Below are 288,358 nucleotides of genomic sequence, written 5' to 3' on the forward strand. Positions count from 1 at the left end.
CAATGCTGAACAATATAAACATAAACTTTAATATTTATTATTAATATTAAAACGTTACTATTATTCAGACAGATGCTCTTTAGCACATGACATATATCCATTTGTTTCAATCAAACATCGTAAAATCATTTATTGCCATAAAATGTAATTACTGTTGTTTGGAAATACATTTACAAACATTGTAGAAATATATAAAACATAACAAATGCATTTTTCTATAAATTCATTTTGTTGTCTTGTATTTGGTCATAGAACCGTGAACAATAAAACAATGCACAATGCACAAGGGAAAAATTATGTATTTCTATAGATGTATAATAAGACACAATACTGATAGTGTGGTGCATCGTATTCCTGAATAATTTTAATAAATGTATCATTTATTGTGCCTCGAAACCACCACTCACATTTGTAATTGCTGACCATTTTAATTTGATATTATAGTATACAAATATAGTATGGGAGAGATAGAACCGAGAAATAAACCAATTAGTTAAAGATAAATTCATAATTATTGTTGTGAATTTGACACCGTAAAACATGACTAGAAAAAGGTTACATTTGGCTCTTGCTACACAAAAAGGAGCTGATTTTGAAATGGACTTGATTGATAAATTCAGTAGCAAATCACATTCAAATCGTATTCTGGTAGATCAAATTTTTAGAAATTCCTAAATGTGCTGTATGCGACATTTAGCAGTTATTCTGTTTTTAAAGTATTAATATCCATAAGTCTTCTAATAAGCACTGTGTTTTATGTGAATCTGTTTTAATCTCAACAGATACAAGAGATTATAAAGTTGTGTTTTACCTAATAACAGATTGCACTTCCCACCTCATAAGATCATTCTAACTTAGCCGATAGAATACACAAGAAAACAGCATTTTATTTTCTTGCTGGTTTTAAACCTGTAACAGCATTTTTGCATGCAGAAGGATCGCCAATTTGTTCTCTGTAATGTTTCAGTTTCATACATTATGTGCGCAGCAGTATGTGCAGAGGAGGTGTTAGTTCTCAGGGTTTATTCATTCTCACAGGTGCCGGCTAGTGCAATTTTAACGAATAGTTTTTAAATGTTAATGTGCCTGAATTCAAACCCATACTCAAATTCTCTGATTATAGTGTTCTTTTAGTTGCTGGTAGGCCCACACTGACTATTATGCCATTTTCACCGCTGCGGTTTAATGCCAAACCAATCATCTCTACTGTGACTGGGCAAGGGTTTGAAGTCAAGCCAACACTTGCACAGAATAGAGTTTATGAGCATATGCTGACCTGGACTAATATTTCACATTTTCACACTTTTATTGAACACCTGAACAGCTAATTATTGCCCAGCACCTAAAGCGTTATATTTCAGACTTAGTAGCTGCATTGATCGACAAATCTCCCTCCTCCAAAGTAACCCATTGTTGTTTTCATAAGTGTACACTTCTGCTTTAATACTTAAGCATTAGCCTACTAAGCTACAATACAGTAACTGGCATGGTCTAGCAAATATAAGCCTAACATGTCTAAAAATCAACCTCTACATAAATTGTTCCACATACCTCAGTAGATCTTCTCCTCTTGCTAAGAAATATATTCCCCTCTAATGTTTATGTAGATGCACCTTTGCATGTGGACTAAATGGGATCTCCATGCCTGATCCAGCATCTCTTTTTGAGTGTGGAAGGACAGAAAATGATGTTTAAAGAAACGTTAAGAAAATTATTAAGAAGCGTGTTTAGTCCTCTGTGGCTTTGAAAGAAGAAAGTGAAGCTGGGACACTAAAGATTTAGCTTTTCTTTGCTGAAATAAGGGCTGCTGGAGCTCCAGGCCCCCCAGCTGTGCACAGCGTGCGGCTTGAGCTGGGAGGCAGATCTGCTTAGCACAGAGAGACTGATAGTGAGCGCATACATTTCATAGAAATAAAATGAAAAAGACAACTGCATATATTTGGAAATATTTTGGTTGTTTAATTTTTGGTTAATTTTTAGGGATAATCAGGTCATGGAACCAATCTAGAAATCCACGTTGTTCCTTTCAGCATTCATTCTTAAACTCAAGAGTCCTAAATCAAATTGAACAGTTGATATTTAGTTTTTCTTTTTATTTCTGGCTGCAATACAACTTAACAGGTAAAGAGTAATTGATGCTGCATAATAAACTGCAAAATGAGTTATTAGAGGCAAAAACACTTTTGGACATACATTTACATTTATTGATCTTCAAATCCTTAGTGTTACCACTACATTAATACCCTAGCGCTGTATTATTTAAATGTACCTTATTCTAGTTGGTACACACACCCACACACGCACACACACACACACACACACACACACACACACACACACACACACACACACACACACTCACTAGTCTACGGTCTGTTTCTGTGTGTCTGGAACCTAATATCATGTTAATGACCCTATGCCTAAAGGCTGCCGAGCATTGTGTTTTTTTTGGGTAGCCGGTCAGCCGCTTTAGAGTGAGTGGATTAGGGAAATGCTGCTGTCCAAATGCTCACAGAACTAAAGTCTTTACCCAACACGCACATACAGAGTGCCACTCTCTTTTGGTTGTCACTTTGACTCACTGTCGTACACCTCAGCAAAGCTCCACACCCTCTCCTCACAAAAGAGTCTCGCTTTCTTTCACTTTGCTTTCGGACGCTACTGCCTTTGTCCACCTCTGGCTTCCTTTTTGTCATGGAGTCTTTCGTTTTTCTTTTTATTCTTTGTTCGATTTTCATTTATTGATGTTTTGTCCTTTATGGAAGCCTGTTGCAGTATTCATTACAATGTTACCAAAAACTGTTTAAAGAAAAAGGGTTCAAATTAGTTGTCAGATTTGAACTTAAAATGAAGAAATGTGATTAGCTATTTAAAGCGGTATGAATTTCTAGTCATAACTGTGTTGTGTTGTTTAACATATTTATAACAGTGAACCCTAAAATAAAAACAATACTCTGCCTCGATACATCATCTCTCATTTATTACATATCTCTCAGTTGATTTACATATGTAAACAATCTCAATTATGAAAAATCTATATATATTTTTTTGCCATATTGTGAAGGCTGAATTAATAGGTAGTCTATTTTTCCGTGCGGTACAAAAAACCACAAACATGCAACAATTATGGCTTCTCCTTGGTGGCTTCATCTGTGTCTTTATACACTAAGGTTTGTTTCTAGTCGCAAAGCTTATTCTGAAAATGTACGTACTGTTTCATTATTTAAGGGCTGTATCTTAAAATAAACTGCTGTGATTTTCATGTAAAAAAATATTTCATTACTAATTTACTTTGTTACCATGACAACAGGATTAGGTTGCAGAACAGTCAATGTCCTGACATACTGACCATCTAACCTATGAAGTCAAAGAGCTCCATATAAATATATGAATAAATAAAAACTTTGTATAATAAGCATAATAATGCAAATCAGGCAAACTGTATATTAATATGACCGTTATTGTGAACTCCTCCAACAACCCACAAAGAAAACAGGGCATTTAAATTTTAAATACTCATTGCATTCTGCAGCATTTGCATATTGCAAGTTCACTGGAACATCTTTTGCATTTGCAACCTAGGCCTGCACTTTCACATTGCTGGCTCGAAGAGATGTCTTAGTAGATACTTGAGAATGTGTGCGCGCATGTGTGCGTATGATAGACAGAAATACCGTCTCTTATGTTTCATTATCATTCCTGTTGCAGACTTTCCATGAAAGAGCAAAAATCCAGAGATTTATGAGGCAGCTTACCCCCCGCTGAGCACATCATCAATGTTCCCAGCTAACCAGGCAAACACACACACATCCACACTGTCTCTAGTTTTTATTTGGTGTTTTGCTTTGCCCTCATGTATGTCAAAATATGCATATTAGTCCCAATATAGATGTTGTATGACATTTAAACACTGACAGTTAAAAAGTATATACTATCAATGGATTGTCATATGCGAACGTGCGTTCTTGTACAATTGTTGGGTTTGTTAAATTAGAGACATATCAAAGGCAATGTTCCTGCTGTGCAAGCTAGTTAGAATGAACAGACACGGAGATGAATATTTCACAGACTGTCCTCTCTCTCCCAAGACACATTCACACATATATAGTCATCTACTTTAAGTCTTTTTTAGAAATAATTGTGTGTACAGTTTGAGTGACAGTGTGAGCACAGTCAGTACAAATACTAATTACGTTTCACAGCGGGGGGCGGAGCAGTACCAACGATTACTTTTGACAAAGAGGAAATTAAACTTGCTGCACAATGACTTCATTTGCATATTTATTCATAGAGATATGCTATAGATGATTTGGACTGGACTGTTAAGTGAGAGCTTGGCTTGCTATAGGGAAAACACTGCCAGTTTATTTTACGAAATACATCTCAAACTTTGCTATGAAATCACTAATGGAAATCATCAGCCTTAGATCTTCACTGGAGTGTAAATGTTTTAGAAATACGTTACTTACTGAAATTCATTTAAGGCAATGTTTTTTTTGGAATCACATAATAATGTCATATCTGGATATACTGTATGCTCAAGCTCACAAAATAGACAAGCACATTTGTTGTACTAGTTCTTTAGACTTTCGTTGACTTTCAATCTGCAGACATGCAGGTTGGTGGAATTGGAGTCTTGCCTGTATGAGTTTGTGTATTTCATCCCTGTGATGGACTATGGGCACCTGTCTGGGGTGTTTCCCTGCATTTGGCTTTATACCAGGACAGGGTCTGGCCATTTTTGCAACCCTGATAAGCGGTATAGAAAATGGAAGTCAAAAAAGTTTTCCATACCTACAAGCCTACCAGGTGACTCACCTAAGATAACAGTAGGGTCTGGGAGGTGAGGGGAGTAAATGACCTCTGGATGAAAGACTGAGTCATCGCAGTGACTAACCCATCCCACACACATGTGCTGTCATTTACACACCCATGTCACATGAAACCATCACGCTATAATAGAAACATGACTGTGTTGGGTATTCTGCTATTCTTTTGCGGTTCTATTGTGTATGTGTTTGTGTTTGTTTGCATATTCTTGTTTATTTGCTTTAGGTATCACACACACAGGAAAGGGTCATGTGACTTCCTCCCATTCAAATTCAATCACATTGAGGGAGTTTAAAAAAACTACACACACATGGTTTTGTCCTCACACATATAGAAGGCTCAAGAATAAAGACTAATATCGTGTGTGTTTGTGTGCATGTGAAGGTCGGTTCAGGGTTTGAGTCGTAGTGTGTGAGATGTGTGGGGTGTTTTGTTTATGTCTGTGAGAAATGAAAACAGTGTTTATGTGCGTGTGAGCAGAAGTGTGTGTTGAGGCTTGTTAGTCACTGCTGAGTGATGCACGGCTTTGTGTGAACAGGTGAGTTTGCTCACATTTGAAAAACGAGAAGAGAGTTGGCATAGTTATACAATTTACAATACCATGGTTAGACTGGGTGTGTGTGCTTGTATGCCATTTTCAATAAAAGCCACTTCGTTTTGTTTCACACATTGTTTACAGTACTTTCAGTCACGTGTCAACACACATATACTTTCCATTGTATCCGACTGCTAGAGAAACAAAGATTGATGACAGTTGATTCTACCGCCATCTAGTGTCAGCTCGTGTATTAATGTTTAAACTTTTGCTGTTACAAGATTTAGATGAGAATATACTTACCAAAAGCAATATTCTGAATATGCAGTGAGCCCAACCTATATTCATATCCGTAATTATTTATATTATTTGTTTAATTGTGTTTATTTTTATTAGCATCACATTGCGTCTCCGGAGCGAGGTCGCGCTTGTCGATCGCATACGTCATCGAGGTTGACTCATTTCAGTTAAAAATCACGTAGGCTAATCATTTCATTCTTACATCGAAATGTGACAGTTGCTTTTCAGAAATAAAACCTGAAATAATAAACCTCGATGACGTATGCGGCCGACAAATGCGAACTCCGAAGGACGCAGGTGAGGGGTGTTAAATTCTCACCAAAAGTACTACGATTCCCACTGCGCATTGCACTCAATGTACGGTTGCTACGCAACGACACCAAACGAAGATGGACGCCTCCGAGAAGCTTGACGATGAAGTTACTGCACAAGGTGAAATAACACTTTTTATCTTTAAAAAGATAAAAAAAAAGTTTGGCAAAGGTTTTGCGATTACTTTCATAGTTCTTAAAGCCAAACAAACTATGAACCGTTACGTTTTAGGAAACCAGGAACACGGCTGACATTTGATCTTCGTGTTTTTAATTATTAACGTTAGCCTATACTGTCAACCAAGGGCAATATTCATCTTTTTAAGATTTCACGCAAAACAAATAATAATTCAATTACACATTATTGTATAATTAATATAATCGATTACACAAGTATTTTATATAATATAAGCTTAAATATACAATAATAATTCTAGAATTTGTATTTTCGTATTTGTGGGTCTGTGCCAAATACACACTTTATTCAAACCCGTTATTGTGTTGATCTGTCCTTGTAATTCCAGAGCAGACCAATGTTAAGGGGAATGAGGAGTGTGATGGAAACCCTGAGGAAGAGCAGAAGTGTTTCATACCAGATGACATGTATTACAACTATGAGGAGCTGTGCTCCAGACCCTTCATCACTGCAGACTCCAACATCCCCCCAAATCTGCTACACCTCTCGTATCCTATACCTCACTTAGTCATATAGGCAGAAATCAGTTTTAAATCATATAGCTAGTGGTAGTTTTACAGTAATAAATGTAATAAAAAAATCCATCAAAAATGATGAATTATATAAATGTGGGAAAACGGTCACAAAGTACTATTAACATTGTAACATTAATTTCAGCATGTTCTAAAACCTATGCCAATACTTCATTTCAATCGCTCCTTAAACTGAGTCCAGACATTCATTTGGCTATGACTGTGGACGGAGGGGTAACCTGCAGCTGTTAGATGAGCACACATTGGCCTTCATAGCTGGAAATCTGCTTATCCTACTGGACGTACATACCAAAGAACAGCGATACATCCGCTCTAGCAGTGGAGGAGGAATCGGTGCTATCATGGTACATGACAATACTACATATTAAATGACTGTATATCTTTTAAATATGGGGGCAATTAAAAATAAACCAATAGTGTAACATAAAAATTATACAATTATTTTAAAATAGTCATAGCACTTCAAGTATGCTCAGACATATATATTTATTTTCAACATATGATTTTTGGAGAACCATGGTCTTATTATTTCTTTGTCTCTTTTCAAAGACGCACCCAAGTAAGCAGCATTTGGCAGTGGCAGAAAAAGGGCATCAGCCTAACATCATCATATATGAGTACCCCTCCCTGCGGCCGTACAGGATCCTCAGAGGTACAACAGCATTACTGTAGTAGTTTTCACCAGCCGCATTTCATGAGCCTAATGGTGTCCACTAGACAACCGCTCAAACTGATTAGTGACCAAAGCATTCAGACAGATTTGCAGGGGGGTTTGATTTATCTAAAAGAATGGACACAAAAATTATCTGCATATGAAATCTTATTTCTGGTTTGTGTTTAATGTACAGGAGGTACTGGCCGCACATACAGCTTTGTGGATTTTAACCGGGATGGCTCTTTACTGGCGAGTGTGGGTGGACCTCCGGACTATATGCTTACCATTTGGGATTGGAAGCAAGAACAGGTGACATTGTGCAATAAAGCTTTTTCTCAGGAAATCTACAGAGTCACTTTTTCTCCAGACTGTGTCGGACAGCTCACTACCTCTGGCGCTGGACATATCAGGTTTTATAAGAGTTCTACTAGTACTAATTTACTAGCTAATATGTTTTTTTTTGGTATTGATTTTAAAGATGACTATGCTTTGTGTTAATGTGGAGTGCCGTATACATATTAAAAGAAATTGTGGGTTTCTAGGTTTTGGAAAATGGCCAGTACGTTCACTGGTTTAAAATTGCAAGGGTTGCTGGGAAGATTCGGAAAAACAACAGTAACAGATATAGAAGGATATGTGGAGCTTCCTGATGGCAAGGTTTGTCTTAGCACAATCTAACATGCACACACACACACACGCACGCCCACACTTACGTACATATATACATGTGTAACTTCTGTGCAACTATAGCAGCACCAAACAGAAATACAATCTTCTTTGTTTGTCTCAGCCAATGGCATTCGTTTGGGGGTGGGACTACCTGTTTGGCTGCACAAAATTACATTCAAAATTCTTTTTACACCTTTATTTTAAGCAAATTAATCTTTTTTCTCTCTCTTTCAGGTAGTGTCAGGATCAGAGTGTGGAAACATGCTCCTTTGGGAGGGGGGTCTAATAAAGGTAGAAATATGTCGTAAAGGACAACGCACCTGTCATGCTGGAACCATTCACCAGTTTAATGTGGATGAGGGAGAATTAATGACAATAGGCTCTGATGGAGCAGTAAGGGTATGTACTAGTTTTATATTGTTGAGTTTACCACATCAATTTTGCTGTTTAAGAAAGGTCTGACCTCAGTTCAGTGTGAAACAAATCCATTAAAATGCACTGATATTTTGGATGTTTGGATCATTGTCTTAGAGCTGGAACTTGGAGATCATAGACGCAGCAGATGCAGTGGATGACACTGGCCTGTTTGAGATCGAACCTGTGAATGAAATTCTAATAGGACGTAACGTCAGCCTGTTCTCTATGGTCAAGAGCTATCCCCCAGAAACCTCCATCTGGTTTGCTCAGGTTTACATCCTTTTGTACATACACAATGTTATTGCCAGTCTCGTATAATAATATTGATTTTGTTTTATTTGTATTTTGAACAGGACTCTAATGGTGGTATTTGGAAGCTGGATCTGCCGTTTTCCAACATTGTGAGTCAACGTTTTTCATGATGAACATGACATTTTCATAAACATGTTTTGGTCTTCATTCGCTGTTGTGTTTTGCAGACTCACTGTCTCTTCTCATTTCATTCTGGTGCCATTCACGGCTTAGATGTTTCTGGAAATAGCCATCTAATGGCCACTACAGCTCTGGACTGTAAGACAACTTTGAGCAAATATATACATAATCATTGTTTATATGAGCCATGACATCTGTTTTTTTTGTCTTACTAAGCGTCTGTCAGGGTATTTGACTTTCTTTCAAAGAAAGAGCTCACGGTAAGCCGCTTCAAACAGGGTGGAACAACGCTGACCTGGGCCTCAGACATGGTAATGAAAACAAACCTTGTAAGGATTTTTAACAAAAGCAATTCTAAAAGTAAATGATCTTTCCCCCTCTTTCATCTCTCTGTTTGTCCTTTTCATGGTTTTCTTATTTTTCTTGTTTTTAGAGATGTTATTATAGCTCCTTTCTCTCTGTGTATGGGCTCAATGCATGCGTACGACGTGTTCGGTTTGTCTTTACAGGTGAACAGTGGCGGGAGTCTGCTGGTTGTTGGTTTCAGCGATGGCGTTGTGCGTCTCTTGGAGCTGTTCAACCCTCAGAGTCTGTATGCTGTTGCTGGGCGGAGTCACACTGAAGATGCTGAACTCCGCCTTAGACAAGCTCTCAAACCCCATAATGCATCTGTGACTGCCATTGCTTTTGAGAGAACTGGAAAGATCATGGCTACTGGGGTAAGTGTTGAATAAGCCTGGTTTTGAGAAAGGTTCATGCGTTTTATGCGAGATGCTTTTGCTCTTTGTCTTTGTAGAGTGCAGACTGCACTGTGTTCTTCTTTACGGTGGGCGAGAAGTACAACCCGGTTGGGTTTGTTACTGTCCCAGGTTCCGTGCAAGGTCTGCAGTGGTCACCTCAGTCTCATGTGAGGAATTGTGTCAAAGTATCTTAGATATACATGCTGACATATTATCATATACTGTGTGATATTGAAGCACACTGAAGGTTTGTGTGTGCGTGTGTGTGCGCGTGCATGTGTGTGTGCGCGTGCGTGTGTGTGTGCGCGTGCGTGTGTGTGTGTGTGCGTGTGTTTAAAGGAGGAAAGCACTCTGTTGATCTTCTGTCAGAATGGTCATGTGGTTGAAGTTCAGTGTCCTGAAGCTGACCATCAGACCAGAGGAAACACCTTCCAGCTCTCAGACCTTCCCACAATGCATTTCTGCTTCAGCAGCATCAAGTCCCGTATAAAGGTTACCCAGTTACTCTGTCTCTCTCCCTTTTTTCTTGCATGTTTTGTATTGTGCTTGCTTTATTTATTTATATTAATAAATAATATTTTTTCTTAAAAATATGGCCGTATAGATTTAAATAGATATACGATATAGATATACGTGTCTGTATATGTATTCTGTGCAGAGAGACGCAGAGATCGCACTCAGACAGGCCAGAAAAGAAGAGAAGAAGAAAGAAAGAGATGAGCGATTGAAGAAGTTGAAAGAGCAGAAGTCAGATGACACAGAGGAGCGACTACAGGAGGAAGAGGAAGAAGAAGAAGAGGAAGATGCACTGCCTCCTCTGTACATTCCATCTCCACCCAGTCCTCTACACTGTGGTTTTTACTCAGCACCAGGCTCATTCTGGCTATCTATGGTACAAATACACACGGCCAGACAAAATACAGTGTACATGACAATTGCACAGTATAAAATATTACTAATACAATTCTTACTTAAAAACTTAACTTTATAATACAATTCCATTGTTCTCTGTCTTTCAGGGTGGCTATGACTCGGGGTATCTGTACCACTGTAAATTCTCTGAACAGCAGAGCCAAGATGCTTTAGAGAGGAATGATGAGCCCTTCTCCTTCATACCTGTGGAGGACACAGATCATAATTCCATTCTCACCATCAGTTTCAAGTGAGGCCTCTCTGTTTTCTTTTTTTGCGTGTTTGTGTATGTCAATATGATAATAGCATCCAAAATGCATTTTCAGATTTTGATTAAAGAACTTTTTTGTGTGTGTGTGTATATTGAGTTGCGTGAATGAATTCTTTACCACATAACAAGTAATGTGTGCTAACAAGCAACAATTTTCATTTCATTAAGACCTAAACAAAAAGTTGTTGTCTTTACCCAACACTGATTTCTGTCTCTCCCTCTCTTAGTTCCAGCAGGCAGTTGATGTTTTGTGGTATGGAGGATGGCAGTATAAGAGTTTTCCCCATACAAGCCTCAGACCATCAGCTCAGCTCAATGCAGGCGTACTGGGCGCTTAGCATCCATGACAACCAGTATGGCAGCGTGAGGCACATCCGTTGCAGCTACGATGACATGTTCGTTCTGACCGCAGGAGAGGACGGCAACATCTTCTCCTTCAGCTGTCTGCCGGAGGAGGAACTACAGAGAGCCCTGCAGCTCAAACATGCCAAAGTGCCCTCCCCACGGGTTAGTGCGCGCGCGTGTGTGTATGATTGGTGAGCGTGCACGTGTTTAAACTTTGTCTGCGTTATTCTTTCCTTAAAAACAGGTTGGACTGGAGATGGAGAAAGCAGCTCCGGATATTGACGATCCATCTGCTTACAGGTGACACAGTGTTATTCAATTAAATCAACTATACAGTCATGCTTAAAGGGATAGTTCACCCAATAATAAATTCATTCCAAATCTGTATGACTTTCTTCTGCAAGATATTTTGAAGAATGTTGGTAACTAAATAATATTGGCCCCCATTGACTTGCATTGCAAGGACACAAAACCACTGAGACATTTCTCAAAGTAACTTATTTTATGTTGCACAGAAGAAAGATTTATCTAGTCAGGGTCACAGTCACGGTCTGAGATTATGAACCAGTTTTTTCAACCCATGTGCCATAGCCCCCCTTGGTGGCCCATTTAGGTATTGCATATTGGATGTCAACAATTTTTTTAAATAGATTAAAATCTAAATAGCATCATTGATTATTCATCGCATCTAGTTATTTTATATAATAAAATATATATATATTATAATACATTTTTATGTTGTATTAATAAAATATATATTTTTGGCCCACTAGTTTTAATTTATATTTCATTTATGTATTTAGCAGATTTTTTATTCAAAGTGTATTCAGTATATAAACTTTTATGCAGTATGTGTGTCCCCTGGGAATCAAACCCACCATTTGATAGTGGTTGTTTAGTGTTGGTTAACATGATTAGATATACATTTATATAAATTGTGTGTGTGCAGCATAGAAACTGCTAAACAGAAGCTGGAGTTGGACCGCATGCTTCAAGAAGCAGAACAGAGGAAACTGGAGAGGCGTAAGAGGCTGGTGGAACTTGAGAGTCAATTTCAAGGTTTACTGGAGCAGAACCAGAACCTACCCGAACACATCCGCCTTCATCGCTCGGTGCACAGCTCTCACATACACTCAGCTCAAAGTGCACTTGTTTAAGAGGCATGGTTACACTGACAGAGTGCCATAATCGCTCATGTTTGTAGGAGTTGGAGCTGGACCCACGCTTCCACGAGGAGATTGAAAGACAGACAGAAGAGAGAGTGATGGAGGTCAGGAGAGAGCTCGCTTGGGAGGAGGAGAGACATCGCCTGGGCCTTAACAAACTACAGACCATGTACCTTCATCCAAAGCTTTTGACTGTCTGTTGACTAGGAATCGAACCCATAAACTTGCCATTGTTAAAACCATGCTTATTGACAGGGTTTTTCTTTCCATGGTCATTCACATCTTTTGTTTTCTCTTTGATATTTTACATTTTAATGTGCTGTTAAATCTCACTGTCCATTTCTGTAGGTTCTGGGAGTCTGTGGTGCAGGACACGGTCACAGTTTATGCGTTTGAAAGTGGCCATAAAATCTCCACCTACAGGCTGCTGGCTCTGTCTTTCATACAAATGCATCTACATCAGCGCAACAGAGACGCCTCTCGAGGTGGACCTGTGGAACAAGATCACTGGTGGAACAAAGCAGAGCCCGCCAAACAAATCAGCAATATTTCACGTAAGAGAAGAGTTTGTGTGTTGGTTGTGAAAGCTTGTAACTTCTACTTGTAATATTAAGACTTATAAAAGTGTTTGTGTTTGAATTATGCACTCTCTCTCTCTCTCTCTCTCTCTCTCTGTCTAACAGTTCAGGATGAGCTGATTTCAGGTCAGGCGGGTATGATGAAGTCCGAGTCATGTAAACTGGCCAGCAGAGATGCAGAGAAATTACGCAAAGCTGCAGAGAAAGCAGAGAAAGCCCGAGCCAGGATAGAGAAGAGGAAAAAAGATTGGGAAGAACTGTGAGTGCATCTGTACCGTATTTGTGTGTGTGCATTTCTGATCCTGTTCACACCTGGTAAAGCCAATTTGAACAGAGCTCAGTATGGGTGTAAACCAAGTTTATTATAGTTTATTATAATAATATTAAATATAATCATATTATATGATATGATATTATGGTAACACTGTACATTAAGGTTCCCTTCATAAAGCATTTATAAATGTGTTCATTAATGATTAATAAGTCATTTACAAATGCATTATAAAGCAGGTATAACTGCATAAATAAAAAGGGGTATCTAACGAAATTCCTGCCAAATAGTGAGCCATTTTAACTTATATTATGCTTAATATAATAATTAAGTTATAAATACATAATACATTGTTATAAATACATTGTTACATTGTTATAAATGCTTAATAAGTGTATTTATTCATTATTTATTTGACTCGAAAGCAGATTCATTATTATCTTGATGTTGTTTGCAAAATAGGCTGTCAGATGGGAGACTGTAGGGTGTTATGTTGGTTTTTCTTAATATTGTATACAGTATTTCATATCTTATGTCACTTTTCAAACCATGTTGCTTACCTGATCCGATTCCGAATATCTTATGTGCCCTCCAGAATGCCTTCAGATCATGATGCTTATCCAAAGCAGTTTTTTCTTGCTTACCAAGATAAATTCATCAAACTTTTGATCACTTTTTTAACACTAAATGCACAAAGGTTGTTGTAAACTTGTTTTGTATACGATGTTTTATTGATGATTCAATTACTTCCAATAGTTAATCAAAACCAGAAAACATTTATTTATTATTTATTGTAGAAACAGAATGCTCACAAGGCTACATCTCTGATGTGAATCATATATTTAGAATTATTCACATTTATTAAGCATTTATAACATGTGAGTTAAAAATGGCTCACTGTTTGGCAGGTATTTTTTTAGAATCCTTTTTATTTAAGCAGTTATGACTGCTTTATAATGGATTGGTAAATGAGTTATTAATCATTAATGAACACATTTGCAAATGCTTTATAAAGGGAACCTTAATGTAAAGTGTTACCGATATTATATTATTAAAACTAAAGTATTTTGTTTCCTGAAATTAAATTATTATTATTTAAAAAAATGTAAACTAAACAAAAATGTTAAAACAGAAATAAAATTGTTGCCACAGGAATGAATTAAAATAAGTTTAAACTGAGGCACTAAAATTATACACTGAAAATAAAATTCAACTAATATGGCAACATAGAAAAATGGTAAAATACCAAAAGCAAAGCTAAAAATCTTACTAAAATAGACATAAAAACGAAACATTTATAAATGAAAGCTAATTCAAAATATAAATATATAAAATACTCATTGCACTAAAGAGTCCTTAAAGAAAAAGTTAATCTCAAAATCAAAATTGTGTTATTTTTTATTTTTTACCCACATGATGTTCAACATGTTTTAAGACCTCCCAGCGTCTTCGGAACACAAATAAAGATATTTTAGGTGACATCCGAGAGATTTCCAGGCCTCCTCATAGACATCATGGTTATAGTTGTCAATGTCCAGAAAAGTACTAAAAACATTGTTAAATTGGTCCATCCGCTCATAGTGGCTCAATTATTTTTTTTGAAGCGGCAACAATACTTTATGTGCTAAAAACAAACCAAAATAACGACTTTAATCTGTACATTCTCCTCTGTCCTGTCAGTCTATGGTGCGCATTCACGAGAGCACTTCGACGCGTGCGCATTCGGTTTGTACGGTTGGGCAAAAAAGTACAAGTCTTCCTCAATATCGAAGATCTTTTGTGAAGATTAGCTTATATACAGCGTGCGTCTGCTTTTAAACACAGAGCTGCGCTTCTGGGTTGTCAGTCAGAACGCCGGCATCTGCCCCCACCGAATGCGCATGTGTCGAAGTGCTCTCGTGAACGCGCACCATCAGGAGGTCTTAAAACATATTGAACGTCATGTGGGTGAGTAAAAAACAACACAATTCTGATTTTGAGATGAACTTTTCTTTCAAAGAGGAAGCTTAAATATCAGGTTTCACCAGGGCCTGTGTGTAACATTTTTGCACAGCTATGCCTCTAAGCCCAGCGAGGACTATGAAGACCCTAAGGATGTGGAAGCGATTCGATTGGCTAAGGAAAAAATGGGCGACTTTAAGTTGAAAACAGCAGAAGACTTCACTGTTCCTGAACACATGAGAATGAACGGAGAGAAGAAGAGAGTGCAGCTAGTGGAACTGGAGAAGAAGGTGATCAACAAAACCCAAACTTGATCTAGAAAGAATCCGACTCAAACATGATTTGACTCATACATATGGGTATGATTTTGTGATATGTTACAGATCTACGAGAAGAAGTCTGAGATGAACGCCTGTGTGATGGCTCTGAGAGACAGTAAAGTGGAGATCATTGCTCAGCTTCATTCCCAGGTGGACCAGCTGCAGATGATTCAGCAGCGTCTGCCACCCGAGAAGCTTCGCCCATTGCCTTCTGTGCCCGTTTTGATGCCAGAAGAGATGCCCGAGAGGAAACACAGATACACCCGGGCCACTTTGGAACGTTTTGCCACCCTTAGAGCCAAAATGGTTTCCACAGGTCTGGATGAACAGCAGGAGGATGGGCGGAATATCCTGAACCTGCTTGAACAGGAGACACAAGACCCAGAGCACGGTGCTCAGAACACACACATGAAGGATGGAGGTGTGGTGGAGACGCTTTCTCAGAGGCACGAGGAGGAACTCACAGAGCTAGAGAGGGAAGTAAGAGAAGTTGAGGAGATTAGAAATCTGCACCAGCAGGACACAATTCTTAAACAGGTGAGATGTGCATGGGCTGAAATATTGCAAATACGCCTTCTAAGTGTTCTAAATGAACCGTCTCTCTGCAGATGGAGGAGACAGTGTGGAGTTTTGACGCCGAGCTGCGCATCTTGCGTCACGAGAAGCAGGAGTTGGACGTGTACATGAAACTGGCTGATCTTAGACACGTGACCCTGCTTGAAGAGCTGCTGCTGTTGAAGGACTTTGAGAACAGAGAGAACATTCTACAGGAGAGACTTACTAACTATATACAGGAGGAGAATGAGATTGCGGTGAGAGAGAGACGTTGCTGGTTTTATTTATGAACATTACAGAATTGTTTGTTAATGATTGCATGTTTGCTTGTGTCAGGCCAAGATGCGCGAGTATAAGCACCAGATGGAGGTGAAGAAGAGAGAGATCCACAAACTTCAGGGAAAGGAGAAAACTATAGCGGCTGCCTTTCAGAACTCACTTGGGGAAAACAACAAGTTTGAGGAATTCCTTACCAGAGTGTTCAAGAAGAAGATCAAACGGGTGAAGAAAAAGGAAACGAGTGGAAGTAAAGGTGAGCTGAGTTGAATTATTTTGATATTATACCAGAATATATGTGTGTGTGTGTGTGTGTGCGTGTGTGTGTGTGTGTGTGTGAGTGCTGTGCGTGCGTGCGTGTGTGTGTGTTTAAAAATGTACATTTGTTTGTGTAATGTAAGAATGTTATTTTGTCAGGTGGTAATGTAGAGGAAGATGATGACAGTGATGAAGACTCTGATGAAGAATCAGACAGGGATAATGATGAGGATTACGATGATTCTGAGACTGGAGCTCCGCTGGACGACAGAGTGTGCCCACCAGGTAAAATCAACATCCCCATCCCACATAAAAGCTCTGAAACTAAAAGTCACGACCTGTTTACCCGTTTTAAAACATACAATGGTTGATTTTATAGGAAGACAATATTTAAATCAGTATTAGAATAAGTTTTATTCGTCAAGTGTGCATATACATAAGGAATTTGTTGTGGTTACAGGAGCTCTAAGTAGTAAATAAAATAAAATAAAACATAGACTTAAACGTAAAAACAGAGTAAATAAAAAATGTGTATACAGAAAATTACAGTAAAGTGGAACTACTACAAGTATTGAAATATTATCATATTTAAGCCTTGCAACAAAATAAGTATAAGCTCATTTTAAGTATACTTTATAGTAAGCATATTAATATCAATGTACTATACTTGTAAGAGTACTATTTTAGTCATACTTGTGACTAAATTGGCCCACTGTTTAGTTTCCAAAAGTATACTTGTTTCAAGTGTAACAATAGGAAACTATGGGCATTTTCCAAACGGAAGTGAGCATCCCTATGCCCTACTCCCTTTGAAGGGCTGAGCCCTTGAAGTGAACTGTTTGAAGGGTATAGGACATTACTGTCTCTCGTGTATGCGTTTGGAACTCCCTTCACAAAGGGAATGACTGGCCAAATGTTACCTTGACAACGCCGCACTCTGAATCCAGCACTCAGTTGTCGAAAATGAAAATCTTTTTAATATTTCTTGTTGAATATTGTCTAATTATGTCTTATTTCACCTTGTTATTTCACTCCACTTGGAATTTAAAAAGAAAATATATGATAAAGGAACAACTTAGTAGCTATTAAACATATTAAACATATTTTCCTATAAAATAATATTATTTTATACTATATTTTAACCATAATAATTCATATTTATCACTACAAATGGCGTCCCTTTCGCGAAGGGCCCTTCAAGGGCGCATAAATGCCGTTTGGAAAATGCCCTTTATGTTTTTGTTTGCACTATAGGCTATAAGTGATATAGTGGTATACTGAGTTTACTAGTTCAATACTTGTAGCAGTTTAGAGTTTATAAAAGTACACTTTGAAGTATACTATTGGTATACTAGTAGAAGTAGTAAAAGTATTTAATAGGCTATTCAATCAAAATAGTCAACTTCTAGCCAAGAATAATTAGAAGACTTTAGACTTTTTTTATCAGTAAGTCAGGTATACTTCAGTGCAATTTTAAGTATATTCCTGAGAAGTACATGAAAAATGGCATTCTTATTTTTAGTTCAAAAGAATTATAGCACACTTTTTGTGACACAAAAAAACACAATTTTTTTTCTATGGTAAATTGATATGTTATTGCTAATTAGATGAATGTGAATCTCATGTCGTGTATGTGCGCATGTGTTTCAGACTGTAATCCCGAGCTCTTCGAGAACACGCTGAGATTGCGTGAACGTCGTCTGGATGTTGAGGAGCAACTTCAGGAGGAGATGAAAAGCATCGACAGTTTAAAGAAGGAATGTGATACACTGGCTAAAAAAGTAAGAGAAATGCATCTTATCACCAATTCCTCCATTTCTACTCTGCCTTTCCCAGTTTGTTTGAATTTTACACCATCCTCACTAGGAGAAGATCGTGCAGAACAACCGCAAAGCAGCAGAGGGCGATATGGAGCTCATCAACCGAGAAAAGCAGCAGAAGCTTAATGAAGTGGACGTGGTGGTGCCGCTCAGACTCCATCAGGTGTGTGTGAACACAGTACATTAGTGCTCTTTGTTATGATGCTCATATTCCTCATTTAGCACCAATAGCATGTTCCTCTCGCTCTCTTTCTGAGCAGATAGAATATGTGAGTAGTGGTCGGTTGCCTGGTAAACTGGACTCTGCATTAGTGCTGAACACTGATGATCTGGAGCGTCTGCAGAAGCGCATTAAAGAGCTGCAGCAGGAGAAGACAGAACAGCGAGAGCTGTATAAACGTGCCAGACATCAACATGTGCAGCTCAGACACGACCTCAAAGACATGGAGGCCAGAATAAAGGGTCAGAGACATGCATATCCAATAATAGGAATCATATCAATGATTGTTTAAAGGGATTTTTACCCCCAAATAAAAATTATATCATCATTTATTAACCTGTATGTCATATAAAACGTGTTTATATTTATAAATATTTTGAGAAATGTCTCAGTGGTTTTATGTCCATATAATAGAGTCAAGGGGGACCAATGTTGTTTGGTTGTAGAGTCAGAAATGCGTAGCGAGCAGCAGATGCTGATGAAGTTTGGAAAGCTGGTTGACCTTGAAGTTCTGCAGACTCTGTCAGGCAACAGGAAGCTGGAGGAGATGAGACAGGAGATCAGAGAACAAGAAGCTAAATACATACAAGAGCTGAAACACTGGGAGGTACACAAATCATTAGAAATGCTCGGAATAGAGCAGCTCATCTTGTTGCCTTGGTTTTGTTCATTATTGTGTGTTTTGTATACATGCACATACACGTTAGGCAAAAGTAACAGAAGCAAGAGAGGCTCTGACTGAGATCACGCGACAGAACACAGAGAGATTGAGCAAAATGCACAGCCTGCTCAGCCAGAAAAACATATTGGATGATCAGCTCAACTCCAGACAGAGGAAGACGGTAGTTTCTCTGTGTGAATTATTTCTTATTCACCCGAACAATAAGCATCTTTAAGTCCTCATAATCCAAAAATGTGTCTGTGTTTGTTTAAGGTGAGTCAGATCCATGGCCATCATCTGGCTGACAAACAGGAACTTCAGAGGCTACATCAGATTGTGGAAGGTCAAGCACAAGATATAGAAGCTCTACACGATGAGATCCGTTCTCTCTCACGCAAAGACAGCATCGTTCTCCCTCCACTTGAACCTGCCCTACAGAAACACAGCCAGCACACCCACTCTAGTGTGCTTAGGAAGCACAACCCCAGCAGCAAAGCTGTGAAATAGATCCCGACTCGCCACACACACCATAGACTTAATGCCTCTGTTTATGATTAAAAAAAATTAAATGCAATCGATGAAGTTTTTATTTGTTTTGATTATCCACTCTCAGTTAAGTTTATGTGCTTTTCAAAACACATTGGCCCTCATTCATGAAACAGGAGCAGAACGAAGTCGTTTTGACGTGCATTTTCGGATTCATGAAAATGTTCGTATTTTCAAAATGTTAGTTGGTACGAAAACAATTTACGCCTGCTCCATGCCACGTGTAAATAGTGCGTAAAACTGCACGTAACGTTCTGTATTATTTTAGACAAACTGATGACACTGCATTTTGATGCACTATGTATCCTAATGATATTTCACGAGTTATTTCGCCCTGTCTTTTATCATTTTTTACTTTTTAACTTTAGGTAAAACGCAGAGCTCGTCACTGTCCTTTTTTACACAGCCGTCCAATCACAGTGGAAAAGAGGCAGGACAAACACTATATTGACCAACCATCATACACAACGATGGAGAAGTTAATATTATTACTGCATTTTCATATTCAGTCATATTTTTCAAAAATAAGATACTAATAACAAGTAGGCTAACTGTTGCGGATATTCTAAATCACAGCAATCAACGCATCTCCGGAGACGCGCACTCGCGCAGAGCCTTCAAAGCGTTCTCAGGCGCCACCAACTGGTCGTTTTCAGAAGAGCACCAGGTATTATTTTAGCTGGCTAAAAACACTTTGGTGGACACAGTTTAATTGATTAATTTATTGGTAAGCATATAGCCTATTAGTCTCTTATGCATTCATGCAATACAATGTAGCCAAACCAGAGAATGAAGTCCAGAGGAATCCAGCATTCCTAGATACGTAATTTGCGTAGCCGTAAAATCATAGGCGGGATTATGCTAATTGTGAGTGAGCGTGCATGCGCGCCGTTTTTACGAATGATTGGAATTCATTAACATACACACATTTGATTTGACGTTTACGAAGTATTTGTGAATCCGGAGGAAAGTTTTCGGGAAGGTCTGTTTTACGCGCAAATTACTCGGAATTTACTCATATATTTACGAATGTTTCATGAATGAGGTCCAATGTTTCTGAAGCAGCATACCACTGCAATATATACAGAAAAAATCTCTAGAAGATATATAAAACGTAATGTTATTATAACTATAAAACAAATATGAAAAATATGCAACAATAAAAACCGAAAGAATGCAAAATTGTGTCACGTCCTCTTTGTGACATTCGTGGGTCTTCAGTGCCGCAGGAGCGCCAGACATGCGCAGGCATCGCCGTGTGGATGTGACGTCACGGGCATTGCGGCGATCTGAGGTTGAGAATGAAAGAAGGCGATACAGGGGGTGATGATATACAGTATGGGCCATAAAGATACACACCGGGGAATTAGGTTTAGGAGAGAATGATTTCGCTGGCAGAGGCACAAGCTGACTGTCACTAGAATAGTTAAGATCCGACAAATCTAGGCTGGGTTCTCAAAGCGTTTGGGACAAAAGCAAACATTTTGCACCTTCATTGCAGTTCAGTTTCACCTTCACCGTGGTCAACACTACTGAGTTGAAGAGGCACTTAATCGATCTTTGCTGAATGTTTTATCTGGATGAAGATAGATACATGGATTAAATAATTTCCGCATTGATTGGAGTCAGCTCACTTGTAAGTAACTAAATTCATTTCTATAAGTAATATGAATGGGCTAACATGATCTTGATCCATCTCTACCAAAAACATAGCTCGTTGAAGTTTGCTGGTAAACGGTTGGAATTGTGAACCATGGTTTGTTTACGCAAGGTGAACAACAGAAGATGCGGAGTGACGTCGTGACGATACATCCGTAGACACGCCCAGTACAAAAACGTATCACGTGATCTTTTAAAGGCAAGGCAGAGGATGATGTGGCTGTCACAGCTTCATAAAAAAGTCGATGTTTTTTGTTTTAAATGCGGTGTGTATATGTCCAATTTGTTTTGTAATATTATGATGTTAACTAAATAATTTCATAGTAGGGTATTAAAATGATTTTAAAAAATTCCGGACAATATAGAATTGACAAAACATTTGATGTATTTCAGTTGCTATCTTCAGTCAGCATGTTGGTAATGTTTACGGGAACGTCGCAACGTCGACATTTAAATTAAAGGAGTAGTTTACCTTCAAAATGAAAATTCTGTCATTATTTACTCACCTTCTTCTCATTTCAAACCTGTATGACTTTCTTTCTTCTGCAGAACACAAAATAAGATATTTTGAAGAATGTTGTTAACAGCCCCCCATTCACTTGCATTGGTTACAACAGAAGTGAATGGTGGGCTGTGCTGTTCTGTTATCAACATTTTTCAAAATATCTTCTTTTGTGTTCTGCAGAAGAAAGTCATACAGGTTTGAAATGACCGGAGGGCGTGTAAATAATGACAGAATTGAACACACTTGCGTTTAGGTTACATGAATACTGTTTAATCTCTTAAACTTCTGGCCTTCGTTGTACTTTCATTTGTACTGTATACTGTACAGTAAATGTTATAATCCTTGGACCGTGATGTTTACAGAAGGGCGAGGTTGTCCATGGGACATGTTCTAGTTTCTCACTGAGAATCTGCCAAGCTGGACAAGTCCAGTTCTGAGTGCTCGAGAACAGACCCCACAGAACCCGTGCAGCTCGGTCCCATCCCAGAGGAGCAGTATGTAGGCGAAGGAACCGAGGAACCCGCGTCTCTACCACTACACTCCCATTACAGGGACGCAGAAACAATCACAGGTCAGCCTGTGTGTTTCTTTACATACATAAAAATAGAATCTTTTTTTACTCTTATTCTCTGTGTTCTAGATGTTTGTAACAGCACAGAGCTCCCTGAGGTGGAGATTATCAGCCTGTTGGAGGAGCAGTTGCCAGTCTACAGGCTGAGGGCAGATTGCGTGTACGGCTATGAGCACGACGACTGGATCCACACGCCTCTCATCACGCCCGACACGCGCATAGACCTCACCTCCGAACAGATTGAGGAGACCCTCAACTACTTCTGTGAGTATGAGGGTGGTCATAATAAAAATATTGATTAGCTGTAATATTGTTTGTGTTGAAAAAGCCATAAATGTATTTATTATTCATTAAGGTGTGTTATCTTTGATGTTTAATTTAATTGGTTAGAATGTTTAAACCAATCACTGCACAAGCAAGTGCCCAGGAGGTCAGACATTTTTAGGGCAGTACCGTTGTCAGTTTTGTTCAAGTGTAAATGTAGTCAGCAGTAGTCATCCATAAACTTTTTCCGGAGGTTATGGTCTAATGTTTGAGCCTTTCTATCCATGAAGTGGACAGTGTGATTTTGCTGGTTTGAGCATTTGAAGGGCTTAGATGTAAGAGAGGAACAATGTCAATTTTAAAGTGTCACCGACATAGTTTAGCCAGTAGATGGCACTGTTCCCCAGTTTTTTGTCATTGGGACGGCACTATTAAAATATTACATTTTAGGAGGACGTCATAAATGCAAGAACATATGTATTTTAAGTTATTGTTTTACAGTTATCTGTTGTTGTATATACCCAACTGTTTTGGTATATAACACTGTATTGTAACTGGTGAAAAGCATCTGCTACGTAGGCTACATATAAAAATATGTTAAAGGAAAATACCCTATACCCCAAATATCTTTGTTTGGCCATTTCTCCTAGTTCTCATTAAGTATTAAGGGGATTAGACCAGATAACCTTTTTTGCATCCTTTCCTTTTTTCAAATAAAATGGTTCTAGTTACACAACCGTTATGGATCTCCCCTTAGGGGTATCAGACATATTGATATTTAAGTCTGACGCACATGCATCAGCGTTTAAAGGATTTTTACAGAGTTCTGAAATGGACGTGATTGTCTGGTGCATGTGCCAGTGTGGTTGTTAAATTATATTATTTGGAATAATTTACATTCTTTATAAATAAAGCAATAGATTGCTAATCTAAATAATGTCCTAGATTGCCAATTTAGTGATGTTTGTACGGTTTTAGCATCAGAAATCCTCAAATTAAATAAATAAATCAAATTAAAAGTAACATTCTTGAAGGATTATGCTGTGTCTTTAAAGTGATAGTTCATCCAAAAATTATGTCATCATTTACTCACCCTCGTGTCATTTCCTACCTGTATAAATGACTTTGTTTTGATGAACACAGAGAAAGATGTTTGGAAGAATGTTAGTAATTTTCAGTTCCGGGACATCATTGACTACCATAGTAGGAAGAATTAGATGGTAGGCAAAGGTGGCCGAGAACTCTTTGTTTTCCTAAATTCTTCAAAATACCTCATTATGTGTTCAACAGAACAAAAAATACAATATTTTCTTTCCTACTATGGTAGTGGATGATGTCCCAGAACTGAAAATTGCTAACATTCTTCCAAATATCTTTCTCTGTGTTCATCAGAACAAAGTCATTTATACAGATTAGAAACAAACTGAGGGCGAGTAAATGTTGACAGATTTTTTATTTTTTGGATGAACTATCCCTTTTAGAGACTGGCTTATGTTAAAGCAAGACTAAAGAGATAGAAGTTGATATTGAGCACATAGGAAATACCTTTAAAATAATTACAATCATTTAAAATAATAATAAAATAATTACAAGCATTTGAGGTAAAAAAGACAAAAAGTCAGTTTTCAAACTGTTTTTCAAACTATTGGTGCTATTTGTTAACAGTAGTAAATACATTAGCTAACAATGAACAATTTAGTTTCTCAGTATTTATTAATCCTTGTTAATGTTAGATCATGTCAATACAGTTATTCACGTTAATTCATGGTAAATTAATTTATGTTAACAGTGACAATGTTGGATTTTAATAGTGTATTAGTAAATGTTGAAATAAACATGAACTAACATTAATAAATGCTGTATTAGTATTGTTAGTTCATTTTAGCTAATGCATTAACTAATTGTTAACAAATAGCACCTTATTGTAAAGTGTTACCAATGTATCTATTTAAAATTCACCCATATCAAATGTAATATAATAAACTAATAAGATGTCTAACATTATAAGACATATGTTTATTCTTATCTTCTTCTATATATATATATAAAGACAAATGTGATGTGGACTGAAAATGTCACTACACTGCACACTAGTAGGAATGACCCATAAACAAATACTGTACAGATTATAGTCTAGAGAGCGTCCTTTAGATTTGACCTTGTGTTATCAATACCATCCGAACTACCTTCATGTTCCACGTGCCCCCAACCTCTCTTTCTCTCATTCCCTCCCACAGTCTCTCTCTTTCATCGTAGTGTTAAATATAGGCATTCTACTCTTGTTGCTGCAACTGACCACACTCACATCATCCCGTACCTTCAGCAGAAAACTGTAGTGCTTTCGTTTGGTTTGGTCCTGTCCTCTCTGCCGGGTGAGTTAGAGAGGATGCACAAGATCATGGGAGCAGAAGATTTAGAGCTGGAGTGGTGCTATGAGCAGTGTGTCGATGGTAAAACATCAGTGTGTGTGTGTGTGTGGACTGATGGAATTCTGTCACTTTTTGAGGTTATTGTAGTTGGTTTTGAGGCGGTGGGTTTTTCTGTGTATTAGTATCGGTGGGCTGGCTTTATCTGTATATGTCTTGCGCATTACTTTTAGAAAGACTAAGCATGTATTTGGGACTGTATGAGTGTGTGATATAACAGTAAACAGTGGGTGATTTGATTCTGGCTGACTGTGGATGGGGTTGCCGGGTAACAGCGCCATGGAAACCGTCGCAACGGCAATCACGCATGATTTGTCATTGATGTTTTCGTGCGAGCCTGATGGTGCGAGGTCAGCAAGCCAGTAGCCTTTTTCTCCTCTTTGTTTATGTCGACAAAGTATGATGCGTGCCTCATTTTACAGTTGAGAAAGGCAGAGATTTTTTGCCTGTAGCTTTACAGGTCTGTTGGTGTATAAATCTCTGCTTGTTCTTTACTCTGTGTTTTAGTGCTATGCGCTGAGCGAGTGGGCCAGATGACTAAGACCTACAATGACATTGACGCCGTCACAAGACTTCTGGAGGAGGTGAGTTTACGATGAACTTTTGTGTATTTGCTATAATTATACGGTTTCATCAAAGCCGGCTCTTTCTATGTCGTCCTATAGAAAGAAAGGGACCTTGAGCTCGCTGCCCGTATCGGACAGTCCCTCCTGAGGAAGAACCGCATTCTGTCAGAACAGAATGAATACCTGGAGGAACAAGTGGGCACCATCAGGGAAGAGGTACGTGGGTCTAATGTTAAAATACTTCCTTTTGTCCAACTTTAATATGCTGAGATAACATATTTGTGACATTTAAAAGTTGATTTTTCAAAAACATTGGAACTGTGGCGCTGTCAGATGCTGCTCTGTTTTGTGTGAGCATCCTGACCAGCCCGACTCAGCAACACTGGCTTAACCAATAGTGTAAGCTGTTTGTCCAAGCAATGAAAGATGAGGTAGTTTTTAGAAAACCTGTTTGTTTAAAAATAGGAAAGATAAATCAATTACTTTGACAATGTTTTTGGAAGTCCATTTGGTTATGCTAGATGCATGTTTGTGCTGTTAGGCTAAAACAATGAACGCTGGACAATGTATGTTTAAATAGACATTATAATAAACTTTGTGCATGTGTTTCAGGTGGCTCAGCTGCACCACGAGTTAAATCTGAAAGATGAGCTGTTGCAGTTTTACACCAATGCAGCAGAGGAGAGTGAAGATGGCTCTGGATCGCCCACGTCAGTTCACTGTTTTATAACGTTGTCCTCTTTTATCTTTCTCTCAAAGCCAGTGGAGGCTGTTCTGTCTGCTTCTGTTAGGTTATTTTTAGCTCAGGTGTCTTAAGGACCTATTGGTTATCGTTCAGTTTATGGGCATGAAAGTTATACAGTTGTATACAAGTTCTTCATTGGAATTGAGAATGTAGGAGAGTGATATTCCAGTGTGCCCATTTTACATCTGTTGTTATATTACAGTGTTGATTTGTTTTTGGGGTCAGGGGTCGACAAGGAAGGGCAGGGGTGTCTGCCCCCCGCGGTTCCTCTCTGAACGTTCTGCAGCAAAAACTTCGGGACCTGGAAGTGGAAAACCTGTCGCTCAGATCAGAGGTACGCGCAAAGGCACAAACAAGCTCGCCACATGTAAAGATTATGATGTTGTGCTCATGGGAACTCAGGTTTTATGGAAAAACTGTTTTATTGGTGAATAATATTTCATACTTGTTAAAGTTTCATGATAGCACAAAAATGTTTTTATTACCTGACAGATATAAATGAAACATGTGTCCTATTCAAAATGTAACCAAACACGTAACGACATCTTAGTTCTGTGTCAGCCACCGTAGTGCTTCGAAAGGGGGAGTGAGACGTTGGTTGCAGTTTGTAACCTCACCATTAGATGTCACTAAATTTCTTACACTGGACCTTCCATACAGCTTGATGATGATGAAGGATTTCTGACCCCAACATTTTCCTCTCCCTCTCTCTGTAGGCGAGTCATTTAAAGTCTGAGACTGAGTCATATGAGGAAAAAGAACAACAGTTGGTGAACGACTGTGTCAGAGAGCTGAGTAAGTAAAACGCTGTTGGCCTCTGGCCTATGTGGAGGTATAAAGCTGAATATTTGTGCCAAATCTAAGCTTCCCTTCCTTTTGCACTTGATATAGAACAGTCCAGCATCCAGATCTCCACCATAGCAGAGGAGCTGGCCAAAAAGACAGAAGATGCCTCTCGTCAGCAGGAGGAAATCACACACTTGCTGTCTCAGATAGTGGACCTACAGAAAAAAGCCAAAACTGTAAGTTTATAAAAACATCCAATAAAATATAAAAACACTATGGTAATATCTTAATAAAGCTCTGTGTTTGTGTGGGTTTTAAACAGTTTGCCGTTGAGAACGAAGAACTTTCTCAGCACCTCTCGGCAGCTAAACACGCTCAGAGACAGCTCACCACAGAGGTACATCATGCCATAAGTAATAAATCAACATGTCAACGATGATGTCATATAATCCTCAGAATATTCACATATTAGTTCTGTGTGAATGTAGTTTTCTATATTTGATTCTCTTCTTGTCACACACAGCTGCAGGAGCTGGAAGAGAAATACTCTGAGTGTATAGAGATGCTCCATGAGGCTCAAGAAGAGCTCAAGAACTTGAGGAACCGCAGCGTGTCTGCAGGAACCCCTCGACGCTATCATCCACTGGGACTTTTTCCGATGGTACGTTTTACCTTCGTCTATTTATTTAGGAGATGCTTTTATCCAGATCGACTTCCAAAACTTGGTTCTAAAGACTTGTTTATATACACAGCCGCAGAAAAATTAAGACTCCGAAATTATTTTCTGTTATCCAGATTTACTATTTGTAGATGTGTTTATAAAATGATCATTTTTGTTTTAATCTGTGAACTAGTGTGACAACATTTCTCCCAAATTGCAAGTTTTGATATTTTGAAAAAATATTGTCTGTGTGTTTTAGGACTCTCTAGCTGCTGAAATTGAGGGAAGCATGAGGAAGGAATTGAGCCTCGAGAACCCAGAGAACGACGAACAAAGGTATGAAAAATCTTGCCATGTATGTTTAATCTTGCGAAACATTTAACCGCAGATGAGATGATTGTATTATCAAAGTCTTATTCTTCCATCAAACAGCACATAACTTAAATTATTTGATGCTGCATTCAATGATGTTTATTTTATGCATTGAGTGACAAAAATGTCTGTGTCTAAAGGGTCCGTCAGAAACGTGTGTTTGAGACTGTAAAGAACATTAACCAATCAGTGAGACAGCGTCCTGCTAATCCTGCTGCTAACATCCCCGGGTCCAATCAGATGCTCACCTGCCTTAGCTCCGCCCACTCTGACAGCAACGTTGTTGCCACTGACAACCGTACGCAGACCATGCTTCTAGAGGCCTGCTCCACAGACACAGCGTGAGTGGGAACTATAACAACACTGTTGACGAAAACTACAAGTCAGTGGCTTTTACTTAAAGGGACAGTTCACCCAAAACACATTTGTTATCTTGCTCTAAAATGAAAGTTAAGGAAAAATTACTTTATCATTTTTTTGTTCTGTTGAACACAAAAGAAGACATTTTGAAGAATGTAGGACAGCAAACAGTTCTGGCACACTTTTGACTACCATTGTATTTTTTCCAACTATGGGAGTCAATGGGGGGCAAGATCTGTCTGGTTATAAGCATTCTTCCAGATATCTTTCTCTGTGATCATCAGAACAAAGAAATTTATACAGATTTGGAACAACTCGAAGGTGAGTAAATGATGACAGAATTTTCACTTTTGGGTGAAGTATCCCTTTAACCTTCATTTTAGAGCAAGATAACAATTGTGTCTGGCCAGCCTTTACAACTTTCCATACTTTCTGACTACAGTGTGGACGCTCCTGAGAAGCGATCGGGTTCTGAGGAACTCAAGCTCGCTCTGCGGAGACTCTCACTACGGAGACAGAACTGCCTGAGCGAGCGGCTGTTTTTTGAGGGGAAGAGAGAGAGACGAAATCGAGAGCCGTCGGACGTGGAAGATTATTCGAACAGACTCGTCCAGAGCGAGAGCATCATGTCTCTGGGGACTTGGGCCGGCCGCCCCTATCTTCCCGACAAGCTCCAGATTGTCAAACCTCTGGAAGGTGACCAAAATGTCCATCCCAGGACACGCCCACGTTACCGTTCGAGACCACGCCCACCTTCAATGATGCTTTTTAATTCATTATGGGTTCTGATGCATCCCCGCAAACACTCGTACTTTAGAGAGCCCCGCTCCTGGTTACAGTTACAATAGTGATCAGGTTATATTAAAAAATGCATGTAAAAAAAATTTTTTTAAGAAGAATAAATGAATGTCAGTCAAATATAACGATTCTGACATTATTACTTTCAGATGAATGAATCATAACTAAATGATAATATTTGGTTGAACTATTCCTTTAAAATGAGAGCTAAAGTAGGAACCCCCTTCATGTTATCACTTGGCTGATGCAAATTATTGTGCATTTGTAAACGTGCATGTCAAGTCAGTATATGTTCTGTTTTTCTAGTGTGGTGTAATACCTACAGTGTAATATGCTGTAGTGTTTTAATGATGACATTATTTATATAATTTAATGCTAATTTAGTTAAAAGACACGAATCAGTTTGAGTCTTTGTTTTGTGGCGTAATACCTCCATCTGCTGGAGAAAAATGGACATGCACGTTTTGTTTTTATTTGGTTGTCATATCCTTCATGCTTTTTTTCTGTCTCATTCTGTATTTCTTGTGCTCCTCAATTTTTCGCCTCTTATCTATTTATATCTGACTCTTCATCTGTTATATATCTTCAATAAAGTCACTTCATCTCATTCCCTTTGCTTTTCTCATTATTTCCTTCATTTTTTATTATCATTGCAACATTATCAGGATTAACAATGCAACGTGTATCTTCTTTTCACATTGCCTTTTTTCATTTTTTTCCTTTTTCAGGTTCAGCGACACTTCAGCATTGGCAGGAGCTAGCTCAGCCTAATCTGGGCGGCATCCTGGATCCTCGGCCTGGTGTGGTCCCAAAAGGCTTCCGTCCATTGGAGCTGGACCTAGAGGAAGTGTATCAGTACGCCGATTACGAGGAAGATGAGCCTGGAGAGCAGTACTTCCAGAATCTCCCCACCACAACCACACCCAGTCTCAATGTCTCCTCTAGCAATAGCCACGCCCCCTCAGCATCCCCATCACCCTGTCTCAGCACGGGTCATCCTTCTATAGAGTTCTCAAGTAAGAAATACACACTAAAATAATAACTCTGTAATTTAATCTAAGCAACCAAGTGTAATATTGCTAATATAATATTAACGCTACATGACGTTTAAGTTTCTGCTTTTGTGTCTTTCAGTGTATTTCCCAGGCAAATGCATGGCTCATACAAGTTCAACCTACACCTTTACCACCTGTAAAATCCTCCATCCTTCTGATGAACTAACAAGGGTGACGCCCAGGTAATTTCCAATCCTCTAACGGAGTCATTTATAAGTGAATCAGCTCATAATTCTTTTATCGTCTTGTTTATTTCCAGTTTAAACCCAGCCCCCACCTCATCCTGTGTAATGTCAAGCAGTCTGCGCTCAACGCCCGCCGCCACGCCCTGCACACCCCGTCGAATGAGTCTATCCCAGTCTCAGTCCTTCACCAACCTGCGGGACTCCACCAAAACCTTCAGCACCTCTCTGGGACTCGTGCGCCTCCTACAAGAGAGAGGCATCTCATCCGCTGTGTACCAGCCTCAGAGCTGGAATAGAGGAACTGGAGTACTTTTCTCTACCTCTGTCAATCCTTCTCAGTCTCCAGACCCCCATCGACCCACCACCCCTCCCAATTCCCCCACCCGCTGCACGCCCAGCCCAAGTTCAGCCATCTCCGATTCCGACACCCCCACGCCGTTCTCTTTCAAAAGCCCGTCCTATGAGAACTTCCTGGCTTCTAAGCCAGCTCGGTCCATTTTGAAAGAAGTTGCGGGGGTGTCCGGGGCTCCGGCTAAGGACTGTGAGAGTCAAACTGATGTGAGTATGTATAATCTGAATTTGGTGGATAAATTGAAAAGGTTGGGCTTGGCAAGTCCAGGTGCTTCTGGGGCTGCAGGGGGAGGGATTCCAGGCCCGATTTTAGGTCCTCTGGGTGGACTTCGGAGGACGGGATCGCCCTTTGGTCCACTAAACGAAGGCATGAGGCGGAATCGTAGCTATCCCGCAATGGTTGGGGCCAGTATGGCGATGAAGGGGCCTGGTCCTCAGGGGGACGAAATGCTGCTGGCGCCTAAACTACCCAAGCAAACAAGTCTCAAATGATGAATGATGCGTAACGATGAGTTACACATTCACAAATGCATTCGACATATATATTATCAACAGACACTTACTAATGGTCACTTACTAATAAACATACAGAATTCACATATATTCACATATACCTAAACACTTTTATCACAAATACACACTCAAAATTTGAAGTATTATCGCCCATGTTGTTCTGTCTGAATGTGTCTTTACATTAATTTGGTTGTTTACGTTGTCCTGTACTTTACGTTTACTGAAGGGAATTTTCCAGATGCACCAGCGTGTCGCAGGGGATATAGACCTAATGTTCTGTCAGTGGTCTATGGGATTTAAAGGGTAGTATTTGCACATGAGAGGCTGGTGTATTGATGTTGGCAAAGAGAAACATGCTTTGTGTCTCACCAAACACTTAATACTTTTCCCTCTCTCCCTCTACTTTGTGTGTTCTCTTTTTCTTCTTAGTATGACGTTATAATCTGTAGCTTTTGCATTGGTGAATGGTTGGATGAACTGAGGGTTGACTAAAATGGGTGAAAACTAAGGAGTAGTTCAACCAACAATGAACACGTCTTGTCATTTTCTCATCCTCGTGTTGTTCCAAAACCCAAATGACTGCATGTCTTCCTTGAAAAACGACATTGTGAAGAGAGTTTTTTTCTTATAATGAAAGCGAATAGGGACTCAGGCTGTCAGTCACAAATATTCTGTAACATCTCCTGTGATTAATTTGAGTTGAAAACGACATGAGAATGAGCAAATGATGTCGAATTGTCATTTTTGGGTAAACTATTCTTGCTGGTTTTATACTTTATGTAAAAGCTAGTGCCTGGGTTTTAGCGTCCTGAGAGTTTTTACTGGGAAATGTAAACTAGACTGAGCACTTTTAAACACAATTTTATGTCTGTTTAAAATGGCACTTGTTTCGACGTGCTGCCCTTAAATTAACCTAGGTTATGTTTACCTCATGTTTAGTTGTCAAATATTATAACGTTGCAACGATTTTTTTCTTCTCAGGTAAAGATTGTACAAGACTAGTGATTACGCAATAATGTTTATTTAATTTTTTTCCGAATAAAAAGAAATGAAATAGGTTCTTCTTGCCTGTTAATGTTCATTTAGTTTAATGCTCACTAGAGGGCACTGTTTCATCACGCATATGTCCTCAGCTCTGCTGTTTTATTACACGCATTAAGAAAAAGCAGAAGTCATATTGTATAAAGTGTATCAATGTAACGGGTTTGTTTTAATGGATGAATTGGAAAGGATGGTTAAATAATAGTAGCTAACAACTGCTTAGCATATACAGTGCTGTGAATAAAGTATCCCTGGTGACACGTCACGAAGTCACTTGAGAAGAATATGCAATGCTTTAATGTACAGTAAGAAAAGGGAAATCCCTGTTGAAAAAACAGCATATGCTGGGTTAGATATGTTTTGATGCTGGTTTAAGATGGTCATGTGCTGGTTTAAGCTGGTGAGGAACCAGCACATGACCAGTTTAAAGGGATATTTTCACCCAAAAATGGTCATTTACTCACCTTCGATTAGTTCCAAATCTGTATAAATGTCTTTGTTCTAATGAACACAGAGAAAGATATTTGGAAGAATGCTTATAACCAAACAGATTTTGCCCCCAATTGACTCCCATAGTAGAAAATATTACTTTATCATTTTCATTGTTCTGTTGAACACAAATTAAGACATTTTGAAGAATGTAAGGACAGCAAACAGATCTGTGGCACTTTTGACTACCATTGCATTTTTTCCTACTATGGTAGTCAATGGGGGGCAAAATAATTGTGCAGTGTTAAATAAACTCTATGGGGCAGTTTCCCGGACAGGGTTTAAGACTAGTCTCAGACTAACTCAAATGTTATAGGTGTCTTGATTGAAAACAACTCACACTGACATATCTTAAAATATTGTAGTGCATTTATTTTGTCTCGAGATGCCCACCAGTAATGTTTTTTTGTAACGAAAGTTTTTAAAAACGACTTAAATATCCTAATTTAACCAAGGCCTAGTCCTGGTTTAAACTAATCCCTGTCCGGGAAACCGCCCCATAGAGTTTAAATAAACTCTATGGGGCGGTTTCCCGGACAGGGTTTAAGCCTAGTCCTAGACTAACTTAAATGTTAGAAGTGTCTGGATCGAAAACAACTTGCACTGACATAACTTAAAATATATGAGTGCGATTGTTTTGTCTGAAGATGCGGGCCTGTAAAGTTGTTTGTAAAATACGTTTTTTAAATTGACTTAAATATCCTAATTTAACTAAGGCTTAGTCCTGATTTAAGATAATCCTTGTCCGGGAAACCCGCCCTATGAGAGTTATATTTAACACTGGGCCCGAGTGTATTTGGTCCCACTCAGAAATGGTCATAAATTCACTCTCATCATTGTGTTACATTTCCAGAGTTAAATTTAACTCTATTTTGAGTAAAAAATGAACACTGTGCAACCCTACATAGTGTTTCTACAGTTTAACACTTAGGGGAAAGTTATTCTGTTTGGTGTTACTACAGTTTAACACTAATGTAAAATTAACTCTCATTAGTGTTAATACTTCAGAAATGCAGAGTTTATTTACATTTTTAAAAGTGTGAAATTATCATAACCAGAGTAAAATTTTACCACTCATTTTGTGTTGTAAGTATCTATATTTCACTCTGTGGTGTAAATACTTTTCTCAGCTACAGTGTAAAGTCAACTCTTACATAGTAATTTTTATAGCTACACTCACAATGATTATTACTTTTCCAACAAATCTAAGGAAAGTAAATTTTTCACTTAAAAACTAAACAATAACTGTTCTACCACCTGAAATGAACATGTTTTCAAAACAAAGAATACAGAACAGCTTTTTCACATTTAAAACATTTATTCAGGCTCAGGATACACTCACAAAAGTCATGTCTGCATGAAATGGCAATACGGCACTATATGCAATGCAGAATCTGACTCCCGTCTTACAGTTGGTCCACCACCAGACATGCCCTCAGCAGACGATCCTTGTTCTGATGAACAACAAAGCATTTAAGGGTAAAAGAATGCTTTATGAAATAAATCCGTATTTATTTAAAACAGACTCCTCTTAGAACAAATAAAGAGGTAACAGTTACGAGATATGTAAAAAAAGCACAAAACGTCAGGAGATTTCTCAATTTCATTCCGAACCTCCAAATAATGCTTGTCGTTCCTTCGCCAAGCCTCTCTGTATTGTTTTTATCCTCCATGCCAAATACCCAGTGCCGCTGGTCGATAAATTATCGATAATCGACTTTAAAATCACCGCGATATCCAATAATATCGGGCGTGTTTGACTTCATGCAACGTTGCGCAGATGATCAATCTGTGGATACGGACCGGGAGGGAATTCGTTCCGGACCCGCCAAGTGCCAAACAAACACGCACGCGTGCACACACACGCACGCACGCACGCACGCACGCACGCACACACACACACACACACACACACACAGGAGCGCCACGTGCACAAACCAGTGTTGCAGTGACTTCTTTCATCAGGTAAAGCGCGTAGACAAACCATAGCTTTTATGCAGTAGAAAAATGTTGCAGGTGTCCTGAAATTTCATCCTACCCATCACATTATCCTACCAGGCATGCTCACATCAATGTTACGTCATTTTTATTTTTTGCGCTATAAAATCATTCTACCCATTTATTTTATACTGCTACGGGAATATGATAGTGTATTTTCGTTGTTAAATCATTCTACATATTATTTAATACCTATAGTACAATTTGATTGGTTGTTGCGCTGTAAATGAATCCTGCATGTTTCTTTTATGCTGGTAGGATAATCTGACAGGGTATTTACGCTGTGCATTTATTTTATGTGTTATTTTAAGATTGTAGGACTATCTGACAGGGTATTTTGCATTGTCAAATCATGTGGTTTAGATTAAGTTTTGCCCTGCAGTAGGAAAATCTGACAGGGTAGGACAATTCGAACACCGGTACAGCCCCGCGGAGCGTGAGGTTTTGCTTTGCCGACGCAGCTCGTCTTTCTCTTGGTCTATCTGCTTCCAAAATTCTGTTACTGACAGCCTGGGCATATGAACATGAATGTTCACACTAAAGCCTACATCGCATGATAATGTTAACGCGTATTTTCCATTATTATCAATTATCATCTGTCTGTTGTAATCGACATCGGGATATTTGCGAGACATCGGCGACATACGATAACATCGTCACATCGCCCAGCCCTACTGCACAGGAGAGGCAGATTCCAAGTCTGGTTGGATATGGGGGGAGGAATTGTCATGATGCTAATAAATAAGCAATGAGAAATTTTCTATTAAGTAAGGTAATAAATAGATACCTGCACCATGTGTTATTGTAAGAACTCCAACTGAAGGATCTTTGACTACATCCTCAAAAACATCTTCATCCACCATAGGCCCCGATTCATCAAGAACCTTCACATTCTCCAGTACACTTGGGACTCCAAACTTTAAAAAGGCTGAAAAAGATATGCAAATTAGTGAGAAAGGTAATGGACAGTTACTTGCTGATAACTTTGAACATCAGAGAACATGCAACATTACTTACCAGCAGACAAAAATGCCTCCAGGCTCAGCACAGTTATTTGAACAAATCTTTGGGTAGGCCTATCCCCTAGTTTCACCTTGATCAGCATACTCTACACAGATGACAGGAAAAAAGGTTTAGTGCCCAACATATAATAAGTAACGTTGCAAACATTCAGCTGAAACAGCTCACGTAGTAAATCACAGTATTTGCGATTAGAACTGGTACAACGTAGCAAAGAAACTACAAATATGTATGTATTAATACTAGTGTTAATACTCAATGTTTGACATCTGTATTGAAATTAAAAGATAAACTAAAAAAAAGACTACCTCACTCATCAAGTTGCAAATCCAGTAAGTTACCTGCAATAGATCATTCTAAAAAGTATTACAAAACGTTCATTCTGCAATAATATGGGCTATGGAACGACAAATATATTTCTGCAATCGGTTTCATGTTCAAGACTGAGGCCCTTATCAAAAACACTGATGTTTCAAATTACTTACACTAGAACAAACATGTTCCGATCAGTTCATGTAACCTAATGGTGTATGTCAGCAATAACATTAAATAGTCATTTGTGATAACTAAATGAGAACGTTAAAATTATGAAAACGCCACGGGCATTTGAAACGAGCTTTACCGCCTTCCCTACACAGCGCCTTCTTCTTCTTCTTCTTCTTCTTCTTCTTCTTCTTCTTCTTCTTCTTCTTCTTCTTCTTCTTCTTCTTCTTCTTCTTCTTCTTCTTCTTCTTCTTCTTCTTCTTCTTCTTCTTCTTCTTCTTCTTCTTCTTCTTCTTCTTCTTCTTCTTCTTCTTCTGTTTTAATGGTGCTAGGTACAGTTTCATGCCATTGAACTAAGTTAACACAAATCTCATAGCGCCATCTATGTGGCTTCAATAAAATGACAAATGTGACGTTTAACAAACGTTTTCATATTTTGTAATTGTTGGCGACGTTAAACAGATTGAATCTTAAGAGATCTAAACAGCCGCAGATATAGTTACTGTTTAAATAAAATAACAACATTTATTATAACCATATTCTTTTTTCGTGACTTAGGTTCTGTATCGAACATCATAAAATATGCTGAAACTCAACAAAACAATCAAATCCACAACATCATTAAGCGAATTAACGTTACATCCAGGGCCGTGCAGAGACCTTTAAAGGGGCAGGTGCTCAAAGTATAAAAGGGGCACATGGAACAAGGCTTTAAATATGGCTGTGCTCAAAACATCAATACAGCAATACTGTATATTGCGATGCATTCCTTGCTGATACCTGTATCAATACGGATGCTTCTGTAACTGATAAAGCAGCAAATGCCATGATGCTGTTTTGAAAAAAAGACAAAACAGAAAAGACCATTCTAATTTTTAAAAGTTTTAAAATATTTTAGTTGCACCTATAAACAAGTCTGGGATTAGAAACTTAAGTGAATAAAGTTGTCCAAACCTTAAAGGGATAGTTCACCCAAAAATGAAAATTCTGTCATCATTTACTGACCCTCAGATTATTCCAAACCTGTGTAAATGTTTTTGTTCTGTTGAACACAACAAAAGATATTTCAAGAATGTCAGTAACCAAACAGATCCCATCCCCCATTTACTGCCATGGTAGGGAATATAAAAACTATGGGAGTCAATGGGGGATGAGACATGTCTAGTTACTGACATTCTTCCAAATATCTTAGCTGATGTTGAGGGGCTGCTGGGGATGTTGCTGTCTTTGCTGTTGTAGAAAAAATAGTTTTGTCATATTAAAAATATAATTCTGTTCTAACCCTCTTCTGCATTTTTTTTTAAAAATGATAATGATAATATAAACAGCATTGATAAGTATAATTCGGAGGATGAGAAAATCAGAATAAGGCCATGTTCAGACTTGACTTCTTTTTCGAAGCTGCTAGCGTCTGTTTTACATTATAATCCTAAGTAATAAACCGTGTTTTCAAAAAAAGTGCCGAGCGCTTTTTTGAGCGCTTTTTTAGGGCCAGGGCCCGGTTGCATAAAGCACCTTAAGTTTTTCCCTTAAGTATGACACTTAAGGGGTGATTTTCCTTTACCAAAGACAATAGGAGAATAACTTAAGTAAAACTTAAGGTATACTTAAGGACACACTTAAGGGAAAATTACACTTAAGGTGCTTTATGCAACCGGGCCTTGATCAGACAGAACGCGTCTCTTGTTGTGAGAGGCGCCTCTTTTGAATTGTTTTCAGTTGGCAGGGAGCGTTTTGCGCGCTGCTTATGCGCGCCAGGCGCCTCGCTCTGAGCGCCCGAAGTGGAAAAAAACTCAACTCTGAGCAGAAAAGCGCTTGGCGTCATGTGCGCTTTTTTCCATTGTCCAATCGAATGAGTGGAGAGGCGGGGCTTCCCTTGTGGCAACGGAGTTTACAGATGCTCGGAACGCCTGGAGACATGGAGGAGAAACTTGTTGTGGCTGTTTCGGGTTACCTAGCAACATACAAAAAATGCTGCGCGATGCTCTTTTCAAAGAGTCACCAAAAGAGTGGCGCACCTCGCGTTTTCGAACATGAAAAGCGCGTTCTGTGTGATCGTAACCTTAAACGTCAGCGCCGGCATCTTTTTCTGCAGCTCAGAGCGTCTTTTGAGGTTGGAAAAAAGTTCAACTTTTCTGAAAAAAAAACGCCCTACGTCAAGCTCCTTTTTCACAGCAAACCAATGATAATGATAAAACTAAAGTAACGAGCCTGGTTTGAAAATGTAAGAAGTAGAAAGTACAGGTATTTGAGTAAAAATGTAAGAAGTGAAAGTAAAAAGTCGTCAGAAAAATAAATAGTGGAGTAAAGTACTGATACCAGAAAAATCTATTTAAGTACAGTAACGAAGTATTTGTACTTCGTTACTTCCCATCTCTGCTAATAAGTAAACAAGCACACCGCTCCCCTAAAAACACCACACCCGGCAGCTGCGAGCAGTATGCTATCCTGGAAATGCGCTAATCTATTGAAGGCGTCTGAACGTGAGGAGTCCTCCCAGATGAGATCGTCAGGTGAAAGGTCATCACGTGAGTCATTTATTTACGTAGGGTTAAATTATTATTAATTAATTTTACTAATAGTAGATTGAGCAGGCCTTCACAAAATGGCCTTTAATTACAAACAAAAAAAATTAGCCTTGACAAAAGGGCACTTTCGGCATTAAGGTCCAAAGAGGCAGGTGCTCAAGCACCCTCGGCCTCGGTTGGTTAAGTGAAGTTTAAACCAACCAAACTTAGCAAATGTCATCAAACTACTTCCTGTGCAGTTATATTAGCACATGTATTCACATAATCATTAAAATGAACATCCGATCCGAGGAATGAGAAAATGGCGATGGATGGAAATTCTGATATGGAAAAACATCTCAGAATTTTACTCTGGTAATTTTCACCAACACTAGGGGGCATCTTTCACCATTTGTTGTTAAATTGACTCCTTAAGTATAGAGTAACACTGCTTGATTAACACTGCCGATTTTACTGTGATATTTTCCAAATCTCTTTCTCTGTGTTTATCAGAACCAAGAAATTTATACAGATTTGGAAAAACTCGAATGTGAGTTAATGATGACAGAATTTTCATTTTTGGTTCAAGTATCCCTTTAAACCAGCTAAGGACCAGCACACGACTATCTTAAACCAGCACAACACCAGCTTAAACAAGCACAAACCGGCATCAAAACAAACCTAACCCAGCATATGCTGTTTTTTGCAACATGGGTGGCTGCGCTAACTACGCTAAAATAGATTTGTTTATCTTTTATTTGATCAACATCATTTCCATTTATTTGTGTTATTATTACATATCACATGATAAATGTGGAACATATAAAGAATGAATAGTTTGTCTTTTACTTGTTGGTATTATTTGAGGTAGAAGACAAAAACTCAACGAGTGCCGTTTGTTATTCCCGACTGAAGATTGCAGGACAGTCAAAGTTCTCTGAACTTCCCTGAACTCTCCACACTCAAGCATTTATGCCGTTGGTTGTTGTAAAAAATAGCAAAAGACCCAGATGGTAATTGCCATGGCAAGAGGATGGCGAAATATTTAAACTCAAGTATTTCTTTTAAATAAACCAGAAAGATGACCGGCAATGATCTTAAGATGAATCAACCCAAACAGCAGAGACTAATAACCTGAAGCAGGTGGGACTCATGAGTAACCCCCACTTCAGATTCACATCTATGGCTTTTTTAAAGAATGTCAATATAGTCACAAATAAGAATTATTGTTTTGGTTTATGCATTTGCGTCATTTAACCAGATGAAATAACATCAGCAATATTGGACATCCGTTTGAGTAAGGGGAAAAGTCAAGTTAACCAAGCAGGCTAATAAACATCTTTAAACATTATTGGGGTTTGGGGTGGCCCTCTGCCCCCACTGCTGGGTAGACGAAATTGCAGTTGCCCGCTAATAGCCCTGTACCCAGAAACTCTATTTCAAAATAACAAATGATGACAAGCTGCATCCAATCCAGCGATGTGCTAATGTGATGTAATACGTCTTTGCTGTTGAATTCCGTCTATGAATGATGACTTGATGTGATTAACATTCGTTCTTATTGGCCCGTATTAGATTAGATCTCAGTAGCATTTTGCCTTTATTAAAGGCAAGTGGGGGGAAATTGTGATGCTTAGACTATTAGAGTTTTGTCTTGCTTCTGGGTATCTAAATATTGCTTAATTATAGCAAATAAAAGTGTGTGTGTGTGTGTGTGCGGTGATCTGTGTGTCATATCCACTGTTATTACAGCGAGGTTCATTGCATCTGTCTGTCTTCCCCCTGACAGGCTATTTCTGTCTCGGTACACCTGTCAAACGGAAATCTTCACCCATGGACAGAATGTCAGCCTTGATGTGTCCCGTGGGTTTCTCTTAAAACATGTAAGAAATCTTCCTCTTTCTTTTCATCTCTCTTCTTTCTTTGCTTTCTCTTAGCTGAACATCTGAATAATTCAAAGCTCTGTTCTATCCACTCTGCTGTAATGTCTCTGACAATTTCTAACAGCATCTTATTAAGCCAAAGAGCATTTCCTCCATTGGTTTACTCGTTTATTGATTTTCTGGGAAGTGTAGACTTGACAAGGCTGTGCTCAGACACAAAATATTTGTTAAACCATTTGACAACCACTTCCCTCCATTACAGTAAGTTCTTACGGTAGAAGAGAGCCGCTTTAACACCACAAAAGTGTTTGATGGACAAACTGCCAGAGCCTTTAGGATTTAAGGCCAATGTAGAATGCTGACCTGATTTATTGAAAACTAAAGTTTAATGAGTTTTGACACACACGTTAGCTTGATGGTTCTCTTAGCAAAAACCATTGTGTATGGACAAAAAATGTGAAATTAAATTACAAGATTTAAAAACAACAACAATACTTTAAGACTTTTTTTGCAAAATTAGGCGTTTGTATATATTGCATTATACTGGTTTCTTAACAAATGTACATTAGAATAATAATAATAACAGTAGTAGTAATAAATATACTCTTTATTTGTAGCAGAGAGGAGTCAGACGATATCTATGGATTTTATGACGAGTATTCATATTCCTCAGCGCTCCGACGGCCAAAATCCATCCAGCCGTTATAATCCCGGTCTTTTATCCGGTGGTTCACGCTGTTTGCTCTGTTGTTCACGGATGAGTTGCGACGAACAGATCCTATGAGAGAAACAAGGTAAGTGACTAATGGAAAACATCTACATATCTATATGATAATGGAATAGGAGGAAAGAATTGACAGAAATGATTCTTATTTAAACACATTTGCATAATTGGACTTTTAGGGTCATTTTCCCTAGGTAGTGATATATAGACAACCCTGTGACAACTAACCCCAGCTACCTTACACACACACTTTCTTACCAATTTAGTTTTAAATAGTTGTCTAAACTTTTGTGCTTTGAGGGTTCAGTTTTTAAAATCTGATTGTTAGTGAGAAGATTGTGAAGGTGTGAGAGAGAGAGACAGACAGACCTAGTAGGCTGCAGTCTGACAGTTATCTAAAGCTCTCAGTATGAGTGCGATGTGTACGTGAAGAAGCCTCCCTGACATTGTTACCTCGAGCTGTTCAGACATGCCTCATCATCTCAATAAAATAACAGTCTCCTCACCTCACTGCCTCTCCTCTGAGTCTGGTTCCAGAGCCTACAGAATAACTTTTCCCCCAGCTATAGAAGTTTTCTAAAAGCTCATACGTGTTTTAAACAACTGATCCCAGTGTGAACCACTAATGTTTAGTCGATAGAGGCACAAAGTGCCCTTTTAAGTGACCATATATACCATTTGGGTTCAATTGTGTAGCAGACCCTTTACCTGCTGTGATTTGCGTTGTTGCTAAGCAACAATTATTTTTGCTGGTAATTGGGACCAAACATTGGTTCGGTGGCATTCTGCTGCACACGGCAATGTCTGGACAATGTTTCGGCAACGTACAGCACGGCAAATGTCACTCGGGCTGTTGTCAAGGGTGTGATTCTATTTGTGACAGATGGGAGACTTTCGAGCACAAAGCGCACGCATGCACAAACACAAGCACATGTGAACTATAATGTCTTTGTATTTTTCCCCAGCCCGTTTTGTTTGAGCTGTAGACTTGTTGTGACATGCTGACGTGTGTGAAACTTGCGCCTCCTACTCACAATTATAAAAACGAACACACAACACAATAACACACCAGACGAGAGATTAAGAAATTCAAAGAAGAAAGTAGGACTCTTGTTAATGAGACCAATTAGTTTGGAAGCCATTGCTTGCCCTCTCTCTCTCTCTCTCTCTCTCTCTCTCTCTCTCTCTCTCTCTCTCTCTCTTTCACACATTTTGGTTCGTCTGTCAAGGACAATTTTGATATTATTTATTAGGTCATTTAGGTCAACAATGATTAAAGACATTCCTTAAAACATTCAGTTTCCTGACCGTTATGAAAACTGTTGCATCACTAAGCTTACATGTTAAGAGGTCGAATTTCCTGTTCCTACGATCATAAATGATAATTGTTATTTTCCCCTTTGAAGAGGTTACACCCTAATGAGTGGTTATGCAATTTAGTACTGTACACCTGACCCAAACACATCCAAGCCCCACACACCCCAGGCAAAAAACATGCTTCATTCAGCTGTGTTTGTGTTTACCGATGCCCGGCAACGCTGCCCCAGAGCGAGTGCGTGACAAACCTTTTTCTTTCATTATCCGGAAACGTGTAATTTCACGAAATGATTTTACCTGCTGCTCGACAGGTGTGACGGGACGTTAAAGTTGTTGTCGACCCAATATTAAAAAGACTTTCGGGGCATTATTGAGTTTCGCATGTGTCAAAGTTGAAACTGACAGAAATTCATATTTGTGCTTTTGATACGGTAAAATATAAGGAATGTACATCTGAAGCTATTTTTCAGCACATCGGCCTTCCGATGTCTCGCCACTATTGGTAAAAGCTACATCAGAAGATTCATTGAATTCGTTGAGCTACTGAAAGCATCTAAGAGAGATAGACGGAGAGGGAAACCTCAAGAGACAGAAATAAACAGACAAAAGCAGAATATAATGAAAGAGAAATCTCATTACTCCTCATTATCTCAGAACATAAGTGTTAGGATCTGAGGTGATATATGAAGCTGTTGTATGATGACTCTAATGAACGCAATTAATATTAAAAATCCGTTCTCTTTCTGTCTCCATCGGGTAGCGTTCCTTGCTTCAGCTCTTCCAGCTGTTTGACTGTTACTGTGTTGGTTTGTCTATGGGCAAATCTACAGTGCTGAACATTAAGCATTTGTGGAAGCTGCTCAGATTTCTAAATTGTTACTCGTCTTTTTGGTCTTAAAGTCAATGGTGGTTGCTTTATCATTATGTATTGTCAATCATGGAAGACTTGCAAAATTCAACTGAACTTCACATCTCCATGCACTTTATCTGTACTTTTCCTCTTGGCTTTCAGTTTTTTGAAGAGTAAAGAAGTATTTATCATTTATTATTGTTATGAGCATAAATCTCACAAAATTTTGTCAGATTAAAATCTCAAGTGTTATCACAAATTTTAATTCGTCTAGAAAGATGGTTGTGTGTGTTTAGTCTCACCTTTTTTGGAGATGAGTTTTGCCAGCAGTTGGCTGAGGTTAGCGCGGGTTTCTGTGTCTTTGTCGGCCGCCGGCTGCTGTTGGAGGCTGAGGGAGCGGGCGAGTCGAAGGTGCTCGCTCACGCTGGTGTCCAGATGTGAGGGGAGTGGACTGTCACCAGGAGTGTCAGGAGAAGAGGAGCGGGGACGACCCAGGCACGAGACGGAAAGAGCAGCCAGGATCACACACACGCACACTCCGCTGTTCATCCTGCAAACATGAAGGAAAAGAGAGGAGAAAAAAAGGAGAGAGAAAGAGAAACATGTTAAAGTAAGACTCCTAATGTACCTTATGTGCTTCTTTTTACTTGTTTCTTTCTTTCTTCATTTCATACATTTTTATGTATGTTTTCCTGAAAGTAGTGACTTATTTGATGAAAGTTACCACCCAATTTATCGTAAAATAACATGGTTGTAAATTATAGTCAAATAATCACATTTAATAACAATAGAGACTATAGAAAGTCAGAATAAAACAGCTTTATAAATAAATAAGTACATATAAATTAGTATAGCAAGTATACAAATCTTGAGTATAGTTAATATTTTTAGTCTCACTATTGCTTTTGATATCATTGCGAGATCATTCTGATACTTTGCTGTAAATGTATATATACATAATATTATTAAAAAAAACATCTAGATAGATAGATAGATAGATGCATAGAAGATTCTCTTACCTTACTCTGTTTCTTTGAGCTTGGAGGAGAATGAAAGTGGGTTTTCTCACGAAGGAGGGAGAGAGGCACTTATATACCCAGCTGTGACGTGCACACACATGCACACATGCACACACACACACACGCTAACATAGACATGCACGCACATGGAAAGAGTTTTAGTCATAGAAAATGTATACGTACATACTTGACAAAAATAGTATTAATAAAAGATGCTTTAATTGCTTTGAAGGCTTTTTAATCAAAACTCCCTTACAGACAGTGATAGGGTTGAGTTAAAAAAAAAATCTTATTAAATTTTATTTATTTTCTGTTTAAAGTGTAATAGTTATATACTATATCACCCAAAAAATACAATTCTGTCATCGTTTACTCACCCTCTTGTCATTTCAAACCTGTATGACTTTTTATATTCTGCAGAACACAAAAGAAGATATTTTGAAGATTGTTGGTAACTGGCCCCCATTCACTTGCATTGGTTTTGTGTCCTTTCTTCAAAATATCTTCTTTTGTGTTCTGCAGAATAAAGAAGGTCATACATGTGTAAAATGACAAGAGGGTGAGTAAATGATGACAGAATTTTCATTTTTGAACTATCACTTTAAATGTCCCTAAGGAGTGGAATCAGCAACTGGACCAGTTCCACCTGCAATATCTGTGTGATCAGGTGTGTAAGAAAATATGAGTGTACATATATTTATTAGTATCCATTTTGGAAGTGATAGAGAAATATTGCTGCTGGTGACATCTTTACGTCACTTATAAATATTGCAGATTTGTGACTAACTTTTTATTGTGTTTCAACAGAATCAGTGTACACTGACTATGAATATGAATTACACCTGCCTCAAGGCCATTTAATTTATTATTTGCACCTTTTCTTTTCTTCTTAGATTTTGTCTGTAGCTGTTTGTCATCTTATTCTTCTCTTTCTTAACATGTCTGCACAGAACGGAAGCTGTTGTGTGGAACAAGAAAATCAAGATAATTTTCTTTAAGATAACACAATCAATCAGCCATAATCAATATGTATTGATAGCTTCATTTGCATAGTAATGAGAAGATAAGAACTCAGAGATAGTTTACTTAAAAACGAAAACAGCAGGTTTTCTTTAGGTACATAACCAAGCTGCTCTTCAGCCGCGAACGCAATGAAAGCATATGGTGACTCCGGCTGTTCCTGATCCCCGCGTATTTTTGTTGGTATGAACAAAAGCAGCTTTTAAAAAAAATCTCTGACACCTTTTTTAAAGCTTTCACATGGTGACAATTTAAGTTAACAGAAGAGATTGTAATTTGTTTTCACATAAACAGCTGTGAATATAGATGTCTCCACCTGTCTCTTTCTTATTCTTTCTCCCTCTCTCTATTTCTCTCGCTCTGGTGGTTATCAGGGTGTAACATTTGCGTGGTCGGTGTGGGAACACTCGTGTGGGAGGTACTGTGAAGCGTGAGAATTGATTGGCTGGCGTGTGGGAGGTGTTTGTGTGATTGGAACCCGCCGTCTTGTGAAGACAACCTGCACTTCAATTTGCTTTACTTTTCCGCAGGTGTAAAAAATAGTCAAGCTTGGGCTACGGTTGGTCAAAGATTATTACGATAACACTGATCTTTAACTTTTGCTTCCGTTACGTATTTAGGGCTTACAAGATTTCAGGTGTGGCCTAGAGGATTTTAAATCTAACTTGCAATAGTTTCTGTATTTTAAAGGGATAGTTCACCCAAAATAAAAATATTGTCATTCTAAAACCATGTAAGATTATTTCTTCGGTGGAACAGAAAAAAAGGATATTTTGAGAAAAGTCTCAGTGGTTTTGTTTCCATACAATAGAAGTCAATGGGACCCAAGTTGTTTGGTCACCAATATTCTTCAAAATACAGTATTCTCTCTTGTGTTCCGCAGAAGAAAGAAAGCAATACAGGTTTGGTATGACCAAACCATTGGAGCGCCGTTCCCGAGACACCCATAGCCCTGATGGTCGACAAGAGGATGTTGTGATTAACAGAGTTAAAAGCAGCAGATAGAGCTAGCAGGATGAGTACCGATGATGTAGGTTTAGGTGGACTAAGAAGAGCAGAGAAGGTTTTAAAGAGAGTACGACGCACTGTTGATCCTAGAGTGGTAGAAATGAGTTTTAGCAGAGGATACATCAGTGGAGAATGACGATAGGAGAGACTAATAATGACAAAGGTCAGTGGGGTCATTTGATTTGTGCTACTTTCTTTCGGCAGCCCTGAACCTGGAGCGATGCTCACGGAGAACATCAGATAACCAGGGGACAGAGGGCATCGCCTAGGCCGGTCTGAGTGGGCATAAGTTGTCTAGGCAGGATGTTAGAGTGGAGCATAGTGTGTTAGTAGCACTGTTAACATCCAGTAATGGGAGCTGCTTTGGGGAAGGGAGTGCTCCAGGTTTCAGCAAGGGCTAGAAGGTTAAGACCATAACGATTTGCAGTACCCCTAAGGAAATCTGCTTTGTTTACAGCAGATTGGCAGTTCCATCAGCCAATAGGAAAAGTAAGTGCAGCAATTTTGGACATGAAAAGAGTCTGAAGAAGTTTAGGGTTGCCTACGACGTGAGACAATTGATTTACGAGATGTAGTAACAGATGGGATTTGAAAACACATAGTCAAGAGTGGATAATAGGAGAGATAAGGAAAAATAGAAAATTATAGAATAAAATAATAATAAAAATAAATAGAAAAAATATAATTATTAAAGTGCAATACTCAAGTGCCTTGTCGGTGTCCTTGCTCGGTGGAGTCGCGCAGCTAGAGTCGCAGGTCTTTACACTTTTTGGTGTTCATGCGTCGCGATGAGGGCTGCACACGACGAGGCTGGCGCGACTGCTGCCGCGGTGCACAAACGAATTGCTCCTGGTTGCGAGTGAATTCAGCAAGACACGCCTTCTATGTTAGCACAACAACGAGGCTAAGCTAAGCTACCAGACTGAAACCGTAATACGGCGCGAGAATGCAAAGAAACAAACGCGACTTCACAACGTGTTATAACAGTAAACAAAAAACTGTGCTAAATAGCAACGATAGTTGCGCTAAAACAAACGAGACATAAATAAAATACTTACACGCTTCTGTTGACTTTTGTTGCCAAACTGCTTGCCTATGACATGAGGGTCAGTAAATGATGACAGAATTTTCATTTTTGGGTGAACTGTCCCTTTAACTTTTTAACAATCACTCACTTCAGCTATAAAGCCAGCATGCATGAAATGGAAGTTGTGATGTTGTTTACGTCTGAAATGTGACTGAGTGTATATCTGAGTGCAACAAGTCCTGGAAATAGAATAATGAAAGCCAGGGCTTAATTTCATCCTTTGGGATTTGATTGGTGGAAATTGGAAGCCTGGCCATTGGACAGTCAATATATCCCGCCCTAGGGCCGAGACATATTTCATGCAAAGAAGAGATGTCGGAGGGGGAGGGAAAGTTTTTGGTTTTGATGAAAGATTAAGAGTGTACATGAATCAAAAATTGACCTAAAGGGATACATTTATAATAAACGCTGCAATATTTCATAAAAAATATGCATTGACATTTATGATTTCATAGTGACTTTAAAAACATACGTCAAAAGGTTGTCATTATTCATCAAATGTCACAAACTAAACTTGCAGAAATGTCTTGCCAAAACTTCATACAGCCCAAATCACTCATTTCCTCTAGCTTTAATTCCCAATGAGCTTGTTTGAAACAATTACCCACAATTGTAAATTCCTTCAAAATTCTAAATGTAAACCTTTCCCAGCCTTTCTTCTGCATTAACTGATCATCTTGTTTTATTATGACTGGTATCTGTCACAAGGGTCGATTCTAAATAGAGGGCCGGGAGGTTAAACAGCAAGCATAATTGTGCTCACCTCACAGTCTGCTGGGACGAAATTATACCACCACCATTATCAAAGATCATGCCAGTAATTGAGGATGACCTATGTAAATCTCTTGCAGAAGGAAGTTAAACTTTGCACACATGAATGAGTAATTTAACGCTGTTTCTCACTGTGCCTCTGTCCTTCTCCATCTGTAATTACATACTGGAGGGGCATGTCAATTAATGATACTTAATTACCACATTTCAGAAAAGACCAGGGACTGAAATGTCCTTGTTACTTCCAGATGTGAGCTGGAAAAGGCAGAGGAGTCCCAGACAAATGTAATAGACCAAATAGTTTTTGAGTATGCAAAGGATTGTGGACATCCTTCAGTATATCTCATATTTTTGCAGATATCCAAAGCAACGTAAAGGAGTAGTACAAAATGAAAATTCTGTCATTTACTCACCCCTCTTGTCATTTCAAACCTTTATGATTTTCTTTCTTCTGCAGAACACAAAAGAAGATATTTTGAAGAATGTTGTTAACAGCCCCCATTCACTTGCATTGGTTACAATAAAAGTGAATGGGGGGCTGTGCTGTTCTGTTACCAACATTTTTCTAAATATCTTCTTTTGTGTTCTGAGCAAGAAAGAAAGTCATACAGGTTTGAAATGACAAGAGGGCGTGTAATTGATGACAGAATTTTCATTTTGAAGGCGAACTACTCCTTTAAAGTGCATTCAGAATTTACATTTTGCGTGTTCCCTTGGGATAAACCATACACAATGCTCTTTGGTAAACACTAAATAATTCACATCTAAATGAATGCACGTTTCTCTGTGTAAGTCTCTGTCACCTTTAGGGTACTGTTGAGATGTGAATGAAATACATTTCAGATCAAGCAGTGTTTGTGACTGTAATGATACTCCATGGTAGGTGTGCCTTATGCATCTATAACTTTATTTTTTGTTGAGTTACATTATGTCAAAATATGTCAAACATATTCAGAACACAAGCCAGTGAAATGAGCATGGAACAAATTTAGTCCCTCTTTGGTCCCCGAACACCAGGCCAACGGGAACACCCCAGCATAACAATGAAGCTACTGTCATTATATTTGTTGTATAGGAATATTTGGCAGTGTTTTATTTGATGAATTTCCTCCTGCTCGGCCAAAAACACTTGAAGCTGGATGAATTAAGGCTGAAGAGCCAGCTGGGTTGTGCTGAAAGAGGCACCTGTTCTCCTCTTTATCGCCATTGCAAAGAGCAGGGCAACAAGAGGATGGATTGACAATATGAAATCACGTTCCCGTAAGGCCACTTTAGTAAATCTGATTTATTTTTGATAAGCGTTTGGGAGGACGCCGCAAAGGTGTATCCTTTAATGATCAAAGTTAGTAAGAATGGAGCAACTTTTAAAAAAAGTTTTATCGTTGACTCCATTTAATTTGGTAGCAGTAATGCAGGAATGTTATTTTTAACACCAAAGCAAATGGTCTTTACACAGCTTTTCCATACAATCAAGGTGAATCATTATTTTAATTTCCAAGCTAAAGAAATGTACGGAAAACATTAAGAGACCATTTCAAATTTTCATTTAATCAACATTCCTAGATGTATTATTTCCAGTCCATTGTCTGTTGAATTTCAACAAAATCAAACCTCAGGAGTGACAAAGTCATCCAACAGCAATGTGAAAGAATGACAGCATGACAAGACACGTGAAAACTGAGGTTAAAAATAATTTTTAAACTTTTCATCAATACATGTACCAATATTCATGTTCTATTTCTTAAAAGTGAGGTCTGAACAAATACATGTTTTCTGTTATTTTGACCTGTTTTTAAAGTTTTCATTTTCTGCAAATAAATACAAATAGAAACAATATTTTATTTGAAATTTGGGGAAAATATTGTCGCTAGTTCACATAAATAAAGAAAATAATACCGCTCGATGCTTTTGTTAGAAATGATGGTGAGTCAATGTTATGCCTTTGACAAAGAATGTAACACAGAACATCAAAATAGCTCTGATGCCTTTAATTCTCAATGCTCATAAAGGCAGTTTGAACTTCATTGGCCCTTTGCAGATGTTTTAATATTCCTATAAACTCCCCAGGGTTACATTTGTATTTCAAGTCCATTGCTTTGAGTACAATGACAAAATCGGCTGTGAAATTTGTTGTCTGTTCTCCTAACCAGCCGAGAGGTTGTGTGTGAACTTGCCCTGTGGGACACATAACGTTCCCCGATCTATTTATCTGTCTGTATGAATATTTAATAATGATGGGCCCCCAAAAAACAAGCAAAACAGGATATTTGTTTTGTCTATAGTGCTTAAATTTACAACTTCATATTTTTTATTATATTTAAGTCTGTTTGTCTGTTTGCATTTGGCAGTTCTCTAATTAGAATCATTAACTTGTTATACGTCTCTGTTAAGTTAAGGCAGTTGTCTTTTATGGTGCAGCAGGTCGATTATATTGATTTAAGCCCCAGGTTCACAAAAGAGACAGTGCTGCTTATTTGGTGCGGGGCCAAAACAGAGAGAAGACTGCTCAACTGTAGTTTCCATTCCTTTGTAACATGAAATCAACATGTCTTTTGAGTTGTCATTCTTACTGACTGCCAAAGACAGTGATAAGCTCTTGCAGCACCGGCCAGATCTGAGCTTACCCTCATTGTCTCAATAAGCATTTCATACAATTCTTCAATAAAAAGTCTCAGCCTTAAACCAAACCAACCAGCTGTGAGATGCAAACTCAAATTTCCATGGTACCAGTCTCTTCCAAATGGAGACCTCTCCAATTTAAAGGGACAGTTCACCAAAAAATGTAATTCTGTCATCATATACTCACCTATGTCATTCCAAACATGCATGACTTTCTTCTGTTTTGAACAATGTTGATAACCCAACAATATTGGCTCCCATTGACTTCCATTGTATGGACCCACTGAGACATTTCTCAAAATATCTTCTTTTGTGTATACTACTGAAGAAAGAGTTATACACATGTTTGGAATAACATGAGGGTGAATAAATTGGATAGGGCACACAAAGCACAGCAGCTGTTGAATAAAAACCATACCATGTTCATCAATCACCCGTGTCTAATCATGCCATCTAACTTATATCAACATTAAACAGCATTAAAGACAATGGACGCATGCAGTAATTGACAGTTTTTCTGCCTCTGCTGTATTTTTCCCATTACCATCACTGCATAGGTTGAATCACAAACCACAATCGTGGTGTCATTATGATGAATTACCCCCTAACATGAACAAGTTTGACCTGACAAGCAGCTGAAGGGCTAGCGTAGGATTTGGGTAACATTCAGAGCCCGGTGCTTGTTTTTGATTAAACAGATGACAATCAATTGTGTTCGAGTTTCCAAAGGACTTGAATTAATCGAGCTGTTGATACAATAATAAAAGCATGTGCTTCTGTAGACAAAAGGAACGCTTTTTAGATCTGCAGAAGAGGCCATGAAGTGGATCAAATCATGACTCATTTTGTCCACAAGCAGCCAGCTGACATCTCTGTGTGTTTATGCAATACATTCCTGCATTCAAGATAAACATTTTCTCAGCATCTTCTATGAATCAAACCCGTGACCTTGGCACGCGCTGCCAGCTGAGGTAAGAAAAGGTGCGTAAACTTATTTCTCAAACAGTGTTTGATTGCTTTACACCAGGGGTCGTCAACGTTTTTCGGGGAAAGGACCCCTTAGATGAGAAATGCATGGAGCAGGGACCCCCTAAATGTGTAAACGGAGCTATTTAAATAGAAACAACCCTATTGTCACAGCAATGTTATGTTAAAACATTACATTAGGACTATTATTTTATTGTTGCACAGCGCTAAATACTTTTCTGTGTATTATTTTTGTTTTTAATATAGATTGCTTGATTATTTTAAGGGATTTGCAGCATCAAACATTTTCATTTTACTGTGAGATGGACAATTTATGATGGACAAAAAACATTTATCTGAACCTTAGTTTTTATTAAGGCTTCAATGAGATGGCTGACCCTGGTTAATGGCACATTAACACAGACTATTCTATAGTGGAGGTAGGGGTTGTCTCTGGATGCGAACGAAATTAGTGCGGATTTTATGCATTCTGTTGTAAAATCAGGCCGTTTGATTTTTTCTCTTCTGCTTTTCTGTGTGTTGCAGAACACACCGCTATTTTATAATTCTGAGCTCCGTTGTCTTTCTTGTGGATCAGCATTGTCGCGGCTGTTACACGAAGATTAACACAAGTTTTTTTCGGGGCAACTTGTTTGACGTGCACCATAAGTACACGGTGCGCGTTTCATTGATTTTAAACACGTAAGATAGTTATGTCCGAGTTTACAATGCATAAGCGGTGTGGTGTCATTTGGCGATGCCATAGAAGAACCATTTTTGGTTCTTTAAAGAACCATCTCTTTCTTACTTTTGTATTATATGAATAACCTTTTTCCGCCACGCAGAACGTTTTTTGAAACAAAAGGTTCTTCATGTTCTTCATGATGTTAAAGGTTCTTTATGGAACCAAAAGGTTCTTTTATGGCATCAAAGAACCTTTTGAAGCACCTTTTTTAAGAGTTTAGAGAGAAGTAGTATAAAATGTTATGACATACAATATTCTGAGGTTTGGAAAGTTGCACTTTATACTCAGAAAGTAAAGTAAACATTGTAATTAGATTTGTATTTCTGAAAACCTGGGGCAGTGCATAAAAAATACCTTTGTTCTTTATTGTAATCCATATTTTAATGCTTTGAATTGCTTTAATTCTGTTAAACCACTGTTGATTCTGTATCTGTGGTTCAAGGCAGGAAATTCCCTTTAGAGGAAATTTGAGAAAGTTCAAGGAAACTAGATTCTGTCGCTGAATCAATTACTGAGTGTATCAACCTCATCCACACATTGCCTATTTGTGACAAATCATGCTATAACTAACATTTTTCAAATGTAAAGATGTACATAAATCACCAAATGAAATAATTTCTTTAATTTCAAAAAATAATAATCAATATTTAATTTCTTCACTTTCAGCCAATCTCTGTAACAATTTAGAGCACGGTTCTACATGTACTATACATTTATTTACTTCCTGAAAGACCTTTTCCATGGCATATTGATTTGATTAAAGAAAAAACTCACCCCTGGTGTGAATGTCGTGCTGACAATGACCTCGTTTCAGGGGAATCGAATATGTGAGAAAAAACTATAGACATACATTAAATTATGAATGAATCCTGGATCAGTGAGAGAACAGAAATGGCAGTTTTGCTGCATTTTTGCAGAAGTATGGGATTACTGCATCCAAAAGGTTGCATGGAAAGGACAGGAAAGATAAATAGAAAGACACTGAGAGATTCAGACATCACATTTTGACATCTTTGAATGACTGAAGTTGATAAAAAAAATATTTTACGAAACTCTTCACTTTATTTAAACAATTCATTTTGTTTTAACACCATTGTATTAGGTTTCATGTTCAAACACAATTGCATTGTGTTAAATGGACTAAAAACAGTAATGCTTTGGCTTAACTAAATGTTTACATTTTAAATGAAGATGTTTCAATCAAGTAGAACAAAATAATATTTGATGCTTCTTCAATTTACTTAAATAAACAATTATTTTGAACCACTTTACTTAATCCATTTGAGATGATTGAAATTAATTTAGTTGTATTAAAGGGGTCATATGGCGCGATTACATGTTTTTCTGTGTCTTTGGTGTGTCATAAGTTGCCCATGCATGTATTAGACACGTACAATTGCAAAAATTAAAGTGTCAGAACAAAAGATGCATTCTATCTAAAGGCGAATGCTCACCCAGACCATCCTGAAACGCCTCGTGTAACCACACCCCCATGAATCTACGTCATTTCGTGGTATGACTTAACTAAGACCGCCCAAATCTATATGCAAGTAAGGTGGGCGTGCCTGTAAATCTCAATGTATCGTCGCTGCCGCAGCCATGTCATGGAGACGCTGTGTGTTTCGTTGCGAAAAGAAAGCCTTTTTGTTTGCCCTTCTAAAAGATGAGACAACTAAAAGCGAATGGTTACATTATTTACAATACTGTTCCAGAATAGTACAATCCGAATATTCAAGTGTGTGCAGCGCATTTCACAGAAGATTGCTTCATGAACCTGGGAGAGATCAAGGCCGGCTGTGCACGAAAGCTTTGTTAAAAAGTGGGCCAATTCCAACCATTACAACTTCGTAAGGACAGTCTGGCGCTTCAGATTCGCAGCCTGTAAGTATATTTTCATTGTAAAAGACTTTGTTACGGACTAATGCGAGTTGAGTTTGTCATGTGTTTGTAGCGCATGTTGTTTCTTTGTGTGATCTGCAAACACACGCGCAACGTGAAAAAAAGACAACATAAGTCCTAATAATCAGTAATTATGTTCCAACTAGAGGCAACAAATGTCATGTTTATAATGGGGGTTTATTGTCTTTGTTGAGTCATGCGCGACGAGACATGGCGTAACACTGGTTGATCACTAACGGCAAATCTTTATAACCTCGTATATAAAAGCTAAAACAGGTAGCTATCGTTTTTAACTATTTTACATAATATTTAAAAAAAAAATGTACCAATCCTTTACATCCTGCTCAAGTCGCGCTGGCAAAGTTGATGTATCGGCTTGATCATCTTTATTTTCTGGATCGGATTCGGGCTCGAATTGATAAGGAAAGTACTGATGACATTTTATCACCTGTCAGTACAATTGCTTGGGAACCTGATGTTCCAAATATGGTAAGAGAAGTTACATTTCCATCACACGCTTGCAGTATTCGACCAATCACTACGCACTGGTTAACTGGCCAATCATAGCACACCTCGCTTTTCAGAGAGGCGGGGCAAAGAGGAGATAAACATGCACGGTATGTGGAAAATACAGCGTTTTTTAACCTTACATACCGTATACACATTGCATTGCATTACATCTAAAACAAACGACAATATTCGTTTTAGCCGTGTCATCACCCCTTTAAAGTAGCTTTAGAAACTAGGAACACGATTTCCACTTTGCTTTGCACAGGGCTGAATAGGGAGAATAAAAGTTGCAATAAAAATTTTTATCAAAAAGATGACACTGGGATATTTGTTCATCTTCAAAATGGAAACATGTTATCTCTACTTAAATACTTTTAGTAGGATGAACTTAGTTGATTCAAGTTATTTGGACATTATTTGGACGTGGTTGTTTAAATTTACTCAGTTCAGTTTAGTTCATCATACATTAAGTACAGTATTTGAGTAGAGATAACATATTTCTGTTGTGTTGAACCACTGTCCACAATTTAATTAAGTTAATTTAAAGTATCATTATTTTCAGTGCAGTATGCTTGTATGACACACCTTTGTTGATAAAAATCTAAAACCTTTCAGAAGTTTGTGGGATGGTAGTGTAATGAAGTTTTCCATGCCAACCTGAAATTGCCTCATGACTCACATTGGAAGCATTGGTTAGAGGAAATACTTTACTGGGTGCACATTCGGCACTTTATCATGCAATGTAGAGATGTTTTCTCATATAGACAAGTACCTTGCACTTTTAGTGGTATGCAGCTGTCCACCAAAGATATGAGTGAAATCACACATTTATCGTTTTGTGTCTGACTTCCCTCAGCCCATTTGTCCAGAGGCCAAACGTTTCAATGATAAATCTGTGTCATATATATATATATATATATATTATATATATATATATATATTGCATGTATACTGCCACATACTGTATATATTTAACATGTCTCTTTGTTCTAAAACTCACATTCCCACATCTTCTTTCGCTCATTCCCTAGTAAACAATATTCTGTAAAAAGATTAAATTATTCATGACAACTTGGCAACATAAATGTCAATGTTAAAACCGATTTTACATTGTTGACACAAGTGATAGGGCCCTTACTCTTGATAATTGGCCCCTTGGTGTTTAAATAGTGTGTTTAATGCAAGGCCTGGCTGATTATGAATGACTGTCATTATCACACACTGGATTACCTGTGTATTACTTAGACAACCAATTAATTGTTTGTATGATATGATTGAAAACATTGCTCCCTTGTAACATTATTTGCTGCTCATTATTTATCAATATCATCCTCAAACTCACTTCTCTTTATTTATTAAGTCATTAAAATGTAGATTAAACAGGCTGAATGTAAAACATTATGCACATCTGGGATTGCTCGCTCTACTAGACAGCCTGTGACTGAGCTGGATTGGATATATGGGCAAAAGACATGGTTGATGCTGATCAGTGTGGAATACAATACAATTAAAAATACAGTAAATGTAGTAAACAAAATAAAAGTCTCATGGATGGTTGTTTAAAAAGCAGTCAAAAATAATTTAGACAATGAGCAACATCTAAAATCTGCATAAATCTATATGACATTGCATCAAATATAAAATATATTTAACCATGGTAACAATAAAAAACCATCATTCATTTAAAAACACTCTAAATACAACAGATAACTAACAGTAACAATGATATTGCAGCATAAATTAAGCCTATGTTCAAAAATTCTATGTTCAAGTCACTTTGACTTAAAGACTATATTCAAGAACATTTTGCAAGTTGGATTTTTTGACAGTGAAGCTATTTGGAGATATTTAGCTTGTATCGTGTTTGTGTTGTTTCTTTAAAATAAGTCCCATAGCTTTATTATGTGTATAAAATAATATTGAAAAATATTGAATGTTAATATTACTAAGCTATATTGAAGTTAACTGTAAATACATTTAAATAAGTTCTCTGGACATCATTCCTCTTCTCTGCATATGTGTATTTATGTACTGTAGGTTAAGGTTAAGAAAGTTAGTAATCAAAATTTGTCGAACAGCGAATGTTTGTATAAATTTAACTAGTCAGACCTTGAGAAGCTGCCAGCTGCTTTCAACACAAAGCAAAAACCTCTCAGAAACAAACTTATAATTACAAACAGTGTAAAAAAAGCCATGCACTCCTATGCAGCCTCAATGTCACCATGTCACCATGTCACCATCTGTGTGGGAGCACACCCCCCCCCAAAAAAAGATGTAATGAGCAATATAAGGGTGCGTTCATATTTGTAGTTCGGTTCTTTTGGTTCTTTTGGTCCGGACCAAAAAATAAATATAGTCCTGGTTCGCTTAGCGTTCAGACAGGCATTTTAACAGCGAACCTAAAGATACCGAACCTATCAGCTTATGTGTAAAGTCTCAACGTGATTGGACAGCCTTTATGATTTATATTTTAAAACGGAACTTACCGGACATCCAAAACAATGCTGTGTGCTGGGTCCTACATGCTCAGTGTATGCGAAGACCTCATGATCACTTAACCTTGCTTTGCTATTTTAAATAAGTAATAATTGTTGTGTTGAAAGTTGGTCAAATATAAAACAAATGTACAAAATACATACTTTTAAGGACCACAAGTCTTGTTACCAACAGCTACATACTTTTTTTGTGGGACTTAGTTACATCCATTACAAGAGTCTACCAAAGCACCAAACCAGCAGGGGGCCCTAATGAGCTGAAGGATGCATGTTTACTAAAAATGATGGAGGCAACACTTTTTAGAAAGGTAACATCTTATACATTCATTTTACTGAGCTATGTAAAATGTTACTTGATGCTTGTGTTTCTAAAGTGTGTTTTTTTATAATAATGGGTCTTTGGAGATCAATCTAAACTCGAAGGGTTTGGTTTTGTCATATGCACTGTGCCACAAAAAACCTAGAGTACTTTTAAGTCAATATGGTCCACATATTGCTCAAGTAACTTTTCAGAATAACATAATTTCAAAGTAACCGTTGTTATGGACACGGGACAGGAAGCCATCACAGCTCTCTATACTAGGAAATGCATGCATAAATGCACAACAAAAATCTACATCTTGAAATGAAAATAAAAATGTTATCTAATAATGCATCTGCTCTTAAATCCACTGGGTAATGTTTCATTTTTGTGCATGACTGGTTTTTAGAATCTTCTCTGGCTCTCATTACACAATGTACTTTGTTGGGTTTCAGTAGATTGCAGTAGATTGACTGGGGTTTGCCTGTCTAGGTCCACTAATGGTGCTCTTACTGTAGAGTTTAGCATCTAGGGAGGGAGGTTTGGTGTCCCTTGGGGAATTACATCTATTTTGTGGGTGGTTTTGCAGGCATTTGCATAAAATGGACATTATGAAAGTGATACTGTAAGCTTTTCCATATGTTACATTGACTTGTACTGTATATGTTCTATCTATCTATCTATCTATCTATCTATCTATCTATCTATCTATCTATCTATCTATCTATCTATCTATCTATCTATCTATCTATCTATCTATCAAGTTAAAATTGTGAAAAGTTGTGTGCTAGTGCATGTGAGACTTTCAACGAGTGTCTGCCCATATTAAACTGCATGAGTGTTTCTATGTCTGTGTGTGTGTTTGTGTTCTTATGAATATTTCATCTCTGGCATGTCTTGCAGTAGCAGCAGATGGCTTGTCTCTTGCCTTCTTAATGTGCACCTGTACCCTCACGACACATATTTAATCAAGCCATGCCTGGAGCGATTGAAATTCCCCTAATCTTTCAGTCTCGCAGCGTTTTCAGCGGAATGTCCTCTTTTCTGTTGCCACCATCACTGTCCACCTTTTCTACGTCAACAAATTAGATTAGCGATCAGAAAAGCAAAGGTATAAATTGTCTGATCAATACATGTGCCCGGATTAATTGACATCGGGTAATCGCATTCTGAGCATATCCGGACTCTGACTACAGTTAATGTCATAGGACAGTATTGATTTGTGGGTTGAAGATGTTGTCATGTTCGCATAATGTTGTAAATCAGGTAAAGTCAACATTTGAAGTTGTTCATTACCTGAACCACACAGAGACTCGCTGAATAATCATTATGCACACAGGAAACAGGAAGACACGCATGGCACGTCATTCACAGGAGAGTACATGGTGACATTATAGTATTTACAAACAGAACAATGTGTTTGTACATCTGTTGCAAAGTTAACGCTTTTAACTTAAATTTTGAAATATAAAAAACAATAACCACATATTAGCTTTGTAGATAAAAACACATGTCAGTCAGGAGCAGTGAGTGTTTTTTGTGTTCGTATTTTGTTGCTTAATGAACATTAAAGGGATACTTCACCCGAAAATGAAAATTCTGTCATCATTTACTTACCTTCGAGTTGTTCCAAATAGTAGAAAAAAATACAATGGTAGTCAAAAGTGCCCCAGAACTGTTTGCTGTCCTACATTATTCGAAATGTCTTCTTTTGTGTTCAACAGAACAAAAAAAATGATAAAAGCAATTTTTCCTACTATGGGAGTCAAAGGGGCGTTCCAAATCTGACTGTCTGGTTATAAGCATTCTTCCAAATATCTTTCTCGGTGTTCATCAGAACAAAGAAATGTATAAAGATTTGGAACAACTCGAAGGTGAGTAAATGATGACAGAATTTACATTTTTGGGTGAAGTATCCCTTTAAAAACACGTTTATTAAGCTGCTGTCCCTTTAAGAGCTAATGCACGGGTGATACCGTGTGTTTTATCCCAAATGTTTGCGTACACTTAAGATTTTAAAAACACTTTTTTTTTACTTTTACAAGGATACTTGCTAATGTGGGCATTTCGATACAATTTTGGGTGGATATGTCTGTTCAAGACTGAATAAGACGACGCGAAAGAGAACTCAATATTATGCACGTTGTCTGAGCGCTTTGTGGTCGCACGCATACCTCAAACACCCCGCGCAAACCGTATTGATTTCTCTTTTTTTCTTGCGAATATTTAAATACAAAAATGCAAATTATAAACGATACACTGACCAGTGCTGTCAACTGTCCCAAAGGTCGCTAATCTTTTTATGTTTTATATGTTGCCTTTTTCTAGATTTCTTAGCGTGTGCATTTAATTTAATACTGTACAGAGGTGGTCACGTGCACTTGTTGTTTTAAGGGCCGCGTCTGAAAGCGGTATCTATCACACTGAAAGCTCTCGGGTTTTGTAGTGCGTGAGCAGGCGGATGAATAGATGAAGGTTTGTGTTCTTAGAAGGTTTTTATGTATTCCTTACCATCTCTGGTCCAGAAAGGCTTCAATTTTTTGGAAGCAGAATGTCTGCGCATCGCCCACGTTGTGTCCTTCATCTTTGTCCGACATCCGACTGTCACAAACATCTAAGACAGCTCTGCCACACAAAGAAGAAAAAGAAGAATAGAAAGAGAAAAGGAGAGAGAGAAATAAAAGTTTGTATTTGCACTTTAACGTGTCACTTTACATCAACTTTACATATTTATAATGTCTCTGAGACCACGAGAGGAAAAGACTTCACGGGGTGAGCCCTCGAAAACTCTGAAGTGGGAAACATTAATAATGTGAATATTAGAATATTCATGTGTAGGAGACAATCGGTTCAGATTCTTGACGTCTGTGTGGAAGATGAAAGAGTTTTATTACTAAGGGCTTCTGGGATATCACCAGCACTCCTCCTCTATCCCGCAAACGGTCATTTAAACATCACTTACCAAGAGTGGAACAGGAAAAGGACGTGTTCAGGTTGTGTGTTAAAGTATGGCTCTCTGTTTCGGCCATTAACAGGCCACTCAGTCATCATTAATATTGTATAGCAGACGTTCACCCACAAAACTGTTGTGACGTCCAAAACAAGTGAGACTGAGACTCAAAGCGTGTTGAGTTAATGTAGATTTAATGTACAATTGCTTGAGCTTATCAAATCTTCAAACATAAGTTCTTCGTTCTCTTCAAATCAAAAGACAGACACGAGCACCAAATTCACGGAACCTTTGAGAAACACCCTCACGGTAATTTATTCATAAATCTCATGTTTGACGTGTCACAGCGAGAGAGTTGGTGATGCCATGTGTCCCTCAGGCTCCAATTAGACTCTTCATTCAGAACTTCTGTAGAGCCCAGAGGGAGAGCCGTATTTGCATTTCAAATGTTGAAACATCACCTCTTCACCTACAACTCCATTGTTGCCCAATTAAGACAGTGGGACAATTATAGGACTATACGGGGGGTGAAGCACCTGCACGAATTGTGTGTATTACTGTTAATATTCACCGGATTGCTTTTATATGAATATTCAGTTTTGAAGAAGCCAGAAATGTATCCACCCACTCCAGTTTTTTTAGCAGCCGACTACTGTTGAGTATTGATGAGTTTGACGTCATACCATATTGCAGGAGCATTTCAAAGAATTTTACAGGGCTTGATACAGATCAGCGTTGATACAGCTGTGCAGAACCTCCAGAGGAGAAAGCGTAAACATTCGTAAATCGTTCTTGCAAGGATTTCTCACTGAACAACAATAGGGAGAGATTCATGGTTGTTTAACCTGATGCATTATTAATGTCACTCTTTGTAAATATTTGATGTCTTTTTTCACGGGCATAAGTCATAGCGCAAGTCATTACACAGACTAGAGTAATGCCTGAAGGACGTGAGCTACGGGAACACCGTATGCTTTGGCAATGCAGGGATCATTGGTTCGATTCTCAGGGAATGCATGGATTGATAACATGTTTAACTCATGTACATGCATGTGTACGGCATACATATTAGGACATCGTCAGACCTCAGCGTCAGTACTCGGGTATCAGATTAAACGGCATCGCGCCTCAGACAAAAAGGCATCAGTTCTCAACAAAACAGCGTCGGGGTTAAGGTCTCGACCAATCAGGCAACAGGCAAAACGGCCTCAGACTAAAAAGCATCAGCTCTCGCGCAACAAGGCATCAGGCGAAACGGCCTCAGACTGAAAGGCATCAGATGACTCTAGAAGTGGCCACGCCCCCCCTCCCGCATGACGTCAATGCCGCAAACCCTTTTTGAGCAGCACTTTTACGGCAGACAGACAGGTACACGCGAAAGGTAGGATGTCCACGAGTTTTTAATAGTTTTAATCGTTACACTTTATGTATTATGTATTATGTATTATATATATATAAAGTGTAACGATTAAAACTATTAAAAACTCGTGGACATCCTACCTTTCGCGTGTACCTGTCTGTCTGCCGTAAAAGTGCTGCTCAAAAAGGGTTTGCGGCATTGACGTCATGCGGGAGGGGGGGCGTGGCCACTTCTAGAGTCATCTGATGCTTTTCAGTCTGAGGCCGTTTCGCCTGATGCCTTGTTGCGCGAGAGCTGATGCTTTTTAGTCTGAGGCCGTTTTGCCTGTTGCCTGATTGGTCGAGACCTTAGCCCCGACGCTGTTTTGTTGAGAACTGATGCCTTTTTGTCTGAGGCGCGATGCCGTTTAATCTGATACCCGAGTACTGACGCTGAGGTCTGACGATGTCCTAATATGTATGCCGTACATGTGTCTAATGCAGAAATGGAAATACAGCAGAAATGTCCTTTACAAAGTAGAGTAGGCTTGCTTGTTGTGCATATCACTGTGTGCTACAGAACATACAATACTGTTGAGCTGAGTGTTTGGACTGCTGGTGAGATACTGACACCTCATTAGTGTAACTGCAGTGTCACACCGCCACTAGTTGGACAATTTAAAAGAGAACGTGGATTGTGTTTGGATATCTGCAGCTCTGTGGATTTGAAAAACGAGGTACAGCAAATGCCCAATCAAGTGAGTTTTTCTATTTGGGATCTATTGTAATACGGCCCTCAATAGATCAAATCTGACAAACAGACAAGTGGAACACAAGGGCTTATGCCTTGTCAGATGTGGGAATAGTTAAAGGGATAGTTCACCCCAAAAAGAAAATTTTGTCTTCATTTACTCACCCTCAAGTTGTTCCAAACCTGTATAAACGTCTCTGTTCTGTTTAACACAAAGAAAGATATTTGGAAGAATGTTGGCAATTTTCAGTTCTGGGACATCATTCACTACCATAGTAGACATTTTTTTCTTCAAAATTTTAATTTTGTTCTGTTGAAAACAAAATGAGATATTTTTAATTTAGGAAAGCAAACAGCTCTGGGGGAATTTGACTACCACTTCAAATGTTCCTACTATGGTAAGTCAATGATGTCCCAGAACTGAAAATTGCTAACATTCTTCCAAATATCTTCCTTGGTATTCAGCGCAGTAAAGTAATACAGGACTGGAACAACTTGATGGTGAGTAAATGATGACAGAATTTTCATTTTTGGGTGAACTATCACTTCATACTTCAAAAACACTTTTTTGCGCTAAAACCAATTAAATAATAATAATTTTAAGAGTTAGTTGCAACCATTCAATTCAATTCAATTTTATTTATATAGCGCTTTTCACAATGTGCATTGTTCCAAAGCAGCTTTACAGAAGAAAATAAGAAAAACACAGAAAGGTAAAACACAGCACAGTGCATGGTGTTTATAGACCAAGCAAGATCATTATAATAAATAATATCTAATAAATAAATGAATAAATTAATTAATTAATAAATGAATGCAGTCTCCCGGTGAGCAAGCCAACACTGCTCTGCTCTGCTCTCCATATTGGAAGTCTTGGGTGATCTGCCTCGACTAATTTTTCAATTTATTCTTTCTGTTCATACATTTTTTCTATTTTTATCACTAACTTAATAATGGTAACATAATGCTCCAAAGACGCCAAAGAAATGATCAACTCATTTTTTTGTATCGGCTCTCGTGCCCATATTAGTTGTAATTGTAATTTTTGTCATTGTTTTATATCATAAAATTCATTTTGAGTGGTATTATAATCATGTTGTATTTATTCCTTTTATGTTTGTTTTATTTTGAATTTCAATTTACGATACGTATTCCTACCAGACCCCACCCTCTTCTGGAACCCAGCCACAAACACCTTTACACAATTGGAGGAAAACCACTGAACAAGGAAAACCCTAAGACCAGAAAATACCCACTTCAAAATAAAAGTCATGAGGGAGCCAACTAAAGTACTGAAAAACAAAAGAAAATAAATAATAATTCAAAATTTTCAAGTTTGAAGCTATGGCTCTTGTGACGTCCGTATGTGAAAACTAAGCCTGCTCTCCCTTATACATAAACAATTGCTTATACCTCACAAACATTCCTACATCACCCGAAGTCCACTTTTAACAAAATGCTGAGCACCAGGATTTGAAACAATTTGAAGGACCTAACATAGTCCCCACATAACCGAAGTAACAGCAAGTGTTAAGTGTTTTAGAAAAGGTGTCACAAAGTTACAGAAGAGAAAACAACCTCAGTGCCACCTTTGCACAAGCGCTGTTGCCGTGACTGGTGAGTTGGGAAGTCGCTGAATTATCTGCAGGAATTATTTTCAACCCTGGGGCTGTTTTCCTAAGTTTGTGTTACTGCCGTGGGGATGAGAGTCACAGCAAACAACCGCTGGAACCCATTTGCAAAGCAGATTTCACTGTATCGAGCAGGTCATTGAATATAAACTTTTTTGAGGTGTCTTATTTTATCCTCTTTAAGCACGTTTACACTTGATCTCAATGGATGTTTCAGAGTAGATTAGGCTAACATAATTCCCTGCTGGTTTGGTCCTGGTGAAGCTGGTCCACCAGCATGATGTTTAACTAACTACAGCGCCCTTAAGGAGAAAATGCAATTATTTTATACCGTAGATCAAGATGAGCTGTCTAAAATTATTAGATCATCTAAATCAACAACATGCATACTAGACCCTATACCTACAAATCTACTGAAAGAGATGCTCCCAGAAATTATAGATCCTCTTCTTGGTATTATTAACTCATCTCTGACATTAGGACATGTGCCTAAAGCATATAAGGTGGCTGTTATAAGGCCCCTTGTCAAAAAACCCCAACTCGACCCTAGAGAACTAGGGAACTACAGGCCTATATCGAATCTACCTTTCATATCTAAAGTTCTGGAAAAAGTAGTTTCAACTCAATTATGCTCCTTCCTCCAAAGGAATGACATCAATGAAGAATTCCAGTCTGGATTTAGAGCATGTCACAGTACAGAGACTGCTTTGATCAGAGTTACAAATGATCTGCTATTGGCGTCTGACCGAGGTTGTATCTCGTTATTGGTGCTGCTAGACCTTAGTGCTGCATTCGATACCATTGACCACAGCACACTCCTACATAGACTCGAAAATTATGTCGGCATTAAGGGAATAGCTTTGAAATGGTTTAAATCTTATTTATCCGACCGTTTTCAATTTGTAGCAATAAACAATGAGGTGTCACGCAAATCGCAAGTCCAGTACGGTGTACCACAGGGCTCAGTCTTAGGGCCTCTGCTCTTCGCATTATACATGCTACCTCTAGGAGATATAATAAAGCGACACGGAGTTAGCTTTCACTGTTATGCTGATGATACTCAACTTTATATTTCCTCGAAGCCTCATGAAACACAGCAGTTCCATCGAATAATGGAATGCATAGTCGATATAAAAAACTGGATGAGTAACAACTTTTTATTACTGAACTCGGACAAAACGGAAGTGTTACTTATTGGACCGAAAACTGCTATAAGTAACAACCAAGAATACTGTTTAACTATTGACGGATGTTCCATAAAACCCTCGTCGTCAGCAAAGAATCTTGGCGTTCTATTCGATAGTAATCTGTCATTTGAGAGCCACGTCGCCAACACCTGTAAAATTGCGTTTTTCCATCTTAAGAATATATCTAAACTACGTCATATGCTGTCAATCTCAGATGCAGAGAAGTTAATTCATGCATTCATGACATCAAGACTAGATTACTGTAATGCACTGTTAGGTGGTTGCCCTGCAGGCTTATTACAAAAACTCCAATTGGTCCAAAACGCGGCAGCTCGAGTTCTTACACGTACAAAAAAGTATGAACATATTAGCCCGGTTCTGTCAACCTTGCACTGGTTACCTATAAAGCATCGCGTTAACTTTAAAATCTTGCTTATTACCTATAAAGCCTTACATGGTTTAGCTCCTCAGTACTTGAATGAACTCCTTTTGTATTACAGTCCTTCACGTGCATTACGCTCTCAGGCGTCCTGTCAGTTGGTAATACCTAGAATTTCAAAATCAAGTGCAGGTGGTAGATCCTTTTCCTATCTAGCGCCTAAACTTTGGAATAGTCTTCCCTGCACTGTCCGGGAGGCAGACACACTCTGTCAGTTTAAATCTAGACTAAAGACGCATCTTTTTAATCTTGCATACACTACTCTTCCATAATATAAATCTTCAGAGGGTTTAGGCTGCATTAGTTAGATCAACCGGAACCAAAAACACAACTGATGTACTTGTTGCATCAAAGAGTACAGAACAGTACTCTACTCTCAGCCAGTCTTGTCTCATTGTTCCAAGGTTACCACAGCGAGCAGGATGCAGTTCATGGCCTGACCTGATGGTAGAGCGGAGAATGGGAAGTGGGGACCTGACAAGAGCTGAGATGATAGAGCTGGATAAAGAAGGACGCGGTCTCTTGACATGTCTTCACCACAAAACTTCAAATGCTATTAGATTATTAATGATAATCTTAAACTATAATTTATTTTATTATTAAGTTTATTTATTTTATTTAGCCTTGTTGTGCAAGTTCTCTGGAGCTTGTGCAGAGGCAGCAGCTTTTGCCAGAGGGGAACTGGAATCCCCTGGTTGGGCCTGGGTTCTCCTGAGGTTTTTTTTCTCGATTAGAGTTTTGGGTTCCTCGCCACCGTTTGCATACTGTTTTTGCACTATCTGCCTGACCGGGGGGGCTGCTTTAGAATCTTAAAGTTTTACTTAATTAATATTGCATATAGGAATTTATTATCTGTTATATTTGACCTGTGCTTCTCTCTCCTTTATCCTAAATGTGTGCTCTCACTGAGCGTGTGTGTGTGTGCGTACTTGTCTGTGTACGTACGTGTGTGTGTGTGTGTGTGTTGTGTGTGCGTGCGTGCGTGCGTGCGCATCCGTGTGTGTGTGTGTGTGTCTCTGTGTCTGTGTGTGTTGGTGCGTGTTGTGTGTGTGGAGTGTTTTGTGTGTGGGTGTGTCTGTCTTCTGTGTTTTCAACCTTTTCTTGTTTTTGCAGGTACAACTTTGATTGTTTTGCTTATAGTCAATATGTCTCATGTACAGCTGCTTTGTAACAATGAAAATTGTAAAAGCGCTATATAAATAAAGTTGAGTTGAGTTGAGAGAGTTTATGGTAATACATTAGTTAAAACAGGGCTTTAGGATGTTTTACGCAGTTATGCATTTTCAGATTTTTTTCTTCCTTGCCACAAAAAAGTGATGCTTTTTTTTTTTTTAGAAATGTTTTAATAATATTTAAAAAGTGTTCTGATAAAAAAAAGAATTTGTAATTTTTATACTTAGAGCTAAACATTTATATATAATATATATATATATATTGCAAAATTATGTACATTTTTGGCTGGATTTGTTTAAAAATTTCCACTCACACCAGTTGCCTCTTACAAGACTGTTGTAAACCATTCTCACATGTTAATCATTTAAATCCCTATTTAAGTCAGACAGTCAGACAAAGTTGCCTTTGTGACATGTCAATCAGAAGAAATATTCAATGCACGCAGGAAACAAAATATTTACGCTGGCAAGGCACAAAACCCCACATACACAACACAAACCTTGTGTCACAGGTCAATCTTATTGTTGAGTCCTAAATACTAAACAAGCATTGCTTGGCAATATTGTTAATCAGTTTAAAAAGATTTGAATATACTAAATATATATAAATACATACTGGATCCTGCAGGAAGTGTATCCACAGGCTAGTGTAAATGTCAGAGATCGCTTGAAAAAAATGAAATTGAGAAAATAAGTGAAGCTTGAGGCATTTAGCGAATTGCTGTAGCCTAAGGCACTGGAGCTTTCAGAATGGTCAAAACAAAAAAACGGATGACTGGGCAATGCGTCCTTGGGGGGTTAAGGGCAGTTTTATGTATTTGGAGAAACAGATGAAATAGGATGATAGGTCTTCTTTGGAAATGGTGTTTTATTCTTCACCTAGCTATTTTTGATTCATAGACGACCTGTTATTTCAGCCATTGGCTAGTTCAAAGCAAATGCATTAAAAATGCAACAACTCCCCTATAGACCTGAGGCTTCTTCCATATAGGCTAATAATTCCTAGGGTTCAAGTGGTAATGTCACAGCAATTATAGATTTTCTCATTGAATCTTCAGCAAGTCTTTCTAACCCAATTAGAAAATAGCTGTTAAATAGCTGCAATTTTGCAGGTGCTTTGTGCACAGAAGGCTTATGCAGATGAATCCTTGCAGTAACAGCTTGTTATGTCAGAGGCAGTTTGAAGACAGCTTCTTTCTCTATACATTATGCACACTTCATCAGCTCATTTCAGCTCCACAGAGTGCGAACTGACCTAGTCACATAATGACAGTAAGAAGAGAAACTCAATTACTCTTTTAGTAATCTGCAGAATTGCACATATGGAGCTCTCATCTGCTCAATGTGTTCCTGTGCGATTTACTGTGTGATATTTCCTTTTACACTGAGGTCAGGAAGTCCTGATTATTTGTGTATGTGGCACTGATAATGTTTCTTGTGAGTACGTTTGCAACAGTACACTGACTCGATACTTAGATCTAGCAACTATTGTGATTATTAAATACTACGTTCATTAATGTCAGTGGTGCAAAGATTTAATAATATTATGTTGTGCTTTCTATTTTGCTCCTTGCTTGTCAGTTACACTAGAATAATCTCTCTTATTCACATTAGTAATGCCTGTCTATACAACAGCAACTTGACAAATCTAAGAAATCTGTACAAGCGCTTCGGAGAATAAAGCACAGATGGTCAATCAGGAAGACAACCTTGTTTCAAAGCATACAGATGCTCCAGATTCAATTAATATGATGAAACGTTGTCATTCTCAATTCACTGCGGATAAGGAACAGGCTGAATCCTGTTTACAATACCAGTGCAATGTCTTAACAATGATCCCACATGTATATCTTGCACAGTTAATATTTAATCACTTTTGATAGGCTAATGTCTGGACTCAGTAATGTTACAATGAAGGATCATATTAGCTTTGGACGTAGATCAACAAAGACACTTTATTTCCCAGCTGAGCTTAATTCTCAGAGAAAGGTTGAAGTTTTTCCTTATTGTAAGAGTCACATCCTGAAGGCCTTTTCATAGTTCTTCAAACGCGAAGTTTAAGCAATAGTGACATCATGTGGCTGAAATAAAAATAGCTTTTTAGAGAAAGAAAGAAATAAGGCAGATGCAAATAAGAACACATGTATTAATATTTCATGTTACACTGAGCATGACAAATGACAACATCACATTTTATCATACTATAAATAGGCCTACTATTAAGAGCTGCAGGTAACAAGAAGGGGAGTATGCAGGATTTGTTATCTGGTTTGGCTTATGATCATTTTCATATAATTATGCTAAAACGTGCACTTGATGGTTTTTATTCCACTGTTGTCCCAAATACCTCAACACACAATTCCAGAGTTAGGTTTTCTCCTGGAAGGGACACGGTCACATAACGGCCCTAGAACGCTGCCACACTTCAAGATCTTCTACCCTCCAGCAGGGATGGAGGACACTTTAACACACCTGAATAAAAGTGCCAGAAGAAGTTTAAGTATCACCTTAAAATGAAAAATATGATCATATTGATCTATTATTAATCCTTACACTGTTTGCACGGCCCTCAGACTCCAGTGTATCTTCGATGTGAACCACAGCTCCATTCAGCTGTTCAGAGCAGCAGTCTGCACGATTGGTAGGCCTATATAACGATTGCATAACTCTGAATCAGATCCAATCTCCACCAAGGATTGTTTTCAGTATCTGTTTGAGCACAAGAGCCCTTGGTCAGGTCAGCCTGCCGGTTCCCATCAATGGCGTTCTGTGCGAGACCCAGATTTATAAACTCAATTTACACTGGATGTGCCACACGGACCCGTTCAGATTGAACCACTGCTGATGTGTCTAAGACACACACGAAAAGGAAGCATGATTCATGTCCTCTCAAAAATATATGCATAACACTCTCATTTAGATTTACCTTCGGAGATTACACCTCAACCTCAAATAGGCCCTACGGTCGGCTACTTTTAAGAGTACATTAACATATTGTAGTTCTACAGGCTGGATTTGTTGCTCCAGCCTGTACGGAATTTATTTTTGCAACCCTAAAGAAATGTCAAAATAAACAGATGATTTTATAATTCGCTTACATTAGCATTTATTGATATTTCAGTGGAGGCAGGAACTACTGCAAAAATCATAGGATTTTTGGCTTATTAAAAATACATGGCAAAAATTATATTTAGACATTATGTTATGTTTAAAAATTAAACAAAAATAAATATATAAAATGTTTACAATTTAAGCTTAAAACAAGAAAAATATCTGCTAGTGGGCTAAGAAAAATAGCCTACATATACAAGTTTAAACGTAATGGAGTTTATTCAAGTTTATTGGCAGATTTCTGAAAAATTAGATGTTAGAAATTAGATCTTCAACAATTTTTTTTGTCAGAAAAGTCATCTCAAGTCGATGCATTTTAAAATATCAAGATTTTTTTTGCAGCGTAACAGAAATTAAAGGGATAGTTCACGCAAAAATGAAAATTCTGTCACTAATTACCCACTCTCTAGTTGTTCCAAACTTGTATGAATTTCTTTGCTCTGATAAACACAGTGAAAGATATTTGGATGCTTGCAACCAAACAGTTCTTGGACCCCATTGACTAACATAGTAGGAAAAATGACAATGGTAGTCAAAAGTGCCCCAGAACTGTTTTCTGTACAATCTTCAAAATATCTTCTTTTTCGTACAACAGAACAAAAAGCAGCATTAAGCCAAAAGACTGTTGGGCCGTACCTTTCAACACAATGTTTTCTGTAAAAAGAAACTCGCATGGGTTGTTCTTCAGCAACAAAAAATAAGTTCTCTTTAAAAGGGTTTAAATGGTTTTTACCTCTGAGTTTAAGAGTTGCACAAGGTACCGTATAGAGATAAGAACCACCCTGGCCACAATGATGTTTATTAGAAACCATAGCTCTTTCATTCCTACCAAGTATGTAAAGTCTCTTGGTCTGCAATATGTAATGTTGTATTGAGAGGTCTTCTCGGGTCCAAAGATCTTTACCCGACCTGAATCACATTGAGTCTGACAGACCCAATAAAGTTAGACCCGAGTTTCATTCATTTATTCATTCGTTTACAGATTAATTTGTTTGTTTATTGGTACATTTATCTTTTTATCAATTTAAACTTAAGTCATTTACACATTAAAGCACATTAGTAAATCCACTGTATGCAGAGTGGAAAGTGTGCCTCGCTCTCAAGCGCTTTCTGCCGCCATGTTGCTTTTTTTTGACAGGTATAATGCAAATCATCAGTAGTGTTTTTTGAGGAAATGTATATTGGCAAGTCAGTCCAGTTCACCATTTTGGTGACTTTAAAAATGTCAAATTAATGATACTGAATTGAAATCTTCATCTAAAAGTCTTGTATTTAAGTGCCATTTTTATACATAAAGACATGGAAATTGCAATTGTCTACATACCAGAGTAAGTAGAGATCGTGCATGTCGAACAGTTATTCATTTTAATATTCACGCATAATGTATTTTGCCTCATATTACCTTTTTTTTTTTTAGCTTATCTTGATGTTCACTCTGGCACAAACCCAAGCACTGGACTACTACACTAATGCTACACATCACTTTGTAAACTCTGGTTTAAGAGGGGTAAGGGTTGCAATATTCAAACAACTTTTTTTTACCTTTATTTACTAAATGTATATTAAAACAAAGAAACAGAACAGACATGACAAAATTTACACTCGCACATCATAAAAGCAACTGACATCAGATCATCAGTTCGAATAATTTTCTATTTATTTTTTTAAACAGAACAAACTGAAATGTCTACATCACTTGACAACCCAGACAAACCACTATCGAATTATGACATTTATTTAAGTGCTTTGAGAACCACTGCGCTGAAGAATTTTCACATGTTAGTAACAGAAAGTTTCACACTGTTTTTGCATGAAAATTGGTAACAGTTACACTAACTTGGTACTTCCACAAAAATGACACCGCACAAAAAAAAGGAAATATTTACAGATGCGGCACAAAGTATTTAAGAAAACATCTTTACAAAGCATTTGTGGCCGTTATTTATGCATTTTATTAATTAGCATTTTTATACCACAAGAACAAAGTTTGTTGTCTCATGCGACAAAAGTTGATGATCTTTGGATCTTTTTTAGTCTTTTAAATTTGAAGGACCCTGAAACAACAAAAATTCTCAAAACACACTTTTAACAAAGTCTTTACCAGAGAAATATATAAAGAGAAAATGCAAACAAGATGAACAAAAACATACAAAACAAATAATAATGTGCAAACATATTCAAATGAACAGAATTTGCCTTAATCTGAGTCTGAGACTCTTGTGTCTGTTCACAAGCATGTGCTCTTGTTAACTTACCCACATCTCTAGTGCCCACTGCTCGTTTTGAGAAAGCCATTTGTGGGCAGAGCCACGATCCAGAATAAACAACTGCTCCTGTGTTTGATTGACAGCTGTGTAGCGGATGCTCAGTTTGGGGTTTGGTATGAGCGCAGCGGAGAGGAGTCGACAGCCAGCTGCCAGGTACATGCTCTCGGTTACATCCTCGACTTCGCCCTGCCTAAAATGAAAATTTTTGATATACTGGCAACCACTTTGACAGTGCGGTTCAGACCAGTTCACAAATCCATTAATGTTTAACTCACCGTCTGAGTGTGATGCTTATGGGCTGGGAGGATCCAGTGGGGGCCTGAAGGTGTGCTTTAATGGATGTGATGAACATTTCGAAGGCCAGCGTCATCTCAATCTCAGTGAGACTACAAGGCAGAAACAAAGAGTCTTGTTCGCACACCACCGCAGAGTAATAGCCAGCTGACCGAGCACCTGGAACAGAAAACACAAACAGCACACTGGATATGTAGAGCAAATGTGCACTTTTATATAAAACACGCTTTGATATTCATTAAAAAAAAGATTTTTAGTTCTAAAAGTTCTAAAAACTGAGGTTGATTGTAAGAAATATAAAAGACATTTTTAATAATGTCATCAGAATAAAAAAATCCTCAGGAAATGAAAATCACAAAAGCTGTAAGACTCACGATTGAAGAGAGTTCTGGCGCAGTTCCAGTTGTTCTGCTTGCCCAGTTTGTGGATGAGGTTCTGTAGCTGAGCGGTTTCAGGAACCACACCCTGTGCAAACATAAACTCAAGAATATCCGCTGCAACCGGTAATGTCTGCTTCTTCACGCACAGACGCAGATGAGCGTTGAACATTTCAGTATACTCATCTACCTGCACACCATCTGGGAAAGTGAATTCAAAGTTGAATTATGTTAAACAGAAAAATGCATTTTAGTATACTTTAAAATGGTGATCGGCTGATATCAGGCAGGGCTCGACATTAACACTTGTCCGGGACAAGTGAATGTTTTGTATGGGCCACTGAGAGAGAATTTTACTTGCCCGACCGGACAAGTAACTTGAAAAATAATAATAATAACAGTGCTACGAAAAAATTGGTCTGTGCTCAGAACAGGTACATTAGACAGAGTTGCGTGTTTTAATGAATCGTGTTTGTGTGTGACAATAATCAATAGCGCACCGCATTGAGTCCATATAACTAGATGCGGACGCAGAATCCTGTTATTTGCTTTAAATACGTCATCTGGCTGTTCTGAGTTTAAGGGCTCAGTCTTAGGGCCTCTGCTCTTCGCATTATACATGCTACCTCTAGGAGATATAATAAAGCGACACGGAGTTAGCTTTCATTGTTATGCTGATGATACTCAACTTTATATTTCCTCGAAGCCTCATGAAACACAGCAGTTCCATCGAATAATGGAATGCATAGTCGATATAAAAAACTGGATGAGTAACAACTTTTTATTACTGAACTCGGACAAAACGGAAGTGTTACTTATTGGACCGAAAACTGCTATAAGTAACAACCAAGAATACTGTTTAACTATTGACGGATGTTCCATAAAACCCTCGTCGTCAGCAAAGAATCTTGGCGTTCTATTCGATAGTAATCTGTCATTTGAGAGCCACGTCGCCAACACCTGTAAAATTGCGTTTTTCCATTTTAAGAATATATCTAAACTACGTCATATGCTGTCAATCTCAGATGCAGAGAAGTTAATTCATGCATTCATGACATCAAGACTAGATTACTGTAATGCACTGTTAGGTGGTTGCCCTGCAGGCTTATTACAAAAACTCCAATTGGTCCAAAACGCGGCAGCTCGAGTTCTTACACGTACAAAAAAGTATGAACATATTAGCCCGGTTCTGTCAACCTTGCACTGGTTACCTATAAAGCATCGCGTTAACTTTAAAATCTTGCTTATTACCTATAAAGCCTTACATGGTTTAGCTCCTCAGTACTTGAATGAACTCCTTTTGTATTACAGTCCTTCACGTGCATTACGCTCTCAGGCGTCCTGTCAGTTGGTAATACCTAGAATTTCAAAATCAAGTGCAGGTGGTAGATCCTTTTCCTATCTAGCGCCTAAACTTTGGAATAGTCTTCCCTGCACTGTCCGGGAGGCAGACACACTCTGTCAGTTTAAATCTAGACTAAAGACGCATCTTTTTAATCTTGCATACACTACTCTTCCATAATATAAATCTTCTGAGGGTTTAGGCTGCATTAGTTAGATCAACCGGAACCAAAAACACAACTGATGTACTTGTTGCATCAAAGAGTACAGAACAGTACTCTACTCTCAGCCAGTCTTGTCTCATTGTTCCAAGGTTACCACAGCGAGCAGGATGCAGTTCATGGCCTGACCTGATGGTAGAGCAGAGAATGGAAAGCGGCGACCTGACAAGAGCTGAGATAGAGCTGGATAAAGGATGCGGTCACTTGACACGTCTTCACTGCAAAATTTCAAATGCTATTAGATTATTAATGATAATCTTAAATCTATAATTTGCTTTACTAGTAATTTTTTTATTTTTTTTTAGCCTTGTTGTGCAAGCACTGTCGAGCTTGTGCAGAGGCAACAGCTTTTGGCAGAGGGGAACTGGAATCCCCTGGTTGGGCCTGGGTTCTCTGGAGTTTTGTTTTTCTCGATTGGAGTTTTGGGTTCCTCGCCACCGTTTGCATACTGTTGTGCACTATTTGCCTTGCCGGGGGGGGGCTGCTTTAGAATTTTAAAGTTTTACTTAATTAATATTGCATATAGGAATTTATAGTCCGTTTAATATTTGACCTGCGTTTCTCTTTTTTTATCTTAAATGTGTGCTTTCACTGTGCGTGCGTGTCTGTGTGTGTGTGTGTGTGTGTGCATGCTTGTCTGTGTGTGTGTTAGTACATGTGCATATTGTGTGTGTTGAGTGTTTCGTATATGGGTGTGTCTGTCTTCTGTGTTTTCACCTTTTTCTTGTTTTTACAGGTACAACTTTAATTGTTTTGCTTATAGTCAATATGTCTCATGTACAGCTGCTTTGTAACAATGAAAATTGTAAAAAGCGTTATATAAATAAAGTTGAGCTGAGTGTCTGAGTGAATGAGGTGCACAGATTAACATACTACATGGTCGTGGATTTGTCTGCGTCAGCACTATATGAGCTTAGAAAAGACATTAACTTCAATCTCCAGGGTTGCTCTGAGAGTTTATGTTACAAGCTTTTTACTGTTTGAGTGAAGCCATCGTCAAACACACTAAAACTCAAGGGTCTTCCCGACGCAACTTTCTTTTAGGTCTTTAGGTTTGTTTATTCTCGCACTTGCCTTTGCAATGCGAGTCTCTGGTTTATCCACACGAGTCTCTCAAAACGGGAGGTAGCAGTGCATCACGTTAAAAGCGCTCACGTGACGAGCATCATTGCGCAAGTTTTGCCTCAGCTTGCCTGAAGTTAAACTTTATTAAAACTATTAACAGCTTTAAAAAGCAACCTGACTTCTGAAATATGTGAGAATGAGCTTTTTTCATATGCACGCGCAGATCACTGCACCCCTGCACGAGCAATGCGGGTGAGAGAGAACGCGCCGGACTGGAGCGGATCACGAAACTACAGACAGAAAGATAACAAATATTTGATTTGTTAATTTGTTATGGGTAGATTAATTCACATGTTTTTTTCATCATAACGCCCAACTTGCAGAGCGCCGAGTTAACCACACCTACTTATTTACATTCCAAATTTATAAACTGTAGTATACTATAGTAAGGTTCAAAATTTTCAGAATTTTACTGGCGTTTACTATAGTAAATAACACAATAGTATACTACAGTAATTTATGTGGACAAATATACCTCTCATGTATAGTAAAACACCAGAATAAAAAGAACTTAGAAAAAAGAAATGAAATTTAGGTAAACAACAAATTATATGGCCCTAATTTATCCATATGTATGTAACATTAAAGGGGTCATATTGAGCGAATACATGTTTTTCTGTGTCTTTGGTGTGTTATAAGTTGCCCATGCATGTATTAGACACGTAAAATTGCAAAAATTAGTGTCAGAACAAACGATGCATTCTATCTAAAGGCGAATGCTCACCCAGACCTTCCTGAAACGCCTCGTGTAACCACACCCCCATGAATCTAAGTCATTTCGTGGTATGACTTAACTAAGACCGCCCAAATCTATACGCAAGTAAGGTGGGCGTGCCTGTAAATCTCAATGTATCGTCGCTGCCGCAGCCATGTCATGGAGACGCTGTGTGTTTCGTTGCGAAAAGAAAGCCTTTTTGTTTGCCCTTCCAAAAGATGAGACAACTAAAAGCGAATGGTTACATTATTTACAATACTGTTCCAGAATAGTACAATCCGAATAGTCAAGTGTGTGCAGCGCATTTCACAGAAGATTTCTTCATGAACCTGGGAGAGATCAAGGCCGGCTGTGCACGAAAGCTTTGTTAAAAAGTGGGCCAATTCCAACCATTACAACTTCGCAAGGACAGTCTGGTGCTTCAGATTCGCAGCCTGTAAATATATTTTCATTGTAAAAGACTTTGTTACGGACTAATGCGAGTTGAGTTTGTCATGTGTTTGTAGCGCATGTTGTTTCTTTGTGTGATCTGCAAATGCAGACACACGCGCAACGTGAAAAAAAGACAACATAAATCCTAATAAGCAGGAATTATGTTCCAACTAGAGGCAACAAATGTCATGTTTATAATGGGGGTTTATTGTCTTTGTTGAGTCGCGCGCGATGAGAACTGGTTGATCACTAACGGCAAATCTTTATAACGTCGTATATAAAAGCTAAAACAGTTAGCTATAGTTTTTAACTATTTTACATATATTTTTAATAAACCCTTACCAATCCTTTACATCCTGCTCAAGTCGCGCTGGCAAAGTTGATGTATCTGCTTGATCATCTTTATTTTCCGTATTAATTCAGGCTCGAATTGATAAGGAAAGTACCAATGACATTTTATCACCTGTCAGTACAATTGCTTGGGAACTTGATGTTCTGAATATGGTAAGAGGCGTAACATTTCCGTCACATGCACTGTAAAAAAAAATGTAAGTCTTCACAACAACAAAAAATCTTAGTACTAATTTCCCCTCGCTTTTTCTTGTTCACTCAACTTTTTGAAATAGAAGTTGTACGGACTTAAAATAATGAATTGGAGATACAAAAAATAATTCATTGGGATAACTCAGGATTATTAGTTGTACTGATTTAAAACAAGTACTGTAATTGGAGATACAAAAAATAATTAATTGAGGTAATTTAGGATTATTAGTTTTCTTGAGAGGCACAAAAAAATTATGCTTAAGTCATTAGTTGTCACAACATTGTCAAGTTTACATAATGAACAACATAAATTATTTTTGTTGGCTGAACATAAATAAAGAATATAAATTGTTTATTTAAAAATAAACAAATATTTTTGTCTTCTACTACAATTTGAGTAAACTTCGATCAAACAACTGCTTGAACAGTTTGAGGTCTGCACTTACACCTCAACATTGAACACACAAACCTCAACCATGGTAACAATCAAAAACCATCATTCATTAAAAAAACTCTAAACACAACAGATAACAAACAGTAACAACAAGATTAAAGCATAAATTATTCCAGCAAGAATTAAAACACTAATCTTTAAAAGAAAAACATAAGAAACACCGAATTGAACATGCTGCAGTGCATCTTGGGAACTTTCAAACTCTTGTTTGTTCATTGTACATTGACGTAACTCAATTTTTTACATTTATAGAGGTCTTTTTGAGTGAACTTGCAAAGAATTTTTCACACAACTCATATTTTTAAGTTAATAAAATGTTTGGTTACAATGAATGAACTTATTAAAAGAAGTTCTGTGAACTTTTTCATGGACTTTTGCTCAACCAACACAACAAAATTAGTTGTTTGAACTTTTTTTGAGTTGGGTTTTTTACAGTGTGCTTTGCAGTCTTCGACCAATCACTACACACTAGTTAACTGGCCAATCATAGCACACCTCGCTTTTCAGAGAGGCGGGGAAAAGAGGAGATACAAACATGCACGGTATGTGGAAAATACAGCGTTTTTAACCTGAAATGGTGTATAAACATTACATTACATCTAAAACAAACGATAATATTCGTTTTAGCCGTGTCATCACCCCTTTAATGTCATTTTTAAGTTATTTGCCTATTGATGTGATGAACCGCACTTGCATATTTTTTTAATTATGACAACAGATGCTCTATACTTGTGCTACAACTGGCCTCTGTAGCACCAGTGCTATGTGCAAAAAAAAACACGGACACTAATAATAATTACTGCTTGACTTTGTTCTATAGCAATCATGGAGTGTATTAACAAATTTAGGTGGCAGCAGCGGACACTAGGTAAAACGCTCATAAGCAAACTTGACCAAACAGGATCCGAAACAATTATTTTTACACTTTTTTTTTAATCTTCGGAAAAGTGATATTTGTATTCAGACAAGTGAATGACAAATTTACTTGTCCGAAGGACAACCACATGACAATGCTTAATGTCAAGCCCTGTATCAGGAATTTTATTTTTTCAACGACGTCAAAGCAAAAGTGGTCATAACACTCATACTTGACTGCTTCCAAAGCATCTCTTATGTCATGTCCAACAAAATGAAGTGACAACAAAATAACTCACTTATAGGTTGTCTGAGTCCGGGCAAGTTGGCAAGTATGTCAAACGTATCTCTGTGTGATGTTCTCCCAGCTAAGAGAGTCAGGACACACTTTCGACAGTCAATGTCAGCCGGGTCACAAGGCCACACGTTTGAGGTCACGAACCAGTTATCAGCTGACGGAGAAGAAATACATGCACTGGAAATCCTGTCTTGGGGATTCTGAACCAGAAACTAAAAACTCGCCTTTACCTCTGAGCATCTTCAGAGCGCCCTCAATACACCCGCTGTGGAGAAAGAGTTCAGTTGCAGAGGTGACCAGCTGACAGCGAGACACCTTGTATTCATCACCCATAAGCCCCTTCAGTGTGGTGAACTCAATCTGCAGTCCGAACATCACGTTGACTAGCTTTACCCCCTATGTGCAGGACAACGAGGGACAGATACACATTAGTTGGTCAAGGGTTCATTACTGTATGGCATGCTTACACAAACCGGATACACACCCACCTTATTCCATTCTCGTGTCCTGTGGTACCTAAAAATCATTGAGACTCCGATTCTCCCCAGGGTGATTTTCACCATATCGTCGGATGGGACTTTCTTACATACTAACAAAAGGACAATGTGAAAATCCACCCATTTGTCTTAAACACAGGCTATCTGTAATGAATCTCCATGACTTCTCCGGTTGTTTGGGATTACTGAGATTTTTAAAAAGATATAGAGATTTTACTCAAAGAGCAAGCAGATATTTTGTATTATTCCCATGGCCCTTACAAGAATTAATTGAATCTGGCCTGCAAAACCATTTTCACTTTACACACTTGGTTTAGCCTTCAATGTTATGTTGTGTTTATTTTCCACGTTTTAGCAGGGATGTAACGATGTACAATGAGCCAGTTGAAAATCGTTAATATCTGACAATTCAAGTCAGTTGAGATATTTAATGAATTGCTATACATGTTTTGAACAGCAGGGGCCGCTGTGTTTACTGTAAACTTGAAAAAGGTGAATATGCTGATATTTCTTAGCCCTTGTGCTGTGTTCAAAACCCTGTAACACTTGCGGTGCTCCCGGGGCAAAATGACCCGAACACAATATGAGGGTTAAATGTAAAGAAATCCAAGAAAAGCACAAAGTCTTAGTTTGTTTAGATTAAAGAGACATTTGTATTATTCCAAAAAAAAATTATTTGGAATTTGTTTTAAAATTTCAGTTTAGTTTTGTCATTTGACATAAAACATTTTCATTTTACGAAGTCGCAAGGTTATTCCGTGTCAACTCAACTCAAAAGTCCCCGGCTCAATTATACATTTTTTTACAGAAGCAAGACCAACATCAGCAGTGATGAATGCCAAAATTTTAAATGCCACCGGTGAATAGTTATCTAATGATCAATTTATTTGTAAAGAGAGGTAAAAATTACAATTTTCACCTGAAATTTGGAGCCATATTAGAGGAGGTAGAAAATGACATGAGAAATATTCCAGAAACAATTTTATTAAGGGCATTTTTGTGTTCTTTTTACATAATTTGCATACTTCTAACTCCAGAACCGTTAGAGATACCTTAACGTCCTTTTAGATTCTTGTACTTGACCAACCTTTCTTTTGGGAACTAGATTTTTAAAGCCCTATATTACTTAAACTGACACAATGTTTCTCCCAACAATTGAATGTAACAATTCATAATTCATAAAACTTACCAAAAGTCAACTGATGTAGCAAATTCATATGAAAATACACATAAAAATCCTTATACAATTCAATCATAATCTCAGTATTTTGTTATACCTATAATACCTATATACCTGTGATCTAACCAAATGTGGGTCACTTTTCAAAAATCTGGTACTTCATTTCTTTTAAAGAGGAATGTCAGAAGAACAAATAATGTTGAAACTAGAAATGTATCTTTTTTCCTTCTATCAAAACAACTGCACTAAACATAACCCTTACAGTGTCCCCTTGGCACTCAGTTACTCTTAAAAATTATCGGGTTGTGGCAAAAATCGTTTATTTACAATATTCTACATTAATAAGGATGTTGTCAATTATGGCCCGAGCACCGATGATGTGAGGAATTGCTCCGTTTGTTATAATCTTCAAAATTAACCACATTTTTGAGAGCCTAAACATGCTCGAAAATTCATGAAAGTTTGCACACATGTCAGAGGTGGTGAACATTTATCTGATATGAGTTTCAGAATGAAGTGTGGCAAAATGGCTCTATAGCACCACCTACAATATTTCAATAAAGCAGTCCTCCTGCTGTGTGGTTGACAGCACACAAATATGACATAGAATGTGACTGACTGGTATACAGTACTCATTAGCATGTCCTGGCCACTTAAATAATTAGGAAAAATAGTGTAATCTTCTTTCAAGACTGAGGTGATATTGATAAATATAACCCATATCAGTGGATACTGATTGATCTAGTATGTCCGGCTGTGCATTACATTTTTTGCAGGGAAAGTTTTAATAATTAAACAGGCAAATCTTGGTTTGTCAAATACATTTTAAATACACTTTTGTAAAGAGACACACCACACTGCCGTAACAGGCATGAAACTTAGCCATGATACTGCATATTTAGACTCATTGTAGCTTCGGAAGCAATTCAGGCCCTCACATCTTGGTGCACATTGGGGATGCTGGTGTGAAGTTTGAACAACCCTAACCTCTCAACAAGATCATGTTTCATGGCAAAACATCAAACTTTTTCAGGGCCGCTATGAACAAGCCATTAAACAAAAACCCAAAGGTGTTGCAATTAAACATGGCAAAAGCCTGCAGATTGTTGTAAGAGACTCATTTGTAGCATTTGGAATGCTACATGAGCCTACCAAATTTCATACATTTACATGAAACGTAGCACGAGAGCTGCTTTATTGAAATTTCGTAGTAAATTTTTTGAGCATGTTTAGGCTCTCAAAAACGTGATTCATTGAAGATGATAACAAACGAAGCAATTTCTCACATAATTAACAACATCCCTTTATCCAAATTCCTCAAATTAACAGATTTTACTAACAGATATGTACCAATCCTCTGTGTAAAAATAAAATTATGATGCTGGCATATTTCTCATGTCATTTTTATCCCCTCTAATATGGCTCTAAATTTCAGGTGAAAATGGTCATTTTTACCTCCCTTTACAAACTAATGGATTACTTAATTACTATTCATTGGTGGCATTTCATAATTTTTTTTAACATCACTCCAGATGTTGGTCTAGTTTCTGTAAAAATAGAAAAAAATCAAACATTTGAGCCGTGAGTGAATCGTTACATCCCTATGTTTTGGTAAAGACCTACATAACTAAACATAAACATGCAATTAGTTCACGACAAACAAGCCTGTACTCGCATGTCCAAAAAACATACGATTACGTATGTGAGCGGATGCTATCTGTGCATACCTGATTCGGCAAACAGCTCGTACGGGAGAGTAAGATTGTCTTTGGGCTCTTTTAACAATGCCATAGTAACACAGCAGTAGAACCTGTGAAGTTCGCTGGTACTGTGTGGACCTACACAAACACCACAAAACACGTGTGCCATACCAGACCAGTCCTCCCAATGCTTCAACATCTGGCCAAACACAAACAGAGTGGTGCACATGCTTCAAAATTTTAATGACTAATTGTTTAACAATTTAAATGAATAACCAAACTAAGCAATTAACAACAATTTCATGATTAATCAATTTGTCTTTCTTTTGTTGAGGTTTATATTCAGTTTTTTTCATTAGTGCAAAATTCTTAATATTGTAAAATTTTAATATTGAATTCTTATCAATTATGCAATCATTGTAAAATAAATTTAAATTGTATTAATTATAGGTAAATGTTTTTGCTTTCAGAATATAATTTCTCATTTTGAATCCATGATGTAAAACCTCTGAACAAATGAGTTCACTTAATGATAAAAAATAAGGTATTTACTATAAAGACCACTTTTGGTGATGTAAACAACGCTGATTCAATGCTTGCCCTGAAGAACTTCCTGTTTTATTTCTTAAAAACACTATACAAAGTTTGAACAAAATGTCTTTATAATTATCTTTAAGATTTCATTATATATATGAAAGATTTAAAAAGATATATATACTGAAACAGGAAGTGCTTTTGGATCAGTGTTTACATCTTACGAAGAGGTCTACAAATATGATATATTATAATATCTAAATACTCCAACAAATTGACAATGACAGTATAATACTAATCTTACCTCTACCCTGACAACAGCTTGGGCCAGATCAGACAGCTCAGCAGTGTGAGGGTTAGTGGCCAGAGCCCTACAGATGCAGAAGAAAGTGACATCACAAAGTTTTGAGCACATCTTAATATACCTTATATATTATGCATTCCTACAAATCTATATATATTACAATCTCAGCAAGAGAGAGGGGGAGAGAGAGAGAGAGAAAGAGAGCGAATACCTGCATTTTACAGCAAGGAAAATGTCCATCTGTTGTCTAGGAACCTGCATCATTTGCAGGTGACTCTGCATGACTTCACACTGCTCAACACTAAACACACATCCAGCCTCAACAACCTAAACACACACAACAGACTACAACAGTTAAAGAGAACGGTTTTAAAAAACGATCCTAAATCAATAATAATCCTGAATATTAAAACCATATATGATCTCATACTCGGACTCTGAATCTTACCTTTGAGGTGAGTAGAATGAGCTCAGATATAGAGTCGATCAGGCCTCTATCCCTCACATGTTTAAAAGCAGCTAACACAATCTCAGGAGAAGGCTGACATGTCAAATCACACACACACGTTGTCATATGCAGTCACAAACATACACATATAATATGAGATTTCACATACGCAAACACACTCACTAGACTCTTGTGTGTGAGAAGCAGGTTGATGATGTCTACAAACTTCCTCAGCAAGCCCAGATGAAGAAGAGACGAGAGCAGAGAGTTGACAATCTCCTGACTAAAACACACGCCGGGGGAACACTTGCTGTAATATTCCATAAACACCTCCACTTCACGTAGAAACACGGAGGGAGAAAAAACGAGAATCCATGTGATCCTTCAGTCTCAGATTCATGTTGCTTTATCGATCTGCTTAATAAAAATCTGTTACCTGCTCGCAGCACAGTATTAGGGTTACCCACAAAACAGAACTTCTGTATTCTCTCCATACAGAACTGCAACAGTAAAACGACACAATTCAAACAATGTGAATTTAAACAGAAGAGAGAAATCGTAGAAAAACAGTGAACCGGTAAAGACGGCACACCATTTCATCTCCATCCCTTGGTATGTGTGAGAATCGACAGCAACTTCGTTGGCAGAAGTTGTGTTCATCAAAGTAGAACCAACAATACTAAAGACAAGAGAAAGCAAAAGAATGCTGAATACAGAAAAAATCCACAAAAAGAGAGAAAATGTCTTGACACTTACATGATTTGAAGTTCTTGAAGCACAAGAGTCTTTTGCAGTATAACCATATCCTAGGACATAAAAAAATTTGCAAAGAATCTTAATGTTAAGTTTGATAGCATGAATAAATATAGCGGCCATTTGACTTTAGAATGAATTAAAGCCAATGAGTTCTGACTTACCGAAACTGTTTGTGTCCATTACAAGCATTGACGTTCTTGTGTTCATCACCTTAATGCTGTACACATTTGCGTTTTTGATCTCCTGGTTGTTATTCAAGTCTACGGCATTCTGCAAGAAAAAGGCAGCAAATAAAACTTAAATATAAGAGACAGCCGCAGAAAAAATTAAGAGAGTAAGAGACCATTCCAAATTTTCACTTAATCAGCATTTCTAGATGTATTGTGGTCCAGTGTCTGTTGAAATTCAACAAAATCAAACCTCAGGAGTGACAAAGTCATCCAACAGCAATGTGAAAGAATGACAAGACACTTATAATAAATGTTTAGCTTTTCATAAATACATGTACAAATAATTACTGTTGTTTTGCTTAAAGGTGGGGTGCCACCCCCCCACGCATGCAGGAGGTCGTTTGTTTTGAGAAATAATTCGGAAAACACGAAGTATCCAATACTACTTTATAAGTACTCAAGATTAATATGAGATTGGCAGAAACTGCGTGGGTTATGTCCGCTTTAAAAGTGAATATACTGTAAACTTTTCTGTTGTTTTAAGCTGTTTCTACAGTTTTCATTTTCTGCAAATAAATGCAAATATAAACGTTTCTGCCCAACAGTGACAATGTGTTATAGATAATATACATCCTATTTTGATGCAAAATTTTCATACACAAAAAAAACATGAATATTAGCACACTGACCTCAGACTTTAAAGCAGAGGTTAACTGAAGGCCCTGAGAAGGTTGAGCTTTATAACTCTGCATCTCTTTTACTGTAGGTGAGACAGACACACAATATTACCCTGCATTCACCATTATTCACTTAAAATTTATATGCAAAATATGTAAAAAAAACACGCATACCTGTCCGAAGACGACCATCTTCCATGTTTTCCAGTTTCAAGTCTGGTGCAGATTTGCTACTACTTTAAAAATAATTGACAGATTATGATATGATGACAGAAATGCTGAAGAAACAAGAACCATATCTGGTAAAAGTTAAAACATTTTACCTGTCTGTATCCAAGTCCCACACAATCTTGCAGTGATTCCCAGTTTGACATTTTGTCTTAGTCTCTCCATCGTCCTTTGCCAGCGTTCCAGGTTTATTTACGGTTTCAGCAACCACAGCTCCAAACAAATCTGGATCATCCTGTATCACATCCAGAATAAGTACATCTTCTTCATACGCTCGAGAAACATCCAGAAAGCCGTTGGGAACCGTAGAATCCTTTACAGATTGTGATGGGGTGATGCCTTTATCTTTAATGTGACTTGTGACATCATCATTAAACCGCAAGCCCCCTGGTTCATCATGTTCCACAGGCTCCTCATCTGAAGACGGTTTACTGTCTCGTTCATTTTCATCCGCAGAAGACGATGAATCTGTGACCGTAGAGCTGTCAAACCCTCTTCTACGTTTCCTCTTTCCCGGATAGGGCGCCTTACTGTTGAACGTATGCGTGATGGGTTTTTGAGTAACCGGTTCTGCTGCGGAAGGGGATGTGGATGAGGACAGGCACTGTGCTTTTAGAGATTCCACTTTAAGACAAAGTTCAGAAAGTGACTCTCGGTCGTAAAGAGCACCAGCACCAATTTTGGGCTCCTCTTGATTTTCAACTAATGGGGTTTGGCTGACAGGACAGGTAGGGATTTGGGTACATTTGGAATTTAAAACACATCTGGATGGTGAGGTTGAACCTTCTGTTGCGAGGACAGAAATATCAAGCTGATTTTCACACCTGAATGAGACGGCTTCCCGACCAGGCGTACTGAGTATGAAATGATTTTCTATAGGTTGGGATTTAGGACTTCTCACCTCTGAATTGAATACATAAGTAAGTTCTTCATTGTCAACCTGTTTGTTTTCTTTACATGCTGAGAACTCAGGAACATGACTGGAATCTTCAAAAGCTCTCTGCACACTTCGGTTTGACTCAAGCTTCTCAGCTGAAACAGAAGAAGCTGCTTGCACCTCCAGTGCTTCTTTGCAAAGTTTGTCTTGAACATCGTTTTCAAGGATGCATGTAGTAGTTGGCGTGACTGGGAATGATGAGGTCACAATCCAGCGGTGTCCGCTAAGCAATGATCTCAGTTCATCCGGAGGGCCCGATCTGGGGAAGGGCCACGTTTTGCAGACGCGAGCACAAGACGACTGATAGAAAAACGCGTAAGTTTGCGTTCTCTGGCAGGAGAAACTCTCAAGCAAGTTCAGTTCAGCCTCCGAATCGTTATTTGTTTCATTGTCCTCCTCCCCCTCATTCAGAGAGAGACCACTGTTCTCACTTCTGAAACCATAACCATTCCCTGCAGGAACTCTTCTGAGTATTATTGGAGGTACCCGAAGCTCCAGGCTGGGCGTACCATCGCAAATTTCAGGGACGTTCTTCATCGGAAATGTATTTTCTGCATCACTATTACAAACGCTAGGAGTAGCGCCATCGGCCACACGATCAACCCGTCCCCTCTTGCCTTCTGAATAGCCATCACAGTCCCTGACACGTCCATCCTCTGCCGTCTCTGAAACGCACTTGCAGCCTGTAGCTCCCGACGGCGGATCACCTGATGAGAAAGAAGCACAGCTATTGGTTGGAGTGGAAACTTCCCAGGACTGGTTGTCAATCTTACTCCTATGCTTCTTGACACCACGGTGATGAGGATTCATCAGAAACCACAATTCTTTCTTTAGGCACCAAACTCTTTTGCGCTTTTTTTGTGTTAGTACATCCGGCAAGACACATGAGAAATCACGGGATGTTATCGCAAACACTCGGGCTACGTCACACAGTTTCAACATGGGGTATTTCTCGAACTGGAAATTCGGTGCGGTGGGGGGTAGAAGGGGCTTTGAAATGTGACCAGCGCTTTTCCGCCGTGCAGTGGGAACGGGGCGGCCAGCTCGTGGCCTGTGAGTGAGTAAACGGGCCAGATTCTTACTAGGGGGGTATTTTACATCACCACACAAAGCACAGCACGAATTTTTCACCAATCGTTTTAGGTCCTTCCTCGAGCCTGACCTAAGACATCTCCTCAGCTCAACTTTTGAGCTGATATCTGCAATAAGAGACAATAAAGGTGTGAGAGACCAAACATTTTTAAAGTCTTCTTGCCCTATGTGGCTTCAATTCACCTACAGTAGTGCTAATTACGTGCAGCTATTAAAGGGATAGTTCATCCAAAAATCAATTTTATGTGATTTTTTTACTCACCCACATTAAACATGTTTAGAGAACTTCCGGCATCGTCAGAGCACAAATAAAGATATTTAGGTGACATACGAGAGCTTTCCAGGCCTCCTCATTGAAACCATGGTGTCAATTTTGCCAAGGTCCAGAAAAGTACTAAAGACATCATTAAATTGGTGGGAATGATGAGGTCACAATCCAGCGGTGTCCGCTAAGCAATGATCTCAGTTCATCCGGAGGGCCCGATCTGGGGAAGGGCCACGTTTTGCAGACGTGAGCACAAGACGACTGATAGAAAAACGCGTAAGCTTGCGTTCTCTGGCAGGAGAAACTCTCAAGCAAGTAACGATTTTACTACATTTCCGATGAAGAACGTCCCACACATAGTGGCTCAGACTCAGTTGAATTTTTTTGAAGCGACGAGAATGCTTTATGTGCGAAAAACAAACCAAAATACCGACTTTAATCGATATATTCTCCTCCGTCTTGTCAGTGTATGGCGCGCGTTCACGCTAGCACTTCTTTGGGGTCCATGGCTTCAATGAGGAGGACTGGAAAGCTCTCGGATGTCACCTAAATATCTTTAATTGTGCTCCAAAGACGTTGGAAGTTCTCTAAACATGTTTAACATCATGTGGGTGAGTAAAAAAATCACATAAAGTTGATTTTTGGATAAACTATCCCTTTAATGGCTAAGAAATACTGTGCTGAATCAATTTGTATGAGTTAAAATGATCTCAAAGAATTAAAAGGCTATACATTCCATCAAAGCTGTGGTTTGCTAAAGAACATATTTGTGTGTTAAGACGTACTTTGTGCTCGTTCAGACAAAGTGCATCTGCTTTGACGTGCACGAGAAGTTTGAGCTCTCCCGGATCTCAGTCTTGATGGTCGTTTTTACCTGTGCGCCGGACTCACCAAAACTATGAATGTAAACTTTTTTCGGTCTTTCCGGACCCAGACAATGAGGTTTCCGCCCCAAAATATTCGCACCACCAGTATGTCCAACATATCTTGGATCTACTTCTCTTACCTCCCGTGCAGATGAAGTTTGCTCAGCAGTTTTACCGCGCTCCTCCGCCCGCACTGTAGACTTAATTGATATATTACAGGTGTTTTGTAGTTATGTGTATGGTAATTGAAAATCACCAGTGGAACGTGCACGCGCCCGCCCTCTACACGCTGTTTGCGTAGCGGGCGCTATGAGGAACAACGCTGAGGAAACATAGGGGGAACAGACTTCGACAAAACGCCTGATTTCACAGACACGTTACTGTTTATGTAGGACAGCGCGCTACATCGCGAGTCGTTCTGCGCGTCTAACGCAGTTTCGCTGTTTTTTCTCGGCTAAACACAAAGCTAATCTCAAACGATAGCAGATTTGCTTTTTATGCTCACACAATCGTTTCAACACTTTACCGTGAGACGCCCACTGGCTCCTCGTGCGGGGACCTCGAGTTGCAGCAATTTCACCTTTACTGTCACTTACTCTGGGGAGTAAATTACCTTTATTATAACCCGCATGGCCATCGTCGTGTTCAGTCGAGTCCCGAAGGCTGAAGGGTTCGTCTCCATTGCGTGATGAAATTACATCTGCTGCCGATGGAGCGACATCGCCTTGGTCTTGTGCATGTGTGACTCGATCTGCTGGCGGATTTAAACCAGACATAGTTTTAGGGCCTGTCCATCGGCGTTTATTCGGCTGTAATTTATTTTCGACCTTAAACAAATCCCTCTTTAATCTTATCCTAGAAACGCCGCCGGATGAATGCATGACGGATGCGATGAACTAACTGTACAGGACGATTCCAGTCTTTTACTACATAACGTCAACAGAAAACGTGCAGTCGCTAGTTTAACTTGTAACAGTTAGACCGCTGTAATGAACTCAAACTTCAATATCAAACAGTTTATACTAACCACAAACAGCGAATTTTGAGCAAAAGGGTTCTGTTATAAACAACTTAACGTTTAAGTGTGTATTTTAAATTTAAGTCACAACAGAGCTAACCGAATGATAGGTGCGATGACTAACGTTACACGATACAAAACTAAAGACAGCACAGCAGTAAATTCGCTGTATTTGAGTCAACGTTACTTTTACATGAGTTAGAAGTAAAATATCGAACCCTTTGATAATATATGTATATATTGCGAAATGCGGAGATAATAACAGTTATATACGTTCCCCAAGCAGTACCTGTTTGTGCTAGTGCGCAATTTTACTACAAAAATAAAAACACTCTCTCACGCCCAATTTCGATGAAAGACATGCACAATTGGTTCTAGCCTGTTTGGTGAATACTGCCACCACGTTTAGTGAATACTGCTACCACGTGGTGGCCTGGTAAGACAAACCATAACATGAAAAAACAAAAATTACAGTGAAGGAATATCCTAAGAGTCCTGATAAAAAATAAAATCCATCACGGAAATTTGGATGGATTTTATAGTTATAATGAGAATGATACTGGTTTTGTTGATGATAACTGTAATAGTCTGTTGTGGGACTGGTAAGGTAATTGCTACTGTTGGTGCTTTTGTTGGTGTTGTTATCTAGTGGAACCAGCAGGGGCCCGTTTCAATAAGGAGGTTCAACCAACTCTAGGTTGGTTAAACCTTGAACTCAGAGTTGGTTTGCTTAGAAATTAGAAACTTTGAGTTTTTGGTTTCAGAACAGCTGATTTGAGTTATTTCAATTTACTCTGGGTAGGCTTACTCCTTAAAAAGCCATCATCAATGGATCTCCGATATTACGATTCACCATGGCAACGGCACCAAAAAAAGCAACATGGCGGCAGAAAGCACTTGAGAGTGAGGCACACTTTCCGCTCTGCATAAAGTGGTTTTACTGATGTCCTGAAAATGACTTAAGTTTAAATTGATAAATGTACCAATAAACAAATAAATTAATCATTAAATGAATGAAACAACAGAAAAAATCGTATATTCTCACTCGCCATGAGCACTCTAGTTACGCAACGAAGACGTCATGGTGTATAGGACACCTGTAGTGCGTCAGACTCTCATGCAAAATTAGACTTGATCGCCGGTTCAAACCTTGCTTTGAGCAGATTGTAGTTGGAATAGCTGCATGTCAAAATTACTTGTTTATTTTATCGCTTGATATATTTTGATATATCTAATTCACTGTAAAGAAAAGCGGTACAGTTTTAATAAAAATGCACAGGGAAATGACAAAATTCCACTCGGGTCCTAAATTGCTCTCCTGAAATCAAAGTACATTCCAATGAATTAATGCAGCCTCTTCATGAATCCTCTATAAAAGCACATATGACATATAAGTCACTGAGATGGTCTCTGTGTGATCAAAATGTGTGCCATGAATGACTGTATTAATGAATGAATGAGTTACACCACTTGCGCTTTAAAAGGGGGAGGAGATCGAAATAAACTCTGGGTTTACCAAAGAAAACCTGCTCCCGACCAGGTTAGGTTCACAGAGTAATTTACTATGGTTACTGACTGACTGAGTATAAGTTACCTCTCCTTTAGAAACGGGCTTGAGTTACCCCGCTTTCTCGGGTTTGACATACCTCACATTCTGAAACGGAAAACCCAGAGTTTCCCTCATTTCAGGGTTAATTTACTCCTTTCTGAAACGGGCCCCTGAACACTGTCTGGAAAAGCCCCAAAACACTAGACAAGGGAATTTTATAAAGGTTTTAAGGGTAAACAGTCAATGGTTTGAACTGTTTTTGTAATGAAAACTACTGGAATCTGTATTGCTTTTTCAGAAGCTAGGGAATACAACTTTTAAGGTGCTACTTATTTTTGAATATTTTTGCATATGGTTGTGTGATGAAATGCAGATGCTCCTTGGAGAGATAAGAAAAAAACGATGTTGCACAATTTCAAGTTATGTTGCAATTTCTGTTTGTTTCTGTATGGCAAGCCGAAATTAATCATTCTAAGGATATGAAGTTATTTGTAGTTATGTCAAATGTTTAACTTTAGTCTTGTTTCAGTGTAGTTAGTCTTAGTCCTGTCATGTTATTATAGTCCCCTGTTTTGTTATGTTACCCCCTCGTGGGTTTTTGGTTTTGTCTTTATTATTTATTAAAGTCTGTTAACCCCTTACCCGCTGTCTGCGCCTGGGTCCTCTGTCCGTGTCTCACCTCCACGTTCATGATAGAAGGTGCTCAGATTCGTATTGGCAACAGTCTGGACAACAATGGCAATGACAATCAGTTGTAAAAAATGTAGTAATTTGTTGTATATTTGTTGTATATTCTTCTGAGAGAATAGTAGGCAGCTGCTTAAATATGTTTTAAAAATAACTGACAGGACCGTATGGTTGGCCTCCTCCTACTTTTTAGAACTTCATTTACAACAATTTGTGTAATGAAAAACAATATGCAACATTGAAATAATTAGTTAGAATGGGCACTCCTATCTGCAGTTACGGTTAAAGACATACAGTATGTTATTCCACATATCTGTGTTGTATTAAGTTATTGGTTACCACTCAAATCGTGTGTGTGATGTGACATATCGTCACTGTCCCTCAGAAACCTTGTATGTCCAAATTTACAGTTTTTCAGGAAATGGAAAAAACACTGTATTTTTTTAATGATTGGGACAAGCACTTTTTAATAGTTTTTAATGCTTAGATTTTGTTGCTCTGTTTTGTATATATTTGCAGGGCTGAATCATTCTCACTGATAAGGACACAGAAACCTATATGTTTAATCCTTGATGGGCGATATATCAACATTTTTTTACCTGGACTGCCAAAAATTCTTAGTCTGTGTGAGATTGAGGTGTATACAAGTAAAAAACATTCAGAAGTTTCATTTCATTCTTTGAAAAGATGACATGAAAGTCCACTTGTTTCCACGTTGGTTTTCTTCATTGCCTTGAATATACACTCCTAAAAATAAAGGTTTTGTCTTTGTCATGTTGTACATGTACATGTACAGAAAAAATACTTTAACACACATGGAACCTTCCCATAGCAGACGTTTTTTTATATTAGTCAAAAATCTGAAGGAAAAAAAAGGATTACCTTAGCATCACTGAAATAAGTATTTTTTTGGTTTTATGTTCAACAGGGAATCTTGCTCATGGGGCCTACACTGTCCAATCATCCACTTACAACCAATTAGCAGATGCAGATGCTAAACATGATATAGATGGGTAACAGAGATTCACATTACACGAGGGGCTCATGCACTCACACTGCAGTAGAAAATAATCCCTGGTTGAGAGTGGACCTCAAAAATATCTACAATATGAACAAGATTACCATCACTAATCGTGGAGACTGTTGTGCTGAGAGGATAGAAGGTGCTCAGATTCGTATTGGCAACAGTCTAGACAACGCAACGACAATCAGCTGTAAGAAATGTAGTCATTTGTTGTATTGTTTTCTCCTATTTGAATACCTTGGTTTGTTTGCCTTCATTTCATTACAGGAAAGTAAATCATAAACAGGGAAGTACGGGTGAGAAAGGGCTTTTGTCTATGCTGCGCAAATTAGCTTAAGGGGATAGCTCACCCAAAAATGAACATGCTGGCATCATGTACTCATCGTCTTGTTATTTCAAACTTGTATGGCCTTTTTTCTTCTGCAAAACTCAAAAGATGATATTTTAAAGAATGTTGGTAACCGAACAACAGAGGTACCCAATGACTTGCGTTGGTTTTGTGTTTATACAATAGAAGTGAATGGGTACAGCCATCGTTGGGTTACCTATATTCTTCTTCTTTTGAGTTCTGCAGAAGAAAGTCATACCGATTTGAAATGACAGGGTGAGTAAATGATGAAAGAATTTTCATTTTTGGGTGAACTATCACTTTAAAACACGCCAAGATCTATTTATAGTAATGCCAGAGCCATTGAGAGAGAGAGAGAGTTGCGTCAACTCTGTTGACTACAATGGAACAGTTTTTTCACAGCAATGGCGGTTCATGGAGCCTTTCAACAGTTCCCGGAAGTTACTAGTAACGCACGGAGCTGCAGCAAAACAGACCAATTGTGACAAACTTTAACACATTTAAAGACGTAAGTAATTTAATTAATAAGAAAATGAAAGAAAAAAGCATTTAAAGAAAAAAACATAACTTCCTGGAACTATCTGAAGGCTCCATGAATCACGTGACATGCGAAAAATTTGACCTTCGGTTGTCACAACTCTCTCTTTCAACGGATCTGCTGTAATGAGTAAAGCTGATATGGTCAAATAGCAAATCAGCAAATGACGATCAATAAACAGTAAATGGCATGAAGATATACTTTATATAAACTGTTATTTTACAGTGATTTATTAAGCAGTTGATAATGTATCTATCTACACTTGTTTTTTTAAAACAATTTGTGTAAAAACATTGGAATTTCATTAGTTATAATGGTAATTTATATCAGCTATAATGTAAAGGTCTGTCTTGAGTGAAGTTATTCGTTGCTACACAATTAATTAAGTAATAATTATGTGAAATGCAGTTCAATGCCTGTCAAAGTTATTTTCATGTTCTCACACTCTGTTATATATTTTCAGGGCTGCAACTATTCTCACTCCTCCATATGGTCACAGAAACATTTCTGAGTTTAATCCTAAGGGGACGATCAACATTTTTCTACATGGAATGCTAAAAATCCTCACTCTGTGTGAGGTTGAGGTGTATACAGTTAAGAAATAAAAGATAAGAACAGAAGGTAATGTGTGTGTGTACTGTATCTAAATGCCCTTAATGTTTTTCATATGTTGTTGGAAGGTGAAGTGGCATGAGTTCAAATGCAGAGTCTGTCATTTACTATACTTTTTTCTTCTTCTTGGAAACACCATATTTTATATGTACTACTTTTATGGTAGTGTAACAGTCAGTAAAAATACTGTCAACATTTATTTTTATTTTGCTAAATACTTTGCTTGCCTAAATCGTTTTGCCCCACTGAGGCAAAATAATTTATATCAACAAATTGTGAACACAATAAAATAAGCATGTCACACAATTTTTGTTTGTCTTCATTCATTTAACCCATGCACGTTTACGTACTGTAGTTTTTTGTATTGCTTTATTGATAAATGGTTGTGCTTTTTGAGACTTCATCATATTGAGAACCATATAAGTAACATGATTAATTTATTAACATGGTTAATTATGAATATTTATACTATACATGCCATTAGATGGCAATGTTTCTGCAACACGACGTGGAGATTAAGATAATTTAGTAACTTAACTTAGTTGTCCTAGAGAGATGCTGATGTAATATTGTGTTCTGCATTCTTTCATACTTTGCATTTTACCCTTCCATCCTATTTTACTTATCTTCTCTTCTGACCCTCCTGTCACTCATTCATGACTCATGTTCTCTCAGTTCTCATTGTCTTTGGTTAAGATCCGTGTTCTTCTCATTCTTCTCATCTTCTTTACCATCGATCATGTCTCTGACATTGTTACATATTTTGAGCACAGCCTGGCTAAAGTCTTCTGATTGGTCTGCAAATACATAGTGACCTGCACCCTGAATGACCTAGTGAGAAAGAAGAACACTCAATGTGTATGTAGACACAATATTCAATACATTTTTGTGAAAAAAATGAAGACTGTGTGGGGATACACATCTTCCCATCTATTCCACGTGTTGTAATTTTGCTGTTTTAACATTTCTTGTGACAAAAAAACTCAACAACTTATTGAATAGACTGTATGTCTACTCTTCACGGCCTTGTTTTCATAAAAAATATATATATGGTTGTCTACCCTGACAGCATAAGCAGTTTAAATGAAAGTTTAGTAAAACTCACTATTATTTCTGTGTCTGAGTTGGGTCTGATTTCTTGAATGGCTTTTCCTGATTGGCCGTCGATGTTGGAACGTGATCCGTAGATAAAAGTCATAGGAAGCGAGGGACTGATCATCCCTGCGCGCTCCATCATGGGGCGTTGGGGCCAGGTGTATGGGATTGTCATGTTTTTAAATGCTCTCTCTCCACTGTAAAATCACAAAACACATGTAACATTAATTTGTGTCTGTGAGGTATGAGATACTTTTAGGTAGTCTGTCCAGGAGCTTACCTGGGAGTCTGTGCATTCACATGGTATATGTAATCAGCCACCGTATCATCCTCAAACAGAGAAGCATATTTCTGCTTAAAATCTGATCGTATAGCCTGTATCAAAAAAGAACCTGTAAGAGAAAAACAATAAGTAGGTATATGTGCATTTAGATAATTGATGCATTGCAGACTCTTCCATATTGTGTGGTTATTGTGAGCATGAGTTTGAATACCCAGTGGGCCTGCCAGCCTGAGAAAGGTAAGAGGGTTTATTGGGTTCAACACAGCGCCAATGGCTTTAATCCAAATAGGAACCCAGCGTTCCTGAACATTCGGTTTTGCTGTAAACCCCCACGGTTCCACCAACACCAAGTGCTTCACTCTGTGGAAGTGAAATTAATTTACAAAATATTCTTTACAGCTCCCCTGGACTGTAAATTGACATTTTTGTGTGAACTATTCCTTTAACATTTTTGTAACATTGTTACAAAAATAGAGAAACAGTCACCTGTTAGGATATTTCAGGGCATATGCAGTAGACACATAACCTCCAAAATCATGGCCAAGCAGAATCATATATTCCAACCCTACTGCCTCTCTCCAATCCTCAAGTGATTGGACAAACTGCTCCTCTGCCTCCTGGGCATCACTGCCAAAGACTGGCCGACTACTGCGTCCAAAACCCAACATGTCCAGTGCGTATACAGGTCTTCCATCTTTTGCAATGACAGGCAGGTTTTTAACCCAGAGACCAACCCCAGCTCCAAAACCATGCAGTAACACCAGTGGGATCTGCATATCAGGGGCTGGGACATCTGTGTTGTCACACAAGCTCTTTTTTTCATTGAATACCAGAGTCCAAATGTAATTCCCTTCAGATATGGGAACATGTCCTTGTGTATACTTGTCTTTGATTGCTGAAAATTAAAGTAAGATAAGTTGAATGGGTATTACAGGAATCATTGTTATTTAAAACATATGCTCATGCTCACACACATACGTTTCAGGATTCTGTCTTCTGCTTTTTTAAGATGAGAGGGAGAGGTGGAACACCAGGAGGGCAGCCAACTGGATATCCATCCTGATCTATAATGTAAATAAATGTATATTTGTACACGAATATTTGAAATAATTCCCTCTTGATTCCGTGTTTTTATTTCTTAAAATATTTTCCAAACAGGCAGAACTCTTGGTATTTAAAACATGCCTCTAGTGTATTTCGCAATGACTGACACATGCCCTATTTCCACAGTTATGTTGAACATGAATGCTCACAATGTTTCTTATTTTCATAAGGTTAAAAAGATTAAGAGTTCAGATCATTTTTTACAGCTTTAATGTGTCTCTTTAAGTGCTTTCCCATGCAGTACATCAATTAACAATACTGTATGTTTAAACGATATTAAACATATTCTTTCCTCAAATACATCATTTTAAAAGACTCTTACAACATTGACTACATATAAAATTAAATAGTCAATGTTTTTACACATTTGTCTTCTTTATTTCACACATACACAAAAGATACAAACATACAGAGTTTACCTGCTTGTTGTAAATACAAGATCCTCTTGGTCTGTTCTCATTGTTTCTTCGTACTGTCATATAATGCTGGCATAAAATTTTGGTGAAAGTGAACTAACACTGTGTAGCAGGGCAACGGATTGCCGGGGTTGCTTATTGGCTAGTGTGAGGTAAATTTGTAAACCAATCCGGGCTCGTGGCAGGGTATATTAGACTGGAGTGAATATATACATATACATATATATATATATATATATATATACTGTATATATATACATATATACACATACATATACATATACACACACACATATATATATATATATATTATATATATATACACACACACACACACATACTGTATATATAAACACACAAACATATATATATATATATATATGTGTTAGTCCCCTGAATCTTAAAAGTTATGCAACTTTCACTAGGTGCCCTTCACTCTGAATAAATCTGATGTTGGACACCACAGGGCTCTAGACTGCTTATTTTTTGATAACGTGCGAACTAGTCCAATTTCACACGGCCGCATTGATGCGAGTGCGTAATGTCCAGGTTGTTTGCTATATGGCTGGCAAATGCATTATTTCTTAACCAAAAAGTTGCGCTGAACAGCTAACTCGGTTCAAACTGTGCTATGAATAACGTTAGAAAAAAATATTGAGAAATTAAAGATATTATTAGCAGTAATCTGGGGCAGCAAGATTTTTATTTTTTATTTATTTAATGTTACAGCCATGGCCGGAGGTTTGCCCTACCAAGCAGGGAATACTGATGGCCAGGGGGCCCAATTTTCCACATCCCTAAGAAGAGGAAATATGAGGTCACCACGGTAAGAATTATGGCTAAATTTAGGACCAAAATTTGGTCTAAAGTAATCGTCATTTTTGTGCTTTACATTTACTAAGCTATTATGTAATATGCATCTTACTCCCTTGATGTAAAGGAACATGTCCTCTCAAACCCACTCGATGTGAAGCCATGCAGAGAGGGGTCTTCTTCGGAGGGACTTGGCATTTTGCAGGCATGTATCTACATTTGATTTTTTAGAAATGAAGCACCTCTATGAGCCGTAGGTTAAACTCACTCATAGGATCACTTACAGGATCACAGTTTGTTATATGTGCACTCCGTGTACGCTTGCCACATCTTACATACGGTATAAGAAACAACAATAACTACATGTATGCTATTTGCAGGACACAAATGTAAAGGCTACAAAACATGCAAATTAAGAGTTCACCTCTGACACTGTTTGCTGGTCCAAGATGATGATGATTGAGACCTGATATTGAGCTTACTGATTTTGTAGTGACTCATGTATTATGTTCACAGCTGCCTGAGGAAAATTTTGCAGAAATGTTTGTTTTTATTCCGATGCCCAATTACAGTTATTTACTTGCGGTCCTTATAGGAAAATAACTTTAAATGGTTGAAAGTTAAACAACATCTAGGAGAAGTTGATTGTGCTGGATCAAGTTTGCATTTGTTATTTGATAAAGATTTTTTTTTTAATTTGCATGTATAAACTTGGATCTTTACTTCAGCAGGTGCAGCAGCCAACCATTGTAAAAGACCTACATACAGCATGACCTGTTCCGTGGTGAGGTGACAAGCCTGCCTTTTTGGAGATGAAGAGAGATGAGCAACAAAATGTGCACAGGAAGGTCCTCGGAGGTCAATTCACAGCAGAGAAGGATGACTTTGTTTACGTTTTACTTTCGAGAAGACATGGAAACATTAGTGTCTTACTGTGTTGATGAACATGGCCTAAAAGTCAATGGCGTGTTCAACAATTAACAATTTCAGAATACAAATGAAGCAGTAGTTGACTGAGGTAGTTTAATGAGTGGAAAAATGGAAGGAGTTCAATAAATAAACTGAATTAATGAATAAATGCATTGATTCTAAAAGTTTGCTCACATATGTAGAACTATTAAATTGAACATATCTAATAATAAATTAGACGCATATCTGTATTTCCCAAATAGTATATAACAAATTTAAACTATTCAATTCAATTTAATTTTTTATCTTTATTTATTTTAATAAGCTTAATTTGTGCCACATACTAACCTTGGCATGTTTTAAAAATATATATATATCGGGAATCACTATTTAAAAACCACAAATTCGATTCCCGTTTGAAAATTTATTTTGAAACACTTGAAGGACTTGCAAGTAGAAAAGCTTCCAAGACTATGAACTGCTACAGTGCTCTTAATTCCTCTTTTTAAGTTGATTGTATTGTTTCAGTCTTTTGTTGTTGTTCCCTATTGTCATCTTTTATTTTATTTTATTACTGTTTTAATATATAGATATTACAATTGCGATTTCATATTACTTACTGTTATGTTATAAATACATATTATTGTAAATATGTATATATATATATATATATNNNNATATTATATATATACTATATATATATATATATATATTCGGTTCCCGTGCGATTTGTGTCCGCTTAGGACCCAATTTAGTAGGTAGTTGTAATGCCTGATCACAAAGTTGTTATCTAGCTATCTCGAGCTAAATACGCTGGGTAAAGTAATAGCATTAAAATGACATGTTAAAATTTAAGTTTACGAAAAACATGTGAGCATATAAGCTTGATGCAACATACACGCCAGTTCTGGGTCAACATCTGCTTAACAAACAAAAAACATCACTTTTGATATTTTTCAATTACCATGGTTTTATTATAGTAAATAACTAAAACAGTAAGACCGAGATTTGTTTGATTTCACTACCCATAGCCTCATTTTTGTACTTTTATATGTCTCCGATAACATCTCGCGTGGTTCTATTTGATTTGGGCGACGTCAGTTTACTCCGCCTTCCCAGTTACGCCCCTCTCTTGCAGTCCGCAGACAGACACTGTTGAACTAGTGGAGCATGGTCGTTTGTTGTTGCTTGACTGCTGTTTATGGCGGGGCTCAGATCGGCTTACTGCTAGGCACATGTATCTGCTCCCGTATTTCGGATGTTGCGTAAGATGATTCACCTCTCTCGGTGATTGTACGTCCAAAGTTTCCGTTATGGGCGGAAAGTAAATCCCTGCACTGCTTCTTTGCCTGGATTTAATTTCTTTGTTTTCGGTTACTTAGTTTCTTTTATGTAAATGTTTGTGTTTGGTCTTTGGGTTATTTTGTTTACATTGTTATTGATAAAGCTGGAGACGTCGGCAGAATTTAGATGTGTCCACTGATTGTAGTGCTCGATAATTTACCGTGTCTCACTAATGCGGTTGTGGTGTAACGTTATTGAGTGTGGGGTGAAAGTTGAACGACTCCGGCTGGCCATCTCTCTCTTTATTTGTATATGATTGTTTTCGTTCTTATGTCTTTGTATTTCTTTTATATTTTGTTGTACCCGAGCCTTGGTGTTTGGTTTTTAACTAAATGTTGTATGTTACAATAAAGACTTTATATTTTTATATTATACATGTTGTTCTGCTTCATGCTCGCCCCACGTTGGCAACGAACCTCCGTGTCCTATTGACACATTTCCCGGTTTATTGGTGGCGTAGTCGCTAGGAGTTTTGGCGCCATGCTACAACTGTAAAAAAGGGATGTGGTGGTCACAGTCAAAGAAGATCCCTAAGGACCAAAAACGGACATTACACACACTCTTATAAGGCATTCATTTCCCTTTATCGGCGATAGAGGGCGACATATCTGTTCAAATCCAATCACTTTTATTGTCACAGCACAAGTGCCTTGGTGAGTGAAATTCTTGAGAGCGTGCTCCAGAAAGTGCAGAAACAATTTACATATAGACATTACCATTTACATACAGATGACAATGTGCAATATACACATACATATACTCCGTACACACAGTGTACTATTATACATACGTACAGTTATCAATACACATTATACACCGTATGTACACATTCTACATTATGTACACATATATACACACAATAATATGTGAAGGTGCAGCAGATTGTACATAAACTGATTATTATGTTTAAACTGCATTTCGTCATAAAGTGCATTCATTCATTAAAATACATCTGTACACCATTACAGATACCACAGTTACAATGTTGTTGTATAATATAATTGTTAATTTATTTGATCTTTAATCTTTATGTTAGTAAAGATTTATTATTGCTACAAATATTTCAGTAAATATCACACTCATTACTGCTAAAAAGTAATAAAGAAATAAATGAACAAATAAATGACAGAAATTTGAATCGGTTGCCTCTCATCAATTTATTGTACAGTACAGCATGCACACATTAGGCTATAGTTAAAACAAATGAAGTCTAATAAATATAATGTTAGGCCTTTAAAGTACACAGGGAGCATGAATATGAAGTTGAATGTAGTCTTAGGGTGCGCTTATGTAACAATAAAACACAGCCTACCAGGACACATTTGTATCTCTGGGTCTACAGTGACATTAAATAGGGTCAATTTTTCGAAATTTAGATTTTTACATAATCTGAAAGCAGAATAATTAAGCTTTCTATTGATGTATGGTTTTAGGATAAGATAATATCTTCACGGAGACTTTAAGGTAGGACATTTACATATCTTCATTGAACACGATCTTTACTCAATAATGATTTTTGGCATAAAAGAAAAATCGATCATTTTTGACCCATATTTTTGTCTTTTACTAAAAATTTTCCCGTGCTACTTAAGACTGGTTTTGTGATCCAGGGTCACATTTCAGTTGTTCAGTGTTTTGCCATTGTTGTCATCACTTACAACAACAATTTCAAAATGAAAGGGCTCGTCCGGGATTTGAACCCGGGACCTCTCGCACCCTAAGCGAGAATCATACCCCTAGACCAACGAGCCTTCCTAGAGAATACTTTCGACACCAAATTTCTTGAGCACAAACTTGCCACGTTTGCTGTAAAAGTTGTATTTACGTGTGCCTGTGAACATCTTCAACATCTGGTGCGTGTTTTTAGTGCCATCCAGCGGCCAAACACTAAACTGCTTTCATTCATGGGCGTGGATTTGTCTCACTTGACACCGCACTAAACAAAAACAAAAACAGTTTACAATTTATTTTGTAATCTACCAATTTATGTGCGTATAAAATATCGACGTGTTTTCTAAATGTACGAGACAAATAAAATCAGCTGGTTGTTTCCGTTCCTACCGTTCATTAAAAAACCTAGAACGAACGTGTGCAAGGCATTGCTTCGTATACAATTTACTTACTGAGAGTGAATCATTGTAAAAAACTTTAATCATTACTAAACTTTTATTTTTTAAAGTACGTTTGACGTCAGATCGCTCCACGCATGCGCAGTCGAAAAACGGAAGCCTCATCATCGCAGAGCGGAAGTCCTTTAGTCCTTTTTCTACCACGGTCTGCCATCATGGTGAGTGAACTCACTTACACGGAGTCTAAAATTAAGAAAAAGTAGGGATTGTTTGTGGAGTTACCGTCAAGTTTGCACCACATACGCATTTTTACATCTTAATGCCCCCCTCTGTAGTGGTTATGTAGTGTAAATGAACCCATTAGCGCTATCGTTGTTAAAATAAGCTCAAGGCATGTCTCGAAACAACGTGGTGGACTGATTCGGGCCGAAGTTTAATGAATTCACTTCACAACCCGCTAGACTCGTGTTGCGTTGTTTGGCATTGTCAGACTAAATTAACCAATTCCTATTATTAGTGTGTGTAATTACGTCTGTGTTGTGGAGCGTTTAGTCTCGTTCATATGAACGCATAGTTACCTTAGTCGGCGAGGATTGTTGTACTGTAGGCTACAGTAAATGTTGAACCCACCACATTTGTAAGAGTAAAAACTGGCAAAACGTGTCTGTCTCCGTTTATTTTTACAGTAAGGGAATGCCACTCGGTGATATTATTGACGGTCCTTGTGAGGCTGTCGCTTGTTGTTTTACAGTTAACAGTTACCTTATAACCTATTTTCCTCTATATATCTTTTTAGGTGTTCAAGCGCTTTGTCGAAATTGGCCGCGTTGCCTTCGTTGCATTCGGACCTCATGAGGGCAAACTGGTGGCAATTGTAGATGTCATTGACCAAAACAGGGTAAGTTTTCAATGGGTTCCGTCTTCAATGGCTGTTGGTTTAAAGAAATGTTTTTATAGTGCATTTAACTTAACTTGACTAATTTGTCAAAGCATAACTGAATGTTTGTCTTATTTAGGCACTGGTAGATGGTCCATGCACAGGCGTGAAGAGACAGGCACTGCCATTCAAGTGCTTGCAGCTCACTGACTATGTCATCAAAGTACCTCACAGGTGAGCATTTGAGCCTCTTATGTTTTGTATTCTATTCAATTGTTAAAATGTGTATAAAGTTAGTTATTAAACTGATTCAAAGCAGTATTTGATTATCCTTCGTGCATAATTATGGATGTCTTGACATCTATGGACATTTTATTGAAGTTGATTTAATGAATGTTTCTCTTTTTTTTTATTCGCATTCTCATGTGTTTAACACATTGCATGTGTGTTTGGTTTATTTCAGTGCTCGTCAGAAGTTTGTGAAACTTGCCTGGGAAAAGGCAGAGGTCAACAAGAAGTGGGAAGAAAGCAACTGGGCCAAGAAAATCGAGGCCAGAAAGAAGGTGTGCAAGATAACCCTGAATTTGCTTTGTTACTTCAGACTAAAAACTGCCCAAGACTCTGTTTAAATCTTACGCACACCTTTGTTGGCTAGTGACAATTTATTTCAAATTTAAGGATGATTTTGCAAAACTCCATCAAATCTTGATATCCCGTGCAAACACCTTGGCAACTGTGTTTTAATTTGATGTGAATCCCTTGTCTAGTAAATATTAGGATCTGAGTAGGGTCATGAGCACATATTAATCATGCATACGGTTGCTTACACTTTTACTATGGTCGGAACCACTATAAATTTCTTACTCTATTAACAGAGGGCTGCAATGTCTGACTTTGATCGCTACAAGGTGATGAAGGCCAGGAAGATGGTAGGTTCTCATTTTTCTATTTGGACATTGGTAGAATTGTACTTGTGTGATAAGAACAAACTAACCATTTTCTATCTTTCTGCAGAGGAACAGAATCATCAAGCACGAGATGAAGAAGCTCCAGAAAGCTGCCACACAAAAGAAAGCATAAACTATCCTCAATAAATGTTTGACTTTGAGCCACAGACTCTGACTTTTTTGCAGAAATGTACATTATATTTTCTCCACATGCTGATGGATGTTTTTGAAACTGGTTTTACATTGGGGCAGAGGGAAATCAGTTATATGCTTTCCAAAATGTAAATATTTGGTCCGTCAAAAATAATCTAAGAGCCATAAGAAGTTGTAGAGACGTGTTACGCTGCATGAATTAGTCTGTTTCCATAAAGTACAATAAGCACCTCTTAAACTAGTGTGGTGTTTCTTAATAATCTGGTTGTTTTTTTTATCAGTTCCTTTATGGTATGAAATTAGTCTTATTTGTTTTGGTTCCGAATATATTGGATACTATTTGCCTAAAGCATTTAGTAACAGAGTGCATTTGGAGGGTTATGCATTTGGTGGGTTATGCATTTGGTTTTGTGGTGTATTTAAGGAGTTTGTGATCGAATAATTGAACCCATGGTCTTGCTTCAGTTAATGCGATCTATTAAATAAGATGTAATGTATTAAAAAGGTATCCGTTTGACCCTAAATAGACCTCATTGAAAACTACAGCAGCAAGTCAAAATTGCAATTTTAAATAGCATTTTCCCTATTTTGTTTGTATCCCTTACCTGTAAAATGCTAATGATTTTAATCAGGAATGAACTTGAAGCCAAATCATAAAGATCAATGAACTCGTTCCAAACGGAGCCCCTGAAAAAATTTCTGTGATTTTACCTTCCTTATGGCAAAATAATTGCAATGATTGTAGCATTATGTATAAGCCTTAGGTGTACCAGAATTTAAAACTAAAAAACGATCTACATTTTAAATAGACAAGATGTTAAAATGGCACCAGCTGCTACAAGTAGATGAGATGCTTAAACACATCAATAAAAATTCTCCATTTCTATTTAAAATTTTATAAATCAAATTTTGACTGAACAAATACGATTGGACGATTAAAATGACAAACTTTAATATTCACAAAATCGTAACACTAAGAAAAGCAAAGTGATAACCATTTTACAAACGGCAATAGTTTACTTTAGACATATTAAATGAAATTAAGATGGTTAGAGATTATTCTACAATGTTTGATCAAGATTATTCTATTAACGACAGCCCACAAAAGACTCGCTGTATTTTTCCATATTTTTGATTGAACTCCGACGGGACGTGGGATTCTGTTTGAAGATAGGGGACCGCAGAAACCGAGTGTCTGTGAATTTGTCACCACGTCGAAGTTTCCTAAAAGAAAATAAGCAGATTATAAAAAACAAAATTCAATACATATCAGAGCACACAAACAGCTACAAGAACTACAATGCAAAAATCTGAAGATTTATGGCACATTTACCACAAATTTAAAAAATCTGCATTCATTTTCAACAAGGCTTGTACTTACGAACTGATCGATGGCTCTTTATAGTTGACGGTGCTCGTGCAACGACGCTTACGGGTGGAGAGTTCAGGGGTGCTTTGAGCAGACATTGGCTTCTGATAGACTGCAGGGGAGAGATTTGTGACATCACTCAAACCCAAGCCCAGAAAGGAGCAAACAACCAGCCCACCTGCAGAGACACAAGCAGTGCAAAATAGTAACACCAACAAATGTGAATTTAGTAAGGGAATATTTTGTGACATATGATGTGAGAAGATTCACTAAAAAGCAGGAAAAGAAGAGACAGAGTGAATTGATTGATGTGCAACGGTGAAAGAAAGACAAACAAAAATAGATTATTTACCTTTTCTTATGCCGTTATTCATCACCAAATGCATTTCATTCTCCTGATCAGATGAGTTGCTCAGGCACTTTGGAAATTCAAATATTGGGCTGTCAATCATCATAAGTTCTGCCTCTTCACCAGGGGTAACAGGAATCAGAGACTCTTGAGCCTCTGTAGGTGCTGTGGGAAAACAAATTTAAAAAAAAGTAAAATAATTAATATCCCAGCTCATTTAAAATTACAAGTATCACAGAATGTTCAAAAACAGATGCTGTTCTCAACGAAAAAACATTACATCGGTTGATCTCTTCTCTTGGATCTGACTGGCTGACATCTTCCTGAAGAACACAAACTGGTGATTCTGGTAGAGCGCCCGTGTCAAGAGCGTCTGGACGATGTTTGCCAGTATCTGCAATTTCAGTCCTGTGTTCTTCTTCAAAAGCAATGAAAAATAATTAGAAAAACAATGCCAATAGTGTTCACTTTTAATTCTTGAATGAAATCTAAACTTTGTGTGCTTACCTGTGTGCTTTGTTTCAGCACGTTTATTAGAGATACTTTCTTTGCCTCTGTTTTTTCTGGCCTCTTGAATCGACCGTCTTTTGGAGCGAGCTCGTCTTGGTGGTGGACTACAAGCTTTTCTGGACTTCCTTTTTGGCATGTACAGGCTATCATCTGCATCCTGCTCCCCTTCTGATAAACTGTTGTTGGTCTCTACAGCAGGATCGTGCTGGACCTCTTCTGCAACCCGAGTGTCAGGTGATGGTTTCTCCACGGCTTTGTTGCCTGCTCTGAAAGGTGTTAGATGAACCGCCTCTTCACAGTCAAAGTCAAACGTGTCATTGCCACCCAATGAGGAGTTGAGGCGATCGCCAGGTGGGAGAGCCACTCTTGCACGACTCTGCGAATGGTCTCGGCTCTTGGAGCGAGCTCGCGGTTTGGAGTTTTCCCACGGCTTCTTCAGCGGAGCTCGGTCTGGCTTGCGCCCTCTCTCTGGTTTGATGCGGGGGGCTGCTTGAGCGGGTTTCCTCTTGGGCTGCCTGGTGGTCCTCTGTGGGGGCTCAGGCGTTGAGTGCTGGATTTCTGGAGGCTCAGTGTCTAAATCTGTGTTAAGATTGTCAGGTACACACGTTTTAGAATCTGGCCCAACAAATCTTAGTTCCTCATTATGTTCTTCCTCTTCATTACGAATGTCATCCAGCGGAATGCTAAGTTCCCCTTCTTGTCTTTTATCAACAGACACTTCTTGTTTCTTTTCAGAGCAAGAGGGTTCCAATACGTCTGTAACGCACTTCTCCACAGAGGTGGAGTCAAAACGCGCACTCCGCCTCTTTCGTCTCGTTCCCACTGTCGGGGGCAATGAAACGTGTCTGTCACCACGACCACCAGAAACAGTCGCTGCAAAGAGACAACAGCAAAATAAACAACCAACATACAAACTGTTTGGAATATTTATATTTGAGGCTGAAAATGTTTTGTGTGACGTACAGGGCTGGGGAGTAATGAAATACATGTAACTTAGTTACGTATTTAAAATACAAAATTTGAGTAACTGTATTTCATTATAGTTACTTTTTAAATGGTGGTAGTAAAATTACAGTTACTTCCTAAAAGTATTTTAGATTACCAAAGTGATTACTTATAAAGTTTAAATGAAACAAATGCCATTAAAATTCCATTAACTGCAATGGTTAATTTATGTTAAGAGCATTCGGTGATTCTCTGACTCTGACAATCTGCAAAAGCATCCTAAACTACAGTTCTGTCTACAGGTTTCATACCCCTTGCAGAATATGCAAAACTGGAATAATGTTAACAAAATAAGAAGGAATGTTATTAAGTACTGTTCTGAAAGCTATTTCATGCAATAGAAGTTTATATACTGTATACTCCAGAATTTATACAAATAGCCAGATTAATAAATGTACATGCCCTTGAATCTTTAATGTCTGTGTTTACCTGAATGATCAACAACTGTTCTCATGTTTCCCTCGAGTCTCTTGTTTAAGTAATTTGTTTCGGTAAGTTCTTTTATCTCACAGTCCTGACTTTTTCTCACAATTCCCAGTTTATAACTCACAAATCTGATTTCTTTTCTCAGAATTGTGAGAGATATATTAAAACATTATTTTAAACAACATCAGTTTTCCACAATATATGCAGATGGAAACCAAGTCCTCTGTTTGGTGGCCCCATTTGTGTTACATACCTTATTAGTATTCCAAAGTATTCTAAAGTATTTAGATTAAGTTACAGAACTTGTGTAATCTAACGAAATACGTTACAAACTACTTTTTAAAGCATGTATTTTGTAATCTGTAGTGAAATACATTTTAAAAGTAACCTTCCCAGCCCTGGTGATGTGTATATATGGATGTTCACCGGTGCCGGCAGTAACAGATGACTCCACGAGGGGCTCTTCCGGGTGAGGCTTCTGAATATCAGTGTCAAACACAGGTACTGGCCTGCACAAAAACACCATTAACGATTATTTCTTTAACTATTTGACAGACATATGATACAGAGCTATAGATATTTTAAGGATATTCACACTCTGTGACATCATGGATCTTACTGACCAGAAAGGACAAAGTGTTAATGCCATGCAAAATGTATTTAAAATGGAAAGCAATCTGATCACTCAGGAGGCATAAACACAGATTTGCATATAGCGTGCGAATGGTCAGGTGACAGTGGAATGTGCATGTCCAATCGGATAGCAACCCGATTACGATGCACAAGTTGACTAAATATAAATAATTGTTCTCCTTTACCTGGGATTGACAGGGTGACTTGGTGAACTTGTCTCAGCAGGAGGAGAAATCTGCAAGAAATCAATAGAAAAGTATGGGGACAGGCAGAAATATGCCAAGATGCCACATTATATACACTTCTACACCATTTCAACGCATACCTCAAAAAAGTATGTGCGTGTATCAACCTCTCACCTGAGCGTTTTCAAGGGCTCCCCGATCTCTCAGTGTTTTCTTCAGCATCAGCAGGTGAAAGAAGAGCGCCTGCCTTTCTTTCTTCAGCTGCAGAATGACCCCCTGTGCTTGCCGTACCTTTTCTCTCTCTATCTGCAGAGCCAATGCAAGAGCTTTGTTGTTCACCTGAACACTCTTCAGTACAAACGGCTTCACTGCAGCTGTGAAGAGAAAGATCAGAGTTTACAACAGAACTAGTACATCATTACATACCAAATTGTAACGATTCTGCCAAAAGCATGGTTACTAAACTTTTACATAAATTAAGTCGTGTATAATTTTCCAAGGGTAATGAAGCATGAAATGGCACCTGTGTTTTTGTTCTTCAGCTTTGACAGGCCATGACTGGCAGCTAAAGCGTTGGCGAGACGCTTGTTCCGTTTCTCCTTCATTTTTTCCTTGATGTCGTCCAGACTTTGCTGGAAAGACTTCTTCTGCACCACCCGCTCCCGAGCCATATCTGAGCTGTTAAAAACAGCCACACGTCCAGTTTAAAATACACGAGCGCGACGCATTCACTGGAACATCTATCGGTTGAGTTAACGTTTATATCTAAAATCACTTTCAGTTTTACTGACATATAGCGTGTTTCTCTCCGAAATATTTACCGCTATGAATAAACGGCTTATTTAGGGCGGCGCGTAAAATTATATATTTTAAGGGGGTATCTTCTCTAGCGTATTCCCCGTCCGGGACGTTGATGTTCGAAATCATCCGCTGCGAGCTCTGATTGGAGGACGAAAAGCGTCATTGCGTCACTTCCGTGACTAAATCTCGACGTCATCGTGCGGAAGTGCAAGCGGCATAGATGTTTAAAAAGTTTCAAGAAAACAAAAAAGTTGTTAAAACATTATCTGTTTGTAATTATTTTACTTTCTTTAATGTTATGTTACGTTTAATCTCCTGCGGATTTTTGTTTGTTGCTTAAAGCATTACTACTAATAATAAAAAAGATGTTTAAAACGTTTACTTAAATGCTAAAATGTTAAAAAATGTTTATTAAGTGCTCTTTATATATAAAAAAAAGATTATAACAAATTAATGGGATTTATTTTCCTGGAAACAATAAACTTTAATTATTATTAATATTTTTTAACTAACTTTTTTCCTGCCTTCTTTTTAAACAGGCTACATTTATACATTTTAAGTCTAGCTACTAATGCAGACACATTTTCAAACTTTTTTTCTGGAAAATGTACAAAATGCCTCAAAGAAGTCAAACAATGTGCAAAGATCTGGTTGTGGTATGATATTTACTGTGTTGTTTTGGATCTAAGCATCTCCTATAAACCAATTTACAATTGACCATTTTATGCCATTTTTACTATATCCTTTACTCATCATCATAATGTGCTTACTAAAATATTCCATTTGGTACGAATATTTGTTTTTTGTTTGTTTGTGCTTTGTTTATGCAAACTTTTCCCCAAAACATAATTTCCTCTTAGTAGCTAAGATATTTCCTAAAGATTTGCATTTGCAAAATACATATTTGTCATATGATGATATACTGCATGAAAGCGTGCTTTTACCCACGGAAATTTTACATTCATGTAAATGTGCTCTGTCTGTCTGAAATGTGATGTTTTCGCATGACTTCTGGTTCTATGACCTTTGTTATCAAAATCTTTTACATTTTTATGAAAAATTATAGTTAACACAGAAACACACACCCACACACAACAGTGTCTGAAACAGGACGGAAGGAATATCCCCAAAATAAATGTTTAAATGTTATTTTTTCATGTATTATGATACTAAATGGAGTTCTCAGTCAAGTATCATTTAAATATCAGTCTCATTTTTCCTTCATTATTCAAATGGGCATGGCTTTGTTGAAAAGTACAGTGAATTATCTTTTCACCTTTAAATCTACAGAACATTAAAAACAAAGAACTGGTTATAAATCTGATTATCTTTTCAAACAACGTATCAATGCCTGAAAAAGAAATTTGCTGCATAAAAAACTCCAACCATGAAAGGTGTAGTGCCAGCAAAGTGTGCAATAAAGGGAGACCTAAACAAGGAGGACACTGATGTTAGGGTAGGATTTAAGATTAGTGGCCACCAAAGTATTCATTTATCTGAAAAGCAAACTGCTTACTTTTTTCTGAATGTCAACCATCAGGGGATATTTCTGCCTGTATGTATATGCAGATTTTCCAGTGTTTATCTTTTTGGTGAGATTTTGCATAGTAAAATAGCCCCATCCCCAGTATTTGAGGGGGTTGAAACTATATATAAACATTGGGATGAGGTGGTCATTGACAGGAGAGTACAACCTGCTAGAGATTCAAGCAACAGGGACAATGAGACTCTTTGCTGTTATTTATATTTGCCTGCCTCTCCTCAACATTCTGGTAAAAAAAATCCTTTATTTATTTTTATGTACATATTTTGTACAAAATATTTATTAATTAAAATATAATATGTCAAAATTGGTGGTATAATACAAAAATATTTATTAAGTTAAACAAATGAGTGTGTTAAAAAAGTTAAAAAATAAATAAAGTGTCCTTATTTACATGTGCTTCTTGATGCACTTTAAACACTATTTTAATTAACTGTTGTAATTTAAAAATAATTCATGAATTAAAACAGTAGGACCAAATAACCATGTATAGTGAATACCAATGCACTTATAAATTGAAAGTAAAAAAATCATACATTTAGATTAAATTTAACAAACAGTTAGGGTGTGTTTAGGACATGAAAGGGAACTATGACAGAGAAAAGCCTGAAGCTCCTGGATATGCATAATGCAGTCTGGACATTAAATGTGCACAGTGAGACATGGAGGCACATAATGTACATGACCTTTTATTTTCCGTGCAGCAATTAGTATGTGTTCTTCCAATAAGAATTTTTTTCATCAAAATTTTACTTTTCTAACAGAGAACATCTGGCCTTGCTAATAACAGCACAACAGACAGCTGGAATCTACCATCTTTAGTGCAGCTTATAAGTGAGTTCTGGTGGATGTTGCCATTCTGTCCTGATCAAGAACCAAGTTTTACACCAATTATCATTTGATAACTGTACAAGCTCATTTACAACAGTGTTCTGTAACAGCAGCCAGGCTGCTCATGGAAATATTTTGCCAAAAGACTTCCATTAATATACAGGATTGTTTCATTTGTGTTTTTTTTGTCAAATAAGAATTTGATCAATCAACTATTTTACTCTTTGAATCCTCAACCACACAGATCAAACCTGTTGGTGGTGCTTCAGCCCAGTGTGACTCCATTCACCTTCTGCTGAGCTCTGTGATGTTCTGTGTGTTCTTCTTCTTATAGAACATAAGCTTTACATTCATTTACTTAATTAATTCACTTTCGAATTTATTACACTATTGCTAGCTTAAAACCTGAAGGCTGCAAAATATCTTGCTGTGCCCGTGATAGTGTTTTACATTTACAAAAAATGAAAGGAGCTAAATTAATCAGTATTTTACTGCAATTTTAGTTCCCTTAGAAAAGAGTTGCAAACAAATACTTAAATTATAAATGTATGTGTAAAACACTTGATTTGTCACAGCAGTAAAATCCAACAAATCCTGTCATGTAATTAGCGAAAAACAATGATTTCCTTTTTGTTCAGTGACATGTTTTTACGGCTTGACTTTTTTCTGTGTAGCTTAACGTTACAAATGGAAATATTTAATCTTTGTTAGATCTGATAGCACGGGTGTGGAGGAAACGCTACTGTACTTCCTGCATAGTGAGGGGATTATTATTTTTAATTCGTTGGCAACATAGTCAATGTCTGTCAGAAACACTAACATTACATATAAAATTGACAAATATCAATTTTACTAGATGTTCCAGAAAACATCCCATTTGTCTCATTAATCTTTAATAAAACATTTTATTAATATTTTTTTCCAGTCTGTGTAAAACCGAAACAATGTAGCACTTTTGAGAGTAACATACATAATAATGCTTTTTCACTGAAATCACATTCCACTTTATCATATTCTACACACCTCAGCTGAATTCCTAAACTGTGTGCTGTTTGATAATAATGTTTGATTATTCATGCCATTGGTAAATACAGATAATCCGCTGTATGGGTTTAATTTAATTTCAGCAGGTTTATATAAAAAGCTTTGACATTGTCACTTGAATCCTTTTAAAAAGTTTGAGGTTTGGGTTTAGAAGTGAATGAAACCTAAAGTATGATCCATTTTTGCCTAAATGTTTCTGTTCTGTCTCACAAAAGGTTTTTATAGTGGAGATTATAATTACAACAGATTATAATTATAAAAATAGTAAATGGTTCTTTAGGGAACCAAAAAAATGGTTGTTCTAATCTATAGCATCGCTGTGAAGAACATTTTGGAGCACCTTTTTTAAGACGTAGTAGTCTTTCATTGTATATATTTACAGATATTTTTTGTTGATGTAAGCATAAACCTCACAAAATCAAAGTCAAAACTGACAACAATTTATTTGACTAGATTTGTCTAGTTTAGTTTTACAGGGCAGCAAAAATATGGATTAAGAAAATAACGTGAATAAGAAACCTTGAATTCGCACATTGTGTAAATAAATGGATTAGAGCTCAGCTGATTGGCTGTGTGGCAGACTTTGGATACAGGCTCAGGTGAGGTGGGACAGAAGTATAAAAGGCTCTTATTAAGGAAACCTGAAATCAAAGGCAGCATAAACCAAGTCTAATCAACATCCCACTGACCACATCATATCTCAGCGTCCTTCATCATGCTCAAGATTTTGGTCTTTATATTGCTGGTATCAGCTCTGCTGTTTTTACCACCTACACAGGTAATTCTTACACAATGTTCATTCATTTAAATGTTGTGATTACAATGGATATTCAAACTTGGGAAATTCCTCTTGACATGGCTTTCATTTTAAAATATAGAATTATTGAAACATTTAATACGGTACTGTGTATAAAAAAGCTTTTTACAATGTAATCTGGGAAAGTAAATGTATACAAAAAGTGATATTTTTATATTGTATGGGTAAGACGTTCAGTTTAAAGTGTGATAAATTAGTTCTTGGTATGGTTTTATGCAATGGTCATTACAGGAGACATCTGCCAGGTTGGTCGACAGAATAGAAAAATATGTACAACAGGCATTCAAAAAAAGATAAAAGTTAAGACAGATGTTTTATTGGAAGAGGTTTAAATCTGGCCTCTGTTGACTTTATACTGTACAAAATAAATGTTTTTTTTTACCTTCTTTGTCAATGTCACATTGTATGTGTTAAATGGAACACATCTCAGTGTTATTGTAGAGCCTGATGTGACATTAAAAGTGTGTGATTTGAATGTTGCTGATAAGATTTAAGGCAATGACCAAATGCCCATGTCAAAAGTGGGCGTGTCTTATTCAAAGGCGAGCCTGGACTTTTAATTTGGCTGTATCATACTGTACTGTGTTTTAAAAAGATTTCTGATCATAAGCATCCCATTCTTTCACAATTCAGAGCACGGCTACAACAACGGCATTTACAACTAGCACAAGCTTGAACAGAACCTCTACTGAGATGACAAGAACTGAAGTGACCAGTGCCATACATCCAAACAGCACCATGCATGCAAACAGTACCGTACATGCAAACAGTACCGTACATGCAAACAGTACCACACAAGCAAGCACTACTAAAAATGGATTTTCCAGTGTCAGTGCTTCTGTCGGCCTGCTGTTCCTAACAGTGTCTGTGCACCTGTGGTGGCAATGAAGGACAGTTTGGAATCTGTAATCAAGAAATCAAGCACAAATACATTCAAGAAATAATAATAATGCTTGTTCATTGTACTTGTGTATGTAATTTACAAATATTTTATTGTCATTAACAATTAAAAATGTGAAAAATACAAGTGATGTAAATCAAAGCATGCAAGGGGTTCACTTTGGTTTTTAAAACAATGTTTTTCTTGATATACATTTGATTATTTTTAAGCTTTTATTCAAACAATTACAGACACATTTTGATTTTATTCAAACAATATTTATTTTAAAGGGGTCATGTGTACACGTGTTTTTATGTGTCTTTTGTGTGTTGTAAGTATTCGACCAATCACTACGCACTGGTTAACTGGCCAATCATAGCACATCTTGCTATTCAGAGTGATGAGCTTTGTAAAAAATCTGCGCGTTTCAGAGAGGCGGGGCAAAGAGGAGATACAAAAATGCAAGGTATGTGGAAAATACAGCGTTTTTGAACCTTAAATCGTATATACACATTGCATTACATCTAAAACAATCCATAATATTAGTTTTAGCCATGTCATATGACCCCTTTAATGTTGCAGCAGATTGAAGTGGTTTAAAATCTTATCTCCAGTGACATTTATTTAAATCATTTGCTTTAAACTTTTTATCAAAGTTGCTTCCGCAAATACATCTATTGTTTAAATAGTTTAACTTCCTTATGATGAAGGTCAACATTTTCTGACTGGACAGAACACAGACTGCACGATAGATGTACAATTATATGTATATATTCATTATATGGCATGAACTACTGCATGTAATGGCAAAAATGTAATGCTAGCTGATTGTAAAAGCATATATATATCGGAAGTCTAAAGAGTCCTGTGTAAAAAACTAGTTTAAATATGAACTGTTATAGCAAAAATCACATAATGGATTTAGTTTAAAGTAGAAAAATTGCATGTGTTTGAATAAAAAACATATTAAAAGCCTGATTAAAATATGTGATCCTGTCTGTGAAATCCAGGCTAAAGTTGCATTATTTTATGAATAATTATGAGATTGGGAGCATCAAAGCAGTCAGCCGTAAAATGACGATATATTATATATAAAGATTTTAGTTTTTTAAATGATTTTTTTGCAAAAAATACAAAATAAATTGGCTTTGACATGGCCTTACTGATTCAATATTAAAGATATCAACTTTATATTTTCACAGAATGTCCTTTACATTATGTATGATTTTATCATATATGATTTATGATTTTAAATCATCTGCGCACACACACAAAACTTTAGCTAGGTTTTTCACGTATTCACAAACACACCACTTTTAATTTGTTTATTAACAAGATTTTATATCTTGACTTTATGGTCAAAATATATGTACATTTAATAGTTGAAAATAATTTTACTGGTTCTTTTTTTCTATTCGCTAACACATGTAAAACTGATCCTTTGTTTACCAGTAAATTACATGATCTAAACATCATGTTAAAAAAATATCAAATTTTAGATACACGCTAATATTTTATATGATAAACACTAAAGTACATATACTATATGTATACAGTAAATCTATACACTGAATTCAGTAGTCCAATGATACCACCAGTGTGTGTTGACAGTACCAAAGCCTGTTGAGTAGCACAAATATGTATAAAATAAAGTAAATAATACATATATTCAGCTTCAAACAAATCACATATAAAGAATAGATGCTTTAAATGAATGTGACATACCCTGATGGTATTATAATGCTATAACCAAGATTATTTCATTTCATTTTTACTCATCATTACTTTCCCATGTTGTTTATTACCCTCATGGTTTTCTCATAATCAGCAACACAAAAGAAGATAATTGAATGAATACCTGGGTAAATTCAATAAGCATGTTGACTCATTTAAATGCTTAATAAAGCAGCCACGAATGTCAACGCAAAAGTGTGCGGTTTGCAGATCATTTTTCAAGTGGTGTATGGAATTCACCCAAGCAATATGTTTTCAACAAAAGAAAGTCATACTGGTTTAAGATGACAATAGGCTGAATATATATGAATACCAGTAACAATCAGTTTGGAAAGGAAAATAAAGGCGATTGCATGATTTTATTAGATTCACACTTCCTGCAGTTCTTTAAATTGACATGCACTTGTGAATTTGAGGTTATAGTCCATTCTAATGGACTCATATCTTTTAAACTTTTCTCAATGTGGTCTTGTGAGCTAGAGGAACAAGGAAGAAAAGTAATATTTATAAGAATAATGTGAAAATGACCACCTAAAGGCAACATTTTCCAAGAAAAGCAGCAAAACATAAAAACATGCATTAAATGTAATCAGCCTTGTAACATACATCATACAAGATGTAAAGCTGACACATAATACAGCCCACAGTATCAAGGTTTCCTTTCACGTGAAACAGGCTATAAATTAAATTGTAAACTCAGGAGAACTTTGATACTTCCCCACACCCCAGAAAAATAATGCTGTGTTCATTCTGGACCAGGGAGTGGCCATTGTCCCTGGAGTTTTATCAATACACACCTGTGTGGAAGCATGAGAGCGTGACATAATTACAGGTGCTCCAGATCAGCCTATTTAAGAGGAGAAGGACACAGATCAGACTCTCATTCTCCTGCTGGGCCGATCGCAGTTGGACTCATTACACGGACTAAAGCATCATTCTCTTACTTTTTGTTTTCTTGCTGCCATGAAGGAAACGATCACAGGATTTCTTGTGCTGGCTCTGCTGGCCTTCCAGACTGAGGTAATGACAAAATAAACGGCATTGAATGTTTTTGTTTAGACTAAATATCCGTAGTAATGTCAGAAATGCTTCGTGTTACAGTATTAACATACATCATTGAAATACGCATAGCCAAGTATTGAATAAGATAAAAAGAGGTTGAGTAAGTAAAACGTGAAAACACACTTTAAGTTTTTTGTGTGGGGGGGATTCTTAAAGTGATAGTTCACCAAAAAATAAAAAATGATTATTTATTCACACACTATGGTGGTATGGACACACCACCAGTGCAAATCAATGGGTACCGCCGTTGTGCAGTTATGACATTATTCAAAATATCTTTTTGGTGTTTTGCAAAAGAAAGTCATACAGATTCATGACAGGTAAACGATGACAGAAGTTTTATTTTTGGGTGAACTATCACTTTAAGAGAGAAGATCTAAATCTGACGGGATGCTTTAAAAGCATTATGATAATGTAAATGTGGAACTCAATTCTGTAAAAAAACTTGAAAAACCGTCTTGTGTTCTCACATTTTAATTGCAGCAATTAAAAGGGTAATGCGGAAGGGAAGGGAACAAACCGTTTGGGGAACAGCTAATGTATTGTCCTATAAACGTTTGCAATAAACAATTATTGTTCCCTTTAAGATGACTGCAGGTCAAACCAACGGTACGACAAGTTCGGTATCTTCGAGTTCAACTCAAACCACTGTGCCAACTACTCTGGCCACATCAAATACTACTCAAACCGCTTCAACTAGTTCAACTCAAACCAGTCTGGCACCTTCAAATACAAGTTCAACTCAAACCAGCATCCCAACCAGTCTGGCTCCGTCAGGTTCATCCACCAGCACAACTCCATCAAACTCATCTGCCGCCATCACTAATTCCACAGTGATCATGAATGCCACCGCCACCACGGTAACAATAAGCAAAACCACCATCCGGATGACGACATCATCAGGCTACTCAGTGACAGCTGGTGTCATTAGCTTTGTTCTACCAGTTCTCTTTTACACGCCGTTGAAATGAACATGTTTGTTTAAACCCAAAATAAGCCTGGCTGTTTAAGAAAGAGCTGCACTTGTAACTGTAGTAACATGTGGTATATTATAAGATGATCATCAGTTATTTTACTTTGTATCCATTTTTATTTCTTGTAATAACATGCATTACTGACAACTGCACATGCATATCAGTCAAGAGTGTATGCTTTTCTGATTTTATGCTTCAATGTCTAATCTATAATAAGTGATAAATAATGTCCATACAGTATGAATTCTTGTTTTAAAACTATAGAACATGGTTTAATTTATTCTTTTTAAATTAAAGTAGGAAGGTTGTGAACAAAGTGTCCATCGTAGACTAAAACTTATTTAAAAGTTTTATTTAAGCATCTCAGTTTTATACCTCCTGAAACCGGGTTGAAAAAATAACCCTATGTGAAGAGCCAACCCGACGATGTTAATAAAAAGCCAAATTTAAGATTTGTGTTTCGTATTTTGCTTAACCATTTTTACAATTTGGGATTTTATTAGAGAATTATTTAGGAATCCAGAACTAAAAAATTAAATTGAGATTTTAATAAACAAAAAAGAATCGTCCATGGCATTCACAATGTAAGATTGTTTATAAATATAAAGCTGTGAAAAATAATTCCTTAATAGAATAGAATAGAATAGAATGCTACATTGGCCAAGTATGCCTGAACAATACAAAATTTGTGCCAATGCAGATAATCCACTGATGTACAGATACACACGTAAACACGTCTTTAAAGTGACGCATGCCGTTTCCATTGAAGTTGAACATAAAACGTTTAATAAGTGCAGCTTGGTCTGGACTTTGGAACAATGAGACTTAAATAGCATTTTTTATTTCTTTCCTTTCCTAATCTTTTCTTGAATAAACTTTAGATAAGCCTTTGGCTAAATGAGCCAGGAAACAACGTCATACAGTACGTGAGTCAACTGTCTTTACTCATTCTACATTATTAACAGCAATTACAGCAGAGAACAAGTGCTGACCTCATGTAATCGACTTGGTCTTAATGTCTTTAATAGACTCTTGAGGGATTAAGGGGATTTCAAGTTCACTGATTCATATAATTGTATGTGAAAATGGATTTGGCATGCTGTCTAACAGGAAGAGACTGGAGTGCTGAATTCCTCTGTGAGATTCCACCCAGACCACCCTAGTAAAGCAGTAACATAATTAAAATTGATCAAACTTACAGCTTAAAAACACAGATAATAGGAATCAGAGGTGGAGAAGAAGATGAGCAGCGGTGCCAGAAAACTGAATTGGAATTGCTGCCATATTATTAATAACCCATAATAAAGATTAAACGAACAATACAAAAGTAACAAAAGCTACACAGCATTTTACATGATTTTTAATTAAAAGCAAACTTCTACATGCTGTAGTTTTGATCTTCACACATTTTAGGGCATGCAAATCATTAAATTATAATTGTTATTTAAGGGACAATAAACAATATTCAAACAATCCAGCTAATGCTGAACTATTGTAACTGTGAACATTAATAATTCTTCTATCGGTATCTTTTATGACACCTCTGTATCTTTTTGAAGAAATCTTACACACGTTCCTCTAATCAAATCCATAAAATAACAGAAAACGTTTGGATCACCATGAACTCGCCTGTTTGCATCATATTTAACAGCTTGACTGTGGGTCAGAGATCTCTTATCTGTTCCCGTCCTCTTTAAGCTCTTACAGGCAACTAATAAAGGTGGGATTTATAAAAAAAACAAGATTTTAAAATGGCAAGTAATGTGTTTTATTTAGTTATTTTCCTAAGCAAATCTCCTGTTTAACAGCTCTTTATGGATAAAGTGTTCTTTCACTGTATGTACACAGACGTTTATCAGTTGTAATATATACCCCCGGTGTTTTACACATCTGCTGCGTATTTGTGTTCCTAATCTTCGGCACGGCATATAGCCAACAAAGCCTGCTGGAGTTCACCTTTGAACTGCTTCTATAGAGAGAAAAATAAAGAGAACTTAATGTTGTAGCTGAAATTATTTATACCAGTCTTTTTTTGACATCGTGGGGACCTGTAAGGCAGTGTAAAGGGACGTCCCTGTTGCTTGAAGGTACGCCACTCGAATGCTCAGCAGATCTTCCTCACTGTGAGACACCATCACACCCTGGAGCAATGGTACCTGCAGAAGACAGACACCAACGTCAATGTGGAACTGTATCCGAGTATATACCCTGAATTTGAATATATACCCTGGATCACAAAACCAGTCTTAAGTAGCACGAGAACATTTGTAGTAAATAGCCAAAAATACATTGTATGGGTCGAAATGATCGATTTTTCTTTTAAGGCAAAAATCGTTAGGATATTAAGGAGAGATCATGTTCCATGAAGATATTTAGTAAATTTCCTACCGTAAATATATCAACACTTTATTTTTGTGAGTGGATGGAACAATGCAATGCATCATACACTTTTCTCAATGTTTAGATTGTTTTGCACCCTCAGATTCCAGAGTTTTAAATAATTATATCTGGGTCAAATATTGCACTATCCTAACAAACCATACATCAATAGAAAGCTTATTCCGCTTTCAGATGATGTAAAAATCTCAATTTAGAAAAATTGACCCTGGTTTTGTTGTCCAGGGTCACATGTGTGTGGAAAACAGCCTCTTGTTTTGAACAAGCACACACAAATTGAAAAGTAGAGTTTCAGGAAATAACTTGTTTAGTTAATTAGTAAAAATACTTTTTAAACCAGTCATGTGGAAAATCTGGCTTTACCAGAAGACAACCCTATTTACAAATTCTTGACTTTAAATTGAACAATAATAAAAATGTCATGATCTGAAAAAATAAACAGATATCTGGTTTTGTATAAATGAGATTTGTGACTCAGACAGTGGCCAGAGATTCACTGTTTCCAGTAATGCTCTTCCTAAAATGAGATGTTTGATACTTAAAGGAACAGTTTACCCAAAAATAACAATTCTGTCATCATTTACTCACCCTCAAGTTGTTCCAAATCTGTATGCATTTCTTTGTTCTGTCGAACACAAAATAATATATTTTGAAGAATGTAGGAAAGCAAACCGTTCTGGGGCACTTTTGACTACTGTTGTCATTTTTCCTACTATGGTAGTCAATGATGGCCGAGAACTGTTTGGTTACCAGCTTTCTTCCAAATATCAAAGAAATGTATACAGAGTATGAACTCGAGGGTGAGTAAATGTTGACAGAATTTTTATTTTTGGGTGAACTGTCCCTTTAAGGATTGCTTTGCTTAAAAAAATGACTTAAGTGGCTATTCAAATTTCGAGTCAAAACCGCGCGGAAAACGCGAGCCGCACTGCTTTCTCCTTTTTTTCCAAAGCGCCTACGAGATTGAGCTCTCATGGAGTCGGTCGTTGCTAAGCAACCATGGGCCACGCTAGCCGTTGAGACGAGGAGGTATAAACCAAGGATATATGGATTAAACGCACTGAAAATACCTTGCAATAACTCTGCTTTTAGATTTGTTAATGCTGTGATTATCTGTGTCTCCATCTTCACCGAGCTTGTCTATTGGTTGGAAATGTGAATCGCCCCTTAAACAACTTACTTTCATATTTTGGATCCGCTGGGCCAAATACATAGGCTTGTTCTGTATAGAGTGTACTGGTAAAGGAAATGATCAAATCAATTGTCCGTTTTACATCAATTAATGAAACATATTGTAATGCATAAACATACATATACACAAAAATATGTGTTACCTAGTGTCTTTAAGCCCTTTCTCAGATCTCCTGAAAGGAGCCCTTTAAAATGTCCCTCTAAAGCTTCATCCACTGTCTGGTCTAATTCAATCTCCAGTTTACTCAGCACTGAAAAACACAAATACATTCACATAGATTATTATAAATATTAGACTAAAGCAAATACAAATTTTAGCCATTATAGAAATCTTTAAAAACACATTAATTACATTAAAATTAATGTAATTTTTTATATACCGCCATTTCGCAAAATAACTTTTGAGTTTTGTCTTAAAATGTTAAGACAGAAACAAAAACACTTGTAACGCACCAGTTTTAAGGTGGTCTGGGTTTCGTGTGGTGAGTATATTGATCCAAATCTCAGCCGCAGGTTTCTTGTTTTTTAGCTCCTCGGAAAAAGTCTAAACAACATAATTAACAGATTGATTTTCCACAAAGCAAAAATCTATAGGGTCAGTGTTTATCTAAAGAAGTCAATGTGCTTTCTCAAACATGCTTACATTATAAAAACCCCTGTTGACCTGAGTTTAATCATTAGAATATCTTGAGTTAACTAACTGAGGTAACATTCCTGCAATATCCTGCTTCTGAGGTCATCTAGAGGTCTGGCAGTTGAAATATAAAAGATCAAACAAAGCAAAGTCAACATCAGAGTTTCATAGTTAAATCCTTATCAAATACTCGTGACATGAAATCCGTCTCATGAAAGACAAGGTGACATTGAGACTCGACTCCCTAAAGTCCTTTTACTGCACTGACTCAGGACTGGGCAGATGATGTCATCGCCGATTTATTTAAACTCACTTCTAAGTCTTGGTCAACAACTGCTGGCCCATTCCCTTTCTGATAAAAGAGAGACAGTGGGAGAGAAAGGGAGAGATAGAGACAAGAAAGATTGTCGTTGTATTGATGATGTAAATGGAGCAATGTAAAAGGTTTTGGTGTTTAATGTCTGATTCCAGACATGAAGTCTTACCTTCAACAAAGCCATAATGAGCTTTGAAAAATCTCCACTGGTTTCACTGAGCAAGTCTGTCTCCAAATCCTGTTTAAACTCTGTTAAAGTTATTAAACAGACATTATTAAATAAAATAAAAAATGTATTACAAATCATGATATAATTACATCATAACCATTTATTTTCAATACATAATAATTAAATATGCAATAAGCGCACTCATATTTGCCTCAAGACAACATGACGTATTACATATGTGTATTTTGTCATTTGCAAACAACAGAAAAAAAATCTCTATAATTAAATTGAGTATTTAATTAAAAACTCCAGCAGAAATTGTAAGTAAAAATGAACATTCTTTCATTATTTACTCATATATCAATCCTAACCTATGACTTTCTTTCTTCTGTAGAACAGAAAACAAGATATTTTGACGGACGTTGGTAACTAAACAACATTGGCCCTCATTGATTTCCATAGACACAAAACCACTGAGACATTTCTCAAAATAACTTCTTTGTGTTCCACAGAAGAAAGTCATAAAGGTTGTGCGCAACATGAGGGTGAAGAAATGATAACAGAATTTTTATTTTTGGGTGAACTTTCCCATTTAAAGTCCAGTGTTTCTTTTAAAGCGTTATTATTTATGAAATAATAAACAAGGTTCAACAATTATTTTTAAATTCTCAGTGCACCTTGGTTGTATGCAGCTGTGATGTCAGAGAGCTGCTGTGGTGTCCTTGTACACAAAACCTCCAAAAGGATTTCTTCATCTGTACCAACACCCTGAATGAACACACACGCGCGTGCATGCACACACATGCACAGCATCACAACTGGCTAAATGTATGTTGATGTATATAAAACTCATACATCCAGATATCTGCAAAGTAAATAAATACACAGAAATATGACAAACCTCCATGGCTTTGTGTAAGCGATGTGCTTCAAATTGCTCTGGTGTCATCATAAGACCCATTATCAGAGACTGCACATCACCGGACAGAACCTTCTTCAGACCTCCATCCAGCTCCTTTAGCACAAACTCACTATATCATACATTTATCTCTATTGTTTCCCATTTCATTTTTTTTTATACAGCAACCCTTACACACACTGAGCTTGTGGTCATTTGGAGTAACTTCACTATATATAGTACTATAGATGTGTTTTGTTTCCTGTTTACCTTTTGCGAGAAGGACTTGTAGGCCCGGACCAGAGATTGTCTTTGAGCATTACTGCGATTGGTCAGTATTCTCACAATGGTGTTCACATCTTTAAATGAAAAAAAAACACAGCACTTACACAAAACTAGCAGTCACTATTTTAGAAGTGCAACAATATAGATATTTATTTGTGACTCATGAATATGCACCAAACTGTACCTTTCTGTTCCAGAGCTTGTTGGAGGAATGAAACGTCCCTCTCTGGATGAAAACTGGGAAAGGGGCGGACAGACCCCAGGGTGCCCCACCACATCGATTCACACTGTGGGAGGGGAAAGGTGAAGATTGGAAGAGAGAGATAGGAGGACATGTGAGGGTGTAAGAGAAAATGGTAGTTAGGTCTTTATCAGGAGACTCAGTGACAAACAGAAAGAAAAAACGAACGTGTTTTTTACAGGAAGAAACAGTGGCACTGAAATAATGTCCAGTGTTTAAACTGAGGTTCCACACATCGATACAAAAGTGATGTAGAAACAAATGCTCACCATATCACTGTATGCGGATATCCCATTTGAGCTATCGTCTGTATCCATGGTAACCTTAATAATGGAAATGAAAATTATGCCAACGATGTATGAGCACATTGACTGAGAAAACAATCTTCAACAGTTTCTAAAAATACCATAACTTCATATAGACACATACATATTTCAAACGGATGTAGTTAGAAACCTCAGTCTATTCATTTAATTTATAATTTACACTAGATCAAATCTTTATTCTCAAACATCTCAAAATGTAAACCATTAAGGCTCACATGGTTTACCTTATGAGGAATCCGGTGCCCAGGGCTGGGATTCAGTCAGTTGAGACTAATCTTCAATTTGTATTCGTAATCTTAGACCCACACTTTTTGAGCTCAAAACCCAAAAAATTCAAAAATAAGACAATTCAAGGTTTTACACTTACAACAACGTATAACAATTACTACTTTCCTTAAAACTATTGACTTCTTATTCTTAAATCTGTTTCAGTACAAGCAACACCACGCTGCTCTCACAGACGGATGTGTGCATCAAAAATGGCTCAAGCAAAGAAGTTCTCAATGCCCTGATGACATTAGATCAGATATCCAATCACTGGGCGTGACCTGGAGACTGCACACAAGAAGGTGAACTTTAAAAAACCTGCAAAACCGGATAAGCTGGACAGCAAGAACAACGACCCCCAGAACATACCTCTCCAGAAAAGGAAAAGCAAGTATTCTCAGTGTGTTTAGGGGTTTATCTTCTACATTTTACATTAGAAAGTCATTTTCTGCACAAATATAAAAGTGCTGGTAATCTGAGAAATGTGAGAATGTGCACTTAATGTCAACAGAGAGGTTGAGCAGAGGTAAACTTGGAAGTGACTGTGTAAACACACAGTCAAGTGAAAAGTTGACAATGTCATTACAACGATTCACCTCCACCTGAAAGAGCAACACCTTCAGGTTTGAGATATGCACCAAGCCTATTCCTGCTTTGCAAATAATTATTAAATAAATTAAACCAATCTTTTTCCACCTTGCCCTCAGAACATTTTTAACTTAAACTCCCACCGGTGTGACATTTGTTTGTAGTCTGTTGAGATAGCAGGATAAGCATCTGCATACTTCACATTACAACACCAAAAAATGAGATATCAGATATTTCTAGTCATGCCACACCACCCACTTTTATCTGATTTTAGTTTAAAAAGAACATTGAAGTCTCATACAGACTGCTCTCAATGATCCTTCTGTGTATATGAGATTTCACCAACGAGTTTTTGGAAACATTTTTTTATTTAGCACAATACACATAAATACATATTAAAAATATTCAAAGAATTAAATCATGGACAAATAAAATCATGGACAAAATTCAAAAGTGAATATTTTTTACATGTTTTATTACAAAATTAAAGCCACTCCCTGTTACATATTTCACATTAAACTTTAAAATTAAAGTTACAGAATAAAGTTTCTTGGTATTCCAAAAATAACATGGTGATATTATATTGACATACTGTGCTGTACTATATTGACATCAACACATATTTGGTTATAAAAACAAGATGACAGAACAAACTTTCATAGAAACCCTCCCAGGACATGAACAAAGAAAATGAACAAAATAAAGGTCAGATCTGAAGTGACTCGCTGTTTTTAATATATATATATATATAAAATATATAACAGAGACAGTGAAAAGCTAATACAGTTTTCTGGATTAATAGATTATTATATCATTATTATCCAATGTGAAACTATGGGTTGTAATCGTAGTTTTATAAATGACCTGTTGGTAATCTTATATTCAAATTATGTGCAAATAACAGTTTTCAGATCATCACTTTACATTTCACAATCATAACAAATACTTTCCTGCCCATGGCTGGTATTTAGATTTACATTTATGCATTTGGCAGACGCTTTTATCCAAAGCGACTTACATTGCATTGTACTTACATTGCATTGCACTGAGCCACAGGAAAGCTGACCCACCTCATTTCCATTCCCAATGAGGTACGCCTCATTCACTGTCCAAAGTGTACTACAAAGTTTTTATTTTACTCTGTGTAGTGGCGTCCCACACAAAGACAAAAGTCAGTTTATAGAAAAACGTTTTATTGGTGCGGCAGCCTGAATGGGTGAGGTAAGGATTGGTGGGTCAGTTAATTTCAAAGGGGCGGGATTAGACGAACTCCAGCTTCCACTGTTGGCTGGCATGCTCCTCGTTCTCCTCTCGGACAACTAAATGATGTTTGTCATATGACTTTCCCCCTGAAAAAGATTACAGTATTCTAGCATTGGTCATGTTATTACCCAGTTCACGTTAATATTGTTTGTCACAACAGCCGCCATTATATTAGCATTCTTTGCAACAACATATTAACATGAGATGCATAAATGATTTCTCATTTCAATATTGAACTTATTCAAACAAAACGTTTTAATGTGTTTGGAAGCGTGTGATTTGTTGGTAAAACATCACACCGCATATCTCACCTTTAACGTCTAGCACCATTCCAGGGAAAGTGACACTGGAGATTTTGCCGCTGACCTGAGCGGTCCATATTTGCACTGGCGTACGCTTCTCATTCCACAGTACTACCTTAGCACCTGTCTCCACATTCCCCATCACCTGCAGACTCATGGTCCGTGCCAGCTGCCACAAACACAGAATGTGGGAGTAGAGTTTTAATGGAAAGTGTTATAATACAGCGCCCTCTGTAGTTACTATGCTCACATAACAGCCAGCTACAAAATTCTCATACATACTGTAGTATGAACCACAATGTCAACTTAAAAATTAAATCACACAATCTTACAACCAAATATACCCTAAAATGATTAATATTAACATTTGTAACCTATTATATTGTACTGTAAAGAGGATTTTATAATCAACTATTATGTAAACATGATGTAGATGTCTCATACGTGTAATGTACCTTGTTCTTGATGAGCCCGTCCTGGTAGAACCAAACATCACTGAATCCCTCCACCTCCTCTGAGACGACCACACGGCCTGTTTTCATGTCCTCAACCCCACCCTGCACTGACATGTAGTGTCCAGACTCTTCATTTCTAATTCGGAACAGTCTTTGTTTCTATGGGCACACACATAAAATAAAAACATAAACATACAAAATAAAGATGTTTGTATTTTTTCAGTCATTCCATAGTTATAAGGGGCATGTGAAGCAGATACTAACTTGTCTGACTGGATAGATAGAGCCGATACTGGAGAGAGAGCTGTATTTGTGCCAGTTTGTGATTTCAATGGGCTCTAGTAGAATCTGGCGCCCCCTGTAGTTACTATGTTCACATAACACCCAGCTGCAGAAAAGAGAGATTGACCTGACATGACAGCAAATTGAAATTGATTTTAATATAAAAAAGTATTTAAGAGGCAACACTCACCAGCCACTGTTGACCCTCACAGAGAGGAACTGTGTATTAAAGCCCTCCTCATGCAGGCTGGATACCTGCGTATCAGCTGTGACCTCTCGACCTTCAAAACACTCCAGCCCGAAGAGAGAGACCGAAGGCACTGAAAAAGTCTAAAAAATATGTTTTTTTAGCCAAATAATCAAAGAGTATTTCCTTAAGAGTTTCCACTTGTTGATTGCAAAATTAGAAATCATTTGCCCACCAAAACAAATCTTTTGTCTACTCACCATTGGAACTGATTTCACCGACCGAATACTGCAGCTGGGAGGACAGCCCATGCTGGTGAAGTTGGGAAAATTCCCTTCTGACAAAACATACTGGTCTCCTGTGAACATGTCTCCTTCATACAACACCCAGCTGAAATGCATTGAATTACACAACATGAGTGTACCAAATATATTTTTAGGTTCGTCTGCAATATTGCTCATGTCCTATTTGAGGAACACTGCAATACTACAGTAAAAAATTATTCCATTTATTTATTATATATTTACAACTTATTTATTTATTGGATGCACATCACAACCATTTTAACACTAACCTTCCTCCCATCACCCTGCATGACTTGACTATGAGGTTTTCCGGCAGCCGGCCCGTGTTCTGATTACACACACTACATGTGCCCTGGAAACTGGGCTCTGAATACAGCAGCATCTGCTGCGACAGAACAGAACAAAAGAAAGTGATGACATTACTGATGCATTACTGCATTGCTGATGGTGAGGATGTTGAATAAGTCAGCTTACCTCATTTTTGAAGCTGGGCCCTTCACTGGGTGCCTAAAACACACAAGATCAGCCTCATTAATAAAGTCAAGGACAGAATGTCTTCTTTATTCAGGACAGATATGAAATACAATTAATATTCCGATAAATAAATTCAAAAACATATAAAGAGTTTCAAAGTCAAAATCACCCCAATTACTTCCAGCTGGCACACCTAAAAATAGATGCAGAATACATTTTTTATAGTCCTAATAAAAATATTTTTCGAAATTTAGGTTATTGTTGTTTAATTACTATATTCGTTACCACGCATTCTAAATAAATTGAGAATCTTTGCCTAAACCTTGCCAGCTAGCAACAACAACCGTTTTCAGAGTGACTCCTACGGAATAATGAAGGCTGCTGCCTGATGTGTGCATGCCTGGTAGGACAATCTGACGGGTAGGATGAAATTTCAGTACACCGGATCAGACGCGTTTGGCCAGATGGAAATATTACAGGTAACGTTACTGCGCAAGCACTACAGACTTGAAGCGGAAGGTTGTAAATTTCTATCTAAGCACCATTTTGTATATTTATGCTAAAAAAATTTTTTTATTAACAATGTTTTTTTCAACTTTACTTTATATACTTAAGTAGATTTAATATAAAAAGTACTTTTGATCCTTAAGTATAATATTTATCGGTTACTCTAAGACTTTATACATCACTGACTGCGTGTTTTGATCACATTGCCTGTTATGCTTGTTTCAGCTGTGCATTTTGAGGTTTCGCATCAGAAATGAGCGATGGAAGCACCACATTTTCGAAATCAAAAACCCTTAATTTGCAAAAAAAGTTTTTCGCTCCAAATTGCTGGGTGTAATGTTCGCTACGTCAGAATTTATTCGGCAAAAGCGGTTCCATCTCAGGCGAGCCTAGTTTTACAAATCAGTTTTACACTCAGTCTCTTCTGTAACGTTACTGATACGCAGAGTAGGGGTTTTTGCACATTCATCTGACAATAAATGAGGCACACCCAGTTTTTCAGATGCACACACAGTCTATTTTTTGGCTATGCTATTGATCACTTTATTAATAATCCAGTGTACCCCCGCAGACACCAACATAGCGATCAGCAGTATGTGGACCGTGAACACATTTTCACAGTCATGAATAGGGTCTCTGAGACGACTCACAGGAAGAATGGGCTGTATAGAGCAAATGCGGTTGTCCCCAGAGCCCCAATCCCCACAGCCCGTGTAGAAGCCTTTTTCTAGAATATACTGGTTGCCGGAGAAATCCACATGAGAGTAGGCGACCCATCTGAGGATAAAGAATAAATAAATACATTTATTATAAATACACACACATCCAGATTTGGCCTTAATGATCCGAAATTTTTAGTCATGCCTAGATTAGTCTTGACGCAATGATTTTGATGAAAATTACACAACACAGCTACAGTACAATTGAATACTATTTCTATTATTTCTTTAATACTCCATTTTATCACTCCATTCATGAATGTTATAATGCAGTACATACGCTCCACTCAGCACATGGATGGAACGGGTGTTGATGCCGAACCCGAAGAGCTCCACATCCGGTACAGCTTCCGTCACCTCAAACGTTTGCTCTTCTTCATTCTCCTTCTCTCCTTCGGGCTCTGCATACAACATCACCACAGTCTCTGACAGGTCCTGGTGTGCCAAGATAAAGATCAGTAAAAAAATGATTAAACCTACTTTGCATGCCAGTCTATGCAGTACAACCTCATGTATCAATTTAAATATGCCCTCTAGTATCATGATTCACGATTTCATTATATATAAATATTATCATAAAAGTGAAAGGCTTCTTACAGTTTGGATGACTCGGACCGAGCGCAGCTCTGAGTTAACCCCTCCCCACACCCGCCAGTCATGGTATTCTCCCTCCTCCAGAAGATACTGGTAACCACGGAAACCTTCCTTTTCGTGGCCCACCCAGCTTTGAGAAGAGAGAAGAAAAGAACAATTTAATTAGATTCTGACCAGAAAATCATCCAATTTCTGTCTCTCTCCAACACAAATTGTTTTGACTTTTGTCTCTCTCAAACTAAACTCGTCTTTACTCACCATCCTCCACTAACTTTAATAGATCCCGGACTGTACATAAACAATGATTGTCTATTGTCCGTTCTTGTCATGAAATCTCTCACGCTGCTGTAGATTTCTCTGCTTTTCCCAGTGAAATATGGCTTTTCATAAAGCACAATCTGTTAAAAAAATAAAATAAAACATATAACATGTAATGCCTGTGCATTTCATTTCAATTCAATTAGATAGATGTTGCTTCCTTAAACTTACTTTTGGATCAGTAATGTTCTCAACTCGAGGTTCCCCCTACAAACACAAACAAAATGCATGCTTTAGACTCATGGTTTAAAAGGACGGTGGACCAAAGAGGGACATTTATGTAAAGGGGAAACTTACGATTTTGAGCGGGTGCAGAGAGCTCACATACGGGTTTGTGACACCCCAGGCGGCAGGTGATGAGTAACCCCCGACTTCAAGCACCCGTGGGATGCCCTGAAAGAAGGGTTCTGCAAACACCAGCCATCTAGAGGAACAAACATTACTTTGATAAACTCACTTTAATAAATAAACACAAAGGGACCCTGGAAACTGTGAGTGCAGAATTCAGCAGATTTTTTTCCAAATTCCAAATCAGCAGAGAAAATGCTGGAAAAGACCTCAAAACTACAGGTTGTGCTAGTTTTATAATAAGCAACTTGTAGCACTCACAGTCCAGCGTTGATAATCACGGAGTTCGCTTTGATCGGAAAGCCAAAAATTCTGGCGTCTTCGGACGTGTCTCTGAACGTGACCTTCTTGCCCTCTGCATTTTCCTCGGGGAAGAAACTAATTTCAGGAACACTGTAATCCTAGTTAAAAAAAAGTTGAAAGACACAAAAGAAGGACTGTTGAAACTTAAAGTGTGTTCCTTAAAGTATTGCTGCCAAAGCAGGTGCAATTCTGCTTTAAGACACAAGGAGGCGCACTACAATCATTAAGACCCAGCTATGCTGAGACACTGGTATAACAGGCACATGATGTAGTTTACAACCACTCATTCGCCATTATCATTATGCAATGTTAATGCAAATAAGGGTCCCTGCACTAATATGTATACCATTCCAGAGGTACAGGCACAGTTTGAGGGAGAATACTGAGCTTTGGTTTTAGTTTGTCATACCCGCACTGCTCGTCGTATGGATCCAATGGCAAAGGTTTTCTTCATCTGTGGCTTGAGCTCTTCATCTTCTTGATCCTGTGCGGTTCCATTCTCCAGATGAGCCTCTTCGTCCTCCGGCGGTCCGAAAGGATTCGTCAGCTCTATGTCCTCCTCGTCTAGTGCTATCTTTTCTCCTTTGAAGTCTGGCTTCTCATACAACACCCAACTTGAGAAGACAAAATGTGGGAAGAATTTTAAGCACATCCGCAACAAGCATGTTTTTGCAAATGACACTTGTTTTAATGTGCTGTCATCTAATTAAAATTATTTTTAAATATCTTATTATATATTAAAAAAAGAATGTTATATTGCACATTTAATGACTGCTATGTGTGCTCTCACCACGATTCATGGTCTGTTTCTTTCAAATATATGAATTATTACCACATTTCACTTCTATTTGGATTTTATTTCTGATTTTGATCTGATGTTGAAAGAGATTTTAAAGATCACGTGAAGCGCATCATGAGGACATCTGACGCTCTCCAGTATAGCTGACATTACCTCTCAGATAAAGTGTAGACGTGTTGCTTACGCATCAACATTCATGCAATCCCATCAGCCTGTATTCTTTAACACAGTGGTTCTCAAACTGGGGGCCGTGGCCTCCTGGGGGGCCCCAAGATGGTTCCAGGGGGCCACAGATTTTGTGGCATTTTAGAAATATAGATATTTATCATAAATTTTGTGCAATCAAACATCAGAAAAACAACGCCACCAACCAAAAGAATTGATGTTTTAGCATTGTTTAACTGAATATTTTCTTGGTTTAATTAAAATTTAAAGTTTAAGATTATAAGTCTTTATTTGGGGGGCCGCAAAGCAATGCACTCTACACAACGGGGGCCTTACAACAAAAAAGTTTGAGAACCACTGCTTAACAGAATACAGTACTGCTATATTTACTAGGGTGCAAAATAATGCGAACGGCGTGATGAATACGATTCAGCAAAAACTAGAGTCCTATCAAGTTTATGGTTTTGTGCTTTACTGCTGTTTTCTCACTCAAAAGCAGGCAGAGCCTTCATGTTGAGACTGATGTGGAATGTGTCACTCCCCCCACCATAGCCCATGTGACCAGCATGTACACATCATCCAGACCCTTTAAACTTTACAACCTCATTAAACTGAAGATGCATTATTTATTGTGCATTTATCATCCTGTCTTGTGTATTGATGCACGTTTGCTGCCCTGTGTGTACACCTGCCTTTTTTGTATCAGACACACAGTAAATGCGTTGTGCAAAAATGTGAATGAATTTCATTTCACACAGCTTTACAAAAAATCTGTGCCATGAACTCAAGTATGGTGTAGTTACAACATCTGCCAGCAGGGGCCAGTACTCTGCTAACCAGCCAAACCTTGACACTTTAAAGGCACCTTTGTGTTATCATGTTTAGTAAGAGGGCACTGCTAAAGCTGCATATAAATGTATACATGTGACTTACCCCCCTCTGACCACTCTTATTGAAATGGTCCCTGTAAACTCCCACGGTGTGGCATCCACAACATCACCTCGAACTTCAATTTTATGGCCGGTCATTCCAGGCTTGTCATAAATGAACATCTAATAATGAAAACAAATGTTAAAGTCTAAAACACGGCCAGTGTCTCGATCAGCTCCCTTGCCCCCGAGATCGTGCATCAGTATACCTTGTACACGGGTCTGCGCACCGTTCACTTATTTATTATTAAATTGAAGTAGATTGTGTTGCCTACCTGTCTAGCAACGTTTGTTTATACATAACATAAAAAGAGTTTGTCTTTTCAAAAGTTATATTGCGTTTCCTGAAGTTCATTGAGTTGGCTCGTGCGATTTCGGTTAAACGTCTTCAAAACTTGTCATGTGATTTCCGGTAAGGGAACATAGGTGCATCGACGCTCCCTGGTTTTTGCGGTGCATTGTGGGAATTTTTAGGGAACGAATGTTTCAGTGCACTGGAAGGATTTTGCGATTTTAGTCAGTGCGCTGACTACTGAACAAGGGAGCTGATTGAGACACAGCCAGTGTTTCTCAACGAGGGAGCTTTACAATCCTCCAAGAGAACCTCAGAATGACTCATTGTTTTTAAATGTTTTTTCACAGTTTGGAGATTTTGTAACAAATATACATCTTGCTAGTTATGTCTGACTCTATAATATTTTATTATGTAGAATTTGTGAGTCGAAAGCCCTTCAAATATTGCATTAAAAAGGTTGAGATCCAAAGTCGACAATGATCGCATTGTTTAATATTTGACCTTTTCAGCCACTAGGGGGAGCAGATGCAGTGACAATGGACAATCTTCCTTTTGTCTGTCTGTGAAACAGAGCATGTCCACATTGTCCTACTTCTGTAAAGCACCTTTGTTGTCTTATAACCTTAAGGCTGCAATATTACACTGCTAACAAATATAGGTTGTGAGGTGAGGAAATACATCTAATAGCAAGAAATTGACTCTTACAATAATCAGGAAGAAACTTGACAATCCAGTTTCAGGTGACCTTTTCTAAATCTCGATCAGCTGCTGATGCAGAATTTAGGAATGTCAAAACTAGTCCAGTAAAATCCAATCCAGTACAGCAGTATAAAAAACTGTGAGTCAACAAACATGAAATAGATGATGATGCGGTAGCATGTTACAATGTGCTAAAAACAAACACATTGTGGTTTATTATGCTTTCAGACAGCTATCCCGAATCCCCAAACTGTAGGTACTTAATTGTTTAAAGTCCCCGTGAACCGGAAGTTGCCATCGTTTTTCTGACACATTTCAGAGTGAAAAGGAATTTCAAAGGAGATAATTAGTGGGCGTGGCTTGCGAATTGATTGGATGTGAAAAAACAGCTGTTGCATTAATTTTGAAATGAAACTTGCAGCAGAATGACAGTTGAAGGGGAGGAGTTAACGGATGCTCCGCCTAAGCCGTCTAATTTACGTCATTTGAGATGGATAGTCATTTCAGGGGGCAAGTGCATTTTCAGATTTTAAATGAAGATTATCAGGGTACATGAATTTAAAAAAGAAAATGACCCATATTGATAAGCTATTTACTATAAACGCTGCAATATTTCATGAAAAAATAAGATTTGTCATTTTTTTATTTCACTGGGACTTTAACAACCTCTTTTGTGCTAAATTGCATAACATGTTGTTTTAATTTAAGTTAATTGGTGTTACATCAACCTTATTGCATGTGTTTCTTTACTAACATCCTAAATGTTACACAATGTTGATACTAGAACTTAGTTTTGCAAATATGCAGTACATTTTTAGATCTTAATCAAATGGATTAAATATAATTTTTTTAAATTATATTAATTTAGGGATGATAATTAAAGCAACACAATGGTAAATCTCAATCCATCACTTAACAATGGCTCACATTATCTTATTTCCATCCGGTTAGGCATCTTGTAAAATACTTGATAAAAGCAGATTTTTGAATCTCTATTTTCTCATTTTGAAAACTACTTCCCTCAATTACACTTGCACGCATATTCATCTTTTAAAAGACAGAGTACAAAATGTACTGACCTTATAAAGCTTTATTCGCCCAGAATAAAATTTTTTTTTACTTTTGGTGCAAGTTCCAACAAAGTATTAATTATTCTTAGAACAAAAATCATTTGATTATGTAAGCCATGTAATGAACTGTCTATACTTGTGTGTTTGACACATGAACGGGTCTTGATCACGCACCCACTAATCTCTCTCACCTGCTCTTAAATACCAGCTGCAGGCTTTGGGAACCCAAGCACATTCTGTCACATCTTATTTTATGTTATGAGCACACACAGAGAATATAAAAGGGCTGGTCCGATCGGATCAATCAGACCATTAATACTCTCATTAATGTAGTGTCATTGAGATAAGAAAGGTAAAGTGGAATGACTCACCTTTCCAGGTCGAGGATTGAGCTTCCCATGTTCCTTTTCTTTTGTGTGCTAGATAAAGAAAAATATTGAAGTAAATAAATATTTACATAACATATGGATATATATTGTAACATGTAAACTATAAAATGCTTGAACAATGCCTATGTATTTTTGGCGTTGACGAACCTTCGGAAAGCCCCTCCTCAGGTTTCTACATTATCTGTCAAAAATTTGTACAAAAAAGTACTTTGGGCACTTAAGCAGACTTAAAAAAAGAAGTATGATACCTAGTAAGTCTCGAAATACACCCTTGGTGCCATATCATTGTTTCTTTCTCTCTTAATTCACTTGAATTGTTTTGCCTAACAGTCCACTTCATGTAAAGTGGGGCCATATACAGTACAACATATTTATGTATGCAAGAGCTGATGAAACGCCCTTCCCAGGCCTTGCTGAGTGAGATGTTTTTGCGAATTCAGTGAGCCATGACCAAGTTAGAATAAAGGCAACATTACACAAGAGCCAAAGTCAAATTTCTCTGTTTGCCTATGGGGATGTTCTTAATGACAAGCCAAATAAAAGATTTACATGATTCAGATGTCATAAAGCTCACTTCTTAAACTAGCCAAGTGTCAGTCTCACTATGTTTCTTTCAACTATGTCTCTTGCAGAAATGCAGAATATTTTCGATATGCATATGGAACATGGGTGTGGGATGCCATCCATATCTCTACAGTAAATATGTATATTTCTAAAATGTACTGTAACTGCACCTGTTTATATTATATTTATATTATTTTTATTTAGAGAGATATAATAAAAATGTCTACAGTATATCAACTATAACAACTCATACTGCTATAGGTGCACAAAATTACTGTATACTAAAGTATAATATTTGCATTATATATTACAGTACATAAGATATTTCGGTGTGTTCCCTGAGTATTGTTTATACGGTTAATGAGGATGCTGCTCCGACATGTGACCAAGGCACGAAGGCGACATAATTTTTCCTCCGTGCCCATTGCAATGGCAAATACAAAGCAAGTCACTGGCAAGACAAAGAACAGGGTGTGTCTGAGCAGGACTCGACACACAGCCGTACTAACAAAATTATTAACGCAAATTAGTCGAGAATAAAGAAAATAGACAGATAACAAACATCGTCACATCAGCCTCTCCCCGTTTCCCTGCCTATTGATTCTGAGCACATTTTAAAGCACATACTTTTATCTGTCAACCTGTCAATATTCATTTGTGTATTCGGGAGATTCGTCCCAACAAGTTAACTATGCGTGTCCTATGCATAGTTACAGGAAAAAGGACAGTTGGTTCTGTTATTGAAACCTGAACTGTTATTATTTGTGGCTTTTCTCTTTGTTTGAATATGATCTCTTTTCACACAGGACTCTCACTCACTATTTTCGCGACCCATTTACAAAGGAGTAAAAAAACAGCTACTGTATAACATTTATAATATGAAGAATAATAACAAAGGGGTCAACCACACAGGACACTGTGAATGTAGCACACTGGCAAACTCTCCATCCACGAAATTTGCATACAAGCAATAAAGAACTGTTTGATAACTCAACATGACAGTCTATGTCAACCATATAAATGAACACGGGTGAAGTTGTGTGTTCATTTTACACTAGATTTGTGATAACAGTTTGAAGCTACTCCCTTGTGACGGCCATTTTTATGGGTTGTTACAATGAAATCTTTAGGAGCGTTCCGAGTCACACCTGCAGGTACTGTCTGGGCAAACATGCTTTTAAAGAGAATTTATAACCAATCCAAAAAACCCCAAAACGCGTACGATTTTAGGAAAGTGTGGGATTAATGCAGGCATTCATTCGGTTTCCACATTTTGCATCCTCCCGCAGGATAAAAAAACATAACCAAACAAAAATGTTTTGGCTTTGAGATGTTATGTATGTTAAAATGTGACTCCCAGGGCATGAAACAGATGACCTGTTCCACGTCTGTTTTAGAGGATGTGAGAAGGCGTGAATACTGCATGAGCACTGATGTAACGTATACTCCTGTCAATCTCTATTGTAAACTCGTCCCACTGGGGTGCCATTACACTCCGTCTTTCCTTTCATTCACCGAGGTTTTGGGCAGAGCTCAATCCACCTTCTGCAAAGTCTAATCACACAATTATTATCTTTAAGTGTTCTCTAAAATTGTAGCTAGGTGTGTTATAACCGTCAGGTGTAAACATGCAACTCAACTAGTTTAGCAACACCACGAGTTCAATTCCAAGGAACAGAAAACTGATAATGTTATCTTTAATGTTACTTTGGGTAAAAGTGATTTCCAAATGCATACATGTAAATGTTCTGCACTTCTTTTGAGATCTAAAACACATCACGCTGTTATACAATACTTGTGTGTAAGTGGTTTTGTATCCGGTTACATTACGGCTGATTAGAGAGTGGCGACATACTGTACTATGAAAACAACACTCTCATTCATTCCATGTCCTCGTTCCCAAAAATAAACTTAAGCACGACACTCTGAGTTGTGTTTATACCCTTTTCTCACATTATTTCTTCCAATGACATAAATGAAAATGCTGTCTGTACACTGTTGTAGTCATATCATATAGTATTGTGACATGAAGCAATACTCACATATGAATCCGGGAAGGCTCTGTATTTGAGTGTTAATTTTCGCTCCGGCTCCGCTTTTGGCTCCTGATTCATCTGGAAGCCTTTGTTATCATTGGGTTGATGATGAAGAGCTCCATCAACGCTACTGCTGCGTTGAAGACTTAGAACTGGCGAGCGGTAAAGATCAAATGAGGTCTTGAGGTCAAAGCTTGAGGTCTCTGTAGAGGAGTTATGTTGGAAAGAAGGAGGCATGCTCATCCGAGACGTTTCGGAAATCCCACTAAGTGAACTCGATGAAGACGTGAGGTACGAGAAGCGCTCGTAGCGGTTTCCGAGCAGACTGTCCGTGCCCTTGGGGGCCGAGCTTATGCGGTCGTGACTGCTGCCGATGTCGGGGAGAGAGGCTGCGCGGAAGATGGAGCGTTTTCCATTCTCTGGCTGGAAGAACAGGCTGTTTTCCAGGCGAGATGTGGGGAGCAGAGTCTCTCCGTTTGTCGTGGGTGTCTCTTCGGTGTTCAGGTCTGTGAGGGAACCCTTGCGCATGACGATGCTGCTCAGGGCCGAAGCACGCATGGGCTGGGGAAGCCTCGGGAGATCTCCAGACTGCCGTTCTTTCAACATGGCCATAGGAGATCGCATGTCCTTGGGGGAACTCCAGTGGAAACCTAAGTCAGGAGGTAAACTGAAATCTCCGTTCAAAAGCTTCTTTGGCTCTGTAACGGGCGAGACTCGAGTTGGAGACAAGATCGGGGTGTCCTCTTCGATGGGAGGCAGCGAGGAGAACGGTGTGTTGGATGCTGTGCGGTGAAGCCTCTGACGGACCGGTCGCTCCATGCTCTTCAATGTATCCACCAGGCTGTCCATCTCGTGTGTGTAAGAAATCAGAGGCTCGGGTTCTAGATCAGTGGGCGAGGAGTCCAGCTCTACGCGCGTGGCTTTGAACACATCGGAGAAATCATCTCCCACCTCCGTGATCATCAAGCTGCCCTCCCGGGAGTCAAAGCCTGTTTTCTGTATTTCTCCCTCTCTCTCTCCGACAGGTGTACTAAGCTCCACCCTGCTCCTCCCACTAAAGTAACTCTCACTCCCCGATTGAACTTCGCTCTCCGTGAATTTCCAGCTACTGTTGCCAAGGCTACTAGTGCTCTCCAAGGAATAAGAAGTGGGCTGGGTTTTTTGCGTCCCGGAGGAGCTGAAATGAGACGTGTAGACACCTCTTTCATAGCTTGGGGACAGCGGAGAGGAATACGGGTATGAGCTGTTTGTGAGGTTATATTCTGAATTCTCTGTGAACTTCTTTACTTCAGAATCAGAATGGAGGCTCTGCCATCTTCCGCGAAGTTCAGGACTCGATTCTGAATCTCTAAACCCATTGCTGTCCAACTGACTTTCATAGTTGCCCAAACTGCTCTTACTGTCGGAGTTAACCAGGGACACTTTGCGGACCACCATGCCGTCATCTCTGCCCTCTCGGGTGGATGATGGCCGGCTAAGCTTCGTATTGAGGACGGCAACGCCAATGCTCATGTCTGTCTCTGATCCAGGCTCAGTTCCTGCTTCGTTTTCTGTATCTGGCTCTTCAATCAATGTACTAAGAACAGTAGATGCATGAAAGAATCTAGATATGGAAGAGAGAGTAACACAAGGACATTATTACTTGAACCATACAAGTTTTCATGACCACGGTAAATTTAAAGAAAGTCTTAACATACAATTTCATGTGACACGTGGTAAAAAAACTTGATGTCTATGAGAATAACAACCTCTCTGGTTTCAAGAACACGATAAAACAGTTTTATATAATAAAGTAATCTGAGGTCTCTTTGAACATTTAGATTCATTTTGAGATTATTTTATAAAGAATATCAAGATTTGAAATACAGACTTAAAGAAAAGTATGATTGTATTTAGAAACCAAATCAGAGGACAGATTATGCCGCAAAAGCACAGGTGCACAAGTTTTTCTAGTGTGGGAGTATATTGCAATTTGCGTAGGTGAGTTTCTGGAGACATGACAACACATGTTATAATAGCACTTCGCAATGGATCTCAACCTTCAAATCAGTTTTAATCCGCAATACCACTAAAAACTAAAAGTTTAAGTGGGACAAAAGTCGCATAAAAGGGCTTTATCAAATGTGTGGTAATGCATTTTTTCTGTGATAGGAAACATCCCAGATTTTACATTACAATGTCATTATTTGTTGAAACATAGATCTGAATTTGCATATGACTGGGAATAACTTATGAGAAAACTGGAAGTAGTGGGAAATAAAAGGAAAGATGTTTTTCATTTTAAGTTAAGGATTAATTTAGTTAAGCATTATCTAAACTCAAGGACCATGGGTTTCGATTAACATTCCACACACAAATCTGCTTAAAAACAGACTGAAGAAAAATAAGTCAAATGATGAAACAGGGAACACAACACATAGCAAAGCAGGCTTGAACATATATACCACAACACATGCAGAGGTTTAATAGACATTAAAAATAATATTACATAATTGAAGCAAATGCGTCTAATTTTCATAATAAAGCATTGTTGTTTACTTCTACAAACAGTAGTACTTAATACATACATGTATACAAAAAAACATTCAATAAAGATATATAAACACAAAGGGATTTGAAAAAAGTTGTTTTGAGAGGAGAGGAAAGAAGATGCGGGTATATGTCATGTAGTTTGTTTTTCACTTCAACACTACAGTTGAAATGGCCATGAGCCATTTGAAAGCACAGGTGGAGGTATCAAGTTTTGCCAGCTGGTATATCTAGTGTTTGTATTAGCCAAAGCTCGCCCCCTGGAGGCAAACATGGACATCACAATGTCATTTTTGCAATTTACATTCACAGTTAGTTAATAGCAGATGCTATCATGTCTCACCAACAGCAACTTATGTAAAACATTGTGGGTGCTCCGGAGTATTTTGTCTTCGTTCTACGAATTGTTGTGGTTTAAATCCTGGGTTATGGCAAAGCCCTGTTTAGGTGCTAACTTCACTGCTTGTTTCCTGCCACCAGCTAAAGATTTGAATAAAACACTATCATCTATACTGTACATGACACCACATACACAAACATGTGTCCCTGTCTGTAAAAACCAGGCTAAAGTCTCAAAATAACAAGCATCAAAGTTTGATTTTAACCATAAATTTTCATATGATTTTTGATCTTTGACATGGCCTTAGTCAATATTAAAGATATCAATGTTATATTTGCACAGAATGTTCTTTACATTATGTAGGATGATATTACGTAGAAAACTGTAGGATACATTACAAGAAAAATGACTTTGTGAAAGGGACACAAATATAAACAGCTTCATTCTTCAAAGTTTGCTACACTAATTACAGGGATTAATTCAGCTTTCCAAGGCCAAAAAAGGATCATCGCTGCACATTTCTTAAAGCCGAACCAGTAATGAATGAATGAATGAATGAGGTATTTACATAGCGCTTTATTGTTTATTGCCATGAAGAACAAAGTAATGAGGGGTCACGCTTTGCAGACAAGGGTGTGGAGGTTCGATGTGAACAGCTGTCAGTCACTTGCATCGTTCAAATCATTCCAAACATCCATTCCAGCTAATGTTGCTGGCTGTAATCTATTTCGCAACACACACTTCACAATGTTTAACATTCATGTGACAGGTATTATCAGAGCATTTGACAAAGCGACTGAAAGATTAATGCTGTCGTCCATGACCTTCCACCTGTCATTACAGCTCACAATCACTTTGGATTTAAATTTGCATGAGAAATTAAGCAAATCAAATTAAACTAAACAAAATCAACGGTAAGAGAATCAAATCCCCACCATCAGAATATCAGATAAATAAAGCTGCGCCGACGAACGTACGAACGTCTGTAATTTATGAAAACTAAATGTCAAGGTAAATATGCAAATGCATCATTCAGATTCCTGCTGGCACTGCACGTCTGCTTGCGGAAGCGTTTCGGAATGATCGCTGCTGGTTTTGGCATAGGCCTTCATTCATGAGGTCTATTTCAAGAATGTGTATAATCAGGTCTGAGTCAATAGCAAACTTTGAACCACTGATCTACAACACATTCTTTTAGCTGCCCATCCCATTTAAAACGAACCTATAAGATATGGGGTTGTAAGTGGGTGAGGCATTGATAAACCAGTGCCAAATTCAAGCTCGAAATCATTATTATTTATGATTATTATATTAATCCTTTTAGATTTCATTAGTTACATTTATCTTCAATAGCGTTGCATCCTGCAGATCATTATTGACACTGACTATTGTTGACACTGCAGATCAACAATAGAAATTACAGTTTCCTTTCTAGATACTTTACATTTAAAATACATTTAAAATATCATTTAGGATTAATGAAAACCACTGATGAAAAATGTGACGTATCATAAAATAATGTGCTGTTCATTAAAGATTTAATGCTTACATCTGAAATGAGTAGATCATATGGCATATACACATATCGCTGCTGTCCTTCTGAAATCACCTTGTGTCTCCATTTTCATGATTCAAATGTTTTGCCATAAACCATACATTTGTTGTCACCCTTTAGGTTCGTCACTGGGTTTTGCAAATATCTAACCAATAAAAAGTATTAAAAAGTGCTTGTCAACTTTGACAACACAGTATTCAATAATTTAAAGAAAAACTGCGAATTTGGACATCTGAGATTTCAGAAGGACAGCAACGATATAAATAGGAGTCATAATTTCAGGAATAACCTCACAGTCGTGAATTTATTCTCAAAAACATTACGAATGATTGTAAGCATGTATATTTTATTTCTGTGCTGTACATTTTGTGCAGACTGGCAATCTAAAAATGGCATCACATAAAATCAAGACATCAAGTATTTCTAGCAGGTATTAAGATCAAGACTCACCTGTCGCCTTGTATCAGCTGTGTTGGAAGCAGGTGCTCCTGGACAGCGTAAACTTCAACGTCTCTCCTGCCCTCAGGTGTGGTTTCACTGATATCTACCACGCTCCCGTGAGTGAAGGTTGTGATGCTATCTGTGGCTGTTTTTACCTCCGTCAACTCAACCTCTCTCTGACTAGCGTTTTTGCTGTGTATGAAGGTCTCTTCTGTGTTGTACGCAGTGGAGATCTTCTCCGTGTCCGGAGCGGACTGCCAGCCTTGACCTTCACTGTTCTGTGTACTTGTGAGGAATGTGACTTTGCGATCCTCTCTGTTGGCCGTGTGCTCCTCCCTCTCAGCGTGGAGGATCTCAGTGTGTGTTTGGTATTGGATCCTCGCGGCGTCCTCTGGTAGTAGTGTTTTCTCTTCACTAGAATGGCGTGGGTGGAGCCAAGTCTCCAGGTGATTGCGTGTTGCCATGCTGGAATCTGCGAGCGATACCTCTACTGGCTCGGCGGAGGGAGGGGCGGGGTCGCATTCTTTTGGGACACATTCTCGATCGACTGGTAGGGCTGGTTTCAGTGGAGCGAAACGGTGAATCTGCCTCTCTGCTTGACCTGTCAACACTTCAGTGTCTACACATACCTCTGATTTTAGTGCTAGTACACCATGACTTTTAGATGTTTCTCTGGTGTTTTGCAAACTTTCTGTCATGTCTTCAGCCCCCTCATGTTGAATGTCCAGAATCTTATTAAGGGACATTTGTTTTTGTGGTAAAATGTAGATATATTTTTCTTCAATTGGTGAAACTTCATTAGTTTTATTATAAACATCATCCAATCTGTATTTCTCCTCTGGCTCCTTCATTCGCACTTCATTTTTGGTTGTCACAGACAGTTCTGATGTTTTACCCTGACCAACCATCTCATAATTCTTAAGACTTCCTTTATAAAGCACCTCCTCTGTATTGAGACCTTTATAAGATTTGATCGTTCTCTGGTAGATCTCTTCCTTTCGGGCCAGAGAGTTGAACAGCTCCTGTGAATGAGTGGCTTCAGAGATCCTGGACGTCCCATGGTCCGTCAAATCTAAAGAAGAACTAGAGACATTTTCAAAGCTGGCTGATTTTGCTCGGTCTATTCTCTTACTCGTGTAATCTTGTCTTTCATTCTGGGATAAAGTACTTGAATAAGACGTATTGTCAGTCAGAACTCTCCAGGAACGGTCAGGGACAGAGGTGATGGGATCTGAGGGACCTGAGAGGTCAAAGGTGTGGGTTTTAGTAGCGTTAGTGGGGTGTATTCCTGACGTAACCGACTCAGTCAAAGACATCTTTGACTCATCCTCAGTAAGGACAGGTTCAGGGTGAACAGGTGCTACAACAGAATCAACGGCACATGTGGGATTATGCTCAGTTTGAGGAGATTCCATTGAGATGGTTTCACTATTAAAATCAGGCTGAGAATCTTCAAGGTGGCTAAAAATAGCAGGGTAATTTACAGCTTTATCTTCATAAACTGGGCTTGAATCGCCTTCAGCATCAGAATTGGGGAATGATGAAATAGCCTTAGTATTGTTATATATGTTAACATCCACACAGTTGGAAGACACAGATATAACATCTGGAACAGAAACGGGTTTGCTGGTATGAGTAGGTACACTCATACCATAGTAAGGGTCTGTGTTTTTAACCAGTTCTGTGACAGACACGTTTGTGTTATCTGTAGTGCTGGTTTGGGAGTCTTTTAGCTCAGTAGTTATAATGTATCCAGGACTACCGTGGGAAGGTCCAGGATGGGACAACACTAAATCTGAGTTTGAGGTGGAGCTCAGCTGGGATACGATATTGTTTGTATCAGACGTGAAACTACCAGAGATAAAAGAGGTGGAATGCTGGGGGATGGAAGAGATGGAGTTCTCAGGGGTCGTAAAGGTTATCGTGTCTGCTTTAGATGTGTTGTCTGCAGTCAGGGGTTTGACTTCAAAATCAGCCGAATCAGTCTTCCAAAAACCGGAGTTAAAAAGTGAATAATCATCCTTACCAGAAACCCCATTTAGGTTCAGATGTGCATCAAGGTTTGAATTATCAACAGGATGTGTATCAACACTTTCTGCAGTTTTGGCTTTGGGAATAATACTGACTGAATCTATGACGTCAGCCTCTGAAGTGCAAGATTTTGGACTTGCAGGGTCAGTCTCTGGACTTTCTTCTACTGCAGCATTATTTGAGGAAAAGACTTCTTCGGTGTGCAGATTGCCTGTTACATTTACAGGTTCAGGACCATCCACTTCAGAAATCCTATACTGATGTTTTGAGAAGGTGCTGGAGGCCTCGGGTATATTCGTTTCAGCAGGGGCTTGGTAAACCCTATTCACAACTGGGGAAGAATCACATGAGCGATAACCTGTGGCTGGGCTCTCTGGAGGTGTCTGGTAACCATCACTATCAGAGAATGAAGAGTCAATATACGATATTATTTCACCGTTCAGTTGGGGTGGCATAAAAGCATCAGTGGCAATGACATCATCTAATAGTCTGTCTTCCTTATTGGCCAAAGACAAATCACTGAAGACATCTTGGGATTGGTTAGAGATCGTATGGGGAGGTGCTGTAAACAGAGTCACAGCCTTTGGTGCCATCTGATGTGGTGAGGTTTGATCTGTTTCTACCTGGTTTTCCAACTCATCTTTCTCACTGATGTGACCTTCGGCCCTTGGGTTTTCAATGACGTTTGAAAGACTCTTGGACACATCTCTCTTCTTCTTTTTCCAATTTAGGTTGAATATGTTGAAGCTCCTGGGTTTACGGAGGTCAGTTTCTGAATAACTGAGCAGCCCTTTCTAAAGAAACAAAGAGAGACAAAGAAAAGAAAAGATTTGTGAATGTTTGTGAAATTTTTATAAAAATATTTTTTAAATGACGTGCACAAAAATTGAATCAATTTACTGTCAAATTGGGAACTGACTTAAACTGGAATTATCCTTTATTAATAATTTAAAGATGATAATCTAAAAAGGACCAAACAAGTTTATTTTGTGATTCATCGACATAGGAGTCTTATATTTGTCCTAGATTATGTTCTTATGTCTTGAGAGGCATGATGCATTTGCTGCTGAGGTGTGTACAATGTTATATCTGATAACAACAGATCATGAAATGCCATGAAGTAAGATAGAGAGATATCTGTCATTCCGTCTGTGAATCTGGGTGGAGGCCTTTGATTTCCATAAAGAAAAGCAGGTAGATGCTGCTGCTCATCACCATGTTTTAAGGGTCAAACCCCACCAAATAATTTCATTCACTGGAGTTGGGCATGTTTTAATTTAGAGGAAAATATATAAATGTATATGTTATGTGGTTGAAAACTAGCTTAAATAACTTGACATAAAAATCTGAAGAACCTTGCACAGATAGATACTGTATAAATCTTATACAAACATGAAGCGCACAGGACAAGCCCTGCTTACGGATTCCAAAATACACCTACTGCAGTCAAGCATAGAAGAAGAAACCTCAAAAGCATTTCATCATAGAAACATGACCAAACTTTTTCATGAGCTTCTGAACTGCTGTCTTGTGTATCAGCTTTCATAACACTGTCCTGTCAGCGCTGTGTCAGGAAAAAAAACACCTGTGGAATTCAGTAAAAAAATACAAATATCTAGTACGTGCTCTTGGCTCCATCTGCTGGCCAGGTAAAGAAATGCATCAAGAAATACAATTAAATTGTAAACGTGGCTAGTGTTTCACATAAATATAAAAATGCATGCAACGTTTAAACTTGACCTGTACTTGATCAAATATGACCTCCTTTAAACAAACATCACCTACTACATTTGTTGACAACGTTTCAAACAATATTCACTATGATTTTTTAATAAAAACCCATATAGGTTGCAGGTAAGAATCTTGACTGAACATATATTAAAATCGATTTTACACAGCAGTCTTTTTTCAAAATAAATACGGTTGATATAGATAGTGGATAAGATACAGATAGAGCATAAAACACCATTAAGGTGTTTACTTAATTTGTGTTTATTTGCAATTTAGCATGTTCACTGTTAAAAAAATGCTGGCCTAAACTCATAAGTTTGTAGTGACCAGTTACATCTAATTTGTTTTCTCTCCTGTTTACCACGGTTCACGGCATTTAGTACAAATTGCCTCAATGAACCGTGTCCATCACCATGTCTGTGCATGTCTTTCATGCAAACCATGCTTAGAAAGCTTAACAGAGAGGAATGCAAATCGATTCTTTTGCCTAAAACAAACGTCCTCCATTACATCAGCGTCATTAAACGCAATTAAAGGAGCAATGTGGAGCTTTTAGCGCATCTAGTGGTGAGGTTGTGAATTGCAAGGGCTCACTCCACCCCTCCCCCTCCCTTTCGAAGCACTATGGCAACTGACGCAGGACAAACATGTTGTCACGTTTTCGCTTAATAACATAGGAAACGCACTCTGTAGAGCAGTTTGTCCGTTTAGGGCTACTGTGGAAACAACACGGTGACCCGCAGTGTATGTAGATAGAAATAGCTCATTCTAAGGTAATAAAAACATAACGCTTCATTATGTAAGGGCTTTATACACATCTGAAGACATATTTATGTATATTATATTGCATTTCTGTCAATAGATCCTCCCAAAATTACACATTGGACCTTTAAATGAATTTGAGTTTGGGTTTAAATGATAAGATTTTACATTTTTGGGTGAACTGTTGCTTCATGTATTAGCTAGACCACTGTTTTACTTTGAATCTCCTCAAATAAGATAAATATAATATTGTTTCTACTGACAACAATACACATACAATGCTGGGTTGTTCTAACTAACCCATTGTTGGGTAAATATGGACAAAACCTGTTAATCATGGGTTGAAACAACCCAGCATGTTCTGAAGTGTATATTTTTGTGTCTGGTGTGATAATGTATAACATTCAGTATTTTAGTATAACATGTCTGCTAAAAAACTTTACAGAAACAAATGTATGATTAATGTAATTTTCTCATTGGTGCTGGTGGATAGCTTCAGCTATGGCTGTCTTTCATGCACATGTAAGTGTAAAACTAATTGACACTTGAAGTATAAATGTGGTGCTCTCTGACCTTTGACCTGGGGGCAGTGCCATATAGAGATGACGTATGTCCAGAGAACTCTTCTCCATCCTGACTTTCTGCATTGTCCAATGTGGCAGGCTCGGTTCTGTGAGAGACAATATTCAGTCAGTCATCAACAAAAACATCAAAAAACAACTCTGAGAGATTCTTTTCTTTTTCAACTCTGACTTTAGCGAAAATGATAGGAATGTCAACATCCTCACATACACAGTGAGCTCGTATGAAGAGAATGTGTAAACAGGCTATTGTTTTCCTTTAAGGTTGCATGCATGGAAACTTTCAGCATATTTTTAAAGAACGCTGTAGAGTTTGTTCAAACAAATGCACAGTGTAACCATGGTAACAGTATGGAACTAAAAAATGAATACAAATAGTTATCAATCTACCAAAAAAGAAACATACTATACTTTTACTTTAATAAAACCATGGTTTATTTTCCTAAGGGTGATTCTTATGTTCTGGTGTGAGGTCTTACAATGTACTGCATGATATGACAAAGCGATCACAGTTTTGACACCAGTGGGGCGCATTTTTTCCTACGGCCCTACAACACCTCAAGCCGGCCCTGTGCACAGACACACAAGCTCATGCGAAACCTGCTCTTACTAACACCAACATATTCAACTTTAAGTGGTTAACAAAATCAGATCTTTCACCGACAAGTGAGTCAATGGCATGCTGCCACCACCCTATGTTCTGATTCAGCGTCTTAAGGAACACAATACCCTAATTGTGCGGACCTACATGTTCTCTACAACTCTCAGGGTGACATTAAGCAGGAACAGGTGCATCCACAATTCCATCTCATCACGGAAACATACTTCATCACGCTTTTGGAATGTGAATAATTCAGCCGTCATTAATATAAAGTTAACAAAGAGGTACTGATACTTTAGAACCACTTGAAGGGTTGGCGAATTTAACATAATCTAACACCGAGTCTGAGCATAACCACTGGAGCGACATTCATTTAATCTGAACAAACAGATCAGACAACTGTCATGCCAATAACATCGCAAATCAGGTGAAAACAAGCAGAACATTTCACTCAGGTATCTGAGTTTTTTTATCAAGTTTCTCCCCGGAGGGCACAGTCAAACACTGAGTTTCGCTATGTGTGATGGGAGATCGTAAGCATGTGGTACGTCCAGTTTTCTTGAGTGCAAACATATCATTTGCAGCTATGCCGTGTAAAAAAGTGACTCATAATATAAAGCTGACACCATGCTATTATGCACTTATATTTTGTTAATTTAGTTAAAATTATGTTCATTTAGTTAAAAAAGCGAGGTGAGAATAGATTCCTTAACCCTAAAGGACATTACACAGAGCTCAGCAAAAAAAAGCAAAAAGCCCCAAGAAGCAGTGGGTAGGGTTTGTGGCAAGACACTTAGCTGTTATAAAATGCCCTTGTAACCCACTGCTTCATGGGGCTTATTGCTTTTATAAAACAGTTATTCCATATGCGTAGCAAGATTTCATCAAATAAAGTAAAGAAAGCGATATTGAGGCTATGTAATGCGGTCAGCAGTTTAAATCTGGGTATTTTATAACAGCTTAGAACTCGGCTCAACCCAATCAGAATCAAGGACTATAACCGACCGCTTTATAAATGATATTTCGAACGACTGTAGGGAAAACGCTAAATCATTTCATCGTAGATTCATGTTTTATTTATTCCAATAAAAGCCTTCAAACCAATATATACACGACTCCTAACTAGTTATTTTCAGCTGGGTTTAGAAAGACTAGTGATATTGACTAACATCAAAATGATTCAAGCGAAACCACTGGCATACTGTAAATGCCAAATATGCATTTGGTTTCTGTTGGATTATACAACACAGACCTTGTTAGTCAAGACTCGTTTTCTAAGTTTAAAATTACTAGCTGCACTTTTTAAACATCCTCTCACGTGACCTCGATGTGGATACATGGTTTGTTTGCTTTGTCTGTGGTTTATTTGGGAATAGAGACACATGATTAACAGTGTTTAAACAGGGCATCACATATTGTATGAATGCAAACACAGAGAACAGATCCTGTCTTTTATAATATCAGGTATTAAAGAATGGTCACATGTCAGGCACACTTGCACTTTGTTTGGAATGCTGCAGGATGCTCACCTGTGGGAGGAGCTGTTGTGACTTGTACGACTGACCTACAATAAGTACAAAAGCTGGTTCTTCTGTGGGAGCTTTAATAAAGGGTTTAAGATGTGTGAATGTGCAAATTCAGAATGTCAATGAACTCATACGGTATTATCCAGCCATTTCTTTTGGTTGTAATTAACGTAATTGGACCGTTTCATATGACTAAACTGAACTCACCCATTCAGCCCAACTATTCGAATTCATAGATTAACAAATATCAAAGCGTCACCATTACTAGCATTTTTGTCTGACACAGAAATATATTGACCTAATACAGAAATATGGAAGGGTCAGAGAAACCTCTTGAAGTACACACATTACATTCTTGTACAGTTTCTTGGTCTATGAATCACCCTAAAAAGCTCCCTTAATTAATAATGTCATAGGGCTAAAAACGATCATAAAGTATTTCATATGACATAAAGACTAAATATTTACTACAGCTCTTTTTGAGCATATTCAACAGCTGATTGTCTCTTGGTAAGCGTAGTCGATGGGTATGTTTAAACAGATTGGGGTGGGCCGAGGGCAGATGTCCAAAGTCCAGAGCTACAAAAAGGTCCCAAGGATCAGTGAGACACATCCACATGCAGTAATTCTGGGAAATAGTACCTATCAGTTATGGACTAACAACATGGCTGATGTTTTTAGCCTTTACAGACCCATGGACCCCCAATCTGACTCTCAGTCAACCCCCGGGATCCTCAGAACAATAATTTATTTTAGTAACACTTTATAATAACTTTATTTAAGAATATTAAAATTACTGATATTAACAATGGTTAAGAGATCATTAGTTAGAAAGTTGGAAATGAATGAATAGTTGTTTCTGGTTAAAAACCCTGCAGGCTGCCGCAATGGTGTTTAATTCAAACTGGAAATGTATTTAGATATTTAATTCTATTGATGAGTTTTATATTACTCTTTAAAACATACAATATAAGATTAACCATAAAAGTTCAACTCATATCTGATCAACAAAATCACGAAGCTCATTCATTATTGATGGAAAACAGGAAAATATAAAAACCTTGTAAATTCCAGGTTGTCCTGTGGTCCGTCTGTTGAGCTTTTCTTCTTTTTCTTCCATTTGAAGAACTTGATTGTTGAACTCTTACCGCTGTCATTCTCCACAGATTCTTTAAGATCCGCTTCACTTTTAGAAAACAAGCTCTTTAAAGACTTTCTAGTGGAAATACTTTTCTTCGCCATGACTTCAAAAAGGATCACGCGATAAAATTCTGTAACAGTGTATTATGATGAGCTGGCTCGATGCACGATAAGTATCAGCTGCTTACTCGCACAGAGGCAAATGCAACACTCAGTTGTGAACGGACCTGGCTCTGCCTGGCTACTGTCCAAATACGCAGCTCACTCTGTTTGTAGACGCAGTCAGACAGACAGTAAACCTGAGAGAGAGAGAAACGCCCTCACTGACAGCGTGAAAAGAATATGACACATATTCCAGTGTTACGTGCTATATCAAAATACAAAAACATCTGAGTGGTGAGTGAAAGTTACAGACATGGCTTTAGGGATTTGAGCTATACTTCACTTTGGTTTAATATTCAACTACCAGCGAGAATAAAACTGTATACAAAACATGTATTTTGTACATTGATTTGAAGCCTTCAAAACGGCTGCCGTTAACTTATGCATTAATAATTCGGCGAGTAGCTATAGGCCTACTCATATAAACTGCATATCATAAGAACGAAATATTTAAAATTCATACACCGTAGCACGAAAAATTTGAAGTTATTGGCTTCGGTCTTAATCGCGAAATCACTCATATTTTATCGATCGCACACTGCTACTTGTGGTACATGATTGACAGGAAAACAGAACCGACGAGAAACTCTGCTTCTGTTTAGTCATTCTCATTGATGACATTTCCACAAACATTTTTATTGTTATTCTACTCTAAACATTTGACCTTGAACCATGATCTAAAAACAATGGCAAGGATAAAAGAGTTAAAAAATACAAAACCAATACAGATATTATTAATAAAATAAAATACTAATAATAATTAACAAAACACACTGGCACACACTTTAATTCTTTGGGAATTGTGTATTTATATTTAGGCATATTTTATTATTATGACGAACCCCAAATGACCGAATCTACAGAAAAATGGAACCATGTCGTAAGCCCGTCTTCTTCAAAGAATGACAAAAGGGAATGTGGAGTGAAACATTCCTCTTGAAACTGAATGTTTCTAGTATTTTCAAGTTTATCTGGTTTAGTTCCATGTCAACAGTGCTGCTGAAATGAAAGCTTTTAGTCAGACTTACACAGCGGCCTTTTTACAAACCACGTGGTTATACAAGAGCAATAGCGTGGCCCTGTGGTCATTACTCTTTCATGCGAACAAGAAATTACTGTTTCGGTAAAACAATTGTAATGATATATATTGATCACTAGATGGGGCCATAAAACGGTTTTATATTTTTTTTTTGCTTGGCCCTAATACTCTTCCGTAGTTTTTTATAGAGAAGTCGGTCCCTTACGAAAATGTTAAGTTTATGGTTTACATATTTTGTAGTAGTAAAAGCATGGGTAAGTTAATTTTCGTAATGGGTGGATGTTCTGTGCTTTTATTCGTGATAGTTTCTCTATAAACTGTTTACTGTTATGTTTCCGACGTGATTTCTATGGCAAGGTAAATAACAATGGATCCATGTATTTTGGTTGTTGTTGACAGTCCAGGAACAAAGAGAAGAGGCGCAAAATGAGTAAACTAAACCTACCTGTAACTGTAAAAGCCGCAGTTGTTCACGTGACTACGGCCAAATTAAGTATGAAACTCATTTTTGAGTACACTCACATCTTGCTAGTCGCTATCCACCGTGTGGCTCGCGCCGAAAATAATTTCAACCAGAAGATGGCGCCCGCTGTCCTTCCGGCGTACTCAATGTCAAAATTCCACTCCATCTATTTTATTTACTCATTCAAATAGAGTGTATTTGTAAACTTCATGAGTATGTTTTGTACGTCTGTAACGAGAAAAGCAGAACAATATTGCTCATTTGACAAGACAGGGCATGTCCAGACCTTTAAAAATAGATTAGGCCTATATGGCAAATTTCATGTAAGATTCTAACTTCATGGTCCAGTTATCATGAGTTCAGTGATGTGCTTTTTTGTTACACCATAGGTGACTGACATTCTAAACCAATGATGTATAATGGTAGCATTCATAAAAGGGTAATAAAAATTCCACTTAAATGGAAAATTGTTATATTTTGTTGGAGCTGTTGGAATGGGCTACTTGGCCTGTCAATACGAACTTATCAAATATAGCCTACCAAAAGTGAAAATATTTTCTCTATTAAATCAACATTCAATTTTGCGCCTCCATACTCTTAATGTATTTTAACAATTGTCTCAGTTGTTTCTATTTCTCCTAAGCAATTTTAGGCAAAACATCTGAGACTAAGTTTAAACTTAAATGAAACTCCATCAAATCTCCACAGTAAATATCTCCACAGTAAATATTTGTTTATTTGTCTTAACGTACATTTTTATTTTAGGTTAATTAGTGATGGCATTACAGTGCCGTGCAAGGCTTAGGTTTTCTAATACAGCCGTCTAGAAATTAGATTTATGCAAGCAGCAGGTGCACCTGAACATGTGCCACCTACAATGCCTCATTAATATCTGTCAACCTCATGCTTTGATTTATGGTGAGGCACCACATTTATCATGGGTTTGGCTTCCAGTGAACCTGCTGAATGTCAATTCACTTAAACTGCTTTAAACGTATCCTTTAAATGTAATGTAAATGATTACAGCAATAAAATTCAATAAAATTCAAATTACAATGCACAAGTTTATGGAGAAGGTTTGTCACCTTTTAATAAAGTAGTAAAACAAAAGCACACAAAGTGGGTGCTCGGGCAAGATAACTTTTTAAAGCTTCGGGACACCAAAGCTCCAAAAATATGGATAATGTAATATCAGATTTTCACATGGAACATCAGACCTCTGGCTAAAGTCCAAATTGAGGAGTGATTGTGAAAGTGGCAGGCCTGGTACATTACTTGTGTTTTGCATGTGGAGGAAAAACAGAAACAGAAAGGTTTACAATGATTGTAAAGTTGAGACATTGTAGTGTCATAACAGGACTCAAAGCACAGAAATCCTGCATGTGCATTTGAGTGTTTATACTCTGTGGTTATTTTACAAATATGATCAGATTACACATTGATAATCCTAATACCATTTAAACGAAAAAGAATGTAGAAACACTGTCAGTCACTCTACCCTTTCAATGTTACAAATCAAGATACACAGTAAGGGCATGCACAGTTATCTGGAATTCAGTGACGGATCTTAAAGGGATAGTTCACCCAAAAATGATTTATGATTTATTCACCCCTCTGTAATTCTTCATTCAAATAGTGGATTAGATTTACTTGTCTTTTCTGTCACCAAACCACATGTATGCCTTAAGGACACTTATATAGCACAAGACACATGGGCCCGGTTTCACAGACACAGTTTAGCTTTAACCAGGAAAATGCCTTAGTTAGATTAAGATATTTATGTCGCTTTTATAAAAATGCCTTAGAAAAATACATTACTGGTGTGCATCTCGAGACAAAACAATGGCACTTATATATTTTAAGATATTTCTGGGCAAGTTATAATCATTTAAGACAGGTGACACATTCATTTTAGTCTGGGACTAGTCTTAAGCCTTGTCTGTGAAACCGGGCCATGGAGTATGTAACTTGTATTTTGTACTTGTAACCATTATTGTATGTAACACTTTTGTGTCCTTCTATTCACCCCCAATGTAACCAGAAAACCCAAAACAACATTTTAAAAAACAACATTTGGTTCTGGGGACTTGAATGACGAGGGTGAATAAATAAAGACAAAATTATCATCTTGGGGTGAATTGTCTCTTTAAACTGGGTATTAAGGATGTGCCAGTGATACATTTGAAGCCTTGAAACTATTTATAGCAAAATAATGTGAATAAAGTGAACACTTAATAGGGCAAATGTGAATCAATTTGTAATGTGATCATCTTTTTATTGCACATACTGTAAGTGTGGAAAAGGGTTTTGAGTGGAAGTTGGCGAAAGGAAAAGAAAAGTGCAATGTAGTGTTACGTGTGTATTTGACTAAAAAGACACATGTGTATTATCCACATTTGGTTTCCACAAACCAAAATGATTGCTTTATGATTTAACAGCGCTTATTGACTCAAATGTTACCTGGACACAAATCAAAGGCCATCTAAAAAACCTTCAAAGGAATTCCACACTTTTTAAAAGCTTACCAAGATAGAAGCGATAAGGCAGAGATGAGTTTATGTTTCCTTGCCCCGAATTGCATGCAACTAATCTTTGAATGTGACTTTTCTGTAAGTCTTTAATTCATTGGAAAGGTAGCGCACGGTTCTACTTTCAATTCTTTTGTAGTGATATAATTACAGCTCACCAAATGGGTTATGAATAAGACAACAGAACAACGTTTGGCTAAAAGTCTAGTAATGTTACATAAAAGGAAGTTATTTTAACTTAATTATCAATTGCAGACTTTTAGTTGAAAAACTTGTTTTGTGCTTTGTAAAACTATAATGTTTTGCCACTTAAAGGAATAGCTCATCTTCAAAACAAAATTTTTCATAATTTACTCACCCTGTTGTCATTTTAAACCTGCATGACTTTCTTTATTCCACAGAACACAAAAGAAGATGTTTTGAAAAACAAGGAAAAAGTAGTTGATAGGTTTTGTGTTCACAGTTTAGTTTGTCTGTTTTACTTGGAATTTGCTTTTCTTTTACTGTATATCTACCTAATGCAATATTTTTTATTATTAAAAGTTTGGTTTTATAATTTAAACTGCATTAGTCAGCTCTGGCTTTAGGCAGGAACTAAGGTTTTGCGCTTCAGAGAATCACTTCCTAGCAATTACTGAACGCATAATGTTTAAATCTACACAGGAAGGCAATGCATGTCACAGTCACACACTCAATACATGTCATTTACAGCAAGTCAGTTTCCACTCTTTCTTTTTCTGTGGTATGTTTTCACATGCTTCTGTCACCTTTCGGCCATAAAGGGCCTCTTGCAACTTCTAAGGTGTATTCAAAGCGGTGGTTTGACATGCTGTTAACGACAGATGTCTACACCGCATACTCTCTCTTTTTATCTCTTGCCTGTAGTCTCTTGCTCTCTCTCGCTCTCTCTCTCTCTACCCGGAGGTGTGTGGGACTCCCCCGTCATGTGCGTGTGTTTTGAGGGAAGGTTGTGATAAAAGGAAACACATAGGTACTCCGAGAGAACATGAGCCATTTCTTACTGTAAGTGCCTTATCTCGTTTTACTAACATGCATGTGTTCATCATGCCACACTTTACTTTCTCATGTCTGAGAAAATATTTCACAGATGAAACTGAATTTGACAAAACTTAATTCATGCTAAGTGTAGATAAACGTGTTTATGTCCAAATGAACAACAGCGTTTCATGTGACGGTGGGCATTTCTGTGCCCGCCTTAGCCAATGAGTAACAATTTCAGTTCCTCTACTTTCTAGAAATGCGACCACAGAGGCCTGCTTCGTGTGGGACTTTCAAAAGAACAAGTCTGATGGGTGTTGTATGAGTGTGTGGGTGTCAAAACTTCATTCTATTGATGCAGTGAGGTCATCAACACCATAGCAGAGAGTTCGAGAAGTAACGTTTAATGTGCTACATTATAAAAGTTTGTCAAAAATAGGTTCTCACATATAAAGTGTCAACATCTTTTAGACGGAGTCAACGATAAACTAACATAACAAAACAAAAACTGTACAGAGAAAGAACCGTGTTTATAGAGCAGCCTGTTATGGTCAAGAATCATCCAGCAATTGGATCTAGTTCCTGCTTTTCCAGTGCTGACATCAAATAAATTAAAAGAGCATACAATATGAAGCTATCAATTACATTTCTTTTTGACTGAGGTACTGTTGTGTCTGTAGTTTGTAAAGATTTATTGCAATCTTCATCCTAAATTATTCAGTTATAATCCAGCTACATTGATTGGGATATTTTCATAGTGCTAAAAATACTCGTTCGGATTAAAGAAACAACAGTAAACATTGGTAGACACAAAAGAGTATCAAAATATACTAAAACAAAATAATATTTCTTTTAAATATTAAATAAAAAGTGAGGCAAGTTCTTAAAAAAATGGGTTCAAAAGCAACAATTTTTGAAAACAAAACTTTTGAGTCAACACACTGGTTCACATCAACAGACAGAACCATGCACACATACTCAATTTACACTTGGCATTGATGGGGAAAATATCTGGTCCGTTGGGACCCTCACATACTGTCCATAATGGGATCGATGCATTATTCCTGAGAATCCCAATTTTAAACAGGAAGATGTTCCAAAGAACGTACGAATCAGTAAGCCAAACATACAAAAGTATACAAATACAAAACTTGATCAAATTTGATATTGTGCTTGACAAGAAAACTTCAACAATAATAAGTTAAGACAAACACACATAAACAGATGTTTACAGATGTATGAAAGACACTATAATCACATCTTCATTCTAAAACAGAGTGTAGAAGTTCAACGACTTCACACATTCCTCAAGTCTTTGGAAACACTATTTGTTTGGTGCGGCTCTCATTGGCTTGGTTTACTCGTCCTCTCTCAGATTCTTACCCCTTTGGCTTTTTGGTGTCTCCTAGGGAATGCCCTGTGCATAGATAGCAATTGGCTGAAAAGCTATATTTCTCCCACATCTACTCCTCCTCAGTCTTAACAGAAGACCGATGGTTGAAGTGTACTACACTGGCTCTCTCCTGGTGATGCCCCACAGCGGTCACCCCTCGTGGCGCCGCTGCGAATCCTTTGAGGACCCCATAGTCCTCCTTCCCTTCACCACTTTCCAAACTTCTGGCCAGCCATTTTTCCAAAGCGGCATCCACCTCACTTTCTCCAGCGGTCTCAGGCAGGGCCTCAGCCTCGTGACTGGCATCGAACTGCTCCACCAGCTCTGCCCCACGTCTCAGCTGTGGGATTTCGGGACTGGAGGCCGTACAGCAGCCCGAGCGCTGATGAAGATGCAGGGAGAAGAGATGGATGAAGCCTCTGGAGCAGGCCTGGCAGCAGTGGGGTCGGTCGCGAGAGCTGTGCAGCCGTCGGTGGAGTTTGAGGTGGATGTATTGGGTGAATTTCACCCCACACAGCTTGCACTGATAGGGCTTTTCGCCAGAGTGCAGACGCAGGTGGGTCTTCAGGTTACTAGTGCTGCTGAAGCGTTTGTGACACACCTGTGGAGAATCAAAAGAGAAGATTGTATATTTCAGTAAAACAATACAAATGCATCTTCTTCTTATTAAAAGAGCAATGTGGAGATTTTAGCGGCATCTAGCGGTGAGGTTGCGAATTGCAACCAACGGCTCACTCCACCCCCTCCCTTTCGAAGCACTACGGCGGCTCTCACAGAACTAAGATGTCGTCACATTTTCGCTTCTTTGTCGAAAGAGATAACGTATTTACGAAACGCGCTCTGTAGAGCAGTTTGTCTGTTTATGGCGAATTCCATTCAAGGGAACCCGCAGTGTATGAACATAGAAATAGCTCATTCTAAGGTAATAAAAACACAACGCTTCATTATGTAAAGTCTTTATACACCTCTGAAGACATAGTTATGTACAGTATATTATATTGCATTTCTGTCAGTAGATCCTCCTAAATATTACACACAAAGCACCTTTCAGTCGTGACACAGTCATGTGTTGTATTCGGTGTGATGTAATCATTATGGCATACCTATATTGTTAAGTGATACTAAAATACGTAAACACTTCAAGTTGTACACGTTTACACAAGCATGTTTCAATGTGGACAAGGAAAACATCTCAAAAACTGTGTTGGCAGCGCACATTTTGAAACTTGTGTATATACCCTCAAAGGATAACAAGAAACAGAGACGACGTCTTTAATAATTGCCTTGTTGTCACTTTGGTATGTAGACAGAGAGCCAGACGTGTTTTTACATTAAAGCACTGTTTTCTTTTCAGTGGTCAAGATGAATGAATAGCACAGGCTGACGCCACTGTCACACCCTTTTTAGTTACTGTTCAACAAAGCACGTCTCTTAAAGGAAACAGGAGTGACGAGGTGAAGGTTCTACGGGCGATAAGCAATGTTGTAGGTGTGCGTCATTGTGTTTAAAGGGTACAGCTGTCATGCTATCGCTTGTCTTTTTACAGATTTTTTTTACAGCAAAGGAACACATTTTACCTGGCACTCGTGTGGTTTCTCTCCTGTGTGGACCAGGTGATGTTTCTGGAGATGGGCTAACTGGGTAAAGCTCTTTTTACACAAGTTACACTGGAATGGCCTTTCGCCACTGTGGACCCTCAAGTGCACCTTAAACATAAATTCATACACTTTAGTCAGATTCAAGACAAACACTATAACGAATGAACAAGAACAAGATTCAACAAGACTTACTTTGAGGTTGGATAGCTGTCCGAATGTTTTCATACAGACGTTGCATTCATATTTGATTTTCCCATTTTGTTTCTTGAGTGGGTACGGGAGAGATTTGTACCCAGGGGCCGATGGAGAGGGGGAGGACGTGGGTGATGCGCTCCTGGGCGATGACACGCTGAGGTTTATGGCCTCCTCGCATTTTGAAAGAGGCTTCAGCGAGGTCTGCTGGGGGGAGTGCTTCGGCTGAGGGGAGAGTTCAGGAGTTGCCGGAGCTCCTTGCGGTGGTGTGTTTGGGATTCTCTCCTTCAGACCTCCATGAAGTGGGGTGGGATAGGGCAAAGTAACAGGTAGCAGGCCAGGTTGGGGTATGGAGGAATAGGGTAAGCCATCAGTACCCAAAAAGCTATTGTACCCTTTCGAGGGCAACACGGAGGGGAAGGGTGGGGAATATGGAGGCAGAAGCAAACGGGGATAATGCGGGTTGTACGGTGATAAAAGGTGATAGGGAGCATGCAGAGGTCTCGGTGAGGGCAAGGAAGGGTGTGAGATCAAACCCTCCCGATGACGATAGAGGCCATGTAGGTGGAGATCATGTGGTGGGGAGAGTGTTGGGTACGGATGAGCGCTCTTGTTCAGCTCCTTTTGACTTAGATGTGGAGAATGCACAAGCCCTGGTGGAACTGCTTTGAGGATCTTTGCGCTGCAATCTATGATTTGCTCGTCTGGCGTGTCGGGTGGCGTGTCCCTTTCAATAACCTCGACGTCAATCTTTTCGTCCACCTCATCGTCCTCTCCCTCGCTCTGAAGTTTGTACGGGCTGGGGGGTTGTTTCGGGTAGTACTGAGGTAGTGGCTGCTTGTGATACTCGTACGCGATATCCGGCATGTGCTCTGAAAAATAGGGACAGAGAGAATAAAATGTCATAACATTGCAAAGTGTGAAGTAGTTTCAATCGATGAGAAACCATTAACCTTTGCGTGACACAAACTATACGTTTTGTGTGTGACACAAACTATACGTTTCGTTGTTTGGACCACATTTTACTTGATTTTTTTTATCGCAAATCGAATCTGCCTGTAAGTCTGTCATACACCTACTCATAACCTTCCCCCTCAGAAACTCACTTATGGTAAATGGCAGGTCTTTCTGTTTAAAGCTGACAGGCAGAAGATATGAAGACTAGTTTCTGTTTGACATACAGATAGTACTGTTTTCACGTAGCACCTAGATTACAACCGTGTGGGTGTTTGGAGTGTGGGTGTGGGTATGTTTATGAGGCGGAGGGGCATGTGTATGTATGGGAAGAAAGGAGCCTCCAGTGACGACTGAACTTCTCACTCAGAAACTGCTCTGAGTCACCCGAACAGCAGATGTCTTCGGCCATGTGAAAAAATCTGACGACGCCACTGTTACCGACTGTTATACAGGGAATTGAGATAAGGTCCGATTATTACTCTCCTTTCGCTATAGAGATTGTAAAAAGAAAGCCACAACAGCTAGGCACTTTCAGGAACCTTTGCTGTGACTCAGACAAAACCTGCCGTTTCATGGAGAGAGCTAAGATGCACCAATGTGTCACATCAGAGTGGGAAGATTACACAAACATATTATTACCCCTGTGGTCAAAGCTTGGTTCCTCAAACATGGTGTGAACCAATTTGATGTGCCATTTACAGGCATCGGCTAGTTAGGCATTTCCTACCATGATATTTGAAGAACAGCGACTCTAAGAAAAAATGTTACTTTTATCAGGAGGAGCTAGTCTTACAATCAATTATATATTATATCTGTCTCACCTCACGATGGTTTTGTAATTCTTATTGTTTAAAACGTATTGTTTATTTTTAGCATATAGATGATATAGAACTTGACAGAATAAAAAAAAAGCTTCACGGTGTAAGGTTTCCTACTGAGGGAAATTTGACAATAAGGTGTAATTGTTAAGTGAAAGCATCACTAAGACGTCTCGAGACCTGTGCGTGTGTGTCAACATGACTCAGGTAATTGTCCTTATATAACAATAGCCAACAGAAATGCACGTACAGAACGCAAAGACGCACACAAGTCGGAGGAATGAATGAGACAGGAAATAGCACAGTGTCACTGTGAGATTGAATCAATGTGATAAAAAAACAAGATGACTCCATACGCAGCTCTATCCAGACAGTCAACTGCATGTCATACACACACAGACGGACGCACACATGCACGCACACGCACATGCACACACACACACGCACACACACACATGCACACACACGCAGTCACAAACATGTACCCACATCCCCCCTACACATTCATACACAAACAGTTTCATTTACAGTCACTTTCATTGCTTGGGAACCCTTAGAGTGTCTAATGATCATTGTTGATCATAACATACAGTATATATACTGTACACACACACACACACACACACACACACACACGCACGCACACACACACACACTGCGATATATATGTTTAACAAAACACAATGTACAACTAGTATATAACTGCTTTAAGCTGTATTTTCCAGAAGATCCAACAGATTCAAGATTAAACCATTTTAAGATCGACATCAGGAACTGAGGTTGACCCAAAACTCAATGATCTTCAGATAACGCCATTAAAGCAATTCACTGTTCCTTCACAGAAATTAACTGATTCGTGGAAAGATAACAGCCGCAGATTCAGATCACACTCCAATGAGTGTACACAGGAGGGGCAAAATACAAAGGTAGTTAAGGTGACTAATACCATTGTCTCAAAAAAGAAAAAGAGAGAGCGGTTAAAAGAGAGTGAAAGAGAAATTTCATGAGAAAAGAAGATATGCTGGTGGAAGACAAAGAAGACAGCCAACATGGTATAATGTTTTCATTATTAGGATATATATCGTAATGTGATAAATAATAATCATCATTATGATATATAACAATGTGAAATTATAAATAAACAACTATTTGTGTCTATTTACTGAACGCATCAATCAATAGTATCTACTCAGCTTACTTATTACTGTGTTTGTAACTTTTACCTAAAATAAACAAAAAATATGAATTTTGTTGAAATAATCTGATAACGTTTCAATAATAAATGTAAGTATAACAGTACATTTTAAATTTTAGTTAACTGAAATTTACAGTGAAAAGTGACGGGAAGAGAGGGGGAAGAGAGATGGTGTTAGAAGGACAACACATAAGAACATAAACACAAATCGCTTTCCACCACTCCATCCAAGCATTCCCAAACATCTCACCATCTACAAAATAACTCCTCATTCCATCCCAATACCAAATAATGTGGGATAATCCCAGAACAGGTGACTCACTTGGCTTCAGGCTGACTGGTTGCTCTGGCCGGCCGCACAGTCTCTGGGAGAACTCAGGACTGTACCAAACCAGCAGTTCTTCTTTCGGCTCCACCGGCTGGATGGTGTAGAAGAAGATTTCCTGGCCGTTCTGACAGGCCACCAGGTTCTGTTCGGCCAGCGAGCGTGCTGGGTTGACGTACCGCATCCAGTTACTACGCTGCACATCGTAGCCATCAATGAAGTGGTGTAGCTGGCCACCACTGTAAATCTAAATGGAGAGAAAGAGAAATAACATTTACGCACTTCTTATTTGATCAGCAGATGTCAGAATTAACAGTAATAAATTCAGCTGAAATATTAAAAGGGTTTGTTATATATATAAAAAACCCTTTTAATATTTCAATATATATACAATATATACAAATATATATATTTCATACATATATATATATATATATATATATATATATACAGTATAAAATTTAGTGACGCCCAGTTTCAGAAAGTTGTTATAAATGATTTTTCACCTCTGCCATGAACAGAACGCTCTTCCAACAGCTGTTCAAATCAACTCCTCTCTGTCTTCTTGCTTGTGAAAGTGTGTATGTGTGTGTGGCTTGTACCGAATCAGATGTGTGAGTAACTCTGTGTCAGTGATGTCAGCCTTTATAAAGCGGCAGACACGAAACCTTTTACACATGCTGCCTGTCACACGCTTACTCTCCCGCCCCCTTTCTCCACTTTCTAGCTCTTGTTTGTATGTGGGGGAATTCACTGCTTTGACTTGCCAGGGCATGTATAGGTCCACTATCTAAAACGCACTGTTACACCCTTGAAGACTCGTATACAAACACACTTTCACCCTCATTGACAACCTCCCAAGATTCATCTACCTGCATTTAAGTCATGTGACATCTGAAGCATTATCGGTTCAATGCCAACAGGAAGTCTATATGGATTTACAGGAAACAGAGAAAGGAAGGGACTCAGAGGAAAACCCACCGTGACACACACACAATTGCATGTACCTACGGCGAGCAAGCGCTTGCAAACACGCGTGTGCTGCCACACGTGCACACCCACACACATAAACAAAAACACACACAATATCTAGCGACCTTGGCAAGGAGATAAAAAGGACTGAAGTTCATTTAGATGCGTGCTGATATGACAGCAGAAATGTAACGGCTTACAAGCATGCACCACGACAGAAAAGAAAGTGATGTGCGTGTCAATCTTCGCCTGTCTGCGCAGGAATCTGACTTCTCTAAAATCTGGCCGCAAACCAAAGCCTTGCGCTATCGTTTGTGTTTTTTTGAGAGGGTTTTGCAATGCGTATGCTCAGTCACTTCTGCTGAGTAAACCGTAGTATGAGAGCAAAGCAAAAGTCTACAACAAACAGGATAACGTCTCTCAGGGCTTCCTCTGTATTTTCCAAAAAGCTTGACTTCTCAGCCAGTGAAGTAAAAAAAAGTCTTGTTTAGCATGGGGTCTTATGTGGATGTGTATATTTATTTATTGTTAATGTTAATGGTTAATGCCGATTCTAAGAGCGCCCCCTCAAAAAATTCCAAAGAACTCATTTACAATGGCAAATAAAGCTTCTGAGGTAAACATGAAAGAAAACCGGTTGACATGGAAAAGTGAACGTGTACTGGTATTATTTTAAGCATGAATTAATGTACTTCCTGCTTGTTTCCATTTAATTTCTTTGGAAAGTCATTCATGGCCGGTCTGACAACTTTGCTCTCATAAGAAGGATTGTCCCTCATAGATTACATCAGCAATGAAATCACTTACCCTCCAAAAGTATTTCCTGTTGGACTGAGGGGGCACGTTGTCTTTGGTGTAGATGACGCCTTGTAAGGGCCCAAATCGTGTACCCTGAGGTATGTACTCTTTGCTGAACACACCAATCACCTGTGGGAGTAAACAGTGACACATGTCAACCAACGGTGTCCACTTAAACAGGAAGTGCATTTTGTGAGATTAGTGAGGCACGGCTGGTTGGAGACTACCAACAGGTAACCCGAGGTAATGCTCTTTGCGGGTTAATGAGTTAAGGGACGTAAACGTTCCCTGCTCTACTTGGAACCAGATCTCGAAAGAAACGGGTGCCCTCTGTTACCCTTGATTCCCATGACCCTGCTGGCCAAACGTTGTGTAGTATTGACAAATTTACTACAATTATGATGGAGGAGGAGGGAGCGTGCAGGGATAAAAAGACAAAAAAGCACAGAAAAACAGAAGAATTAGTGGATGGAGCAGGTGGTCAACTCTCGATGCTCAAGCAGAAAACATGGCTATAATCTATAGGTCAATATAGGTCACCTTGTGGCTTGGGGGTCAGCCACTACTTGCATTTAGTTTTTTAGCCCATAAATGTAATCGGGCCTATTTTAGGGCTACGACTGAAAAGTCCACTTAAAGTCCCATTTCAACAACTTTTTATTGGTTAAAACTAGACTTAGTAGCCTAGGATGAAATGCTATGTAACAAGTAGTAGATAAAGTGATAAAGGATAAAAAGGGACGGTCGGTGGCTGGAGATGAGAGCTGCTGTGACAGTGGAATTGTGTGTTGCTAGTGTTGCGTGACTAATTGGTTGGTCTTGAGTGATTAACCGCTTACAGAGTGTTTATTGAGTAAGAGAGGGGAAGAGGAATCAATGTCACCCGTTGACAAAACCAACGCAACGATGCCACCCCAGGCTCCATCTAAACATGAACCCCACCTCACCAACCCCCCAAGCTGTCCAAGGATCTTCAGGAGCCTCAGTCCAAACGAAAGTTAATCAGTCAAGCTTAACCTACTTCCCTTGGCTTCTAGAAGTGTATGTCCTTCCCCGTCACAGATAACCCCATCTGCCACGTGCTCCCCTTTAACCCTAACATATATTAGGGTTAGGGTCTATATATATATATATTTAGAATAAAAATGTATATAGTATTTTATAAAGTACCGTATGTAGTATTTTTTAATAGAATAATAGTTCTGTACATACAATTTCACTTTCTTTTCTTCTCTAAATTGCAGTGTCATTTATTTACTGTCATTGCTCTCTAAAAACGCATTACAACAGCTATAAGTATTTACAAGTATAGAAACTTTGGAATGTGTACGCATGTATCACAGAAACTACGCGGCTTATGACTAGCAGCCTAGTCACAACCGAGACTAGCCTTCCAATGTCCCAAAATTCTTCCTTCCCCCCTTCTTTCTTCCAATAAAAAAGTTTGCCGGATTCTGGGGCCCTCCAGGAACTGACACACTCAAAGGATGTGGGTTTTCCTGTCTATTACTTAAGCCATTAAGAGCGTAAGAGCAAAGCTTTTCAGAGAATCAGCAGCGTGGATGGGACGCACGAGGAATAGCTTTGCTCAGAAATGGGAAGTGTGTAATTCATCTTGTATTAGCCTATTTCTCAATTTCAGCCAGCGTTCTGATTAAGAAAAAGCCACTGTTGATAGTTTAAGTGGGTTACAATGAACGTGAATGTATCAATGTATTTTTGACATGTCCCTTCACAACAGGAAGTTTGTTTTTGCATTCAAGGGCATTGTTGTTTTTAGGTCCGTCTGAGAAAAAAGTGGGGCATGCGTGGGAAAAGATGAGCGAATGAACAGGAACAAAAAAAAAGACAGAAAAAAAAGAGGAAGAGAAAAGGCTAGTCCGCTCGGTCTGCAAGATATAGCCGTCTGTGCAAATCATTCATAAATCTGTTATTTTAAATATTGATAAACTGATATCAGCAGTTCATCAAAAAAAAAATAGTTTTCATAGAAATGTGTTATTTATAAACGCACTGTGAAAAAGTCTCGAGTAAATGTGCAAAAAAATGCTTTGGTTCAGTTGTCTGAATCTTGGCACATTTAGTTTCACATGCAAAATAAAAGAGTGTGCATATGTGGAAGTCAGCATCCTCTCTAAGCTGATGACCGCAATTTCACACCTTCAGCATGATAAATTATAAAAAAAGAGCAGAAGAGTGTAAAAGAGGAACTGACTTTCACCTGTGAAGGGAAATTGGATCATGCACAGGACAGAACAGAATAGCATAAAGTGCATGAAACATGAGGTGGGGCATTTCAGAAACCACAGGAAGCAGTGAAGAATGACACAGTTAAATGTATGTGTGTGAACAAGAGAAAAAGAAAATAAAACAAAGAGGAAAAAAGTAACCTTAATTCGTTCTACCCCCAAAACAATGTGAGGTATTTAACAACTTGGACTTTTATACAAGTGTATACACACACACAAACAAACCAAAATACATGGACAAACAGACAAAGCTCTCCCACAATGTGTGCCCGAGTAAGTAAGAGTGAGTGTGTGCATTTCAGAGAGATAAAGGAGTGAGAGAGAAAAAGAGTTAATTGTGATTAGGCTGTTTGGGGCCATTAAACCTGACGGGCCCTTTTATCACCCCGACATGGAAATGACTGTGTCATCGCCACACTGACCTACTGAACCACACCTTATGTGAGCCTCACAGCAGCATAACATTGTGTACAAGAAGTTTTTGATTTATTTTGGTTTACTTTGATTGAACAAACCCACCTAATGAAAGGATATTTAAACTAATCTAGTCTGTGGACAAAACAAAAAGGTACATGTCCAAAAAAATGGAGGTGTCCTGGTACTCTTTTGTTATGAATTGAATCCGAAAAACTCCCCTCCAGTAAGTAAACTGTTTCACAAGCTGGTTTGGGTAACAAGTGTCTGTTAAATGATGACTAACCATTTAAAGAACATCTGTTGCAATAATGGAGCTGGAAATGTAACAGGAGAGGGATGAAAACTGTACCTGGTTGTCTGCACTGTACTGAAAGGTGAGATTCCGAGGTATGGAGGTCATGGCCCTCGGCAGACCAAAGCTGGGTTCGGACGCTTGGTCGTGGACAATATAGGTGCAGTTCAGGGCGAAGTTTACCTCCCTCCAGTTGTTCATGTCTTGCAAAGATGTCTCCAACTTCATTTTGTTTCGATCAATCTCGGTCTTTCTTCTCAATTTATCTTTTCGTCTTGTGTCTTTCTGTTGTTTGGTATATTCTCCTTTGGTTTGTGTTGCTTTGGTTGTCTGGTATTTGTTAATCAAAGATCTTAAAAAGACACACAAAATATATATTTAGGCATACACATTTTCACTCGGTTCTAAAACGTACTAAACACAACAAGTACGTAATAAACTAACTCTTGTATTTTCAGCAAGCACTGTGGGTTAGTACGAGACATAAATACACTGAAAGGTGAAAGACTTCCTCTCAAGAAATAAACAGACACTTAAATAATCACACTGGGTTACACCGAACCGCAGTAATGCGGTGTCAAATATAATTCATATCAAACTATTTAATGCACTTGATTATAAATCATTTTAAAATAAAAGTAAAAAATAGCCTCATACAAGCATTATATTACTAAGGCAAAGAAATGGAAGATGTATGAATGTGTACATACAAACAAGCATTGTCGTTGCCATGGCAATAAAATGGGTGGTATACGAGATTGAAATACAATACACTTAAAATATCACAAGTTATTGTCATTTTAACCAATTGCCTACTTATTCCCAACAAAAATCTATGAAAGTTTAAGTGAACCATCATAGCTTGCCAATGTCGAGTTAATGAACTAGAGCCATTCACAAAATCCTAGAACTTTATCCAATTATCCCACAATCAACAACATTGACACAAGTCAGTCTCACTGCTACAGAGTAAAAGAGCTACAGACATCTTTCCCTCAACACTGGATGTCAAAATCATTCGCTTTCTATCCATAAACCCAAAATAAACAATCCATGAAAAAGTCTGAACTCACTTGACATTCATTGAGCTGTTCCATCCTCGGTATCTTTGGTTAGGTCATGGCTGCTTCACTGCTTCCCGTTCACTCTGTCATCCTCTTCGGTTTACATAAAGTCCAAACAACCTTTCAACAGAAAATCTCTTCTGATCTTTGAGACACTCCTCTCAGTTCACCACTGTTACCTAAACTGACCACGCTGAGCTGTTTTAGACTTTTGAGCATCACAGACTAACCAATCAGCATCTGCCTTCAATCATGTGACTTTCAGGATTAGTCAGAAGTGATCCAATTGGGACACTGGAAGCGTTCTAACCACAGCAAACCAAACGTATGCATCAACACCTCCGGCAGACAAAGGATGTCCTTAGACAATCTGAATGGAGTAAAAATGGAGTAAAAAACAGATGGTTGGATCATTGCAAAACACACCAATGGACTTTTGCTTGGATGGGCTCTTAATGAGCAATCTGGTGTCAACCCAATTACACATCCCCCCCACCCTCACACGCTGCGAGCACCTCTGTGACCTAGATCTAGACCCGGCCGGGAGTGTGATACTTTGTTTTGACCAGTAGTGGAAGAGATTGAGACAGGAATCAAAGCAGGTCAAACTGGGAAGTTCTCAGACACCTGTACTGTGAACACATACTGTGAGTCCTGACGTGAACAATGCAGTCCTTATAAATGCTTTAACTTTTACACAAAACAAAACTTGTATTGTTTATGAATAACTGCTGGAAAAAAAAATATGAAATCTTGTCGATTAGGATATAAAAAATATAAAATATATAACTTTGAATAAAAGGAGTTTCTCTAAAAATCTCATTTTAAATTGCCAAAATATAAAAGTATTGATACAGCAGAAAATATTTATACTTTAACCACTGCTACATAAATTAAATTGAAAGGGTGCATTACTATAACGAGTTCATTCCAGCTTTTGGGTGCATGTCTGAATGTAAATATTCACATGAGTGAAGTGAAAGAACTGCTTCAAGTTGAGAATTTTGGAGGAAATTTTTCCTTCTCCTATTACCCTCTTTATATGGAGCTTGGATTGATGGAATTTTTTCTACTGAATTTTTGCTTGTAAAATGCAAGGCTGCTCCTTTTAATTGTAATATATAATTCTAATTTACTTTTAAAACAACAACTTGTAAAACAGACCATCAGCACCATGTGCATTTACATCAACAAATATCATATCTCAATTTGTTCATGTAATTCCAACCCTTCTCCACCCATGCATTGAAACGGTCAGTAAATTGGCTGCCATATGGCGCTCGTGGCCATCTGCGAGACGCCTGTGGCCGCATGGCGTAAGTGTGCCTCTCTTTTCACTGGGCTAATTTCTCTAATTTGCAGACAGTCTGGGCTGCGGCTCAGAGCAGATCAACCCGGGCGACGCTCTATTTGCACTTTTACAGGGGAGGGTTGACACGAACGGGGATGGGGGGGGTGGTTGATGACTGTGTTGGCGAAAAGTGAGGTAGATAGTCAGAAGAAAGAACAAGTGTAACAAGCTAGACAGGCTGTGCGTAATTATACACTTCAACAAAGAACATGTTGCGTGCTGCTTTGAGTGACAGTCTACTGTATGTCTACATAGAGATCAAAGTCAGGAAAATGACAGGTCTCGCATATTTCAGATTCATGCAGAATACTGTAGCAGAAAGCAAAATACAGAAATCACACTATATGGCAGTGTGAATTTCAATGTTTTGGCCAACAAATAATCTATTAAAATTGAATAAACTGGTACTTAAGTCATTTATTAATTGACCTTTTCCTGAACGAATGTTTTGGTGTGTGCATTTCTATCTAAATATCTACAGTAAAAATATTATTAAATTCTCAAAATATATTTGAATCTAAAAGCAATCTCTCTCTGTCTCTTTCTCTCTCTCCACCTCCCGTGACCGTCTCCATTCTGAAAAGCATGTAAACATTTATCCAAAGAGCTAAGCAGACTAAAACAATGTGAAGACATGTCAGTGTAACATTTAAAATACCCAAGAAAGTAACAACAGATTAAAGGAAGTACAGTTACATACATTGAGAGTGATACTGGTGTTCTTTCATTGTTTTTGGTATTACTGCATGTACAGTATTATATATCTGCATATGATTGGATCACAGGATCCATGCCAAGTGACATTCAGTGCATGAGACTCAAAAAGCCCCCGAGTCACAGGAAGACCCCTTAAATTCCAAGAGCCTGTGCTTCTTACATACCCACCCATCATTTATAAAGATTTCTTAGTTTTTTATATTTTAGCTAATTTTTGATATTCATTCAGTCCGTAATAAGACGGTAACTCTCATTTTTAACATTTAAACCCATTTCACAATTCTGGCATATTTCCCACTTCGAAATTAGCAGTGAACAAAAATGAAACCTAATTACAAAACACTAATGATAATAGGCCCAAAGCATTAAATAGAAACTAACATGTGATCTTCTCTTTCTCCTCGTGCTCACTTCTGTGTTTTCCTCCATGGTAGTAAACAGACACACAGCATTTCTCAAGGGAACAGGATTAATATTTATTTACGCATTGTCTTCTTTACAACTTACAAACCCCCTCCCTGGCAACAGCACCACCCACTGAAAACACGGTTGGCCAGCAGTTTAAGATCCGTGTCAACGGGCAGTTCAAACACACTGTTTACCATCTCCGCTTGGCTTAAGTCACGCGCACATCCCTCTAAACACAGATAATCCGCCTTCTAGAATGCTAAACACATATGATTACATTATTCACTCTCTGCTCCTCTGTTTTTGCCGCATGCCGCTCTATTGTTTTTCCACTGTGATGTTGACATGTTTTTGAGGAATTTCCCTACTTGCATGGAAAGATAAGGTGCATTGTCAAGATGACGCTGACATAATCGAGAGAAGAAAGGGGTTCAGTGAGCAATGTGCACTTACCGTCAAACGCTAGCATGCCCTAACATGCAAATAGATTGTGTAAGGAAACCAAAATTTGAGTTTGATGATGAGTTTTATAATCATTAATACACATTGGTAATTTAAGTTGCGTCTTTAGTCAGTTGATTCAAAGTCATGTTGGCCTGACTGATCATCATGTGGTGTGGGTTTAAAATGTTAATAAAAGTTTGGTTTCACCAATAAGTTGACAATATCACATTGATGTCACATGATGTTGTACTCAATATAAGCACGGTGAGATGTATGACATAGGTTTCATGATAAGTGGTCAAGTCATCAGTGTTACTATGGCAACAGCCATCACTGAAAAATATTTGGCAAGACTGACCAATTAGAAATAAAGTACACATAAAAAGTGATTATTTCTCAACCCCCCAAAAAAGTTTGCTAGTTCAGGTCTGTGGTTTTACATATGAGAGCTTATTCACAGGGTTAACAGCCCTCACTACATACCTTCTTAAAATCTCACTCGTGTGTATGTGCTGGTTAGTGTTAGAAATAAACAAAACAATTAGCCTAAGTTCTCAGACGCTATTTGTGTTTCTAGCAATTCATTATGCAAACATCTATAAAGAAACTGAACTGGGTAACATGCAAACACAATCTTAATTTTTACATCATCCTCTCGTATTTTCTTCATTCCCAAGCGGCCTGCGTGTCAGACCTTGGAATTTATATCTACTGCATTTTCTCAAGGGCTGGTAAACAAACAACATGATCCGTCTTGTGAGTCAAAACCTCAATCTGTTTCATGGCATCATGTCCTCTTCCTGATCTCTTCCTCTTTCTTTGTTCTAATTTAATTTTCTTAAGTCTACGAGTCGCCCCCGAGGCTGGATTTGATTGGTCTGTGCCAGGTAAGGAAGCAGGGGATGGGCATCTGCCATTGGAGGAGAAAGTAATGATGCAAAATGAAGGAAACATCTGGATGAAAGAGGAAAACAGACACTTCCATGGAAATGATAATGCAACTCCTTCCCAAACTGGATTAAATGAAAAAATTTAAACAATGTGCATCATCTACAAGAATAGGCAGGATGAAAATCTTGGCCAAACATGTGAAGAGTTTGGTTCCAAAATGCGATAAACGCCATTAAAAAAAAAAAAAGTTTCCGCCCAAATCAGTATTGTATCAGGTCGGTATTGAAAAGTCACTTTTTAATTTACGCAAAATGCGATATCCGCCGTGTTATAGACCAATTTGGAGTCGACGTCACGGTTACATCACTGCCAGCTGCGCGCATAGTGGTGGTAGAAAAACAGTGGAAACAAAGCAGCAATGAATGAAATGTAGGAGACAATTCCTTCAAAAATGTGTTTTTGTGTTATTGAATGTCAGAATAGGAATGGCAAAAATTATGGTGTTATTTCCTATGGAATACCGTCGTTGAATATGACATTTTAAGATAAACAAGCCATTAAAGCAACAGCCTGGACTGAAGAAATTATCCGGAATACTCGTTTCTCTGTGTTTATTTTATTTCAGGTAAGGTTTTCTATACTGTATATCACACACAAATGCAAAATAAATTATGTAACGTGATCAAGATGCTTTCTGCCACCAGTTCGGCTCCGCCCACAGAATCGCGTCACACTGTTTGCAAACAAAAAATTGGTCTATACGCCAGTCTCACTTCTCTGCAGAATGCGATATATCCGCTCAACCAATCACAGCACACCATTCCACGCATTGTAAACAGTAATGGCGGCGCTCTGAATATGGTCGGCTCCTAGTATCCCTGATCTACTTTGTACTTTGTGTTCAACAAACAAACACAACAATGAATAATTTTGACGGCATTGATGAACCTGTGCTGGTTTGTGCGGTGGGGAAGAAACGTAAGTCATCGAAATCTAATTATTTACGTGAGGAGATTAAGAAGACGAGGCACTAATTTATAGCATTAAAAAGATGACCCGTTGAATTCACTTTAGGAGCGATGACCGATTGAATGCATTTTTAGTCCAGTGCCTGTATGTAAGATTAGTATTGTATTGAGTTCAGAGGCTGTCATATGTGGATCAACTCTCTTTGTTGTGTATTTTCAACAGTTTCAATATGACAGATAAATTGTATATTGATTCAATGGATTTATTGCATTTTGGAAAAAAAGATCAGTTTTTATAATAAATCTTTTAAAATCAAAATCTGGATTTGAATTTTTCATGTTACTAGAACCTAAAGATGCTATGTGAAACTTTGAAACAGAAAATATTGGTTTTCATCTTGCCACTTTCTTTGTAAAGAAAACACATTTTTACTCAAATTAATCAAAATGGATTTATAGCGTTTTGGAACCAAACTCTTCATGTGCACGTTTACATTTTAAAACAAATAATTTTTATTTTTAGAGTATATGCCATACAGGTTTTATTTGGCTTGCAGAACATGCGTGTTTCCTTCTACTATCAAGCCAAATAAAACGTTTAATAATGTATAGGCCTAATTAAACATCTCTCACTCTTTCACACTTTAACACACACCTAAAAATGGCAGGGGAGGGTGCAAATCTGAAGACAGTCAAGCAAAGGTCCTGAACAAATCTGCTGCAGAGTTCACACCTTCGACTAAAAAGCGAGAAAGAGGAAGTGTATTCATATGATCTTATCTCGATCATCTACCCTCGCTTGATAATGCTTGAAATAACTACACAAAGTCTTAGCATATCGGCTACTATCAGGCATGTTATATCCATCTGTGCCCTGGACTGCGACTGAGTTAGTGGTTTGAGTTTCTCTGCATTTTATATAGGCCTAAATATATATGGTCTCGTAGCCAATAAATATATTTGGAAATACCCCTCTCCTCCTGCTTGTATACTTTATGGCAGTGTATGCAATAACAAGAGCTATGTTTCATTAGTAATCGCTCTTAACTTGACTAACTTAAACCTCACCTGACCCCATCAGCTCTTCACATGACTCCAAATTTCATCTACAGTGCATGATGCTTATTTGTTTGCATTGTTTGAAAAAATCAAGATGGCTGTGTCTGAAACCGCTCCCTATCTCCTATATAGTGCACTGTATTGGGTGTCCACAATTTTGTAGTGGTGTCCGAGTGACTTCTTCATTCCCTACATTCGTTCACTCTTTTTTTATCCACAATGCACTCTGATTTTGATTGCAAATTCGTTGTATACTCGCTCACTCACTATTTCCCATGATACAACATGCGACGGCCGCTTGATTAGAATCAGCTGGAGGAGAGCGACCATTAATGCCACGAATGCACGTTTATACACTTGTGTTTGTTCTTGTTGACAGTTATTTTCATGTTTTTGAGAATAAACAGATTAAACGAATGTTATGGACAGTGGTGCCTTATTTTAAATAATTTTATTAAACGTAATAAACGTTAAAGTAAATAAACGTGGCTATGGCAGAGGGGGTGTGGTTCAGTGAAGTCTGCAGCGGGAGAGAGAGTGAGGAGACGAGCGGTGAGTGAGTGGAGCTCGCGCAAATGACGAACACCCGTGTCTTGTTCCAGTAAATGGCATGGGGAGGCTTAAATACCAACGAGGCAGCACTGGTAGGGGAGAGAGACGTGGCTACGACTGGCAGAGTGAAGCGGAGCGGAGGCAGCATTGAGACTACCGCGTGGAACCTAAGAGAAAAGGACTTAACAGTGATTACTGTGTGTTTATGCGCAGAGAGCGCTAGAAAGGACATTGTGTTAATAAACTTACCTGCCAGTGGTAGCTGATCCCCGATTCCAGCCTCTTCCTTCCTGTGTGTATTTACGAACTTGCTACAGTGGTGCCGAAACCCGGGAGAAGGAAGGAAGCAGGAGTGCCGCGGCCAGTGGGCCAAATCCGTCAAGCTCGCCGTTTGCGGAAGTGATTTCATCACTCGCGGTCCTCCACCAAGAACAACATCGGGCCCTTCTGCAGCTGCGGGAGGACCAGGATAGTCCTCCGGGCCCAGCAAGAGGACCACGAGATGTTCCGGAGCTGGATGCACCGGGAGGTTCAGACGGGGGTCTCCTGGATCTCTATGAGCAGGCGGCCGAGACCAGTGAATGGCAGAGGGATCAGAGGGCCCTACGGCTGCTTCCCCTGCTCTCCGGCGAAGCACAGGTGGCGGCGCAACAACTGCCCCTGGAGAATCTCCTGGTGTATGCTAAGCTGAAGAAAGCCATCCTGCAGCGGGTCGGCCGGAGCCCTGAGCAACACCGCCAGCGATTTCGGTCGTTGGGGTTGGCGGAAACCGGCCGACCATACCAAATTACCAAATTACTGGGGCTACTTTGTGCGGATGTCTCTTGGGGGAAGAAGAAGCAAGGTAGGGGAGGTTGCGTGCACGCGGGCAGTACGGAACCGGATCCGTCGGGGCCTGACTCTGGGGAAGCACGCGAAATTGAGAGGCTAATCCTCTCGGATCGCGATGACTTCCCCCTGGAGCAGGCCCAGGATGCGACGCTGACGGTTCAGCCCACACGCCCCCTCTCCTACCCTTATTTTGCTATAAGAAATAATCGGTTATATCGAGTGACCCAAGACACTCAGACAAAGGAAGATATAACCCAGTTGTTGATTCCAAAGAGCCGTCGGGAAATGCTTTTCCAGGCGGCACATAATAATCCGATGGCAGGACATTTAGGACAGGGCAATACACTAAGTCGCCTCATGGCCCGATTCTTTTGGCTGGGCATTCACGACAACGTGCGCAGGTGGTGCGCGTCTTGACGGGAATGTCCAATGACCAAGGCATGGCGTTCATGTCACGTACGCTACGCGAACTATACGAATTACTGGGCATTAAATCGATTCATAACCAGCGTCTTATACCCACAGACGGACGGGCTGGTGGAACGGTTTAATCGCACGTTAAAAACCATGATTCGTAAGTTCGTTCACGAGGACGCCAAGAATTGGGATAAGTGGTTGGAGCCCCTCTTATTCACGGTACGAGAGGTCCCCAAGCCTCCACGGGGTTTCCCCCCTTCGAGCTTCTTTATGGGCGTCAACCCCGAGGGGTTCTAGACGTCCTCAAGGAAACGTGGGAGGACGGGCCGTCTCCGAGTAAGAATGAAATTCAGTATGTCCTGGACCTGAGAGCAAAACTCCATACACTGGGGCGGCTATCCTTGGAGAATTTGCTACAGGCCCAGGACAAGCAAAGCCGTCTGTATAACCGGGCTTCCAACCTGAGAAAGTTCACGCCGGGAGAGAAAGTGCTTGTATTGCTCCCGACATCCTACTCCAAATTACTTGCAAAGTGGCAAGGACCCTTCGAGATCACACGGCAAGTTGGCGATCTCGATTATGAGGTCGTCCGGACTCGATTATGAGGTCGTCCGGTGCACGTCAAATATACCACCTCAACCTCCTGAAAAAATGGAGCGAGGAGGAGGCAGTGATGCTGGCGACGGTGGTGTCCGCAGAGGAGGATCTCGGGCCAGAGGCAAATGCTAAAACGCAATCACTTGCCCTGGCCCCGGGGGGAGACCACCTCTCACCCTCACAGCTCACTGACCTGGCCCACCTGCAAGCGGAATTTGCCGACGTGTTTTCTCCCCTTCCTGGCCGATCTTATACAGCACCATATCGAAACCGAACCTGGGGTAGTGGTGCGTAGTAGACCCTACCGCTTACCTGAACACAAGAAAAAGGTGGTTCAGGCAGAATTAGAGGCAATGTTAGATTTGGGGGTAATAGAAGAGTCCAGCAGCGACTGGGTGAGCCCGATAGTTTTGGTACCCAAAACCGACGGCTCGGTTAGGTTCTGCGTGGACTAGCGCAAAGTCAATGCAGTGTCGAAATTCGACGCTTACCCAATGCCACGGGTCAACGAATTGTTGGACCGGCTGGGCTCTGCTCATTTTTATTCGACACTGGACTTAACAAAAGGGTACTGGCAGATCCCCCTATCACCAGTATCCAAAGAAAAAACAGCCTTCACCACGCAGTTCGGATTACACCAATTCGTGACTCTTCCGTTCGGATTGTTTGGATCTCCGGCCACCTTCCAGCATCTCATGGACCGTATCCTCCGACCCCATGCGACGTATGCCGCTGCCTATCTTGATGATATTATTATCCATAGCAACGATTGGCAGCGGCATATGGAGCATCTGAAAGCGGTCCTGAGGTTGCTGAGGGAGGCCGGGCTCACGGCTAATCCGAAGACGTGTGCGATTGGGCGGGTGGAGGTCAAGTATCTGGGCTTCCACTTAGGTCACAGGCGGGTGCGTCCCCAAATTAATAAGACTGCAGCGATTGCAGCCTGCCCGAGGCCTAAGACCAAAAAGGAGGTGAGACAGTTCCTGGGGTTGGCGGGATATTATAGACGGTTTGCACCTAAATATTCGGAGCTCACCAACCCGCTGACTGATCTCACTAAAAAGGAAGCGCCAGATCCGTTCCAGTGGACGGAGCGGTGCCAGCAGGCCTTTACCCAAGTGAAGGCTGCTCTGTGCGGCAGGCCGCTCCTACACTCTCCTAACTTTTCTCTCCCTTTTATTCTGCAGACCGACGCGTCGGACAGAGGGCTGGGTGCAGTCCTGTCCCAGGTGGTGGAGGGTGAGGAACGGCCAGTGCTGTACCTTAGCCGCAAGCTCTCGAAGAGGGAAGCTAGGTACAGCACCATAGAAAAAGAATGTTTGGCCATCAGGTGGGCTGTCCTCACCCTCAGATATTACCTCCTGGGGCGGGAACCCTCTGTTCGGACCATGCTCCCCTCCAGTGGCTCCACCGCATGAAAGATACCAACGCGCGGATCACCCGTTGGTATCTCGCTCTACAACCTTTCAAGTTCAAGGTGATCCACAGGCCAGGTGCACAGATGGCCGACTTCCTCTCCAGGCAAGGGGGGGGGGGGCTGCAGGTCGGATGGCTCCCCGGCCTGAGTCAGGCGGTGGGGGTATGTGGCAGAGGGGGCGTGGTTCAGCGAAGTCTGCAGCGGGACTTAACAGTGATTACTGTGTGTTTATGCGAAAGAAGCGCAGAGAGCGCTAGAAAGGACATTGTGTTAATAAACTTACCTGCCAGTGGTAGCTGATCCCCGATTCCAGCCTCTTCCTTCCTGTGTGTATTTACGAACTTGCTACAGTGGCAAACAGTTGTTTTGTTCTCTTTATTAAAAACTAGTGAACTTTACCATTTTATTAAGCAATCCATGAAGCCACACAGGTGTAATACGTATAACTGTTATGTCAAATGTCCGCGACAGTACTGTCAGACACAGGTTATATTACGTCAGTGTCCGAAATCATTCACTCATTTTCATTCACTTCTTCCCCATATAGTGGACTCAAATGTCATTCGCTATATAGGGAATAGTGAAGGAGTGAGTAAGGGAGCGGTTTCAAACACAGCAGATGTATTATTGACTTCGCTTGCATGTGCTGACAGTGCCCAGTGAACAATGCAACCTTGCAAGGGCAAAACATTTGCACATTAATACAATTCACCCAAAAATCATAATTTACTCACCCTCATGTTATTCCAAACCTGCATGAATTTCTTTCTTCTGCAGAACACAAAAAATATTTTGAAGAACGTTGGTGCCCCAACAATATTGGTCCCCATTGACTTCCATTGTATGGACACAAAACCAATGAGACATTTCTCAAAATATCTTCTTTTGTGTTCCACAAAGAAAAGTGTCAAATTGAGGTTTTAAACAACATGAGGGAATCGCATTAAAGGCATCATGGTAGAGTGTCATTTCTGAAATTGTTACTACATACCGCCACTATTTTGTCAGTTACAGCAATTACTCATGTGCTTTTTATATCCTTAAATGGATAAAATCCTTCTACATACATTAAACAAGTTAACGCTAGCCTTTATGTCATCCCCTGCAGTAGATAAACAGGAAGCGGTTAGAAAGCAAAGGAAAACTGCTGTGTACTCCGCTGACCCACCCCCTCACCATAATGACTAATTGTGTGCCATATTGTGCATGTGGGGAGCAAAGCCTCTGCGATGGATGTTGGATAGTGTGGAACAGGTGGGTTAGGGTTTGTTGGGGGCAAAGACACCCCTCAGACCCCCCCCAAAACATTTGAGCACAGATCTGTCTGACAGACATGAGGGATTTTCTTCAAATCCATTTTAATCAATAAACACGTCTGCTAATTAAGACCAAATGGGGCTGCATGGCTGAATCAGGGAGTGGGAGGACACGACTGACTTGGTGCAGATAGAGTGTGCGGTGCTGATTCACAGACGTCTAGACCTAATAAAGCCTACAAGCGGACACACCTGTATTCCAGGGCAGGTCTAGAGAGGATCAGGGATTTTACCTGGAACGTACACACTGAAAGTTCATCTGTTACTGTCAATGAGGTTAAATATAAACTGCTCAGATTCTCGCTTTCTCTCGATTATTAATGTCTGTCAGGGCTGTTAAGCATTAAGCTCTTTCTGTTGTCATGTAACATAAATAAATTTCAAGGAGTAAATTTCAACACTAATTAATTAATCTAAAATATTATTGAAAACAACCGTATAATTTAACAATTGATCAAGTTGAATCAATTAAAATAAGTATTGGTCAGAGCAGTCCAAGGTTATATTAGTTTACTAAAATTACAATTTTGAAAACGTTTCAATTTAATGAAATCAAATATATATTGGCCTAAAAATTATTAGAAAAACTTAAACTACATGAAGAATTGAAATGTTGCCTCAGAAATAAACTGAAATAAGTTTTATGCACTAAAATTATAATAGTAAACAAAAACTTAAACAAAAATAAAATAACTTAATCTTATATAGCAACAAAAAAATAAACAAATAAATAATAAAATGACAAAAGCATTTAACAAAATTGCTACAAATTTACAGAAAACTAAAACTCTAAAAATGAAAGCTCATTTAAAACATTAATAAAAACGAAATAAAACTAAGAACAAAACTATAATAACTCCGGATCAGTCGGAAACAACTCCTTAATGGGACAGTGTATAAAAAGGCAAAAATTTGTTGACATTAACTTTGTTGACCCTCCTTCAGCCTCAGTCCCCATTCACTCTCATTGTATGAACAAAAACAATGAAAGTGTCTTAACAAGTCGCTTCAACTTACTATTTTAGTCTGTTGTAACTCGTAAAAACAAATTTAAAGTTAAATAAAAAGTTCAAAATAAGTACAAAATTTACTAATCACAATTTTTTTATAGGAGCATTGATATTTTTAGCCGATAATACTGTACTTAATGCATTTATTACTGATCATTATTTACTATTCCATACTCTGCACATACACAACCTGATGAATTGGCACAGCAATCTTGAGGCAAAGTAATCCGTGATGCTGCCACCCAAATGTTTCGTGAGATTAAGTGCAACCACAACCAATCAAGTGACACTTTGTGACAGGCCTGAACAGGACTGAACAACAGAAACCGAAAACATCACAGAATCAAATACACCTCCAAAACAGACTACAACCCTCTTGTTCCAACTTCTCTCTTTTTTGTTTTGTTTCTCCAACCTTATTTCTCCATTCCCTCACACGTATCTCCTTCATTACTTTGACCTAATTCTCTTTATTTAATCCTCTCATACTCCCAGATCGGACAACAATCAACTCTCCTAATTGCCTCAGTCCCGTCAGTCTTTAAATCTCGCTGTCTCGTGTACAGTCAATACAAAACAAAACCCTATCTGATGCAATCAATACTGTATGAGCAGTCAACTCTGTCTCGGTCTTCATCTCTGGCTCCAACTAAGCAAATCTCACACCCACTAGCATGTTTATTTTCATCATCTGAATTATCAAAAAGTCAAATAGTTACTCAACAGGAAGAAGAGGAGTACGAACTGTGCAACGATAGCATGCAGAAAAACTTTCCCATGAAAAGTTCCAAAAGCAAGTTTAACAAAGTCGTGAATTAGGAAACATTTCCCCTTTTTCTGATTCCATTTTGGTCATCCAGTTTCCTTTTCCTACTACACTACATTTATCTTGAATCTTCAACTTTTGCAAAAACCATCAGTGTTTGTTATTCGATATCAGCATTTTTAAGCATCACAATTATTTTCAATCTCTAAAGAAAGATTTAAAGGCTTTAAGATGATTAGAGGGTAATAACTACATTGATCGTCAAATTCTAAGGATTATAGAGTGGCATTATTCCATATGCCATCTGCTTGTAATTGAATGTGCACGTGCATTATACAGATGCATACTACTATAAATAAAAATCATTATAGGATGCCAGAGTTTTTGTGCCAGTATCAGTGGAAGATTATCAATTTATACGTTTTTTTTTTTAATTTGTTTTTACACGTTCTCATTGTTCCCTCCATCTCAATCTTTTTAACCCCCTTGCCACCAACCCGCACAATTAGTGCCATTCTGCCTATAATCTCATTGGTTTAAGGCCTAAGGCTGGCAGGGTACCTGTCTCTTTAGCTCATTAGTCTATACGCAGTGCATTCTGGGAGATGTGTCTGTCTGCAGTCTTTCATAATGGTCAATCTGTTAGCCTAGTCCACTTTCCAGCCATCCTCTCACCTGTCTGCACGCAAATAAACAAGTAAAACATGAACAGATGCAGGTTCAAAGCAGTCTTGTGTAACACTCTGATCTCACAGTACCAAGTCTCTATTTTTGGTTTCCTGTATAACAAACAAACGACATTTTGTGTTGTAATTAAATCACACTATATTTTAGATATTCATGATGGCATTACTTAAGAACTTCCTCTGAGCGTTACAATGATGACAAACTTTCCAAACTGCGTCTATAGCCGTCATACTGAATTTCATGAAACCACGATTTAAGAATTGAAATTTAAAAATGCTTGTGAAATTGAAATCAGCTTCACGGTGTGACAGAATTCCTCTTGCTTAACAATGGGACCAGACTTACTCTCTCTTCCTCATCTGCCCTAATAGCTCACACAGTTCGTAAATGAGAAACAGTCCGACTCGAGATTCTCTTTGACTCTTCCCAGTATGCTGTCCTTTCAGTCACAGGGATTAGACGGATTAGACGTCTGAAACTCAAAACCTATTTTTCTTCTTTTCTCTCTCTTAATGAATTAGCCCGTCTAAGCGGTTGCGAGGTTCAACAACAAACTCCCTGTGCATGTTTCGAAAACGTGTTTCAGACGACCCGAGTTTGAGTCCCGGCTCCTGTTCCTTTCTCTCTCTGTCATCCTGAAATTTACTGATTGTTAAAATGCACAGTGAAACTTTTTGTTGGAGAAGTTGTGTCTTTCAATTTATTCAGTTTAAAGCCCCACTGGTACATTATTTACATATAGACAATGTCTGGCTTTTGAAGCAACTTTCCCCAGAAGCTTTACATTTCCAAACAGCAAACAAAAAGTTCACATTCAATCCATAAGTTTGAATATATGGTTGAGCATATTTTGCACATCATCAAACAACAAGAAGATATAAGACATCATTTGAAGTACAAAGACAGCTTTAGATGGCTATTACATGACTTTCATTATCCTTTCTTGATTCAAATCCTGTTGACTCACTGCCTAAACATACTGAAAGTGCCGAGTTGTTTTATTGTAGGTGTGCATTTTGACGGAGCGATTTATTATTGTTGGACTGCAAACTCTGTGTAGGCGCGATGAACTATTACGAACAGGTGACTTTCTTAGTCATCGCCAGACTGTATGACGCGTGCTTTCCACTGTTTCTTCTAATGACGGATGACTTCACCTGTAGGGTGAATGATGGTTTTCATCACATATCATTGGGATCAAATCAATGTCAGGTGCCTCTTGATCAGATGTTTTTATCTGCCTCTGTGGGAATGTTTTCAATTGCGTACATCCCGAATACAGATGTTATCGTATATCTGTCAGTGAGGAATAGTGTTTGGGGTAACTACTTCCTGGGCTGCCCATGAGGGATGAAGACCACAGTGGAGAAACCACAGAGTTCTTTTACCCTACAGCAATATCAGCTGAGAGAAACTGCCCAGACTGACAAACTGTAAGAGGAAACACATTCTTGTAAAACAATCCTGTCAACACTAAACAATGCAATTACACATAACGCTCAAACAACCAAGCCTGGTCTGTTTCACTGATAGTTATAAAGAAACATAACTAAACATGCTGGCTCTGTTGCAAAACCCAATGTGTTTCTTCAAAAGGTCGAGAATTTAATAAATTGGTCACTGGGTTAAAAATGCTGGGTTAGTCTCAAAAAAAAGAGTTAAATTAACCTAGAAAATGCCCAGGTTTGACCAAACAAAAAGGATTAGTTTATAACCCAACGGTTGGGTTTGTCCCATTCGGACCCAATGGGTTGAAAATAACCCAACATTTTTTTTTTTGAGTTGATACAGTTTTGGGCCAAATTTTAGGATTGATATACTTTGTGAAAAAGGCACTCCCACAAAGCACTAAAATTAGACAAGTGAAAAATGGTGGATGAGATAGTTGAAATGTCTATAAATATAATTCATGCAACACTAAAGAGTATTCAAAACACAATGAAATATACATCATTTCACATAGTACAGCCACAGAAAAAAAGGGACCATTTAAAATATAATCATCACTTCTAGATGCATTGTGACCATTCCACTCCAGTGTCTGTTGAATTTCAACAAAATCACCTCAGGAATGACAAAGTCTTCCAACAGCAATGTGAAAGACTGACAGCATGACAAGACACATGAAAACTGTGATTATGAACTTGTTTTCTTTGCAATAATTGAGGTCTAAAAAATACAGTGTCTCTTTCGACCTGTTTCTCCAGTTTTATTTGAAATTTGGTAGAAATGTTGTTAGTAGTTCACAGATTGAAACAAACATGATTTTACCTAAACACATAAAATCAGAAAAACTGATTCTGAAATGGTCTCTTAATTTTTTCCACTTAATTTGTATGTTTATCAGCTGTGAATTGTTGGGTGTTTACGTGGAAACATCACACTGCATGTTTTTTGTGTGATTCTCTGCTTGTAAGATGCATGGAATAGCTGTTTACGTAGAGTGTTTCAAATGAGTAATTTATGAGGTTTGAGGGTTAGATACTACCTTAGAAAGAAGCTACCTACTGTACTTAGGCAATAGACAGCAAGGCAGCACACTAGCTCTTGGAACAGACTTGACGTCTCCCTTTTAAAGACAGACCCTGAACGAAACACCTTATAAAACAAACTATAAATCCTGCCATTGACAGCCATTGTAAAATAGGTGAGATACTGTACGTAGACCTATGACTGCACATTAAAGAGTTTCTTATCAGTGTGGCATGTTGTTTGATAACCATAAACATCCCACAATAACACGAATGGCCTATATTACCTGGTGAACAAACTTTTCATGATCATTGTTATTAGTAATTATTTATTAAACATGTGTATAACAATGCTCTTTTACCATGGTAAAATCACTGTCAATTTCTTTAAATCTGTTTCTCTTGTCGCAAATTTATCCTCGATTTGTCCATACGGTTTCTTCAAACAGACCTCGAAGCAAGTCGGTCAAGTCAAGAATTACGATCTACACAAATTGACATATGGTAGCAGTCACGGAAGGAGATACAGCAGATTACTAACCTGTCTGTGTATGAGAAATATGAGTGAATTGTGCAACTGTTGATGAATTCCAGACAAGTCATTTACGTCCGAGCATAGGCTAGCACGCAAACCATTGATCTACCGTATGTTACTCAGTTGGGACTCTCCAGTATTGGTTTCATCACAGAGATGTTTGGAAAACATAAAGAATGTTCGTGATACACGTTCGTGTTTCAAATTTCACTCCCTGTCTGCTGAATTGATTTTTCCCATACAGAAGTGACAGATCCAATCCCTGTTGCACCCACTCGTCTCAGAATAGAGCTTCCAGCCATGCACATGTTGGCAGAATGGTATTCCCCCCCCTGAATCATCATTTTCTCTAGTAAATGGGGTGATCATTTCTTGGTCGATGACGTTGCATCCCCCTTTTGTTTTTCGGCCTGCAGATTGGTTACAGCTTGCCTTGATTGTTTGCCATCAGCATATGTGAATTTTTTCAAAAGGTCCCTGAGAAGTCAAAACACTTCTGTCTGTCTCTTCCTGGTTCAACAGTGTTGTTTGCCAACAGCACATGGTTCGGTGATTTTTTCTTCAAAAGGTTACCGAAAAGTCAAGAGACTTGTCTAACTTTGCCTGGCTGCCGTGTGCTAAAACGATACTCCTGTAACATTTTAATATACAATCCAATAGGTGAACCATTTTTAAGTTCCTTTAAACTTTAAAGTTCAATTGTCCGGTAATTTTTTAAGAACTATATAGTCAGCTCAGTTTTAATCCTAATACACATTTAAATCATCTTTACTTCTTAGAATCGTCTTGCTCACCGTCCCAAAACATCCTCCTATATTTGCATCAAAAAGTGACGGTAGTCTGTAGAAACCATAATTTCCAGAAAATATTTACTGGAAGGCCAGAGAGGAATATAATTAGCATGAGGGGAAGTGTGCAAACACAAGCTCTTACATAGACACCGGAACCATGGTGGGACTATGTGATTATTTGAGGGCGTGTGTATCATCAAAAGCTCTCGATGTGTAGCAACATAATGGAGACCAGTGACAGCTATCGCACCACAGGCATGTGAACTGTGACTCAAGCCCGCGTGTAAACACACAAAGTGCAGGATACCTTTCACACACCTGCTCCCAAACATCACCTGCCCTGTAATTAAAATGCCGGACAAAACATTCTCTCTCTCTGTCTTTCCCTTTCTTCATCGCGCTTTTCGCACTTTATTTTCTGTCGAGACTGTCTTTCAGCGACCGTCTGTTTTGACTGAGCCGAGCGCTTATTGCTGCAAAAAATGCACTTCAACAAAGCGCTGTGAAGAAAAGCACAGAATAGTCTGGGTGTGATGTTTTTTTGCGGGTTAAAATGGTAGCATAATGAAGTACAAATGACTGCTTGTGAGCCCTTTGTAAAACTTAAGTAAAAGGGTGACGATCATCTTTTCATTCTCTGTTATTACAAGAGTCACAAAACTGGAGAAAAAGTTGATGCATGAAAGACTTAAAGTGATAGTTCACCCAAAAATTACTCACCTTCTTGTCATTTCAAACCTGTATGACTTTCTTTCTTGCGCAGAACACAAAAGAAGATATTTCGCAGAATGTTATTAAACCAAACAGCGATGGTACCTATACACTTGCATTGGTTTTGTGCCCATACAATAGAAACGAATGGGTGCCAGCGCTGTTCCGTTACCAACATTCTTCAAAATACCTCCTTTTGTGTTCTACAGAAGAAAGTAAGTCATAGGTTTGAAATGACAAGATAGTGAATAAAAGATGACAGAATTTTCATTTTTGGGTGAACTATCCCTTTAAAGTATCCTTGTTTGTTAAAGCAATAAAAGCGGTAACAGCATTTTCCCATCTAGAAAAATGTAAGTGTTATCTTATGATTACTGATTCATCTGTCCATAATTAAAATATGAGTAATTCAATTCTTTTGTGAGCAACATTTTAAAACAAAAGAGATTAACTGAGTAGCGTTCCACCTGTGATGTCATCTCGGCTTGTATTGGGCTGCTGACTGACTGTAGTCTTCGTCACATTACATTAAACATCAAAACGTCAAAAATGTAAATGGTAAATGTTTAACAGGTGTACCTTTAAGAAACAATACTAAACAGAAGCAAAGCTGGAAAACCTTCTAAGACACTCATACTTCTGGAAACAGAAACAGCATGTGCTGAAGTAAACGTATCCGTTTCTGGCCCCACCCACTTTGGCTTGACCAATCCAGTGTGAAATCACTTCCTGTATGCAGAGCTGCCTGACTGTAAGCGAAAGAGAAAAGGGTAAGAGAGAGAGACGTGTTTGGTTTTACTTTCACTTTTCAGAGCTGACTCACTCAGGCGTAAAAGCCCACGGACAAAAGCCACAAATACACAACTGAATTTACACAAGAACTAATAACACACAGCACCAACATGGCTTTCAAATACCCAGAAGCGCGGAGAGATGACAGTAAGGTTAGTGCTTCTTTCACTCTGGGTTTTGTTCATACGGCGTCTCATTCATTCGTTTGCCTCGTCTTCCTCTTTCTTCAAAACACATGAAACACAATGCTCAGAAATACCAATGATAGGAATCTGACAGGATCACATGAGCGAGCATTTGCTGTTTGTCATAATATGTGTTCATTTTGATGCTTAGTGGTTACTTGCCTGCAGACGTTTCAACATGTTGCCTGAAGGCCTGAAACATGCAACTTTATGCAATTCTTTATGTTTACTGACTGTTCCTGTCAATATTATTCTGAGTTTCTGTTGTGCTTGTGTTTCACGAGGTGAATGATTATCATGGAGTGAAGGTCCCAGATCCATACCACTGGCTGGAGGACCCTGACAGCGAGGAGACCAAGGTGACCCACTTTCATACATTCTAAGGACCACCCTTAAAGGGATAGTTCACCCAAAAAGCATCAAGTTCTGTCATCATGAAGTCACGCTCTTGTCATTTTAAACCTGTATGAGTTTCTTCTGCAGAACACAAAAGAAGCTATTTTGAAGAATCTTGGTAACCGAACAAGGCCGGCACCCATTCAATTCTATTGTATGCACACAAAACCAATGCAAGTCAATGGGTGCCAGTTAACAACATTCTTCAGAATATCTTTTGTGTTTTGCAGAAGAAAGAAAACTATACAGGTTTCGAATGACAAGAGCGTGAATAAATGATGATAGAATATACATTTTTTTGGGTGAACTATCCCTTTAACAAACATGGGCTTTTGCTGGTAATGAGACAGGAAACTATGGGGAAAGAAATGGGGTGTGTCTGGATCAAGAAATGACACAAACTAGATTTAAACTTAGGTTCCCAACATGTTGGGACTTGTGTGCCACCTGGCAGGCCACGTCTCTGACCTCCCGTTGACTTCTGATGTTCCTAATACAAGTATGATTACTTCACCCTAACTCCCTTGCAGGCATCTTTTCATATGAATTAAGTCATTGCATAATGTTTTGTGTGCTTTGCTCGTAAGCTGAGGGCAAAGTTCCCACAGTGCCGATGTTTCTGTTTTTACTGTATTTGTTGTGTTAATTTGATCCTACGGCTGTGTCCGAGAACGTACGCAGCTCACTTGTTGCTTCACCATCCTATCAGGCAATGACTTGGCAGGCAGCGTTTGCACTCTAAGGCACCTCTGGAACCAGATACAACAGACTTTACAAGCAGGGAAATGAAATTACACTTTGGCGATAACCAGTCGCATACTGTATTTAAAAATGACAGTAAGAAACACAATCAAAAACTGTTGAATATAAATATAAAACTTAAAACCTTATACAGAAACTGTTCTTCAAACACTTTCTCAGACATCATTTTAAATTTCTAAGCTCAATAAATCACCTTACCGTGGATGCACACACACACACACACGCACGCACGCACGCACGCACGCACGCACGCGCACACACACACACACACGCACGCACGCACGCACGCACGCACGCACGCGCACACACACACACACGCACACACACGCACACACACACATACACACACACACACAGGATTGTGGGATATCAAAGGCAGTGAAGAATGCTATGCTGCTCAGAGAGGAAGTGATGCAATCGTTGGATTCGGATGTGCCTTGATGCTTTCCTTCCTTGGAATACAGCCTCAAAAGCAACACTTTCATCTTTTGAATGCAACCTACAAGGAGACCCAAACAGAATAACACAAACCATCAAATTCATTTATAGTCCCATAAGACGTTCTTGTCTTTTCCACAGCTATAAACCATCGAATTCATTCTTAAACATGAGATGAGATGCAAGGCCCAATGTGTCTGTTTACAGCATACAAATCCTACCACAAAAATACAAACCACATACAAATTCTCAGCAATCCCATTAAAGGGACAGTAATGAGTCCAAAAAAGAACACCCTGTCATCATTTACTCACCCTCAGGTTGTTCCAAACCTGTATACATTTCTTTCTTCTGCTGAACACAAAGGAAGATATTTGTAAGAATGTCAGTAACCAAACAGATCTCATTCCCCATTTACTGTCATAGTAGAGTCGGGGATGAGATCTAATTGGTTACTGACATTCTTAAAAATATCTTTCTTTGCGTTCAACAGAACAAAGACATTTATTCAGGTTTGGAACAATCTGAGGGTGAGTAAATGATGAATTTTCATTTTTGGGTGAACTATCCCTTTAACGGGATTGCTTGTCTGATTTCAAATGTAAAATAAAACAATTTCTAGGCAGCACTTCAGCCCCCAACTAAATTGCGCACGCTTTAGTACCACAAATGAAGTAAATATCTTGAATTGTCATACCCTGATGCACCACTCATCTACATTTTAATACCTTTATCTGAACGCTGCATTGACTTTATGGATTCGAGCTTTGGAAGGCTATAACCGCTTTCTGTCCCTTATCACATATGTGGGCAAACAATCTATACCACCATTGACTTTTTCGGCTCACCCTGTTTAGTTTCCTGGTCTCCGCCCATTGCCCACATGACTGGAGCTCTGAAACATGCAAGAAAATGTACATATAAACAAGTTCTCTGTGTGTGCATGACAACAATCTGCCAGTTTCACACTGTACCTCCCCCTGCCCTGCAGATGTTTGTCGAAGAACAAAACAAGTTGACCATGCCGTTCCTGGAACAGTGTGCAGTCAAAGAACAGTTCCACCAGCGCCTTACCGAGCTATACAACTACCCCAAATACAGCTGCCCCTACAAGAGAGGAAAGAGGTAGTGATCAAACCACACACGACAACAAACACTGCACGAGACCACCGCTGAAGGGCACAAGACTTCACACTGAAATAGTGTAAAATCCATTCTCTGAAAAGAAGAAGAAAGGAATGCACCAACGTAGTGTATATAAAATAACAATCAGCATTTTAATTTGAAGAAAAAGAAGCATTACTTTCAATCCATGTACTGTATGTAAACTAACACTTAAAAAAATCATGTAAGCAAAGAAATGAGCTCACGTTACCACCACACAACAAAAAACTAACATTGATGACAAAATGGTGATTTACATGAAAGCTCTTCTATTGCAGATATTTCTATTTCCACAATGAGGGTTTGCAGAACCAGGACGTGCTTTATGTGCAGGATTCTTTAAACAGTCCCGCGTCTGTCTTCTTTGACCCAAACACACTTTCAGAGGACGGAACCGTGGCTCTAAAGAGTAAGTTGTGGTCACTGATAAAATGCTCACACACATTTACATTTAGTCATTTAGCAGACGCTTTTATCCAAAGCGGCGTACAAAGTAGGGGAAAAACAGTAGAAGCAATTTGTGCAACAAAAGTACAACAATGCTTAGGTGTCAGGTCTCAGTCAGCCTATCACAGTATATGAAGCGAAGATTTTTTTTGTTTTTTTGGGGGGATAGGAAAGTAGAAAAGAAGTAGAAGACTGTACTAATGGGTCAGATGTTGACGGAAGAGATGTGTTTTTAGCCGATTCTTAAAGAAATCATTTATTCATATTGGGCTCAGATGCTTGTACCAACCCAACTGAACTCAACTTATTACATTTCCTAATTATATTCTTGTAGGTTTTCTAAAACTTAAAGGGATAGTTCACCCTAAAATGAAAATTCTGTTTTCATTCACACTCTTGTCATTTCAAACCTTTATGACTTTCTTTCCTCTGCAGAACACAAAAGAAGAGATTTTACAGAATGTTGGTAACCAAACAACGGCGGTACCCATTGACTTGCATTGGTTTTGTGTCCATACAATAGTGAATTGGGTGCGTCCATTGTTTGGTTACCAACATTCTTCAAAATATCTTCTTTTGTGTTCTGCAGATGACAAGAGGGTGAATAAATGATGATAGAAATTTCATTTTTGGGTCAACTATTCCTTTAACCACAGTGTCGATTTCTGAACCACGGTGACTATGTCTGTTCAAAGCATTGAACCATGCTGAGGACGATTTAAAAGTCACCATGTTGTTTAACCCACCCTTGGTTGTTTAAGCACAGTCATGGGTATTCACTGAATACCTTTTACAGTAGCGTTGTAGCTATGAAAGGATTTCTCTGTATAATAACAAACTGGTTTATTTGCATATATGGGAAGCCTCACTTTCCAACAACTTTCCCTTATCCATCATTTCCTGGAGTATCTGTGATAAAAGTTTATTTTTAAAGATAAGGGTCAACCCTAATAGGACTGCTAGTCTTTACACTTGCTGGAATTTTTGTATTTATGAAATGCGTATGTGTACATAATATGCATGGAATTGTGAAGAACCTTTTAAGCACCTTTGTTTTTAAGAGTGTACATAAAGGTAAAGAGCTTTCCCCTCCCTGATTTGTCACAGCTTCCTCATTTTTATATCTTTGTTTTGACCTTTCTTTCCTGCAGTGTGTTTTTCTTGCTTTCTTTTCATCTGCTAGAGGAATGTATTTTGCCTATGGTCTTTGTCTTGTTTTGCAGTGTTTTTATGTTGGTATATTCCATGTATTTTGTAGTTGTCAGTGTATTTTGCAGTCTGACAAAAAAGCGTAAATTAAGACTGCAGAAACACCGACTAAATCTGAATGGAGTGAATTTCTGTCGAACTCCATTTCAAAGCTTATGCTGCCACAATATTTATAAATACACATTTTAAATGAAAATTTCTTCAAAAATATCAATAACTCGTTTTGAAAGTGTACACATTTCTAGGCAGTAAAATGAACACAACCCTCCTTCATATAGGACTAATTGAAGAATATTTAATTTCAGGTAGGAATAAAAATGCAGGTGTAATACTATTATATAAACGAATGCCAAGTATTCAGCTGACAAAACTTTAAACTAAAAACAGCCTGAAGACCTGGTTAGTGGTCCCCTCTCCGTGACAATGTTCCCAGTTGTCCCACCTACAGTCTTATTTTCACCCACATAATATTGTATAAACCTCTAACTAGCATTAGCAAGGAGCAATTTTTTGGCTATTTAATACATGACTTCTTCAATATGTTCCACACATGCTTCCTGTTTCAAGGAAACATGTCACCATAGCACATTATAATCATCTCTGCTCTGTGTTGGTTTGCAGTGGGTCGCCTGTCAGAGGAATGCGAGTATTTTGCCTATGGTCTGAGCAGTGCAGGTTCTGATTGGGTCACTGTACGTTTCCTGAAATGTGATGATCTCACCCAGCTGCCTGATGTTCTGGAGAGGGTGAAGTTCAGCTGCCTGGCCTGGACCCATGATGCCAAAGGCATCTTTTACAACTGCTACCCTCGCCAAGGTGGCAAAGCAGATGGTATGTGACTAAACTACATGAATTCCTTGGAATTCTTGTTTGTCATGAATCAAAAAAATATTTTTTGTTGTAAGTGGACTAATTAGGCTGTGTCATGTCTATTTTAGGTACTGAGACCACAACAAACCTAAACCAGAAACTTTACTACCATGTGATTGGCACCAGCCAATCAGAAGACATCCTGGTGGCAGAATTTCCTGAAAACCCCAAATGGCACAGCAGCCTTACAGTAAGAAGACCATATTTAAACAAAAACCCCGTTAAGAAGGAAAACATGATGCGACTTGTGCCTACTCGATGAAATGATGAAATATAATAAAATTATCCAGGCTTAAAATAAAGAGTCACTCTCTATTTTTACATTGTTCTCTTTTTCCTCACATATCATTCTTCTATTTCTCTTCTCCTTTTCCCTTTACTTCAGATTTCTGATGATGGTAGGTTTGCAGTTTTGTCAATCACTGAGGGATGCGAGCCGGTGAACCGTCTGTGGTACTGCGACCTGCAGCAGCTGCCCAATGGCATCACAGGTCTGTTCGCATGTGTCATTGTTTGAAACATGGGTTGAGCCTAAAAACGAAAACACAAAAAAACATTCCAGCATTTGTCTTACCAAACAGGCCAATGAGATTTCTGTCAAACTGTCTGAAACTTCATTGAGTGTGGTTTATAACACACACGCAAACACACAAACACTTTACTGTTGTTTTTCTAGGTTTGCTGCCATGGGTGAAGCTGGTTGATACGTTTGAAGCTAAATATACCTACATCACAAATGAGGACACTGTCTTCACTTTACGCACCAACCTGGACGCTCCGCGGTACCGCCTCATTAACATAGATCTGCAGAAACCGGACCAGACACACTGGAGATCCCTCATCTCCCAGCACGAGAAAGATGTCCTGGGTAAGATAACATCAAACATACACAGCGGAAGACTGGAGGAGGCAAAATATTCTCTCACCGTTTATTCACCCTCATGTTGTGCAAAACCTGTACTCTTTCTTCTGTGGAACACAAAAGAAGTCAACAGGGTTAATGCTGTTTGGTAACCAACGTGATTCAAAATATCTAGATATAAGTCATCTTATATATATATATATATATATATATATATATATATATATCTTAAGTCATAGGTTTGGAATGACATGAGGGTGGGTAAATGATCCATCTCTTTAATGTCTGGATGTTTAAATCTGATGAGCTATGCTGCTTTTTATCACTTTTAGTCTATGACTATAGGATGAACTTCTGTGGAATGTTTTCTTGTTCTGTACAATATTTCATTTAAAAACTATTTAACAGAGTGGATAAAAACTAAAATCCTCTCATAATTTACTCAACCTCATGCCTTTCCAGATCTAGAAGACATTCTTTCTTCAATTGAACACAAACTAATACATTTATATTAAAATGCTGTCATGTTAACTTTTTATATGGGGGTCAACATGGTGACATTCATCAAAGTAATCCAAATGACTCCATTTGTAAAAGAAAACAATCGAATTAAATAATGTCATGTATTCATGGAAACACACAGATCAATGTAGTAAATATGGTGGCATGTTTATAAATTCAAATCTCATTGGTTTTTGCATGTCTTATGAGTCGTGACTAGTTGTCATATGCATGTTTGGTCACAAATAAGCCTGCACGCGCGCACACGCACACGCACGCACGCACGCACACACACACAGTTCCTCTTCCCCCAAAATATTTTATTAAAAAAAAAAATCAACAGAGAAGCTCTGCCTGCCTGAGTGATTGTGTCTGGTCTTCAGGCTTTGTGGAGTGTGTGAACCAGCGCTACCTGCTGGTGAATTACCTGCATGACGTGAAGGACATCTTACAACTCTATGAGCTGCACTCTGGGAAGCTGATCCGAGATCTGCCGTTAGACGTGGGCACTGTGGTCGGTCTGAGCTGCAAAAAGAAGCACCCTGATTTTTTCTACAAGTTCACATCATTTACTACACCAGGTAATCCCACCAACAGATCACGCAACACTTTTTACGCCAAAATACGATGCATGGCCACAAGTATGTAAACCTCCAGGTTTGACCAGGCTTCTTAATTCCAGCGAAGACAAACTGAAATGCTGTGGCTTTCTAGAGAATTGTGTGCTTCTATCAGTTGCATCGGTATGAGGAGACCTTTTTCATTCCAAAATGACAGCGGCCACGAGGATAGCATGAGGTTTACTTATGTAAATGGTTTATTGAGTGTGCTATATAAGAGCTTAAAAAAGCCCAATCCTGAACTCTATACATTCACCCAAAAGTGAAAATTCTGTCAGCATTTACTCATCATCATGATGATCCTGCATTATGACTCACTTTAACGCTTAATAAAACAACCAAAAGTGCATGGAAAAAAATGTGAGGATTATTTTCCAAGTGCCGCAGACAGTTTTAATGAAATAAAAATATACAGTGGGCAAGTGACCGTCTGTGGAAATAAAACGATGCGCATTTTTTGATCATGGGAGTTTTTTAATTTTCTTTTTTAATATCCAAGGAATAATCTACCACTGTGACCTGAGTCAGTCCAACCCTGAGCCCACAGTCTTCCGTCAGGTGGAAGTGAAAGGCTTCCAGCCGAGCGACTACCAGACGACTCAGGTCAGACTATTATCGATCGTAAAATACCATTCTTTTGTAACATATGTTACAAAGAAATACATAATGCCCATCTGTGAAACCTTTGTAATCTTGTGTGTTGCAGGTGTTTTACCCCAGTAAAGATGGTACAAAGATACCAATGTTCCTCGTACATGCACGTGGCATTAAAAAAGATGGCTCTCATCCAGTCTTTCTCTATGGTTACGGAGGATTCGAGAACTCCATTCAACCATACTACAAGTCAGTACAAAGCAAGCTGTTGTCCAACTCAATAAGACAGAAGGAAAAACAGTTTTTAGGAAAATTGTGTGGTGGCGAAATATGAAGATTAACAGGTTCTTTCTCTGCATGTGCAGTACAGCCTACCTGCTTTTCATAAGACACTTGGGTGGCATCCTGGCTGTAGCAAACATCAGAGGAGGAGGAGAATACGGCCAAACCTGGCATAAAGGTACATCAGACACTCACTTCACTCAGGCTCAGATGTATTTAATGAGGATTCCTGTAGTTCAAGTGGGAAAGCATTGCATTAGCAACACTAATGTCATGGGTTTGAACCCCTGGGAACATACAAACTGATTTAATTTATACCTTTGATAAAAGCATCTGCAAGACGCAGAACATCTAATGTATCTAATCGAGTAATTTGTCTCACAGACATCGCTCACTGGGTAATGTGTTTGAACAGCAGATCTGTATTCGCCCAACTCGGGAAACTCATTTGTCACACTGCAGGAATATTTAAGTGCGAGTATTTAAAACAGTTTAGGCAGCGCCCCTAGTGGATTAAGCAAAATAAAAAGCAGGGTTGCCAAGTCCCGTTTCACCACAGAATTGGGCTACTTTTAAACTTTTTTTATTCCATGGGATAAAGGTGGAGGAATTTTGTTCATCAGTGGTTATTTTTAAATGTAAGATAAAGAAAAATTTACGAAAACAGATCACTACCATGCAATGATTTTAATATTTAATAAGATATTGTGTGAAATGCATAACAGGTATGTATTAAAAAATTAATTATGTATTTTAGGTATGAGGAATTGTATATTTTAAGTTGAGGTATTTGGGCTGGGGTAGTTAGGCTAAGTTTTAATTGGACATTGGGACAGTTTTGTTACGATCTGGCAACCCTGGCAACAGACAATGTAAAACCTATTAGCAGCAGGGTCACAAATAAGTGGGCTTCCCCTAAAATCTTAAAATTCAAACCAGGTGGCAAATGTTTCCCCTTAAAGCCACAATATGGAATATTTGGACCGCTAGATGGTGCACTTTCGAAACAACAACAAAAGGCGAAGCTAAATGACGTTATGTAGGAGAGTGGAATTATGTTTTCACCATCCAGAGGCGTATGGAGATCGCCCATCATGTTCACGGACGAGTTAATGAATTAATTTTATTTTATGTCATCGTAATGAATTAGCTTGCAAGAAACGTGGAATGTAATGCTACGTTAGCCCGCTACTGATATTGGACTTCGTCAATTGATTTGGTAGCGTAATGCTACACAGTTTTACGTGTTTAAAACAGTCATACAGTCGTCATTTAAAAAGTAAATTGGAACGAACCCACAGCATTTACAATCGTTATTGGTTACATATTTTTGTGCGACATATACTGTATTTCATAGGGTAACTGCATTCATAACTATTCAAATAATCTGTGCATGAGTATTTCGTGTACAATAAAAAAATGTGCTTTCCTGTCTATTAAAACACATGCGAGAGCGGAGTCTCTGTCGAGTCCAAGTTGGTCGCGAAGCTCTCTCCATTTAGAAAACGCTTTTATTAATATTAAAAAGGATATTAATCCTTGTTTTATTTATTCGTTTGTCCATAAGCCTGTTTGCCTCATTTGGCCTACGTTTACACTTTATGGGGTTTCCTTTACTCGCCAAAGAGTAATTGTGATCCATAATAACAGAACAACAGATGCTGCATCCCAGATGCTGTAACCACTTCTGCATTTGCATGTTGCCGTAGTTTCTACAAACGGAAACTGAGGGTAGTGCGGAGCACCGGATATTAGTGATGGGAAGTTCGGATCATTTTACTGACACGGACCTTTGAATCTCGTTCAGCAAAATGAACGAATCTTTTTTCGAGTCATATCTTTAATTTTAGCAAAATATAATTAAAATGTTGCATGTTAACATGGGCCTGAGTTCACCTCCCGAGTCTTCGGGTTTGAGTCGTTCGTTCATCATGTGACCGCCCCGTACGCTTAACCAATGCAATCAGAGGCGGAAAGAAAATTGATTAGTTCACCTCCCGAGTCTTCGGGTTTGAGTCGTTCGTTCATCACGTGACCGCCCCGTACGCTTAACCAATGCAATCAGAGGCGGAAAGAAAATTGATTAGTTCACCTCCCGAGTCTTCGGGTTTGAGTCGTTCGTTCTTTTGTCACGTGACGTGACAGCTTTGGACAGAGAAATTAGTTAATTTACTAATTCCAGTACAGGACCCATAGAATGTTGCGTATGCGCGACTGAAGGAATCACTCCCCGGGACGACTCGTTCTTCCCGAGTCACATTAAAGATTTGTTCAAAATGAACGAATCGTTCAAGAATGACCCATCACTACCGTATATTAAGTCACTGATATGGGACAAATACAAGGGAGACAAGAGACGGGCCATTATTTTAAATAGGAATTTCTCTGGATTTGCACATTCTTGGGAACATTTGGCATAATGCAAGTACACAACTGCATGAAATATATCACACTGTGCTAGTGATTTTTGGACATTTCATAACAAAATTCTTCCATATTGTGGCTTTAATAGAGAATGTGAAGCTGACGTCATGCCGTATGTTGCAGTGGCGTCGCCATCTTGGGAGGATCATACTCCGCTGCTATTATTGTTTTGAAGTATACAATTACTTGTTTTGTATGATATATGGAGAAATCGAAAGTGAACAAACGACTCTGCATAATGCTATTGAAGTTTTTAACACGGCAAGACCGACCTACCATAGTTATATTTCCTAATCAAACAAGAAAAACAAAACACTGCATTGAACACACTAGCAGCGATCCTCCCAAGATGGCGCAACATTCAACGCGACGTGACGTCGATTAACAAGCTCTACAGAAAAGTTAATCTGTAAAACTTTTATCAACTTTTCTTAAAAGGCACGTTTTACCTAAAACGGCCTTTTATTTCGCAACCATCGCGTGCTTTGCTCTCAGCAGTCTATGTATTTAAAGTAGGCTGAATTTAGTGTATTGCATTTAATTTCAGCTGGAAACCTTGGAAACAAACAGAACTGCTTTGATGACTTCCAGTGTGCCTCGGAGTACCTGATCCGCGAGGGCTACAGCACCGCCAACCGGCTCGCCATCAATGGAGCGTCCAACGGCGGCCTGCTTGTGGGTACGTTTCTTGGAAGGCAAATAAACAAGATCCTCTCAGTCAACGAGTCTTAACAGTTATTCACATTGCATAAGAATCATGCTTTAATGACTACTTACGGTCACGCAGCTGTGCGTCTTTAATGATGTGTGCTACATCATTACTCACAGCTAGTTCATCTGTTGAGTAAACATGACATCGACGTTCACGCTCGGAGTTTCTCACATCAGTCTCGCGTACGTACACGCAGCTGTGAGAACAAAATGTGCGCTGCTATTTAGCGAGAGACTTTTAGCACCACGCGCGCTTCTGACGCTTTTTAAACAGCACGTTTATGAGACGTAGTCGTTTGATGGACGACACACACCGGCTATCAACGCCAAGGTGGTTTTAATCTCAGTTTTATTCATAAAGAGGAGGAAGGATTGAGTCAATGTAAGATTGTGTGGAATTTTTGGGTTGTGGGCAGGCCCGGATTAAGAATTCAGAGGCCCCTGGGCACAAGTGTCTTATGGACCGCCCCCTCACACACACATGCACACAATAAAGTTTTAAATTAGCCTATAGGGTACTTTGCGTATAAACACCTCTATCTTTTACAGGATTACATTGACAAGTTACAAACTATGATATAACAATATCAACACCTGTACACATCCTCCATCATACAGGATTACACCTCATGATTGCAACAATGCTTTTCTGGACCAGCAACAACAATATTAAGACATTTCCCAGCATACTGTAACTCACTGGCATATGCAAGCAGCACACATTACCACAAATTCAGTTCTATCAGATTCTTCCATTAATTCACACACAAACATGCAGGACATGCAAAACTGTTCTTAAGAGACAATATAAGAACTTTCTTAAGATAAATTACAGAAAGTTCTTAAGAATATTCTTAAGTGCAATTTTGCAATTAAAGTGCAATTAAAGTGCTTCATTTTTCTAAGAATAAATGGGCAGTCTTTGTCATTGATTGTACTACAAGAGTAATTTGTCTATTTGTTAAACTTTATTTGTATAACAAGCATCTTGCGAATCACGTTCTTATTTAAGCGTTTAATGTGTTACAGTAAACGGCATTAACGAGTATTATAAGTATACTTCTTTAGCCTAGGCTATATATTACGACATTATGTAACCATGTGCATATTTACAGATGAAATTTGTTCATATTTATATATCCAAACAGTCGATAACAGTGACAGGTTGTTGGAAACGCTGTTTTGTACTCATCTTATTCACGAGTCACCTGTGGTAGTGCTTCTTCCTGTCGCTCACTGTACAGAGTGACGCCAAGAGAAGGGATCCCTACACCGGGAAAGAGAGACCTCGCGCTCGTGGGGCAGCACTGGCGACATTTTCGCACTGAATGAAAGCTAAGGTTTATCCAAGAAGTGGATAGATTTGTCGCTATGTGCTTCTTCTGAACAAAAGCCGCTAGATGGCTCGTAAAAGTGACTAAATCAAAAGACAGATTTTCTAATTCAGAAACAGTGTTTTGTGTGTGCATCTCCATGTGCGCACACAAACTAATATGGCGTAAACGCTGTTATGTGAAATTTTCTTCCCCTTGCCTGGGCCCCAAGCGTGCATGGGTCCCTGGGCCTGGGCCTGTGCCCATAATGCCCATTGGATAATCCGGCCCTGGTTGTGAGTTTACGTTTGTGTGTGCTGAAAACAGTAGGCCTATTGGTGAGCACTTTAAACATCTTAACTATGTAAAGTTAGTGTGTGGGTGATTCGTGTGTTCTTACTTCAGAAATTTGAGTCATGTCAAGTATGTTGTGTTTGTGTACAAGTGTCAGTGTGTCTGAATGTAGTATGTGTGTTTCTTCAGCGGCATGTGTGAACCAGCGGCCCGAGCTGTTCGGCTGTGCAGTGGCTGAGGTCGGGGTCATGGACATGCTCAAGTTTCACAAGTTTACCATCGGTCACGCCTGGACGACTGACTACGGCTGTGCGGATGACCCTGAACAGTTTAAGTGGCTCATAAAGTAGGACTTCAACCACATTACCAAAAAAATATCTTACAGGCCAGGTTTCACAGATAAGGCACACGCCTTATCCCAGACTAAAATGCATGTTTAAAATGCGATGAACAGAGAGAAAGATATTTGGAAGAATGCTCGTAGCCAAACAGTTCTTGGCCATCGTTGACTATCATAGTAGGAAAAATGACGATGGTAGTCAAAAGTTTGCTTTGCTACATTCTTCAAAATACCTGTTGTGTTCAACAGAGCAAAGAAATGTATAAAGCAATTTTTCCTACTATGGTAGTCAATAAAAGCATTTTCTATGTAACATTTTTTACCCACTCCTTTATAACAGTTGTTACACAAATAATGGATTTCCACATACTTTGATACATTTGAAGAATTTGCTTCCAAAATGAGATAACAAAAAACATGATTTTTTTTAAAACGGTGTTATGATTTCATGTTTTATTGTGTTTTGTTGTGTTAGTTAGCTGTTTTTTGTTTGTTATTATGGCTTAAATCAAAACAAACCAACTGCAGTTTGATTGCTATGAATTGGAATGCCCAATAAAAATACATGTTTTTTGAATAAAATTAAAAACGAAGTTATCTCATTTTGGAACCAAACTCTTCATTTAGACCCCTGGAAACTGCTTGAAAAGGGTTTAGACACAGCCACAGTGGGTTGGGAGTATTAAATCTACTCACTCTCTCCACAGGTACTCTCCCCTCCACAACCTTCCTCAGGCCCCTCGGGATGGGCCGCCGTACCCCCCCATGCTGCTCCTGACAGCCGATCACGATGACCGCGTGGTCCCCCTGCACACTTTGAAGTATGTAGCCACCCTGCAGTATGGAGTGGGCTGCAGCCCCGGCCAGACTCAGCCCCTGTTTGTCAGAGTGGACACTCGCAGTGGACACGGTGCAGGGAAACCCACAGCAAAAGCCATCCTGGAGGACACACACATATTCTCTTTTATAGCCCAGACCCTGGGCCTGAGCTGGAAACCATGAGAGTGGAATTAATAATGTCTCCTTTTGATGGTCGGTAATCATTTGTGACCATGTGTGTTACTGTTTTTAACTCTGTTTTTTGCACATTGTGCCTTATAATACGGGTCACCCCGATGATAAATCATTTCTTGTTTCAATCAATTTACTCTTAAATTACAGGTGTAAAATAAATAGTTTGGCATTTGCACTGTAATACTTAAAACAACCACTAAGGGGCAGTAAAGGACTGAAACAGCTCCACCAACTTGTCTGGATAAAAACATACTGTACAGAGCCATCAGGGAGAAAAATGAAAATATTGTATTCCAGAGTGATTTGATAAAGAAAATTCACTAAGATCCTATATAGTACACCCAGGGCAGAGGGAGCCTGCTCAAAATATTTAACCGGAATCCCATGAATTAAAATAACAGCCTTACAGTTGATACAATACCCCCAAAAACCATAAACTAAAAACCAAGCAAAATATTTTTACAACAAATTTGTCACCTTTTCATAATTTCAAAATTAAAGATTTTTTCTAGTTGTCAGATGTAGTGGACTTGACTTGTAAACTAAAATGAAACTGATTTAATACATCCTCAAAAATTCACCCTATAGGACCAGTTTCAGAAATGTAAAGTCCAGAAACAGCAACAAAAAGCACTAATAATACATAATAAATTCAAGTTAAATTTCCGCACTGTCTGATGCTATTAAATTCAATGAAGTGTGGGTCATTGAAACTTACAGACTGTTGCCATAATAACTGCGAGGCGCGGTCATTAGCTCATCATGATGAAGAAATGAATTCTGATTTGAGATCACTTCAGATTTAACCCTCTGGAACAAACTGAATTCTGATGACAGCAGGATGGCTTGAAATAAAGACGATTACATTCGGCTGTTAAATTACAAGGGGCTAGAGAACATTACATGGGATTTAAAAAAGTATGTCTTCCACAATGCAATATCAATGTTACTCTAACATAATTACAATAGTGATAATACGTAATTATAAGCGGTTTCTTATAATTGCATATATGCATGTTGTTCATTACCAGTGCTCAGCATTTACTGTAATTACACTTTAAATTTAATACCGTAGTGTAAAGTGTGACCTAAATTTAAGGGTAAGTGGCTTTGGGGAGTTCAAGGCACCAAATGATAGGAGGAAAATAGTGAAGAAACTGAGTTAAAATAGGTGACACAGCCCTTGTGTTCATCTGTGGTCACAGGAATTTTAATCTGGGTTTGCCCAAAACCTGAGAAATAATCTGATGATGTGTGACAGCCTCTGAACAGAGCAGAACAGCTTGAACAGATGACCCCAGACGGGATGACTCAAAGGAGAGTTTCAGATGAATGCGTATGCAAAGAATTCAAGAGTTGATATCTGACTGAAGTTGACAGTCAAACTTTGTCTTAAAGGGACAGTCCACCCAGAAATTAAATAAAAAAAATACTCACCCTTGTTTCTCTCGAAACCACCGTTCTGTTGTGTGAAAACAATAAGAGATATTAAGGAGTAAAATACGTGTAATAATTTTCATTCTTCTTCTTGTGATATACTGTACATGAGTGCATATATAGGTACACAATCATGATGAACGCAAAATAATGACCGGATGTTAGCGTTTCTGTCCCTTTAAAGGCACTAAAACCCAGCGAGAAGTACACTTAGTTCATCCACTCAGTCACATGACCCTAATACTACTGCTTTGCGGTGTTGGGCAAATTACTCTGAAAAAGTAATTAATTACTAGTTACTAATTACATATTCAATAGTGTAATTAGATTACTGTACAAATTACTCTCTCCAAAAAGTATTTAGTTACATTACTAATTACTTTCTATAGCCTATATCCACCTTGATTAGTTAAGTGATTCAAGGATAGACATGAAACGGCTTATTTAATTCATTCAAATAAATAATATTAAACTACATAAAGTATTCTTTTTAACTGACCAAAGTATTACAAATGTGAGAATTATACATTAAAGCACGGATTTTAAAGTTAGACTTTGAATTTTGATGTCAATTCCACTATTGCACACACATTTATTACACAGAGTATTTAGTTTATTTACATCAGAAGTATCTGTAATTAAATTACTGAAAAAATAAGAGTAATGCCTTACTTTACTTTTTCAAGGGAAAAGTAATTAAATTACAGTAACTAATTACTTAGTAACTAGTTACACCCAACACTGCTGCTTTATCACTTAACTATACACACAGCTAGACGTCTCTATTCTCAGCGAATGAACTGCATCTACAGAGTTTGCACCTTGAGAGATGGCGCATTCCCAGAAGCCCCACTTCACTTTGTTCGTTCACACTTGCTCCCGATCCGGATTAATTTCCCAAATCCGATTTGAGGTCTGGTACTCTAACAGCCGGGATCAAACTTTTGTGTAAGGAAACTTTCCCCTTCACACCAGCTTAGAGGTGCATCCGTCGCCTCCTGCTGAACGGTCTTTTAATCTGAACACAAAAACGTGTAAGCAGTCTCTTGTGCACGCGCGCACACACAGTTGCATCTTGCTTTCTCACTGCTGGAAGTTGAAGTATTAACTGCTTTATTTTTGTCAGAACATTCATTCCGTCCTTTTCACACTTTCTGCTTTTCACGGTTATTATTTCGATGTGTTGTTTTTTTAGCAGGAGAGCACCAAACAGCTCAAAATATTGTCTGGATTGGAATGTTTCTGTTCGGCTACTCTGAAGATCAAAACATTTTACTGCACATCTATTTGATTTTAATATGGTAACTGATTGCTGTTTATTTTATGAAGTGTTTGCTTTTTAAATGCGTCAAGTACAAACCTTATTCAACCCTTTCCCAGCGTCTAAAATCATCACAAAGACAAATCGCACCATGGGAGGTAAATGAAGATCAGATCTCAGAAACATTTTTTGACAGAGATGACAGTCTGCTTCAGATTTCAAGTAGTCAAAGGTGCTCCCAATTCTCTCACTCTCATAGGAAAATAATCCTTATAAAAAAATCCTTTTGGTAAAAAAAATCAAGAGCAGCGAATTGTGTTTTTGCTTCCTGCTGTTTTTCAGGAGGTTGAACTGACAGGAAACGCTTGATTGCCTCGACATTGATTACACATGATTAAAATAGACTGTTTATATGAATTCAGGCAGGTACGCTTGAAACCAGGAGACCGCAAGCAAACACAATAAAGCCGACGGTACCTGTATTGTATTTTTTTAATAACATGTTTCAGTATTGCAACAGCCATCTGTTTTTCTACCAGGTAAAAATCATGAAAAATTTCAACCGAAAGGAAAAACGAAAAGAAAGACACTTTATTCGTCACTACTCGCCTAATTCAAACAATAATCGTTTAAACACAGTGAAAGGATCACATTATTATTCAAACAAATTATAAAAATAGATTGCATTTTCAAATACATATTTACAGTATCAAACAGAGATCAGAATGATACACACAATGCAAAGGGGGACTCCGGTCTTATTTTGTAAAGGGTTGTTCAACAGTGCAGAACAGTTTGTTGTTTAGATTTCGAAGTGATTATTCATTTGGGTTCGTTGTGTTTTAAAATGATACGTCTCAGATAATTATGAATATGTGGTAGTCACGTAAGCGCTCTTTATATCTGTGTCTATCAAACACTCACAGTAAAAAATGTGATGCGATCACTCACAACATTCTTTATAATTGCTCATGTCCTGAAAAAAGAACAAACGTATATGAATTACGGTTTGTTTTGTACTTTTCTATTTTGTAACACAATCCTTTTGTGCACCATGGTCTTTGTTGCGTTTTGAACCGATCCGTTTATATGATAAAATGTGAACGTTTCAGCACACAGAATCTCAGTCTCCCACAGACTATAGTTCCCAACGCACACATCACACAAAAATGCAAAAGTCCAAATCCAATAACACTAGCACATTCAGAACTTTCTTTTCAAAGAAGAACCACTTCCGTCGTACACAATGGCAACATCCAGTAATACACACATCCGAGTGTATCCAACAGCCGTCACTGCAGCGCATAATAAATGTCTGTAAGCGTGTGTATGCGCGACACGGCCACCCGTTCACAGACGACCCTTAAAAGTGCAGGCAAAATAAAATGACACAAACAAGATCGAGAAGCATTTTGATGAAATCACAGCAAATGTGACCAGATTTCGTGCGCTGTTTCCCGAGGCGTGAAATTTCTGCATTCAAATTTCAGATGAATTCCAGTAAGCTTCTGTAAACACATAAATAAATTCTCTAATAAATATGGTACAAGATAAAGTAAGTCATGGATACCGCAGTGCAAACATTGTCTATAGTTAAGACAGAACGAGAACGATAAACACAACACAGAATATAGATTTTAGATGACACTAAATAAAACTCTGAAATTCGAAAACAGTTTACGTGGCGAAAGCAAGTGGAAGAAAAACAGATGTAAGAATCAAATGCACAGATGGGATTTACAACGTTTTAAGATTTTTTATCGGTTGACTTGTTTTCTGAAGATACAGACAGATCTTCTCCTTGTCTGAGGAGCTGAAGGTCCAAGATTTGGTGGCATGCTTTTGGTCGAGTCCACAACATGGTCAGTGGCTACAAAGCACGAGTTCTTAAAATAAATTTAAGAGCCTCCGAGTCCTACAAAAAAAGGACAAAGCTTGAGGGGCAGCGGATGAAGCAGGTGAAATCAGCACATAGGTTATTTGAAAGAAAATCCTCTGTGATATTGTTTCGTCGTTGGTTTGTGAAAAAAAAACATGTTTGCCCAAAGCGAAGATCAAGAAACCTAAAAATGAAAAGATTAGGAAGAAAACTGCCATTGCAGTGACTAAGTTATCACCTCCTGACCGCTGAACGGCCTTCTGGGTAATTACGGGAACAGACGTCCACGTGTCTTTCCTCTTTAAACCCGGTAACGTCCAGTTCGAGCGTGTGTGCGTTTGTCAGACCTGTACTCCTCGACCGTGCATCTGAATAACCTGTGCCCTAAGAGTCTGTATGGCAGTCAGGATCTGTTTCTGGTGCTCCAGAGAGGTGATGCCCAGACTCAACACGTCCCTGAAAAACAACAGAGCTGGTTAGACCCAAACCGAGAAACCCAGATAGTATCAATCCCACAATGCAATCACTCACTGAACGGTCATGCGGGCCACTGACTCCAGATAGCAGTATCCAGCAGCTGTGAAGTTGTCTTTGTAGCGGCCCATGTCTACAGCTTCTAACCATTCTCCAATGGAACTAAAGGAAGGGAAGGAGGGGAGAGTTCGGTCTGCTAGTGATACGGAGGAACCCAGAGTCCTGGAGGAACAGACAGAGACATAACGGATTTCGTAAAAAGTTAACCATGGTAAATGCGGTAATACCATATAGTACTCAGAGTTTTTTCTGGCACAAAATGAGGCGGAGGTTGTGCCATCCTGATCTTGTACATTCACGTACTACCTTACCTTTAAGTGGCTTTGAAATATTAAAAGTTCTAATAAAATGACAATTATTAAGTTATATAAAACTATTAAAAATATTAAGTTTGATTCAAACAAACATGTTTTTTAATCAAATAAAGCTTTTCTATCATTTTCAACTAACTTTTCAGCCCACAATAGCCAACTGAATTAAAGGTGCAGTTTGTAAAAACCGCCGCTAGAGGGCGCACGATCAAAACAACAATGCTGTAGCTTGATGACGCTGTGAAGGAGCGTGGAATGATGGGATCTGTTGTCTTCAACTCCATCGCTGATGGCCATCAATCAGACGGGAACGAGGAATCATGTTAGCAGATGAGGTAAAGTTTTATAAATGTTGCGAATAATTGTGGTCCATAAATAAGTGACTGCTCGAAACAAGCTAGTGGCTTGCTAGACGCTAGCCACGACTTCCGCATTTGTCCACGACACTGTTGTCATGCGGTTTCTACGTCAGTAAAGGTGGTAACAAAGGGTAACGCGGATATGACGCCATTGACAGGCGACTGCACAGCCCCGTGTCATTGTTTAGAATGGCGATTTTCTCACGATTTACAAGTAGTTGGAAACATTTCAGATACTCAGCTGAACAAAATATATAACACTAGCCTAGTGGTTTTTGGATATTTTACTGCAAAATTGTTACAAACTGCACCTTTAACCAGTCTTACTAAATGTGCAAAGCGCATTCACATCTTGCATTCTCTGTGGTTCACTTTAAATGATTCAATGAGCTCTTATATTCGTTAGTGACTGAATCGGTAAATGAATCGGTTCAAATGAGTCATTCGTGTGCAAGTCGTTCTGAACGCAATGTGCGTTCATAATGGCGAACTCGCTGTGTATAGTTTACGCTGATTCACAGTCCAACTGCACAGCTGAAGACATTACAATGATGGACGTTATGTTAATTTAAGATATTTTAAGAAATGAAATGTACTTGGATGCAAAACAAACAGCCGTGAAACACAGCTAGTTCTTGTTCTGCAACTCTTTTATGCGCCTCGGTGTGCTGATAGCGAAACAGTGCCTCCACTGTGGCGTAATGCCGCAACTGCAGTTACAAATTACAGTCTGTTAAATGCACGCAACATTTCTTGTAAAGACACCCGACATCATTCTGGCTAGAGTCTGAGGCGGCCCGACATTTGACGGAGGCGGCCGCCTCCAATTTCTCTATGCAGGAAAAACCCATTGTAAGTGACACAGTATTTGAGGACGTCCAAGGATCCAATCACAAATAAACACACACATTGCTGTACACACCTGGCAGTAACACCAGTCTTTGTGTTTCCTGTCACCCCTTGTGATTAGATTGAGACATTACAAAGGAGGTGGAACATCACGAGCACAATGGCATGATGGGAAATGTATCAGTCTCGGTACCTGCGTCCCAGTGTGGATGACCCAATGTTATCCGGGCTCCTGATGGTCTTGCTGAGAGCGCTGTGGATCTGTGTGAATGTGGGTCTCTCCGTCCTCTCCTTCTGCCAGCAGTCCAACATGAGCTGGTGCAAAGATGGCGGGCAGTTCACGGGTGCGGGTAACCGGAACCCGTCCTCTATCGCTTTAATTACCTGTGATGTACAAGTAAAGGTGAAGATGTACATTTGAAGGTGAAGAAAATTAGGAATTAGGAAAAAAAGGAATTATTTACAGCGTTTTTCAGCAAATACCAAAATACAGTATATGCAATAAACATCATTTATTTATCCTCATGTCGATCAAAACCTGTATGACCTTTATTCCTTGAACACAAAAGAAGATATTCTGAGACATGTCTCAGTGGCTTTGTGTCCATACAATGGAAGTCAAAGGGGACCAGTTTGGTTACCAACATTCATGAAAATATCTTATTTTGTGTTCTGCAGAAGAAAGTCAGTCATACAGGTTTGGAATGACAAGAGGGTGAATAAATGATGAAAGAATTTTCATTTTTGATACATGATTATTGAAAGGGCATATACCGCAGCTGTAACAAAAAATCAAATGCGCATTATATAATTTGGATTATGCGCTTTTTAGAAACGTTTTTATGAAACTACATTATTTCTGTCATGACGTCCTTCCTCTGTGTTTATTTCTGGGCTACAGGATCTTTGCGGCAGGAGTGAAAGGAAGACCACACGCCGCGTGACTTCTGAGTCTGATTGGTCACAGGGCTAAAGTGGACTTGAAGTCTAAACGCGTGCACACATACACACACACTTTCTATCCGAGGCTTTTTAAAACACCCCTTGCTTTAGCCGCTTTTAAATTTATATATGAATGAAAGACTCCCCACTTCACACAGCAAAATCCCACCCTACCAACAGAGAAAGGAAGCTAGAAAGAATAATCGCACAAAAAAAGAGGTTTGAAAGAGAAGAAAAATGTGACCGTTTAATGGAGAAAGCGAGTAAACAGTTGTGAAGCAAAACTCAAGGCTAAATGTACAGTAAACTAGACAGGAAATGGGATATTAAAGATACAGTTCATCTAAAGCTAAAAACTAAAAACTTGACTCACCCTCAAGTTGTCTTGTAACCAAACAGTTCTAGGCCGCCATTGACTATACCATAGTAGAAAAACATTACAATTGTAGTCAAAATTTCCCCAGAACTGTTTGCTTTCCTACTCTCTTCAAAATATCTTCTTTTGTGTTTAACAGAACAGAAATGTATTAATCAATTTTTCCTACTATGGTACTCAATGGTGGTTAAGAATGGTTTATAAAGATTTGGAACAACTTGAGGTAGACAGAGTAAATGCAGACAGAATTTTCATTTTTGTGTGAACTGTCCCTTTAAGAGATAGACATACGTCTTGGTTGCCCATGTCCCAGTACGGCCTCTCTCCGAAGGACATGACTTCCCACATGACGATACCGAAGCTCCACACATCCGAGGCCGAGCTGTACCGATGGTACTGAATGGCCTCTGGGGCCGTCCACAATACAGAACTCTTCCCCCTGTGCTGAAAGAGTAAAAGAGACCTTTTTATGTCATGTAATGAACTACAAACTGTTCATCCAGAAACTTGCATTATGGTTCCAGAAGCTACAGTATATATAGCCAGATTGTGAATATAGTCACAATATATTATGTATACCTTCACCTTTAGCTGTATTCACAGTATCACTTGTTCACACATTCACAGTATCACACATCACGTTTTTCACGCAGGGGGACCGAGCCCTCAAGATGACGTAAAATGGTTTAAATTGAGACAAAAAAGCAATAAGTAACATAAAACAAATATCAACATCAAGATATTTCTTAGTTTTTAGTTATTTTGATACAAAATATACTTCTTTATAACAATATACATCAGAATATTATATTACTTAGAAATTTGTTGTGGAAAATGAGTCCAAAATGTTGAGAACCACTAAATTAAAATATACATTTTGTGACGGTAACATAACATTAAAAACAGACGTTACAAACAGCAGTGCAGATATGATCAATAAAACAGATCTATTTTACAATTGACAAAATCGTGGGGCTTAAATACAATTATCTGACCTTGACATGAAAAAATGTACTTACTCTTTTCCTTTCCTGAAAATGAAGTAATACAATGGTATGAGCACACTGTGTGTGTGAGGGACGGATGCATTGTGCCGTCTAGTATCCCAACAACTCCCACATTCATCTTATCATAACAGAAGCATGAAGGAGTCCTTTAAACACACCGCACATTCAGCTGAGCCGTCAGGAAAAACATAAAAGTTTGATGGAAACTAGATAAGAGCTGCGCTTTGACTTTTCAAGAAATGTGCTGACTACCATCGGCTCCTCACACTCATTCCGAATCATTTCAGAGTGCTGCATTATGGTACAATACTCACTAGAGTGCTGTAGACGGCCTCTATCTTGTCATCCTGGAAAGGTCTGAATCCCGATACTTTACACACCAGGTTGCTGTTCACCAGGACCTTGTGAGCTGCCAGCCGGCGATGGATGAAGCCCATTTCTGTAAGATACTTCATCCCAGATGCCACACCGCTCAACAGTTCCACCAGCTGGAGAACGGTCAACTGACCTTCATGTTGCTATAAACAAATATAAAAGATGTTGGATTGTGGGCGGGGCTAAGAAACCGTCAAAATGTCCTGTAAATCCATACTTTTCTTACCCGCAGAAAAGAGTCAAGTGTCCCGTTGGTCATACTCTCCACCACGATCATCATCGTGTTGCCTGAAACAAAACACACACATATGCCGCAACTAACCAATCAGAAACAAGTATTCCAATAACGCCCGTTATGTACAGTATGTGCACTTCCTGTTTCAGACAGTGAGTGATCGAAACATGCCCAAAGTGAGACAAGGGACGGATGCTCCATTAGAGAGGCGGGTAGCAGCAAATCCCCAGGTATTACAGAAAAGAGAAAGAGAGAGAGATGGATCCCTCTATCACATACACTGACACCAACAATCTGGAGCATTCAACGGACAACCCAATCAATCTGGTCAATCTAGCATCGCCAGCTCCATCACACCCCCTGCGGGGAGGAGCAGACACGCCTGACCAACCCCAATCAGAGGACCTCCTACCGGGCTCTCAACTCGGGTCCTTTGGAGCTGCAGGGGGTCTGACAGGTGGATGGAGGTGCGGGATGAAGAGGACCGTGGTGGGTGTGAGACTTTCAGGAGATAAACAGCAGCAAAAAAAATGGAGATTTGCAGGTGGAGGAAGTGAAGTCGAGGAGAAAGATTAGAGTCATTAAAGGGGGCTTGCTGTGATTTGGCCACCAATTACTCCAACCTGAACATCTGCTACTGTGCTCGCTGAGCGCACGCACACACACACACACGCACGGGCTAATTCAATCAGGAAAAAAAGCAATTCATTCTTCTCTCTAAAATGCCAGTGAGCACATCAGCTCCTGCCCTCCATTTTAAGACAACACAATTAGAACAAGAACCAATTTTGCTTTGTTGAAGAATCACCACATACATTTAAATGAGGCACGGGGACATTCAGTGGGGTCATATTATCAACCCAAACCGGATTTTCTCTTGCTCTTTTGTAATATGCTTGTTGTAACTTACATAAGCAATTCAATTAAGATATGAAAAGGTATAGAATTTTTTTAAATCTTTTAGCCCAGTGTATGTCTGTTCGATAGAACTTCAGTACATGCGGTGACCAACTGTAAATATGTGGAATATTCCTCACATTATTTATCAAAAAATGTGTTTAATAAAAAGATCAAATCCGTTTTAAAACATGCAGTTAAGCAATTTCATGTAAATGTCAAATTTATCATTAAAAACTGTTTTTACCTTACTGATATGTCAGATGTCAATATTTGGTGGTTTAAAATACATGCTAGGTCTCCTTTAAAGCATTTCTTTATGGTCAGGTAAGTGCCGCTTTCTGAACTGTCACATCCGCAACAGAGAACTGTCACATAATAAGATGTTTTTCCCATAAAAATGAGAACAGAAAAATGAAAATTAAACAAATACTGTTTGTTCTATTAAGAGACAACTCTTCTCAAATTGTTGGTTATTACTGCTTCAAGGTTGTGCATTTTAATTCACAGAATTCTTACAAAAAACATTGTCCTTTCTCAAAAACGTCAGTGCTTTCTAGTGACAACCGTAACATGCATATTTCCCTCGTTTTAAAGCGGCAGTCCGCAAGTTTTTTGGAGTAAAAATTAGCTAAAACCAATTATTGAGCAAGTACATGAAAGCACGGTGTTTAAAACTGTGTCACTACCCTTGCTGGATTCACCACTGAACGCTTGTAATAATGGTTTGTAATTTGCCCTGTCGGGTCGACATTCCCAGAGATCCTTATATGGTGTCTTTCGTCTATGCATCATTTTGTCACATTCGTACACAGAACGAAGAGGATCCGGCTGCTAGCCAGCGCGTGGATGCTGCGAGTGACAGGCGGTTTATAGCGTGTACTCACAACTGCTGGGTAGGATTTCATACAACGTTTAGTATTATTTATGGCGGCGTTTAGTACTTTTACTTTTAAACGCCAAGCAGTGTTGACATCTGGGGATTCATCATTTGTGAAAAACAAGAAAGAACGAACTGAAGACGGTTTACAAAGAAACAGGGAATGTGATCGGACTCGTGCGAAAATGAATATTGGCAAGGCATTTCAAAGGTGGCGGGTACTCCGTGATCTGAAAGGATTGTAAACGGATGCAGACATCGCTTTATTTCTTCTGAACAGGTAAGACACATTTTTAATATTTCAATAAATAACACAAAAACCGTAGTGCACTTGTTGTGTTAATATAGACGGGTACAGTTTCATCGGTTGTTCTTTCTCTCTTTATGTTCGTTATGATAAATGTAATTTAAGACCTATTCGCCCGGGATAGTATTATCTGGGGACCTCGTGTGATTTAGAAATGACCTCCCCACATCTGTATTTCATTAGCACGGACAAGTGAAGCCCGTGATTTTACTCAAATGTACGGACTTATATCCCAGATATGATGACGAGGCTTTGCATATAGTATATATAGTTGTATGATGTACAGCGATGTATGACCGTGCCTGTCAGCATTTGAGGGCGTTCAGGGATCTTCGCGTTCAGGGATCTTCTGTCTGGTTCGCGTTACGGGAGTTTCCATGAGAAATAACAAAATGACCCAGCACCCGAAATAATATCAAAACACTTCAACACAGCCTCCATTTGCGCTATTTGTGTCTGTTTATGTTCTTATTTGTTTCGTGTTATATCATCTGCCATGTTATCTGCGTTTATTCTGCGCTACTGATGTACAGTGAAGACTCGTCCGCGCAGTTGAGCAGTGCCGAATCACAACTCACGTAAAGAAATATCTCCTCACATCACCTGCAGTAGCAATTTACAAACTGAGATGGCGACAAAGAGGCCAATCCTACGGACTGCCGCTTTAAGGCTGTCTAAGACTTTTGCTCAGATTTTGCCAAGATTTTCTTTCTGGACTTGTTGCAGAAATTATGCGCTAGTCTGCAGATTCTATCACGTAGTGTGTGATGCCCTGTTTTTCTCTGCAAACTTTCAAAAAGTCTGCAAATGTGTGATGTCTAGTTTTTTTTAAATCTGTTCAGATTTTTAAAGTCGTGTAGTGTATTCCAGCCTTTAAACAGAAAACACATAAAATAATCTTTCTTTGATGTCTGGACTCCATAATCAGAGGCTTAGAAAAATGTAAAGAAATTGTTCAATATATTGGTACCGACTGTATTTTCTGAGAATTTGTTTTGACTGCAAATGTCAAACCCATAACGTTAGAATTGCTAAGTTTCTGAAAGATGGTGCTGTGTGTGACTAAAAGACCTGCATTGTTTGTCAATAATATGCAAGTAAATAAACAGCAAAATGATTCCACTTTAATAAAGACAGAAACATATTTTTATTATAAAAAAATTCAATTTCACGGCCAGTAAGCAATATTTTCAGTGGGTACATTTTTGCAATTTACCTACTATTGGCAGGTGTAGCAACAAAGTAATTTAAGACTCTGATAATGGAGTTGAACTTTTTCGAATGAGACTTTTGTCATTGTGCAGTCTAACATACACAACCTCAATCCTGTCATGCATTTCTATCATCCGCCACAACTACAATCAATGCAAAGACAAAAATTCCAGCTGTACTTCAGCACTAATACACAAAGTCCCGAACTAATATAAGTGCTGCTATTCCTTTAATTCAGCAAATCTGTTCTCTGTCTCCTGCCGCCTCCGGTCTCACTCCACATCACCTTCATCATCCCTACGGCAAGAGCACCGTAGGCAAATCCATCTGGCCATTTTATCTCCAGGAACATCACATCGATCGATCAAAAGATGGATCTGTTCTCCTAACTCCACACTTCGGTACCTCCGGCCAAATTCCCTCCCGTCACGCTGTGGACTGGAAGTTCTTGGATTCATTTAATCCTGATTCTTCTCCCTCCGTCCTTTAAGAAGGTGATAACATCTAAACCTCCTCGTTCTCTTTGATCTTCTATCTCTAACGGCCATTCGTCCTACAGGTATCGACTCTTCCTTTCTCTTTCCGCTCTTATGAGGATCGTCCCATTTATTCAGAGGTTCAGTTCCCAATAAACTGTCCGATCAATGGCATATCATTCTCTTTTCTATTACTGCAGTGGGACATCCCGCTCTTCCTTCCTTATCTTTTTTCAATAGAGGGACGTACCATCCATTCTGTCCTTCTGAATCTATTCAAGTTGAGGGTCCTCAAATCCCTTATTCCTTTCGATCTTTGCCTTTCCCTATTCCGTGAGCAATGGTCCAATCACCACGCAGCATTTATTTTCTACAGCGGGACGTCCCATACATCTCTACTTCTTTCTTTTTTCTTTGCTTTCCATTCTTTACCTTTTTCTACATTGTTTGAATTGGCACGAATGCAAGCATTTTTGTCTTTCTTTGTCTTTACTGACCTCTGGTAATGACTCCCTCCAGACGTACAATGTTGGCGTGATCGAACTGTCCCAGAATTCCTGCTTCGCTGAGGAACGAGCGTCTCTGTTTTTCCGAGCAGCCTGCCCGAAGCGTCTTTATGGCCACGGGTAATTCGCGTTTGCTGGGCAGTTTCAAGCAACCCCAACATACCTCGCCAAAGTCTCCTGCAGGGCCAAGTTACATACTTAAGACATAAAATAATAAGATTGCAACAATATTGGTTATCGTTTAAAGGAATAGTTCACACAAAATTGCAGGAATAATTTACACAAAAGTTATACATTTAAAGATAATCTTATCAAAGACATGGAGGTGTGTGACAGAATGTTCATTTTTGAGTAAACTCTAATACTTAATAGAAGATTCTGAATTTGCAGGATTTCTGGTACCTGTATGGACTATCCTCTCTATCTTAATGCTGGAGATGTCCAGTTCTTTGGCAAAGGCGTGGATAGCTTGGAGCAAATCTTCACATGTTTCCGGGTCAATGTACGTCCTTCTGGTTGGGATTTTAACTACAAAAAAGTATATAATTAGCGGTGTGAAAATGAAATCTTGCCATGGTTTTGACCTCATGACTAACGAAACAACATGAGCAACACAAGCAATTCATGCATATACTATGTCCAAAACCGCGGACTTGTTCACTCATTCATTATTCAATACATACTGTAACAAATGTCAGTTCACTATATGAGGAAAGACAAGAGTGATTGCAAAAATCAATAATTTAAAAAGTGATTTAAGTCTGAAGCGATGAGTTTCTAAACAAATACTCTACAATATAAAAGCTAGTCATTCAGATAAACATGAATCATTTTGTATTAAAGCTTCACTTAAATAACAACTATTTGTTCAGTAATATGCATCTTGTATTATATTCTTGTGTTGCGGCTGGTCTCTCTGAAATGTGCTTACCGCTCATCATCGACCCGAGCCAAACCAGAGGCTTAACTTCACATTCTCATAACAACTTATTGATCGGAAGCTCACATACATACACACATACTTAAAACTACAATTACAAAACAAATTAAAGGTCCTTCATTCCATCATGAGAGCGGGGCTCAAGATCGAAGACCTCTTCATCGGGAATGAGGCTTTTGTATCGTATTCCACATGTACCGCCTATACCACAGTGATTTCCAGCTCATTTCCTCATTCCTATTCAAGTTGGTTTTAACAGATTCACAGATTTCACCACCTCAGAATAACCAAGGGGCTTTTTATAAATAAAGACAGAAGATAATTCCCAGGATTCCAAACAGACAAGCACATATAGTTATTTAAATGAGGAGATACCGTAAACCAGAATGTGTTGTTTTCATACAAAGCTATATTTATAACTAGTACTATAGAGTTTAACCCCATTCCAAACCCTCAGTAAACTTGATCAATTTCGACTAGATTTGAACAAAATTTGAAAAGAAAATATTATTTACTTATCTATTAATTCATCTTTTTCATGGGGACATTACTGAGGTTTTGGCAGATTTAGTTAACTTCCGGGAACAATTTTGTCTCCAAACTACAGTACTTAGTTAATCCCCAAACATACATTTGAGTCTGAAGCATTAAATCCACAAATAAATTCACAGTCGGCCAGTTTTACACACACAAATAAAGCAGGCCTCAGAGACTTTATAATGACAACTAACCACTGATCCCTACCAGTGTTTCTAGGTCATCCAAAAACACGGCAGTAAAATAAGAACGTGCAAGAAAATAGGGTGTGCTATCAGAAGTTGTGTAAAAGATGGAAGAACAAATTTGTAAAACAAAGGGTGGTGGGAGACAGATATCCCGCACAATGGGTCACCACAGAACGGAGCCCAGACCAAGGAGAGAGAGAGAGAGAGAGAGAGAGAGAGAGAGAGAGAGAGCAAGGAGAGACTTTTACATGACTTTTATTAATCTATAACATTTTTTGCTTTAAAAGACAATAAGAATCTTTACTTAGAATTAAAAAAAATAATAATAAATTAAATTAATTTCTTCATAAATTCATTAAAAGACATTTAGATAAAAACTTTAGTTCCCATCAGAGAGAGAGAGAGAGAGAGAGAGAGAGAGAGAGAAAATAAGTCGGGAAGGAATTACTGCTCATAATCAGTGATGATGCTGTTAAGATTTATTTTGCAAGTACAATTTCTTTGTGACAGAATAATTTTTCTTGTTAAAAGCAAAAGTTAAACTCTATATTTATATTGTTCTCATTATTTTTAATTGAAGTTTTGTTGCCAGAAAGTAAAGGACCTGTGATAAATGCTTTGTTTTCTGTGTGAATGGGTCTGACTTATGCCAAGACAGCAGAACAATAAACATTATTTATTTGGTTTTGCCTTCATAAAGAAAATGACACACAATTTTGTTGTATTTCATTAATTACTATCTGTCTTCAGAATTCTTCGTATTTCATTATTCATATATTCCTTATTTGCCTAATGTAATTTATTCTATATATTCGACTTGCATCTTATTTGCTCATATATTTATAATATTATTTGACTCCATAATCTATATCAATGTTTAACATTCATCTTGACAATGGCGTTAATGTAATTTATCTATATATTCTCCTTTCATCTTATTTGCTCATATATTTTTTTATATTATTTTACTTTATGGTCTATATTAACATTTATCTTGACAATGCCTTACAAAATACTTTATTGTGTCTCACATGTCAGAATTACGATCAAGGTTCCCTTAAAAGGACTTTCTACCTTGGACACATGAGATTACACATTTGCATTTTTGTGGGAGTTCTTTTTAGAAAAAGAAGATTTGCATTACAACAGTTTGTTCAGGAATATGACAAAAAAAAATCACAACAAAAATATTAAATATTACATGCATTACAAAGTGAAAGATATAAACGGATCTTCCATGCATCTTCATAGCAGTCTTTGCCTATGTGTGATGTAGTGTCTATTCTGGCATAATGTGCATGGCAAATGCATTTGCATGTTAAATGCAATAGATCACGATCGCAGTGAGTTAATGAAGACGAGCGAATGTAGGTCTCAGCATCTGTCAGACTGCATTCACATATGGATACACTGTAAATAAGTTAGACGTGATGTGTGTGCGTGTCATCAGCGTTCATTGTTTGAGCAGATTTAATGCCTCAGCAGCACGACTGCTCCGCACAGACGCTCATTACTCACAAAACCTACTGCTGCTCTGGCAAACACACACATATCACATGCGAGCACATACGCACACATGCATATTAATGCTAACACATCTGGCCGGAGTTCAGAGAGGTTTGAGGGAAAATGGCAAAAAAAAGAAAGATAACTAGATGTACTGAACACTAAACGTTGTATTTGAATATTTTTTTTGTCACAGAGATGATGAAGACGACACAGGAAATCTTGGGTAGAGAGAGGAAATGGAACTAGACTGGACTAGACTTGGCTGGCACTCCCCTTCCCCCATTCTTCCCACTTTCTCATCATCACAGAAGACTACTGGAGCATGTTAATGGACGGCAGCATTAGGCCGGCTGGTGTTAAGGCACGCATACGGACTTAGACGTTAATGCAGTGCCTCTTTAAACTTCCTTAATCTCTCTTTTTTCACTGATCACTATTCTGGATTCGTTTTTTCCCTTTCCCTCCATCCTAATCTCTCCGCCTGTGACAGGCCATGTCCATTACTGCCTTCTGAAATGAAGCCCACAGTCAGACTGATTTGTGGAATCGATGCACATGTGTGTGCGGAAACACGTAGTTATACTCACACTGGAAGTAAAGATCATCGTCTCCCTCCTGACTGGCCTTACTGTAGCCACACTGTCTGTGAGGAAAAACACACACAAAGGACGTGTCATGAAAAACAAACCACCAGAAAACACCTTTGAGGAAAATACAAATCGCTACCAGCTGTAGGGAAACAGCCCTTAAAGTGGCAATCTGTTATCTTTTTGCTATCTAAAGGAATACTCCACCCCAAAAAATGTCTTTGTTCGGTTGAACACAAATAAAGATATTTGGTAGAATGTTAGCACCTGACAATTCATGGGGCATCATTGTCTACCATGGTATAAAGAATTAAAATGGTAGTCAAAGGTGCCCTATAACTGTTTGCTTTCCTATATTCCTCAAAATATATTTTCTGTTCAACAGAACAAAAAAATGATATATATAATTTTTGTTTACTATTGTAGTCAATGAATTGTCAGTTGCCAACATTCTTTCAAATATCTTTATTTGTGTTCAAACGATCAAAGACATTTATAAAGGTTTGGACAACTTGAGGGTTGAATTTTCATTTTTGGGTGGAGTATCCCTACAAATTGCTTCACAAAAAATCTGCTAAATGTCTAAATGTAAATGTGCTTACTCTCGCGAATAGAGAAATTTTTAAACACTGACGTTTTAATGAAGTTTTTAATGAACACTGACATTTTTTATGAACTCAATAATTAAATTTTGTCATTTTATCAACGGAAGTTACAGATTTGAGCATTAAAGTGACAAATCTCATTAAAATTATTTATGAACGAGTCAACACTGCTGCTCTAAACAAAATCAACATGGTCAGAAAATGCTTAAAATATAACAATTATATCCCTTGAGATAAAAAAATGATTTTAGATTTTCTGGTAACACTTTAGTTTTTTAACACTTATTCTGGACCAATTATCACTATTAACTAGTTGCTTATTAGCATGCCTATTATTAGCATATTGGCTGTTTACTAGTAATTATAAAGCACATATTCCGCATGACAACATTCTATATCCTTAAACCGACCTTATAACTATTAATAAGCAACAAATTAGGAGTTTATTGAGGCAAATATGTTTTGTTAATAGAATTGAACCTTAAAATAAAGTGTGACCACAATTTTATACCTATTTTCAATAAAAGTTGATATACAATAAACTCACACATTTTTCAAAAATTTGGCAGGAACAATGTACAACGTGAAACTCCCAGCATGCCCAAAAATCACATTTTCACTCTCATCCCAACACAACGTCTACAGTATTTTGAATGTAATTGAGCTATTTTTACATATAGGCGGTTTCAAAGCAACAACATAAACACATTACTGCGATTTTGTGGCCCGAACTTAACTTCCGGTACACATCCGCAAAAATAGAATCTCTGCAGATTTTTTCTGATAACAAGCAAAAGTAAATTATAGCTAGCAAGTAAAAAGTATGACTAGCCAGTATTATTTTGGGTGACCAGCAGATGAAACGTTACTAGGCTAAACTTAAATGTGACAAATTTACACGACCCATTTAACAAATAGTTTTTATTAAATAAAATTAATATACAATAAAATTCAGCAAATTGTTCATTTAATACAATTATCATACAATAAAATATGAATATAAATTAAATTAAATACAAATAGTTATATGATTAGCCACTAGCCAGACTGATCAACAAACACAGACCGGAAGATAACTTTAAGCCAGGCAGGTGCGGCCGATGACATCATCTATAACAGTATAGAAAATATAATAGTTTCTGACCTTTCTGACCTGCAATACTTATTTTAAAATTCACCCAACAAAGCCCATTCAGTAAATTACAGATAAACATGAAAATGATTTTCATTGTAGCTTAATGAAACTTTATAGAGTTTATGAGGGCTGTCGTGAGATGAACAAAGGCTTTTACACAGGCCAATGCACGTGTGCTACTCTATTTACAGGACCATATGCATTTCAAGGTACTCTAGGGGTCGGAGGGATTCTGAGCAGATATGAGGTTTTAGCTCAGATCTGTAGTTCACAGTAGGGAAATGCTGTAGTGTGATGGTTAACCGCTGCCCTGACAAAGCTGTAGCGGCAGTGCGAGAAAAATCGGGCTTCTGTGGGATCTGATGGTATTTGGACGATTTTACGTTTTGGATTAGCATGTCATAGAGACACTGGGGAAAGGCATGCGCCACGGGAGGGATTACAGACACACACACAAGCACACACACACACAGCAGAATCGCTCAAAAGGATGTTGAAGTTTCGTACGCTCCAGGATATTTGCCGGAGCATATGCAGTACTAAGGAAAGGACTAACTCACTAAATAAAAGTCAGACTTGACTTCAGTGTGTGTGTGTGCGTGTGTGTTGGCAGGCATCTCATTACAGCGATCAGAACATCCACAATCTACTCTAAAAAGGCGATGAGCACAGGCATCGACTGACTGACTACTACAAAGACGACAGGGCAGAGAGGGACATGCAGGCGCACGCACATTCGGTGTCTCCTGGGTCTCGGGTTTGAGCTCTCTGTTAGGAAACAGTGGCAGGGAAAGACGAGTGAGAAGATGGGGAGGGACGCGGCAGTGGGAGATAAAAGGTTGCAGAGAAACGCAGGCATGCCTGTACCTTGGAAACAGCTGCGTGGTGGGAGGGAGAGGAGGAGGTGGAGGAGGAAGAGTAGAGAAGGAGGTAGAGAGCACCACCACGTGTGTAGGAGCTACGTTGGAGGGTCTGGAGAAGCCACTAGGGGAAGAGAGGAAGGAAGGGCCTGAGAAAAAAATCTTCCTCCTAGAGAGGATGTAGTCACATGGGCTTTGACATCACAGGAAGTACACTAGATGGCCAGGAGTGCTTTTGATCAAAATGGGATCTGATGACATCACTCGTGATGCAGACTAACTTCTAACTTACTTTCCAAGTTACTTAAAGTAATACAACGCAAACAAAGATCCCTTGAAACCACAGACAGGTGCAACATGAGAGCATCTTATAACTTGGTAGGAGCTATTATGACTGTCTGCCTCAATAACGAAGTGAAAGATAAGGGGTCGAGTGAAGGTCGGGGGATTGAAAGGTGTGATGGATCCGTGCAGGAGAAAGAACGCAGAGGAGCGGAGACCAATTACCACACACTTTTACGGCGTTATTGTGTGTGTGTGTGTGTGTGTGTGTGTGTGTGTAGGTGTATGTAAACTCTCAGCTGATTCAGAAATCAAACCCTGGGCGCTGGGAAAAAACACAGAATACCTTGAAAAGTCCAAAGTACTACAGTAAAAATCGACCAAACTTGACATTGAATTCAAAAGAATGAAAAATAGTTTTGAAGGCTTAGGGGTGTTTGGATGAGATGAGAACCGTGACCTAGTACATCTGAAAGTGTTTCCCATTTACACTACACTCACTGCACATAAAAAAGCTTTTTTATTCTTTGTTTTTCTTAAAAACATCTATTTAATCCTTGTTTTCATCATTCAGATTTCCAGAAGTAATAACAATAAAAACAAAAATGATTACTGTATCCAACAATGCAACATGGTTGACAACCTACTTCTTGTATAGATGAACCAGTGATAAATATTACATTTCTTAAATCGATTTTTCAAAAATGACTGCACACACTTATAATAACAATAACACAACTAACATTGTCTAATAAACAAAAAGTGACATATGACTGCATCATAACACTTTTTAAATTAGCTACACAATGTTGCAAATATTATATAAACAACATCGAGAAATACGCACTATACGCAGTTATTTTTAATTCCAAACACAGCTAGACACCCCTCCCTGACTCCAGACAAAGCGAGCGGAGACCTAGATGGATTAAATATCCATCCACAAATACCAATAATCCGCTTACTGTGTGTGTATGTGTCAGTAATTGAGTGTTATTAATAATAAATGAGATGTTATTCCCTGAACAGGGGTGGAAAACGACCCAGATTTTGAGGGGCTTTGGAACGAAACGGACCTACAAAACAATTTCTGTTAAGACCAAATCGGACAGAAACATTACTTCACAAGTGAAGAAGTGCACTCAAAAATGAAAATCTGTCATCATTTACTCACCCTTGTGTCATTTCAAACCCGTATGACTTACTTTTTTCTGCAGAACGCAAAAGAAGATATTTTGAAGAATGTTGGTAACTGAACAACGGCGGTATTGACCTGCATTGGTTTTGTGTCCTTACAATAGAAGTGAATGGTACCGCCGGTTACCAACATTTTAAAAAATATCTTCTTTTGTGTTCTGCAGAAGAAAGTCAGGCAGGTTCGAAATAACAAGAGGGTGACTATCCCTTTAAGATAATACAGGTCACATGTGCAGAGATGAATAAAGATCTGTGTTTTTGAAAATGTGTCCATTTATATTCGGGTAGTTGACGAATAAATCGTACATGTGTCCTACGTTGTGACATAGCAAAATTTAGAAAACAAACTGTTAATATTACATTGTATTATATTATATTTATAAATTTCATTTTTTCGAATTTTTTGCCATAACACAATAGGACGAATTTGCATATTAGTCTGTCAACCACCCATTTACATAAGAACGTAAAATTGTTTTCACACAGAAATCCTGACTTGTATTTGTTCCGTAACTGAAGCATCAGACATTTTGTCTGTTTGTCCAATCCAATTTCACACCTGATGTATGCCAGTGTCTCTAATAAGCCACACGTGCAATTCATCAATAGAAATCGCTTCATCAGAGGAGCCAATAAATCCATTTGGCTCGGAGACGGATTTTGTGTTGATGTGTGGACTGATGATAAAGTTTGTGGTTGCATATTAAAGCATGTGTGTGTGTGATTGACAGTGTCTGGGCTGGCGCTGCGTTGCGTGTGGTTTAGAATGAATGAGAACCATTTCACAGCGGCTCAATATAATCCATTCTCATCACTCTGATTAATGGAGAGCTGTAGGAGTGTGTGTTTCCTCTGCCGTTCGCTCCCTTGACATCACAGCTGCATGGAGATCCATTAGAGCATGACACACCTGTGTGTGTGTGTGTGTGTGTGTGTTCATGTTTGTATATCCCGGTGGGGACCTAAACCTGAATACACACCAACACATGGGGACTCGTGTCACCGTGGGGACCAAAATTGAGGTCCCCAGGGGCAAAAAAGCTAATAAATTGTACAGAACAATATTTTTTACAAATCTAAAAATGCAAAAAGTGTTCTATGATCTTTAGGTTTAGGGATAGGGTTAGGGATAGGGGATAGAATATACAGTTTGTACAGTATAAAAAACATTACGCCTATGGACTGTCCCCACGGGGATAGTCAACCAAAGCGTGTGTGTGTGTGTGTGTGTGTGTGTGTGTGTGTGCGTGCGCGTGTGTGCGCGTGTATGTGTGTGTGTGTGGCATAACACTGGTCCACGTTGTACCTTATGCTGTCCAAGAACCATCTACTTGAACAGGAACAGACAGTCTGGTTGACCACAAATAAAATTAATTATTAGATGCTGGGGAGGCTTTGCTTATTTAATAAAAACCTCATTTGAAATGATTAGAAAGTGAGGGGGAATTGAATCCGTCACAGGTCAAACTCGAGCCTGAGCGCAACATCCTAAAGCACATGCACTAACCGATGCACCACAGTACACGTGAGCAGGATTCTGACAGGAAACAACACCGGAGCAGGTGGCTTGTCTATCTTTATCTTTTTCCCCATCTGGGAAATGCAGCCTTTACAAACACGCGCGTGACATATGCACATGTCGCACGATCGCGGCGAAATTGGATTGAGTTATTGTGCTGTCCGTCATATAGTCTAACAACGGCATCGTGCATCTCTGAAAGTGGAATGAGGTTTCACACACACCGGAGAGATGAGTTTGTGTTTATGTGTGTGTGTGTGTGTGTGTGTATAAGAGACTGACTTCAAATCTGTTGTGATTTATTCTGATGGATGATTTTGCAGACCAAGGAAGTAGAAAAAGGCTTTCACCAATGCGCCTGTCACACCGCAGTTAAACGGAGGCGTTCGATAGAGCAAAAGGAAGACTGTCATAGCAGGGAAACTGAATGTGCAACCACATCATATTTTAGTTAGAGAAACAGTTCACCCGAAAACAAATCGGTCATGAGCTGGCCCAGACAAAATACCCACAAATGACCAAAAATAGTTTTTCTACAATGCCGTTTGGTCCTTTCTGAAGCTATTGGTCACAGACCATTACTGTTTATAGTTTATAGGAGAAAAAATCTTTTATTGCAAATCTGAAGTTTTGTGTTGCACAGGAAACATTGGCCGTACCTTCTCCAGATGAGCAGTCCAACTCCAAGAGTGAGCAACATGATGAGAGCAGCGACTGAGACCACCACGATGATCACCACAGGACTCTGCTCGCTGGAAGCCAGCGCCACTAAAGAAAAACGCGTATCCAAAGACAAACAAAAGGTACGGTTAGTATGCATGAGGGCACAAGCCATTATCACTGCTTTAAAAGCAACGGAGCATGACAAGAGGATTGATTTTTAAAGTTTTTCTTGATTTGTTTTGATAAGGCCTTAATGGGAATACATTTTTGTGAGGTGAAGTTACGGCTTTCCTCCAAAATGTGTCCATTTCATCCATCTGGATGGGGGGGGAGACGGTCATTTTTGGCTACTAAATGAAACACTTCGACTGTGAAATGGAAAGTTTAAACTGCTGTCGACGATTATGTGTTAGCGCATACGATTAAATAATATCAATGTCTAATGTCACATTTTTTGAAATGCTGTTATTTTAACATTTCAGTTATTTAGAAGAAATAGAAGCCTGGTCTTTGTGTGTATGAGAAACGTAAACAGAACTGGAGCCTTAAAGCTCAATTTTTACTGCAAGGTCTACTCGCATACAACAAAACACTTCATCGACAGAGGCACAGTTACTCCATACATACAGCACTAAACACTCAAAACTGAAACTGAAAAAACGTTCTCATAAGGCCAAGTCAAAGATACATTATGAGCCCAGCAGAGCATTTCACATTTGAAGGAACAGGAAAACCCTAAGCAAGGAATTAAAGTACTCTGCAAAGCAACACTAAAGAGATTCTGAAACCAGATTCATTCGGCCAAAAGGTTTGCAACACGGCACCGAGCGTAGCAGCTTTGTTCTGCATAACCTGTTTAAATACTTTGTAAGTTAGTGCACTTCACAGGAAAAGGACGAGGTTACATGTGCACTTCCTTCCATTGTGTTCATCCAATATGAATGAATCCTCTTAAATTAAACATGCCAGCAAGCTTTTGCACTTAAAACTCATTGTGTCATTATAAAGTAAAAATGTAGTGAGCACTAATGTAATCTTTAAAAAAAGAGAGAGAGAGCAGCTCACACATCAAACACACCAGTGTTTTTTTGTTTAAGCATAAACCTACATTTTCTATGAACCAAGCATTTACTGTACTGTATATCTTATGTTTACACTCATTAACTAGAAAACATGACACTACGCTAACAACAAAGCTAAGAAGTTACTCACATTCTCCTAGCGTCTGCAGCTCCAGCGGTGTGCTGTATGCCCCGTAGTCGAGCGGAAGGGGTGACACAGCCACCACGGGGCTGGAGGAAGAAGCAGCAGATGGAGAAGAGGGAGATGAGGACGAGGAGGATGAAGAAAGAGGTGATGAGGAGAGAGAGGACAAAGCTGGACTGGAACAGGTGCGGATGAGGAAGACGTAAGTTGTGCCCGGTTTCAGGTTGTTGACACTGATTCTGGTGGCGGCCGTCTTTACCGTGGAATAACTCTGGTCTTTCTGGTCCTGAAAAAACATGCCAACATGTCCATAATGGTTGGTTGATGGGTAAATTAACATCCACAAATGGTCAATGAGTGCATGCAGGTTTCCAAAACACTTAATCTGTCTACCATTGGGTGGACAAACAGGCTGGTTCGGTTTGGGCTCAAACTAACAGGAACGTATTCACACTTTTAAACGTTTTTTGTCTTTGCATACCATTGTAAAAGTACAGCACGTTCATAATTTTTATTTGATAAAAGAACACCGTCCAAGTTGTTTACATTCAGGTTGGCTTTTTATTAGATATAAACAGTCCAACACCAGGCTTATAAATACACTTACCGCTCATAAAAAAACAGCACTCTTTTTTTACAGAGACATTGCATGGCTTTCCAGGACTTGTGCGAGTTTGTTTAGACTTTAATGTCTGGTAGATATGTACTGGAGCTGACTGGCATGATCAATGAATCGCTGTGTGCTGTGGTTGTACACAAACGCAGGTTAACAGACCTCAGGAGATGCAACTGTACCTTCTCATAGTATTTGATCTCGTACTCTGTGCGACTGCTGTTGGTATATGCGATGGGTTCCCTCCAAACCAGAGTCACACTGCGCTGTTCAACCTTCTCTGCCCGCAGCTCGCTCACTTGAGAGGGTGCTAGAGAGAGAGAGAGAGAGAGAGAGAGAGAGAGAGAGAGAGAGAGAGCTGTAAATAATTAAGGAAAGCTGTGAGAATTTTCTGTCAGCTGCATGAGCGTGTGAGACATTGTTAAAGATCCGATAAAGATGTTCTCTTGTCAGAAAGAGTTCGCATCTGTTATACAGTGTTTCAACTTCCCATTTCAAAATTAACACTGTAAATTAAAGTATTCAACATAAAAGAATAAAGGCATGTTTTTAGCTGAAGTATTTCACTATCATGTATAGTTTTCCAGTAAAAATATCAAAAAAATCCATGAAACAAATGACTTTTTTTCTCGTTTAGGTTCTGAATACAGTGATTATTGTTCAAATAATTCGATTTTTTAAATAATTTAATAAATTTGATTGCGTGTGTGTGTGCGTGCGTTGCCCCTCCTCTTCTGCTGTCCTGATTAAGAGATGATTAACAAGGACACAACAGCTGAGAGCTGCCACTCAAAATCCACTATCGAGAACTGACAGCTCCATCACTACACAAAATAAGCAATGAACGAATAAGACACCAACCTTTCCTTGATCATACACCAACCAAAATGCAAAAAGTACATATTTTCATTTTTTTGCTAAAACACACGTTTCCCGTCAAGCCTCCCTGTATGCCATGAAACTGTAATGAAGCTGTAATTTGGGCTGCTGATCAAAAGCTGTATCTGTCCTCTTCATCTACATCAAGCCTTTAAAACAAAGGCACTGGGGTTATTGCCATGCAGTCTGTTCTCACAACCAATAGGCACGCAGCTCCTCTATTTCCTGCCATAAGAGCACCGTACAGACATCTCACGAGACAAGTGTGTGAACTAAAACTAAAATATCTCAGGAAAAAATGCTTTGATCTCAAACTAAGTGACAGCTACACTGCTCATTATACATCATGGACAACTCAACTGTGACACGCTGTGCACGAGGGTCGTCCATAGTGTCAGCTTTACGACTAGACTGCAAACAGACAATTCAATCCTTGCCAGACGTGTGAACTGTATTTCACTTTTTTACCTTTTTGCTACTTTTATTGACAGCTTTAGTACACGGAGGTTCAGTGTTGGAAAAGCTGTTAAAAACTGCATCTTTTTGAACTTTCCAATAGGCCTGTCAAAAGATTTATCGCGATTAACCGCATCCATATACATTTTTATTTATAAACACATACATATGCATGTATACATATTTAGGAAATTTTTGCATGTATTTATTTATATTTACCAATGATTTAAATTATATATAAATGTTTATTTATTTTGATATTTTTCTTAAATATATACATGTAAGTGTACTGTATGTGATTAATGAATAGAAAATTAATATGCACAGTACACAGACATATATTATGTAAACACAAACTTTTATTCTGCATGTGATTAATTGCGATTAATCTTTTGACAGCCCTACTTTCCAATGTCATAAAGAAGCTTACATAAAATAGTAACTAAAAACAGCTCAGAATCCTAAATATTGCAATAAAACAATAAACATCTGTTGTTTTTCATTTTTTAAAATCCCACATCTAATTCCAAAATCCGGGATTTATCTTCCAAGTTTCAATGTGGACTGAGACTTTCAACCTAACAAATAAGTGGATTTATAACCTCAAGAGTCACCCAAAAGTCAAAACAACAGTTTGTGAATTAGATCGAGTGTAAGCAAAGCTTTTTCTCTTTTTCTTTCTCACTCCAGGCTGTTGTTTCTTAAGCTGTGTTTAATGAATTCTGTATCGAGCTCCAAACTGCTACTCTGCCTCCAAATGCACCTGCAAACATAGTTAACACCACCGCACAACATACATACACGTATGCACTCGCCCCACTGAGTGGGAGGAAATGAGAGCCGGCCTGAATTGCTTACAGTAACTCGCTGCAGGCGCTAAACTGGAGGTTAGGATGCTCTGAATCGTGTTATTGAACTGACCTCTGGAAGGAAGGTTAAGATGTTGTGATACATGTTACATGTTCTCTCTCACACAAACACACAGATTTTCATTAGGGATGTTCACACAACTTTTTTTTTGGAACCGGACCAGTCGATTTGTCCACCAGTCATAACACCGATCTGTGCGTATATAGATCAACAGTTACAAATGCCACAGCCTTTCAATACATTCACCGACAAATAATGGACATATATGTAACATACTCTAAGTATCAATAAACTTGTTTACAACAAAATTTGCATTGTCCTAAGAAAAAATGGACTGGCTTGAATTAAAATGCAGTAAATTTGTTATAAAAATATGGTGGTTTTATCGTTAGATTTTAAAACTTTTTCTGAGTATATTCAGACAGATTCAGTCTTCTTAGCATTTAAATGATAGATCATCCCATAATGAAATTTCTGTCATCATTTACTCACCCTCGTGTAATTTCAAACCTGTATGGCTTTCGTTCTTCTGAAAAACACAAAAGAAGATATTTTGGAGAATGTTGGTCAACAAAAACCGGTGGTCCCCATTGACTTCTATTGTATGGACACAAAACCAGTGCAAGTCAATGGAGACCCACGGTTTTCGGTTCCTAACATTCTTCAAAATATCTTTTGTGTTTTGCAAAAAAATAAAGTCATACAGGTATAAAATTACACGAAGATAAGTAAACGATGACAGAATTTTCATTTTGGGTTGAACTATCCCCTTAAAGCACAACACTCTGTCAGCATTCGAAAACTCTTTCCATATCATTAAAAATAATCTAGATAAACTAATCAACTTCTCATTACCCCTTCCAACAGCGTTCAATGTTAAGGTTCGCCCGAGTGTGACATTCCCGCATATCTTTGTTGAGCAGAGGGTATATGCCCTATAGACAGAGCCATCATGGCTCTGTGTGCCTTGCAGTGGCAGAGCCGAGGATGCATTCAGCAGGGGTGTTTTGGAAACCACGTTTGGCAAGAAGCGTTGCACTATCGGAGCGTGCAGGCAGGCAAGCGCTGCTCCCTCAGGACGTCTTCCTGTGAATTAGTGTGGAAGTCTCTCTTTTTCTTTTAACCGCAGTCATCTCATTATTGTTTGGAGAATTTCTTTGACTGGCTCTGCAAGTTTTTGGCACATGACAACCTCCTGCTAATCGTGGTGCTTTTGTTAAACGTGTACATCCACTTAAACGTCTTCTGTGTGTGTTAGAGAGGAGAGAGAGCAAAAAAGATTGTGCGTGTTTTATTATGGCCAGTTAGCCATGTTTTCTGACAACATGCAGCGATACGCTGCAGACGGCTATTTGCCTCTCGGCCAAACAGAAAGAAGCAGAGAGCAATGCAGGGAGGGAAAGCGAGGGATACTTGGATTTTTCTGTGGTGTTTGCTTTACTCTGGCAGGTTGAAATGTGATCTTGCCCTCAGCAATGGCAGAAGGGAACGTGACCGAATAGTCAAGTCATGCATGATAGCACACAAACATACTGTACACACAAATACACACACCTCAATATCACTGCAGTCTGGCCGAACATATGAGATGCCTTCAGGTTTATGTTGACCTTGCACTTAGAGCACAAGTAAGTGTGTGTAAAACTTAAGACGTGTGTGCATTCAGTTTGCTAGATACTACATGACTTCTCATACTAAAGATGAGCAGTGATATTTTCTTTAAAGGTCCAGTGTATTAAATTTAGCGGCATCTAGCAGTGAGGTTGCGAATTTCAACCAATGGCTCACTCCACCCCTCCCTTTCGAAGCACTATGGTGGATGACACAGGATTAAGATGTTGTTACGTTCCTCGTTTCTTTGTCGAAGGAAATAAGGTATTTTCGAAATGCTCTGTAGAGCAGTTTGTCCGATTAGGGCTACTGTAGAAGCAACATGGCGAGTTCCCTGCAAGGGGACCCACAGTGTGTGCAGATAGAAAAAGCTCATTCTAAGGTAATATAAACGTAACGCTTCATTATGTAAGGTCTTTACACACCTCTGAAGACATAGTTATGCATATTATATTGCATTTCTGTCACCTTTAACATTCATTTCAGTTTCACCATTTTTTATAGATCTTTCCACCGACTATGATTCTACACAATTTGAAATAGATGCATATGCACAACAACACATCCCACACATGCACACACATTCCCCGCTACGAGAAAGAAAAACGATTTAAAATAAACCTACGAATGGTCCGACACATTACCCAGGATGCTTCACCAGCTGGGCAGGCTGATAGACTTGCTATTATCATTCATATTATCATTTATATTATCGTGGGGAGAGAGGGAAGGATGGAATGAAGGGAGGGAAAGGAAGAAAGGATTTCAGCCGGCCTGCTGGGAGGGCGAGATAGACTGATGCCTGCAAGACATATACATTTCCATCTAAAGAATGCTATTACAACACCCTACGCACACCTGGGACAGAAAGAGCGAGGATGAAAGGAAGCGGGAAGGGACGTAAAAGAGGGTGGCGGCGGAGGAGGAAGAGAGTGAACAAGGAAGCGTGGAGAAAATGAAAAACAGTGAACAGGGAGGAAGGAAAGATAAATGAGAAAAGAGGATTGGAAAAGAAAGTGAAGGAGTAGTACATAAAAAGCAAGCACAGGGAGAGGGCGAGAAAAAGGCTAATGAGGAAATAAGATTTGCCAATGGCATTTCCCATAGAACTCCACACTATATCACTATAGAAATCCAATTTCCTTCACTTAGATTTATGACCTTTCTTAAAGGTGAGGGGTATAATTTTTGTGCCACTATCGGAACCTAAAGGAATTTCAAGATGTATCCCAAACACTTCGCACATCTGTCTGGGGGACTTGTCTTTTATTTTCGTACAAACAGGTAATCCAGCCCTAAACTCACAATAAATTCACACGTCGGACTGCTCAGACAAACAGCAATGTTGCAAATGACTGACTTACTGTTCAGTTTCTTTGCCAATTGAAATGGGATGGGAACATATTAAACATTCGCGTGGCTGTGCTTTTTTTGTTTGCACCATAGCCAAAGCTAGAAAAAAATATTATAATCACCTCCTTAGTGGTGACAGAAACTTAAAAAGTGGGTTATAATGATTGGAACGCCCTCAGGAACTTCCTCCAAAAAAAACATGAAGATGTAAGCCAAGAAAAGTAGAAACACACTTTCAACACAACACAAAATTAAAAAGGGGAAAAACATCCAGTGAGATAGGGGGTTGACAGGAAGGTAAGGCTTCATTTTCCAGACTCAAAGCCCCAGCACTGCTGTAAGCTACAGACAGCGTCAAACCGCCTGACAGCACAGACACAACACTAAGCTGATTTCAGAGTTCATGAGAAGTGCACCAAAGTTAGACTAAATCAGAAATAAATAAATATATGAAAAATCCGCTCTCGACATGTAAAAGCAGACACAGTCTTGAGAGCAAAAGCACATTTATTCAGCACAGTCTGCAAAGAGGGAGGTCTGGCTGATTGACATCTCTCTCTAGAGATGACAGACAGCTGTCAATCAAAGCATTAGGCCATCGCTCTCATCACGAGATGTCTGAACAGTGAGCGTGGAGACTCATCAACCCCCTATAGCTGCACACACACGCACAGACGGATTCACACAAAACCTCACGGCAAAAATCATTTTTCAAGCCGTGTTTTTTACCGTGAAACATCGAAATAGATTTAGCCTACTTGAGACAGAAAATTGCTAACAGAGTTGTTTATAGAAGCGATATCTTAAGTTATACAGCATGTTTTTCTTACCCTATTGCCATTTTTTTTAAACAAACCTAATTTAAACCATATTCTCTAAAAACAAGTCTGAATATCTAATGCAGCCTTGCCTAATATCTAAAGACCTGTTCGCAACAAGAACAAAAACTATATTAGCATCAAAACCAACATTTTTTATTAAGCTCTGCGGTTTTACATTTGACATGTGTGAGCCCTTTAATTGTATTGGATTTGGATTGGATGTTAATATTTTATCATCAGAAAGTGATGCCAACAATACTGTTCCTCTGTAATGTTTTTAAAACTTTACTTTTATAGTTATCGTTCTTGGTCTGAGCAGGACATAATGTGGTAAGAATTGTATGTTCATTTATAGTAGTTTGGATATTTGCACTAAAAAGACAAAGACAAAATTTTTAAAAAAGGATTATTATTATTATTATATTATGAATAAAATAAAATATGATAAGATGATACCTAAACCTTTTTTTGTATGTTTTCAGACTTATATCGTACATTTTAAACATTCAGTAAGTGTATTTGTTTTGTTGCACTTGTTGTTTGTGGTTACTGTCTTTTAGTCATTTACACCTAAAAGAAGAAACGGCACATTCTTTAAAAAATCAACCCTTAACTTTTACAGTTCTATTGTGCTATTACAATTTTTTGTGCTGATAAAATGACAAGCATACTCATTAGCAATATGACTTCGTCCAGTGTAACAATCTTTCTGGATAAAAAAGAAACTTTAATCCACACACAAACGCACAAATCTCTCCGAACAGAATAATAACCATCTCAACACTTATAAGGGTGATAATGAGACTAAGAGGAAAGAGGGGCATTTCAAAGAAAACGCTGTCAGTTTGAACTTTTCTCGCATACATTCTCACACCTCCCTCTGGTTTGAGAGCCTGGCTCATTGTGGCCGTCCGTCACTCATAGAGCTTACTTCAACGCTCTGAAGATCTGAGGACGTCTAGCCTGTCGTCTGCACGCTCAATCCGACATCTAACTCTCCGCGTGCCGCGTAACAAGCTCGCGAACGCATCCGTGATTGCCACAAAGAGCGGTGAAAGCTTGCTCTCACGAAGGGCGAGGAAAAGATGTTACGCCGCGACCAATTAAAATCCTTTGCGCTCTGTGACAAAGGAGGCCAAATTGGTTGAGTGCGGAGCTGAATGGAGGGTGATGACTCGATCTCTTTTAGTGCTGCTGGAGTTCCTGCGCTCTCTCTCATTTTCTACCATTAAAGCGGAGCGAGAAAGCAGCTCCCATGTTAGGGAGAAAGACGGGGGTGCTTTAATGCGCTCGAGAGCAAATGAACAAACGTGCGGCAGATTGCAGAGGAGAGCGTTCCCTTTAGATGGATGGATGGATGGATGAGGGGGAGACGAGTAATGAAAGATTTGGTTGATCAAACTGGTAAAGTTGGACTGTAATCATCAGACTTTGTTCAAATGTAACTTTAACCCTATTAGACTAAATTAGACGTTTCCCCTTTAACACGCACACACATAACTCGCAACCCTCTTTAGGCACGGTATCCTGCTGTTCTTCACCTCGTGTCATTCTCTTATCCCTCTCTCTCCACCCTTCCTCTGATGAGGCGCTCAGAAGGGGCCCGACCCCGAGAGCTCCACAGGCCCCGGCCATCTAAAGCAGCCAAGCTAAATCCTCTGAAGATATTGAAATGTCAATCCCTTTTTGGTGACCCCTCCCCTCAACCTTTCTCCCAAACACACACACAAACAGGTTTGATTCATTATATTACACAGAACATCTCATAGACTTCTACTGTTTTCATATCAGGCTAATGATATTTTCTATCCTCTACCTAACCCTCATGCAAAAATACTGATATTATACGATTCGAAGTAATACATGATTATAATTTTTTTTTGTATAGAGGACCATCTAAAATGTCTTAAGGAGTTGTTTTATGATTACATGATGATGCACTATATTGTATATACATTTATAAAGATATTTTTGAAAATTGGCCCTCACAAGCACATCGAACATATACACAGCAAACAAAGGACTTGTCGAGTGACTAAGTAAAGGGTATTGTAGCATAAAAGCACTGCAATCCATCAAAAGCCAGCTGCCCAAATTCAGATCTGAGGGGTGATCTGACCTAAATCTGCCCGCTCTGTTTGGGTTTCAGGGGCTGGTTTAAACCTGCCATCTACATCCATTTCATGCCTTAACATTTCAGAACCCCCGTCACTGAATAAGGTACTTGAAAAAATTACTATGTGTCACGGAAGGCCGTAGAAATCGGAAGACAACACTTGAAAGTGACGGGGCTGCTTATTTAGATGTGCACAAAAATCCACCACAAAAATAAGTGACTCATCCATGGTGACAAAAGGCCTTACAAATCATCCGGGCTGTGGACAGCTTGCACATTTCTTTTTATTCACATTGATTTAACTTAACAAAAAGCGACCCAACTGTCTAGTTAAATGTGCTTTGAATTTGCATTTACAGTTGTGCTATGGTACAATCACAGTCAGATGTTAAAGAAGCACATGTGTTAAACTGCACACCCACCACAACTGGCTTAAACCAATTAGTTTTCCATTTTAACATTAGAAAAATCTCAATTCAGTAGGATAGACCAGACGGAAATGTGCACAGCTTCACAAACATATCAACGTTTTCTGGAGACCCAAAGTTTAGGTGATCCTGTCCCCTCTGGGCGTCCTTCCCTGCGGCCCCACAAGAAAAGAATGCGAACACCCCTACCCATCAACCCTAACCTCCCATCAGGGCCTGCGGTGGGCCGATAAGTCCAGCTCAAAGCCCCCTTCTCAAATACAGGGAAATCCGTTTGGTCAGGGTGCACTTCTCATCGACTCGCAGTCTTAAACCCATGCTGGCTAAGCGCCAGCTCCGCCAGCCGTGAACCGTGTGCCGTAAAGCACCACGGACGTTCTCTGTAGCGTGGAAACACCGCTGGGTCTCATTCTGAGAGGAAGTTTAATATTTCACACTAAAAAGAAGAGAGAGGAGGGTGTAGTGGGAGGGGGAGATTTACTAACAGGTTTATAGTTGAGGGTGGGGGGGGGTGAGAGTGTGACCCGCCTCACAGTCACTGATGCAGTATTCATAAAGGTCAGCTGCTCTTTTATGAATTATTGTTTTAGAACACAGAAAGGGCGTCAGTCACATCACACCCTCAGCTCGCGTGGAGCCCGTCACGGTTAAGTAATGCAGCAGAGGCAATATTGAGGCGGCATTGGGTGTGTTGACATGCACATCGATATAGGAACAGAGACTGCAAAAGATCCCAAACACTGGTGTGTAATGTATAACCTGGTATGTATGATATACAAGTATGATATTCACACTAAACAAAACTTGCTTCTACATCAGGGTTGCCAAAACGGTGCAACAAAACCAGCCAGGTGGGCGAAACTCGCCAAATAACCAATGGCCACATATCAAAATATATCACTCCCATACTTAAAAAAAACATTTTACAATCATTTTTATGCATTAGACACACTTGAAAATCACAATAGTGCACTAAAAAAAATGCTGGGTTATTTTCAATCCAGCATGGGGTCAAAAAGGGACAAACCCAACCGTTGGGTTGTAAATTAACCTGTTTCAACACAAAATGCTGGGCTGTTTTAACCCATTGCTGGGACAAATACAAACATTTTATGGGTTAATTTAACCCAACAGCAGGGTTTGTCTCTTTTAGACCCAGTGCTGGATTGAAAATAACCCAGCATTTTCTAGAACGAAGTAATAAACACAACGTAACTTCACCTTACAGCAAGAATGACAGCTGATAAAATCTATCTATCTATGACCCATGGAATAAAAAACAACTTACGTCAACAGTTTTTAAAGTAACCCTATTACATTGGAATATCAGGGATCTGGCAACCCTGCTCTATATTTAAACATAAAATTGCAGGTTGCTGTAAGTACTTCGCTTTGCGTGGATTGAATCAAATGACGTCAAACTGACATTTGTTGCAAAACTGCTCCCTTGCTCAAATGATAAATCTCTATTATCTTGACATTGTGAATCGGGGTAAAATAAGGACACACCTTTGAATAAAGTTTTTTATATACTTGCTTAATAATAACTGATTTTATATACTGCATTTTACTGGCCATCAGCCACCCCCTTCTCACAATGGGAAATTAAATTAATTCGTAGCAGTGAAAAGCAATATTCAACCATCTCTAAATATAATGGTCAAATAAAAACACATTGATGTCATAGTGATATTTCAACATTGCTTAGTCTTCTACTTGTGGCAAAATCATCGCAAATATGGAATTAATATTCAATATACAGTATATCATCGCTAACAGCCTCATGGAAAACGAACATTTTCCAGTCACTTTATTGCCAGCAAATTGCTCTCAGTGTGAACGCCGCTTCATTTCATTTGTACAGAGAACTCGGCAAAGGGTTATTCCTTCAAACAACTTCCAATAACACACAAACAAAGCACTAACCGCAGCACTGATCTCACTCTCTAGTCAGTTCATCTCTTTTGTGTTGACTGGCAATCACACAGAACTCTAATCAAAGTGCATAAACACAGCTGCCTGTGAGACTGTACATCAGTGTACAGTAAAGTAACGCACTTCCGCTAAGAGCTGCAGTTAACCTTCAGTGTGTGTGTGTGTGTGAGATTAATGGTGTGTTTATTGAGAATGGAACAGGAGTTGAGAGGAAAATTGAGTTAGAATATGCAACCGACATAAAAATTAAAGGCTTGTGTTATAGCTACCCACACAACCTCCAGCACGATAAAAACACAAGGATGGCCCATCCCGGAGGATAAGATTTACACCTGAGAGGGTGAGAGAGTCGAAGAGACAAAGAGAGAGTCGTTTTTAGCTGAGAAGCAGCAATTGGTGTTGGGAGGAACATAAAATAAAAGGAACGGGAGCGGAGAGCCAAATAAACGCTGTGCAATTGTCTCTTAATGGAGAGAAAAGCGGGTGGAAGTGGAGGACTCGATGAAAGAGATCTTCTCCATTAATAAACATGCAGCTTCAATGCTGCTTATTTCAGCCCGAGTGTTCAAGCACTCTGAGAACACAAAAAGATCTGAATCGGCACCATAATGGGTGTACTGTATGTGCACGTGTGTGTGAGGTGGCAAATCTGCTTTGTGTGTACAGTACCTGCATGCCGTGTAATAGTAGTTAACGGTCAGTTATTGCCCTGCAGATAAACTGGTAATATATATCATCTGAAGTGAAAGCGTGTATCAGGTTATTTACATAATATAGTGTACGTGTGTACAACCTGGAGTATCCCTCCCCACCTCACAAAACTCACCATCTGTCCACTAAAGCCCTTCTGCACTCCAGATGCTGCTGTTATACAACTTCATTTTCTAATCAGTCAGCACTGAAAAGAAGTGCATGCTCAGAGGTCATAACACGCACGTGAACGCACAAACGTACGCACACATTGTATGTTTTTTGGTTGGTCTGACGGTTTTTATATTGAGCTAATGATAATTTCTGTCTTTTAATTCTAGCCGTTTTTTGCATTGTTACATTTTCATTAAAATACTATTAAAATACCATTTTATATCTTTCGTTGTGTTCATCAGAACAAAGAAATTTATACAGGTTTGAAACAACATAAAATAAATAATAAAATGACAAAACGCATGCAAAATTGCTCAAAATGACTAAATGGCTAATATTAACATAAACACTATTATTAAAATATAAAAAAGCTAATACAAAACATTAATAAAACTAGAATAAAACTGAGGCCTGCCCCAATTATACAAGTATCATTTTGTTTAATGTCAATAATTTCACAAATGTTAGTAAACTATACCCATGTTTACAAAATTCTGTGATTTGGCATAAAACAGCCCTTTTCTATATTATTCAGACATTAATTGGTCTTTTTATTGTGGTAGAAGAATTGGCTATTGCACCTGAGAGACACTACTATAACCTCCAATTATGTGCAAAACATTTACCAATTCAATTTGAAATAAATAAATGCATTGCTCAGCTCAAAGGACCATCTCAACAAATGGAAAAAATTCAAAGGTTTTATACCGTATTGGATGACCCTCACAGTCTAATGCCATTACGAATCAGTGTATTGAAACAATGCAACTGACCACCGGACAGGCGCACCATTTAATCCCAGGCAGTATGAAAAAAACACATTAGTACCTCAAGAGCATAGAGCGAAAGCAATGAAATAGAGAAGCACTAAGATGAACATAAGCTGCTTTGTCAACCTCATTTGACTCGGATAAGAAGCGTTCCACTCAAATCAAACCAACCAGAGTGAAAACATCTGCTGTGGTGTTTTCAGGGACATGACGGTGTGCTCAAATACTTCTCTACCAAAATTACCACATGCATCCTGAACGCTTACACTGTAATACTTGACTATTCTTAAGCAATTTAAAGTAATTGAAAGTGGCTCCATATTGGATGTATACCTGGAAGGCTGGTGGAGATGTTGACTTGGGCGTAGAACCTTTTATTCGGAAGTAACTCCGAAACGCCATTGCGGGCTTCCACACTGAAGGAGTAGTTGGAGTTAGGCAGTAGGTTGACCACAGTGACCGTGCGCTCCCTCAGGCCGCTCTGCTGCGGTACGAAGCCCACGCTGGCACCGCAGGGTTCACACTGCACCTGCAGGGCTCGAGGTGGGCCGACACATCGGCGACAACCTATACTGTAGGTAAGATCCACCCGACGACCAGAGTCATTTGGCGCAGACCATTCCAGAATGAGTGTGGATTGTTTGAGGGTGTAGACCAGATCTCTGGGTGGAGAGGGGGGACCTACAGTACATGCAAAAGACAAAACATCAAAGTTGGTTAAGCTTAACTAAAATGAAGATATTGAAATGTTCAAAAGCAAACGTAACATCAAGTAATGGATTCATAAGCAAAGAGTAAATGCAATGTGAACAACATACTCTACTTCACAACATGATGATAACCCCTGAAAGAACTGTAATTCTATTTCAAAATGAAAACCAATTAGCTACAACTGGGTGAAGCCCAATAGAGCTTAAGGCTTAAAGTCTGTTGAGAGGAAATGAACACAGGGGCATGGAAGAGATTCAAAGAGAGAGAAGAACCGTAGAGTTTTAAGGGCATATGGCAAATAATGCAAATAAATTCACCCAAACACAGGGTGAGAAAAGCTGCATCATGAATGTGTGTCATCATTAAAGTGGACACTCAAAAACGGTCATTTTTAAAGGGATATGTCAGCCAAAAATGAAAATTCTGTAATTTACTCACCCACTTTAAGTCATTTTAAACTTGTATGACTTACTTTCTTTCTGCAGTAAACAAAAGAAGATACTTTGAAGAATGTTGGTAAACCGAACGATGGCAATACCCATTCGCTTCTATTGTACAGACCACTGCAAGCCAATAGTTACCACCGTTGTTCGGTTACCAACATTTCTTAAAATATCTTCTTCTGTGTTCTGTTTGGAATGGCAGGAGGGTGAGTAAATGACAAGATCATTTTCATTTTTGAGTGAACTATCCCTTTAAAGTCCGGTTCACACTGCCAGCGAACAGTCGGCGCGAATGTTTGACGCAATAACGCAACAAAAACAATGGTAACACTTTACAATAAGGTGCTATTAGTTAACATTAGTAAATGCATTAGCTAACATTATCTAACAATGAACAATTTCGTTTTTCAGCATTTATTAATCCTTGTTAATGTTAGTTCATGTCAATACAGCTATTCATGTTAGTTCATGGTGCATTAACTAATGTTAACAGTGACAACGTTTGATTTTAATAATGTATTTATAAATGCTGAAATTAACATGTAGTAATATTAATAAATGCTGTAGAAGTATTGTTCGTTGTTAGTTCATGTTAGCTAATGCATTAAATAATTGTTAACAAATAGCACCTTATTGTAAAGTGTTACCAAAACAATAGATTCCTACGAAGGCCTTCACATAGAACGTGAACATTAGGCGCCAAAAATGCAAAGGTTTTTTACGTTTCTCAGGAACGCATGCATCACCCTCTCCTTTCCTGAAATAACAGCAAAATAATTGTCCTTTAGCCCCACCTGGCTTACCGGAGTGAAATAGCTGTAGGCGAACAATCTTTTCGCCATTGATATGAAAGCTAAGTTTGTCAGACATTCGCTACGCTTTATCGCATCGCAGGCAGTCTGAATAAACCTTAAGGCCCTACAGAAACTAAAATTCTTTTATTAAAAATTCCTGAATTTCAAAAATTGCCCCAATAATCACCACAGAAACTGTGAATAAAAGTGAATTTTGGCTTAAAATAAAGCAATATATAACAAAGTTAAACTTAAGAACAAGAAGCATTAGTTGCTGCTGTATTAAGTGAGATTATTCAAGGTTTTTAAGAATCAGCAGTGGTGTAGTGAATTTAACAAAAACGTGTGCTTCTAAAGAAACCGGAGAGAGCTGGAGAGAGAATAGAGAAAGCGAGAGAGTAAGACTCGGATCGAGAGAATAAGCAAGATAACAAATATAAAACAGAGAGAAAGAAAAAGATAAACAGAGAGAGATAAAGAGAGAGGCAGAGAGAGATAAAGAGAGATCAGAGGTGTTAATTGCTGCTGTCCTGTAGCGCGGGACTGTTCTGTTGACTCTGGGAGGAGCGGGTCGACACTGGAGCTCGACGTCTATAATGTCGTTTGTCAGACAAGAATCTGGCAGCAACAGGGAGCCATTTAAATGTCACCGGGGCTTTAAGCTGCCCATCATCCGCCAGGGCCTGGAGCACCACAGGTGCCTGCCGCTGCCCTTAAACACACACACAACTCTGATGGGCTCAATATGTTCTAATGAGAGGTGAGTTTGCTTGTCCTTTCCGGACAGGATAAGGTGGCCCTTAAAGTTATGTTTGTGAGCTTAACATCACACATGACCAAAATGAACGGTTTCAATGACGCATGTGCCTGGCCCGAAGTCAACTTCCGGTCTGTGTTTGTTTATTGCTCTGGCTAGTGGCTAATAATATATAATATTGTTTATATTTTATTTAATTTATATTCATATTTTATTGTATGATAATTGTACTAAATAAACAATTTGTTTAATTTATTTGTATATTCATTTCATTAAAAAAAAAAATTGTTAAATGGGTCATGTAACTTTGCTGCATTTTAATTTAGCCAAGAAACGTTTCTTCAAGTTGTTACCCAAACTAATACTGGTTATATATACTTTTATCTTGCTAGCTAATGTAATTTACTTGTTATTTATTTTACTTTATTCTTTGCAGATGTGTACCTGAAGTTAAGTTTGGTCCACAAAAGCATACATGTGTAGTAACGCTTGTTTATACTGTTGTTTTGAAACCGTCTACACAAGGGCACAAATACACATGTGCACACAGAGGAAAGTTTAACAATCATTCCCATCGCCTATGTTAACATCTCATGTCATTTACAGTGACAATTCTGCAGTGCATTACTGTACACACAGTTCCCTTTTCTCTCTCTGTAGTCTGGCTGCATCTGCTCATAAGAATCACTGTGGGATCGATACTATAATGAACACTATCACGAAGTGGTTCTAGTTCTCTCCAGCTTAAATCAATAGAGTAATTAATGGTTTAATTATGCTATAAAAGTCATAACAAAGCCATTTACAGCAATCAGACACTTATTAAACCCAAAGTTATGGGTCGGGTCAGTCATGAGATTTTAAAGGTAAAATGTGTCACTTTTGGGCCACTAATGTCAACAAATGGAATTGCAAAAACAATTTACTCTTCTAATATATCACTACACAGGCTTTGAGTTTGTACTCTTTGTATTGAGCCAAGAGGTCAATCTGTGATGTTTAAATCCTCTATTGATTGTTTTCTCTTTACAAACTAATTTGCACTTCAGCTTACCAAGATTAAACTTCGGGTATGCAGTGAAAGGCAGAACTTCCATGATTTGCTTGCACAGTCCAATGTAACCGACTGTTCACATACACATCAATCCTCTCAACAGAGCTTACCCCATTGTAAACAATTAAAAACAGGATCAATTATATTGATTACAGCACTGTACACACAAAAATAAATACCAATATTTACTTACACAGAGAAACATAAACGCCCAAACATACACCTGCACATAACAATTTCCAAACACACACACTCCGGAAGTGGACAGTCTTACGAGTGCAAGGGGCCGAAGGGGGGTCCAGCGGTGTCCTGAAGTGGTCGTCCTCACACATACAAAGCACACTACCCTCCTCTTCAGCCTTGCTGTTCGCCGGACATGAGAAACACTCTTGTTGCCGTGACGACATCTTATATGTGCCGGGAGGACAGGCTGAGGAAAGAACACACAGCAAAAACATATTTTACATACTGAAAATACAAATATACAAAACCTGCAGCTTGTGAAATGTGACTTCTCTGCACAAAAGCGCTGACAAACCAACAGCAGAAAAGTTTCTGCACTTTAATCCATATTAGCCTACTCGGATCTACTCGGGAACATAATGTGCTACTTGGAGAGAAAAAAGCCACTGGGCCTCTAGATCTTTTTACACTAAAGAGGATCAAAATATACATGAGAGGGGTGATTTGATGCGAATTACAGACAAACTGCTGAGACTGTGAACACACCGAGTACAAGAGAACGGACCTTTCGTTAAATGAATAGGAGAAATCACAAGACCCAATAAACCAGAAAGGAAGTCCCATCTTTCAGTGAGAAGAACCAATCCCTTTCATGTACTGTAGCTTAAAAGGAAAAAAGTATATTGTTGGTTATTTGACATTTTTCTACAAGGCAAATCGTTTTGGATATTTTGTTTTTTCCAAACAGGAGGTTCATAACAAAAATATTTCATTCCTGGTCAAGAACTACTGTACTACAATACACAACCCACAAACCTGAAGTGAAATGAAATCCACCAATCAGAAGTGGAATGAGAACCACTCCAAAAGCTCAGCACAACACAATTATACTTTTCCATGACTATAAAATAATGATTTGCATTTAACTTTTAAGTAGTTTTAAATGTAATTCAATTGAAGTTTTATTATGTATAGCATTTTATTCAAATAATTAATGACCATAAGTCATAAAAGTTATATTGTATCATCATAATTCATGGTCATTTGTAGCAATTTATAAAATGATTAGCCACAAATACCTTCACTTCATCATTGCTTAACACAAAGGGTCATTTAAACAATTCATTGGAAAAGATTTACTGAATATGGACGATACACAAAAATACCTGTGACTACAGACGCAAACACCAAAGCAAAGTAAAACATGCTTAAAAAGGTATACATATCAAATGAAAACATTCCCACATTCATGCATGTTTCCATACAGAAAAACCCAGCATCTCACGAACTATCGTGTTTATTCCTGAAAATAGCACTCATGTTAAAACTTTGATGTGTCCTCATATGCCACAGTTTGTTTTTGCCACTTTCTTTACAACTTGACTTCCAACTGCAATGTGTTGTTCCTGAGCTGCAAGGCCCAAAGAAAAGCGAGACGAAGCCAGCTAAAGCCAAACCCTCTGCAAAGTGTGCATGAGAGAATGAGTTTATATCCCATATCTGACATTACACAGAGATCCTAAGGCAAAGCCAGGCTTTTTCTTGGTGTTGCAGGACCCTGGCAATCCTGCTGAAACTATAGAGCTGATTGCTTCCACAGTGCCACAAGGTGCTATAATGCAGATGGGGCGACAAGTCACGCCAGGTGATGCAGAGAATGTGGCATAAATGCCAAAAGCCTACAGAGAAGGGAGAAAGTCTAATACAGGAGAAGTATATACAGGACAGATCTTAAAATGTAGCATTTATGTAACTATACATTAAATACATTATTATTTTATAAACATTCACTTTATCACAGAGCCAGCAAACTGAACTCGTGAAATTGTTGATGCTGGTTGACGGCATCTCAAGATAAGGGCCTGGTTTGGTTCGAGCAATCGCATTTCTCTGAGGGGTCTCTTAATAACCACCTGACTCTTTCCAACACATCAATAAATCATAAAATGGTAACACTGTAAACGTGAGCGATGAATTGTTTCAGTGGAGCTCTGACAGAAGGTATTAATGAATATTAATAAGCCCAAAAAGACGTTTGCTTTTCTCGCCCCGTTTCTTCTAGACACAAATGGCCTTCATTATTTTCAGGCTATAATTCCATATCGTCTTATTTTCAAATGTCAGACAAGATTTGCAAGCAGCTGTCAGGGAATCAATAATTCATGGCATCGTATTGAGATCACCGCAATGCTGCTAATTCTAATTTCTGAAAGAATCCCTTACCGATAGAATAAAATCACTAAAAAGGTCTGCTTTAAAGGTCCTGCTGATCAAATAGCCCTCACTACCCTCTCCAGACAAATGATAACCCTTGGGATAAAACGAGCAATAATTATATGTTCCAGTTCTCCAGGTGACTCACACGGGTTTTCATCAAAAATCGTGCGGCAAAGGTTACAATGACGTTGATGCGTCCTGTGCATTAACCAGGGGCCCAAATACTATTTTTTCCTAATCTCGGATGTCACAAACAATCACCTTCAGAGTCCCGGTACCAGCAGCAAAGTCAAAATTATTAGTGGCGTTTGCTCTGCTATCACCATTTCTCACACATAGAGTTAAGGATTTGAACAAACCTTAAAGTATTAAACTTTAGCATGCAAGTCGTGCTACAGGCGCTCAGGATAGCTCAAACTGTGTTGCTTGGTGTGCTATTGTTTCAGGACTAGGGTTGGGAATCGTTTCAATTTTATCGATTCCAATTCCAATTCTGTTTCTGCTTATCGATTTCGATTCTTATCGATTCCCAGTTTCGATTCTACAGTTGAAGTAAAACATTTAGATATCAACCTGTATGGTCATTTAGCCTGCTTATTGACTTGTTTGCAAAATATATATATATATATTTATGAGCACCGTTTTGTGTATACTTACACATAGAAACACACCTTTTTTGACTTATTACAATTTGTATTATCATAGTTGAACTACATCATGGTTAAACTGCAGTTACTATAATGCAACTATGGTTAATTTGTGATTCTTGTGCTTTAATGCAAATTCTATAGCTAAACTATGCTTACTATAGTAAAAAATATTGATAATTTTCATAAGGGCTTTTATTGAGATATCAGCAGATCATGCAACGCATGTACTTTTCTGAAAATATGCACACAGGAATTGATAAGAGGAATTCAAATTTTAATCTCAAGTATCCGATTCCTATTCCTTTCGATTCCGATCCGATTCCTAGCCTTTCGATTCCGATTCCAAATTGGAATTGATTTTCTATTCCCAACCCTATTCAGGATTTACGCTATTCACCTGTCTAACAATCTACAGCATTAAATTCAAGGAAGAAACCAAGCCATATCTAGAGGCCTGGGGGTGGGGGCTCTTTTGACACGGGGGGTAAACAACCACCCACAAAATTCTCAAAACCACATAGCAATGCATAGCAACACACAAAATCCAAACCTTAGCAACTGCATATCAACGCTCCGGCAATCACCCATGGCATTAAGTTTTGCACAGGGAATGTAAAACTCTAGTTAAAGTTGACATTTCAAGTCATAAATATCTCAACTTGACATAGATAGCTTTTCAACAAGTTTTTTTAAGGCGACGGAGAGAGACAAAGAAGCCTCTTATAGGGTGTCACATCTGGACAGATTCCTTCTATTCATGTCCACCACATTCATCCAGATATCCCTGATCCTCTTAACACACCTCACCATTTTCCTTTACTCTTTTCTTTCTTTTGAATCTCTCTTATCCTGGTTCTGTGCTTCTCTCTCTCTCCATCTTTTCCAAATCCCTTCTCTCACCCTCTCAAATTCAATGGTGCTTATCTCGCCCAGCAGAACAATAGAACAACCATGGACAAGGGTCCGAATTACAGGATATTACACATTTCAGCCCTAATCCTTATCAGGACGGGAATGATCCGAGCTCAACCCTGTTGGATGGTGAGGGGGCTGGAGCCATGGTAGGTCTTTGGCGACTTTAATTATCAATTGCTAGGATTTGAAGAGACTTTTCAATAAATATAGCAAAAATGTTCATGACAATCATTACTACCGTAGCTTAAACAATCTAAAAATACCCCTAAAAATCTGCATTAAAAACGTATAAAGTTAAACTCTTACTAGTGGCTGTCAAGTAAGTGCAGAACAAGTATTTAACTAAATAACTATACATGCGCATCTCTTTCTTTTTCTTACCTCGTGCTGCTTCACGTGCTCCCGCCGTCTACTGAACTTGCACGTGTTCTTACTGTCATGATTCTTCCTCATTTTGTCAAGCTTTTCGAGTCTTGTGGCAGGATCATGACAGTCCCACATGTTTTGTGTGGAAGCGCATGTGCATCGACATGCACTCTACGGTCTCGTCTTTGTTCCTGCCCTCTCGTTTCCTCATTATTGATTGTTAATGATTTTATGCCCCGCACCTGTTCCCCTCTTGATTTGGTTCCCTATTTAATGCCCCTGTGTTTTCTGTCTTGCGCAAGTTCATTTTGATTCTAAGCCTTGTCAAGTCTTTGCACCTTGTTCCTGCTTCGTAAGTCATTGTCCAGTCTAGTCAGCGTAGTTTATGTCTAGTGTTTTGATTAGTCCAGTCTAGTTAGTTTAGTGTTCCTGTGCCGTCTGTTATATTCCCCGTTATTGTTGTTTTACACCCTCGTGGGTTTTTGCTTTGTTTTTGTATTAAAGTCTTTGTTGAATTGATTCAGTCTGCATTTGGGTTCTCTGTTCCGCACACCATTCGTGACCCTTACTTGCTTCCCCAATGAAGCACATTAGGTCACCCAGCTCCAGAGGGTTAGAACAAGGATGACATCATCAAAGGCGACCGAGCAGCTAATCTCGCAGCTTTGTTTGCTTCCTGTCACCTCTGATGGATGGTTTCCATTTTGCCAAGTCCAAAGGAGATTTGTAAACGTCCAGAGTTGGACCCGGGCCCCTGATGGAGAGGCACAGGGCCGAGCGGATCAAAGCTGAGCCAGCCATCAACGCATGTGTGCACGACGCCCACGTCACATGAACTAAGGCTTTAGGGTCATATCTTTACAGATCATAGTGCACCTCATTCATAGATAGATTGAGTGCACGTGTGTGATTTCATACAGAAGAGCCTCGGGTAATATGGAATAAAAATACAGGGAGAGCTATATGAAAAAAGGGGGAAGTAGTTCAGGAAAAATGAGGAAGTAGGACAGACAGAAGGAAGGAAAATATTGTGTGTACTAATGAAATGACTATACTTACATTCTTAATGAGTACACAGAAGAAGAAAGGGAGGAGAGAAAGAGAGAATAGAAAAGAAAGTACAAAATGGACAAACAGGAAATGAGAGAGATACAAAGTATCACTGGCTGATATGTTTCAAAATCTTCTGACTTGAGAAAGCAGATAATCGTGTACTATATTTGTCCATTATTACTGCATACTATATCTGATATGTGCAAATCAACAGCAACTTATGTGTTGAGTTGAAAAATCTATTTTTTTATTCCATTGTAAACTTTGGCAATTTTGTTTCAAATCAAGCCACAATGAACAAACATTGTAGATTTATCTGATTCTTCTGTGGAAGAAATTCAGAAAGAAATGCAGAAAGAAAGAAAGAAACGCAGAAAGAAAGAAAGAAAGAAACGCAGAAAGAGAGAAAGAAACGCAGAAAGAAAGAAAGAAACGCAGAAAGAGAGAAAGTTGAATAAATGTACTAGGAAAAGAAAAGGATAACATAAAGTGAACTAATGCGTTTCTGGGAGCATAAGGTAAAACTGAATATCCATATCACCTGCTCCTCACAGACATCAGACCAATGTTTCACAGTAGGGAGACGAAGCTACTGAAATTGATTTCCTGTAGGCTTCTGGTGGCATTACCCCTGTCCCCTCAAACACCAATCTCAACATGCCCATATCCACGTCTGCCTGATCAGAGAGCGCAAGCTATCAGCTTTCCCTCATTAGGCCTGGAGAGAAGGATGAGATCGGAAAGCAGACACGAGGGGAGAGAGAGAGCCCTGTCCATTTGCATTCCAAACCCATCGGGCGGGTGTCAATGGTTATGTTTGCGTCTGAATGTCAAAGCAATTTCAGATGCACCACTCAAGAAATTGAGAGAGATGGAGAAGTCGGAGAAAAAAAAGAAAAACCTACTTTCTGAATCAGTGAAGGGTGTCCGTCTGATGAGGATGCTGGGTCTGGAGAATGAGAGCGCCTCTGCCAATGAGATGCAGGCAAATTTGCAACATCTCTTAGAAATATCTGCACGGCAGAGGTTGGGAGCATTTGCAGCCTCAAACAAACAGCACTTCTCATTGTTAGCTCATGTAATGGATCTCTTTTTTCATTTTCCTTTTTCGCTTTCAAGAGTGTTTGGCTCAGTCGGAACATCAGCCGATAATGTAATGTAAACTTACAAATGAAACCCTGTGCGATGTACCAGCATGTTCCTCAAAACAAAGAAACCAAAAACCTGTTAATTTAATTAAAATATAAAAGATGAGAGTTATATTAGTTGATTGATTTCCATTTTTTAAGACAAATGATGTCTTGAAGCTGCAGCTGGTCACATTTCCATGATCAATACCATAGAGGTCAGTAGCATCAAAGATATTTTTTTCCAAAAAAAAATCACAATTACACATGCCACTCATGCTGTTAAGACAGTCCAAAATGGTCAAATTTACCATAACATGTCGTGACCTCAAGCCTAAACTGTAATGCCTCTGACCTTGGTCCCTAACAGTCATTAATACAACTGGTCAAGGAAATAACAAGGTGGTTTGGAAATCGAAGGAACTATAACGCTTGGGAGGACATGGATCAATACATGACCGGATCGATGACAAGGGTAGATCGACCCTGGTCGGCCTGTAAGGGTTTGAAAGGTCAGAGTGACCCTCTGTAAGAAATGAGGGGATCAGATAAAGATGAATTCTGTAGATGGAAAGGCCCGGAAGGTAATGAACGTAGTTAACAGTCACCTTGTTGGATCTTGAAGGAGCTTGTTATATACTTTTAAAGAGACAGTCTCCCCAAAAAATCTGTCTTTCTTTACTTGCATACTTGTTCCAAAACTGTATCATTTCCATCCATCCATGAAGCCAGGCCATCTTATTCAGTTCATTGGCCATGACTTTCTTCCAAATTTTAAAGCTGATCTACAACCACATAAGACAAAGAAAGCAATAAAAGCAGTTCATGCAAATCTTTTTCAGCATTCTTCAAAACACAATTTTTGCGTTTCACAAAAGAAAGTCATATGGGTTTTGGATCGACGTGATTGTGAATAAACCGTGACATTTTTGGGTAAACTACTCCTTTAAGAATAAACAACACACATTCATCGACAGCTACACACAAAAAACAAATACCATCAAACGGCGTACAATTTGTTTCATGCTCGCACTTAGACACACAATGTGTGACCCTGCAAGAGCACCCGGGCAACAATTAACTGCATTTGTCAGTCTGGTGTTTGCATAAAAAATGAAGCAGAAACACAATCAAGGCCACAATTAAGCTGTGAAGGTAAAAGGCTTGTGACCTTGTTGTGTAATTAACAGCTTCTTTCATTAGTTTTTCCTTTTTATTTGTGGGCACCGTTTTAATTAAGATGCAGGATGCTGTCGGGAAAGTTGAAAGGAATGTTAAGATTTTGCTAAAAATGGGCAAAATGAGAATTAGGGCCCGGGGTGCAGCTGTGCCAGGGGACGGGGATGAGAAGGAGCAAGCAGACACATGGAGGAAGAGATTAAGATTAGAGGAGGAACACACAAAGAACAGAACAATCGGTTCTATAGTACAAATGGACTGACAGAATAAAGAAAGGTGGAATGTCAGAAACCGTCAAACGATTAATCACGATTAATCGCATCCAGAATAAAAGTCTGTGTTTACATAATGTATGTCTGTGTACTGTGCACATTAATTTAGTATTTATAAACACATACATGTACACAAACGTGTATATATTTAGAAAATGTTATATTTGCCAATAATTTAAATTACATGTAAATGTTTATTAATATTAACATTTTATTTTTTCTTAAATAAATGTGTCTGTTTTTATAAATACAAAAATAAAATGCACAGTACACAGACATACATTATGTAAACCCAAACTTTTATTCTGGATGCGATTAATCGTTTGACAGCCCTATAGAAAACATAATGGCTTTGTTAGGAGTCTGTTCACTTTGAAGAAAGTTGGTAATCGAACAGCGCCGGCAACCATTCACGTCTATAGTATGGCACAAAACCAATGCTAGTGAATGGGTGCCAACATTCTTTGTTTTCTGCGGAAGAAAGAAAGTCATATAGGTTTGAAATGACAAGAGGGTGAGTATCACTTTAAAACCACCCATGTTCTCTCTTTGGTACCAAAGAGTCCACAAAGCTTTTAAGCATCGTTTTGTTTTCCTTAAAACAGAAGCTTCCGAAACATTAGGTTTACTGGTGCTCTACAGTATATTGGATGGTCTCCTGGTTCTTCATAACTTTGTCGAATGCATTTTTCATCTCGCTTAAAGACTTCACTCTTGCTCCAATGCATCATGACTGAATGTAGCCTTGCATTACACAGAACACGGCAAAAAGGCATAGTGAATTCGTTCAGATAGTAAATTATGTAACTGCCACATCCAGGAATCCTGAAACAATGCATGATTATGCCATCAAGGATATATGTTGTGAACCATCATATGATATTAAACAGCACAATGTTCCGGATGAGTCTGTGTGAGGCGTTCATGCGATTTCTCAGCAATACGTGAAACTGGGATCGTGCACATATGTATGAACTAAATTATGGAGCAAATGTTAGTGGAATCATAATGTTCAACTAGAGCCGGAGAGTTGAAAGCACACTCCAGCTGGATCTTTGCTGTACCCTTGAATGACTTTAACTCAAGTCCCAAAAGGACGCCAGTGTACATTAAGTTCCTTGAAGCTGAAAAGCATCTGCTAAATGGAAAAACCAACAAACCATAAACATGAGAGAGAAAGGTACGAATAAAAATATATGGGAGCTCTTCCTCGGGTTTTTACAAAGCAAAATTTAAAGGGATAGTTTGCCCAAAAATGAAAATTCTGTCATCATTTTCTCACAGTCTTGTCATTTCAAACCTGCATGACTTTTTTAAGATATTTTGAGGAATGTTGGTAACCAAAAACCTTTGGTCGCCATTGACTTGTATTGTATGGACGTATTCCAATGACAAGTCAATGGGTACCGCCGTTGTTCGGTTACCAACATTTTTCTTTTGTGTTTTGCAGAAGAAAAAAAGTCATACAGGTGACAAGTGAAATGACAAGAGGGTCAGCAAATGATGACATCATTTTCATTTTTGGGTGAACTTTAACTTTAAGCACAGATTAATTATTTCTCAAATAAAACCTACAATGGTCATTTCAGTAAGATTTGAATTCATACCAGCAAAAAACTTTGCCTGACAGACTAAACCTCTGCTTTTAAATAGACAATTTTACCACACAAAATCATAGCTGCTATATAACTCAACAAACTTAAAAAGACCAAAAAAATTCAGGCATGGAAACAACAGCTTTTGAGCTTTGCTACAGCACTGAAGGTCATTACAACAACAGCAGGTCAGAAAAACGAACGCCTTGAGTTTTAAAGTTCATTTTCTTCACATCTCGTTTGTTAAGCACTCAACCACAATAGAGCAAGAATACTGATTGCTCAAACCGTACATAAAAACTTGGACAGAACGTACTTTCGCCTCTTCCATGCCAGCTCTGAGGTGTTGGGTGTTCACACACAGCAGATGGGTTTAGAGTGTGTGTGGGTGTATCTATTGATTTCTTCTGGCCCGCGGTCCTGCGAGTGTCTCCCTTCCTCCTGCCTCACTTCATCAGTCTCATCCGAGACTCGCTCCAGTCTAAGGTCTCCATCGCTCTTGGCAAACGATGGGGGTGGAACTCGCCAGACTAACCCAAGCATCCTCCCAAGATAATGGAGTTTTCAAGAAATATTGTGTAGGATGTTTGGCATCGCTAGAGATTCACTATAGACGTGTCTAATGATTGCCAGCTTGGCATATGGTTGTATATTCTTGTTTCTCGCTCTAAGTTTGGCATTTTTCGCTATTTCCTGAAGGACTAGAGGCTATGTGTGGCAGCCATGTGGATGTCCAGGACAAAACAGAATCATTAAGCATTTCTTTTTACATTTTACATTTCTTTCCTAGACTGGTAACCATACAACTTTCTTCTGTGGAACACATTAATTTTGAGAAATTTCTCAGTGGTTTTGTGTCCAAACATTGGAAGTCAATAGGGTCCAATGTCGTTTGGTTACAAACATTCTTAAAAAATATCTTCTTTTGTGTTCTGCAGATGATAGAAAGTCTTACAGAATTTGAATGACTTGAGGATGAGTAAATGAATTTTAATTTTTGGGTGAAATATCCATTTAAAAAGGCAAATGCAAAGTATACATACTGTATAGACAAAGTTGCTACCATTTGCCCATCACCTATTACGTTTTTTGGTTCCTCTCTCACTTCTTTGCAAAGAGTAAATGAGCATAAGCCAGCAATCGAGAAATCGCTGGGCTTCATCAGAACTGTGAGATCTGGTCCTGTGCCCAGTTCTGCACACTCGCTAAAAATCAATAGCTTGTTTTTAATGGAGAAATCCTGGAGCATGGCACAAAGGCAAAACGCAAACACTGGTGCGTTCTCAGACGTTGGCGCTGCGGCTGGAGCGGCTGCTGCCTGTGGCGACCCACAGATCAGTGAATCCGGCGCTGCATCCGTGATCGAGACTGCCGGAAGTCCCACTGCGGTTGGGAAACTCAAAGTCAAACTTTAGACACCCACAGAGAGGATGCTGCTAGGTTTTGAGAGGCACACTTGGTTGCATTTAACTTTTAGTTGATTTCTATAAAAAAATCAGCGTGTATGAATTGGGTAGATTTCTTTCTAAATATACAGTGGTCCCATAAAAGTATTTGGACACTGCCAACAAAGAATGATAGAGCTTTTCTTAAAGGGACAGTTCACACAAACAATGTCATTTACTCACCCTCTTGTCATTTCAAACCTGTATGACTTTCTTTCTTCTGCAGAACACAAAAGAAGATATTTTGAAGAATGCTGGTAACCAAACAACATGGAACTCCACTGACTTCCAGTGTATCGACACAAAGCCAATGCAAGTCAATGTGTACCGCAGTTGTTCAGTTACCAAAATTCAGAAAATGATGAAAGAACTTTGATTTTTGGGTGAACTATACCTTTAAAACCACTTTTCCAACGACTTCTAAGAAAGTAGTATGTTAAGTCAAATTGAAGTCATATAACCACAGGTTTGGTTCATCACATTAATTATAAACATGCTCCACAAAATCTGGCAACCAGAAAATACTTTCCAAATAATGTATTTATTGTTTAAAGACAAGGTTAATGACATGTATACAGTTTAAAGTGTATAGTAAGTGTCCAAATACTTCATGGCTCCACATATTCCCTTATGTAATGCTGCAACACACAGTGCTATGTCTCATAAATGCAAACCTGTCCATCATATCTCTCATAACGACATCTCTTATCCTGCGTCAGGAGTTTTAGCATGCGGCCTGCGGCGGATTCCTGATAAACCGCTGAGGTACAGGACGCATTTAATGAACTATTCATGTCCTCCCTCAGACGTACAGGCCGGCGCCCAGTGTGGGCTGCACTGAAGTCCAGACAGACGGCAGGAGAGGTAGTCAGAGCGACAGGAAGATGGAGAGAGACAGAGAGAGCGAGTGTACCAAGATAACCAGCTGAGAAAATGACATAAGCTATCCGGCAGTTATCCCTCTCGTTCGCGCGCGCCTCTGCACTCAGCAGTGAATTATTCAGAGTGAGGCCACTGCGAGTCACAGCCAAAGCGCTGAAATAGCTGCAGACCAGCGAGAGTGAGAGGACAAATATAACCAAAGACCGCTTACGATGCACCAGTGATACTAAATGCGCTGAGGAAATCTTGGAAATGGAGAAAAGGTGTCGAGTGCATTTGAAGGGACAGGACGCTCAAAGATTTAAACAGACACATTTTTGGAATAGGAGGACAAAAAGGATAAAAACTTCAGTGCGTAGGAAGCCTATAGCAACGGTTTTGCCACTATTCCATTCTATTCTATTTCAATGCATGTTAGCCAACCTGACCATCCACATGCAGGCAAACACATCAGGTATGTCAGCTTTCTCCACGGCAACCACGGTCACCATCCCAACCCCATCAGGGAAGGTGACAGGCCTGGGGTCAGCGGTGACTGCGAACTCCAACACCACGTCAGGCTGGGCAGACTGACACAGCGACTCCAGCTGTGGTCACTGCAGACACATCGCAGCTAACAGCTGTTAAAATAACCTTGCCAAACGCAGGCCATTTTGTGCTTGAATGGTTAAATAATTCAGAGGTGTGACATATAATCGCTAAATGTTAAAGGAATAGTTCACCTAAAATTAAAATTGCGGCATTAGTTATTCCTGTTGTTCCAAAGCTGCATGCTGTTATTTTTGTGACAAACAAATGGAGAAATATTATACTCTTCTTTTTTATACAACAACAATAAATTACCACTATCGGTCAAGCTCCAAACAGGACAAAAAAGACTACTAAAGTAGTCTACACGTGCAATATATCCCAAGTCTTATTTCAAATCTTCCAAAGCAATATGTCTTTGACAACTGGGTTATTCGGTTAGATATTTGGAAGAATGCTTATAACCAGACAGATTTTGCCCCCTATTGACCATCATAAATACAACGGTAGTCAAAAGTGCCCCAGAACGGTTTGCTGTCCTACATACTTCAAAATATCTTCTTTTGTGTTCAACAGAACAAAGAAATTTATACAGATTTGGAACAACTCGAGGGTGAGTAAATTATGACAGAATTTTCATTTTTGGATGAACTGTCCCTTTAATAGTTAATGTGATCAAACGGCACATTGCAGAAAATTACTAAACAGTCCCAAAAAATACAAATGAAAAGCGTGGTGGTATGGATTTACATTCATGAGGATGCTCCAGTTAAGACATAACATGTCCCCAATGTCCAAAACTCTTTGATCAGTGTGAGGGATTCTGGGAAATAAGCACATGAATGTTTTTATTACAGCCAGACAGGATCATTCCAAGGTGACACATCTTAATAAAAATCATCCCGGACCCCTGCTCAATCCCTTCCAGAGATTCTATAATTTGTCATACTGAACATTGCTAAGGAGATCAACCTTACACACACACAAAAAAGAGAGAGAGGATTAGAGCAGTGACAGTTCATTAGAGAGCTGGTGACATCATCCAGAGATGCAGGCATGACACATGGGCTAAAACGGGGTTATGTGAGGCTCCGATTAGGCTCACACACACAAAGCTTGTCAACACACACACACATACATATCATTGCCGCTGGAGCAATCAGCATTAGCGAGTGTTGCTTAGAGAGGGTCAGCTGGGGACTTGACCCTCAGTAACGCTGGCAGAGGGCACAATCAATAAATCAGCAACCTGCGGCTTACACCATCGCTTCAGTCAGGCAGGATGCCGATAAAAATAGTCGTTTGAAGACTTATACAATGTTGGGGACAGACTGGAATTTTAAAGACAAAATTAAATCTCACTTTTAAGATATTACAGATCAGAGAAGCACCACTCTATTGCTTTGGGATTTGAACCGACTAGGGATGTAAAAATATCACAATCTCACTGTGTGGTAATACCTCGGTATAACGTCCACGGCACGGTTTTTATTTCAATATTTAAAATGACAAATGATGACTTGGAAATGTGCCGTAAGCATCCTCTTTTCTTTATCCTCTAATCATAACTGTTGCTTAGAGGTTTGAGTTATAGAATGAGATGGGTCAAATGACCTAAAAATCCCTTTTATAAAATAAATAATTGCACCAGATAGACCTTGACAAAGGTAACATCTATTATTTTTTCTAACATTCTCTATGTTAGGCCCAGAAGACCTATTGTTTCATACAGTCATGTGACCACAATAATATTGAGACAATTTTGCTATTGAGATAACACGATATCGATAATATTGTTACATGCCTAGAACCGACAAAATAAAATCTTATTTCAGATACTGAAGCGTTTCAGAATTTATTAAAGAATCACTGATACTATTGCTCAAGGATTTAAACGAACCCTCAGTCACAAGTGTATGATTGATGATTCATCAACTTCTATGGCTTGTTAAAGAGATGTGCTACTAACTTTGCGATTGGATTTTTGAAATAGATTTCGCCAGAAAACACACAACCTTCTATAGACAGTTTGAGCAGCAAAAACATAAACAAACGTTATGACAAACTTATCTTCTGGTAGATCTCCGCAAAAAATCAATAACTGCTGAGTAGTCTTCATTTAATTTAATACAATTAATATACAATAAAATATTAATAGAAATGAATATGGATAGAAATTAAATATTAAACGAACTGTTATATTATAACCAAACACAGACTGGAAGTTAACTTTGGGCAAGTGTGTACGTCCGATGAAACGGAATGCATTCGCAATGCATTGAACATCTTAGCAACCACATACCACAGCTTTGCCATGGCAACCACCCATGACACCCTAGCTTCACAACACAAGCCACCGTTCAAATTTTCTCTTAAAAATAACAAAAAACAAACAAACAATGTAACTATCCCCTTTTTGAAATAAGTGCTGGTGTTCATGCTAATACACCATAAGAAAAAAAGAAGAAAAAAAAGAAAAAGAAAACAATTTCCTAGAAATGTTATTCATAAGCAGGACAACCCACTATCTGCTTGTGTCAAAACCTCTCTAAGATAAACATCAAGAAAAATGTACGACTGATAATCAACGCCCTCTAATTTCATCTCAACAAGGCCAATTTTAATTCAAAGAATCCATTTGCCAAATTTAATCCCCACTTCTGACACTTCTGATTGTACAACAACACGGAAGCACCTTCATATACGGCATTGTGTGGGCTAAATTGAAAACAGCAACCGCAAATCATCATCTTATTTTATTGGCAGAAGAAATTAATTAAAGCTGTATAATTCAATGAGCCATTAGTATGTGATTAATTTGATTTGATGCATTTGCCGGCTACGTGTTTTTGTACTTTTTTTATACTTGTTTCAAGTAAGTGTTCACGCCTGCCAGCTCTAAACAAGTTTGTACTTGTAAGCCATGATGTTTAATTAGATTTGAGTGAGAAAATGAGGGCTGTGGTACGACGAACAAGCTACTACGTGCAAAATAAAATGACATTATAAAACAGATTTTTATGGACTGGTGCATTCCAGGCGTGCCAAAACGCAAATATTTTAACAGCTATTATACATAAAACCTGTTCACCTTCACACACAAAGATAAAACCTGACCTTTCCTCTCCCTCACAAGACGTCCTGGGGCCGTTTCAGAAAGGAGGTTTAGTGAAAACTCTGAGTATATTAACCCTGAAATAGGGAAACTCTGGGTTTTCTGTTTCAGAATGTGAGGTATGTCAAACCCGAGAAAGCGGGGTAACTCAAGCCCCTTTCTAAAGGAGAGGTAACTTATACTCAGTCAGTCAGTAACCATAGTAACTTACTCTGTGAACCTAACCTGGTCGGGAGCAGGTTTTCTTTGGTAAACCCAGAGTTTATTTCGATCTCCTCCCCCTTTTAAAGCGCAAGTGGTGTAACTCATTCATTCATTAATACAGTCATTCATGGCACACATTTTGATCACACAGAGACCATCTCAGTGACTTATATGTCATATGTGCTTTTATAGAGGATTCATGAAGAGGCTGCATTAATTCATTGGAATGTACTTTGATTTCAGGAGAGCAATTTAGGACCCGAGTGGAATTTTGTTATTTCCCTGTGCATTTTTATTAAAACTGTACCTCTTTTCTTTACAGTGAATTAGATATATCAAAATATATCTCATCCATTCTTACATCAATAACATCAGCCACCGTACGTGTATTACATCAGAGCATTATTTTCTATGGACGATGAGAAATGACTTAATAAAGTGTATAAATAAAGTGCATGAATAAAGAAATGAATAAATACAGACATACATGCAGAAATGAAGCGATAAAATAAACAAGTAATTTTTACGTGCAGCCATTCCAACTGAAATCTGCTCAAAGCAAGTTTCGAAGCGGCGATCAGTCTAATTTTGCACATGAGTCTGACGCCCTACAGGTGTCCTATACACCGTGATGTCTCATTCGCGTAACTAAAGCACTGATGGGGAGTGAGAACATAAGATTTGTTTTTATTATTTCTGTTGTTTCATTCATTTAATGATTAATTTATGTGTTTATTGGTACATTTATCTATTTATTAATTTAAACTTAAGTCATTTTCAGGACATCAGTATATCCACTTTATGCAGAGCGGAAAGTGTGCCTCACTCTCAAGTGCTTTCTGCCGCCATGTTTCTTTTTTTGGTGCCGTTGCCATGGTGAATCGTAATATCGGAGCTCCATTGATGATGGCTTTTTAAGTGAGTAAGCCTACCCAGAGTAAATTGAAATAACTCAAATCAGCTGTTCTGAAACCAAAAACTCAAAGTTTCTCATTTCTAAGTAAACCAACTCTGAGTTCAAGGTTTAACCAACCTAGAGTTGGTTGAACCTCCTTATTGAAACGGGCCCCTGGTGGGGTACAACACACACAAACACAATGAGACTCCACATGTTGAGGATAACACAAACCGGTCAATACACGACAAGGAACATTTTCTTATCCATCTATCCCGTCCTTTATTTACGCCCGTAGTTCATTGAGCGATGCCATTGGTCAGGGGAGGATGGTAATTGGAGAACCGACCAATTAGATTGATCCTGCTGACAAAACAAACAAAGGTTGCCAAGCAACAGCTGGCAGGATCAGAGGAATCCATAGGTACTAGATCCAATCAAACTATATTCTTGGCCGAGGACCAGCCCATACTCAACATTTCCACACACAGAGATCAATGCATTCGCTCCTCCATCCATCTGTAGACGCAATTTTAATAAGTGAGGTGGCGACGTGAAGGTGAACCGGCAGTATAAATGAGTTTAGAGCTCCAGTGAATCTTTCTGCAGGATACAATGTTCCTCGCCGACGGGAACTCCGCTCCCGGAATATGGAGCAGGGCCAGAAACCGAGACCTGCATGATTTACAGCACAGAGGATATGGGGAAGCGGAGCTGTTTAGCATCGCTGTCTAGGGAAGGCTACGGAGAAGTTATAAGAAACAGTGAGAGTGTGTGTTTAAGCAGTGGATGTTGGGTTTAGAGATGTGCAAAACATGAAATATTTCAGAAAGAACTGATACTGAAAAAATAAAAATCTAGTTAAAGGGATAGTTCAACCCCAAAATAAATAAAATTCTGTCATCATTTACTCACCCTCGAGTTGTTCCAAATCTTTATAAATTTCTTTGTTCTGAACACAGAGAAAGATATTTGGAAGAATGCTTTTAACCAAACAGTTCTTGGCCGCCATTGACTACCACAGTAGGAAAAATTACAATGGTAGTCAAAAGTGCCCAAGAACTGTTTGCTTTCGTACATTCTTTAAAATATCTTCTTTTGTGTTCAACAGAATAAAGAAATGTGTAAAGCAATTTTTCCTATATGGTAGTCAATGGTGGCCAAGAACTGTTTGGTTACAAGCATTCTCCAAGTTTCTCTGTGTTCATCAGAACAAGAAATGTATACAGAATTCAAAAATGAATACTCTTATGTCATTCCGAACCTATAAGACTTTCTTTCTTCTGCAGAACACAAAACATATTTTGAAGAATATTGGCAACCAAACAACATTGGGCCCCGTTAACTTCCACTGTATAGCCAAAACATTTTCTAAAATATTTTCAGTTTTTTAACTACATGAAGGTAAATAAATGATGACAGAATTTTTATTTTTGGGTGAACTATCCCTTTAAACTTCACTAACCGACTAAACGTCAAACCTGTTGAACGACTTACAGTAGTTAAACTGAGCATATTTACTCTTGCGTGGTTACAAATTTGCATTCTCGCTATTTGCTATACATTGATTTTAGGCTGATAATCTACTGTACACACACACACACACTGTGGGAGAAGTGCCCGGCACTGTCTCAAGAATTCAACAGCTAATTGTGTTTGATTGCTCATGGAAAGAAATCAATAGCTTTCAGACACCATAGACCCTCAGCCTCTTACTGTGATTCACACATACATAGCAGAAATATCAATATCTGTGCCTTTATGGTCGACCAGCACATGTATGAGCACAAACAGACCTTTTGTCAATTAACATTAGACGAATAAATGAATATGAATGATGGATTCTCCAAGGTTAACACAAATCTCTTAACGTTACCCTTCGCGTGTGCGTTTAAAACGTGACGTGTCAGCTTGCACCCACTAATCTCATCCTCTCGCTCAGAAGCAGATGACCTGACAGAAGGATGTGTGTGTGTAAGAGAAAAAGGGATGAGGCAGATCTCAAACAGCCGTGGATAAAGAAAAGCAATAATGTGGCCGGGGCCATCTGTGAGTGAAATGGCATGAGATTAACCTGAGGGGAGAGAGGTGCACCTCAGATATCCTCTGGGAGCCCTCAGACACGCGGCGCCCGCGCCGTGACGTCTGCTGAATGTCAAAGCCAGCAGAAAAGCATCGAGGGCATAACATTTTTGAGCGAGAGCAGGAGCTAGTAGGAGACGTGTGGAGAGAGATCAAAAAGAAAGAGCAGACGTAAGAAATGACAATTCTGCAGAAAAAAAGACAAGGAGATGGTGTACTAACAGTGGGGTGCTTGTCCCTCACAGCAGGGTGATGCTTGGCAGCCTCATCTCTTAGGATTTACTACCAGCGGCCTGGTACGCGTGTACAGAACTTGTGTATTTGGTGCCGTACGAGTGACCATGACAGGCCCATCAACCACCTCTTTTACGAAGATGTCCAAACACTCAAAAATTGCCTCGCACTCTCAGCGGGGGTGTCCGACAGCCATGGCGAATCTGTAGCTCCAAACCTCGTTTTTCTCCTCTCCGTTTGTTTTTTTCCCATTTGCTGACCCTGATTCGTCCGCGCGCTTTCATTGATTGGCCGTGTGCCGCGGTCGGGTTGACAGCCTGCTGCTTTTGCTATAGAGGATGTGACATTGGGTTCAGGGTCTGAGGTGCATTTAGGGACTGGACACACACACGCGGTTTCTCTTCTCTCTGAATTTCTCTCTTTTCTGGTCCTCCCTCTATTTCAGACAAACAGCTGTCGTTGTCTGTTCCTGTGGGCTGTCTGGGTGTTCTGCCTGACTGCTTCACAGACAAATGAGAGGGAGAGGGCTTCTGATAACCCTGTTTACACTGAAAATGTGGACAGAAGAGAAATTGGGGTCGTATCACACAGTGCTCACCATGGGCGGCAAATACACTTCAGTCACACGTGAGGCGAAAAGTCAGAACATTGCATCAGTGACATTTTCATTTGTAAATGGAGATCAAATAAGGAAATTAATTAAATATACATTATAACATCATCCATTGTAACCTTGACCAAACATTTAAACATAAAATGTTATTTAAAGGGATAGTTCACCCAAAAATGAAAATTCTGTCATCATTTATTCACCCTCTTGTCGTGTCAAGCCTGTATGACTTTCTTTCTTCTGCAAAACACAAAAGAAGCTATTCTGAAGAATGCTGGTAACCGAAAAACGGCGGTACCTATTGACTTGCATTGGTTTTGTGTCCGTACAATAGAAGTGAATAGGTACTGTCGCTATTCGGTTACCAACATTCTTCAAAATATCTTCTTTTAAAAGTCATACGGGTTTTGAAATGGCAAGGGGGAACAAATGATGACAGAATTTTCATGTTTGGGTCAACTATACAACAATTTGGATTTAATATTTGATCACGTTTACAGTGAAATGTTGTTTGTCAGAAGTTGGTTATATGTAACATGACCTCAGGGAACCATGTGAGATTTTCTTTCTCGAGACGGAGAGATACACTAGCCCAAAAGAGAAATAGCACACCAAAGCTGTATATTGCTATAATTTTTGCCTCATTTTCCATTACCTTTAACAACAGGTCATTATGTATATGCTGTGCTTCGGTGAGAGAGCTTTACTGTGCCTCAGAGAATCGATTCACATTATCAACCACATGAAACTGGCTGCAAGAAATGTATATGCGCCTTCTGATCAGGGATCAGATTTTCCAATTCTGCGTTTATGGGCTATGCACTGATCCAGAAACAGCACTCTCGAGTATTGCAGAGAAATGCAACAGGTGATAGGCTAAACTCAATCCTCTGGTTGTGGGAAGATGTAAAAGGTGACAGAAGAACACTGTGCGCTTTTATGTGCGGGCCGTGTACCTACACTACTCAACAATACTTTGGGGGGAAATCTGTTCTCAGATTGAGCCAAATCCTTTTGGGACATTTCCATTTAGGTCAGATTTTCAGTAAGGCTTGTATGCAGAATTTTACACAGATATTGCCAATAAAAGATCTGCACCTCTAAGCTGCTGCTAAAAAATTGAGCTGCATCAACAATTTTTTTTTATGTGTTATTTTATTGGATCGTGACTCTCTGAATCCAAATCGAAGATTCCCAACCCTACTGTCTTCCCTCTTCAACAGAAACTGTTTAACAGGGGACTCTGAGGAACTACCGAGACACTACACGGTCTTTTTATGAGATCTATAATTCAATCAGTTTAATTATTTTAGGGGGAAAAAATCCATATCATGATTGATTATTATGTCCCCGAGGTGTAATTTAAAAGACCTCTATAAAATAACAATCCTTCAGAGCAGAGACAAATACACCGTCTAAACGTAAAGACTTGAAACTCATTTTTCTTGGATAAGTAGTAGGACTCATCTGCCAGTGGAGAACAGTGACCTTTAAGAGAATCATTCAGTCTGCCTGATTTAATAGTAAACAACAGTACATTTGTATCGCAAAGCAGCTTTATCTTGGCACTAGACAATCTTACCAGAAGACCTTTGATAGACATCGTATTTAATGTGACAATATCAAAAGCGAGGGTGTAAAGTCTGTTGAATATGACAGCGTACTGTACCTATTATGCCAAAGAAAAAATGTACATTGTTACACAAATGTGCAATTAAAGCTGTGGTGCTACTGTGGTAAATTGATGGTAATATTACAATACTCTTACAATGGAATTATAACCATATTCACATCTCATAATACTGCCATACTGTAGTTCCAAAATATTATGGCATTTGAATGGTACATGTGTAAACAAGATCCAATATATCGTATATAATTGCCTACCATGTCCAGAAAACCATGGTAATATCAAGGTCATTTTTATACAGATTTGATTCAATAACTTATGTAAATATGATATACAACTTTGGTGGAGGAATGGAGTATATAGATGTTGAACTTGACTTTTCTTTGGCACAACATGCTTCTGCTGTCACCCAACTGGTCGTTCTATATCAGGGGTAGATTGAGGTGAGTCACAAGTCTGCTAAAAGGTCTCCTTCCTGATGCTAAATTTAGCTGTTAGCTGTTTAAACCCATTAAACCCTTTAGCAAGACGCTAAATGCTTCAGTTTCTACCCATCAAATTTGTCCTTTTCATGGTAAACACGACCGACAAGAAAGTCTCCGTTCAGACACAGTGCTTTCATGCCCGAACACATTATAAACAGTAAGAGTCATCCAGCATCTAGTATACGTGTAGCCGCTGCTCGAGGCTAAAACGTCTAGTCTGAGAACCGTCTTTTTTTTTTTAGAGAAAGTGGGATTTCTTCTTACGAGTTCCCTCAGAAAATCCTCCATACGGACCTAGTGTGGCTTTTACTGCCTCATATAACAATACAGTATGCATTAAACATTATACACACACTGTCACAAGAAAAAAGGGAAGCCATGAATTAATGATGGGTTACGGTATGATTTGCTGGTCCGTCCACATCTGCACGGCTTAAACCTCCCTATTTAGAATCCCAAAGGGATTTTAGGGAGAAAAGTTAAAGGAATTAAAAAATGAACTAACGGAAGCAGACAAAAAGCAAAAGTATAATTTAAGAAACTGGTGCTGCCTACACATTTTAAGTCACAGATATGCTAGAACGCACAGTGACGAGTTAACTAAAAATGCTTATATTGCATTCATTTTAAAGTGACATCTACATAAATATGTATGATTTTATTCAATAACAGTCTCTTCTGGAATTAACCCTGTCACTTCACGTCCTATCCAGTCACAAAAGCACCAACGCTAAGTGGACACAACATTTTGTCTACACCACACAAAGAGGCTAGCTTTGAAATAGAGCTAAAGTGTAACACACAGATCTAAACTTAAGTAAAACATCAAGAAAGTACAAGAAAGAACAAGTAAAAATAAAAGTTTTGATAAGACACAAAAAACAGCACTTGAAAAATAAACAACAGCCCGTTGTCAAGTCTGCGAGCTAAACGTAACCATCACTCAGGCTGTGAGAGCACAGTGTGTGTCTTTCTCTCTTCCCCTCCCTATTGATCTCTCCTTGCCTGTCTGGACTTTCTAAACGCTGCCATTATCTTTACTTTTTCCACTCAAGAACAACAAAAAGTTGAACTCAGGGGGTGAAAGGGAGTCACAAGGGGGATAAAAACACAGGGGTACGAGAGCTGAATTCCAACACGCCTGCACACCAAACCCTTTGGGAACTTCCACCTGTGGAGTGTCCGCACTGGGCGTACATCTGATGCCAAGCAGGGTGAGGTCACACCAGACAGAGGTGTCGTTATAATTGGTATTGTGCGACACGTGAGAGCAATGGGAGCATTCACACGCACACACACAAGAATCAATCTGTCTCCAGAGCAGTGCGCATCCCCGCTGCTCTCCCGATCGACCCGACATAGACACGCGTACCCCAGATAATGGATGCACCACATGTGCACAGACAGCTCAAGCGGGGTGTCGGTCCATCGCACCAGGAGACGAAACCAAAACATCCTCAAAACAAGAAATGTCCATCTGTCACATCATCTACTAGAGAAAGTATGTTCAAGCTTTGAGTGGCAGGACATTTTGGAAAAAGTTGACCAAAAATTTACATTTAATCACCCTAATATCATTCCAATATGTTCTTCTGAGGAAAAACGGATATTTTGATGAATCAACAAATCTCCAAAAACACAAAAAAAGCACCAAAAAAGTTTTACTACCCTTCATTCAGTTTTTTTCTAAAGAGATGAGGTCACTACAAACACCTTTTGGTGAAAATTCGCCCTTTGTTTCACAAACCAGAAAAAAAAACATACGAGTGAGTAAATAAAAAATGAATTTTTCATTTCGGAGGAACAGGTCATTTAATATCTGAGCTTCCCTGCATAGACAAAACAGGTTCTGACTGTTTAAAGCCCAGTGTCTGGAGATATCAAGCTATACATAATCTCGTATCAGTGCTTCTATAAACTGTTAAGACCATATCATGCCTTCCATTATTGTAGCGTTAGCAAATTATGATTTGTGGCACAAGAGACGTTATTGTGTCAGACTGCTTAGGATAAAAGAACTGCTATCGCTGCGAGCCTCGGATCTAAGTGTTTAGCTTCGGTTTGCACCCGGGAATGTTTGATTTGTGCTGTATTCAGTGTCACAGGGTGAGCATTTTAAATGGATTTATGAAATATGCATAAACATTCAGTAAAACATAAGAGTGAAAAAGAAACCATTGGAATCAACCAATTGGAATCTTTTTGTACTGAAATAAGTGAAATCTGTGAAATTTACGGATTAAAATGTACAACAAAAACTATCCTATCAATAACAATGAATCATTTCATGATTTAATTTATGAACTCATAAATATTGAAAAAATATGAACGACATTTTAATAATTAAAAGGATAATGACCTTCTGCAAGTACCAATTTAACCACACCCCCAAACCCCGCCTCCTTTTCCTCAGCTTATTCTAGATTTATTAGATGTTATTTACTAGAATGATCTTGCTTGTTCTATAAACAGCATGCACTGTGCTGTGTTTTACATTTTCTGTGTTTTTCTGTTTTTCTCCTGTAAAGCTGCTTTGGAACAATCCACATTGTGAAAAGCGCTATATAAATAAAATTGAATTGAATATTAATTTTTTAACACTGCTCCAATCACAGTGCTTACGTGCCGCTGCCTCCTTTACCTTAACTCAATCCTATTAGAGAAAAAATGGAGGGGCATCCAATTTTCTGTGCGTGTGTGTTTGCGAGAACCTGAGACTGAGACAGAGAGAATGAACAGTGAAAAACATTTTTTTTTTAAATCACCTTCTCAATAGGGATCAGCTCATCCCAAAACTCATTCCAAAACCAGACTTTGGCATTCAAAGAGACCACAAAGACTCTGTGTGTGCGTTTGCGTGCGTGTGATAACCGCATTACTGGGGTAATCTGCATAGAGCATCTATCCAGGAATTGTAAATGAGATCGTGAGGTTTGACGGGGGTTCAGAGACATCTCACCACACCAAAGCCCTTCTCACACTAAGACAAACACACACACTGACTTATACGCCAACACACACACACCTTTCCCTCCTGATAATATGCAAATGATTCCACCTGAAGGTCACAGAGGCAGCGTGGCGGTCGCTTCCACGCGTAATGCATTCCGGTGTGGGGGCGCGATTAACCAGTGTTCCCCCTTCTGACCCTTATCGGTGGTGTCACACTGAATTTATTCCTCGACTCCTAGGTGTCACATTAAATTTCTTCCCCCTGCCTCTGAAGTCAGCCTCTCGCGGAATGAGAGGGTTTATGGGAACATAAACCGGCCGATGAGATGGGAGGTTCTGAGAGCGGCATTTATCCGAGAGCCGCACAATGCCAATGGGATTATTGCCAGGTGGGCCGGAGTGGAACCAGATCAGTGCAAAACGATCAGTACTGGTTGAAGTTCACAGTTAAAAAAGAAACGTTACCACTGGGTTTGAGCAGCAGCAAAGGATGCAGGAAACCCTAACCTGCCGCCATCCTCTAAATACAAAGCAGCACACAAAGACACAAAAAGCTTCACGTGTTTATTCATTCCTGGCATTAACATGAGATCCACTTTACAATAAACCCTCATTGCACTCAATTTATGTTTAAACGCTGCAACGTTCCAATACGCCCGGCATATGTTCAGAGCCTATAGGCCCGAGGAACAGCTTATGAAAATGAGTTGCGCTGTAATACCAGTATGAATATTGTATGGATCTGAGCTAGTCTGAGGTGGGTGGGGTGGGACATGCTAATCAGGGGAACAGACACAGCCCTCATTAAAACCTTAATTGCCACCTCATCTGTATCCTCACGGGCGGCCTGGGCACACTCGCTGCATTTTTAAAGAGCCATGAAAAGCGCACAGCCTTCAGAGTCTGTCAAGGAGAAGTGCATATATGATAAAGAGAAAATATGTGAGGGAGAGAGAGGGAGAGGGGAAAGGACAGGATGGAAAAAGGTACAAATTCGACTCTCTTCGCAGTATTAGTCTAGACCAAGTCAGATTTGTTTTATTCTAGTCTAGTCTATAAATTAAATTTACAAATAAACCGTAAACGTCTCCTATGGTGTGATAGCATACGAAAGTTTTACCTTCATTGTTCAACGTATCATTTATATTATAATGTAAATATAATATCATGGCAACATTTTTATTTTTAAAATATTATTTTGTCACACCATACACATGTACCGTATATTATACATGAGAACACGGCAAAATGCATAACATTGCTCGCTTCACTTTTATACATGTTTTTGAACAGTTTTGTTTCAGAGCGTGTATACTTGACTTTCCACGTCCCTGTCCATCTCCCGCACAAACGCGTCCCCTCAGCTTCTTGAGCATACTCATCACGTATTAAGCGCTGAGTCGCGTCATTCACAGACCCACTTTTTTGCCAAATAATATGTTATTAATAGTGGTTCACTTCCGCGATTTGGTACGTTTGCGTTCATATCAGCAGCGAAGCGTACTGAGTAAACATGAATCAGACCTCCCTTTTTAAGTGGACTCGGGTTCAGTTCTCGGGTGCGCACCCGGGTTCGGAAGACAGCGTTCACATCATCCAAACGAACCGAACTCTGACGTTAATCGAACCCGGGTGCGCACAAAAAGTGCTAATGTGAAACCGCCCTTACTATAACTTCAGAAAACTTAAGTCTTCAAATTTAGACTTTACCCTGAAAAGTCCCTTCAGAGAAGCATTTCACTACACTGAAAGATTGAGAGAAACAGAATTACAGGGAGACGTAGGAAAACACAATGAACGAATGAGTAAACAAAGTAACAGTTACAGTGAGGGAGGGCGGAATTGTTCCGTCCGGTCCCATGATTCATTGCAAATGAGATGTCACCCTGGCAGTCATAACGGGCTCTCGCCACTCCCTGCAGCGTAATTGAATTCTTCACTCGTATAAACTATGTGCTTGGGCCAGCCGGCGTTTTGATTGTTATTAATGCTGGTGTTTATGAAGGGAAGCCTCCAATGACCGATCGGAGCCTCAGCAGGGCCCCTGAGGGTCCTATCGTATACCCTCACACACAAATATGAGCTTATCACTGCAGCCAAATGAAACGAATGTAAATACGGTGCAGTGTTTTTAATTTCGAATAAGAGCTTACATCAGACTAAAGGAAACAAATGTAGAGTATGACATCACCTAGTCCTACACTGGAATAAATCAAATGTACACACACACGCACGCACGCACGCACACACACACACACACACACACGTTGGGTTTCCATGTTTTATGGGGACATTCCATAGACGCAATGGTTTTTATACTGTACAAACTGTATATCATATTCCCTACCCCTAATCCACCCCTTAACCCTAACAATCACAAAAAACTTCCTGCTCTTTTAGATTTTCAAAAAAGTTAATTCTGTATGATTTATAAGCTTGTTTCCTCATGGGGACCAAAAAATGTCCCCACAAGGACAAGGGTTTTGGATATTGCCATCTTTGTGGGGACATTTTGTCCCCATACCGTAGGGTTTACCCTTCCCACACGCACGCACGCACGCAGGCACGCACACACACACAGAGGACACAAATCTTTCAGACAGATGCTTAACACCAGTGTGTTCCCAGTAGCAGTCCAGTCTATTTCCCCCAGGGCAGAGCAGTGTGGTCTGAATCCCTCAGGACTTATCCCCCATACGCAGAATCCCGCTGGTCCACAAAACTCCATGGTATGTTTAAAAAAACTCTCCAGTGACTGAGGAGCAGATTTTTTAAAGTATGCAGTCTAGATGATAAAAATCACAAGACACTATACATTCTTACTCTATGACAATGGTATGAGTCTTAAAAGGACAGTTCACCCAAAAATTAAAATTCTGTCATTATTTACACACCCTCGAGTTGTTCCAAATCTGTATAAATGTCGTTGTTCCGATGAACACAGAGAAAGATATTTGGACGAATGCTTGTAACCAAACAATTCTTAGCCACCATTGACTACCACAGTAGAAAAAATAACAATGTTAGTCAAAAGTGCCCCAGAACAGTTTGCTTTCTTACATTCTTTAAAACATCTTTTTCTTTTTGAAATTTACAAAGAAATTTGTCCTACTATGGTAGTCAATAGTGGCCAAGAACTGTTTGGTTACAAGCATTCTTCAAAATATCTTTCTCTGTGTTCATCAGAAATAAGAAATGTATACTCTGGAGCTACTCTGGAAATACTCTATTCAATAAGAGATGCCCAACAATTTAACCCCTTGTTATATAACAGGTAACGCATGAGTGATCCATTGAGAACCCTGATATGAGATCAGCCCTTCACTACAGAAGCCCATCAAACCAAAGGGAATTCCAAATCTAAGGTCAAGTGTAAAATTGAAGAGAGATCATGTACGGTCTGGGAAAGCACAGATCTCAAGTCAGCCATCGGTTCAGTGTAATTAAACTTTGAGGGCTGAGCAGAGGGGGAAAGCGGAACAGAGGTGTTCAGCCTAGTTACTTTAACAACCGGCCGAGGGCTGATTGCGGCCTCTCGTAAAACCAGAGAGATTTACCCTCAGCATGGGAGCCATGAAGATCATTAGTCCCCAGAGAGAGCAGTCATCCATCTAGATAACCTCACAGTGGACATGAATAAAAGTGTGTGTGTGTGTATGAAGATATCATCTTTACTATCTTGTAACGGTACATGAAGATGAATGAAGGTGCGAGTGTGTGGCCGTAAAAGTGTGTGTGTGTGTGTGTGTGTGTGTGGCTGTGGTAAAACTATAAAACACCTCATCCGTTTTACCATTAAAGGGGCCATTTTATGGATTTTTTGTAATCTTTAGAAATAAAAGAGTTTGCTGTACTATAGACAAAGCACTCGCTCATTTGTAAGTTGTTTTGGATAAAGGCATCTGTTCAGTGAATAAATGTAAATATAATGTAAAGCATTTCTAACATTCACAACAATTCTGTCATCATTTACTCACACTGTCATTTCAAACCTGTATGACTTTCTTTCTTCTGCAGAACACAAAAGAAGTTATTTTGAAGAATGTTGGTAACCAAACAATGGCAGTGCCCATTCACATGCATTTGTTTTGCATTCGTACAATATAAGTGAATGGGTACTGCCTTTGTTCGGTGTGATTAAATAATGACAGAATTGTCATTAAAATTGTAAAAATAAGATATTCAGAATTGTTGCTGAAGGAAAAGGTCAAGTTCAAAAATAGTTTGAGTGTGGAACAAAATAAAATACATTTTCTGTCAGGTGAACAATTTGTTTAAATTGTACTATATTACACATGTGATCTTACAGCTTCCAATCATTTTCAGACTTGTTTTACATTTAGTTCTTTATAAGTGTTCAAAATAAAGACAGAAAGAATGTGAGAAATTAAGATGAACATACAGAGAGACACTTGAGAGAGACAAAGCAACTGTTAAACCCTTTTATTCTGCCATTACGTCTGGGTATTATGTGTGATTGGGCACACGCAAGTGTGAGCGCATATGGGCTCAAATGAGAGTGTGTGTATGTGTGTGAGAGAGAGAGAGAGAGAGAGAGAGAGAGAGAGCACCAAAATACTTATGAGGGACGCAGGTGCTGTTGGAAATGTCATCCGTTCCGTGCGGAGGGGGAGGGTTGACACGCGGCAAACGACTACAAAATACAAAAGCGAGAACATGCCAGGAAAAAAGCGCCGGGCTGCGGTCCCTCATCAGAGACAAGACAAACCCAGCCTGACACTCTGAGGTGATAAGACTACAGCGGAGAGTCTCGTTGGCACAGGTGGCTGATCAGTAAACACACTCTATTGCTGTAGTGTGATACCTGAGACAGGAGCGATGACACAGACCCTGGATCAGTAAATGTCTCACCCTGTTACAGCCTGAAGCACAGCAGGGCAACAGTGAAGGAACCAGTGACCGCAACAACAACAACAAAACCAGAGCACAAGACCCAGACCAAGAGTAGACCCCCAGGTCGAGATGGAGACAAAGAGACCAAGACCAGTCAGTCAAACTGTGATTGAACTGGAGAAAATGCTGAATTTATCAACAAAAATGTCATTTATTCATCCTCCTGTAATTTAAAACCTGTATATGAATCTTTCTTCAGTGGAAAACAAAAGAATATATTTTGAGAAAAGGTTTTGTGTCCATACAAAAAACATTCTTTAAAATATCTTTTGTGTTCAACGGAAGAAAGTCATACAGGTTTGGAATGACATGAGGGTGAATACATTTTGATGAATTGTCCCTTCAATTTTCATTACGTGTACAACACAATGGACCACACTATATGTGTGTCTAATTACATTTTTAATCATTCCAAAAAATAAAGCTTGAAAAATAAAAATATATATACATGGACAAAAAATCTATTTAATAAACTGAGAACACCAAACATTAATAGCCCAACACTAAAAGATACAATAAATAACATTAGGTAAGCCTGACATCAGTCATGGAGCAGGTCAGGACAAACGCTCTGCCATTAAACAACTGAACAATGCGTTTGTGTTGCATAAATTATATTCATATTCTTACACCATATCAGGTTCACAGGTTAAAAGCTACACCGGCTTTGCTAAGTAAGAGATTAATGGGTCTCATCCCGCAAGCTTTTTACCGCGCTTTAGCCCCTCTCTCATAATTACACACAGGACACAATGCAGCACTCAGTGATCTGTGAGTTATAAAGAGCTGTTCTGAGATCAGGAGTATGATGAATTATTGTTGGATTAGATAAACACTGAATCAGTGATTCTCATCTCAGTTTGAAATCCTTTACTGCACTCATATACACAGTATGTGCGTGTAAAAGCGTGTGTGGCTCCCGTGGGATGGTTCCTTCTGGAGATAGAAACGGCTGACATCAGAGTTTTTAGACAGGAGAATCATCATACAGGAGGATTATGTAAAATGACCCTGTGTTCTCACATTCCCCCATTCAACTTGACCAAAATGCTTTTAAAGATTGGACAGATGTTGTTAATGCTAATCCTGATGGTACAGACACAAACAGAGAGCTATAGGTTTCCATGATTCCGCTTGATGATGTAATACTTGTTTTTATATGATACACTACTGTAATGATTTATAAGAATTCTCATAGACCATTTTGGAAAACTGAACAACGCTGGCCCAAAAGAACTTCCCGTTTCCATTTTTTTTAACACTGCACAAACGTTTGAACATAATACAACCAACAGAACATTAATAACTGAATCAAAATGTTAAATGAATATCTTTAAAGCTGCAGTCCTTAACTTTGGCCTCTTTGTCGCCATCTCAGTTTGAAACATAAAATGTCAGTTATATGCTGAGTTATTTTCTTTACGTGGGTTGTGCTTTGGCACTGCTGCTCTGCGCGGATGAATCCGAGCTCTGTGCTAAATGACTGACTGCTCACACCGCATCAGAGAACATCTGTACATCAACGTGACGGTAACATGTTACCGTGTCTTTACCAGATACAACGCGAAACGTTTAAAAACATCAATAATATACAATCAATTGTAGTGTTTGATATCGCGTCGTGCCTGATGTAGACAAAAACTCTAAATAACATGGAAAATACCGCCTACCTTACGTCCTACAAGTAATATATCTGAAACATGTCGCATGACCACATACCACAACTGCCGCTTCTGTTCTGACTACTTGAAACAAAGACTTTTAAAAAATAAATCACGATAGTGATGTCTTTCCTGTTAATGCAATCCTTTCAGATGTCGGAGCCAACTCTCAAAATCCCTGTTGATATTAGCTTTTGCTTTAGCATGAAGCTGTCACTTCAGCTCACCGGAGCGCGAGGTTACTTTGTTATTAACAACAGATGATTCCCCAGATGTAATCAGTGTCAGACCATAATAAATTAAGATGTTTACATGACATTCCATGATGATTTAAATTCTAAGCGACTGTTATAAGAATGAACAACACTCGGTCTCCCGTAGCAGTGCTGCTGCAGCGCAATCCACACACACATGATTAACTAGCCGGTTCCTCTCCTTTGTGTTTACGGACGCGACGTAATGATGCAAAGAGGTACACCCCCAAATTCAAATTTCCTGCATGGGGTGACCCGACAGCGCAAATTATAAATCATTATTATAAGCTTACCGTTGTGAATCAGGGTAAGATAAGACAATCGTTTTGAACACTGATCTGTCTATGTATTTCCTCAATAATTGATTTCTGATTATTTTTACCCCAAAATTATCTCAGATTGTCACTTTACGATTTAATTATAGATGTAAGATTACATCTTGCGGAGTGGTTATAAATTTAAAAAAATAATTATAAGAAATGATGGAAATGTAATTCTAATGAATCTTTACAGGGTTGGGTGTTAAGATATACTTGAGCGCCAGATCACTGATTCATTAAAATACTTTCAAAAGCATACTGAACATACATCAAAACCTCATTGTATTTAATTACATAGACTAATATATATATACTGTATATAAAAACAATGTAAGTAAATGACATTTTTGTGTGTAAGTAAACGCTTTTCATACGGTTAGTCTCATGCAGTTTAATTAGCTGTATATAAAAACAAATTCCATGCATTGTCCCCATTTAGATCCCTAAGCTAACGTGTGTGTGTGTGTGTGTGTGTGTGTGTGTCTGTTGGAAAGAAAGTGGAACAGCGAGGCAATGAAGGTTGAAGGTGACCCTATGGCACGACTCCAGTTCCGTGTGACCCAAGACACCTGCAGAAACACCAAACGCCCCGAACATGTGCCAGGAGACAAATGACTCCATCAGTCCATGTGTTGCTTATGAAGCGCATGATGTATCGCATGCTTATCGTGTGCCGTCTCTGATCATCTGTCTCTCTGGCGAGAGTGTGAATTTTTAAACTGCAGCTCTAGAGATGATGAGCACTAGCTAGTGTCCGTGGGGAAGAATCACAGAGCCTGTACCAGATGGGCACGGGTGGCATGATGCCAGGCAGAACAAAGACTGTGGGTGCCAAGCCACAAATGACTGGCTGTCTACCCACCCCGCGCATCCCCCTACAAACACACGGCATAATCTCCCCATCACACTGTAAAGCATCCGGTTAACCCGCCCACTCTTGATAACCGAGAAAAAAACGCATCTTTAGTATCTTAGATACTGAGGACATAGAAAGTGAAGAGAGACATTTAAAGGAGTAGTTCACTTTAAAATTAGCCCCCATTGACTCTCCATAGTAATTTTTATTCCTATTATGGAAAGTCAATGGGGGCTTATTTTGAAGTGAACTTCTCCTTTAATAGAGAAAACGGGGTAAAAAGACAAAAGAACTATAAAGTTGCATGTATGCGTGTGTGCACAAGTATGGCAGACGTTGGCGTGAGAGCCACTACACAGAAGAAAGAACTAAGCAGCTGCTGCGAGACTCAAGACTTCACTAATTATACATCTGTGAGTTACAACTGCACCTTTAATTAAACAACTACAAAATCACACACACGCACGCACGCACACACAACCATGCTTACATGTCTCATTATATTTATTTAAAGTATCTATTACATCTGTACTTCTTTTTTTACCCTTGTGCATCTCTATATAAATAATGGAATATAATAATGGATACCAATAAATAATGGAATTAAAAGTAACATGACAAAATGTAACGATTTATCAGGGCTGTACAGTGTGACACATGCTACGAAAAAATCTGTCTGTGCGAAGAATAAATTTGCCAGTGTAGCACGCGTGCGATATGGTTTTGCACGTGATTTAGACTAAGCCGCTAACTTTAGTTTGTTTGAGGTGTGTTTGTCGCGATGCTTGTTTCTGTATTGTGTAAATCACTGGTCCAGTGGTATTTTAGTTGTTTTTGCCTTTACAACTTGTTTTCCTGCTGCGCAGAGACCATATTTAGAGCACTGTGATTTCCGGAAACGGGAGAAATATCGGAGGCGCGATCCGGCTTTTAAAATATGTCATCTGCTTGTTTTGCGTGAATGTGAATGAGCTGCACAGTTTGACGTATGACTACACGCGTATGACTCTCGTGAATTTGTCTGCGTCTCACTGTATGAGGACATGAACACCATCTCCAGATCTGCTCTGAGAGTTTATTTCATAAGCATTTCACTGTTTGAAAAAAGCTATCGTCAACCACACACTCTTTGCGACGACCCGTCAAAATAAAAGTCTGGTTAACTTGAACATCCATTTTAAAAACACTATTGTATCATAATTAAATAATACATTGTAGTATTCTAGTAACGTTAGTAAATTGATAAATTATAAAAACACTAGAGTACTCTTATTTACTAAATGAATATTTACTATAGTAAGGTTCAAAAGCACTATTGTTCAAAAGGAGGAATTTTACTGCAGTTTACCATAGTAAATAATATAATAGTATACTACAGTATGTGGACAAATATATAAGTATTGTTAAGTAAAATAATGGAAAACACAGAACTCAGAAAAAAGGAACTTGTGAAAAACTAACTTATATGGCCCTAATTTACCCAGCTGTAACATTAATGTCCTTCATCAGTTACCTGCCTATTTATGTGATAAGCTACACACAAATGTGTATATTTTTTTCAAATTTAACAGATGTTCTATACTTATGCTACAACTGTTTGGCCTGTGCTACAAAACTTTAAACCTCTGTAGCACCAGTGCTACGTGCAAAAAAAGTTAATGTACAGCCCCGTAACAGTTACCTTATTGAAAGCATTACTTTTGACATCAATTCTATAAATGCGTCTTTCAATCTGTATTTTCAAAATCAGGGAGAAGCAGCACATGTGTGTCTCCCCATCTCTCTCACTTTCGATGAGTTTACATGCAGTAGTTTTATAACGCATATGAGGAAGGTGCATGTAAATAAAGTGCATTCTTATATATTTCTGAACTTGGACCGCTGTTTAAAGCAGATTAAAGTTGTTTAAAGCGGCCCTAACACACGCGGTTTCTGCCAATCTCATATTAATCTCGAGTACCTATAGAGTAGTATTGCATACTTCGTATCTTCGAAGAGTATTTAGTTCAATCACATTTATAAAAGATAGATACAGTTGTACGATTATTTCCGAAAGCATACGGCGCGTGCGGGGGGGAGGGGTAGGCTGAACTAAAGCACGTGCACAACCATTGCCAACAAAACACAGACATCAGTTTCACTCACCGCATTCGGTTCATTTCTGGCATCTTTTAGCGCTGGGACGGCTCCATATATCAGTTTCAAACGATCTTCAAATCCAGCGTTATATCCACCATTTATATAACTTTCATCACCCAAATGCAGTGAACAAACAAACACTTGAACTTTGCGAATGTATGCTCTCTCTCCTGCACACAAGTGAAAGTGACGTCTGCGCATGCTCCTTCTCCTGCTCTCCTTGCTGCAGCGTGGCTGTGCTGCGTGCTTTTCCGGGAGAATTGTCCAATAAGGGACTAAGAAAAATTGTTATGAAACAGTTTTATATGTTCGAAAAAAACTTTCCGAAACCTGTACGATCGCTGGGGGAGTGTATCGAGCACAGAAATACTACGTAATACGCCCAACTCATTTTTTGACAAGTTAACCATGTTAAGCATGAGAAGACAGCACGTTTAACATTGTAAAGAAGTCAGAATGCATGACACACCGTTGCACCACCCCTTTAAATTCGACAAGTAAATGACGTCACACTGTGTCTCTGTTCACGTTATCAAAGAAGCGCTTGTCTTGTCAGAGTAACACGTCAAAACTATGAGAAAGAGCTGCAACAGTGTGAGTGTGACTCTAATAGAAAGTAAAGAGAGACAGATTCTCTAATCAGCACCTTATAACACAAACAAGTTTAAATCTGAGTGAAAAAGAAAGAGTTTCGAGTGTTTGTATTATCAACAATATATTACATTTGGAGGACACTGAATCGTGACACTCCGAACCGCAATCAAATCAATTTGCGAGGCAAGTGAAGAATCACAGCTCTAGTCTCTAGCAAATCAGATTTGTAGCTTTGACATATTATTTTCAAAAGTCCTTCAATATGTTCCGGCCTAACTTCCTGTTTCAACAGGAAATATATCAAAACCGGACAGAAAACTGTGCTAATCAAGCAATTTCATTGGGTCTGTAATATTACAGGAGCATATTGTCACTGTTGGACTGGTACACTTTCTGGTACATCACATTGCATCAGCTCAGTCCCTCTCTGACACGCAGCATCTACCCCTACTAAACAGCAGATGACCTGCCCTACCCCTAACACACACTCGCAAACAAACAGAGCATGCACGTACACAGAAATGCCCTCTGGTCTCCAGCATTTCACCACTTTGTCATCAAATTATGCATTTACAGACAGTCCTTCAGAGACTCTCTCTTTAGAGAGAGAGAGAGAGAGAGAGAGAGCATTCTGACATATCAACACTGGTTCACAACAAATGCTGCGAGTTTGGGGCATGGCTAACTTTTTGAATCCGATTATTATACACTAATACATATAATATATACATATAAGTATAGTATATATATATATAGTATATATATATATAGTTATAGTATATATATAGTATAATATACTTATTATACATTAGTATACATTATACTAATAACGATCTAATAAACTAATAAAACGAATAAACCGATAAACAGAATTAGTTACACATCTTTGTGTCATGCTTGAAACTTATACACTTCATGAGTGGACAAATATCAGAATTTGCATTTCAATCGCTGACTGAACAGAAATCAGAAACTCACTCCAGTAACCACTAAATCTTTTTCTGCATTTTTAGACCGAGTGCAGGCCCACAGCGCACTGCAAATAATTAAATGTGATGCTTCAAGGCCCACGGCCTCACACAAACACACGCGCAGTCCTGTCAAGTGCAACCTCTCCAGACACAATCAACAGCTACTCATGGCCCGGGTCAATACTATCGAGCCGTTTAGTTAAAACACACTCACTCCTGCAACACACACAGGCACAAACACATAAATCAAACACGCACGGACACACTCCTCACAACTATTGTTCATTCTTCTGTCATTAACATCACTTTCTCCCTCTATCAGTCCTTCTTTCTCAAATACACACACGAGCTGCGCAGCACACAGCGAGCAGATGAATCCACAGTGTGCATGGGCAGTTTAGTGAAGCATTAGAGCTGATCAATAGCTCAGAGTTCCTGAGAGAGCATCGAGTCTGCCCTGCATATCCATCTGATTAGCATTCAGCAGAGACCCGCGCTCACGCTGAGTGACAGCGCCGCAACCTCCGGTATTCACTAGCTCTCCTTCCCTACATCCCTCGCTTCTTTATTCTTCCTCTTATTCACACTTCCTGTTTTTTTCCCTTCATCCTTCCACCTTATTGCAAATCTGTTCCTCTGAGAATGTCTAATGATCTCTAAATATTCTGTTTTTCATTTTTAATTCTTTCTTTTTTTCACATGTATGGTCCTTTTGGTTCTGTTATTGACACAGAGAGAGATTATGGAGAGACAAAAATGAAAATTCTGTCAACATTTACTTACCTTCTTGTCGTTTCAAACCTGTATGACTTTTTTCTTCTGCACGACACAATAGAAGATATTTTGAAAAAAGTCAATGACTGGCACCCATTGACTTGCATTGGTTTTGTGTCCATACAATAGTAGTGAAAGGGTGCCAGCGCTGTTCAATTATCAACTTTCTTTAAAATATGTTATTCTGTGTTCTGTGGAATAAAGAAAGTCTTACAGGTTTGAAATGACAAGAGAGTAACTGATGACTGAATTTTTTGGGGGGGTCAACTATCCCTCTAAGAAAACATGAAATAAACTCATTTTACTTTCATAATGTGATATATTTCAGAGAAACATTATATAGTGTATCTATACTTAAAAATGGAATGTAGTTGTAATCATGTAATGTAATGTACTGGACAGTGTTGGGTAAGTTACTCTGAAAAAGTAATTAGAGTAAAAATTAGAGTAATCCCTTACTTTACTTGTTCAAGGGGAAAGTAATTTTATTACAGTAACTAATTACTTAGTAACTAATTACTTAGTAACTAGTTACACCCAACACTGGTACTGGAGTTAATTCATTAAAAAAAGTATTGGATCATAAAAAGCAATGGTAGAAAGGAGGGAAGGTGTTGAAAAACAAGATTTCCAAGTCAGAAAAAAAGGCGTTTGATTGGCTGTTTTTTTTAAACTTCCTCCGTCATTAAGTTTGGTGAGAAATCTTACTCATTGTTGGCCTTTGAATCACCATGTCTTTTGAGAGATGACACGCCTTTTCTCTGATGTAGTAACACCATTTCACACAGACAGCTCATTATGACTAAAACATCTGAACTGTTTTACATGCACACAAACACATCACACACACAAGAAGCAAACATTTATCAAGTAATATGGAAAGAGAAGACGTAGCAAAACACTCTAAGAGACAAAAGGAATTTTAAAAGAATAACCCTCCTCACATGCAGAGCTATTATTCTGAGGTAAAATAAACAGAATCACAGGGCGGCATACAGCTACATGTTAATATTAATCTTAGCAGCTTGGTGTAAATGTGTTTTCATTTTTCTAAAGTAAACACCAGTGCTGAAGGTAAAATTTCATTTCCTTAGATTCTTATGATTCTAAAAACCACAGTTGAAGAGTCTTATCAACATTAGGTGGTTGGAACAACTTAGAAGAGATTTCAAAACAGCTTGCCATGCCACTGACATTATTGACTGCGACATTGTGATGTCGGCATATTTCTGGTAGAGCTGATCAATAAACTGTCGCTATGTGTGAATATGTGAGCTGTTTTACACAAATTAGGTGAAACAGGAGGTGAAGGATGGGCTGCTGGTGTTTGGACATATGTAGCTGCTTATACTGAAGAAAAAACTCCTCTCAGTCACATGAGCATGACTGTGTCACCGACACAAGAACAAGAGAATCATGGGAACACACAAGCATACAAATAACCAATCACCCTGTCATCAGTCAAAACATTTATCATTACAGAGCATCGAGTTCACAACCTAAACCAGCATTTAAACTTACAAGGAAAATAAATATCGCTCAAATCTCTCCCACATGTCACACGCCTCTTAGTCATAGATGATGCATTAACAACAACAACGACATAAAGAGACAATGCAGGATCTGTTGTAGCAGCCTGTCACTGTACGTGTGAATACTGTACGACACCCACACAGCATCGCACAATTCTACAAGATGGACTGTGAAAAATCACACTGACAAACACACACACACATACAGAATGTCCTGCAGTGCCTGTTGACGCATTGATCAGATGACATACAGCTGCGGTGGGAGGAGAGATCCCACCACCCAAACACAGCGTGTCCGCCAGACGCCGGAGTGATGTCAATCAAAGTGAAAGTGCATGACATACTCCTTCGCTGGTGACGTACCTCTGACCCATTCGAGTCAAGCCAAACGAATGACTGTTGATGCAGACGAGGTTCTAGACGCATCTAAAAATGCAATCTGACTAAACGCTCTGAACTTTAAAACTTGTTGGTTTTGAACAAGCCCAAACCCTTTAGTTCATCATCTGCTAAAATAAATCACAGGGCACCTACATAAATCAGTGCGATAGGTGGGTCGCTTTGATTTCACCAAGATGAATTTATGTAACATTTTAAATATTTCTGAAAAAATTATTCATACTGCAAGCAGGTGGCAAGAAACAAAATATATGCGTGTCTCACCCTCACAGCTGCTGTGTCCTTCTTCATATCCCGCGCTGCAGCTGCATTTTCCGATGGGCACCAACCACTCCCCTTCCGCGCTGCAATGCATTCTGGGAGGACTGTCCGTATCCACCTCCGAGTTATTCACACATGTCCCTCTCACCTCCACCAACGTGGAGAATGCAGCTTCGGCTACCGTATCCGGAAACACGGCCAAATTCTGCACGGTCGACAAACACCTCTTGTAGTAAACTCTCACTGAAACCAGTGCGACGCAAGCGCCGACGTCCTGGAAGGCCAGATGGAATCCTTTGCGATTGAGGTGCCCGATCTCGCGTACTTCTGTATTGAGCTTCATTTTACGTTCGCCTAAATCGCCCTGCGTGAAACTTTCGTCTGCCGCGATGGTGTCAATTTTGCTGTAGCGGTCCTCGCGGGCCATGCGCCCCAGGTCCCAGTCAGACTCTGCGTAGAGGAGGTTGAAGGTCTCTTTGCAGCTTCCGGACACCCCGGGGATGCTGTTGCAGTCACGCAGAGTGAACTGCAGCTCGATGAAGATGCGCTGGCCGCCCTGCCGCCAGATCCAGCCTGTCTGGAGCCAGTTGTTCTGACTGGGCTCCATCACGTTGCACACCTGATATGTACGAATGGGCTTGTATTTCTCATCCACGCCGCTGATTTCCTCCCACTGAAACGGGAACACAACATTCTGAGTTTAAAACATAAAGACATAAATAGAAGTACAAATTTCATTATCAATATAAAATGTAAAGCTTATTGCAATTTTATTTAACAAAAAATCAACAACAGTATATTAAACATCATCTTCTGATTGGCTGTGATTGTGTCACGTCCTACAAGCTCGCTGCCAAATCACCTACAGTATATCAAATACTGAATTTATAAAGACTAGAGCATCTTCAATCAGCACCACAAACAAGCTCATTGTCTCGGAGAGAGATTATAATGAGCCTCAAAAGACGAACACTCTCACGCTGTTTTCCCAATTAATTGCAGTGTAATGAAGATCCTTTGTTTCGGAGGGAATTGAGCAGTCTGAATCCGTGCCCGAGTTTGGCAGAGATCTGTAGATACAACTATGAGTGGCAGTGAATTTAAACGTATCCCGGTGAAAACCACAGAGAGAGATCAAACCCATGTACTTTGTATGACCGTACAGCTGCGGTGGGTAACTGCTGGGAGCGAGAGACCCGGGATTTAATCGCTGTCAGGTCCAGAATTAACAAGCTAAACAAATAACAGCTTGCATTGGGTCCCCAGCTTCTAGCCACTTTTCACAGAAACATTACTACAGATGAATTTGTCCATTCTGAATCCGCTGTAATGCGTAGTTCTCATCTCAGCTATGATTCAAACTGTGTGTATCATTTTTTGTGTGTTTGAAAGGCATGATGGAAAGATAACACAAAGCCAAACGCAACAAATGAGGTTCGTATGGTGAGGCCGAGGCGGAGATACGCAATGGGGAATATGATTAGAGAAAAGAGAATAGAGAGTTTATTAAGGAGAGAAAGAAAATGAAATAGATCTAGAGGTGTAGCAACATATGGAGATTTGCCTAAAAATCCAAAAGATCAAGTTTAATAACTTACCCCATTAGAAGGATATGAGGTCCAACCCAGCTCTGCCTGGGACTCCTTAGAATTCAGCAGCACAACTGCAGAAAAAAAACAGAGCAAAACAAACTATAACAACAAAACAGATAAAGCATCACGATCATTAAATCACAATTATACGCCGTGGCTTTTCTTTATCTCACTGTCAGAACGCATACAGCCGACGGCGTCTAATTATAATGAACGCGGCCCCTGTGGACGGGCCGCTGAACTGCCTGCATCACAGGCACATTAAAGCTGGAATGGGGAATGACGGACCTGCAGAGCTGCACTTAGTGAAATGAAGTGCACCGGTCATCAGCTGATAATGTCAGACAGCTGGGCAGAGTACAAGCATCCTGGCAGATTTCTGGCTTGTGAATACTGCAGCACAATGTGGTGGATTTGATATTTTACAGTCATTTAAGAGGTTAAAACAAACGTTTTACAGCAATGCCATAACGCAATAAAGCCCTAGAGGCCGTTGAAGCAAATTCAAATTGACGTTTTTCATTTCGGCTGCATTTCAACTATAACAAGCGCTAATGTACAATCCTGATGTAAACTGAATTAAAACAAGCAGTTTTAATTTGTTTCGAACTCTGGAATATTGCAACATGACACAAGCAGGAACGAATAAACTTAAGCCAGTTGAAACTAGCTATAAAGGATGTCCTTGAAAACAAATGTGATCCTTTAGCTCAACTGGCAGAAAGTGGTGCAAGTAATGGCAAGGTAATGGGTTCGAGTCACAGGGACCACTCTTATAAACACACCAATAAAATGTAAAATGTATACATACTGCAAGTGGCTTTAGATGAAAGCATCCGACAAATGCACAAACGTAAATGACAGCAGAGGTCTGATTAGAACCTGACACAGGGCTCATCCTGAAACAGCCTATAAATGAAAATCGCAGACAAGGCCTCAGCACTCACCATCAGGACCTTGGACAGCTCCACAAATGTGGAGCCATTTCAGCACCCTGGACAGCTCCCAGGTTTAGTCCAGTCCTTAAACATTCTGAATAAATCTTCATAAAAGCAAAAGGCTGAAAATAACACATTGTATTTTTTTCTTTTAAATCACTATTTGATTTGATGAGCAAAGACAACTACATGCAAGTCATTCATAGGTTCCAGAAGAGTGTAAATATTGTGCTATGTGTGTTTGAACATGTCAACTTCTGACTCAACCAATGGCGTGAGTAAACTATAAATATTTTGGCAATCCCATGCACACGGCACCTTTAAATTCATATTACAATATACACCAACGTCTACCTACATCAGCTGCCATACATCTCCCATTCTGCCAGTCTGTAGGGTATCGGAAACCAAATGATTCCCTGCTATCAAAAGTGCTTGGTACTCTTTTGCAATGCTCTCTGCCATCAAAAGTGCTTGTTACTCTTTTGCAATGCTCTCTGCCATCAAAAGTGCTTGTTACTCTTTTGCAATGCTCTCTGCCGTCAAATGCGCAGCCGTGCGGGACCAACAAAATGCCACTGCAGGATGTCGCTGACACAGTCGCTGTACTAACACATGCACAGCTGACATGAGCACGCTAGTCTGAATGCCATTTCATTAAGGCCAGATGAGCGACAGACGGCTCCCGTTCAGAAGTCGAGAGCTTCTGCAAGACAAGAGCACTTGTGCTTTAAGTTGCAATTCAGAGTCTGAGTTTTAGCCTTGTACACATTGCGTTTACTGCAGAGTGTTATATAAAAAAGCTTTAGAAAACATACTGAGGGGGTGAGTACTAAGTTTTCAAGGTTTTCTGTGGCATAAAACGCACAAAAATATTTCGCAGCATTCTGTTTTTTCTTTGATTGGTCTGAATGATTTTTTTCCATCGTAACAGCTGTTGCTGTCTCTCGGCTTTTAGGGGACCTGAAGCCATTTGATTTCTGCTGACATGGCCCCCTGCTGTTCTGAACTTCAGGAGAAAGCCAAGAGAAAGAGAAAGAGAAAGAGAGAGAGACAGAGAGCGAGCAAGCATAAAGTCTGGACCATTTTATTGTGGTTAAGAACTCCCTAAAGAAAAGGCTGACTGACATATGAAGTGACCAATTGCAGCTTGTTTTGTTTTTATTTAGCAGTGGGTTCATCTGAAAAATAGTTCACCCCAAAATGAAAATTCTGTCATCATTTACTCCCCCTCTTGTCATTTCAAACCTGAATGACTTTATTTCTTCCACAGAACAAAAAAGAAGATATTTTGAAGAAAGTTGGTAACCAAACAGTGTCGGCACCCATTCCCTTTTTTGTGTGGACACAAAACCAATGCAAGTGAATGGCTGCCAGTTAACAACA

The 288,358-nt window shown here is 38.7% G+C and overlaps 13 protein-coding genes and 1 non-coding gene across 21 annotated transcripts in view; 5 read left to right on the top strand and 9 right to left on the bottom strand.

The window, feature by feature from the left end:
• Positions 1–6,033: 6,033 nt before the first annotated feature.
• Positions 6,034–20,922, top strand: LOC130567116 (cilia- and flagella-associated protein 44). Its single transcript, XM_057355031.1, has 33 exons — positions 6,034–6,097; positions 6,501–6,660; positions 6,887–7,049; positions 7,255–7,357; positions 7,554–7,770; positions 7,903–8,017; positions 8,264–8,428; positions 8,561–8,716; positions 8,800–8,847; positions 8,926–9,016; positions 9,095–9,189; positions 9,388–9,597; positions 9,675–9,785; positions 9,958–10,110; positions 10,277–10,510; positions 10,638–10,780; positions 11,029–11,308; positions 11,391–11,446; positions 12,096–12,258; positions 12,351–12,481; positions 12,661–12,866; positions 12,996–13,149; positions 15,215–15,392; positions 15,486–15,959; positions 16,031–16,234; positions 16,314–16,509; positions 16,671–16,796; positions 18,162–18,292; positions 18,378–18,494; positions 18,592–18,793; positions 18,998–19,158; positions 19,259–19,393; positions 19,486–20,922. Exons 1-33 carry the CDS (start codon positions 6,055–6,057, stop codon positions 19,717–19,719), a joined length of 5,355 nt encoding a protein of 1,784 aa, XP_057211014.1. The 5' UTR covers positions 6,034–6,054; the 3' UTR covers positions 19,720–20,922.
• Positions 20,923–22,330: 1,408 nt separating this feature from the next.
• On the top strand, positions 22,331–32,628 carry trak1b (trafficking protein, kinesin binding 1b). Of its 4 annotated transcripts, XM_057355036.1 has the most exons (16): positions 22,331–22,493; positions 22,563–22,757; positions 25,691–25,767; positions 25,849–25,965; positions 26,362–26,459; positions 26,720–26,828; positions 27,211–27,289; positions 27,386–27,516; positions 27,603–27,677; positions 27,804–27,941; positions 28,201–28,277; positions 28,454–28,654; positions 29,116–29,369; positions 30,200–30,487; positions 30,606–30,708; positions 30,786–32,628. In XM_057355036.1, the coding sequence occupies exons 3-16, from the start codon at positions 25,717–25,719 to the stop codon at positions 31,552–31,554; spliced, it is 2,490 nt and encodes an 829-aa protein (XP_057211019.1). In that variant the 5' UTR covers positions 22,331–22,493; positions 22,563–22,757; positions 25,691–25,716; the 3' UTR covers positions 31,555–32,628. The 4 variants fall into 4 exon arrangements, with proteins under 4 accessions (XP_057211019.1, XP_057211018.1, XP_057211016.1 ...); XM_057355035.1 differs by lacking the exons at positions 22,331–22,493; positions 22,563–22,757 and adding an exon at positions 25,026–25,129; XM_057355033.1 differs by lacking the exons at positions 22,331–22,493; positions 22,563–22,757 and adding an exon at positions 25,092–25,207.
• An 8,699-nt stretch (positions 32,629–41,327) lies between these two features.
• cckb (cholecystokinin b) lies at positions 41,328–45,008 on the bottom strand. The gene is made up of 3 exons (XM_057355600.1): positions 44,907–45,008; positions 44,190–44,437; positions 41,328–41,774 (listed from the first exon to the last, which is right to left on the bottom strand). The coding sequence occupies exons 2-3, from the start codon at positions 44,434–44,436 to the stop codon at positions 41,644–41,646; spliced, it is 378 nt and encodes a 125-aa protein (XP_057211583.1). The 5' UTR covers position 44,437; positions 44,907–45,008; the 3' UTR covers positions 41,328–41,643.
• A 28,005-nt stretch (positions 45,009–73,013) lies between these two features.
• Positions 73,014–88,069, bottom strand: topaz1 (testis and ovary specific TOPAZ 1). Its single transcript, XM_057354740.1, has 18 exons — positions 86,418–88,069; positions 86,269–86,330; positions 86,107–86,177; positions 85,409–85,517; positions 85,248–85,297; positions 85,084–85,170; positions 84,928–84,991; positions 84,675–84,826; positions 84,492–84,584; positions 84,255–84,370; positions 84,044–84,110; positions 83,233–83,404; positions 80,317–80,417; positions 80,059–80,224; positions 79,830–79,982; positions 73,842–74,045; positions 73,449–73,626; positions 73,014–73,363 (listed from the first exon to the last, which is right to left on the bottom strand). Exons 1-18 carry the CDS (start codon positions 88,067–88,069, stop codon positions 73,153–73,155), a joined length of 3,708 nt encoding a protein of 1,235 aa, XP_057210723.1. The 3' UTR covers positions 73,014–73,152.
• Positions 88,070–95,416: 7,347 nt separating this feature from the next.
• On the bottom strand, positions 95,417–98,254 carry LOC130567257 (1-acylglycerol-3-phosphate O-acyltransferase ABHD5). Its single transcript, XM_057355232.1, has 7 exons — positions 98,161–98,254; positions 97,616–97,701; positions 97,124–97,532; positions 96,849–96,997; positions 96,635–96,746; positions 96,365–96,551; positions 95,417–96,090 (listed from the first exon to the last, which is right to left on the bottom strand). The coding sequence occupies exons 1-7, from the start codon at positions 98,199–98,201 to the stop codon at positions 95,938–95,940; spliced, it is 1,137 nt and encodes a 378-aa protein (XP_057211215.1). The 5' UTR covers positions 98,202–98,254; the 3' UTR covers positions 95,417–95,937.
• Positions 98,255–102,902: 4,648 nt separating this feature from the next.
• On the bottom strand, positions 102,903–102,974 carry trnap-agg (transfer RNA proline (anticodon AGG)). The gene has a single exon. It is a non-coding gene; the product is annotated as a tRNA-Pro (tRNA).
• Positions 102,975–103,414: 440 nt separating this feature from the next.
• On the top strand, positions 103,415–105,283 carry rpl14 (ribosomal protein L14). The gene is made up of 6 exons (XM_057355233.1): positions 103,415–103,510; positions 104,089–104,190; positions 104,309–104,403; positions 104,633–104,732; positions 105,045–105,098; positions 105,184–105,283. Exons 1-6 carry the CDS (start codon positions 103,430–103,432, stop codon positions 105,247–105,249), a joined length of 498 nt encoding a protein of 165 aa, XP_057211216.1. The 5' UTR covers positions 103,415–103,429; the 3' UTR covers positions 105,250–105,283.
• A 921-nt stretch (positions 105,284–106,204) lies between these two features.
• Positions 106,205–110,656, bottom strand: sgo1 (shugoshin 1). The gene is made up of 9 exons (XM_057355231.1): positions 110,270–110,656; positions 109,921–110,120; positions 109,747–109,796; positions 109,355–109,437; positions 107,495–108,370; positions 107,268–107,405; positions 106,991–107,152; positions 106,651–106,816; positions 106,205–106,493 (listed from the first exon to the last, which is right to left on the bottom strand). Exons 1-9 carry the CDS (start codon positions 110,415–110,417, stop codon positions 106,358–106,360), a joined length of 1,959 nt encoding a protein of 652 aa, XP_057211214.1. The 5' UTR covers positions 110,418–110,656; the 3' UTR covers positions 106,205–106,357.
• Positions 110,657–118,205: 7,549 nt separating this feature from the next.
• On the top strand, positions 118,206–120,328 carry LOC130567292 (uncharacterized). The gene is made up of 2 exons (XM_057355287.1): positions 118,206–118,416; positions 119,046–120,328. Exons 1-2 carry the CDS (start codon positions 118,360–118,362, stop codon positions 119,427–119,429), a joined length of 441 nt encoding a protein of 146 aa, XP_057211270.1. The 5' UTR covers positions 118,206–118,359; the 3' UTR covers positions 119,430–120,328.
• A 311-nt stretch (positions 120,329–120,639) lies between these two features.
• Positions 120,640–126,366, bottom strand: anxa14 (annexin A14). Of its 2 annotated transcripts, XM_057355051.1 has the most exons (13): positions 126,114–126,366; positions 125,833–125,886; positions 125,507–125,609; positions 125,308–125,396; positions 125,041–125,154; positions 124,817–124,907; positions 124,140–124,219; positions 123,968–124,006; positions 123,474–123,564; positions 123,164–123,271; positions 123,010–123,065; positions 121,481–121,588; positions 120,641–121,401 (listed from the first exon to the last, which is right to left on the bottom strand). In XM_057355051.1, the coding sequence occupies exons 2-13, from the start codon at positions 125,878–125,880 to the stop codon at positions 121,342–121,344; spliced, it is 987 nt and encodes a 328-aa protein (XP_057211034.1). In that variant the 5' UTR covers positions 125,881–125,886; positions 126,114–126,366; the 3' UTR covers positions 120,641–121,341. The 2 variants fall into 2 exon arrangements, with proteins under 2 accessions (XP_057211035.1, XP_057211034.1); XM_057355052.1 differs by lacking the exon at positions 123,968–124,006 and having other exon boundaries at positions 120,640–121,401.
• Positions 126,367–127,198: 832 nt separating this feature from the next.
• On the bottom strand, positions 127,199–153,258 carry crybg2 (crystallin beta-gamma domain containing 2). Its single transcript, XM_057355273.1, has 22 exons — positions 152,905–153,258; positions 149,710–149,806; positions 144,622–147,437; positions 139,754–141,350; positions 137,130–137,177; positions 134,699–134,817; positions 133,211–133,415; positions 132,760–132,899; positions 132,448–132,574; positions 132,322–132,357; positions 132,091–132,230; positions 131,836–131,962; positions 131,519–131,673; positions 131,170–131,296; positions 130,013–130,045; positions 129,808–129,920; positions 129,494–129,623; positions 129,237–129,376; positions 129,029–129,152; positions 128,765–128,923; positions 128,319–128,478; positions 127,199–128,093 (listed from the first exon to the last, which is right to left on the bottom strand). The coding sequence occupies exons 1-22, from the start codon at positions 153,084–153,086 to the stop codon at positions 128,005–128,007; spliced, it is 6,864 nt and encodes a 2,287-aa protein (XP_057211256.1). The 5' UTR covers positions 153,087–153,258; the 3' UTR covers positions 127,199–128,004.
• A 5,310-nt stretch (positions 153,259–158,568) lies between these two features.
• prdm1b (PR domain containing 1b, with ZNF domain) lies at positions 158,569–170,604 on the bottom strand. Of its 2 annotated transcripts, XM_057355731.1 has the most exons (7): positions 170,455–170,604; positions 169,439–169,733; positions 166,433–166,552; positions 164,651–164,900; positions 161,359–162,230; positions 161,146–161,274; positions 158,569–160,169 (listed from the first exon to the last, which is right to left on the bottom strand). In XM_057355731.1, exons 1-7 carry the CDS (start codon positions 170,463–170,465, stop codon positions 159,639–159,641), a joined length of 2,208 nt encoding a protein of 735 aa, XP_057211714.1. In that variant the 5' UTR covers positions 170,466–170,604; the 3' UTR covers positions 158,569–159,638. The 2 variants fall into 2 exon arrangements, with proteins under 2 accessions (XP_057211714.1, XP_057211715.1); XM_057355732.1 differs by lacking the exons at positions 166,433–166,552; positions 169,439–169,733; positions 170,455–170,604 and adding an exon at positions 165,160–165,262.
• An 18,526-nt stretch (positions 170,605–189,130) lies between these two features.
• On the top strand, positions 189,131–205,069 carry LOC130567472 (prolyl endopeptidase-like). The gene is made up of 15 exons (XM_057355589.1): positions 189,131–189,328; positions 189,646–189,720; positions 191,949–192,082; positions 192,400–192,530; positions 194,399–194,608; positions 194,716–194,837; positions 195,033–195,138; positions 195,324–195,515; positions 196,394–196,591; positions 197,130–197,233; positions 197,337–197,473; positions 197,590–197,684; positions 200,478–200,609; positions 202,438–202,594; positions 203,296–205,069. Exons 1-15 carry the CDS (start codon positions 189,287–189,289, stop codon positions 203,588–203,590), a joined length of 2,130 nt encoding a protein of 709 aa, XP_057211572.1. The 5' UTR covers positions 189,131–189,286; the 3' UTR covers positions 203,591–205,069.
• Positions 205,070–206,782: 1,713 nt separating this feature from the next.
• Positions 206,783–288,358, bottom strand: part of LOC130566769 (ephrin type-A receptor 7-like) — a 98,401-nt gene continuing 16,825 nt past the window's right edge. The window contains exons 2-19 of one of the 3 annotated variants that reach the window (XR_008964520.1): positions 286,041–286,105; positions 284,446–285,115; positions 245,423–245,578; positions 241,723–242,070; positions 229,469–229,596; positions 228,680–228,959; positions 227,464–227,572; positions 223,814–223,930; positions 221,207–221,262; positions 217,848–217,973; positions 217,437–217,622; positions 213,159–213,220; positions 212,872–213,075; positions 211,842–211,994; positions 210,426–210,616; positions 208,711–208,875; positions 208,418–208,635; positions 206,783–208,215 (exon numbers count right to left, since the gene is read on the bottom strand). Coding sequence is in view for 2 of the 3 variants with exons in the window: in XM_057354505.1 (XP_057210488.1) it covers positions 208,521–208,635; positions 208,711–208,875; positions 210,426–210,616; positions 211,842–211,994; positions 212,872–213,075; positions 213,159–213,220; positions 217,437–217,622; positions 217,848–217,973; positions 221,207–221,262; positions 223,814–223,930; positions 227,464–227,572; positions 228,680–228,959; positions 229,469–229,596; positions 241,723–242,070; positions 245,423–245,578; positions 284,446–285,115; positions 286,041–286,105 (3,131 nt within the window). In the remaining variant the exon portion in view is untranslated. Of the gene's footprint in view, positions 208,636–208,710; positions 208,876–210,425; positions 210,617–211,841; positions 211,995–212,871; positions 213,076–213,158; positions 213,221–217,436; positions 217,623–217,847; positions 217,974–221,206; positions 221,263–223,813; positions 223,931–227,463; positions 227,573–228,679; positions 228,960–229,468; positions 229,597–241,722; positions 242,071–245,422; positions 245,579–284,445; positions 285,116–286,040; positions 286,106–288,358 lie in introns of all 3 variants that reach the window. The other 2 variants (XM_057354505.1, XM_057354506.1) reach the window with 2 other exon arrangements.

The sequence above is a fragment of the Triplophysa rosa genome, linkage group LG16 (assembly GCF_024868665.1).
Source record: "Triplophysa rosa linkage group LG16, Trosa_1v2, whole genome shotgun sequence".
NCBI classification, from domain to species: domain Eukaryota; kingdom Metazoa; phylum Chordata; class Actinopteri; order Cypriniformes; family Nemacheilidae; genus Triplophysa; species Triplophysa rosa.

What these genes read in the sequence shown, in the direction of transcription:
- cckb (XM_057355600.1), bottom strand. Translation starts at nt 44,436, where the DNA reads ATGAACAGCGGAGTGTGCGTGTGTGTGATCCTGGCTGCTCTTTCCGTC. An exon ending in AAAACTCATCTCCAAAAAAG is followed by an intron (nt 41,775 to 44,189) that starts GTGAGACTAAAC and finishes TTTCTCTCATAG; the next exon opens with GATCTGTTCGTCGCAACTCA.
- LOC130567116 (XM_057355031.1), top strand. Translation starts at nt 6,055, where the DNA reads ATGGACGCCTCCGAGAAGCTTGACGATGAAGTTACTGCACAAG. An exon ending in CTTAACAAACTACAGACCAT is followed by an intron (nt 12,482 to 12,660) that starts GTACCTTCATCC and finishes CCATTTCTGTAG; the next exon opens with GTTCTGGGAGTCTGTGGTGC. An exon ending in ACAAATCAGCAATATTTCAC is followed by an intron (nt 12,867 to 12,995) that starts GTAAGAGAAGAG and finishes TCTGTCTAACAG; the next exon opens with TTCAGGATGAGCTGATTTCA.
- anxa14 (XM_057355051.1), bottom strand. Translation starts at nt 125,880, where the DNA reads ATGGATACAGACGATAGCTCAAATGGGATATCCGCATACAGTGATATG. An exon ending in CCCAGACCACCTTAAAACTG is followed by an intron (nt 123,272 to 123,473) that starts GTGCGTTACAAG and finishes TGTGTTTTTCAG; the next exon opens with TGCTGAGTAAACTGGAGATT. An exon ending in CCCTTTACACTGCCTTACAG is followed by an intron (nt 121,402 to 121,480) that starts GTCCCCACGATG and finishes TTCTCTCTATAG; the next exon opens with AAGCAGTTCAAAGGTGAACT.
- prdm1b (XM_057355731.1), bottom strand. An exon ending in AGTACAGTGCAGACAACCAG is followed by an intron (nt 166,553 to 169,438) that starts GTACAGTTTTCA and finishes TTACTCCCACAG; the next exon opens with GTGATTGGTGTGTTCAGCAA. An exon ending in ACCAGTCAGCCTGAAGCCAA is followed by an intron (nt 162,231 to 164,650) that starts GTGAGTCACCTG and finishes CCTATTTTTCAG; the next exon opens with AGCACATGCCGGATATCGCG.
- crybg2 (XM_057355273.1), bottom strand. Translation starts at nt 153,086, where the DNA reads ATGGCGAAGAAAAGTATTTCCACTAGAAAGTCTTTAAAGAGCTTGTTT. An exon ending in GCACTGCCCCCAGGTCAAAG is followed by an intron (nt 147,438 to 149,709) that starts GTCAGAGAGCAC and finishes TTGTTTCTTTAG; the next exon opens with AAAGGGCTGCTCAGTTATTC. An exon ending in CGGTGAAATCAGTTCCAATG is followed by an intron (nt 129,377 to 129,493) that starts GTGAGTAGACAA and finishes CATATTTTTTAG; the next exon opens with ACTTTTTCAGTGCCTTCGGT.
- rpl14 (XM_057355233.1), top strand. Translation starts at nt 103,430, where the DNA reads ATGCGCAGTCGAAAAACGGAAGCCTCATCATCGCAGAGCGGAAGTCCT. An exon ending in AAATCGAGGCCAGAAAGAAG is followed by an intron (nt 104,733 to 105,044) that starts GTGTGCAAGATA and finishes CTCTATTAACAG; the next exon opens with AGGGCTGCAATGTCTGACTT. An exon ending in TGATGAAGGCCAGGAAGATG is followed by an intron (nt 105,099 to 105,183) that starts GTAGGTTCTCAT and finishes ATCTTTCTGCAG; the next exon opens with AGGAACAGAATCATCAAGCA.
- LOC130567292 (XM_057355287.1), top strand. Translation starts at nt 118,360, where the DNA reads ATGAAGGAAACGATCACAGGATTTCTTGTGCTGGCTCTGCTGGCCTTC. An exon ending in TGCTGGCCTTCCAGACTGAG is followed by an intron (nt 118,417 to 119,045) that starts GTAATGACAAAA and finishes GTTCCCTTTAAG; the next exon opens with ATGACTGCAGGTCAAACCAA.
- topaz1 (XM_057354740.1), bottom strand. Translation starts at nt 88,069, where the DNA reads ATGAATCCTCATCACCGTGGTGTCAAGAAGCATAGGAGTAAGATTGAC. An exon ending in CTTCAAGAACTTCAAATCAT is followed by an intron (nt 85,171 to 85,247) that starts GTAAGTGTCAAG and finishes TCTTGTCTTTAG; the next exon opens with TATTGTTGGTTCTACTTTGA. An exon ending in TTCCTTGCTGTAAAATGCAG is followed by an intron (nt 84,111 to 84,254) that starts GTATTCGCTCTC and finishes CTGCATCTGTAG; the next exon opens with GGCTCTGGCCACTAACCCTC.
- trak1b (XM_057355033.1), top strand. Translation starts at nt 25,144, where the DNA reads ATGCACAAGATCATGGGAGCAGAAGATTTAGAGCTGGAGTGGTGCTAT. An exon ending in TACAGAAAAAAGCCAAAACT is followed by an intron (nt 27,517 to 27,602) that starts GTAAGTTTATAA and finishes GGTTTTAAACAG; the next exon opens with TTTGCCGTTGAGAACGAAGA. An exon ending in CTAACAAGGGTGACGCCCAG is followed by an intron (nt 30,709 to 30,785) that starts GTAATTTCCAAT and finishes GTTTATTTCCAG; the next exon opens with TTTAAACCCAGCCCCCACCT.
- LOC130567472 (XM_057355589.1), top strand. Translation starts at nt 189,287, where the DNA reads ATGGCTTTCAAATACCCAGAAGCGCGGAGAGATGACAGTAAG. An exon ending in CGCGGAGAGATGACAGTAAG is followed by an intron (nt 189,329 to 189,645) that starts GTTAGTGCTTCT and finishes GTGTTTCACGAG; the next exon opens with GTGAATGATTATCATGGAGT. An exon ending in AATGGCACAGCAGCCTTACA is followed by an intron (nt 194,838 to 195,032) that starts GTAAGAAGACCA and finishes CCTTTACTTCAG; the next exon opens with ATTTCTGATGATGGTAGGTT.
- sgo1 (XM_057355231.1), bottom strand. Translation starts at nt 110,417, where the DNA reads ATGGCTCGGGAGCGGGTGGTGCAGAAGAAGTCTTTCCAGCAAAGTCTG. An exon ending in AGTCACCCTGTCAATCCCAG is followed by an intron (nt 109,438 to 109,746) that starts GTAAAGGAGAAC and finishes GTTTTTGTGCAG; the next exon opens with GCCAGTACCTGTGTTTGACA. An exon ending in ATCTGTTACTGCCGGCACCG is followed by an intron (nt 108,371 to 109,354) that starts GTGAACATCCAT and finishes GTCTCTTTGCAG; the next exon opens with CGACTGTTTCTGGTGGTCGT.
- LOC130567257 (XM_057355232.1), bottom strand. Translation starts at nt 98,201, where the DNA reads ATGAGAACAGACCAAGAGGATCTTGTATTTACAACAAGCAG. An exon ending in CTTGTATTTACAACAAGCAG is followed by an intron (nt 97,702 to 98,160) that starts GTAAACTCTGTA and finishes TTTACATTATAG; the next exon opens with ATCAGGATGGATATCCAGTT. An exon ending in ACTCAGACACAGAAATAATA is followed by an intron (nt 96,091 to 96,364) that starts GTGAGTTTTACT and finishes CTTTCTCACTAG; the next exon opens with GTCATTCAGGGTGCAGGTCA.